The 288,358-nt window shown below is 41.9% G+C and overlaps 13 protein-coding genes and 1 long non-coding RNA gene across 21 annotated transcripts in view; 5 read left to right on the top strand and 9 right to left on the bottom strand.

Annotated features, from left to right (window-relative positions):
• Positions 1–41,716: 41,716 nt before the first annotated feature.
• Positions 41,717–108,234, bottom strand: smoc1 (SPARC related modular calcium binding 1). Of its 4 annotated transcripts, XR_013792350.1 has the most exons (15): positions 107,863–108,227; positions 85,692–85,857; positions 85,399–85,482; positions 79,948–80,060; positions 79,421–79,520; positions 75,996–76,043; positions 72,181–72,237; positions 71,016–71,096; positions 62,043–62,235; positions 60,635–60,717; positions 57,149–57,254; positions 56,466–56,710; positions 54,700–54,753; positions 42,285–45,326; positions 41,717–42,251 (listed from the first exon to the last, which is right to left on the bottom strand). XR_013792350.1 is itself a non-coding variant. In XM_079529102.1 (14 exons), the coding sequence occupies exons 1-14, from the start codon at positions 108,191–108,193 to the stop codon at positions 45,310–45,312; spliced, it is 1,350 nt and encodes a 449-aa protein (XP_079385228.1). In that variant the 5' UTR covers positions 108,194–108,234; the 3' UTR covers positions 41,717–45,309. The 4 variants fall into 4 exon arrangements, 3 of the variants coding, with proteins under 3 accessions (XP_079385228.1, XP_079385227.1, XP_079385226.1); XM_079529102.1 differs by having other exon boundaries at positions 41,717–45,326; positions 108,191–108,234; XM_079529101.1 differs by having other exon boundaries at positions 41,717–45,326; positions 79,421–79,514.
• A 14,137-nt stretch (positions 108,235–122,371) lies between these two features.
• Positions 122,372–124,921, top strand: ccdc177 (coiled-coil domain containing 177; the record flags this gene model as incomplete). The annotated part of the gene is made up of 1 exon (XM_079529057.1): positions 122,372–124,921. One exon carries the CDS (start codon positions 122,372–122,374, stop codon positions 124,919–124,921), a length of 2,550 nt encoding a protein of 849 aa, XP_079385183.1.
• Positions 124,922–125,726: 805 nt separating this feature from the next.
• LOC306942208 lies at positions 125,727–128,629 on the top strand. Its single transcript, XR_013792251.1, has 2 exons — positions 125,727–125,889; positions 127,641–128,629. It is a non-coding gene; the product is annotated as an uncharacterized lncRNA (long non-coding RNA).
• A 67-nt stretch (positions 128,630–128,696) lies between these two features.
• plekhd1 (pleckstrin homology domain containing, family D (with coiled-coil domains) member 1) lies at positions 128,697–138,514 on the bottom strand (the record flags this gene model as incomplete). Its single annotated transcript, XM_079527979.1, has 13 exons — positions 128,697–129,742; positions 130,251–130,391; positions 130,825–130,969; positions 132,024–132,156; positions 133,481–133,686; positions 134,904–134,997; positions 135,180–135,274; positions 135,408–135,460; positions 135,636–135,727; positions 135,823–135,899; positions 136,185–136,274; positions 136,967–137,060; positions 138,363–138,514. 13 exons carry the CDS (start codon positions 138,512–138,514, stop codon positions 129,582–129,584), a joined length of 1,533 nt encoding a protein of 510 aa, XP_079384105.1. The 3' UTR covers positions 128,697–129,581.
• Positions 138,515–139,756: 1,242 nt separating this feature from the next.
• On the bottom strand, positions 139,757–162,844 carry slc39a9 (solute carrier family 39 member 9). Its single transcript, XM_079528897.1, has 7 exons — positions 162,284–162,844; positions 161,878–161,986; positions 148,364–148,567; positions 146,103–146,171; positions 144,538–144,623; positions 144,279–144,413; positions 139,757–142,769 (listed from the first exon to the last, which is right to left on the bottom strand). Exons 1-7 carry the CDS (start codon positions 162,377–162,379, stop codon positions 142,539–142,541), a joined length of 930 nt encoding a protein of 309 aa, XP_079385023.1. The 5' UTR covers positions 162,380–162,844; the 3' UTR covers positions 139,757–142,538.
• A 225-nt stretch (positions 162,845–163,069) lies between these two features.
• rbm25a (RNA binding motif protein 25a) lies at positions 163,070–186,170 on the bottom strand. The gene is made up of 18 exons (XM_079528752.1): positions 185,967–186,170; positions 185,537–185,660; positions 184,764–184,807; positions 184,198–184,368; positions 182,824–182,881; positions 181,194–181,354; positions 179,559–179,750; positions 178,062–178,145; positions 172,948–173,225; positions 171,177–171,288; positions 170,817–170,906; positions 170,083–170,156; positions 169,626–169,776; positions 168,698–169,259; positions 168,282–168,592; positions 167,085–167,183; positions 163,683–163,730; positions 163,070–163,483 (listed from the first exon to the last, which is right to left on the bottom strand). Exons 2-18 carry the CDS (start codon positions 185,640–185,642, stop codon positions 163,391–163,393), a joined length of 2,634 nt encoding a protein of 877 aa, XP_079384878.1. The 5' UTR covers positions 185,643–185,660; positions 185,967–186,170; the 3' UTR covers positions 163,070–163,390.
• Positions 186,171–188,822: 2,652 nt separating this feature from the next.
• On the top strand, positions 188,823–197,534 carry arg2 (arginase 2). The gene is made up of 8 exons (XM_079528063.1): positions 188,823–189,242; positions 189,431–189,503; positions 192,692–192,866; positions 193,169–193,328; positions 195,391–195,485; positions 195,608–195,712; positions 196,236–196,372; positions 196,528–197,534. Exons 1-8 carry the CDS (start codon positions 189,129–189,131, stop codon positions 196,716–196,718), a joined length of 1,050 nt encoding a protein of 349 aa, XP_079384189.1. The 5' UTR covers positions 188,823–189,128; the 3' UTR covers positions 196,719–197,534.
• Positions 197,535–197,816: 282 nt separating this feature from the next.
• On the bottom strand, positions 197,817–206,561 carry vti1b (vesicle transport through interaction with t-SNAREs 1B). 2 transcript variants are annotated; one of them, XM_079528310.1, is made up of 7 exons: positions 206,428–206,561; positions 206,151–206,209; positions 203,215–203,403; positions 202,456–202,629; positions 200,177–200,238; positions 199,969–200,076; positions 197,817–199,883 (listed from the first exon to the last, which is right to left on the bottom strand). In XM_079528310.1, the coding sequence occupies exons 1-6, from the start codon at positions 206,522–206,524 to the stop codon at positions 199,983–199,985; spliced, it is 675 nt and encodes a 224-aa protein (XP_079384436.1). In that variant the 5' UTR covers positions 206,525–206,561; the 3' UTR covers positions 197,817–199,883; positions 199,969–199,982. The 2 variants fall into 2 exon arrangements, with proteins under 2 accessions (XP_079384436.1, XP_079384435.1); XM_079528309.1 differs by having other exon boundaries at positions 197,817–200,076.
• Positions 206,562–207,364: 803 nt separating this feature from the next.
• On the top strand, positions 207,365–211,987 carry rdh12 (retinol dehydrogenase 12). Its single transcript, XM_079528308.1, has 7 exons — positions 207,365–207,498; positions 208,230–208,348; positions 208,656–208,811; positions 208,904–209,008; positions 209,645–209,854; positions 210,296–210,485; positions 210,985–211,987. The coding sequence occupies exons 1-7, from the start codon at positions 207,425–207,427 to the stop codon at positions 211,085–211,087; spliced, it is 957 nt and encodes a 318-aa protein (XP_079384434.1). The 5' UTR covers positions 207,365–207,424; the 3' UTR covers positions 211,088–211,987.
• A 959-nt stretch (positions 211,988–212,946) lies between these two features.
• On the bottom strand, positions 212,947–249,944 carry zfyve26 (zinc finger, FYVE domain containing 26). Of its 3 annotated transcripts, none has more exons than XM_079528737.1 (43): positions 249,836–249,944; positions 248,673–248,959; positions 248,151–248,226; positions 247,515–247,601; positions 247,044–247,187; positions 246,198–246,546; positions 245,293–245,417; positions 244,194–244,358; positions 243,581–243,669; positions 243,106–243,257; positions 242,547–242,759; positions 241,297–241,917; positions 240,298–240,465; positions 238,450–238,598; positions 237,499–237,742; positions 236,399–236,662; positions 233,247–233,372; positions 232,838–233,008; positions 232,035–232,268; positions 231,373–231,478; positions 230,385–231,262; positions 229,645–229,844; positions 228,292–228,396; positions 227,507–227,629; positions 226,708–226,884; positions 224,261–224,510; positions 223,686–223,784; positions 223,315–223,490; positions 222,762–222,898; positions 222,350–222,378; positions 221,657–221,793; positions 221,068–221,288; positions 220,502–220,649; positions 220,029–220,238; positions 218,514–218,729; positions 217,972–218,169; positions 217,706–217,786; positions 216,846–216,961; positions 216,529–216,703; positions 216,250–216,309; positions 215,840–216,022; positions 215,602–215,652; positions 212,947–215,109 (listed from the first exon to the last, which is right to left on the bottom strand). In XM_079528737.1, exons 2-43 carry the CDS (start codon positions 248,861–248,863, stop codon positions 214,897–214,899), a joined length of 7,857 nt encoding a protein of 2,618 aa, XP_079384863.1. In that variant the 5' UTR covers positions 248,864–248,959; positions 249,836–249,944; the 3' UTR covers positions 212,947–214,896. The 3 variants fall into 3 exon arrangements, with proteins under 3 accessions (XP_079384863.1, XP_079384861.1, XP_079384862.1); XM_079528735.1 differs by having other exon boundaries at positions 238,450–238,591; positions 240,285–240,465; XM_079528736.1 differs by having other exon boundaries at positions 238,450–238,591; positions 240,285–240,465; positions 248,673–248,923; positions 249,836–249,902.
• A 1,428-nt stretch (positions 249,945–251,372) lies between these two features.
• On the top strand, positions 251,373–256,756 carry LOC306942374 (galectin-related protein B). The gene is made up of 4 exons (XM_079528228.1): positions 251,373–251,487; positions 251,924–252,009; positions 253,561–253,741; positions 255,834–256,756. The coding sequence occupies exons 1-4, from the start codon at positions 251,461–251,463 to the stop codon at positions 255,975–255,977; spliced, it is 438 nt and encodes a 145-aa protein (XP_079384354.1). The 5' UTR covers positions 251,373–251,460; the 3' UTR covers positions 255,978–256,756.
• A 614-nt stretch (positions 256,757–257,370) lies between these two features.
• On the bottom strand, positions 257,371–261,614 carry plek2 (pleckstrin 2). Its single transcript, XM_079528004.1, has 9 exons — positions 261,542–261,614; positions 261,292–261,456; positions 260,135–260,328; positions 259,890–259,981; positions 259,287–259,474; positions 258,908–259,009; positions 258,590–258,673; positions 258,339–258,417; positions 257,371–257,696 (listed from the first exon to the last, which is right to left on the bottom strand). The coding sequence occupies exons 1-9, from the start codon at positions 261,593–261,595 to the stop codon at positions 257,569–257,571; spliced, it is 1,086 nt and encodes a 361-aa protein (XP_079384130.1). The 5' UTR covers positions 261,596–261,614; the 3' UTR covers positions 257,371–257,568.
• A 5,467-nt stretch (positions 261,615–267,081) lies between these two features.
• tc2n (tandem C2 domains, nuclear) lies at positions 267,082–279,188 on the bottom strand. Of its 2 annotated transcripts, XM_079527856.1 has the most exons (12): positions 279,050–279,188; positions 278,500–278,565; positions 277,948–278,127; positions 277,110–277,274; positions 276,823–276,893; positions 274,547–274,616; positions 273,695–273,795; positions 273,079–273,195; positions 271,694–271,885; positions 268,840–268,954; positions 267,798–267,997; positions 267,082–267,608 (listed from the first exon to the last, which is right to left on the bottom strand). In XM_079527856.1, exons 1-12 carry the CDS (start codon positions 279,054–279,056, stop codon positions 267,498–267,500), a joined length of 1,395 nt encoding a protein of 464 aa, XP_079383982.1. In that variant the 5' UTR covers positions 279,057–279,188; the 3' UTR covers positions 267,082–267,497. The 2 variants fall into 2 exon arrangements, with proteins under 2 accessions (XP_079383982.1, XP_079383983.1); XM_079527857.1 differs by lacking the exon at positions 277,110–277,274.
• Positions 279,189–281,244: 2,056 nt separating this feature from the next.
• The window catches only part of fbln5 (fibulin 5), a 20,990-nt gene continuing 13,876 nt past the window's right edge, over positions 281,245–288,358 (bottom strand). The window contains exons 7-11 of the mRNA XM_079527656.1: positions 287,441–287,557; positions 285,972–286,094; positions 285,010–285,136; positions 283,782–283,977; positions 281,245–282,318 (exon numbers count right to left, since the gene is read on the bottom strand). Coding sequence (XP_079383782.1) covers positions 282,157–282,318; positions 283,782–283,977; positions 285,010–285,136; positions 285,972–286,094; positions 287,441–287,557 — 725 coding nt within the window. The 3' untranslated portion in view covers positions 281,245–282,156. The remainder of the gene's footprint in view (positions 282,319–283,781; positions 283,978–285,009; positions 285,137–285,971; positions 286,095–287,440; positions 287,558–288,358) is intronic.

Below are 288,358 nucleotides of genomic sequence, written 5' to 3' on the forward strand. Positions count from 1 at the left end.
CAAAAATGATGTAAATGAGGATTTGAGAAAAAGACGAAAATCACTCCGAGACCATGGGCTATAGTCCATTGTCTCGAGTGATTTCCGTCTTTTTTTCAAATCCTCAAAAATGATGAAAAACGGCATGCTATAGTATGCCATCTGAGATGGGCTACAGCCCATGGTCAAAAATGATGAAAAACAAGGATTTTAGAAAAAGACGAAAATCACTCCGAGACCATGGGCTATAGTCCATTGTCTCGAGTGATTTTCGTCTTTTTTTTAAATCCTCAAAAATGATGAAAAACGGCATGCTATAGTATGCCGTCTGAGATGGGCTACATCCCATGGTCAAAAATGATGTAAATGAGGATTTGAGAAAAAGACGAAAATCACTCCGAGACCATGGGCTATAGTCCATTGTCTCGAGTGATTTCCGTCTTTTTTTCAAATCCTCAAAAATGATGAAAAACGGCATGCTATAGTATGCCATCTGAGATGGGCTACAGCCCATGGTCAAAAATGATGTAAATGGGGATTTGAGAAAAAGACGAAAATCACTCCGAGACCATGGGCTATAGTCCATTGTCTTGAGTGATTTCCGTCTTTTTTTCAAATCCTCAAAAATGATGAAAAACGGTATGCTATAGTATGCCGTCTGAGATGGGCTACATCCCATGGTCAAAAATGATGAAAAACAAGGATTTGAGAAAAAGACGAAAATCACTCCGAGACCATGGGCTATAGTCCATTGTCTCGAGTGATTTTCGTCTTTTTTTCAAATCCTCAAAAATGATGAAAAACGGCATGCTATAGTATGCCGTCTGAGATGGGCTACATCCCATGGTCAAAAATGATGTAAATGAGGATTTGAGAAAAAGACGAAAATCACTCCGAGACCATGGGCTATAGTCCATTGTCTCGAGTGATTTCCGTCTTTTTTTCAAATCCTCAAAAATGATGAAAAACGGCATGCTATAGTATGCCATCTGAGATGGGCTACAGCCCATGGTCAAAAATTATGAAAAACAAGGATTTGAGAAAAAGACGAAAATCACTCCAAGACCATGGGCTATATAGTCCATTGTCTCGAGTGATTTCCGTCTTTTTTTCAAATCCTCAAAAATGATGAAAAACGGCATGCTATAGTATGCCGTCTGAGATGGGCTACATCTCATGGTCAAAAATGATGTAAATGAGGATTTGAGAAAAAGACGAAAATCACTCCGAGACCATGGGCTATAGTCCATTGTCTCGAGTGATTTCTGTCTTTTTTTCAAATCCTCAAAAATGATGAAAAACGGCATGCTATAGTATGCCGTCTGAGATGGGCTACATCCCATGGTCAAAAATGATGTAAATGAGGATTTGAGAAAAAGACGAAAATCACTCCGAGACCATGGGCTATAGTCCATTGTCTCGAGTGATTTCCGTCTTTTTTTCAAATCCTCAAAAATGATGAAAAACGGCATGCTATAGTATGCCGTCTGAGATGGGCTACATCTCATGGTCAAAAATGATGTAAATGAGGATTTGAGAAAAAGACGAAAATCACTCCGAGACCATGGGCTATAGTCCATTGTCTCGAGTGATTTCTGTCTTTTTTTCAAATCCTCAAAAATGATGAAAAACGGCATGCTATAGTATGCCGTCTGAGATGGGCTACATCCCATGGTCAAAAATGATGTAAATGAGGATTTGAGAAAAAGACGAAAATCACTCCGAGACCATGGGCTATAGTCCATTGTCTCGAGTGATTTCCGTCTTTTTTTCAAATCCTCAAAAATGATGAAAAACGGCATGCTATAGTATGCCGTCTGAGATGGGCTACATCCCATGGTCAAAAATGATGTAAATGAGGATTTGAGAAAAAGACGAAAATCACTCCGAGACCATGGGCTATAGTCCATTGTCTCGAGTGATTTCCGTCTTTTTTTCAAATCCTCAAAAATGATGAAAAACGGCATGCTATAGTATGCCATCTGAGATGGGCTACAGCCCATGGTCAAAAATGATGAAAAACAAGGATTTGAGAAAAAGACGAAAATCACTCCGAGACCATGGGCTATAGTCCATTGTCTCGAGTGATTTTCGTCTTTTTTTCAAATCCTCAAAAATGATGAAAAACGGCATGCTATAGTATGCCGTCTGAGATGGGCTACATCCCATGGTCAAAAATGATGTAAATGAGGATTTGAGAAAAAGACGAAAATCACTCCGAGACCATGGGCTATAGTCCATTGTCTCGAGTGATTTCCGTCTTTTTTTCAAATCCTCAAAAATGATGAAAAACGGCATGCTATAGTATGCCATCTGAGATGGGCTACAGCCCATGGTCAAAAATGATGTAAATGGGGATTTGAGAAAAAGACGAAAATCACTCCGAGACCATGGGCTATAGTCCATTGTCTTGAGTGATTTCCGTCTTTTTTTCAAATCCTCAAAAATGATGAAAAACGGTATGCTATAGTATGCCGTCTGAGATGGGCTACATCCCATGGTCAAAAATGATGAAAAACAAGGATTTGAGAAAAAGACGAAAATCACTCCGAGACCATGGGCTATAGTCCATTGTCTCGAGTGATTTTCGTCTTTTTTTCAAATCCTCAAAAATGATGAAAAACGGCATGCTATAGTATGCCGTCTGAGATGGGCTACATCCCATGGTCAAAAATGATGTAAATGAGGATTTGAGAAAAAGACGAAAATCACTCCGAGACCATGGGCTATAGTCCATTGTCTCGAGTGATTTCCGTCTTTTTTTCAAATCCTCAAAAATGATGAAAAACGGCATGCTATAGTATGCCATCTGAGATGGGCTACAGCCCATGGTAAAAAATTATGAAAAACAAGGATTTGAGAAAAAGACGAAAATCACTCCAAGACCATGGGCTATAGTCCATTGTCTCGAGTGATTTCCGTCTTTTTTTCAAATCCTCAAAAATGATGAAAAACGGCATGCTATAGTATGCCGTCTGAGATGGGCTACATCTCATGGTCAAAAATGATGTAAATGAGGATTTGAGAAAAAGACGAAAATCACTCCGAGACCATGGGCTATAGTCCAATGTCTCGAGTGATTTCTGTCTTTTTTTCAAATCCTCAAAAATGATGAAAAACGGCATGCTATAGTATGCCGTCTGAGATGGGCTACATCCCATGGTCAAAAATGATGTAAATGAGGATTTGAGAAAAAGACGAAAATCACTCCGAGACCATGGGCTATAGTCCATTGTCTCGAGTGATTTCCGTCTTTTTTTCAAATCCTCAAAAATGATGAAAAACGGCATGCTATAGTATGCCATCTGAGATGGGCTACAGCCCATGGTCAAAAATGATGAAAAACAAGGATTTGAGAAAAAGACGAAAATCACTCCGAGACCATGGGCTATAGTCCATTGTCTCGAGTGATTTCCGTCTTTTTTTCAAATCCTCAAAAATAATGAAAAACGGCATGCTATAGTATGCCGTCTGAGATGGGCTACATCCCATGGTCAAAAATGATGTAAATGAGGATTTGAGAAAAAGACGAAAATCACTCCGAGACCATGGGCTATAGTCCATTGTCTCGAGTGATTTCCGTCTTTTTTTCAAATCCTTAAAAAATGATGAAAAACGGCATGCTATAGTATGCCGTCTGAGATGGGCTACATCCCATGGTCAAAAATGATGTAAATGAGGATTTGAGAAAAAGACGCAAAATCACTCCGAGACCATGGGCTATAGTCCATTGTCTCGAGTTATTTCCGTCTTTTTTTCAAATCCTCAAAAATGATGAAAACGGCATGCTATAGTATGCCGTCTGAGATGGGCTACAGCCCATGGTCAAAAATGATGAAAAACAAGGATTTTAGAAAAAGACGAAAATCACTCCGAGACCATGGGCTATAGTCCATTGTCTCGAGTGATTTTCGTCTTTTTTTCAAATCCTCAAAAATGATGAAAAACGGCATGCTATAGTATGCCGTCTGAGATGGGCTACATCCCATGGTCAAAAATGATGTAAATGAGGATTTGAGAAAAAGACGAAAATCACTCCGAGACCATGGGCTATAGTCCATTGTCTCGAGTGATTTCCGTCTTTTTTTCAAATCCTCAAAAATGATGAAAAACGGCATGCTATAGTATGCCATCTGAGATGGGCTACAGCCCATGGTCAAAAATGATGTAAATGGGGATTTGAGAAAAAGACGAAAATCACTCCGAGACCATGGGCTATAGTCCATTGTCTTGAGTGATTTCCGTCTTTTTTTCAAATCCTCAAAAATGATGAAAAACGGTATGCTATAGTATGCCGTCTGAGATGGGCTACATCCCATGGTCAAAAATGATGAAAAACAAGGATTTGAGAAAAAGACGAAAATCACTCCGAGACCATGGGCTATAGTCCATTGTCTCGAGTGATTTTCGTCTTTTTTTCAAATCCTCAAAAATGATGAAAAACGGCATGCTATAGTATGCCGTCTGAGATGGGCTACATCCCATGGTCAAAATATATGTAAATGAGGATTTGAGAAAAAGACGAAAATCACTCCGAGACCATGGGCTATAGTCCATTGTCTCGAGTGATTTCCGTCTTTTTTTCAAATCCTCAAAAATGATGAAAAACGGCATGCTATAGTATGCCATCTGAGATGGGCTACAGCCCATGGTCAAAAATTATGAAAAACAAGGATTTGAGAAAAAGACGAAAATCACTCCAAGACCATGGGCTATAGTCCATTGTCTCGAGTGATTTCCGTCTTTTTTTCAAATCCTCAAAAATGATGAAAAACGGCATGCTATAGTATGCCGTCTGAGATGGGCTACATCTCATGGTCAAAAATGATGTAAATGAGGATTTGAGAAAAAGACGAAAATCACTCCGAGACCATGGGCTATAGTCCATTGTCTCGAGTGATTTCTGTCTTTTTTTCAAATCCTCAAAAATGATGAAAAACGGCATGCTATAGTATGCCGTCTGAGATGGGCTACATCCCATGGTCAAAAATGATGTAAATGAGGATTTGAGAAAAAGACGAAAATCACTCCGAGACCATGGGCTATAGTCCATTGTCTCGAGTGATTTCCGTCTTTTTTTCAAATCCTCAAAAATGATGAAAAACGGTATGCTATAGTATGCCGTCTGTACAGCCCATGGTCAAAAATGATGAAAAACAAGGATTTGAGAAAAAGACGAAAATCACTCCGAGACCATGGGCTATAGTCCATTGTCTCGAGTGATTTCCGTCTTTTTTTCAAATCCTCAAAAATGATGAAAAACGGCATGCTATAGTATGCCGTCTGAGATGTCTCGAGTGATTTTCGTCTTTTTTTCAAATCCTCAAAAATGATGAAAAACGGCATGCTATAGTATATGCCGTCTGAGATGGGCTACATCCCATGGTCAAAAATGATGTAAACAAGGATTTGAGAAAAAGACGAAAATCACTCCGAGACCATGGGCTATAGTCCATTGTCTCGAGTGATTTCCGTCTTTTTTTCAAATCCTCAAAAATGATGAAAAACGGCATGCTATAGTATGCCGTCTGAGATTGGCTACATCCCATGGTCAAAAATGATGTAAATGAGGATTTGAGAAAAAGACGAAAATCACTCCGAGACCATGGGCTATAGTCCATTGTCTCGAGTGATTTCCGTCTTTTTTTCAAATCCTCAAAAATGATGAAAAACGGCATGCTATAGTATGCCGTCTGAGATGGGCTACAGCCCATGGTAAAAAATTATGAAAAACAAGGATTTGAGAAAAAGACGAAAATCACTCCGAGACCATGGGCTATAGTCCATTGTCTTGAGTGATTTCCGTCTTTTTTTCAAATCCTCAAAAATGATGAAAAACGGTATGCTATAGTATGCCGTCTGAGATGGGCTACATCCCATGGTCAAAAATGATGTAAATGGGGATTTGAGAAAAAGACGAAAATCACTCCGAGACCATGGGCTATAGTCCATTGTCTTGAGTGATTTCCGTCTTTTTTTCAAATCCTCAAAAATGATGAAAAACGGTATGATATAGTATGCCGTCTGAGATGGGCTACAGCCCATGGTCAAAAATGATGAAAAACAAGGATTTGAGAAAAAGACGAAAATCACTCCGAGACCATGGGCTATAGTCCATCGTCTCGAGTGATTTCCGTCTTTTTTTCAAATCCTCAAAAATGATGAAAAACGGCATGCTATAGTATGCCATCTGAGATTGGCTACAGCCCATGGTCAAAAATTATGTAAATGGGGATTTGAGAAAAAGACGAAAATCACTCCGAGACCATGGGCTATAGTCCATTGTCTTGAGTGATTTCCGTCTTTTTTTCAAATCCTCAAAAATGATGAAAAACGGTATGCTATAGTATGCTGTCTGAGATGGGCTACATCCCATGGTCAAAAATGATGAAAAACAAGGATTTGAGAAAAAGACGAAAATCACTCCGAGACCATGGGCTATAGTCCATTGTCTCGAGTGATTTCCGTCTTTTTTTTTAATCCTCAAAAATCATGAAAAACGGCATGCTATAGTATGCCGTCTGAGATGGGCTACATCCCATGGTCAAAAATGATGTAAATGAGGATTTGAGAAAAAGACGAAAATCACTCCGAGACCATGGGCTATAGTCCATTGTCTCGAGGGATTTCCGTCTTTTTTTCAAATCCTCAAAAATGATGAAAAACGGCATGCTATAGTATGCCATCTGAGATGGGCTACAGCCCATGGTCAAAAATTATGAAAAACAAGGATTTGAGAAAAAGACGAAAATCACTCCAAGACCATGGGCTATAGTCCATTGTCTCGAGTGATTTCCATCTTTTTTTCAAATCCTCAAAAATGATGAAAAACGGCATGCTATAGTATGCCGTCTGAGATGGGCTACATCCCATGGTCAAAAATGATGTAAATGAGGATTTGAGAAAAAGACGAAAATCACTCCGAGACCATGGGCTATAGTCCATTGTCTCGAGTGATTTCTGTCTTTTTTTCAAATCCTCAAAAATGATGAAAAACGGCATGCTATAGTATGCCGTCTGAGATGGGCTACATCCCATGGTCAAAAATGATGTAAATGAGGATTTGAGAAAAAGACGAAAATCACTCCGAGACCATGGGCTATAGTCCATTGTCTCGAGTGATTTCCGTCTTTTTTTCAAATCCTTAAAAAATGATGAAAAACGGCATGCTATAGTATGCCGTCTGAGATGGGCTACATCCCATGGTCAAAAATGATGTAAATGAGGATTTGAGAAAAAGACGCAAAATCACTCCGAGACCATGGGCTATAGTCCATTGTCTCGAGTTATTTCCGTCTTTTTTTCAAATCCTCAAAAATGATGAAAACGGCATGCTATAGTATGCCGTCTGAGATGGGCTACAACCCATGGTCAAAAATGATGAAAAACAAGGATTTTAGAAAAAGACGAAAATCACTCCGAGACCATGGGCTATAGTCCATTGTCTCGAGTGATTTTCGTCTTTTTTCAAATCCTCAAAAATGATGAAAAACGGCATGCTATAGTATGCCGTCTGAGATGGGCTACATCCCATGGTCAAAAATGATGTAAATGAGGATTTGAGAAAAAGACGAAAATCACTCCGAGACCATGGGCTATAGTCCATTGTCTCGAGTGATTTCCGTCTTTTTTTCAAATCCTCAAAAATGATGAAAAACGGCATGCTATAGTATGCCATCTGAGATGGGCTACAGCCCATGGTCAAAAATGATGAAAAACAAGGATTTGAGAAAAAGACGAAAATCACTCCGAGACCATGGGCTATAGTCCATTGTCTCGAGTGATTTCCGTCTTTTTTTCAAATCCTCAAAAATGATGAAAAACGGCATGCTATAGTATGCCGTCTGAGATGGGCTACATCCCATGGTCAAAAATGATGTAAATGAGGATTTGAGAAAAAGACGAAAATCACTCCGAGACCATGGGCTATAGTCCATTGTCTCGAGTGATTTCCGTCTTTTTTTCAAATCCTTAAAAAATGATGAAAAACGGCATGCTATAGTATGCCGTCTGAGATGGGCTACATCCCATGGTCAAAAATGATGTAAATGAGGATTTGAGAAAAAGACGCAAAATCACTCCGAGACCATGGGCTATAGTCCATTGTCTCGAGTTATTTCCGTCTTTTTTTCAAATCCTCAAAAATGATGAAAATGGCATGCTATAGTATGCCGTCTGAGATGGGCTACAGCCCATGGTCAAAAATGATGAAAAACAAGGATTTTAGAAAAAGACGAAAATCACTCCGAGACCATGGGCTATAGTCCATTGTCTCGAGTGATTTTCGTCTTTTTTTCAAATCCTCAAAAATGATGAAAAACGGCATGCTATAGTATGCCGTCTGAGATGGGCTACATCCCATGGTCAAAAATGATGTAAATGAGGATTTGAGAAAAAGACGAAAATCACTCCGAGACCATGGGCTATAGTCCATTGTCTCGAGTGATTTCCGTCTTTTTTTCAAATCCTCAAAAATGATGAAAAACGGCATGCTATAGTATGCCGTCTGAGATGGGCTACATCCCATGGTCAAAAATGATGTAAATGAGGATTTGAGAAAAAGACGAAAATCACTCCGAGACCATGGGCTATAGTCCATTGTCTCGAGTGATTTCCGTCTTTTTTTCAAATCCTTAAAAAATGATGAAAAACGGCATGCTATAGTATGCCGTCTGAGATGGGCTACATCCCATGGTCAAAAATGATGTAAATGAGGATTTGAGAAAAAGACGAAAATCACTCCGAGACCATGGGCTATAGTCCATTGTCTCGAGTGATTTCCGTCTTTTTTTTTAATCCTCAAAAATCATGAAAAACGGCATGCTATAGTATGCCGTCTGAGATGGGCTACATCCCATGGTCAAAAATGATGTAAATGAGGATTTGAGAAAAAGACGAAAATCACTCCGAGACCATGGGCTATAGTCCATTGTCTCGAGGGATTTCCGTCTTTTTTTCAAATCCTCAAAAATGATGAAAAACGGCATGCTATAGTATGCCATCTGAGATGGGCTACAGCCCATGGTCAAAAATTATGAAAAACAAGGATTTGAGAAAAAGACGAAAATCACTCCAAGACCATGGGCTATAGTCCATTGTCTCGAGTGATTTCCATCTTTTTTTCAAATCCTCAAAAATGATGAAAAACGGCATGCTATAGTATGCCGTCTGAGATGGGCTACATCCCATGGTCAAAAATGATGTAAATGAGGATTTGAGAAAAAGACGAAAATCACTCCGAGACCATGGGCTATAGTCCATTGTCTCGAGTGATTTCTGTCTTTTTTTCAAATCCTCAAAAATGATGAAAAACGGCATGCTATAGTATGCCGTCTGAGATGGGCTACATCCCATGGTCAAAAATGATGTAAATGAGGATTTGAGAAAAAGACGAAAATCACTCCGAGACCATGGGCTATAGTCCATTGTCTCGAGTGATTTCCGTCTTTTTTTCAAATCCTTAAAAAATGATGAAAAACGGCATGCTATAGTATGCCGTCTGAGATGGGCTACATCCCATGGTCAAAAATGATGTAAATGAGGATTTGAGAAAAAGACGCAAAATCACTCCGAGACCATGGGCTATAGTCCATTGTCTCGAGTTATTTCCGTCTTTTTTTCAAATCCTCAAAAATGATGAAAACGGCATGCTATAGTATGCCGTCTGAGATGGGCTACAACCCATGGTCAAAAATGATGAAAAACAAGGATTTTAGAAAAAGACGAAAATCACTCCGAGACCATGGGCTATAGTCCATTGTCTCGAGTGATTTTCGTCTTTTTTCAAATCCTCAAAAATGATGAAAAACGGCATGCTATAGTATGCCGTCTGAGATGGGCTACATCCCATGGTCAAAAATGATGTAAATGAGGATTTGAGAAAAAGACGAAAATCACTCCGAGACCATGGGCTATAGTCCATTGTCTCGAGTGATTTCCGTCTTTTTTTCAAATCCTCAAAAATGATGAAAAACGGCATGCTATAGTATGCCATCTGAGATGGGCTACAGCCCATGGTCAAAAATGATGAAAAACAAGGATTTGAGAAAAAGACGAAAATCACTCCGAGACCATGGGCTATAGTCCATTGTCTCGAGTGATTTCCGTCTTTTTTTCAAATCCTCAAAAATGATGAAAAACGGCATGCTATAGTATGCCGTCTGAGATGGGCTACATCCCATGGTCAAAAATGATGTAAATGAGGATTTGAGAAAAAGACGAAAATCACTCCGAGACCATGGGCTATAGTCCATTGTCTCGAGTGATTTCCGTCTTTTTTTCAAATCCTTAAAAAATGATGAAAAACGGCATGCTATAGTATGCCGTCTGAGATGGGCTACATCCCATGGTCAAAAATGATGTAAATGAGGATTTGAGAAAAAGACGCAAAATCACTCCGAGACCATGGGCTATAGTCCATTGTCTCGAGTTATTTCCGTCTTTTTTTCAAATCCTCAAAAATGATGAAAATGGCATGCTATAGTATGCCGTCTGAGATGGGCTACAGCCCATGGTCAAAAATGATGAAAAACAAGGATTTTAGAAAAAGACGAAAATCACTCCGAGACCATGGGCTATAGTCCATTGTCTCGAGTGATTTTCGTCTTTTTTTCAAATCCTCAAAAATGATGAAAAACGGCATGCTATAGTATGCCGTCTGAGATGGGCTACATCCCATGGTCAAAAATGATGTAAATGAGGATTTGAGAAAAAGACGAAAATCACTCCGAGACCATGGGCTATAGTCCATTGTCTCGAGTGATTTCCGTCTTTTTTTCAAATCCTCAAAAATGATGAAAAACGGCATGCTATAGTATGCCGTCTGAGATGGGCTACATCCCATGGTCAAAAATGATGTAAATGAGGATTTGAGAAAAAGACGAAAATCACTCCGAGACCATGGGCTATAGTCCATTGTCTCGAGTGATTTCCGTCTTTTTTTCAAATCCTTAAAAAATGATGAAAAACGGCATGCTATAGTATGCCGTCTGAGATGGGCTACATCCCATGGTCAAAAATGATGTAAATGAGGATTTGAGAAAAAGACGCAAAATCACTCCGAGACCATGGGCTATAGTCCACTGTCTCGAGTTATTTCCGTCTTTTTTTCAAATCCTCAAAAATGATGAAAACGGCATGCTATAGTATGCCGTCTGAGATGGGCTACAGCCCATGGTCAAAAATGATGAAAAACAAGGATTTTAGAAAAAGACGAAAATCACTCCGAGACCATGGGCTATAGTCCATTGTCTCGAGTGATTTTCGTCTTTTTTTCAAATCCTCAAAAATGATGAAAAACGGCATGCTATAGTATGCCGTCTGAGATGGGCTACATCCCATGGTCAAAAATGATGTAAATGAGGATTTGAGAAAAAGACGAAAATCACTCCGAGACCATGGGCTATAGTCCATTGTCTCGAGTGATTTCCGTCTTTTTTTCAAATCCTCAAAAATGATGAAAAACGGCATGCTATAGTATGCCATCTGAGATGGGCTACAGCCCATGGTCAAAAATGATGAAAAACAAGGATTTGAGAAAAAGACGAAAATCACTCCGAGACCATGGGCTATAGTCCATTGTCTCGAGTGATTTCCGTCTTTTTTTCAAATCCTCAAAAATGATGAAAAACGGCATGCTATAGTATGCCGTCTGAGATGGGCTACATCCCATGGTCAAAAATGATGTAAATGAGGATTTGAGAAAAAGACGAAAATCACTCCGAGACCATGGGCTATAGTCCATTGTCTCGAGTGATTTCCGTCTTTTTTTCAAATCCTTAAAAATGATGAAAACGGCATGCTATAGTATGCCGTCTGAGATGGGCTACAGCCCATGGTCAAAAATGATGAAAAACAAGGATTTTAGAAAAAGACGAAAATCACTCCGAGACCATGGGCTATAGTCCATTGTCTCGAGTGATTTTCGTCTTTTTTTTAAATCCTCAAAAATGATGAAAAACGGCATGCTATAGTATGCCGTCTGAGATGGGCTACATCCCATGGTCAAAAATGATGTAAATGAGGATTTGAGAAAAAGACGAAAATCACTCCGAGACCATGGGCTATAGTCCATTGTCTCGAGTGATTTCCGTCTTTTTTTCAAATCCTCAAAAATGATGAAAAACGGCATGCTATAGTATGCCATCTGAGATGGGCTACAGCCCATGGTCAAAAATGATGTAAATGGGGATTTGAGAAAAAGACGAAAATCACTCCGAGACCATGGGCTATAGTCCATTGTCTTGAGTGATTTCCGTCTTTTTTTCAAATCCTCAAAAATGATGAAAAACGGTATGCTATAGTATGCCGTCTGAGATGGGCTACATCCCATGGTCAAAAATGATGAAAAACAAGGATTTGAGAAAAAGACGAAAATCACTCCGAGACCATGGGCTATAGTCCATTGTCTCGAGTGATTTTCGTCTTTTTTTCAAATCCTCAAAAATGATGAAAAACGGCATGCTATAGTATGCCGTCTGAGATGGGCTACATCCCATGGTCAAAAATGATGTAAATGAGGATTTGAGAAAAAGACGAAAATCACTCCGAGACCATGGGCTATAGTCCATTGTCTCGAGTGATTTCCGTCTTTTTTTCAAATCCTCAAAAATGATGAAAAACGGCATGCTATAGTATGCCATCTGAGATGGGCTACAGCCCATGGTCAAAAATTATGAAAAACAAGGATTTGAGAAAAAGACGAAAATCACTCCAAGACCATGGGCTATATAGTCCATTGTCTCGAGTGATTTCCGTCTTTTTTTCAAATCCTCAAAAATGATGAAAAACGGCATGCTATAGTATGCCGTCTGAGATGGGCTACATCTCATGGTCAAAAATGATGTAAATGAGGATTTGAGAAAAAGACGAAAATCACTCCGAGACCATGGGCTATAGTCCATTGTCTCGAGTGATTTCTGTCTTTTTTTCAAATCCTCAAAAATGATGAAAAACGGCATGCTATAGTATGCCGTCTGAGATGGGCTACATCCCATGGTCAAAAATGATGTAAATGAGGATTTGAGAAAAAGACGAAAATCACTCCGAGACCATGGGCTATAGTCCATTGTCTCGAGTGATTTCCGTCTTTTTTTCAAATCCTCAAAAATGATGAAAAACGGCATGCTATAGTATGCCGTCTGAGATGGGCTACATCTCATGGTCAAAAATGATGTAAATGAGGATTTGAGAAAAAGACGAAAATCACTCCGAGACCATGGGCTATAGTCCATTGTCTCGAGTGATTTCTGTCTTTTTTTCAAATCCTCAAAAATGATGAAAAACGGCATGCTATAGTATGCCGTCTGAGATGGGCTACATCCCATGGTCAAAAATGATGTAAATGAGGATTTGAGAAAAAGACGAAAATCACTCCGAGACCATGGGCTATAGTCCATTGTCTCGAGTGATTTCCGTCTTTTTTTCAAATCCTCAAAAATGATGAAAAACGGCATGCTATAGTATGCCGTCTGAGATGGGCTACATCCCATGGTCAAAAATGATGTAAATGAGGATTTGAGAAAAAGACGAAAATCACTCCGAGACCATGGGCTATAGTCCATTGTCTCGAGTGATTTCCGTCTTTTTTTCAAATCCTCAAAAATGATGAAAAACGGCATGCTATAGTATGCCATCTGAGATGGGCTACAGCCCATGGTCAAAAATGATGAAAAACAAGGATTTGAGAAAAAGACGAAAATCACTCCGAGACCATGGGCTATAGTCCATTGTCTCGAGTGATTTTCGTCTTTTTTTCAAATCCTCAAAAATGATGAAAAACGGCATGCTATAGTATGCCGTCTGAGATGGGCTACATCCCATGGTCAAAAATTATGTAAATGAGGATTTGAGAAAAAGACGAAAATCACTCCGAGACCATGGGCTATAGTCCATTGTCTCGAGTGATTTCCGTCTTTTTTTCAAATCCTCAAAAATGATGAAAAACGGCATGCTATAGTATGCCATCTGAGATGGGCTACAGCCCATGGTCAAAAATGATGTAAATGGGGATTTGAGAAAAAGACGAAAATCACTCCGAGACCATGGGCTATAGTCCATTGTCTTGAGTGATTTCCGTCTTTTTTTCAAATCCTCAAAAATGATGAAAAACGGTATGCTATAGTATGCCGTCTGAGATGGGCTACATCCCATGGTCAAAAATGATGAAAAACAAGGATTTGAGAAAAAGACGAAAATCACTCCGAGACCATGGGCTATAGTCCATTGTCTCGAGTGATTTTCGTCTTTTTTTCAAATCCTCAAAAATGATGAAAAACGGCATGCTATAGTATGCCGTCTGAGATGGGCTACATCCCATGGTCAAAAATGATGTAAATGAGGATTTGAGAAAAAGACGAAAATCACTCCGAGACCATGGGCTATAGTCCATTGTCTCGAGTGATTTCCGTCTTTTTTTCAAATCCTCAAAAATGATGAAAAACGGCATGCTATAGTATGCCATCTGAGATGGGCTACAGCCCATGGTCAAAAATTATGAAAAACAAGGATTTGAGAAAAAGACGAAAATCACTCCAAGACCATGGGCTATAGTCCATTGTCTCGAGTGATTTCCGTCTTTTTTTCAAATCCTCAAAAATGATGAAAAACGGCATGCTATAGTATGCCGTCTGAGATGGGCTACATCTCATGGTCAAAAATGATGTAAATGAGGATTTGAGAAAAAGACGAAAATCACTCCGAGACCATGGGCTATAGTCCAATGTCTCGAGTGATTTCTGTCTTTTTTTCAAATCCTCAAAAATGATGAAAAACGGCATGCTATAGTATGCCGTCTGAGATGGGCTACATCCCATGGTCAAAAATGATGTAAATGAGGATTTGAGAAAAAGACGAAAATCACTCCGAGACCATGGGCTATAGTCCATTGTCTCGAGTGATTTCCGTCTTTTTTTCAAATCCTCAAAAATGATGAAAAACGGCATGCTATAGTATGCCATCTGAGATGGGCTACAGCCCATGGTCAAAAATGATGAAAAACAAGGATTTGAGAAAAAGACGAAAATCACTCCGAGACCATGGGCTATAGTCCATTGTCTCGAGTGATTTCCGTCTTTTTTTCAAATCCTCAAAAATAATGAAAAACGGCATGCTATAGTATGCCGTCTGAGATGGGCTACATCCCATGGTCAAAAATGATGTAAATGAGGATTTGAGAAAAAGACGAAAATCACTCCGAGACCATGGGCTATAGTCCATTGTCTCGAGTGATTTCCGTCTTTTTTTCAAATCCTTAAAAAATGATGAAAAACGGCATGCTATAGTATGCCGTCTGAGATGGGCTACATCCCATGGTCAAAAATGATGTAAATGAGGATTTGAGAAAAAGACGCAAAATCACTCCGAGACCATGGGCTATAGTCCATTGTCTCGAGTTATTTCCGTCTTTTTTTCAAATCCTCAAAAATGATGAAAACGGCATGCTATAGTATGCCGTCTGAGATGGGCTACAGCCCATGGTCAAAAATGATGAAAAACAAGGATTTTAGAAAAAGACGAAAATCACTCCGAGACCATGGGCTATAGTCCATTGTCTCGAGTGATTTTCGTCTTTTTTTCAAATCCTCAAAAATGATGAAAAACGGCATGCTATAGTATGCCGTCTGAGATGGGCTACATCCCATGGTCAAAAATGATGTAAATGAGGATTTGAGAAAAAGACGAAAATCACTCCGAGACCATGGGCTATAGTCCATTGTCTCGAGTGATTTCCGTCTTTTTTTCAAATCCTCAAAAATGATGAAAAACGGCATGCTATAGTATGCCATCTGAGATGGGCTACAGCCCATGGTCAAAAATGATGTAAATGGGGATTTGAGAAAAAGACGAAAATCACTCCGAGACCATGGGCTATAGTCCATTGTCTTGAGTGATTTCCGTCTTTTTTTCAAATCCTCAAAAATGATGAAAAACGGTATGCTATAGTATGCCGTCTGAGATGGGCTACATCCCATGGTCAAAAATGATGAAAAACAAGGATTTGAGAAAAAGACGAAAATCACTCCGAGACCATGGGCTATAGTCCATTGTCTCGAGTGATTTTCGTCTTTTTTTCAAATCCTCAAAAATGATGAAAAACGGCATGCTATAGTATGCCGTCTGAGATGGGCTACATCCCATGGTCAAAAATTATGTAAATGAGGATTTGAGAAAAAGACGAAAATCACTCCGAGACCATGGGCTATAGTCCATTGTCTCGAGTGATTTCCGTCTTTTTTTCAAATCCTCAAAAATGATGAAAAACGGCATGCTATAGTATGCCATCTGAGATGGGCTACAGCCCATGGTCAAAAATTATGAAAAACAAGGATTTGAGAAAAAGACGAAAATCACTCCAAGACCATGGGCTATAGTCCATTGTCTCGAGTGATTTCCGTCTTTTTTTCAAATCCTCAAAAATGATGAAAAACGGCATGCTATAGTATGCCGTCTGAGATGGGCTACATCTCATGGTCAAAAATGATGTAAATGAGGATTTGAGAAAAAGACGAAAATCACTCCGAGACCATGGGCTATAGTCCATTGTCTCGAGTGATTTCTGTCTTTTTTTCAAATCCTCAAAAATGATGAAAAACGGCATGCTATAGTATGCCGTCTGAGATGGGCTACATCCCATGGTCAAAAATGATGTAAATGAGGATTTGAGAAAAAGACGAAAATCACTCCGAGACCATGGGCTATAGTCCATTGTCTCGAGTGATTTCCGTCTTTTTTTCAAATCCTCAAAAATGATGAAAAACGGTATGCTATAGTATGCCGTCTGTACAGCCCATGGTCAAAAATGATGAAAAACAAGGATTTGAGAAAAAGACGAAAATCACTCCGAGACCATGGGCTATAGTCCATTGTCTCGAGTGATTTCCGTCTTTTTTTCAAATCCTCAAAAATGATGAAAAACGGCATGCTATAGTATGCCGTCTGAGATGTCTCGAGTGATTTTCGTCTTTTTTTCAAATCCTCAAAAATGATGAAAAACGGCATGCTATAGTATATGCCGTCTGAGATGGGCTACATCCCATGGTCAAAAATGATGTAAACAAGGATTTGAGAAAAAGACGAAAATCACTCCGAGACCATGGGCTATAGTCCATTGTCTCGAGTGATTTCCGTCTTTTTTTCAAATCCTCAAAAATGATGAAAAACGGCATGCTATAGTATGCCGTCTGAGATGGGCTACATCCCATGGTCAAAAATGATGTAAATGAGGATTTGAGAAAAAGACGAAAATCACTCCGAGACCATGGGCTATAGTCCATTGTCTCGAGTGATTTCCGTCTTTTTTTCAAATCCTCAAAAATGATGAAAAACGGCATGCTATAGTATGCCGTCTGAGATGGGCTACAGCCCATGGTAAAAAATTATGAAAAACAAGGATTTGAGAAAAAGACGAAAATCACTCCGAGACCATGGGCTATAGTCCATTGTCTTGAGTGATTTCCGTCTTTTTTTCAAATCCTCAAAAATGATGAAAAACGGTATGCTATAGTATGCCGTCTGAGATGGGCTACAGCCCATGGTCAAAAATGATGAAAAACAAGGATTTGAGAAAAAGACGAAAATCACTCCGAGACCATGGGCTATAGTCCATTGTCTCGAGTGATTTCCGTCTTTTTTTCAAATCCTCAAAAATGATGAAAAACGGCATGCTATAGTATGCCGTCTGAGATGGGCTACAGCCCATGGTCAAAAATGATGAAAAACAAGGATTTGAGAAAAAGACGAAAATCACTCCGAGACCATGGGCTATAGTCCATTGTCTCGAGTGATTTCCGTCTTTTTTTCAAATCCTCAAAAATTATGAAAAACGACATGCTATAGTATGCCGTCTGAGATGGGCTACATCCCATGGTCAAAAATGATGTAAATGAGGATTTGAGAAAAAGACGAAAATCACTCCGAGACCATGGGCTATAGTCCATTGTCTTGAGTGATTTCCGTCTTTTTTTCAAATCCTCAAAAATGATGAAAAACGGTATGCTATAGTATGCCGTCTGAGATGGGCTACATCCCATGGTCAAAAATGATGAAAAACAAGGATTTGAGAAAAAGACGAAAATCACTCCGAGACCATGGGCTATAGTCCATTGTCTCGAGTGATTTTCGTCTTTTTTTCAAATCCTCAAAAATGATGAAAAACGGTATGCTATAGTATGCCGTCTGAGATGGGCTACATCCCATGGTCAAAAATGATGTAAATGAGGATTTGAGAAAAAGACGAAAATCACTCCGAGACCATGGGCTATAGTCCATTGTCTCGAGTGATTTCCGTCTTTTTTTCAAATCCTCAAAAATGATGAAAAACGGCATGCTATAGTATGCCATCTGAGATGGGCTACAGCCCATGGTCAAAAATTATGAAAAACAAGGATTTGAGAAAAAGACGAAAATCACTCCAAGACCATGGGCTATATAGTCCATTGTCTCGAGTGATTTCCGTCTTTTTTTCAAATCCTCAAAAATGATGAAAAACGGCATGCTATAGTATGCCGTCTGAGATGGGCTACATCTCATGGTCAAAAATGATGTAAATGAGGATTTGAGAAAAAGACGAAAATCACTCCGAGACCATGGGCTATAGTCCATTGTCTCGAGTGATTTCTGTCTTTTTTTCAAATCCTCAAAAATGATGAAAAACGGCATGCTATAGTATGCCGTCTGAGATGGGCTACATCCCATGGTCAAAAATGATGTAAATGAGGATTTGAGAAAAAGACGAAAATCACTCCGAGACCATGGGCTATAGTCCATTGTCTCGAGTGATTTCCGTCTTTTTTTCAAATCCTCAAAAATGATGAAAAACGGTATGCTATAGTATGCCGTCTGTACAGCCCATGGTCAAAAATGATGAAAAACAAGGATTTGAGAAAAAGACGAAAATCACTCCGAGACCATGGGCTATAGTCCATTGTCTCGAGTGATTTCCGTCTTTTTTTCAAATCCTCAAAAATGATGAAAAACGGCATGCTATAGTATGCCGTCTGAGATGGGCTACATCCCATGGTCAAAAATGATGTAAATGAGGATTTGAGAAAAAGACGAAAATCACTCCGAGACCATGGGCTATAGTCCATTGTCTCGAGTGATTTCCGTCTTTTTTTCAAATCCTCAAAAATGATGAAAAACGGCATGCTATAGTATGCCATCTGAGATGGGCTACAGCCCATGGTCAAAAATGATGAAAAACAAGGATTTGAGAAAAAGACGAAAATCACTCCGAGACCATGGGCTATAGTCCATTGTCTCGAGTGATTTTCGTCTTTTTTTCAAATCCTCAAAAATGATGAAAAACGGCATGCTATAGTATGCCGTCTGAGATGGGCTACATCCCATGGTCAAAAATGATGTAAATGAGGATTTGAGAAAAAGACGAAAATCACTCCGAGACCATGGGCTATAGTCCATTGTCTCGAGTGATTTCCGTCTTTTTTTCAAATCCTCAAAAATGATGAAAAACGGCATGCTATAGTATGCCATCTGAGATGGGCTACAGCCCATGGTCAAAAATGATGTAAATGGGGATTTGAGAAAAAGACGAAAATCACTCCGAGACCATGGGCTATAGTCCATTGTCTTGAGTGATTTCCGTCTTTTTTTCAAATCCTCAAAAATGATGAAAAACGGTATGCTATAGTATGCCGTCTGAGATGGGCTACATCCCATGGTCAAAAATGATGAAAAACAAGGATTTGAGAAAAAGACGAAAATCACTCCGAGACCATGGGCTATAGTCCATTGTCTCGAGTGATTTTCGTCTTTTTTTCAAATCCTCAAAAATGATGAAAAACGGCATGCTATAGTATGCCGTCTGAGATGGGCTACATCCCATGGTCAAAAATGATGTAAATGAGGATTTGAGAAAAAGACGAAAATCACTCCGAGACCATGGGCTATAGTCCATTGTCTCGAGTGATTTCCGTCTTTTTTTCAAATCCTCAAAAATGATGAAAAACGGCATGCTATAGTATGCCATCTGAGATGGGCTACAGCCCATGGTCAAAAATTATGAAAAACAAGGATTTGAGAAAAAGACGAAAATCACTCCAAGACCATGGGCTATAGTCCATTGTCTCGAGTGATTTCCGTCTTTTTTTCAAATCCTCAAAAATGATGAAAAACGGCATGCTATAGTATGCCGTCTGAGATGGGCTACATCTCATGGTCAAAAATGATGTAAATGAGGATTTGAGAAAAAGACGAAAATCACTCCGAGACCATGGGCTATAGTCCAATGTCTCGAGTGATTTCTGTCTTTTTTTCAAATCCTCAAAAATGATGAAAAACGGCATGCTATAGTATGCCGTCTGAGATGGGCTACATCCCATGGTCAAAAATGATGTAAATGAGGATTTGAGAAAAAGACGAAAATCACTCCGAGACCATGGGCTATAGTCCATTGTCTCGAGTGATTTCCGTCTTTTTTTCAAATCCTCAAAAATGATGAAAAACGGCATGCTATAGTATGCCATCTGAGATGGGCTACAGCCCATGGTCAAAAATTATGAAAAACAAGGATTTGAGAAAAAGACGAAAATCACTCCAAGACCATGGGCTATAGTCCATTGTCTCGAGTGATTTCCGTCTTTTTTTCAAATCCTCAAAAATGATGAAAAACGGCATGCTATAGTATGCCATCTGAGATGGGCTACAGCCCATGGTCAAAAATTATGAAAAACAAGGATTTGAGAAAAAGACGAAAATCACTCCAAGACCATGGGCTATAGTCCATTGTCTCGAGTGATTTCCGTCTTTTTTTCAAATCCTCAAAAATGATGAAAAACGGCATGCTATAGTATGCCGTCTGAGATGGGCTACATCTCATGGTCAAAAATGATGTAAATGAGGATTTGAGAAAAAGACGAAAATCACTCCGAGACCATGGGATATAGTCCAATGTCTCGAGTGATTTCTGTCTTTTTTTCAAATCCTCAAAAATGATGAAAAACGGCATGCTATAGTATGCCGTCTGAGATGGGCTACATCCCATGGTCAAAAATGATGTAAATGAGGATTTGAGAAAAAGACGAAAATCACTCCGAGACCATGGGCTATAGTCCATTGTCTCGAGTGATTTCCGTCTTTTTTTCAAATCCTCAAAAATGATGAAAAACGGCATGCTATAGTATGCCATCTGAGATGGGCTACAGCCCATGGTCAAAAATGATGAAAAACAAGGATTTGAGAAAAAGACGAAAATCACTCCGAGACCATGGGCTATAGTCCATTGTCTCGAGTGATTTCCGTCTTTTTTTCAAATCCTCAAAAATGATGAAAAACGGCATGCTATAGTATGCCGTCTGAGATGGGCTACATCCCATGGTCAAAAATGATGTAAATGAGGATTTGAGAAAAAGACGAAAATCACTCCGAGACCATGGGCTATAGTCCATTGTCTCGAGTGATTTCCGTCTTTTTTTCAAATCCTTAAAAAATGATGAAAAACGGCATGCTATAGTATGCCGTCTGAGATGGGCTACATCCCATGGTCAAAAATGATGTAAATGAGGATTTGAGAAAAAGACGCAAAATCACTCCGAGACCATGGGCTATAGTCCATTGTCTCGAGTTATTTCCGTCTTTTTTTCAAATCCTCAAAAATGATGAAAACGGCATGCTATAGTATGCCGTCTGAGATGGGCTACAACCCATGGTCAAAAATGATGAAAAACAAGGATTTTAGAAAAAGACGAAAATCACTCCGAGACCATGGGCTATAGTCCATTGTCTCGAGTGATTTTCGTCTTTTTTTCAAATCCTCAAAAATGATGAAAAACGGCATGCTATAGTATGCCGTCTGAGATGGGCTACATCCCATGGTCAAAAATGATGTAAATGAGGATTTGAGAAAAAGACGAAAATCACTCCGAGACCATGGGCTATAGTCCATTGTCTCGAGTGATTTCCGTCTTTTTTTCAAATCCTCAAAAATGATGAAAAACGGTATGCTATAGTATGCCGTCTGAGATGGGCTACATCCCATGGTCAAAAATGATGTAAATGAGGATTTGAGAAAAAGACGAAAATCACTCCGAGACCATGGGCTATAGTCCATTGTCTCGAGTGATTTCCGTCTTTTTTTCAAATCCTCAAAAATGATGAAAAACGGTATGCTATAGTATGCCGTCTGTACAGCCCATGGTCAAAAATGATGAAAAACAAGGATTTGAGAAAAAGACGAAAATCACTCCGAGACCATGGGCTATAGTCCATTGTCTCGAGTGATTTCCGTCTTTTTTTCAAATCCTCAAAAATGATGAAAAACGGCATGCTATAGTATGCCGTCTGAGATGGGCTACATCCCATGGTCAAAAATGATGTAAATGAGGATTTGAGAAAAAGACGAAAATCACTCCGAGACCATGGGCTATAGTCCATTGTCTCGAGTGATTTCCGTCTTTTTTTCAAATCCTCAAAAATGATGAAAAACGGCATGCTATAGTATGCCATCTGAGATGGGCTACAGCCCATGGTCAAAAATGATGTAAATGGGGATTTGAGAAAAAGACGAAAATCACTCCGAGACCATGGGCTATAGTCCATTGTCTTGAGTGATTTCCGTCTTTTTTTCAAATCCTCAAAAATGATGAAAAACGGTATGCTATAGTATGCCGTCTGAGATGGGCTACATCCCATGGTCAAAAATGATGAAAAACAAGGATTTGAGAAAAAGACGAAAATCACTCCGAGACCATGGGCTATAGTCCATTGTCTCGAGTGATTTTCGTCTTTTTTTCAAATCCTCAAAAATGATGAAAAACGGCATGCTATAGTATGCCGTCTGAGATGGGCTACATCCCATGGTCAAAAATGATGTAAATGAGGATTTGAGAAAAAGACGAAAATCACTCCGAGACCATGGGCTATAGTCCATTGTCTCGAGTGATTTCCGTCTTTTTTTCAAATCCTCAAAAATGATGAAAAACGGCATGCTATAGTATGCCATCTGAGATGGGCTACAGCCCATGGTCAAAAATGATGAAAAACAAGGATTTGAGAAAAAGACGAAAATCACTCCGAGACCATGGGCTATAGTCCATTGTCTCGAGTGATTTCCGTCTTTTTTTCAAATCCTCAAAAATGATGAAAAACGGCATGCTATAGTATGCCGTCTGAGATGGGCTACATCCCATGGTCAAAAATGATGTAAATGAGGATTTGAGAAAAAGACGAAAATCACTCCGAGACCATGGGCTATAGTCCATTGTCTCGAGTGATTTCCGTCTTTTTTTCAAATCCTTAAAAAATGATGAAAAACGGCATGCTATAGTATGCCGTCTGAGATGGGCTACATCCCATGGTCAAAAATGATGTAAATGAGGATTTGAGAAAAAGACGCAAAATCACTCCGAGACCATGGGCTATAGTCCATTGTCTCGAGTTATTTCCGTCTTTTTTTCAAATCCTCAAAAATGATGAAAACGGCATGCTATAGTATGCCGTCTGAGATGGGCTACAGCCCATGGTCAAAAATGATGAAAAACAAGGATTTTAGAAAAAGACGAAAATCACTCCGAGACCATGGGCTATAGTCCATTGTCTCGAGTGATTTTCGTCTTTTTTTCAAATCCTCAAAAATGATGAAAAACGGCATGCTATAGTATGCCGTCTGAGATGGGCTACATCCCATGGTCAAAAATGATGTAAATGAGGATTTGAGAAAAAGACGAAAATCACTCCGAGACCATGGGCTATAGTCCATTGTCTCGAGTGATTTCCGTCTTTTTTTCAAATCCTCAAAAATGATGAAAAACGGCATGCTATAGTATGCCATCTGAGATGGGCTACAGCCCATGGTCAAAAATGATGTAAATGGGGATTTGAGAAAAAGACGAAAATCACTCCGAGACCATGGGCTATAGTCCATTGTCTTGAGTGATTTCCGTCTTTTTTTCAAATCCTCAAAAATGATGAAAAACGGTATGCTATAGTATGCCGTCTGAGATGGGCTACATCCCATGGTCAAAAATGATGTAAATGAGGATTTGAGAAAAAGACGAAAATCACTCCGAGACCATGGGCTATAGTCCATTGTCTCGAGTGATTTCCGTCTTTTTTTCAAATCCTCAAAAATGATGAAAAACGGTATGCTATAGTATGCCGTCTGTACAGCCCATGGTCAAAAATGATGAAAAACAAGGATTTGAGAAAAAGACGAAAATCACTCCGAGACCATGGGCTATAGTCCATTGTCTCGAGTGATTTCCGTCTTTTTTTCAAATCCTCAAAAATGATGAAAAACGGCATGCTATAGTATGCCGTCTGAGATGGGCTACATCCCATGGTCAAAAATGATGTAAATGAGGATTTGAGAAAAAGACGAAAATCACTCCGAGACCATGGGCTATAGTCCATTGTCTCGAGTGATTTCCGTCTTTTTTTCAAATCCTCAAAAATGATGAAAAACGGCATGCTATAGTATGCCATCTGAGATGGGCTACAGCCCATGGTCAAAAATGATGTAAATGGGGATTTGAGAAAAAGACGAAAATCACTCCGAGACCATGGGCTATAGTCCATTGTCTTGAGTGATTTCCGTCTTTTTTTCAAATCCTCAAAAATGATGAAAAACGGTATGCTATAGTATGCCGTCTGAGATGGGCTACATCCCATGGTCAAAAATGATGAAAAACAAGGATTTGAGAAAAAGACGAAAATCACTCCGAGACCATGGGCTATAGTCCATTGTCTCGAGTGATTTTCGTCTTTTTTTCAAATCCTCAAAAATGATGAAAAACGGCATGCTATAGTATGCCGTCTGAGATGGGCTACATCCCATGGTCAAAAATGATGTAAATGAGGATTTGAGAAAAAGACGAAAATCACTCCGAGACCATGGGCTATAGTCCATTGTCTCGAGTGATTTCCGTCTTTTTTTCAAATCCTCAAAAATGATGAAAAACGGCATGCTATAGTATGCCATCTGAGATGGGCTACAGCCCATGGTCAAAAATTATGAAAAACAAGGATTTGAGAAAAAGACGAAAATCACTCCAAGACCATGGGCTATAGTCCATTGTCTCGAGTGATTTCCGTCTTTTTTTCAAATCCTCAAAAATGATGAAAAACGGCATGCTATAGTATGCCGTCTGAGATGGGCTACATCCCATGGTCAAAAATGATGTAAATGAGGATTTGAGAAAAAGACGAAAATCACTCCGAGACCATGGGCTATAGTCCATTGTCTCGAGTGATTTCCGTCTTTTTTTCAAATCCTCAAAAATGATGAAAAACGGCATGCTATAGTATGCCATCTGAGATGGGCTACAGCCCATGGTCAAAAATGATGAAAAACAAGGATTTGAGAAAAAGACGAAAATCACTCCGAGACCATGGGCTATAGTCCATTGTCTCGAGTGATTTCCGTCTTTTTTTCAAATCCTCAAAAATGATGAAAAACGGCATGCTATAGTATGCCGTCTGAGATGGGCTACATCCCATGGTCAAAAATGATGTAAATGAGGATTTGAGAAAAAGACGAAAATCACTCCGAGACCATGGGCTATAGTCCATTGTCTCGAGTGATTTCCGTCTTTTTTTCAAATCCTTAAAAAATGATGAAAAACGGCATGCTATAGTATGCCGTCTGAGATGGGCTACATCCCATGGTCAAAAATGATGTAAATGAGGATTTGAGAAAAAGACGCAAAATCACTCCGAGACCATGGGCTATAGTCCATTGTCTCGAGTTATTTCCGTCTTTTTTTCAAATCCTCAAAAATGATGAAAACGGCATGCTATAGTATGCCGTCTGAGATGGGCTACAGCCCATGGTCAAAAATGATGAAAAACAAGGATTTTAGAAAAAGACGAAAATCACTCCGAGACCATGGGCTATAGTCCATTGTCTCGAGTGATTTTCGTCTTTTTTTCAAATCCTCAAAAATGATGAAAAACGGCATGCTATAGTATGCCGTCTGAGATGGGCTACATCCCATGGTCAAAAATGATGTAAATGAGGATTTGAGAAAAAGACGAAAATCACTCCGAGACCATGGGCTATAGTCCATTGTCTCGAGTGATTTCCGTCTTTTTTTCAAATCCTCAAAAATGATGAAAAACGGCATGCTATAGTATGCCATCTGAGATGGGCTACAGCCCATGGTCAAAAATGATGTAAATGGGGATTTGAGAAAAAGACGAAAATCACTCCGAGACCATGGGCTATAGTCCATTGTCTTGAGTGATTTCCGTCTTTTTTTCAAATCCTCAAAAATGATGAAAAACGGTATGCTATAGTATGCCGTCTGAGATGGGCTACATCCCATGGTCAAAAATGATGTAAATGAGGATTTGAGAAAAAGACGAAAATCACTCCGAGACCATGGGCTATAGTCCATTGTCTCGAGTGATTTCCGTCTTTTTTTCAAATCCTCAAAAATGATGAAAAACGGTATGCTATAGTATGCCGTCTGTACAGCCCATGGTCAAAAATGATGTAAATGAGGATTTGAGAAAAAGACGAAAATCACTCCGAGACCATGGGCTATAGTCCATTGTCTCGAGTGATTTCCGTCTTTTTTTCAAATCCTCAAAAATGATGAAAAACGGTATGCTATAGTATGCCGTCTGAGATGGGCTACATCCCATGGTCAAAAATGATGAAAAACAAGGATTTGAGAAAAAGACGAAAATCACTCCGAGACCATGGGCTATAGTCCATTGTCTCGAGTGATTTTCGTCTTTTTTTCAAATCCTCAAAAATGATGAAAAACGGCATGCTATAGTATGCCGTCTGAGATGGGCTACATCCCATGGTCAAAAATGATGTAAATGAGGATTTGAGAAAAAGACGAAAATCACTCCGAGACCATGGGCTATAGTCCATTGTCTCGAGTGATTTCCGTCTTTTTTTCAAATCCTCAAAAATGATGAAAAACGGCATGCTATAGTATGCCATCTGAGATGGGCTACAGCCCATGGTCAAAAATTATGAAAAACAAGGATTTGAGAAAAAGACGAAAATCACTCCAAGACCATGGGCTATAGTCCATTGTCTCGAGTGATTTCCGTCTTTTTTTCAAATCCTCAAAAATGATGAAAAACGGCATGCTATAGTATGCCGTCTGAGATGGGCTACATCCCATGGTCAAAAATGATGTAAATGAGGATTTGAGAAAAAGACGAAAATCACTCCGAGACCATGGGCTATAGTCCATTGTCTCGAGTGATTTCCGTCTTTTTTTCAAATCCTTAAAAAATGATGAAAAACGGCATGCTATAGTATGCCGTCTGAGATGGGCTACATCCCATGGTCAAAAATGATGTAAATGAGGATTTGAGAAAAAGACGCAAAATCACTCCGAGACCATGGGCTATAGTCCATTGTCTCGAGTTATTTCCGTCTTTTTTTCAAATCCTCAAAAATGATGAAAACGGCATGCTATAGTATGCCGTCTGAGATGGGCTACAACCCATGGTCAAAAATGATGAAAAACAAGGATTTTAGAAAAAGACGAAAATCACTCCGAGACCATGGGCTATAGTCCATTGTCTCGAGTGATTTCCGTCTTTTTTTCAAATCCTCAAAAATGATGAAAAACGGCATGCTATAGTATGCCGTCTGAGATGGGCTACAGCCCATGGTCAAAAATGATGAAAAACAAGGATTTGAGAAAAAGACGAAAATCACTCCGAGACCATGGGCTATAGTCCATTGTCTCGAGTGATTTCCGTCTTTTTTTCAAATCCTCAAAAATTATGAAAAACGACATGCTATAGTATGCCGTCTGAGATGGGCTACATCCCATGGTCAAAAATGATGTAAATGAGGATTTGAGAAAAAGACGAAAATCACTCCGAGACCATTGTCTCGACTGACAGTGTCCCAAAATCATGAAAATATGACAAAATATATTATGCCGTCCGAAGCCATGGACTATAGTATGTCGTTTTTTCATGATTTTCATCTTTTTTTCAAATAGTCCAAAATCACGAAAAACGACATGCTATAGTATTCCGTCCGAAAAAATATATAACTTTGGCATGCTACTAGTCCTACATACTTACACCTAGAAACCCCATTCAAACCTATTTAGGTTCATCTTACGGTGGACATGTTTGCCTGAAAAGGAATCTTTGAAATGTTTCATCGTTTTAGAAATATAGTGCTTTAAATGTGAGAAATTTATAATGGCAGATAGTGGCACGTCAAAAAAACGGCTACAGCCCATGGTCAAAAATTATGAAAAACAAGGATTTGAGAAAAAGACGAAAATCACTCCAAGACCATGGGCTATAGTCCATTGTCTCGAGTGATTTCTGTCTTTTTTTCAAATCCTCAAAAATGATGAAAAACGGCATGCTATAGTATGCCGTCTGAGATGGGCTACATCCCATGGTCAAAAATGATGTAAATGAGGATTTGAGAAAAAGACGAAAATCACTCCGAGACCATGGGCTATAGTCCATTGTCTCGAGTGATTTCCGTCTTTTTTTCAAATCCTCAAAAATGATGAAAAACGGTATGCTATAGTATGCCGTCTGTACAGCCCATGGTCAAAAATGATGAAAAACAAGGATTTGAGAAAAAGACGAAAATCACTCCGAGACCATGGGCTATAGTCCATTGTCTCGAGTGATTTCCGTCTTTTTTTCAAATCCTCAAAAATGATGAAAAACGGCATGCTATAGTATGCCGTCTGAGATGTCTCGAGTGATTTTCGTCTTTTTTTCAAATCCTCAAAAATGATGAAAAACGGCATGCTATAGTATATGCCGTCTGAGATGGGCTACATCCCATGGTCAAAAATGATGTAAACAAGGATTTGAGAAAAAGACGAAAATCACTCCGAGACCATGGGCTATAGTCCATTGTCTCGAGTGATTTCCGTCTTTTTTTCAAATCCTCAAAAATGATGAAAAACGGCATGCTATAGTATGCCGTCTGAGATGGGCTACAGCCCATGGTCAAAAATGATGAAAAACAAGGATTTGAGAAAAAGACGAAAATCACTCCGAGACCATGGGCTATAGTCCATTGTCTCGAGTGATTTCCGTCTTTTTTTCAAATCCTCAAAAATTATGAAAAACGACATGCTATAGTATGCCGTCTGAGATGGGCTACATCCCATGGTCAAAAATGATGTAAATGAGGATTTGAGAAAAAGACGAAAATCACTCCGAGACCATTGTCTCGACTGACAGTGTCCCAAAATCATGAAAATATGACAAAATATATTATGCCGTCCGAAGCCATGGACTATAGTATGTCGTTTTTTCATGATTTTCATCTTTTTTTCAAATAGTCCAAAATCACGAAAAACGACATGCTATAGTATTCCGTCCGAAAAAATATATAACTTTGGCATGCTACTAGTCCTACATACTTACACCTAGAAACCCCATTCAAACCTATTTAGGTTCATCTTACGGTGGACATGTTTGCCTGAAAAGGAATCTTTGAAATGTTTCATCGTTTTAGAAATATAGTGCTTTAAATGTGAGAAATTTATAATGGCAGATAGTGGCACGTCAAAAAAACTTTCACCTAGAAACTCCATTCACACGTTTTATAATTCAGCTTACTGTGGAGACACATGCTGGAACTTTTTACTTTGAAATGTTTTGTAGTTTCTGAGTTATTTAACTTAAACGCCCAATGCATTCTCAATGGTAATAGCACAAACTTTGGCATGCTACTAGTCCTACATACTTACACCTAGAAACCCCATTCAAACCTATTTAGGTTCATGTTACGGTGGACATGTTTGCCTGAAAAGGAATCTTTGAAATGTTTCATAGTTTTAGAAATATAGTGCTTTTAAATTTGAGAAATTCAGAATGGGCGTCAATGGCAGATTTTGGCAAGTAAAGATTTGAGTGGGGTTTGAACCCACAATCACCAGATCATGCAGCCATTGTGCTAAGTCACTGATCTACTTTCTACCTGCCACAATGCAGTCTGCTGTTCCCTTTGAGTACAACATTGATACAAAAATAAAATACAAAAAATAAAATAACAGGAGATTTGTCTATTGTTTCTTTTGCTGTTGTTTATCTCTAGACGTTTGAATGTTTATGAACCACAATGGAAACAAGTCTCTGGCTCTTCTGTCATTATCTAATCGGCCTTTTAAGAACAGCATGCACAGTGGCTCACTGGGTACAGATCCTGCCTGGGAATCAGGAGGCTGCATGTTCAAGTCCTGGCTCTGACATAGTGTCCCAAAATCATGAAAATATGACAAAATATATTATGCCGTCCCAAACCATGGACTATATAGTATGTAGTTTTTTCATGATTTTCATCTTTTTTTCAAATCCTCCGAAATTGTGAAAAACGACATACTATAGTATGCCCTCCGAGACCATGGACTATAGCCTTTCGCTTTTCCGCGATTTTCACCTTTTTTTCAAATCCTCCGAAATCGTAAAAAACAACATACTATAGTATGCCCTCCAACAGCATGGACTATAGCCTTTCGCTTTTCACCTTTTTTCACATCCTCCGTAATCGTGAAAAACGTCATACTATAGTATGCCCTCCGATACCATGGACAATAGCCTTTCGCTTTTCCGCGATTTTCACCTTTTTTTCAAATCCTCCGAAATCGTAAAAAAACAACATACTATAGTATGCCCTCCGACAGCATGGACTATAGCCTTTCGCTTTTCCGCGATTTTCAAATCCTCCGAAATCGTAAAAAACTACATACTATTGTATGCCCTCCGAGACCATGGACTATAGCCTTTCGCTTTTCACCTTTTTTTCAAATCCTCCGAAATCGTAAAAAACTACATACTATTGTATGCCCTCCGAGACCATGGACTATAGCCTTTCGCTTTTCACCTTTTTTTCAAATCCTCCGAAATCGTAAAAAACTACATACTATTGTATGCCCTCCGAGACCATGGACTATAGCCTTTCGCTTTTCACCTTTTTTTCAAATCCTCCGAAATCGTGAAAAACGACATACTATAGTATGCCCTCCGACAACATGGACTATAGCCTTTCGCTTTTGCTTGATTTTCACCTTTTTTCAAATCTTCAACAATGATGAAAAACCACGCACTATAGCGTGCCGAAAATGACCTTGACCAATATCAATGACCTTCACCAGTATAAATTACTGTGACCAGTATAAATGACCTTGACCAGTATAAATTACCGTGACCAGTATAAATGACCTTGACCAGTATACATGACCTTCTCCAGTATAAATGACCGTGACCAGTATAAATGACCTTGACCAGTATAAATGACCTTCATAAGACTAGTAAATGACCTTCACCAGTATAAATGACCTTGACCAGTATAAATGACCTTCACCAGTAAAACTGACCATTGACCAGTATGCGGTCCGTGACCACCTTTCACCTTTTTTTCAAATCCTCCGAAATCGTATATCGTAGGGCATAACTATAGTATGCCCTCCGACACCATGGACTATAGCCTTTCGCTTTTCCTTGATTTTCACTTTTTTTCAAATCCTCAACAATGATGAAGAATCGCGCACTATAGCGTGCCGAAAATGACCTTGACCAGTATAAAAGTCCTTGACAAGTATAAATGACCTTGACCGAAATCGTAAAAAACGACATACTATAGTATGCCCTCCGACAGCATGGACTATAGCCTTTCGCTTTTCCGCGATTTTCACCTTTTTTCAAATCCTCCGAAATCGTAAAAAACAACATACTATAGTATGCCCTCCGTGACCATGGACTATAGCCTTTCGCTTTTCCGCGATTTTCACCTTTTTTTCAAATCCTCTGAAATGGTAAAAAACGACATACTATAGTATGCCCTCCGACACCATGGACTATAGCCTTTCGCTTTTCCCGCGATTTTCACCTTTTTTTCAAATCCTCCAAAATCGTAAAAAAGACCATGGACCAATGAACCATGTAAATACAACAAATTGAGCAGGGCACTGCAGGGAGTTGAACCCCGTTCCGGTAAACCAGAAGTACGACACCAGTGCCTTAGTTTTTGTGTTGTTGTCATTTACAGGTCCTTTCGTTGAAATGTAAATTTTACATTTCAACAGTAAAGTAATATATAAAGAAGAAAAACACAGAAGCACAAAAATAACATTTTCGAATTACCGGTATTTGCTTTGACTTTTTAAACTTTCTCTTGCCGACCTCCCACATTTCATTCGATGATTAACAAAAAACAGTGTTGGATAACCAGTGTTGGACCTGTAAGGATCCATTTGGTTACACGTGCGTGCGTGTGTGTGTGTGTGTGTGCACGCTTCGATAACCAGTGTTGGACCTGTAGGATCCATTTGGTTACACGTGCGTGCGTGTGTGTGTGTGTGCACGCTTCGATAACCATTGTTGGACCTGTAAGGGTCCATTTGGTTACATGTGTTACACTCTCAGACTTACAGACATGGACCAAATGGTCAATTTGGTTACACTAGACCTGTACGTGCCCGTCGGCCACCATATATACTCTCAGAGTTACAGACCTGTAAGGGTCCATTTGGTTACATGTGTGTTACACTCTCAGACTTACAGACATGGACCAAATGGTCAATTTGGTTACACTAGACCTGTACGTGCCCGTCGGCCACCATATATACTCTCAGAGTTACAGACCTGTAAGGGTCCATTTGGTTACGTGTGTTACACTCTCAGACTTACAGACATGGACCAAATGGTCAATTTGGTTACACTAGACCTGTACGTGCCCGTCGGCCACCATATATACTCTCAGAGTTACAGACCTGTAAGGGTCCATTTGGTTACATGTGTGTTACACTCTCAGACTTACAGACATGGACCAAATGGTCAATTTGGTTACACTAGACCTGTACGTGCCCGTCGGCCACCATATATACTCTCAGAGTTACAGACCTGTAAGTGTCCATTTGGTTACATGTGTTACACTCTCAGAGTTACAGACCTGTAAGGGTCCAATTGGTTACATGTGTTACACTCTCAGAGTTACAGACCTGTAAGGGTCCATTTGGTTACATGTGTTACACTCTCAGAGTTACAGACCTGTAAGTGTCCATTTGGTTACATGTGTTACACTCTCAGAGTTAGACATGTACTGGATGGTCCATTTGGTTACACGTGTTACTCTCTCAGAATGACAGACCTGTAAGGGTCCATTTGGTTACATGTGTTACACTCTCAGAGTTACATTTGGTTAGCGTGTGCATGCGCATGTGCGCCTGTGCGTGTGTAGGTGCATGTGTGCGTGCATGTGTGTGTGCACGCTTCAATGACCACTGTTGGACCCCATGGGGATCAGGGACCTCAGGGAGCCACCCATAATCAAAACGGTCACAGAAAACTGTTGCATCAGAACTGCCAACAGTCGTAACCAACACCGCCACCGACCCACAGGAGAATACCATCGCACAGTGGTATCAGACCAACCACAATCAGCCAGCCCTCAAACCAAACCCTTCGACCTAGAAGAACTCGAAACTGCAATGGGAAAGTTGAAACCCGGAAAAGCAGCAGGGATTGATGACATACTGGCAGAAATGATACAGCACCTGGGACCTAACGCAAAGACCTGGCTTGTGGGGATGCTGAACACATGCATGGCACAGAAAACCATCCCTTCTGTCTGGAGAAAAGGCCAAAGTGGTTGCAATCCCCAAACCTGGCAAAGACCCATCATCCCCAAAGAGCTACCAACCCATTTCCCTCCTCTGCATCACCTACAAGCTCTATGAGAGGCTGCTACTCCAACGCCTCATGCCACTCATAGACACCAAGCTGACTAAAGACCAAGCTGGTTTCTGTCCCGGCCGCTCCTGTGCTGGACAGAGCTCAACCTCACCCAACACATTGAGGATGGGTTTGAGGGAAAACAAATAACTGGAGCAGCATTCAGAGATCTCTCTGCTGCCTATGACACTGTCCAACACAGCACAATGGTCAGGAAAAGCCTCCTCAACAACAGACGCTTCTACAGTATGTCCAGTTAAATGACCAGAGGAGTAAATGGAAAGCCCAAAAGAACGGCCTCCCACAAGGTAGCGTGCTCGCCCCCCTCCTTTTCAATATCTACACAAACGAGCAGCCGTTTCATCTACGCCGACCTCTGCATTAACACCCAACAAGCAGACTTCCAGAAGATTGAGTCTGTCCTTGAAAGTGCCCTCCAAGAAATGTCAAGCTACTACAATACAACCACCTGAAACCCAACTCATCAAAAACCCAACTATGCAGCTTCCACCTGAGGAAAAAATAACTGAGTGTCACTTGGGATGGTCACAAACTCTCCAACCATACCCACCCCATGTAACTTGGAGTTACACTGGACAGGACACTCTCCTTCAAAAAACACCTGGAGAACACAAAAGCCAAGGTCAACACCCACACCCGTGAAATAAATGTTTACACACCTCATTCAAGTTGCAGGCAGGCAGGCAGGACGAGACCGGCAAGCACGCAGGCAAGCAGGCAAGCAAGCAAGCAGGCCGAGGCAGGCACGCAGGTAGGCCGGCCAAGGCAAGCAGCCAGGCAGGACAGGCACGCAAGCAGGCAGAGGCGAGGCAAGCACGCAGGCAGCTGAGGCATGAGGCAAGCAGTCAGGCAAGCTCACAGGCAAGAACGCAGGCAGGCAAGCACGCAGTCTGGAAAAAACAGTTTCAGACAAATCAATTGCAGCCAAGGGTTAGGGTTAGTCAGCTCAGCCAGGCCTCTCTCGAGGCCTGGCTCTCTGTCTGCCTGGCCCGATCTGCCCCGCCCTGCCTTGCAGCAACAGAACCAGCTGGCCTGGCAAGCCAGCCAGCTCAGAATGCGAGCTCAGCAAGCCAGTGTAGCGAAGATTTTTACAAGCCCAGACTCAGAAAAAAACAGTTTCAGGCCAGGACAGACAGTTTGTGGCAGACCTTGGCAAGCAGGAAGGGTCGCAGGAAAGCATTGGCAGGCAGGCAGGAGGCCCGCGCAGTCAAACCCTACCCTTTGGCTTGGATGACTAATCAAGGGCACTGCACTGGGCCCGGGCAGTCAAACCCTACCCTTTGGCTTGGATGACTAATCAAGGGCACTGCAGGCCCGGGCAGTCAAACCCTACCCTTTGGCTTGGATGACTAATCAAGGGCACTGCACTGTTAGGGCTGAGAGCCTGGCTTGCTGCAAATGCGGGTCTGGTCTGGCTGACTGTTGGCTGTCAGGTAGGTGACCCTGGCTGTCTGGGCATCCTGAGTCTGGGCTTGTAAAGATTTTCGCTGCGCTGGCTTAATGAGCTCGCATTCTGAGCTGGCTGGCTTGCCAGGGCGGCTGGTTCTGTTGCTGCAAGGCAGGGCGGGGCAGACCGGGCCAGGCAGACAGAGAGCCAGGCCTCGAGAGAGGCCTGGCTGAGCTGACTAACCCTAACCCTTGGCTGCAAGGGCTGAAGTGCGCTGGCTTCGCAGCCTGACTTCCTACACTGGCTGGCTGCGTTGGCTGACTGAGCGGGCTTGCTGGCTAGAGCCTTCCAACGGCGTCTACCTTGATCTCCGTCCTAAGAAAGAAAGACAGAAAAAGAAACACATAAATTCGACGTTTAAGTCGACGAAATACGACTTAAACCCTATATATTTAATAAAACAATTCTACCAGTAGATCACAAAGGCTGTGCAGGTAGACCACATGGCATGCCCCTGTATATAATCTATCACTGGAATTAAGGTGACTTTATTGATTGACATAAAAAAGGCCTGTCAGCTCAAATGTTGCACACAAACATCAGTAGCATTACAAAGTTATTGTGACAGTAATAATTGCTATAGTGTGTGTTCAGTAACAGTGTTAAATAGATATTGTGACAGTAAACATTGCTATAGAGTGTGTGTTCAGTAACAGTGTTAAATAGCTCTATATTGTGACATTAATCATTGCTATAGTGCGTGTTCAGTAATAGGAATATTCCTGTCTCTCCAGCTCTTTAATAAATAGAAAAGGGTTAAAAAAAATCAGGTAGGTGACAAAACTTCAGCCAATCAGGAGCAAGTAGCTATTTATGAGCTTAATGTTCCAGTTCTCATTTTGTCTGTTACATTACAATTCCACTTGTTTAATCTGTATCCTGACTGCGTTCCTGATGCAATGATTACGGTCACACTATAGAGCTATTTAACACTGTTACTATAGCAATGATTACTGTCACAATACAGAGCAATTTAATTTAGGTAACCAAATGGACCCCAATAGTCGATCTTTACACTCTCAATAGTTTAATTGTTGTTAAGCAGCTGCTTCATTTCCAAAAAACTACAGAGAATGTAGAAGATTGCTACTTATGATCGTTTGTTTGTACATGGTGGTTAGTGCGCCACGTTAACATGAGGACCTGGGTTCGGTTCCCGCCCATTCCAAAGAATCTTTTTGTCTTCCCGCCAATTTCACAGAATGTTTGTCCTTTTACCAAACAAAAACAATACTCTTTTCACAACTAGTCGATTATTTATTCAGCATTTGAGCCACGGACCACCATTTGGTGACATTTAGCCTCTCAGACCCATTTGAGCCACTGGCCACCATTGTGAGATGAGAGTCTATAAATATCATACAATGGTGGTCGTGGCTCAAATGCTGAATAAATAATGGACCTCGACTGGTAAATAGGTATAAGACTCCTGCCTCGACGGGGACGAGAAGCCGGGCCCTGATGTTAACAAAACGCCGGATTTTAACCACATGGCTACACCATAGCAGTAACATAACATAAATAACATATCCAGTACTGTGGTGATAGTAATTATACATTTCTATAGTCGAATGGTTAGTCTCGCCACCTTGTAAATATGAGTGCCCGGGTTCGATTCCCCGCTAATTCAAAGAATGTTTGTTGCTTCCCATAATAAGTAACGTCATAAGTGATAACAGATCTATGAACAACAACAAAAACAGCGTTAAGTATTAAATAACATTCATTATTTACCTGCAGATGACGAGCACGATGTGTGACGTGGCACTTTCAACAAACTGTGATCAATCCCGCACCAATGCGTCTGCGCCGTATTTATGGGGGGCGTCACTTCCTTCCGGTGTGAGGCTCCGCCCACGAGGTTTTCCCCGCGAATTTGTTGTAGTAATTTGTAGTCCTACTACGTTACATTCCCTCTGCTGTTCTTCATGATCACCTTTTAGTTCCTTTATCACAGCCAACAATCAAATCAAGGTCTGTGAAATACTTCTGTATTGACTACTGCTGACTATCTCTTACATATTGTAGCGATCCCAGGAACCGGAGACAGAGACGTGATGCACAATATAAGAATCATATAAGCAGACAGCCCTGTGATTAAACCTTTAGCATTACACTGCAACCACACTGGTTACGTTTTTATTCACAATGCAAAGTTATTGTTATTATAGCCCTTTTTGTAGACTTAGATAGCATTTGATACAGACGTATAGCATGTTACGTAGACAGCACTAGAATTGCATTGTATGTAGTCAACTGGAGTCGTGACAACTCATGACAACACAAACAATATTTTGGACCAAACAAATAATTACAAAGAAGAAAAAAACGGCAGGTTACAACACTTTTTTTGTTGTTTTTCTTCTTTGTAATTATTTGTTTGGTCCAAAATATTGATTGTGTTGTCATGAGTTGTCACGACTCGAGTTGGCTTTGTCCGCGGCGTAACCGTCTTTAAATAAATACTTTAAGAAATGTCTATGAGAATAATGCATTGGGTTTCATTTCCTGGTCCAGGGTAGGAGGCGGGACTGCGACGCTCTATAGCATACCGTTTTTCATCATTTTTGAGGATTTGAAAAAAAGACGAAAATCACCCGAGACAATGGACTATATTCCATGGTCTCGGAGTGATTTTCGTCTTTTTCTCAAATCCTCGTTTTTCATATTTTTTTACCATGGGCTATAGCCCATATCGGACGGCATACTATAGCACGCCTTTTTTTTAATCATTTTTGAGGATTTGAAAAAAAGACGAAAATCACTCCGAGACCATGGGCAGGGCTATAGACCTTTTTTTAATAATGTTTTATTGGGTTTTTTCCATTTTTAAAATACAAGACATACAAGGAACATGGTACACAAAAAAAACAAAACAACAACAACATCTATTACAAAACAAAACCGACAATAACACATACCCACCCACCCAGCCCTGAGGGGAGAATAGACTTATAGGAAAATGTACGATAATAAACAATACTTACAAAAAATAATTGGGAAAGAAACTTGTAGGCAAGAGATGACCAAAATGAAGCTAAGGAAGAGAGGGAAATTAATCAATTGCAGTTAAAGAATTAATATATAAAAGAAAAGGAGATTGAAGTTATTCAATGAGCCTCTAGTTGAGAATAATTTTTTTTCTAGGTGAATAAAAGACGACAATCACTCCGAGACCATGGGCTATAGCCGTCTCGAACGGCATACTAGCCTATAGCATGCCGTTTTTCATCATTTTTGAGGATTTGAAAAAAAGACGAAAATCACTCCGAGACGATGGGCTATAGCCCATGGTCTCGGAGTGATTTTCGTCTTTTTTTCAAATCCTCGTTTTTCATAATTTTTGACCATGGGCTCGAACGGCATACTATAGCTTGCCATTCTTCATCATTATTGAGATTGAGATTTTTGAAAAAAAGACGAAAATCACTCCATGGGCTATAGCCCATGGTCTCGGAGTGATTTTCGTCTTTTTTCAAATCCTTGTTTTTCATCATTTTTGACCAATGACTATAGCCCATATCGGACGGCATACTATAGCATGCAGTTTATCTACATTTGAGGATTTAAAAAAAAAAGACGAAAATCACTCCGAGACGAGCCCATGGTCTCGGAGGGCATACTATAGTATGTCGTTTTTCACGATTTCGGAGGATTTGAAAAAAAGGTGAAAATCGCGGAAAAGCGAAAGGCTATAGTCCATGGTCTCGGAGGGCATACTGGTCAAGGTAATTTATACTGGTCAAGGTAATTTACTAGTCTTATGAAGGTCATTTATACTGCTCAAGGTCATTGATATTGGTCAAGGTCATTGAGCGCCGTGTTGGGACGCGAAAAGGCTATAGTCCATGGTGTCGGAGGGCATACTAAGGTATGTCTGTTTCATTAGTGTTTAGTGTTTCATTAGTGTTTCATTAGTGTTTAGTGTTTCATTAGTGTTTAGTGTTTCATTAGTGTTTAGTGTTTCATTAGTGTTTCATTAGTGTTTAGTGTTTCATTAGTGTTTCATTAGTGTTTAGTGTTTCATTCGTGTTCCATTAGTGTATCATTAGTGTTTAGTGTTTCATTAGTGTTTCATTAGTGTTTAGTGTTTCATTAGTGTTTCATTAGTGTTTCATTAGTGTTTAGTGTTTCATTAGTGTTTAGTGTTTCATTAGTGTTTAGTGTTTCATTAGTGTTTCATTAGTGTTTAGTGTTTCATTAGTGTTTCATTAGTGTTCATTAGTGTTTAGTGGTTCATTAGTGTTTAGTGTTTCATTAGTGTTTCATTATCACCACCCATCACCACCCACCAGGCATACTTAATGAACTGGTGGGCCTGTCCACATAAAAGCATGATTTTAACAAATACTGTACACTTTTTGGAAAAAGTTATTCCTCCTTATATTATAATAATACCTGATGATCATGTTTTAGGGTGGAAAAAATCATGGCACTCCATCTTTAACCATTCGCTGAAAGGTAGCGGGCGTGTTGCACATGCCGAATGCCATGACATTGTACTGGAGAAAATGATCCGGTGTGACAAAAGCAGAAATTTCAGACGGTTTGATTTGCCAATATCCCTTTAATAAGTCCAGTTTAGTTACAAAAGCAGCAGATCCTAAGTTATCCACACACAATCCTCCATCCTAGGCAAAGGAAAAGCATCCTGTACGGTCACAGCATTTACCCTCCTATAATCCATACAAAATCTAGGACTACCATCGCTTTTAACCTGCAGCAGACACGGGCTACTCCACGGACTTGAACTTGGCCATGCCAAATTATGCCAAGGAGATACTCCGCCTCCTTTCTCAAGAGCGCACGCGTGTTTACACGATAAGCGTGTTGTTTGATGGGCCGTGCGGCCTGCACATCAATATCATGCTCAAGCACAGTGGTGCGAATGGGGATATCCTCGAATAGAATAGGTAAATCCTTCACTAACATCATGACGTCACATTGTTGGTCAGCGCGTAAGTGAGTGAGACTGTGAGAGTCTCAGGCAACTTAATAGCATTTCTGAATTACCCTCGGGTGCAGGTGATGCGAGCAGCACCAATCCATCGTCCTCCACAGTAAATCCACAGGATCACCCTCGCCATTAACACTCTCTGTAGGGGAAGAATGTGGCTCGGCCACCATTGATGAATTGAACATGGTGGACCCTGTTGTAAACAAGTGTAATGCTTAATTAGGTCGTCCACTCACAGTTAACAGCCTTTGTATTGAGTTTGTGCTTGAAATGTACTGTAATTCTGCAAACTGTTAATACAATTTTCAATCAATCAAAAAAACCCTACTCCCCAGTCCCCTCACATGAAATTCCTTCAACATGTTAACGTGACAGACACGGCTCTTACGCCTCCTGTCGGGTGTTCCAATCACATAATTAGTTTAGCTGATTTTCTCCAGGACCACAAAAGGACCCGAGAACCGGGCTGATAGCGCAGAGCCCTGAACAGGCAGTAATGATAGGACCTGATCACCATCACCTGCCTTAAAGGTGCGCTCAACCGCAACTTTGACGCCTCTTCATGTCGTTTTGAGAAGCCCTCAGCCACTCTCTAGCCAGATAACACGCTTTCCCGAGCCGACCTTTAAGTTTGTTTACAAAGTCCAAAACATTGGTGTCGGGAGTCATGTCAGCGGCCATCAGCTTGTCCTTCAGGACCTTAAGGGGGCCGTGGACCGTATGTCCGAACACCAACTCGTTAGGAGCAAACCCTAGGGATTCCTGCACTGCGTCACGAGCAGCAAACAACACGAATGGAATCCCAACTTCTTTTAGCCTCAAACCAGTATTTACGCAACATGGATTTCAATGTCTGATGCCACCATTCTAGCGCCCCCTGATACTCCGGGTGGTAGGCACTCAAGATCACATGGTGGATAGACAATGTTACCATTACTTGCTTAAATACCTTCGACACGAAACTAGTACCCTGATCCGTTTAGATAACCTTACAAAAGCCTCGTGTTTTGTTCCTCTTCTGTGTAGTACATATTTTGTCCTTTATCTCAAGAATGAGTGATATAGGCCTACCTGTATGTTTGAAAATGTAAAATCAAAAGCTCATAGTGTGTGATGTAGATTGGCTATTTTCAACAGCCCCCAAATCAATGAGAAAACACAGATTTAATGAAAATGGAACATTCATATACAAAAGTTATTTAAAAAAACTTGTATTTTATTTTTCTCTAAAGCCTTGAAGAATGTGTCATCATTGTGTTAAGATACAGATGAAGCCACAACACGATCAATTGATTTATCATTCAAATAACAAATAAATAAACATCAGAATCAGAATCATCTTTGTCACATCACTAGTTTACAGGCGTGAAACAGGTGACAGTTGATTTGATTCAGAAGAAGGGGGGGACAAAGAAATAATTAGTGATGCGTCGTGTTAACAGAGACATGCTTGGCTCTGATGGTGCTGTTCACTCGTTTATTACTTTATTTATTTTTTAAATATGGCAGCTCTGGCCCTCCATAGGCAGCAACCCCAAACATGCCAGAATTGCAGCACTCATACCATCAAATATCACCCGAAGGTTTATTGAAAGGTTGGCAGCCCTGTAGTTTAAAAGTGAGGGTGCAGACAAGACAAAAAAACAAAACAAAACACAGTAATCTTTCAAAAACATTTATTTTCAGTTCATGAAAATCAGTTGTTTTGGTTGAAAGTACAGTATTCTCTGTGTGTGTGTGTGTGTGTGTGTGTGTGTGTGTGTGTGTGTGTGTGTGTGTGTGTGTGTGTGTGTGTGCACACGCACAGGTGCGTGGTCGTGCGTCTCCTTGTGTTATAGCACAAGTTAACCAACTATCACAGTAATTGTGTGAACTAACATTGCAGCCTTAAAATTGAGAAGGGAGGGAAAGAAATGCAATCAGGGAGCGAGTGTTTCAGTGGGACCATTCTAAAAGCAATGAACCATCTTCACCATTAGGTGCTAGTATAGAGCTCCATCAATCCCTACCACAGTGCTTGCTGCTTTCAGATTTTCAGCAGAAGTAGAAGATGCTTTGTCAACTGCACAATATCAATACTGTATTCTCAAAATTCTGAATGGGTGTAGTTTTGAATCAGCCCCAGTTTATTTTCTTATTTTTCTTGTATATTATGGCAGTGGTAAAACACATGTACTATAGCTGTGTCAATCAGGGCTACCACATTACCACACAATTCCTTCAGAGAACATTCTTGTTTAAAAAGATAGTCTGTTACTAGAAGCAAAGGTAAAAGGAGAGAAGCTATATCTGCCCACTTCTATACATTTCCACACATCTATACTCTATGGTCTTTTGTAATTAATACAAATCTGCAGGTAGCTTCTCTTTTCCTTTTCTCTGTCGAAAAATAAAGGGAAGCTCCGCACACTCAGATCTGCGCACAATCAATGTATTTATTTAGCAAGCTTTCGGTCTACTGACCTTCTTCAGGCACCTTTTCTCTCAGTCAAAAGCATCATGATGACCCTCAGCTTAGCTCTGGCTCACTAGAACTAAATGAGAGGCAGAAATCCTGACCAGCTGACACAAGCTACTGTACTTGCAGTATAAAGAATAGGATATGCAAATCTCTGTGGAAGCAAAGAGCCTACAACAATAACAGAAGTATTTAGACATTTTGAAATGGTACCGACAAGCATTCCTTGGCCTTGGAGTGGGAAAACAGCTAGGCAAGGAGCACTCAAATCTGGGGCTGCCCGGACACTCCCTTTTGGGGACTGTGAGCCTCCTGTGCTACAGGTCCCTCAGCCTGATTATCAGTGTTCAAACCAGGAACACAGAGAAGGGTGAGACTTCCAGTACAGGGGCACCAAGTAGGGGTTAAATGTTAGGCATATTCCAAGGGCGCTAACCTGATAGGGCCTCACAAAGAAGCTATGGTTTATGGATCAAAATGTTTGAGAACTACTGGGAAGGGCAGTGAACTATGTTGTCAAGAGGTCAAATTAAATGCTACTGAATCTGTGATACTAGTGTGATGTGCTCCAGGTCTACATACTTTGCTATTTATAGTGATGTCAGCATAAAAGTTCAAATGAAGAAAAAAAGAAACCTAAAATAATCCTGTTGTCAGTGTTACCATAAGGCAAAGGCATGGTGTGTTTCATTGTGGTGACTTTGCTACTGTCAAAAATCTAACGTTCAACAATATGTAAATACAGAGGAGATTGTATTTCCTACACAAAGCAAAGATGGAACTGCTTATAGAAAATTTGTGAGAATCACCAAGCCCCACAATGAAATATAGTAAAACAAACAAAGAAAAAAATAACAAATTATTTACATATTTACAAAGGGAGTTACTTTCATGAGCCATGACTCTCAAGGGATATGTGAAACAAATACATAAACAAAAACATTCTAGCGTTCAAACCACAACAGCGACTCAACTCACGTCTTTCCAATTTAGAAAGAGTCATGTTCAAATGGGAGGAACAATATTACTTCATGTTTTTTTTCCCCCCGCTCAGTTATGTTCCTGTATACAAATAATGGGTCACCCTACGGCATTTTAACAACTTATTTGCGATGTCTACCATTAGGTGGTCCCGCTCCAAATATTTGCGTGTTCTTTTGATACGCATGAACAAGTGCCGCCGTTTTGTACACTTGCAATCTTGCTAACAATGCCATTTAATCTCAAAGCCTTCCACCATGCAAAAGGTCAGCATGGTGATATGCTAACAAAATGTTGGGGCAGAAGTGGTTAAAGGTTACATTAAGAAGTGATTGTCCAACACTCCCTCAATACCCACCATTAAAGTGCCCTTGCACTTAACCCAACTGCAGTGGTCAAAAACGGGTTAAAACAGCATTCATTCATGCTCAGCAAACCTACCATGGATTAATATAAAGGTTTGCTGTGGGGTTGCTGATTATCTGTGAGTGCATGTTTTGGATAGGAATCTATGAGTTCCAAGGTATAACTTCTTGGAAACAGCTCTGAAGTCAGATTGTCCATGATGAAGAACTTGCCCTGCTGTCTGAAAATGTCCATCTGTTGCTGGCTGATCAGAAGCCTGTCTCAGAATAATCTGGAGGGTGCACTTTCCTCCACCATCAATACATTGAAGTTTGGATTTAGTGGCCATCATCATTGTCAAAATTCTCACTGGAAATTTGTTGAATACTAACATTAAAAAACAAAAAAACAAACAACCAACATAGATAGAATACAGCTATGATCCAACGATTCAGGTTTCAGCATGGTTTGAATGTAGTATGTTGAAATATTTCACATACAACATGCTATGTACAGTACAGTTTGTATAATGCTAGAATTGTACATGTTGTTGTAAGAATTCAAGCATATATAGTGTGTCTGCTGAAACCCTATAGAACCTCTATCAACATCTGGCTGGCTCACCTGGCTCTCATTCTCCATCACTGAAGCGTACCGTTTCAATATTGTACCACACAGTGCAAAGATATTTGTATAGCTAACTTCTGTGCTAATACTTTCGACTTCACTCTCACAGCTTAATTTTTAATATGCACTGTTCATATAACAATAATTGCAGGTGATATGCAGTTATGCAAGACATTTGTTTGAAATATGGGTATAAACAGTCAAATCCTCAGTGCTAATGTAACTTAAGAGTGTAGTGTGGAGTGTGGACGCACAGTACACTCTCAGAGTAACATTCTCTATCTACGGAGCAGAACTCAAAGGGAAATGTTTTTAGGGCAGGGACATTTGGGCTATTCCATGTTATAACGTTATTACAGGACCCGCTGTATGGACCTCTTTTACTTGGTATGCAGCTACTCTTTAAAGGCAGGTAGATAGTCAACAGTTAATCGCTACAATAGCTGAACACCATTAGTTGTTGTTATTTATGGGGAGAGCTGAATGCAAACAAAGGACAAACGTGATAGGGTTACATTATAGCGTAGGCCTACTTGATGTTCCAGTGACGAGTCTGACATCTTTTAGTTACATATTCTCCTTATGTGGACTTTTTTAAGTCCCATCAAAAGAAATAAGATAAACGTCAAAACACATGTACAAACATAACACATCAAACATTGGGAGGAGAAAGTGCAAATATTTTGGCGCTGCTTCGTTTTTGTGTTTCACCTTTCTTAAAGAAAAAAAAAACTCAGGAACTTAATTTTTCTGCTCCGTCTTTCTCTTTTCCTGTCAGTGAGCGTACAGATGCCTTCCCTCTGTGCCCTCTGCTCTTGTCTCAGCTCCTGGAACCTTCACTTCTCACACCAGACGACCTACTGGGAATACACAGGCGGAGGAGGAACAGAGGGGGGTGGGGAGAATACTATTACTCGTCTGTTTAAGTATCCGATGCACAGATGCGCTTGCACACATAACCGTTGCGTGACAAGAAAAGGCATTCCTCAATGTTTCTTAGCTCATTCAGACAGACATAGATACAGATATGCACGCTCACGCATACACGCACACACACAAATAATATACTATTGTAAATAATATTGTTAAGTCATGCCTTAACTCAGATAGATACTCACTCACACAGCCAAACATTTATTTTAATTCAAATCAAATACATCTCCAAAAGCGTTTGAATATGATGAATATAATTAAGGCTTACTGTGATTATGCTAAGATCACATTTCATATCACACACACACACCATAATTCACTAGCGACCCTAAAAAAGAGACGATTTAAATCATGACCTGTTTGAATCGATATATCACGATATACGATATATCGTTACATGCCTAGTGCTGCGGCATTGTGGATCAGCAACTTCAGCAAAACAAAGCATGATTATAAATTGTTAATTGTATGATCGTGGTCTACAGGGACCTGCAGGGAACACAATGCCCTCATCCACATAAACAGGTCTGCAGTGCAGAGAGTGAACTGCTTCATGTTCCGATCGAGGTTCACATGGGAACCATCATCAAGGAGACGAGACAACAGGGCTTCTTGCTCTGCAGACTGAAGAGGTTCACATGGATTCCAGTATACTCTGTAACTTGTAAAAGTGTACCATAGTCTAGTATTCCAACTATCCCAACTGGCTGCATCACTGCCTGGTACAGAATATGCTAAGGTTTTACAAATGCAGCAAATCAGCAGGACCTGCGTGCCATATATGGTCAACGCCTCGTGACACATCATCACGCCACCATATATGGCCATCTCCATATATGAAGATCACGACACTGACCTCATCTAACCTTGGATAACCATACATGGAGAAGACTGGATCATCACCTAGATCTGCATATATGGAGCAGGCCAGCAAACTCTACATCTAACCTCAAATCTCAAAACCTTAGATATGGAGCTGACCTGTTCTGACATTCCATATGTTGATCCCTCCCCACCCGTCCTTCCTGTTCTGACATTAAATACAGTATGTTGATCTGACCTCATCAAACCCTGCAGACACGCTCCACATATGGTCAGATCAGAATTCATTCCATATGTTGATCTGACCCCCCATGCCAAAGTGCCAGCGCTCGCCCAGCAGTCTGCCGTCACCCAGGCCGATGCGTGCACGCCCTAAAGGGCGAGGTCGCTTCTTGCCCTCAGGGCGTCCTACTGGTATATTTACTTAGTAGACTAGACAGGATAGCACGGGCTGGTAATTCTTCAAAGGGAGCTGATAATATCTAAAATCCATTATAATTTTATTCAACCAATGAACTGGTCGAATTGCCTCAGTAATTCTTCCACGAAAGGTAGCAGTTTATTAACAAACACAATGACCTTCCCTTAAAGGTGACTCTCCACCAAACAAACTACTTTAGACTACAACAGACTGGCATTTAGTTCAGCATAAACTGTCGGCCACCGACGGCACATTGTTTTGAGCAAATCAGATGACATGACTCTCCACACCAGGAGGCGGCAGTAGTCTGCAGCACTGGGCTACAACAGCCTGCCAGGTCTGCTTATTCATTATAAGCGATTTTGGGCTTGTTTTCCTGTAAAGTCACTTGTAAATATTCATAGGTGCGGATTGCTTTTGTTTGGGCTTGTTTTTGAGTTGTCGCTTAACTCATTGCCTGCCTTTCAGCTCAAGTTGTGAAACTGGTCGCTTCTTTTGGGTTTGTTTTCATAGACCTGGTCGCTTGTTTCACTCACAGAAGAATCTGGTGACACTCAACTCGGACCAAAAGAAAAACACAGAGCATTTTCGTGCTAGCTTTGCTTTGTAGTTGATCGATAGGAATAGGAATTGAGAGTTGAGATTGAGAATATGGTATCTAGTTCAAATGTCGGGCAAATGTCTCTGGCTTATAATAGTCTTGCTTCTGCCGCACCAGTAGTAGCCCTGGCGGAAACATGACGAGCGCTGTGTGATCCATGGCTACACCAGTAGCAGACGAGAGGTCTACAGTGCCCCCTATATCCCCCTATTCACCAGCTCACCACACAACAACCATGGGCTCTACCGACCAAACATGCTCGGTTGGTAATCGACGTCCGACTAGAACTCCCAACCTGACTGCACTATCTACATCAGGTCGGCAGGAGACGCTTTCTAGCGCCTTCCGCAGAAGTACTAGCTTAACATGTTTTTACGGCCTGGCCTTGACCACGATTATGCTAAGATGAGAACCAATATCGTACAGTGTGGTCACCACCTCCAAACTTAATGGTCGCTGTATAAATGTGGTCAGTGGTACATGAATGGGAGGAACTGTTGGCTATTCATTGGATCATGTGGGAGAAAACACGTTTAGAGTAACACGCACGTGCACACGCACGTGCGTGTGCACGTGCACACACACACACACACACACACACACACACACACACACACACACACACACACACACACACACACACACACACACACACACACACACACACACACACACACACACACACACACACACACACACACACACACACACACACACACACACACACACACACACACACACACACACACACACACACACACACACCTCATGCTGCATGGGACAGAATACTTTACAACAGGATGGGTGTCCTTCTGGGTATATCAATCAGAGAGAGGGAAAGAGACAGAGACGGAGAGAGATGGAGAGCCTGAGATTAGTGAGACAGACAATAGCAAGAAGGAGGGAAAGAGACATTGACAGAGAGACAGAGCAAGAGAGAGAGAGAGAGAGAGACAGACAGACACAAACTCAAAACGAGACAGAAAGAGGCAGAGAGAGAGAGAGAGAGGTCTGGGATCTGAGGAAAGGAGATGGGTAAAGAATCCAGATTGCTTACAGATGGCTGTCAGAGAAGGGAATAGAACCCCTCTCCCTGTGGGGGGAGGCAGAGGAGCAGAGGGGTCCTTTTCAGGCCCCAGAGAACTCATACACACTGTGCGTGCGTGCGTGCATGTGTGTACTAGGCTGTGGGGGCAGGGAGCTGCAGGTGTGCTTCCTGTCAGTGCTTATTATCAAAGCTATGAAGATTGCTAGCTGATTCTATTTTGTACAGTTTTCCAAAGTTAAGGAGGTTTTGCAGAGCCCCAATGCAATCCCCTCACCTCAGACAGATACAAGTATACAGTATACCCTACATTGTTGATTGCACAAAATATCAAGGCCTGGTCTTCCAATGAAATAGACAGACTTGGTGAATCCAGGTGAAAGCTATGATCCCCAATTTGTTTCACCTAATAAATCCATTGTGTCATTGTGGGGTTGTAAGATGATGTAAGATAAAGATGAGATGGGATCTAGAGGAATTTTACAGTACAAGTACTAACAGTAACACATTTCTTTTACAAACTCTTCTCACTGATGCAATATTAAAGCAGTACAACAATCATGCAGTGATGTCTTTGTAATGGCTGGCTACATCTGTACATTTCATTTGAGCATTGCATTCCTTCGTTCAGCAGTCATAGTCATAGTCAGCAGAAGTCATGGCAGCTTTCTTGAGACACAGATCTATGTCTCTGTTACTGTACTTCTTTACAGTACTGTACAGTAACAGGGCCCAATATACTGTTGTCAATCACGTTGGCAATTACTAGGCTCCACTGTGTCAAATGCTCTTCTACCTTCTCTTCTACCAGTCACTGAGGACACTGTCTGCGCCATTAACAACACAAAGCATCCCAGGTCTCTCCCCGGACACCTTGGCCCCACTCGCGATAAAGAGCTGAAAGCGGACCCTGTCTGGCGGGTGAATCATTTCGTCTCACAAGGGAATGTCCAATAAAGAAGCTTGGGAGCAGGTAATCATGGTATACCTGTATCTGTATACTGGCAGGCTCAGTAGAAAGAGACCTGGGCTAAAGGACATGGAGTAGGGCAAGGGACTGGCTCCTGTTTCTGAAACATGGCGGCCGACTTTACACCACTCTACTTAACTTTTCTTGTCACAGTCCACCCCTTTTAAATAGGCAAACTGAAGCTTGTTATGTTGTTGTTAGTTGCTCTTGTTAAAGGCTAATTTATGCTTCAGTGCTGTGCAACGTGTTGCTTGACAGCAGCAGCTCGTGTTTAGCTGAATATACGTCATTCTTGTTGATGTCACACTCAACTCAACTATACTCAACAAATTCAATTAAATTAGTTTCAAGAGTATCAGCCATTGTACTGTAAATGTAAAATGTGACACATGGCCGTGTACTGTAATGGTTGACAGAAATGGTAAAATTACACTCTACTGCACTACATTATGGTGCAGTAGATAGTGTATAAATGTAACCAAAATGGACATTTGGTTACATTTATACACTATTTGAGTTTGTAGTAACAGGTGAGTATACTGCATGCATCAACTCTGAGCACAATGACACTAGATATGCACCTTGTCTGATTTCCTGCTGCCTTTTCCAGTGGCCTGCATTAGCATGTAAAACAGACGGAGTGCGGTGCTCGAGCTGACGTCACAGTAATTAAAATACAACCGGTGTGGAGTAATTGCTGTTGGCTCTGAGAGGACAGTCAGTGGTGTTCCCTAATGGTCCTGGAGCCTCTGTGCCAGGCCCGCTTCATAAAAGGCTTCTTTCATCCCGCCTAATGATGGACACAGCCAGGACAAACAGGAGAGGAGAAGAGAAGAGAAGAGAAGAGAAGAGAAGAGAAGAGAAGAGAAGAGAAGAGAAGAGAAGAGAAGAGAAGAGAAGAGAAGAGAAGAGAAGAGAAGAGAAGAGAAGGTGAAAGCACCCGCTTCGGATGTTATCAACCGATAATCACCAATATGCTCTGGTACCATGCAATGGAGCAACAACTTTCATTACTTACAGTAAGTTACGTGGCCGGTTAAGACTGAGGTTAGGGTTAGAGTTAGTAGTCGGATAACGTGACCAACGCAACGTCGGACAATGACTGACAACAACATCAATATGTAGGACATTTTCATTGCATGGTCTTGATATGGGCTGATAACGGCCATCAAATCGTCTGATAACATCCGAAACCGCTAGTGAAAGGACAAGAAAGAAGACATGGATGAGGAGAGCTGGAGAGGGGAGAAGATTTGAAGAGAGGGGAGAGGTACTGGGGTGGGGGGGGGGGGGGGGTTGAGAGCTCTTAATTCGTCATAAAACACACAAACAGGGATGACAGAATCACAACTCGCTCTGATCTGTTACCAACAGGGGGTCCCGTCGTCCCAAGGTTTTACTATGCCCCTATATAATATCTCTTAACACATTCCGTCCGTAGGACGTGGCCACACGTCCTAGGGATTCCAACCGACGCATGCATTGGACACATGTGTACACGTCCTAGCGCATCCTCAATGATACCAGGCGAGAGAAGAATATTCTGAATTTTATTTTATTTATTTCTATTTTTCAGTCCGACTCTCGGCCACCGTACGCGTCACTCTGCAGTCATATTAGCTTACCGTTGACTTAGCTGTTAGCGCGGCAGAAAGAATGCCTCGTCTCTCCTAATCCAGGGCGCTCTCCGTGGTTTTGATCTGATGGATATACTAGCGCTTCATTTCTGCTCCTCATCCGTCTCTCACACAAAATATGAACGCTTTTTGGAGCTTCTAGCGATATAATACAATTGAGACCAAGGTAAGCTAGCAAAATATTTCTCCGTTTTTTCCCCGGATTGTTTCCGGGGGGGGGGGGGGGGGGGGTTCAGAGTAAAAGCGTCCATTTCTTTCCGGAAAGAGAAAGAGAGGGTGAAGCCGGCTCTCGAATCCAAATTTGCCCTTCCAGCAATATCAACTGATACTCAAGATTCCTGGAAGATATAAAAGCTTTGTAAACAGAACTCAGGTCTGTGTAAGAAGGATACATGCTGTGATTGCCCACCTGAAGTCTTCTTGGTCCAAAAAGGATAACAAATAACAGAAGAACATTAAAGTGAGTTATGTTGTGTACACGTGTGTGTGTGTGTGTGTGTGTGTGTGTGTGTGTGTGTGTGTGTGTGTGTGTGTGTGTGTGTGTGTGTGTGTGTGTGTGTGCGCGCATTTGTATTTGAGTACCTGAGTGCGAATGTTTTTGCAGCAATGTGTATCTTCCCGAATGGGATTAGGCTGTCTATTGGTGAGAACATCATAAACTCTGAAGCTCCCTCCCACCCCAACAACTTTAATGGAGACATTAACTTTTAATATATTTAATTCGTTATGGTGGATGAGGGAAAGCTTTGGCGCGGCTTTACCAACATCCGGGCATCCTGTTGGGTCTCCCATGGCTTGGACACTGACTGGCTAACGTTGGCTGAGTGTGAGAATGGTTTACTGCACATGGGAAGCCCTGGGGTTCAGCTACAAATCTGGCCCACATTGTAGTTTCCACAGACTCCTCTCAGAGTCATGGATGCCACCCGGCCCAACGCTCCAAGACACACACAAGGTATTCAGATGTTTTCCTGCGTCGCTGCCAATATGTCGAGAAAGAGGAGCCGTTCACAGATGTGCCCCCCCCCCCCAAAGAAAAAGAACCCCCACCCCACTCATGCCCACAATCCCTTATGAAGAGGCAAGTGTTTCTGCAAATATCTCCTGACAGCACTTTCACTCCGACAGCGCCGATGAGATCCAGAACGATGACCGAACATGATAAGATTTAATGCCTGGCAAAACAATCAAGAATTGAAGGGAAACAGGTGAAGCTGGGTAGGCTTAAACAGAACTAGGCATACCTGACTGATCAGACACAATGGCAGTCTATCTTAGTCAAGGCAGAATGATGCCATATGTTCCTCCAGACTCCCGCTTTTCCCATGCAGACCCCCACCCCAACCTCAGTTTTTTCTCGCTCTATCACTTTCTCTCACTTCTGCTCCCTCACTTCCTCTCCTCTCCCTCCATCCAGCCTCGTCTATTGCCAGGAGGAGAGTCTGAGTGGCAGCATAAGGACCCATATAAAGCTGTCAGACCATTTACCTCCAGTTCCTAACCATGAAGGTGAGGCCAGCCTCACTGCAGCTTAAAAACAAACCCTCTCTACATGCATGTGCAAAGACCTGGACCTGGCATGCAGGGCCAAGCCCCCTTTCTCTGTCAACAGCAGCGTGGCTGTTTATCCTGGCAACTGTGCCCAGGGCCCGTGAGGCCCCTGACGTTATGCCCGCTCCAAGCAGCCCTGTTCTCCGAGCCTCCGACGCGGGTGGCGCCAGGGTAAACACATGAGCTAAGTACTCCACGGCGCTTAGCAAGGCACGCGCGCGGGCCAGAGTCAACAGCACCGATGGGACTAATAATGTAACGACAGAGGAGGTGGGAGAACAGACGACAGAGAAAGATGGATGGAAGACATACAGTATACTGTAGCAAGAAAGACTGACAGAAAGCACGCGTGCGTGCGTGCGTGCGAGAGAGAGAGAGAGAGAGAGAGAGAGAGAGAGAGAGAGAAATCCATCTTACTGTACAAACTAGGGATGTGCCGATAAGACATTTTGGCCGATATCGATATCCGATATAATTAATTGCTGTTATGGCCGAGAAGCGATGTTGATATGGTCTCATTCTGTATTAAAAAATTATAATAATTTTGTCCATTCTGAAAAATACATTTAACAGCGTATCTGCACTGAAGGCAAGTCAGATTTAACATTAATACCTTTATATTTAATATTGTGAGCTTGTAGATCTGTTCAAGCTGTTACTTTGGGCTTGTTTATCAGTAAAGACAGACCGATTAATCGGACCGATGCCGATTAATCTAAAAACAAATAGAATCGGCCGATACCGATGTGTTTGCCGATGAATCTCCCATCACTAGTACAAACTCTCCACTGTTGTGTGCAAGGAAAGAAAGAGGGAGATTAAGTTAACTGAACCGAAAGACAAGCGCATAGAAGACAAACAAAACCTTAGCAACTCGAAAGAAACATAAGAGGAGAGCATAAATGGGAACGCGAACAGTGTTCATAAGATGCAGTCCAGAACAATGACTTGATTGGCTTAAGTGTGAGTAATAGTCGTGCACCGAAAATAGCTGATCTACAAGCTTATAATGCATTCTGAGCCTGTAGAGCTACTATTTTCAATGAGAGAGACCAGCACTCAACCAGGCATAAATCTAGCATCACACTCTATAGAGGGTATGCACGTGACATCATCATCAAGTGGCAAAAAACTACTTTCTGGCCTTGATAGCCCATACATCCGAACAGAAAAGTTGTATTTGATTGCATTAAATGATGATAAACGACATTAAACTCACTTTGTCACTCACTTTGCCACTCGATTTGCCATTGACTTTATGCATGTGCATACCCTCTATAGGGAGCAATAGGGAGGCTGTGACACCAGCAGCAGCAAGGTACGCAGGAGCTTAGATATTTACTTTGACTCTCTGTTTTGTTAATCTGCATCCGCCGCTGCATTACACAGCCTCCGGAAGGATGAGGAAGGAGCGCAGGAAGAGCAGGAGAAGCCACGATGAACATCGCTGCTAACCCCAACATTCCAGCTATACCATAGGATTAAAGTGAATGATGAGAGAGAGAGAGGGTGGAGGTGAAGCGTGAAGCAGAGCAGTGGGACCATGCTGTCACCAGATGGTGTCTGTTTCCACAAGAGGAAATATAGGGAAAAAAGTGATGGAGAGCTGAACACAAACAACATGGTCTATTTCAGCGATTCTCAACCTTTTAAATTTAAGGACCCCCCAGTGTGATATGCATTAGGCAACGGACCCCAATTTCATATGATTTTCTCTCTAGGACCCCAATCTACACTGTACAATCCTCAGTGTTATTACTTGTGCAAGCAGAGCGCGCAAGTACTGCGATCGGCTAGGTATGTACCGGTATGTATGTATGTCGGGGAATGTATGTCGGTGTCCTCTCTTGTTTAAGACCGTAGCCTAATCAGGGACCAGCATCTCTGGCAACATCATTATTAACAGGCAATGAGGGACCAGTATTCCTGGTGATGCCAGTGGTGATGTCATTGGCATCACCAGTGGTGAGCGCACCTCATGACGTCCCTACTTCAACAGATTGGGCACTGCACTCCCTGTGGGGGTGTGGAATGCGTGTGTCGAATTTGAAGTTACGTGGATTATACGGAATCATATAATAAACATTTCTAAAGCTTTGCATATGAACAGATGATCATTCTACAGTATGATGAACTATTCCAGTGCAAACTCGCACATGTCATCGCTATGGAAGTTAATGGATTATGCCTCAAGCTGATCTACAGAACTGTAAGCCAGAGCAGGGTTAGTGAAAGCATATTAGTTTGCCTTACTGAACAAATTTGTCCCTTGCCTTGTCCCTTGGCTGATGCTGCTAGTAGGGCCACCTGCATGTGAGAGAAACAAAAACCAGAACAAAACATACAAATGTCAACTGGTGAGGAGATATGATCAGAAATGATACTGATGTTAAACTGTAATTTAAGATAAATTAAGATGTATATATTTTTTTTATTGATTGTTCCAGTAAATGGGCAGTGGGATAGTGGCATCACAAGTTAGTTCTGGCTGTCTAATGGACTGACTGAGAGAATGGTGTTAAAAGTTTGTTTTAAAATTCCATAATTCATCTAACATACCCCTCAAAATGGCCTGGCGTCCACCTGGGGGGTCTCAATATACTGCTCTACGACTGTTCCTAAAGAATGTGGGTTGGGACCCTGAATGTTTCAGATGGGAACACACTTGTCAGGAATATTAATATGTTTTTATTAGACTGGGTCCCATGGTGAAAGTGAATTTCTTGAATGCAGTATGAGTCCCTCCATTTAAAAGAAAAATACTTTACTGTTGGTGTATCGCAAAACCACATATTATGGTTCATGTTTTTCTTCTCACTTGATTTGAAAGTGCATATGGATGTGTTGAGTGAGCTCCTTGAGGATTAAACTCTTGAAACCGAAAGCTGTTATTTACCTGAGCTCCTGTTCAGATTAATTATATAGTAAGTAAGTAAACTTTATTTCTGTACATTTAAAAGAGCACATACGTGTGCGTGCATGCGTAAGTACAAAAGTGTGAAAGAGTCTTTCGCAAATGTATTATTATTATTAGTTTTACTTTATATACAGATGCACTATTTTTAACTGACAGCAATTTAGTCTAAGGCCCTCTGACAGATGCTAACAATCTTTATTAAAGGCTAAACTGTGAAGCCACAATGAGTTTTTCCAAGCTCAGAGCCCAGACAGTGTCTAGAGATACTCTAGTGAGTCTAGTCTACTGCATTAAAGCTGGTGCTGAGTGGAGCAGTCAGTGCACCTTGTTTGGACTGCCAGCACATCTGTTTGTCACATACATCACAGAGTTAGTTCATTCCTTCCCCGCCAAATGACAGATGAGCGCTTTTTAATGAAGTCATTATAACGAAATACCAAGCAACACCAATGAAAAGTCTGGGAATATTGCTCTCCTAAATGTCAGTAGTCTTGTTTGACAATTGTTAAAACACAGGGAATACTCTCATCTTAAAACAATTAAGGATTCATTCTATATTCGGCCAATGGGGGATCCTTTTTGATATTGCGCCACTTTTTTTTATTTTTATTGTATTAATCGGGCGATGGGTTTGCTGACCATCCAAACAATTTTTCTCTTTTCTTTCATACATTCATTTACGCACATTCACAATTCATGGTGGACAGGTGGTGATGGATAGGTGCTTTGCTCAAGAGCTTGCTGTATGCTGAAGAATAAATTAACCTTTAGGCTTAGTACCTTGCTGAAGGGCATCCTGACAATAATAGTTAAGTCCAGTTCATATAGTCTCCAAAATAAAGTAATCGAGAACATAATGATGCTGATCAGACACTTGCCCAGCACCAGTCATTTTTTGAATCCACTATCCATGGAAAATGTCTATAAAATGCCTTTGGTACATTTCAAGTATGCTCAACTATGAAAGGCAAAAGTCTGTATGTTTCGCCTCCCTGTTTTCAACACTCTTACTTCTCTAACCATGAGGCCATCAAGGAGCATGCTGCAGTCTCCTTTCTTCCTGTAACTCAAGTCGACCTCTACATTCATTTTCCTTACTCACCCTCCTTGCTGACGCCCAGGCATCCCTTCAGCTCCTGCAGGGAGATGGCCTTGTCCTTGTTCAAGTCACAGTAGTCGGTAAACTTGCGGGCGCATTTCTTGGGTTTGGCTTTCTTCTTCAGGTACCTCTTAAAGGGCTTGAGCTCTTTCTTGTTGATGTCATGGCTGCCGTTGTTATCCAACTGGGCGAAATACCACTGCACAACTCTTTCCTCCAGGGTGTGGCTGGGGTCGGGCTCAACAAACCTGTGAACACACATGTGGGGGTCAGAACAAGTGACTGAGCTGGGACTGCACCATGAACCTATTCAGCTTCGATGCTGGGGACAGAGGAAGGTGTCATAAAAAGGCCAGATGAGGATTTTTTTTATATTTCAAAGATATTTTAAATCGGATAGGAAACAGTCAAATTAGAAATAATCACGTAAGCAAAGGTTAGCATTGTTTATTTATTTTTGTATTATGTTTTTTTTGTTTTGTTTTTTTTACCAGATGATTACCATATTTGAAATTAATCAGGAATATGAAGAGCACTAACACTACCAGGAGGGGTTAATTAAATTCCCACTGAGGCTAATATAAATGTATACTCTCGGGCAACAAAGAAAGGAAAGGCTCTACAGTGTTAATGAGTAATACATTATAGTTTTAAGTTGATCTTGTGGGGTGCAGGCCATTACTTACCTCCCACCACCGGAGGGGGCTGGTGAATTTATGGCCTGTACCATGTCTGTGGTGAGGGCATCTAACAAACTTGTAATGAATTCCACTTTCTTTCCCTCAGGGCAGCCTGGCACAAATCAAAGACAACAAACACCAGAATTAACCTTCCACAACCAATTAGAGTCGTTACGGCACAGTTTAAGCGAAGTGCCTCTAAAGCCACGGCACAAATGAACCAGTATGAGAAATGTAAAAGCGGGACAGGGGTGTTCCACAGTAAAATCTAGAATGCAAATTTTAGCCAAAGCCTTTAATGCATAAAAGAGATAAACCAACCAATTACAGGAAAGCCTTGGGAACAATTTTTTCCCGCAGGAAAGGCATAGTTTGAAAGGCTTGTGTTTTGTGGGGGTTTCAGGAAAAGAGAGTGGGGCAGAGTTGAGGCCCATGGGGAGAGGAGGCACAGGAGTGCACGGTGATAAGAGAGCTTTGTTGGGCAGTGCAGACCTGTTAAGTTTTATGGCATGATGCTGAACACCTTGGGTAGCTCTCTTTAATTGCCCAGATGTATGGGTTTTAATAGCATGCTCAACCAGTGCAAAATTTTCCTTGCTAATTGTGTCTCTAAAAGAGGAACTTCAAACACTGCTCACTGCATAGTAAACTAATCTTCTCAATGGGTCCTTATTTTCTTTCTTCATCCAATCTTCCTTCCTCTCGGTCTCTCTCCCACTCTCTCTTACACCGCACTCCCTGCCTTTGTGGCAAAGGTTCTATTCATTCCCTTTCTGCTGGCTCAGGGCATTCTGTGGGAGGTGGTCCGATGCCCCAGCCAGGTGAATCCAATTAGCAATTCCTACAACATGACAAGCTCTGAGATGCACTGCTTCGCTGCACCTTTATCCAAGTGTTAAATTAGGACGCTATGAAGCACGACCCCTGTATGTTGAATGGTGCCCTATGTGGCAAAAAGGGCACACTGTGTGTAGGCCATAGGACCGATGATAAGATGTTTTGGTTTGATCTGGCTTACAGTCTATCACACAAAGTTTGTCCCTGGTATAACTTGGACAGTGTCTGATCATTCGGTCTCAAACTTGGTGTACTGTGTGTCTGTGAGGTATAGTGCAGAGAATTGGAAAAATCAAATATCTGTATCTATCTGCCCGTGGGTCTGAGAAAGAGGCAGAAATTCAGGAGATTGAATGTATCGGCTACCCTGATTGGCCAGTAAAAGTCTCTGGTTGGGGCCTGGGCCGTGGCTCAGCGGTCCAGGCACCTTGGCCGGTAGCCCAAGTCTGGCAGTGTGCCGCGGGTTCGACTCCCGATCCCGACGGCCTTTACTGCATGTCACTCCCCCATCTCTCTCCCCCATTTCCTGTCAGCCTACTGTCTGTCCCTCTATAAAAAATATAAAATAAAGGCGAAAGCTGCAAAAAAAGTCTCTGGTTGGCTAACCCGACCCATCGACTTAACTTGTTGGCCGAGCTTCGCGAAGCATTTGTGCTCCATAGCAGTGGAATTAATAAGTGGAATTACTTGCGTTGTTCCCGACATGAATGGCTCTAAAAGGCCCAAAGGCCACCGGCCTAGTGATTATAAAGATGGAAAGACAGGTGAGTTAAAACACATTCAAAATGTTGTCGCTACACATTCCATGTCTATAATTCTTTATAAACATACTTATAATGCATTATAATCTGGTTATAACACTGTATAAATTAGTTTAAAAAAACCTCATAAACACTCATAACATTCATAAAATATAATAATCATAACACATTAAAAAACATTTTATAATTACTTTTAAGGTCAAGTATAAAAGCAATGTAATTGCTTATAGCAGTGTTATAGTTTCAATTATAAGCACTCATGAGTACTCATAATGAAATCATAACACATTATACAGCCTTTTATAATGACTGATAGGTCATATCATAATACTTCATAATTGTTGGTCACTTACAGACTTATTCTGTTGGTCGGGATCAGAATTGTATTATAATTTGCATGGTTATAATACATTAATTACAATGCATTAATTAGCCTACAAGTCACTATAAGTGGTTAAGTGGTGGGGGGGGGGGGACATTAAATGTATGCAATAACAAGTTTCTGCCTACACCTTCTTTTTTTGACTGACTGACTGACTGACTAAATTGAAAGTTATTTGTATCCCACCCCTGGTGGTTCCAGGGACAGTCAAGTAGGTACTGGACATACTGGACCTGCCAACAGCCCTCTGAACTATTTCCTCATTTTCAAAGCCTTGCGTGCAATCGCAAGCACCCCCCCCCTTCAGCCTTTATGTGACTGTGATGAAATCTCACACTTTGTTGTGGCCGTTCAGAACATCCCACTGCAGTACATCAAAATATCTCCTCCAAGCCAAAATCACTCCCCACCCCCCTCCCACACACACACCATGGTCTCCAACACCACAAGTGGCCTTCTGCGGCCTGCCCACCGCACCTCCGCAACACTCACACCTTCCATAAAAACCTACCACACATCTGCTGCGCAGTCAGAAGCCACGCTTGACTCTGTAAACTCACCAGATGGGGGAATTAAATAAGAGTTACAATGCAACTTTTAAATGATGGGGAAACACAGGGGTAACAAAAAATAAGTGAGCAGTAACAGGGGGCAGAGGCGTATGGGAGCTAAGGGTTATGACCTTGGGGTTTGGAGTTGAGTCTCTGATCTTTCCCGGCACAGGGAATCAAACACCACAAAGTGTGGCTTGGTGGCTTCTTAAAGGGCACGTGCATTAACGTCACATACCAAGCTATTACACTGACACAACACACTGTTCTTGAAATCCAGCAAAATAATGTTCACTGAAAGGACATGCATTTTTTGGCATAAAACAATTTCCATGATTACATTAAAGTGGGTCTTGGCTGGTATGTGAAGCATGTCAGAGAACACCTGGGTCAACAGTATTTGCCAATATGGTTTGTTTTGCGCTACTTTGGTGCCAGATGACTAGGGTTTGCCACAAAGGACAATAAAATGAGTGTAAAACTAGTACCAGTGAATATATTTTTTGATTTAGGGCAGCGGTGGCCGAACGGTTTGCGGAGCGGTCTTGTTATCGGAAGGTCGCCAGTTCGAATCCCCGGACCGGCACGTTAAAATTACCACCGCTGAAGTGCCCTTGAGCAAGGCATTGAACCCCTACCATGAAATGTTCTATGAGCAGGGTCTGGCTGTAAACAAGCATCTCTCGAGCTTAGTCCATTCACCCTGGGTAAACAAAGAACTTTGCCTTTGATCATGGCAATTAATGTGTTACTGTTTTTAATTGTATTTGGTAAACCCTACAAATGCAGGTTAAAACAAATGCTGCAAATTATTAGCAAATACTATTACAGCCATCACATCTAGATTTGTAAAATAAGGTCTTGACCAGCTGCCCTTTGTGGTTGTCTTTGAAGCACAGTAGGATTCCATCTTTGGCCAGGATGTGTGAGTATGTGTGGTTCCAAGTTCTTGGCATCTGACCTGTCAGATCCCTGCCTTGGAAAGGATCCTCTGTGTCTGAGACTCGAGAGCGAGCTGCACTGTCACAGTCTGGGGTCTGGTACCTGTTACAGAGTGAATAGAGGACAGAGGGGAGAGGCTTGCATGAGAGAGAAAAATCACAGAGGACAAAGAAAGAGAATGATGGAAAGAATTTAAAAAATGCTTCGGAAAAGTGCGAAGAATCCAAAAGACTTCAAAGAGGTAGCAAGCCAATGCTGGTAACAGCATGCAATCAAAAAATAAGAAGAAGATACCCAAGCACTCATTAGCCGCACTTTTAAAGTAATGACCACGGTAGTGTAAAATGTAGTAAATAAATGTATTCCCCCCAATGTTAAATTGTGCGTAAATACAATGTGTGTGTGTGTGTGTGTGTGTGTGTGTGTGTGTGTGTGTGTGTGTGTGTGTGTGTGTGTGTGTGTGTGTGTGTGTGTGTGTGTGTGTGTGTGTGTGTGTGTGTGTGTGTGTGTGTGTGTGCGCCACAAGCGTATGACGTGTGTGAGGCTGAGCATGTGTGTGTGCTCACACACATGCTTGCATGTGTGCGTGTTCACACACATGCTCACATATATAAAGAAAAAGAGAGAGAGACACCGACTGATTTTCAATACAATAGGTAGGTTACTGTACTGGCAACAGCGTTCACACATACTTTGTATCCTCAGCATGTTCATACAGAATGAATAGTAACACAACTCATTCATCAAATGCTCACAGGAAAGGGTATAGCACATCCTGTAAACTGACAACCTTTACACTACAGTGAGTGAGAATAATGATGACTCAGAAACTAAAACCTAAATCTACTGACCCGTAAAAGTTTACAATCTGTTGGACATCCGATCCCTTTCTCTTTTTCTGCAGTACAGTTTCTAAATTGTAATATTCACATTCTAAAAACAAATCATAAAAGTTCTTTAAACAACGCCAGACAACAGATCAAAACATGGACGGAAGGCATCATTTACAGTTTTTGTCCTTTTTGCTATTGCATCATATACATTATGCTGACATGGTGCCCATAAAAACTCATTCAGCTTTTGCCCATTCCCCTGAAAACAATGTAAGCAGTAGCAGTTGCACTGAAAAGAAATGTCATAGCAAGCAAACTTTCTTTTTTCCCCCCATGCTGATCGGCCACTGGTGAATGGGTTCAGAGTTTCTTTCAAGCCAAGATTTGTAGTGAAAAACAAATTGACAGTTCTATTTACAAAGTCACTAGTAGTATTGACTGACTTTTCAGTCAGAGATTTAGCTACAATAATTAAAACAATTAGTTTAATTTGACACATTCTAACATACTAAAGCGGTGTTCGGTTACTAAAGTATTAAATAATACGGTCTACACAGTAGAGACACAGACAGATATGATGTAATCCCATAGTACCTGGTGGAGGTTCCAGGAATAGGTCGCCCCGTGTCCACCAAAACACACCAACAGTAGCCCGTCGACTGGTGGCACTGGACTGGCTTGTAAAGCCCTCCGGGCCCACAATCTGGTATGAATATTGCCTCACGGGGATTCTGCCTTGCTTCGTCCAAAGCACTCTGCCTCTCCTGGTCACAAGAGGGAACCTTCTCTAAAAATTGTGAGAAGCACACTCAATACGGACATATCATTGGAATGTACTGACACACAATGAACACATACATGAAAAATGAAAAAAGTCTTGTTTGAGGGCCATCTTTGATGGACGGAGTGAAAGATACCAAATTAACTGATTGCTTTACAACATAGGAAGAAAAAATAGAAAGTTTTTGAGACAATATATGTCTCTTACACCAAGCCCCTGACCCCAGACTGGCCTCAGGGAACTTTTCCAGTCCCTCTCCAGGTCGCATTAGTCTTTAAACTAGGTTTTCACCCACCACAATCTCATCCACTATCATTCAACAGCAGGCGCTCAGCACTTGAGAGATGCTCATGTAAAACCCTCCTTCACCTCACTGTATTTATATTCACCTCCATTTAGTTCATCGCTCACTCTCAACGCACCGACAAGGACAAAGCAGAACAATGGCCACAGCTAATCCTGTTGCTGTGGCGGTGAAGAGGGCCTTTTACCTCCCTATTTAAAAAAGAAAAGACCACTAATCCCCTTCTCATTTTCCAGTAACAAGTACTGTACATTTATTTGAGGACTGTCCTTGAGTAAATACTCAAGTATATCTGGACACTTGAATTTGTATTTTTTTATGACTTTCACAGTTTTAACATTTCTAGGAAGGGAAAAAAAAATCATTATGATTATGAATTAACCACTTTTTTAACCATATTTCAATTATAGCAAAAATAGCCGATCTGCAAGCTCACAACGTGATATTTTCAATATTTTTTTGGGGAAACCTTTTAATGTGAAACACAGCATTCATATTAGGAATATGAAAATGTACTTTATAATTTGTACTTTTGAATACTTTTTTAAAGTATGTACTTTGAATACCTTGAGTATTTGAGTACTCTTGTAGGCCTATTCAATGAAAATGTTTATTATATTTTGTCCACCACTGCTCATTTTAAGGTGCAACAACAGAACAGAAGCATCCTTTTTGGTCCCTCGCAGCGCAGAGCAGAGCCAAGCCAACCACACAGGTAGTGTGTACTACCTGTACTACTATAGTTTGCGCTCAAGGGGTATTCAAGCAAGTATGGTACCTGATATAGCCATTTGGAGGATGGAGACTCTTCCTACACTCTAAAATCCAGACTGTTCAGAGTTTACAAATGGCACCAACGTGGGTGCATTTGGTTCATTTAGTTTGGATTGCTTTGGTGAGGTGGTCTGAACACCCACTGGGTCGAGCAGAGCCTGTTTAACATGTCTCCATATTACCTCTAATGGGACGCGAAGGCAGCTAGTACACTGTAAGTCAACTTCATTTAGAGGATTTACAAAACCCACACCCACAGCAAACTAAATAAATACTGAAAAACCCTGGGGGGGAACTGCTGCTTACCACATAGCTGTAAACTGATAAAAGTGGTAATTTACCAACAAATGTTTAAAACTAGCCAAACCACAGTTAACACATGCTTCTCAGATAGTGTACATTGTAAAGAATACAAGTCATAATCTGTGGTACTATGGTGTGTGAGGTGTTATCTTGTAGATCAGGTCTTTTTGGCCAGTACAAATTAATCTTCAATCTATGGCTGTCGCTGCCATGTCTGTAGCCCCACATTGGCCTGATGTAACATGTGTCTGCATGTATGCATCTACAGTATGACATGTGTGCGTGCGTTTGTGTGTGCGTGCGTGTGTGAGTGCCGTGCATTTGTGCGTGCGTGAGAGAGAGCATGTACGCCTGCTTTCTGAGCAGTGTTGCCATCACAAGGCCAAGCGTGTCCCCCTCCGCTCCCCCAGAACTTTTCCACAGAGGGCTCACGTTCAAGTGTTCTTAGCGCTGTGCGGCCGCTCCGCTCCTTGCCAAGGTCTCTTCACATCAAAATTATTTAGCACTGTTTATTATACAGAGGGGTATGCTGGCGCCAGGCAGTGCGATTCCCAAAAGAAATTTGTTTTTTATACATTCAAATGGAAAAAGGCTGGACACAGGCTATGTGAGCCCCCGCAAGTTTCTTGTGTGTACGTGAAACTTAATCTACATGCTTCTCGTCCTGAGCCGCCTCACAAAGATTTGTTTCTGCTCTATTTACTGTTTATTGATGTGGGAGGTTCCATTTTTGTTTTCCAATTACCTTGCTCCAATGATAGGGATTGCATTGGAGACGCAGAACATTTGCAGAACATTTCTAAATAGATCAGTGTCCCTAAAATAAGTGCACAAGTAAGATCAAGTTGGGGTGGAGTTTGGAATTGGAAGTGCGTGTGCATGCCATGTGTGTGTGATCTTTGACCAAGAGCTCAAACTACTTCTGTGATTATTAGAGGAATGCAAAATGACAGTCCAACAATCCAAAGTGAAATCAGAGAATGCCCTCTTCCACTTTCTATATGGCACTCTCTTTCCCTCTCTTCTTTCTATCCTCCCTCTGTTTCCCTCCTCAGCCTTTCTATCCAGCCCACTATCCCCAAACCTCTCTTCTTCCTTCCCTCTTTCAATCTCTCTCCATTTCTTTGAGACACTAGTCCAGCAATCCCACCCCCCCTTGCGCGCGCACGCACGCACGCACGCACGCACGCACGCACGCACGCACGCACGCACGCCATCTTTCTCTTCTTCGCTACACTCCAATCACTTTCAGCTGTGATCTAATCACGGCAATGCTCTCTGCAGCATTCTGTGGGAGTTCTATGAAAGCATGTGCATGCGTGCACACGCTTTCACGTTCGTGTCTATGACAAAGAGAGCGGGGATTCTAGATAAAAAAAGAAAGAGGCAGATGATAAAGAGTAGGTACCCTTAAAATAACAGTGTTATTTGACAACACACATCCAATCTGTTAAAATCGAGAGTTGGTTGCATAAATCTTTCACAATTTGAAAATGTAGTGTGCCACAATATGGTGTTACATTGACATTTGGTAAAACATTTTGCCATTTCAACGGCCATAGCCCAAATGTGCTGACCACATCACATTTGTGATGACGGCTATGGCAGTTTTTAGCCCAAGGAGTGTTTTTTGTGCAAAACTAATGCTTGGAATGGATTCAGAATCATGAAAACCCCCTAGTTTGACACGTCACATGATACTTAAAGAATGATGAAATTTAGAATGTTTTGCCTATACAGTAGGTTGTTAACGCCTTAGTAGCACAGGAATTATTTAATCCATTTCATGTGCCCATCATTTATAGCGCCCGGACCACTTTTACCGGCGCACCGGAAGTTGGTGTGCATGTCTGTGTAGCAGCTAACAATAGCCACACCACTCGACAACAACGGGAGGTAAGAATAAATCTATCGCGACTAGCGACTGGACCGCGGAAGGCCGTCAAACACAAGATTTTCGTTTTCGTCAGCTAAACAGGCAGGGAACATTTTCGATGACGTGTCACTGTTTGACACGTGATCGGATTGGGCAACAAGCGCTCCTAGGCTGTGGAGCGAAGCGATCGGTTTTGATATCATTAATCTCCGTCCTATTTATCAATCTCCGGCTTGGGCACTTGATAGTGTGATGTCACTATATTACTGTACTGGCCCGTTTGACTGTCAAGGGTTCAGCCTCCAGGAAGAAACCCTAAATACAAAGTTAATACACCATTGCACATAAAAACAACTCCAGGGTGTCTAATGAAGTACTGTCACCTCATAGACACGTGAAAAACTGGACAAATACAAAAATAGGCCACAACGTGCAACTTTTAGCAACCAAGCTTAATCTCTGCTAAGCCTATAGATGACATTAAATGTCATCTATAGGCTTAGCAGAGATTAAATCATAAAAGTTTATACTAACCAACATTTCTGGTTCTAAGGGACCTATGGGGGCTTCCAGTAGACTATTGGTTTGAAAATTTGTCTTTGCGACTAGGTGGCGATCTGTCGTCTACATTTCATGAGTAGATGTATGTTCTTGGCCAAGCAAACACACACTTCCACTCTACACATCTCCCTAAATCAGAGTTACGGAATAGCCAGAGACAAGGAGCCAATGAATGAACAGAGCTGAGAACGCAGGAGAGCTGCTCATGGTGAGTACTCAGCTTTTCCAAGGAAGAAGACAGGCAGAAAGAGACAGTGAAAGAGAATGGACATAGGCAGAAAATTGATGGGGAGGGATAAAGAACAAGGATGAGAGTAAGAAAGAGAGAAATATCTATCCATCTATAAATGCACCAAGTTTCTGTCTGTACGTATGTCTGAACTCACAACACTCCATATTTGGGCATGCCTGACACAGAACTCCACAAGCTGGCCTATTCTGACATCCCAACACTCCATATTTGGGCATGCCTGACACAGAACTCCACAAGCTGGCCTGTTCTGACATCCCAACACTCCATATTTTGGCATGCCTGACACAGAACTCCATATATAGGAATGAAGGGACACAGAGAGACACATACAGAAATCTGACATCATTCTGACGTCAGGCATAAAAGGGACACAGACATAACTTGCATCATTCAAGGTAGGCACCTCCCTAGTTGTTAAAAATCACACCCGTGTGAAGTGAGGGGAGCTCTTATCATCTTACAACATCGAGGAGGGAATTCGGTATAGCTTGGCGATGTAATGATGATGTAAAACAAACTGCCCACTAATAGTTCTCAGGTTTGTCCTCTCTTTTTTTCTCAGTCGTGTTTTCAAATGGATTGGCTGCGCTGTTTCAGCCACATTTGGTTTTAAGTTATATCGAGTGATGTTCGAACATTGCAAACGTGTCTTCTCCGTCAACGCGTGAGTGTGACTGCAGGCTGTGTGGCTGCCAGGGATATTAGCCTCTCCTCTTCCCAGCCCTTCCCATTGCCCAGAGGTCACTTTGCCGTCCCATTGGCTAGAAGCAGCCAATCACGACTAGGTGGCGATCTGTCGTCTACATTTCATGAGTAGATGTATGTCAGGTTTCACCTGACAAAAAACGAGATAGGCTAGAAAAAGAGATTCTTGTCCAAAGTTCTCTGACTAATGATGACTGACTTGTAGTACCAGCTCACAGTTTTAATTTAATTCACCCCTATAACAGATACTAATAGTACCACTTCATTTAACAACCTCGCCCCAACAAATCTACAAACTAAAATACAGCTTTGTACAAATGCATATTATTCACCCACATGCGCTCGCTCGCTCGCTCGCACACACACACACACACACACACACACACACACACACACACACACACACACACACACACACACACACACACACACACACACACACACACACACACACACACACACACACACACACACACACACACACACACACACACACACACACACACACACACACACACACACACACACACCTCTCTAAGCTTCTCAAGTGTTGACAAATCCTTTCTGTCGGCCATGTCCTCCGTCCCTCGCAGGACGTCGAATGCTAATCAGAAACAGGAAGCCGGTGTTTCCATAGCCGTTTCAAAGCGCTGTCACAGTGAATATCTGTCCATTAAATACAGTCCTTCCTCACTCCCCCCGCCCCCAACTTCAAATTCCCCTGCTGGAACACCATCACTCAAAGTTAACCACTTCCCTGTCTGATATCCTCCTTATGCTACAACCAAACTCCTTTCACACTCCTGTGCACAGAAGTGTAGTGAGGATGGCGAACAGAGAGCAGATCGAATGAACATCAATCACATGTAATGATTAAATAAAATGCTAGAAGCAATTTGTGGCCCATGCTTAGGTGAGACGGTATAGTACTACTTAAGACGTATACATGCTAACTCAGTGTTGATCTTGTCAACTAAAACTATAACAAAAAATGTTCGTCGACTACCTTTTTTCACTGATGAAAGCTAAATGAAAACTAAGATACGATGACTAAAACTAAGACAAAATATACTGACAATTTCGTCAACAAATAAAAACTAGACAAAAATGTTAGGAAGGGACTAGTGGACAAGAGATCCAGTATAAGTCATTTTACACTTGGTTGCATGATGAAAATAGCAGATCTACAACACGTCGTAGCGAGGCCCGTTGTGAGCTTGTAGATCGGCTATTTTCAGCGTAAGTGTAAAATCAATCATTACGACGGCATCAAGGCCCGCCAAAATACATTTTAGTCGACTAAATCAACTGTAGATTTAGTCGACTAAAATCTCATGATATTTAGTGGACTAAAATTAGACGAACACTAAGACATTACAGGTGACTAAAATGTGATTAAACTAAATTAAAACTATTCAAGAGACTATGACTAAAACTAAAATCAAAATGTCCTGTCAAAAATAACACTGTGCTAACTTGTAAACATGTGTGTGTGTGTGTGTGTACTCACAAATACAGTACATGTATGCATGCAGGTATAGACACACACACATGCATGTATTACTATGTATTGTGTACATTTATACTCAAGGACACACACACACACACACACACACACACACACACACACACACACACACACACACACACACACACACACACACACACACACACACACACACACACACACACACACACACACACACACACACACACACACACACACACACACACACACACACACACTCCTAAATGGATATACTTATACACAGTTACACACACTCATAATTACATATTTATACACATGCACTTACGCAGTAAAATCCAGTGTTCATTTATCCATCCATTTGTAACTCCAAGAAGAGAGGTACAAATGGTTAACCATTTGTACAGTCTCTGAGTTAACTTAACACTGAGGATTTTACTGTGCACCCCTACAAACACATTACGCAGACCCCCCCCACCATCCTCACTCTGTGACTGGGTGCAGACCCCCCCACCATCCTCACTCTGTGACTGGGTGCAGACCCCCCCACCATCCTCACTCTGTGACTGGGTGCAGACCCCCCCACCATCCTCACTCTATGACTGGGTGCAGACCCCCCCACCATCCTCACTCTGTGACTGGGTGCAGACCCCCCCACCATCCTCACTCTGTGACTGGGTGCAGACCCCCCCACCATCCTCACTCTGTGACTGGGTGCAGACCCCCCCCACCATCCTCACTCTGTGACTGGGTGCAGACCCCCCCACCATCCTCACTCTGTGACTGGGTGCAGACCCCCCCACCATCCTCACTCTGTGACTGGGTGCAGACCCCCCCCACCATCCTCACTCTGTGACTGGGTGCAGACCCCCCCACCATCCTCACTCTGTGACTGGGTGCAGACCCCCCCACCATCCTCACTCTGTGACTGGGTGCAGACCCCCCCCACCATCCTCACTCTGTGACTGGGTGCAGACCCCCCCACCATCCTCACTCTGTGACTGGGTGCAGACCCCCCCACCATCCTCACTCTGTGACTGGGTGCAGACCCCCCCACCATCCTCACTCTGTGACTGGGTGCAGACCCCCCCCCCCCCACCATCCTGGGCATGCCCAGAGGGCAGTGAACATGGAGACAGAGAAAGTTAAACAAATTACACCAAAGGAAAGAAACTAGAGAAACCTAATCCCAGCAGCGTGGAGCAGGGCCTGGATTTTCCTTGAAGAAGTTTTACATTTCATCCCAGAAGCTGGTGGAAAACACGAAGAGGCTTTGCAATGAATTAGACTGGCCGGAGCCATATTGACATTCGCAAAGTAGGAGAAATGGCTGCAAAGCAGAAGGCTCCAGGTTAAATAAAGGTTGTGAACAACGCTGAGGAAGACCTGTTTGGTTGAAACACATCTGTGGTCTCTGTCCGTGAGAGCCAGGTAAATAAAACCATGTGAAAAGGACTTTGATTTTGTACTGGCTACATCTTCACATTCCACAAAGTATACCATTTACTTGGTTATCACCAGTGGTGGAAAGTAACTAAGTGCATGTATTCAAGTACTGTATTTAAGTAACATCTTGAGGTATTTGCACTTTACTTGAGTATTTATCATTTCCAATACTTCTACTCCACTACATCTTTGGCCATTTGAAGAAAGCAGATCTACAAGCTCACAATGCATCGCTTGTGATGCGGGCGCATTGTGAGTTTGTAAACTTGAAAACTTGAAATGGGACATTCTGCATAATTAGTACTTTTATTTTTGGTACTTTAAGTACATTTTGATGCCAATACTTAGTACTTTTACTCAAATACATTTTAAATTCTGGACTTTTACTTGTAACAGAGTATTTCTACTAAATATTGCCGTATTGATACTATTATATTGCAGTATTGATACTAAAAATTTTAAAAGTAAAAAAGGTACTTATTCCACCACTGGTTATCACAAAAGGCTTTTCTCCACTCAATGATATTGTCAAAACAGTGGTGTAGTAGCAGGGAATCTGGACTTACAGTAGAAAAGTGGCTTCATCATTATTCATCATTCGAGGGGGGCACATGGGAGCTTTGTACTATCTTACAGTTACAGGCAAATCTTTCAATTATGTGCCCAAAACGTTGTGTGTTGCTATATATTTGGGACAGTGTACTGGGACAAAACCGTTTTGCTAAAAGCATTTTGTCGATAACATTAGCTATTATTTCAGAGTCTATGTAAGAGGCCAAAAAGATGAATACACACCTCTAGTAACTGTTACAGGAAATGAAAGTAATTCCCAGGAACCAATATGCTCAATATTTTATAATCACAAAATTATATTTCCGAAGACGTGAATCAAGAGGAAGATCAGGAAAGAATGTGGTCAGTATCAAGCTACTTTTGTGCGACACTCACAAAAAAACATAAGTTTGAAATGTACAGTGGTGGTGTATGGATACAGTATATTGGTTTGGTGTACTTTGGTGTACAGTACATGTGTTTGGTGTATAGTGGTGTATGGGTGCAGTAAATGGGGTTCCCTCACCTGGCCTCCTGGAGTTGGAGCTGTTCTGCTTGTTCTCTTTGTAAACCAACTGTTTGATCCACAGTGTGGGAGCCGTGATCTCTGCAAGTACAGAAGGACAAATCAAAGTCTCAGATTACCCATATTTATAATTTATGTACATTTTGTACATCAGTGTCAGTGTATTCAGGTGTGAGGGAAATTGGTCTCGTTTTAATAGAATACTTGTTGCAGGGACAAAATAAGAGGTACTGTATACAAAACTATTGGTGTGTTGATTGTTATGATATACACGGAAATATCACTTTAATAAAGTATGCATGTAATCAAGCCCATCTCACAGAAATATGGCGACATAGCACGGAATTGCAATTCCGTACATACACGCCTAGAAAACCCCCAAATCCGTACATATTAACTACTGTTTTGCGACAGAGGCGTGGCTTTCACTAGTACGAAGTGCTATTTCACCGTTGCTGGGTAGGGCTGGTTGAGTTCGGGTTTGACATTATTTACTGCATATCATTATTCTGTGCATATCGGGTTACAACTCGGACAGGGCTGAGTCGGCTCTACCGAACTTTGCAACGCTCGACACGGCAACTCGCAGCCCTTTAGGGCCGCTCGGTGGCGTCTCCCGTGGCTCAAGTTCGGTAGAGACGGCGCCCCTCCGTCATTGTCTATGGGAGGATTTCAGTGTCATACAGTATGGATTTTGGGGTTTTCTAGGCGTGTACGGAATTGCAATTCCATGCTATTTCAACGTGTTTGGGAGAGACCGGGTAGTACATAGAACAATTCCGTTACAAGTATACATGTATGCGGAAAACAGATGCAAACATATATGGATCTATGGATTCATAGATTAATGCATAAAATAACCTGTACTGTATGGATTGGATACATACTGTAGGACCTCAATGGAAACAATGTTGCATAATTAACCAGTGGCTGCATCTGATTAGAAATAACCGTTTTACCCACTTAAGCCCTACTTTGTTGACCGGGGTCCCCCAGGGATCTGTAGTGTGATATCTCCATACCTCTACCCCAAATATCTTCGCCTGAAAAAGCCCATCTCGCAATGGGGCGTGTTGATCGGCTATTTTCGCCGGATGTTTGCCTATTAACATGTCCAGAATAGGGATGCTACTGTCCAATGTGGTCGAGACTGGAGAGAACCTACCTTCACCTTCAGGGAGGACGTGGGTCTCCATGGTGGGGGTGGGCTTGGAGCCATCATCTGGGTTCAGAGTGAGAAAGAAATGGAAGGAGACTACCATTATTGAGGTTAATACAATCTACTCTCCAGAAGTGTTGAATGGTTGGGATTTGCACATGGCCCGGCCAAGACAGCAGAGTAATATGAGAGAGAGAGAGAGAGAGAGAGAGAGAGAGAGAGAGAGAGAGAATAAAGATAAAGAATAAAGTCAGAGTAAATAAGAGACTGAATCACAGAAACATGGAGACAGACCTCCCACATACGTCTACTGTATATCTCACTTGCACACAGGAAATTAACTCCTTTCATAGGCACTCGTTCTCACACCAGCACGATAAGGCTATCACATACACGATACATCCACCATGCATCCATACACACAAGTGCGTATGCTCAGAAGCAGTGCACGTATACAGACACAAGAATGAGGAGACCCCCCCTCCCAATCAAGAATCTCTCTTGACGGTTAGCCTGCATGAGCGCTGCAGGTGTAGACCTGCTCTCATGTAGCTTTCTATGGGGGTACAGTCGACAAAGAAAACAACAAAAACGTACAAAAGAAAGGCTGCCCCACCACTAACGAACAGGTGAAGATTAATCTCAATTGTTTGTTGAATAAATACAGTAGACGAGCAATGTTCAAGAGCTAATATTTTGCCAGTTCTTCCTCCTACACTATGTGTTTTTGAGCAGTGCACACTGCTCCAATGATGACTGGCTTTTTGTGTCCCTATGTCCGTATGTCCCTATGTGTGTTTGGAGTAGCGTTTGGAGTAGGAACAGCTATGTCTGTATGTCCCTATGTGTGTTTGGAGTAGTGTTTGGAGTAGGAACAGCTATGTCCGTATGTCCCTATGTGTTTTTGGAGTAGGAACGGCTATGTCCACTACAGTAACTATAACAATAAAAGTATAGTTGCACCGCTCACTTCACACAAGTGTGATTTTTCAGTCCAGTCTGTATTTGTGGACATACAGATGTTTCTCCCCACACTAAAAGCAGGCCCCATAATATCGTTCTAGCTTTGGTAAAGCATTATTCATGTTCACATTTAGCTCATTAAACTGTATTAAATAATACAGATGAATTCTGTATTAGGGTGGACTAGGGTGCCAGTAGATAAGAAAAGGGGAAGCGAAACATTTCAAAGCAGATCTGGTTCAAATTAGCATTTGAAGTGAGTCCAACTATGTCTCTAGAATGGACTAATCTCACCCGGCACAAATAGAGGTTCAATTAGATTATCCCAAATGTCAAACAACTCCCCATTTTTTTGTCTAAGCAGGCTGAATCACAATGCTGAAATAAGTTTTTCAGGTTTCAATAATTCATTCAGGTCTAGTGAATAGGTCATCTCCCAGTCTTACATTGTGCTGGGCTAAAAGTCTCGAAGAAACACACACATCCATAGTAATTTTGCAGGTGCTCGGTAGCAAAAATTCATTAAAGAAAAATAGAAAATACCTGCCCACAGCTTTTGTGTTTATTGGATTATATCTCACTGGGAGCACAATGTTTTCACCAAGACTGGTCTTCATCAGGTAAATGTGAACACACCTGTATTTACAGACCACACATGCCATTGTCTTATACTATAATTAGACAACTGGTTATACGAATGAGTTTAAATTTATGCCAGCCAGTTCACCGTCTTAGGTCAAATCTTCCACTAGCCTCAGGTCAAAACTTCCGCTTGCACAGAAGTAATCTCAAAATCTTTTGGGCAGATTGCCATTCATGCTCCCTGGATGATGAAACCCAATTTGCGTAACCCCATGACCTTTCCATTAGGCGAAAATGTCAGCACTAAAGATATCTCATAATGCAATAGTGAAATTGCAGTTATTGCACGATGAAGCCTACTGATTTTTGACTTTCTGGCATCATCCTTGAGCCAACATTTCCAGTTGGGTGTAATGAGCAGCACGGCTTCTAGGTACTGCAAGCAGGGTCTTCGGTTCTGACGTCTTGCTACACTACTACATATTATTCTTGAATAATGCTGATTGTATGTACAGTACACAATCCAAATGATTATGTATGTGATCAGATCAGTTTTACCTGACAAAGACCAACCAGACTTGAGCAAAACGTGTGCACGGTAAGAAATTATCCAATATTATAAATAAATCATACTCAGGAACACAAAAACAGGGTCTGGGTACTTTCACTTTTTCAGTGAATTGAGCTGCCTTAAATACTTACCTGTGTGTATCCAGTCTTGAAGTCACCGGAACATTCCAACCAAATGCGAACGACTGAGGAGTCTTGTGATGGCAGCAGCTTAAATAACTAAACCCCATCAAATTTCCACAACTATATTCCATAGTTAAGCATCACTTCCCGTGACTTGAATGTACACATTATGTAGAATTAATTATGTTTACTAGAACTGTTTACAAACCAAATGAAATGCTTCTGTTACACCTAGCATTATCCAATGTGCTTACATAAACTGTTACAATAAAAAGTTAGGTTTTCTTTTTTGTACGTGTTGTGAACATCTGTATTGTAATGTCCTGATGTCATAAATAGCACTTATCAGCTGCTGCTGAAAGTAGATTAAAACAATAATTATTTGTCAAGTACACAGTCAAATCCTCAATGTTCATATCATTTGTAATTTAGAGTGTACAAATGTAACCAAATTAGTCCATTTGGATACAAAGGGGGAAAGACCAGTCCAGCACACACACACATGCATCTGCTACATAATACCCCCCCCCCCCCCCCACACACACACAGTCACACAGTCACACACACACACACACACACACACACACACACACACACACACACACACACACACACACACACACACACACACACACACACACACACACACACACACACACACACACACACACACACACACACACACACACACACAAAGACTCCACCGGTATACACCACCCTAGGGGCTAGGGAAAGACAAGGGGTGGTTTACAGTAGTAAACCTTATGTCCTGTGGAGGTGTAAAGAATGTATCTATATCTAGGTTTGGGGGGGGGGTCAGACAAGAGGATAGCTTGCTCCACTGCCAGAGGTGAGGAATCTCTCGAGCACGATGTATAGCACGGTTTCTTTCCCCCGTACAAGTTTCCCCAAGACTGAACGGCAACCGTTATATATGATTTATAGGCTATGATCAACAACTTGTATAGCAGCTTTGATACTTTGATTGTATATTGAATGTTGCTGTAAAACAGGAGAAAACGCAGCATTGAATGAATATTATGTGTGCTTGGCAAGAGACACAGAATATGGAATGTTCTTCTCGGTGTGTTGACTTAAGCCAAAATGTTTTTAAGGTAAACTACAAATCACCTGAAATGGTCAAATTTGGTCAAATTTGTAGCCTTACACATTAATTGATTTAAACACGTTAAGGCTAGTTTTACATTATGAGCTCAATTCATTCTTTCTTTCTTTCTTTCTTTTATACATAATATACAAGTAACAGTATCTTCCAGCTTTGCACACATTTGGACTCTGTACACAAATGTAACGAAAGCAGGTCAAAAGAGAGGCTGAACTTTGCATTATGTAAAACGCATACATAAACACACAGACATGCAAATGACACATGTATACTTATATATACACAGTATGCACACACACACACACACACACACACACACACACACACACACACACACACACACACACACACACACACACACACACACACACACACACACACACACACACACACACACACACACACACACACACACACACACACACACACACACAACTAATAGCAGATCTCAACTCACCTTTTCTACCAGAGCTGGGGGGCCCAGGTGGTTTATCGGTTACTGACCCTTCAGAGAGAAAGCACAACATTCACATAATAGTCACACATTACAAAAGGTTTTTGCAGGTGACTGTCATAAGTTCTGAAGCTTTTTGTGTTTTATCATTTTGACATATGTACAAATATATGTTCATGCATGAATTTGTCAATAAAAACGTCAATGAATCAAAAGTTATGACTGTTAATATGTGGCTGGATATCTCATTTTGGAAAACCTTTTTCCCTCATCAACTCAACAGACAGCACAAAATAGTAGACCGATCCACTCCCATATACGTAGTAGACGACCCATTATACCACCCAAGGCCCAAGATTTGAACAATATAGTTATAGGCCTACTGGATGGAACAAATATTCTAATATGTTAGCACCAAACATGTATCTATGTATTGTGATTCGTGTATCTGTGATTACTGGTTCAGTGGGGGAGCCATTATGGTAAAATTGAGACATACACGTGACGTTAACTCTTGTGATTTTGTGCATACAGGAAGTCAAGTCAGGCATGCATGGATACTGAGGCAATGAGCAAAAAAAGAAATTAAAGACTACTCAAACCCATTTGAATATGAGGTGAGAGGGGGGATTTAGGTGAAGGCAATTGGAATTAAATTTACTACCTGTCAGTCCACTTGTCCCAGCATGAGTTCCCATAAATTCACGGAAGTTTCCTGCAAATGTATGTGAAATGATTGATTTGGGTCAAAGGGTGTAGCGGGGGGCATCTGAAGTTGTGAGTTAAACGCTTTTTCCATTGAGAGCGGAGTGAAGGCAGAGTTAAGGTGCAGACTGCAGTAACGCATAGTGCATAGTACTGCAAACTAAAGTACTCTGGAATCTCCAGGACCAGCTAGAGCAGAGAGCTACTGCAGTAACGCATAGTGCATAGTACTGCAAACAAAAGTACTCTGGAATCTCCAGGACCAGCTAGAGCAGAGAGCTACTGCAGTAACGCATAGTGCATAGTACTGCAAACTAAAGTACTCTGGAATCTCCAGGACCAGCTAGAGCAGAGAGCTACTGCAGTAAGTGGCGCTAGATTCTAATCCTCTGGTGTCTGTGGAGTCAGTGTTTGTTTGAGGCTGACAGTGGGGTAGTCCTGCTCCAGTGCGTTAGCGACTTCTCACTAACGCTCTGCCAGGAAAGCCTCTGCTGCTCACGGGTAAAAATTCCACTGCCGTGCCAGGGGTCCAACTTTACCAAAAATAAACAAAAATACTCCGCTAAGCTCATATTTTCTTTAGAGCGCCCTCTACAGATCTGGTCAACATAAATTACCCATTGACCAGATCTGTAGAGGGTGCTCTAAATAAAATATTTTGTTTTATTTCATGACCAAAAAGTATATTATACAGAGAAGCTGGGGTGCTGAGAGGCTTCCCAGCCTGGAGAATAGACTTTCGGCAACACAAAACAGGCTTTGTCTCGGTGATTAGCGGAGTAGTTTTGTTTATTGTTGGTAAAGTTGGACCCCTGGCACGGCAGTGCTTTTTTTTTTACCCGTGAGCAGCAGAGGCTTTCCTGGCAGGGCGTTAGTGAGAACTCACTAACGCACTGGTAGGGCTAACAGTGGGGTACATACACCTTTGCAAGAAACAACGGAAATATTGGAGCTTATGCAGGACACATGGGGAGACTGGTAGACACTGTACGGTTGTGTCGTAATGTGCTTTCTAATACTGTTGGTTATTCAGAACAGACAACTTAACTGCTCTTGGCTATGAATGGACACATTATCATCATCTTCGGTATGTGAGCGTTAATGATTCAGAGTGAAGAAATGACACATGGCCACAGGTTGAATCTGGGAGCATAAAGGCGACTGGGAGAGAGGGGGAGGGAGAGAGGAGGGGGAGAGAGGGGGGGATAAAACAAGGGCAAAGGGATAGAAAGCAAGGAGAAAGAGAGAATGAATGAGTAAGTGAAAGAGAAAGAGAAAGCAAGGAGCGAGAGAGAAACAGAGAGACAAAGAGAGAGAGAGAGAGAGAGAAAGAGAGAGAGCGATGCACACACACAGAGCCAGCCAGAGAGAGCGGCATGCAACCACTCTCTCCACACCAAATTTGCACCACATGGTCTCGCGGCTCCACAAAGCCACGTTCTGGCAAAGGCCCCTGTGTATTATCTTCACAGAGAAAATGATGGTGATTATCATAAAGTGTTCCCATCCAGGTTGAACAGCGAGCAGAGAAGCCTGCTTCTCTCCCCTCTGCTCTGGCCTGCTGAGAGCAGTTAAGCGCAATTTGTACTTACTGGCCGGTGTCGCGCACCAAAGAAAGGCAGATCTACAATGCTCACAACACATGGCGGTGTGATGCTTGATGAGTTTGTAGATCTGCTATTTTCGGTTCGCAACGCACAACGCAACCAAGTATAAATCAAGCATTGGGTGAGGGTTGAGGGGGGCAGGGGAGGACAGGGGATGGAGGGGTTAAGAGGCCCCTGGATGGATGGCTATTAGCCCTCTCTTCCTGACCCCGCACCTGCTACGCCAGATGACACACACTACACATCTGGCTGTGTGCCCCTCTTTACTAACACACTAAACTGTAATCTCAGTGGCTTTGTGGCCTTCCACAAACGGATCACTTTTCCTAAATGTGTGTACAGTAAAATCCTGACCGTTCATTTTAGAGTGTGTACAAACCCATTTGGTTCCATTTGTACTCACTCTGAGTTGAATGAAGACTCAGGATGTTACTGTGTGCATACTATAGCAGACTGAGGCCAGTTCAGATATAGGAAATAACCTGCAATAGTATTACGGGACATAAATGTTGGAAATGGGAATTTATACACTGGCTAAATCTGTAGCAAACCAAGATGATTACAGAGAAGATCTTTTTTTGGGGAGGAACAGTAGTGAAGTTTTCCACTAGTCACTGAGGTAAGACATTGATGAGTTGATGTTTCGCTAGCCATGACTACTTGGAATATAATAATTTAGTAAATTACACGATGAGATGTCTTTTTAGTATTTTTCTTTGCTGAGGCAGACAGGAAGAACAAATGGATGTAGACGGCATAGGAGAGGCGCGGGGGATAGGCATGGATTTGATTCTAGACCCTCAAGAAAAGTAGGACCTTAAACACCTTGTCAACAAGTATAGGTTAGTTTTCTATTAGGCTACATGGCCAATTGTATAATACCCAGTTGGTTGTTTAACCACGTAAACCCCAATTGTATGTGAAGTACCGAAAATAGCTACAAGCTCACGTTACGTTCAGTGTGCTTATATATCTGCTATTTATGCCAAATCTCTCGCCTATTTTCACTGAATGTTTGCATATTACAAAATGCCCAGAATTGGGACACTATAGAGTTCATGTCTTTAATGGCTAGAAGTCTCTTCCCCCAGCCTACCAGGTCCTCTGTGCCAGTACCTGAACACACTGGGGTCCTGTTGTGTACAGAGGAACCACTCACTGGTTTGCCATCACTAGTCACGCACCAGCAGTACCCAGTCAGAGTGTGGCACTGAACCTGGGGAACAGGACATACAAATTAGTCAAACATAAGAGAGGAAATATACAACATGTACAATAGCATATCGCCGCTGTCGGGAGGAAACCACCTAACTCCATTTTTGAGGTTTTCGATTTTTGCAACTAACTCCACCACCTCTCCCCTCTCATGCAAGTAATTGACAATATAGCAGTCACAATACCAACTTTGATGAGGCAGTATTGCATTTTCTTTCCTGAAAAATGCATGTTTTTTATTTCCGAAAAAAGGAACATTTTGGAGTTGAGTAGTTTTTCCCCGACAGCAGAGATATTTAGTATGTCATGATAAATAATGTCAGCTAATTAAAAGTCTGAACAAATGCAGACAGACAGTAAGCCAGACAGAGACAAGGTGAGAGCCAAAGACAGACAGAGAGGGGATAAATGAAGGCAGTCATACAGACCTGGGCGAACGTCCCATCTTCATTGCATTCTGGGATGAAGGTGGACGCCTGCGGCCTCTTGGCCTGTTCCAGGGCTTGGCTCCTCTCAACTCGACATTTGGATTGTCCTCCATCTGTAAAGATCACAAGTTCGTGAGCCACGAAAGCTTTCACATTCCACCTTTTAAAACTATGACCAGTGACCGAGACCACTGAGAGAGGCTTGGTCTGTGTTTGTCTGGATATTTTTCAAACCGCTGAACCAATTAGCAACAACTATCTTGTTTATAGTGTCAGTAGGCCAACTACTAAATAATTTATTTACGCGTTTTTATTTCTTAAATATTTACTTTAATTTTAGAATGTAATTCAATGAGGTTGGATCAGGCTGCAATCTTTCCCAAATGTGGAGACATACAGTATGTCCGACACAGTACGACACAGATTACTAACCTCAATCACAGGCTGGTCTGAGATCTACATTGGAGTCACGACATTCCCATGCGGATGCCGAGATCCATATCATTTTATCTTATATCTCTGATTTGTATTTATACCTGATCATTCACATTTGATACATATCAAATCATAGCATATTTGATTAGTGTCGATTGTTATTCATTATTAGCTAGGCATGTTGAATCATTTTCATCCATCATTTGGGGTCCAGATCATATTTGACCCGTATGTTCCGTATGTCCATTTATAACTCAGAGAGCGAACAAATGTAACCAAATGGACCATTTAGGGTTTGTTTGGTTATATTTGTATGCTCTAAGAGTTGAATTAACACTCTGAATTTTACAGCATACAAGACTTTAAGACGCTTCCTGACTCAGCCATCCATAAAATACCATTCCCTCGTTGACCTGGCTCCTTCCCTCCCTCCATACAGTACATCCAGCTGCAGCATAACAGCACTATAGCTCATCACAGCGAGTCCAAAGAGGCATTACACACATATTTAGACTTTGAGGAAAAAAATGCCAACTCAAGTTACCATACAAATTACACTACACATCCTACTACACATCCTAGTTTCTAGAATGATGAATCATCTAGTTATTCATCATCTAATTTATATTATTGCTGTGCATGTTTTTGCTTTATCACTGCTGAAACTACTCTTGAGTAACTAACTGGAACTAGACTGAAATAATAAACTAGAATTAATCTAAACATAACTCAGATTAAATCAACTAAATTAAGCACACCAAGTCTACAATTCAATTGGACTTGACTTGAACTAAACTAAATTTCACTTCCACAAAACAAAGTCTTAACAAAAGCTCCTGCTCAGTACAACAGCTCCTGCTCAGTAAGAACAGTAAACAAGGTCTGAACCTAATTTTCATATTTAAATTTACAATTTCAGAAAATGTTTAATACAATAAATCGATTGTCTTCGTGTAAGTAATGAACTGGGGAAGTTTCATGGTATTATTACCAGCTACTAATAATCATTTTACCTATTCACCTATCACGTATAGGCCTATTAGGCCTACTGTAACTAAAGAACAGAACCGATGGAACTGGTGGAAAAGGGGCCTCAGGGTCACATTAACACTAACAATTGTGTGTGGGTCCTAGAGTATCACACCGTAGTGTGCATATAGCGCCGTTCAGTACTCAACACATGCTTCCTCACTCTATGCCCCGTACAGGTTAAACATTAACCACCTGCTGACCTGCCTTTCACAGGCTTCACTCAGTGATAGATGGCTCGCCATATGTAGGTACACTGAGGTAAGCTATGAGGAACACAGCTTGGTTTGTACTATTCTAAGTCCAACAATGGTCATTTAAATTTATATTGAAACGTTACCACTACATACCAAGGTACCAAAGCAAGCCTGAAATTATGAAATTAGTTCTGCAGTGTGATTGGTCTACTTAAAAGTTTGTTGGTCAACATCTTCAAACCAATGATAAAGCTGAATTTGTGTCACTGCAGCTCTGAGGGCCTGAGGACATGAATCTACTGTCAATGTGTCCTTCAGCAGGACACCAGATATTCCAGTGGAGAACTGGCAAGCTCCCACAGATGTTTATTATTGCAGTGCATGTTTTTGTTTACTACTCAAACTACTCTGGGAACTATAATAAACTAGAATACATCTAAACTAAACATAACTCAAAATACTGTCTGATTTAATTGAAGATCTACATCAACAAGGTCTAACTCATCGTATCCGCTGTGTTAAAACAAGCTTGCAGATCTGCTATTTTTGACGCTTGGAGTACAAGTCAAGCATGTGTTGCTTCATTTATACATGGGTTCATGTGTTGTTGCTAGTGTTGAAAAAGTGCTGTATGCTCTTCTACATACTGTAACCCTTCTCTGGGTAATGGGTAAAAACACCACAAACAAAAACGCTCAGTGTGAACACTGGGCGTGGGCCATGATGTCATCAAGCAGAACAGATAGAAGATAAACAAAAAAGACTTCCCAGACCTTTAAAACCTGATTTAATTCAGTCCTGTTTTGGGATGCAGGCTCATTAAAATACGCTTGCACTGCTCTCAGATGGGGACCTACCACAAACAACCCCGTACCCATAATGGGTCCTGACCGCTAACCCCGATTTATAGCAACATAGCTGTGAAAAACAACAACTTTACGACCAGTGGCTATAGCATTTTAAAATGTCTTCATTATGTCTTTGCTTATGCACATGTGCTTGTAAGTTGGCTAAGAAGCAGTGTGCCCACATACATAATCCTGACCAAATGCTTGAAGCACAACACAAGAGGACAACGTGAGGATATGATTTTAAATGACTTATGCGCTCTTAGTGCTCCATTCAGATTGGCGACATACAAACATTATAGTAGTACTTTTTGGCACCATGGTACTTTACAAGTCATGGTACTTATTGCTAGTTCATAGAGGATAGTCCCTGGTTAACCAAATAATACTTTTACTAACCATAACCTATAGATTTGAAAGATAGTGAGATAATGACATATTCATTTTAATCTGAGTCAGAGTTGTGACTAGGTTGTTTTATATTGTTTTCCTGTTTCTACTATTGTTGCTGGAATCTGTTAGTAATTTATGTGTCTGATTGTCAAGTGTATTTGTTGCATGCACTTTAATCCAAATCCTATCCACCCTTCCAAAGGCTAGGGCCTTGCCATTGTAAACACACATTTGTTCTTGACCTGCCTTGTTAAATAATTATAATTAAAACGGCCTGAGAGATTTGCACAGCGTTCCCTTCCTAGACTTTGAGTCAGATGTGAAATAAAATCATGTATTTAATCATGTACAATATAGAGGGTGAGCCAAAATGAAAAACTCCAAATTAAATATTTTGCTGTTGTTTCTCTAAAAGGGAATGGGAGCCGAAACAAATGACATAAATGCCATGTTCCAACCTTGACTCTAGCCCTATCAATCTCTGCTGTTGTTGAATGGCTGGCATCCACAGACTGAGGAAGTTGTATGATCACAGTCTGTAAAGACTTACACGCCTACCGAGGGGTGGAAAATGAAAGACATCTTCTCGTTCAGCTCTGCTAACTCCCACTCCACTGGTTGGCATTCCTTTTGATTTTTTCTTTTAGAGGAGAGTCAGTTGGCTACTAAGAGGACTTCTTTTTTAGGTTTCCTTATAGAGAAAGTTACATTGGAAAGTAAAGAGCTGAGAGACTTGTTTAAAGCTTGCACAGGAGAAGAGAAGTTTAACCACTTAAACCTATCATACTTCGTTGACTGGGGTCGCCCATTGGTCTACACTTGGTTCCCTCTTTTTTTGCCTCTACAGCAAATCTCTTCACCGAAAATAGACGATCTTCAAGCAGTGTTATCAAATCAAACTTTATTTGTAGAGCACCTTTCACACAACCTTAATTGACCGAAGTGCTGCACAGGTAAAAGCAAAGAACAAAGAACAACAAATTATACAAAAAGGAGACACCTATGTACACAGAAGGTATACATTAAATAAGGAGTAATTAAATAGGAGTTAAATAGAGATTGTACATTGAGCATGTGTTGGTTAAACGCAAAAAAAAAATCACACCCGTGTGAACTGAGTGGTGCAACTACACATTTATTGTTACTGTACATTAGAACCAGGAAAGCATCTATGTCATAAGTACTCTTATGACATGGTTGCTAACCATAGCAACCATTCTCATTTTTTTGGTACGAACAAACACGGGTACACGGGTACAAAGCCAGTTGTTGGAGTGGTTTGCACCACTCAAAAAGAAAGAAAAACTAACATTTAAAATCGGATGTTGTTAAAAGCCAAAGAGAAAAGGTGAGTTTTACGTAAGGACTTGAAAATCTCAATGGACTGGACAGATTTGACTGGGGGACTATAGAGGGTAAGCGCATGCATAAAGTGAGTGGCAAATTGAGTGGCAAAGTGACTTTAACGTTGTTTCATGCAATCAGATAGGACTTTTCTGTTTGGATGTATGGGCTGTCAAGGCCAGAAAGTAGTTTTTTGCCACTCAGTAGGCGTTCCCGCATAACTTGACCGGGTATGATGATGATGTCACACGCATACCCTCCATCTATTCCATAGCTCTGGGGCCGCCACCACAAAAGCGCGGTCACCTCTGGTTTTGAGGTTTAGGGTTGTTAGCTGTCAACAGCGACTGACCTCAGAGCTCAGGGTGGATTATGGTGGTGAGAGATTTAAATCAAATAGCAAAAGCTAAAAACAATTCTATGTTTAACAGGGAGCCAATGGAGTGAGTTGACACATTGTGTGCTTGTAGATCTGCTATTTCCGCTATTGCTTCTCAGTACACACCAGGGTACGAGTATGTGCATGTTGATTGTCTGCTTTAGTGACACCCCTTACAACTATGTTTTTAAAGCATTTGTGACATTAAAATTATGTTTAATAGTGTTAAAAGAAGTTGAAACATTTATTTGGAATGGTTATACCACTGAAAGATTATACCAAAAAAATACTTTTGTTGAATTCAAAAGGTTACACAGTATGACTTTAATGCATCTGTGGTAGCAGATGACAATACATCATTGATTACAACTAAATTAAGATTAAAGTCAGACATAAGTCATCCAGTGATATCAAAATAGATGATCACACATCATTTATTATCTATTAACTATTAACTATTATCCTAACAGTATGGCTTATAAGTGAACAAATGCTTCACTTCCACAATACTTTCTCTTACATTTAAGGTTAGGATGAAGCATGAGAACCCCAGTGAGAATAATTACATTTGCGGCAATTGTTTACTAGGTCTGACTAACGAGGGCAATAATCCCCTCATTTTTTAGGAGAATCCTATGACAAGTTCCTCAGATCAGCCAAAAAAGAACACACACCAGTCTGGGAGGCACCAGAGGGTAGAAAACAAACAGCGCCAAAACTATGAGTCGACTTGACTCACCCTCTTACGTGTTCCCAGCCTATTGCCAGGCCATTGTTCAAAATCATTGGGGGGATTTTTACGGTGGAAGTCAGGAAAGGACCTTACCTTTCAGCTCCATGTCCCGTCCCTCAGAAGAGGAGGTTGGTGCAGGGACAACTGGCGGCTGGTCGATCCTCACCCAGTTTTTACCTAAAAAGAAAACACAAGACCAGATAGTGAACAGACTGTGCACGTTTGTATGGCATGCATAGAGTACTTGTTTTCTATGACTATTTGGGTATGAATAATATTAATGTGCCTGCCTGCCTGCCTGCATGGATGTGTGCGTGCATGCTGCTTGCATATGATGTACATATCAGATTCTGTATGATGTACATATCACATTGGTGCTCCTTTACCTCGACAGCGACCGCGGTGGGCCAGCGCCAGAGTGCGGTCCTTGCAGCGTGCCCTCTGCAGGTCACAGCCTGTGTCATAGCTCCGCCCATCGGAGCCACACACCGGCTTCCCCTGTGTCCGCGAGCAGATGATTCCACAGTGACTCTCCCTGTCTCCAATCAGCCACTGAAGGGAAAGAAATACACACTCAATCAATGCAAGCAAGGACATTGAGTGTGAATAGAGGTGATGTGCAAAACAATGTTGGGATTGTATCGATTAGTGTAAGTACACAACATCCACACACACACACACACACACACACACACACACACACACACACACACACACACACACACACACACACACACACACACACACACACACACACACACACACACACACACACACACACACACACACACACACACACACACACACACACACACTCCCAGTCTCTCGTAACAAAGACATACAGGAAAGTTCTATCCAAACCACAACAATGCCAATCCCAAACATTACAAGTTTAATTTAGAGAGCTTATAAAGTTTGATTATACAGTATGCATGGGGCAGCAGTTTAGAATCTTCCCCGGCTCCTCCTGGCAAAGACACTGAACACCTAACTGCTCCTGATGAGCAGGTTGGCTCCTTGCATGGTTTCCTCTGCCATCGGTGTGTGAATGTGAAATACATTGTAAAGTGCTTTGGAGAAAGGCTCTATATTAAAATGCAGTCCATTCATTTATTTCACGTTCATCCTCGTTTCTTTCCACCCAACCTTTTTTGCGCTAGTTTCCAGAGCACACCTTTCAAACAGCGTTTTCCCCCATCTGAGTAAACAGTTGCTGAACTGAATTCAGCGGAATCTCATGCTCATAATATTTGGCTGGAACAATGTACAAATTACACCTTCTACAATACATCACTGTGCTCTGCGCACACTCATCAGACATTGCCATCTTCATTTAGTGTAATGTGGTCAATGTGTGCAAGCCTCTACATGGAACTGGAAGCTCAACATGGACACTAATTTATCTTGTCGATCTTTGGCTGAAGGTAGTCTGAAAGAAGCATCATTATGTTTCAACGCAGCCAAGCCAATGCAATGGGAATCCTCTCTAACACCCCCCAACACACGCACACGTACCGGTACGCACAGTTGCACACACATCTTCCCTCATGATCGATTAGTGAATTCATTCTACTCTACTGTTGGACGGAGGTCTTCCCCCTGACAGGCATAATGACTCTTGGCTTCCTGTCCATCTGACATATATATCTAAAGTCTAAGGGATTTCAGAGAAACAGAAACTTGGACAAAAACATGAAGTAGCAAAAAAAGAAAGAAAAAAAGAAAACAAAATAACAAAAAAGAGAAGGTGTGCACTGAGCAGCAGCAGAATCATCTGCCATGAATGCACACCTGAGCCAACTGCTGTGGAACACTATTCAACTATTTGAAAAGGTACATAAAGCAGTCGATTCGTCCCATCGTGTGTATGATGGTATTATTAACACTGTTGTAGCTGGTAAGACAATGTTTTGAAATAACTAAACAATGAGTTACCTCAAATAAAAAGAAGCCGAAAAGGGCAAATTAATTACTTAGGCACATACTTCATTTAAAAATACCTTTTCACCCCAAGCAATGCAGGCTACTTGAAAAAAGACACCGGCTTTACCTGTAATGATTCTGCTTTTGCAGCTGCTCAAATGCCTCGTTACACAAAACATTTCTAATGCATTTTCCTTTTTTGCAAGTTATTTCCTGCAATTGCCAGACTCAGCAGGGAGTGCTTGGTATCTTGTGTGCGATGATTGTGCTTTTGCAGCTGCTAGGCCTGATTCTCTGTAAATAAAACTATCCCAACCAATGGCAGATCTATAGGTCAGATTATGATTACTGATGTTTTGATCGATATTTTGTAAAAATAAATAAAAAAAGGGGGGGCACACGTGGACCTTGTTGTGAATATTGTCATGGCAGACCACTGAACAGTGTTTGCACCAAGTTTTGTGCAGATTGTCCTGTAATTACAGTGATAGTACAGCATTTATAAGTTGATATATAATTGTCTTATGTCCTATATGGGTGTTTCACATAAACCATATTTTTAAAGGAAATAAAAAAGAAGAAAATATGAAACTTCAATTTACAAGATAGCATTTAACTTTAATTATACGATGAACAAGCAAACAATTAAATATAAAATACACACACAAACTAAACTCATTTTACTTAACCACTTAAGACCTTTTCAAAAAATCTTGAAAACCTTTGAAAGGTATCACCTATAGTGGCCTGGTGATGTCAGGGACGCAACGTTTAAAGTAGTATCGCCAATAGTGGCCTGGTGATGTCAGGGACGCAAAGTTTAAAGTAGTATCACCTATAGTGGCCTGGTGATGTCAGGGACTCAAAGTTTAAAGTAGTATCACCTATAGTGGCCTGGTGATGTCAGGGACGCAACGTTTAAAGTAGTATCGCCAATAGTGGCCTGGTGATGTCAGGGACGCAACGTTTAAAGTAGTATCGCCAATAGTGGCCTGGTGATGTCAGGGACGCAACGTTTAAAGTAGTATCGCCAATAGTGGCCTGGTGATGTCAGGGACTCAAAGTTTAAAGTAGTATCGCCAATAGTGGCCTGGTGATGTCAGGGACGCAACGTTTAAAGTAGTATCGCCAATAGTGGCCTGGTGATGTCAGGGACTCAAAGTTTAAAGTAGTATCGCCAATAGTGGCCTGGTGATGTCAGGGACTCAAAGTTTAAAGTAGTATCGCCAATAGTGGCCTGGTGATGTCAGGGACTCAAAGTTTAAAGTAGTATCGCCAATAGTGGCCTGGTGATGTCAGGGACTCAAAGTTTAAAGTAGTATCACCTATAGTGGCCTGGTGATGTCAGGGACGCAACGTTTAAAGTAGTATCGCCAATAGTGGCCTGGTGATGTCAGGGACTCAAAGTTTAAAGTAGTATCGCCAATAGTGGCCTGGTGATGTCAGGGACTCAAAGTTTAAAGTAGTATCGCCAATAGTGGCCTGGTGATTAGGGATGTCGGGGGTTAACCGGCTAGCCGGTTAGCCGACCGTTAAGAAATATCCGGGTATGCTTATCAGCTTTACGGTTAATTTGCATAATAATAAATGCGTGTTCTGATCTTAAATCCCTTTTATTTTAGATAGTTTTTAGTAATAGTACAACATAAACATTACAGAGACTGTAGTTGTCACTGTACAATACTTTAAAACAGTTGTCATGTTGCACACATGCCTAAAATTGCTGTTATTTGCGCCGGCCAGCTTGTCACACTCCAGGCTGCATGAACAGCAGCGCTCGGGCGCTGTTTTCTGCCCCCGCAATGTCGTTGTCCCAAAGTTCTCTGTTGTACTTCAAATGGCTAGTTGGCTACAACGGTAGCTTTGCGGTAGTCAAAATTTAAGCGAGTGACAGCGAGACGAGATTAACACAACATGTCGACCGTATCAATGCAGAGACCTACATTATTAAATCCATTAATGGCCCGGAGGGAGAACGTTTACAGCCGCCGCCGCTTCCTCCTCCTCCTCCTCCCGGCTATCAAGTTAGCCATGTGCTATCGATGTTTAAGGGTTTTCTCGTCAGCGAAAAGTCAACAAACAGAACACGGTGACATGCATGCTGATCTTCCTTAATAATAAAAAAAGGCTTAGCCCATGCGTCCAGTGGCTTTATAGATATAGGCTGCTCAGATCTGGACTGGACTTATTTATGTTTTGGACTAGAACCGGCAGACCTCTGTACTGTAGACGCGCAGATGCATGCATGCAGATGCGATGCGTTGTTTATTGATGATTAAGCCTACAACAATTTATTTATATTGTTAAATGTTGCTTTTTTGTTTGTCTTTTTAAAAGGAGCATAAATAAATGTATACCATTTCGTCTACCAACTTTAATTATGTAGCCTATACATGCATATTACATTTGGGGTAGCCAAAAAAAAAAAAAAAAAATCAACCAATTATCCGTTAATGACCCGGTTAATCCTGTCGGCTAACCGGATGGGAAATTATCCGTTACCGACATCCCTACTGGTGATGTCAGGGACTCAAAGTTTAAAGTAGTATCGCCAATAGTGGCCTGGTGATGTCAGGGACTCAAAGTTTAAAGTAGTATCACCTATAGTGGCCTGGTGATGTCAGGGACGCAACGTTTAAAGTAGTATCGCCAATAGTGGCCTGGTGATGTCAGGGACTCAAAGTTTAAAGTGGTTAAACATGGGGACACATAGGCTGCATAAATGCCGATACCGATGTCGTCAAAAAAGTCAAATAATGGCCAATGCCAAACCATTATAGTAGTCAGGGGTCAGGTTCTAAGGCAAGCGCGTAAAACCCAATTTTGGGTTACAAAATCGTGGAATAAAAATTATTTAACAAAACCCAATTTTGAATGCATTTGTCACCCAAGGTCTCTCCAACAATTACCAGAGAACTGTATGTAACACTGGGCCTGAGCTCTGATCTGACACAGGAGATCTCATTAAGGGCAGGTATAGAGGGAGGAAGGTGGTGGAAAATGAAACGCAGCCAGAAACAAAGGGCAGTTTCCAGTCCAAGCAAAGCCAAATCCTATCACTGCATCTGCACAGTGCACACGCACACATACCGTACAATCACACATGTACACTACACACAATCACAAAATAACTCATAAAATATATTCTGTGTGTAGGAGCACTATTTTGAACAACATGGAATGTTGCTTGGAGACAGATTCTCTCCGTCGGTCTAAGCAGCATAAAAAGCAATCAGGCAGACCTGCTCAACATGCAGAAGGTAACAAAGCCAAACCACTGCAGTAATCAATGAGCTAGTGCATGACTGGAGTCTCACATACTGTATACAAATGACCAGGCCAGGGGTATTCATCACTTAAGTCCTTCTTAAGAGATTTACAACAAGGCAATATTTTGGACGTCCTTGTCTGCACAACAAAATCCTGGGTTTTAACCACTTACTATTTATTATACATCCTACAATCCTACATACTGTACCTCTTTGACCAGAAGACAAGGTCATGTATACTAGGTCATAGGCTTCATTTGCTGGAACCAGCCGGAAACAGCCAATCTACAAGCTCACAGAGACGCGTTGTGAGGTTGTAGATTGGCAATTTTGTCTGAATCTTTGCACTTTCCACCATACTGGAAGCTCTGTTGCTTTTTAGTATAGTGCTGATTTGATTGTGTGTTCAATGTATACTGCCTGTTTATAGATCTCCCACAGAGAAGCCAAAGGCAAATTTCAACACGTGGACAACAAAGTTTCAATTCTGTCCAGCTGTATTTTATTATCTGATTGTGATGTACAGTAGTATCACTCATATTATAGAAATAACACAAAGTCAAAAGAAATAATAATCCAGTTGAGAAAGTCTTCATTATACTCTGTATGCATTTCCCTTCTCTCTAACTTGTAAGGATGTGCCTATAAAAACATTTTTTGGAAACATTTTTCCACAGAATCTTTGTTTTCACAACTCGCTGGACATTTAAGTAGCAGATCTCTGACATTTCCATCATACTCCTGTCCGACTCTGCACTGCATCACAATATTTCTTTAAGAAGAGCATGGCTCCTGCCTATGGCGTAGTAGTGGTTAAGACACCTGCCTGTGGAGCCACAGTAAGCACTTCTGTTGTTCAAATCCACAAGACTGTCCCTCCCTCTTGCTTTCCTTCTACAATAAAATCCTGACTGATACAGCAATGTAATGTAAGTAATCAAATGTAATGTACCTCTGAGGCCTGTGGATTGAGGGCTGCAATCTGGCACACTCCACCTATAACTACCCAATTAGTTAGTTTAAATGAACACTCCAGATTGTACAGTGTAGCTATAGGCAGTAGACACAATGCAGAAGTTTAACAGTGTACTGTAGAGTGTATATCAATGAACATCCTGCTACAGTTGGAGGCCATTGATATTGTCTTTTTCTTTTTGCTGAGGTTTGCGTGATCTGCGCAAAAGGACAGTTAACCCATTTTGGGCGGGAACCCCTTTTGGTGTTTTAAACATTATGTTATAATTTAGCTATTGAAAAATAGCAGATGGCGCGCTACGAGCTTGTAGGTCTGCTATTTTTGAAAAATCGTGAAAATATTTATTTCAGAAAACTGGAGGATTTAGAAGGATTTTTTAAAATGTTGAGGTCAGGCCTAAATGGGTCAAATAATAAGGGACAATATCGGTGGCACCCAACTGTACAATACATGCAGAGCAGTGATTCTCAAAGTGGGGTCCAGCAGGGACATGTAGACCCAGGGGTCCTTGGGGGGTTCCAGGGGGTCCAGCAGGGACATGCAGACCCAGGGGTCCTTGGGGGGTTCCAGGGGGTGCCCGCTGCCTAGCAACATGAGTTAATATCACATCAAAATACGTTGAACTACTTGAACCCTATTTTATACTTTGGATATTTAAAAATAGCAAATACAAGCTCACAAGCCGTTGCAAGTTGTGCGTTTGTAACTTGTATGTGCTATTTTCAAAGGTTATAGGAAAATATTGAAAAATGTTTGAACATTTTGGATAATTTTGAAACATGTTTGAAAACCACTGATGTAGTTCATAATAATGAACATCTTGCTTTACAGTGTCTGTAGTGTCTGTATATTAACTCACTCAGTGCCACAGGACGCCTAATGACGCCTCCCCTTAATGAATTGAAAGTAAAAAAAATACTTGAAGGCAGCAAAACAAGTGAAAAGGTATTGAAAATCTTGAAAATGAATCACGCAGTCACAATAGTATTTAGCCTATGCTTGCTAATAATGGCTTTTCAAGTTCTGCCCTTCCTTCTCTTTTACACACACAACCAAGAAACAGACAAATCTGGATGTAGTTTTGTTTTTTGTAATAAGCAAAACAAGAAGAAAAAACACTGGAACGTAGCAAAGAAATTTGATTCTGGTTAGGAAATAACCTGCCAATCATCCAACTGGACAAACGGAAAAGATTTTGTGTGTCTTTCTTACTTCAGTCCTGTATATTCAAGTGCTGACAGGTCTGACAGTTTACTGGACTAGTGTAGATGATGCCCTAGATCATTTTAAACAAAACAGAACAAAGACATACACCACAGCTCACCTGAAATGCTAACAGTGACATGGTCTATAAACTGAAACAAAAGTCAAATTAGGTCAAAAGGTAACAAGCTGGCCTGGGCCGTGGCTCAGCAGTCCAGGCACCTTGGCTGGTAATCCAGTCTGGCAGTGTGCCGCGGGTTCGACTCCCGATCCCGACGGCCTTTACTGCATGTCATCCCCCCATCTCTCTCCCCATTTCCTGTCAGCCTACTGTCTGTCCCTCCATAAAAAAATAAAAAATAAAGGCGAAAGCCACAAAAAAAAACATTTAAAAGGTAACAAGGTTACTGGCAGAGTAGAGTTATAGGATCAGTTGCTGCAACATGCAATGTGTTACTGTCACTGAATGTTTGGCTGGTCCAGGTGCCAATCTGGTAAAATGTACAGATAAAATAGGTATGTACAGTACAGTACTGTAAATAATGTATATGCGCATCTCAAAGGGATATACAAGAAAACAAATTACGTATTACTCTATTCTCTGTGTACTACAGTATATGTAACTGTTGTTCTCTAACCTCCATAAAAGATCCTATAGATGTAAACAAGCCAGGTACTAGGACATTTCAATATTAGATTGATCATTTATGGGCTATAATAAAACAAAAACTCCCCATCGTAACAATGTGTCCTCCTGAGCAGGTCATAAGGTAAATAAAACTCTGGTGATGAAGTGCAGAAGTTGAGTGCTTGTCAGACAGTGAATGGGGAAAAAATAAATCATGATGTTCTCTTTGTTATGAGGAGCTGCAAACCGGGAGGAAAACATACTAGTTCCTTTCATTTTTAACTTGCGTTAAATATATTCCCTCCCCTTTGGCGAAGAACATAAATAAATCTGTGTTGTCAACCAACCAAAAAAAACAAAACCACTAATATGCCAAAAAGTCATTTTTGAGATAGACGAGAAGAATGCTTATTGTCATCGAAGCCCATAAATCTCAAATCGCACAATAGAGTTTATAACATACACATGTATCATTGGCCCGGGGCTCATGAAACTCACTCAACACACTGACCGTGTCAACTCTCAATTCTACCAAGAAAAAGAAAAACACCAAAAATTTCAATTATGTGGTATTTCCCAAACTTTGTAAGTCTGTACAGAGCCAAACTGTTTTGGAAAGAACACACTGCTCCTATGTGAACCATTAAATCATGCATCTGTAGCAAGCTATTCCTAAAAGTGATTTAGACATATATCCATCCATTCCCCTAGGTTAAATCTGCTCCATCAGAGCCATGGAGTCTGGCCTCTCTACCCACACACAGATGCAAGTGACTCCATCCTCTCTTACTCAGAGTCATAACCCTAATGGAAATGGCCCATAGTGCTTCTTTCTAGCCATCCACAGTACTTCCTCTGTCACAATAAAGCAGTAAATCAGGAGAATTTGGGGGGGACCATTGTGTGTAAGCAAGACTGAACACTCCCACCAGTACCCGGTGGTAACAACGGTCATTTCTTAGTCACACTGACTGTACCACCCACAGCCTCCTGGTCTGGAAAGGTGAAAAAAAAGGCTATTACTGAGTAGCATACATGTATGAAGCGCCTCAAAATCATCATCACCAATGAGTAAAAAATAAAAACTCCAAAAATAGCAGATCTATAAACTCACAACACGGTGGATACGACCCCAAGGAGCCTCCAACCTTCTTCTCTGCACCCTGGAATACCTCCACCAACCCGGACCTGGCCTGCGGCATCTGCCACAGTAACGACCCAAAACAGAGACGCGTCCTAGACAGACCATCACCGACAGACCATCACCGACCATCCATCACTGGTGGAACCGGTACCAGGAAAACCTGTCAAGCGATGGAACTTCTGAAAGGCCAACTGGGAGACGGAAGAAGGTCAGCCGGCCAGACCTGAGACAGCAAATGTGGATGCGGCCTATGCAGCCTACTGTCGGGTCCTCCTGTGTGCGGCAAAGAGGATCATCCCACGTGGTTATAACAGGAACTACATCCCAGGTTGGGACGAGGAGTGCAGCCACCTCCTGTGTGACTACCAGAGAGCAAGCTCCAGAGAAGAGGTAGACGTGACTGCAGCAGCACTGCTCCAGAGGCTGGATGTCACCCACAGGACCAGATGGACAGAAGTCGTCGAATCAATCGACTTCCCCCATTCTAGTCGCAAGGCGTGGCAGACCATGAACCAGCTTACGGGCAGAAATACAACACCCCACAGATGCCCAGTCACCGCAGATGCCATCGCATCCCAGCTCTTGAAGAAAGGCCGCTTCCCAGATGCAGACAAAGACTTTGCCGGACTGACATCGCGTGAGGTGTCTTGCATCTCGAGAGCGGCCAGTGTCGATTCCAACCTCTCAGGAGAATTTACAGCAGAGGAACTCAGTGAGGCCATGAGCAAGCTCAAGCCGGGCAAATCTCTAGGCCGTGACAACATCCACCCAGAGTTCGTCATCCACCAGAGCACAACATCTGGCTGTCTTTGTGCTTTCTTCACAACATTCTACCGGAGGTTAAACCTCCCAAAGATTTGGCGCCATCTCACAGGCCCATCTCACTGCTCAGTATCACATTTAAGATCTTGGGGAGGATACTGCGCACCAGTCTGGAGCAGAAGCCCTCATGCGAGAAAGGTCGACGTGGCTATTAACAACACCCTCCGAATCGTAACGGGATGCTTGAAGCCCACCCCTGTGTCGGAGTGTGTCCCTCCTACCAGTCCTTGCGGGAATAGCACTGGCAGGCCTCCGATGGGAGGCTGCAGTGCCACCCTCGTCCTGGCCAGGAAAGCACAAAAGCACGACTGGCACATCCTGCACAACACCACAACAACTCCAGCGCCTCCAAGCAGACTCAAGTCCCGCCACCCCTACAACACGGCAGCACAAGAGATGCTCAATTCCACCTCTGAGGACATCTCCAGAGATGCATGGTTGGCAGCAGCGTGGAAGCAGAAGTGGGAGTCAGCCGGGCCCCCCCGCATCCATCGCTACATCTGAGACCCAGGAGATGGTGCCATATGTGCCACGCCGGCAATGGACCACACTGAACCGCCTTTGAACTGGGGTTGGTCGCTTCAAGGCATCAATGCAGAAGTGGGGCTTGACAGACAGGCATGCGAGTGCGGTGACCCTGAGCAGACTACAGACCATATAATCACCACCTGCCACTTATACAGACCACTCTCGGAATCCAGCCTCTTCGACCTGGGACCAGAGTAAATAATTCACCCGACCCCGCTAACAGTTCGCTTCCCGTCTGGTCACTGGCTAGAGCATTTTGTTAAATAACTAGATAAAAAAAGGGGGTTATGCGCTCGCCAAAATCTAAATCCTTTGTGGAGCATTAATATGCTCAGAAAATGTCATGGCCATGATCTGCCATTAGATTATTATGACACAGTGTGTAAATACAGGAAAGGTCATGAAGTACCACAAAAAGAGTTCATCCTCCAGGAGCATGAATACACTTAGCATGTATAATGGCAATCTGCCTGGCCCTTCAATTTGGAGTTAGTGTTGCTGTCGGGTAGAAACCTCCTATCTCAACATTTATTTATTTTTTACTTTTTCTTTTTTTGTAAATTAATACCCTACTTGATCATATTACAGACCACACAAAAGCATCAAAAGTAGCAGATCCACAATTTTGAAATGTGAAGCGAGCTTGTAGATCTGCTACTTTTGAATTTGAATCCTGAAACTAACAGCACTAACATACTGAGTTACCACCTGATAGAGACGATATGCTGAATTGTGTGCAAGTTGAAAATATTTGACTATCATGGTGCCAAAGGAAAGGAGCATGGGGTCACCAAGACAATTGCATCCAGCCAGTATTTTTCAGATATCTTGTTTGGAAGTAAGGTGGTGGACAGAAAGATAGCTATGCTTTAGAGCCCTGGCTGCCACTACCGCTGCTAAAAATACTAAACAGAACACTGTGTCCCACATCTAATCTGGTTTAACAGACTCACAGCACAGCAGCAGGCCCACTTCTTAAGGTTTGACACTGATAATAACCCAAACCCTATGTCTCACAGTGGTCACTGGTCAGTGGTCCCTATAGGACCACCAAGCCCATCAAAAACAAATTCATTAATAGGTTCAGATGTTATCCTTCAAATCCTAAACTTTAAGATCACAAGAACACAGTTTTAATTTTCTATGTAGGAAGAAATTGAACAATCAAGTGAATAACAACAGGGTTGGGGCGCCCGCTGGCCTAGTGGTCCAGGCGCATGCCACATATAGGCTCTGGCCTGACAGTGCGTTGCGTGTTCGAGTCCCGATCATGACGACCTTTGCTGCATGTCTCTCCCCTTCTCTCTCTCCCTCTTTCCTGTCTATCTTCACTTGTAATTATCAATAAAGGCAAAAACTAAAAATCTTAAATAACAACAGGGTTGTTTGGGTCAAATCACCTACTAATATGGGATGTTCTCTAACTAGGGTAAAAGATTTTCAAATGTCAAGTGGGCCCTGATGCAGAATAGGTTGAGAACCCCTGTGCTACAGTATCTGAATGATCTTCATTTGGAAAGACGTTCAGGTTCCCCACAAATACTATTACATACACTTACTTGCAACTGGTAACTGGTATAAACAGTCAGATTAGCACATAGCAGAAATAGCAAATACAGCATTAGCCAGGATTTGAGGGGATACAATTATCTTCTGAAGGAAAACAGACTAAAAGTCCTTCAGACTAAAAATGACCATGTGTAAGACCCACCCAGTATGACCTATGAGTTTTCATGTGTATGAATTTTTTTTGATCGTCTTTGCTTGGTGAAACAATGTAAGTTAGTGAGAACTACAGTGAAAACGTCACACTGTTTCTCCCTGTTCATCGCCATTATACATCACATTATACACATACATACAATACATTATATTGTAAGTTTTATGCTTTACTATAACAGCCAACACATCAAAGAGTTACAAAGTGGCCAGACAATGTGCCAAACAATTTAATGGAGCGATGAATGCTCCCCTGAGCCAACAATCCAATTTTAATGACCGCTGAGAGGCCTTTCCCATGTAAACAGAAACTATGCTGACGTATTCAGCCTCCTGCACACGTTGCTCAAACATTGAGAGACGTACTTTTTAAAAGGTTATTTTTAATAGCTTTTCTGCTTTATTATATAGTGTTCAGAGCAGAGAGATACAGTGGAAGATGGGAGAGAGCAATGGATGATGTCAAATGGTCTTGAGTGGGACTCTCAAATTAACCCATGATGTTGTGGGCAAGGCTTTGTGGTCCACTGATAGCCCGCCACGACACCTACAGACCACGACACCTACCCTACTTCCCCTCTTCTTTTTTGTGTGGATATCTTCTCTATAATCGCAATTAGAAATGTGAGCTACTTTACAGGTCAAGTAGACCAAATGCTGACAGTTTGGTCTGAGGACACCAACTCACTCTCAGCACAGAAACAGGGAGTACGGAGATCTCTCCGTACTTCCTCCCCTCACCTCTCACTCAGAACGTCAGAAGCACACAGAGCACCTAGCTCAGTCTCCACCACTCATAAAACAAGTGAAATACGACCCCATTGTGCAACCATTACAGCATTAGCGAAGCAGCCTTTTTACCATCACTGGCAGAGAGCTCCAATACCAGCCTGACCCACAGGAGTGGAACAATAACCTATACACCTAGAGAACAATCATTTTATACACTAACACATCTTTAAAAAAGGCTTAAGGCGGAAAAGGCAAGCTACATGAAATGTAACAAAGACAATAAATAAACAAAGACCACATAAGAAAGATAAATATGGTTTACATAATAAAACCAATAAAGTTTTACTTTCCAATTGATATTTTGTGTGCAGTTTATGGTAAATTTCTTTGGACAGTTTTTCTCCTAAAACCAGACAATAAAACCCTACATAAAATGTACATATCGTACCATTTACTTGCAGTACAGTTCTTGCTTTGTACCCTGGCTTGCAAACATATGCATAATGAGATTGTAGCCAATTTAGAGCCCAGATAATGCGCTCTGCATACTGTCTACCCAGCATCTTTCCTTTATCCATCATGTAACACGACTAGTAGTACTGAAAATAACATTCTCTAATAGTCTAAAATCAGTGTACTGATGCTCCCATCACACAAGCACACATCTGCTCCATTCTAGCTATCATATCTCAAAGCTAGAAAAGGAGACTCTTTCAAAACTCCTCTTGGGGTATGAAACTACACAGCAAAATTCCGAGTGTTAATTTATGGCTTCAACAGTACTGTTTTTTGTAATGAGCATCACTTTGACCTTCTATTTGTCATATACGAGTATACAGCATATTGCTTGATAAGTAACTGGACCACATAATGATACACTGCGTGACCACAACATGCTCTATGTGGCAAAGCATTGACCAGGCCAATTATGGAAAAAAGAAAACACAAAGCTATGAAAAGTCATGACTTCATCCATTAAATCAAATTGAGTACACCGTATAAAGAGACACCTAAAAGGTTGTCTTGAGATGACTGAAACATGAATGAGGTCACAGTGATGCAATTATTCTGTAGGAGGATCATGTAACTGTCCAGTCAGTGCAGAGTATCTTAACAGGAACACACACCTTGACATGAATTACATCATTTCTGGAGGAAGGATGTTTTTCTGCATGCACAGATGGTGATACACTAGTGGGTGTAAGAGGTGGCCAAGAGAGAGGGGCAAAGGGAGAGGAGAGAGAGAGAGAGAGAGAGAGAGAGAGAGAGAGAGAGAGAGAGAGAAAGAGGATTTATCAAAAATGAAGGGAAGAAAGAAACAGAGTCAGAGTATGAGAGGGGGGAAGAGTGAGCGAGAGAGTCAGAGAGAGAACTGAAAGAGAGACAAAGGCGAGTTATGTGTGCCAACTCCACTCTAACGTGTGAGGGTCTCATTATCCCACTTGGGCCTAAAAACAATAAACAATAACCACACAAACAAACACACATCTTACACATCCTTGTGTGATTAATGGCCAGAAGCCACCGGCGCTCCCTCGCTAGCCACAGAAAAGAGGAAGTGCAGAGGATAAAAGCGAGCCAGCAGAAAGGTACCACATTACATCGGCTAACTAAAGGAGTCCACTGATGCCAGGACTAATTGTGTGCCGTTGTGGATTTAACAGGCCAATGTAATCACTTTTGTCCGATAATTAGCATTTCTGTTTTAAGGAAATCTATAAAGCGAATGCCATCCCCCATGCTGTTCCAATTAACACACTTTACTTAACTGTATTATAAAAAATAAAAAATAAAATAAAAAGGAATGTATTAAAGAAAAACCTCCCCCTTCTCCCCCTCCCCCCCTGCTCCTTTTAAATTTCTAATTAGGCTTTGTGTTAAAAAAGAAACCTGTAATTTAACATTTTCAAAGTAAACTCTTAAAACCGGGTTCCCGCATGTTGTGAACTGGCAGGAACCGAAGGGGGCTAGATGAATTTCACACAGAAGGTGCAAAGTGTGTGTGCCACTCACAGCAGGGGCCGGGACTTGTGCTCATATAGCAGCAATACCCACACTGCATCAAAGTCTGTGATTATTAATGTTTCAGTCTTTTTGTTATATGCTTGTTTTAACATTGATACTAATTAAGCCGTTTGTCCGGTGACTGCTATGCTGGGATATTTGACGTTAATGTGCTCAACACAGCTGCTGGCAACATTGTGGGCTTATGCTCTGAGTCATACATCATCCCCTCTCCTTCCTGCTCATTCAGCTTTATTTGTGAAGTCAACTGCGGCAGAAATGGCTTAAATAAACTTCATGATAAACCTATGTGTTAAAAACTAACCAGGGGAGAAACAGCTGGCAAAGGACATGGATTGTAAATTGCATTGGGAACACAATGATCAATGCGATAATCCACTCAACCTTATCTAAGTCATCAGGGAAAGAGGAACAGGCCTAAATGCTATCCTGTCCGATAACCAAACATCCATGAGACTAGGCACTGCTGAACCAATAATGCGTACTTTTGACTGTTTTCTTGTATGTGCGTTTGCTTGTTTGTTTTTCCCAATTTTCTCCCCAATTTAGTGCAATGTGGTTTATGCCAAACTCCCCCAGTGTTGTCCCCAGGACAATACGGTTACCTTGCATCACTTCGATGTTTCTCAAACCACTGCTAATTATAATACATATGATTGTGCTCCTTTTTAAGTAGCCTACTGCACGGCACATAGCCATGGTTATTTGGACCTGTATCCATTTTGCGTTAATGTTCAAATAATAGCATTCTTTTTGCAATAAGTATGACGGTCAGATTGTTCAGAAGCAAATGCAGCATGAATCGGTGTCATTCGGAAATGAGATCGCATCTTTTTTCGATTAATCAATAATCATGGAGACCTAGAGTACATACTACCCCGACAGTGGGGCACACGTTAGTCCGATATCCCGTTAGTCTGACTATGTGGCCGGTTAAGACTCACCATGGCTTCTGCGTGCAGTTAAGGTTAGGGCTTGGGGAGGCGTTAGTATGGGGCTCTAGGGTCAGAATATTGGGTAGTCAGATTTATGGTTGTTAGTAACGCTACGCAGTACGCACCCCTCCAACACCAGCCGCTTCCTTTCACCTGACAGCAGCCAGGGGAAACCCGGCCCTCTGCTGTGGTGGGCAAGTGTTTTACCTGGAAGACTAAAGCGCTTTACAGCATAATTGCGACCAAAGGTCGCAGTTAACTATGAAACCTTGCATTTTTTGTCACGTCACGTCACTCACGTGCCCCCATATACAGTATGCCCAGGTCTCGTGACATCACTATGACATAGGTCTCGTGACATCACTATGACATCAGCAGGGATGATAGTAAATCAGGGATCATATCATGGTAAATACGACCTGCCGTCGCAATTAATCCCATATATGGAGATCCCTGATGTCATCAATATTAGTATATGGATATATGTCAGAACCTTTTGACTAACTCTAGACGGGCCTGCCCCAAAGTTATTTGTGCAGCCGGCGAAAACAAGAGTTCTCAACAGGCCCGAAAATGAAGGCCCGGGCCCGGCCCTACCTGGGCCCTCATCAAACCCAGTACACTCAAGACACTGCCACTGCTGCCACCCTTAGCTCTCCATATATGGAGCTGGCCTGACATTCCATATGTTGATCTGATCTCATCAAACCCTGTACACTCGATGGCCAGTGCAGAATTCATTCCATATGTTGATCTGACCTCCCATGCCAAAGCACCAGCGCTAACTTCTCCTGTTCCGACATTCCATATGTTGATCTGACCCTGTACACTCAAGACACGCTCCATATATGGCTAGTGCACGTGACCTCGCTTCTTGCCCTGAGGCGTCTTACTGGTGAGTAGGCCTACATGCATTTTTGCATGTGTGGGCCACACATGCAAAAATGTCTGCTCTAGTCTCTACCCACTGAGCTGGGTAGAGACTAGAGCAGATCTTATCAGCTAATAATATCATAACTTATAATAGCCATCTTTTATCCAATATATCTGATAACAAAAGAGTCAGAGCCACAATAAGTTGGAGTTTCCTCTTACGATAATGTTCATGGAGAGATTAAACATCATATGACTGAAAAGGAAGTCAATGACTTCCTTATTTTCTTTTGAAGCATTATGAGGAAAATGAAATGAGATGGGGGGGGGGGGAATGGATGTAAAACTGATTCTCATGACACATCCACTACATAGTGTATGTGTGTGTGTGTGTGTCACATCACAATAATTCCACACCTCCTTTGAATGCCTAAACTGAGACTACATGGCCGCTCATAAAAGGAAGTGCTCAAATGCACGGCAGAGTGACCAAGCTATCTATACTAAGCCAGGAGGAGAGAGAAAGGGAAGTGTTTCTACACAGTCCTGATAATGTAAAAGATTACAGCCATAATAACTGTTATTATTACGCTTAATGGTAAAAGGAAGTAATGGGGGTTCCAAATCCAATCTATTCAGGCAAAGTCAAGACAAAGCTTGTAAAGGATGGTTGCATTAACAATTTGTAATACATTACAGATATAATCACTATTGTCAGCAACAGAATGTAGAGGGTTGTTGTCCATTGGGGTTTTTCTTTTTTGACTGCTAGTTGTGTTTAGTTTTTTGTTTGTTTTTCTTGTCTCTTTCTTTTGTGTAAGTCATGTGTATTTTGTATGCTTTATTGTAAAATAAATAAAAAACTTTGACAAAAAAAAAAAGACCGAGCTTGTGACATTATAATGCAGTAGATTGACATAGATCTGTATAGTAAATATTGATTGAATAGTTTAGACATAAATGTAAAATCAGCAACAGAGTACAGTCATACACTCAGTCCAAAACGTGCAAACGTGGCCCGTGCACCACAAATACTGTGAAGATTTTGGAGTGGCAATAAAGCCATAGTGATTTATACTGTTCTTCGTGGTAAGACTGTGGATGCAACGCGTTGGGAACTATCTGCTATTGCGGGCGATCAACACGGTCGTGTGACGGAGCATAAATTAGGCACGAGAGGTTGAGTGAAGCAGTAATCGCATGAAATACACTACCAGCAACCCCAAACCACCACACAACCCCTACCCCCCTCCCCCCGCCACCCCTATTCACTGAACTTTGACTGCGTTTCATTACACTGATTAGAAAGACCTGAAATTAAGCATGAAATGCAATGGCTGATTGGGCCGCTCATCAGAGGGAGAAGCGGCATGTGAAAGCAATTTGATTGGTCACTGGTTGGAGTCACCCTTAAAAGCCAGCTGTCGACTTCCAGGGAAGCATGAGGGGTGCCGAAGTGCCGTGCATGCACGTACGTCTTCATGAGGGGTGCCGAGGTGCCGTGCATGCACGTACGTCTTTGGCTTGTGTACGCCTGCATGTATAGGTACACTTGAGTGTACACACACACACACTTGAGTACACACACTCGGACACATTATGTGTCCGAGTGCGTGTGTTTTTTGTGCGAGTTTTGTCAGCCTGGCTTTTGTGTGCGTGTGTGTGTGTGTGTGTGTAAATGTGTTGAACATAATCAAAAACTGATGCTAACTAAATCCAGGACATTGTACAAAAACATCGAAGATATTTCTTGTCCTTGTCACAAAGATGATGACAATGCCAAACTACAGCCTCATCAGTTTGCCAAGAATGTTTTCCTTCAGAAAAATACATGTAGGTATAAAGTCTTCACTCTTCAGTGTTAATTTAATTCAGAGGGAGTACTAATAAAACCAAATTTACCCCCATGGGTCCTTGGTGGGTGTTCCAGTGGGTCCACAGCTGTGTTAATATACCATCAAATATTTGATGCGCACACACACACACACACACACACACACACACACACACACACACACACACACACACACACACACACACACACACACACACACACACACACACACACACACACACACACACACACACACACACACACACACACACACACACACACACACACACACACACACACACACACACACACACACACACACTTTGTGAGAGGACCACAATGGAAATAAGTCCTAGACTTTATATTATTTTAACCTCCAGTGCCATACAGCAAGTTGTATGCTTTGTTTGCAATTCAAAAAAACAAAAAACAATATTTGATGAAGCTTGGCTTTGTTTGCGTGTTCAAAACACAACCGATCTTTTCATTCTTTTTTAAATGCACTTTTTATATTAACTTGACCAGACTAAAGTTGCCTTGACTGTATGTCCTGGATGGCTCTCATTTGAACAGCTGTCTCAATGGGACCAGCAGCTATTTGACCAACACAAGACATTCCCAGCACATAGCAAGGATGGTTGGGATTCCTTAACTGTCCGGTCCATTTGTTGCATTTCTTCATCACACATCGATTCTGGTCACGTCTAGCTCATTAGTTACACAATGGGCAATTACTCAGGGCCAGGGGTAGGGATTCAATTAACCACTTAAGACCTGCTGTATACTTTGTTGTACGACAAATAGCAAAAATAGGGGATCTACAAGTTCACAACATGCAAGCGGTGCAACGCGTTGTGAGCTTGTATATATCGTCTATGTTCAGTAGTTTGGACAATAGAGTACCGAAGTCCTGATGTAACTCGTTCATCCCCTGGGTCACGGAAGTCATTTTTCTATGGAGAATAACATTGATGTGGTCCAAAAATAAACAAATGAAACGTACTCATTCAAAATATGTTGCTACTTAACACCTGTATGGATCCAGTTTCATCCAAATCGGAACCCATATGAAGGCAGTACAGCAATGACCATCTTTGTATATTTAGTATATGTACATGTAATAATGATTCTTAAAATGAGAGTAGAAAACAAAGGTGGTATAGGAATCTCAAAAAAGGATATACCCCTGGGGGACCGGACCCCTATCAGCGAAGTATAGGAATCAATAAGCAATCAGAGTTCTAGGATCCCAGGATCTAGTTAATGGAATGATGCTTGGGACTGGAGTGAAAGTTCTGCATATCTGCTCCACGGATGACAAACAAAACAACATTATTAAATTATCTGCATCTGACAGTTTTGTTAGTCTCCTGCCATCCTAGTATCCCAAAGTAGCTGGAAATATTGGCTTTGTGGAAGTATGTTGCATCACAGAGCCTTCAGGGGAATGAGCCAGGAATGATGCTATGAAGCGAGTTAGCTTGTTATCACTCATATCAACGTGGAAAAGGGGGGGGGGGGGTTGGGTACATTTTGGGATTACAGCAGCTGTGAGCAATGTTAAAAGTATCTACCATAGTACTAGTGGGGGTGTGCTTGCAGGCAGACAGCAGACTGTGTGTAGCCATGTTATATCTGCTCAGCACCGAGTGTTGCCAAGAGCATTAACTGAAACAGATGAAGTGAGACTTTTATAGGATAGGGATGGGGATATAGCCTCACCGATGTTCCAAAGACAGGGGCTCTACAGACACTGAGCAATGTTCAATTCTGTTGTGTGGCCCTGGTTTTGCCCTAGTGAGACTGATTGAGGGTAGCTACTGGGACGTAAGTCAGGACTTGATCACCCCAGCTGGGTCGCCTGAGTGAGGGGTATGATGTCCGAGAGACCCGAAACCCCGATGACCTTGGGATACATCACTGAGGATACGTCCCAGGTGCATCCATGCGATGTTTTTTGTTATAATTCGGGAGAAATGTTTTTCTATCCAAAGTTCTATGAACAAATATTGGCGAATAGATGATGTGCGTATTAGTAAATCATTCTTCAACCCTGCAAGGAGTCCCAGATAGTATAGTCTATGTATTTCATTATTAATTACTTTAACCCCTTTGTTAACAAGGGTCCCCCATCCAGGCTCTATCCATGGCCAACTCCTTTTTCCTTCTACACCAATTCTGTGGTTATCACATGACAGATGCACAGAAAGGAACTCCTCTGTGACATCATGATCCAGATATCCTTTTTTAACCACTAAAGCCCTATTTTATACTTCCTCATTTGATGGTGTTATGTGCTGAAAGTATAGCCATTCTACTAGCTAGCTGAGAACGCATTAGGATGCACCGTGTTATGAGCTTTTAGAGCTGCTATTTTCTCTAGAGCTGCTACATATCACCTAATGATCCCGTGAGAGAAATTCAGTTGTCGCAGCGCCACAATATGAAACATAGGACAGATACGCATTATGGGAAAAGAGATAATCTAAGCTTCAAGAACAAAAAATATCAAAAAACAAGGGAGATTTTAGGGTCTTGCCTGGACCTCTGCACTTGGATTATTTTTATAGTGAGCTACACATAAATATTAGCCAAACAGTAGGCACTAGGCATGAAATAAGACGTGCAATGTGTGGTAAACACCATCCACTAGGTCAAAATAAAAAAGGAAACAACTTTACTTTAAAATGAACTACGACCTGATCATTTATTTCCTGATATTAAAAGACACAATGGTAACAACGCACTGAAACTCTCAAAATCTCACAATGATCAACAGTCTTAACCACAATATCTTGGGAGGGAGGGTTCAAAGACGCTGTGAAATGGCTTCAATATGTGAGAGCGCATTACATATTCATCCCTTCCTGAGTCATCTTCCCCCTCTCTAACCACAAATATCTGTGAATTGAACAATGCCGTTTCCCCACCACTTTGTGTCACTTATTAAGTTATTCCCCTCTTTGACCAGGGCATTGTGATGGCTATTTTAGTCTCCAATAACAGGCCCAGGATTGGGGGTGATGTAGCAAGGTATAGGCCTATATTTTAGTCTCCAATAAGAGACCCATGAGTGGGGGTGATGTAGCAAGGTGGTTAACTTCTGTTGTGTAGGCTACTTGGAAAAAATATGCTTTCATGTAGTAGGCTCTGACATTAGTCATACGATAGTTGCTATGATGTTATATGAGTTGAATTGAGTTCATAGGCTAATAGATCAATATTTAACTATAAGCCTACCTGATTAGGAGGGAAGAGAAAGCAAAATGCTAAGATTTAGTTTAGACTATAGATTCAATGTTTGATTGAGGGCTGTGAGATGCAACAACATATTGACAAATAATTGATAGGCCTATAAGGTAGCCTGGATCCAACAATTTGTGAAACATGTCACCAACAATCCAACATGTCATTAGCAAACATAGCCTAGATTTCTGTCATAACATTTTTCTAGTGTACAAACTTCCCTGTAGCCTTCTGCAGAGCAGACTATCTTACACAAAATGTGAGTCATTTTAACGCTAATTTAAGCAGTGGCACTGGCACCTGTGCAACAGCGCGAACTGTACAACACGAATGTCTTCTTCTAACTATGCAAAAAGAAAAATAACATCCTTTTAATGAAGGGGAAACAGCATTATTTGTATTTATTTTAATTAAGTTGAGATAAGTTGAGATATTTGACTCAATGACTTCTCAGGGGAATTTATGGCTGCACATTAATTTGGCACCGCACTTTATTTTAATAGTCTACAGACGTCAGACGTGGTGTTGATGATTCTGATTGGGGCATATGCCATATCTATTCTAATGAAGGTATTTTTACAATTATTGCGTTAAAGTTATAGCTTAATATAAAGCAATTGGATAATTTGGAGAAATTCAATAACAGTTGGAGCCGGTAGTTATAGTTCTACAGTAGCCCTATAGTATAAGTTGCACTCACCCGTGGACCAGTCGATTTCTGTGCGAAGACTTGAGGCAGATGACAGAGCAACAAAAGTGCAAAAAAGTGAGAACAGGCGAAAATAACAAAGCTTGGCAATAACATAATTGACCGCGGTAAAATACAGGAAGAGGGCGTGAGAGTGCAGCTGTGCACTTTTATTTCAATCAGACTGAGTTTCAAAACTTCCAAATAACAGAACAAAATTGCCTAAACTCCAAATCCTTGACACTCCACGCTGTTTTCCTCAAAGCGAATTTCCTTTTTGATTAAATAACTGTTCACATAGTGCCGTCGGTTGTGCGAGAAATTAAGAATTTATTGTCACCATAATGACTGCTGTTTTATCCAATAGTGAGGGTCAGCTGTGCATCCCTACTCCGACAGGTTGAGCTCTGTATCCATTGCAACTTCATTTAAAAGCAAGGGTGGGCACAGAAACACGGACTGACGCGCAAACCGTCCAATGATTACAAGCATTACGAACATGGACCACGCCCCCTTTAAGGGTCATGATTCATTTCGCACTCAAGCGTAGTAAGAGAAAAAAGATGGTCCTCTATGGGTTCTCTCACAGGTTATAGAGCAAATGAACGGTCCATAAAAGAAACCTGGTCAGTCAGTCATAGCCATAGGCTACATATTTGGGGGGGGGCTATAGTCCACATGAATGGGTTTTGATTTGGTTCATGAATTGGCTTGATTTGGTTCATATTGGCTACATTGAATATTTGAATTAATTAAAAATATATATCTGTCTTTTTGGTGTCACTGTTTTCAGCTAATTGATGTTAAAAAATAAAGATGGACCCCTTTTTCCCCTCACTGTATACATTCTCTCTCTTTTCCCTTTTTACCTCCTTTATGATGATTTCCTGTTTTTTGGCTATATAGAAGTGTATATTTGTATATGTCGTCCACTCACAGTTAACAGTTTTTGTATGGAGTTGTGCTTGAAATGTACTGTCATTCTGCAAACTGTTAATAAATACTTCAATCAATCAATGGAAGTAGCCTACCGCTGTCTGCACTTAAAGCAGTAGTTTCGGTCTCAACGACCTTCATCAGGCAGCTGGTGGATGTTATCACAAGTCTCAAAACAAAATGATGAAGCAAATGTTAAAGCAACAAATCATATCAAAGACAAAATTATGATTGTCTATAAAAAGTATTGCTACTGTGACATTCACCTACCTACCTACCTACCTACCTACCTACCTGTATACTACTACAGTATGTCAAACATCCACTGACACGTCAATACTTGTCACCAGCCCATCAAGAGCTCAGCCTCTGTATCTAGTTTGAGATCAGAGTAATTGTTGGGCAAGTACATCTGTCTGCACTGGTTTATCCTCATGTTCTCTTTTCATTTATTTTGAAAATAAACCTTATTTTAACTTTCTCAATCTCTGAGTGAGATCATGCTTGGAGACTGCAGGAGACTATTAGCAGTAGCACCATTTGCTATTTTGCTTGTTACACGAAAGCGCATTATGTAAAATCAAAACACACTCGCACTCAGTGCTGCATAAAACAACAACTACTGTATATGAAAAGTGAATTCATGAAAAGTGTTCATGCGTATTTGTAATGTAATACAACCCTGCATATCAACCAAACTCCCATGTCCCCCCTGTCTCTCTCACTCTCCCTGCATATTCCCCCCTTTCAGATCAATTGTGTGGCTCTTTGAAAGAGAAAGGGAGAAGTAAAAAAGAAAAGAGTGAGCCGGAAGATCTGCTGAGGAAAGGGCGAGCGAATACAGAGAATGTTGGATGCAGGTGTCCAGCTCTAGTTCAGCAACCACACAATCCACAGAAAGTGGGCCTTTTTAAGAGTTGAAAAGAGCTATGGCATGGGTGACACCCCCCTCCCTTTACCCTCTTCTCAGTCTTTGTTCCCATAGATATTATTTAATTGTTGTCTATGACAGTTCAACGGCTTTTTGAGTGCCTCAGTGAAGAGCCTTGTAATTAGAGCTATTGAGCTGCCCGGAATTGGCACAATCAGGGTCAGTATTAATGATTTCTTGTGTGCAAGAACAGCCGGGGCATTTTTCTTAGTAAGGACGATGAGGAACACACAATTCATTGAGAGGGTCAGGGCAACAAACTTGAAGAGGCTGGGGGTTCGGGTGGGGTGAAGGAGCAGATGAAAACCAAAAACGAAAGATTTGAGGTGAGAAGAGGTGGGGGATGAAAAAGTTGTAAAAATGTAAAATGTTTTAGTTAACTTTTCTTTACTCGAGTCCATGTACTATCACCATCAGAGTCCGTGAGAGGTGGGATGCGCTGGCTCAGGGGTAGAGTGGCGGATGGCAACCGCAAGGTTGCCAGTTCGAACCCGGGCCCCCCCAGAGTTAGTGTCGAAGTGTCCTTGAGCAAGACACTGAACCCCAAATTTCTACTGATGTGCTGGTTGGTGCCTTGCATGGTCAGCGTGAATGGGTGAATGTAATGCACAATCTATGTAAAGCACCTTGGATAAAGGTGCTTTATAAATGCACCATTTACACACACACACACCTTCTCTCTAACCACACTCTGTGCCAGTCGGTCGACACTCTTGTTCCAGGCAGTGTGAAGTTATGCTGTGGGAGGTGAAGGTGTGCGGGGGGGGGGGGGGGGGGGGGTGTAACAGCCTAACAGGGGAACCAGGGGACGGAGGGGAGAAGGGGGGAGGACAGGAGTGTCTTTCGGGAATGTTAACGAGAACAGTTTATATCTACTGCCCACCCCTCTCCTCACCCCACCCGTTCACTCCAATCCTCCACCCTAACAAAGAAGACAGAGTTTTCTGGGGTGTTGAAAGTGTTGTAGGGAAAGCAGCAATGTCTCGACACTTTAATTCTGTTGTCATTTGGCCGAGCATGAAAGAAAACCACGACAAACACAAAACAGGGAGAGGAATGAATGAGCACACTGAAAGGAGATGTACTTCCCAATTACCGAGGCGGCCCTTCCAACAGATCCCATCAATTGCTGTCCCCTGCCAGCTTATTAATCCACCATCCACACAAGGCCGAAAATTAGCAGGTGTCTGTACACACAGAAACAGACGGGGTAGACCACAGGCCACCCAAAGACCCTGACACCAAGAGGGGGGGCTCAACAGATGTTCATCAAGTAAAATACTCTCTCACACACAGGTCAGATACATGACACACACACACACACACACACACACACACACACACACACACACACACACACACACACACACACACACACACACACACACACACACACACACACACACACACACACACACACACACACACACACAGCTGACTGACATGGATGATTAATTAGGTTAATACAAAGACACTGCTGCAATCTGTATTATTTATTATAAAAACATTTTTTTAAGATGATACATTTTAAACTACCAGTTTAAAAGCGTTAAGTGTATTGCTTTACACTGGCTTTGAAGCCAACATAAAGTTTAGGTTTAATATAAATGACTGCACATTAAAATGATATATAGCCATATGACATATAGCCATATCAGTTCTGTGATAATAAATGTGGAATTGATACAAGGACAATATTAACCACAAACATAGTAACTTTCAAGCATTTGAACCCTAGCTGCGTTCCCCAGGATTCTATACTAGACCAGATTTTTCCCTCTACGATATCTTTGCTGAATGTTTGCCTAAGAATAGGGACGCTACGATGTGGTTAATATAGGACAGTAAAATATACCACAGGTGGTGGATGTGATAGTTCTAAACAAAACTGAATACAATTATAAAAATGAATGAAAGACAGACAAGGTGTGGGGGACATTAAATGGAAAAGTCTGAGGTCAGATAAAGTGCCCTCTCCTTTTAAAGTCTCATCTGGAGTTACTTTAATAAATTCCACATCTTTACATGTACTGGCCGCAATTTTCATTAGCTTCTGAATACGGGGGGATGCATGGTCCTTGACTGGCCAATAATTCTGGACAGCAGCAACCCTGCCTCATATTACACTGTACACACACACACACACACACACACACACACACACACACACACACACACACACACACACACACACACACACACACACACACACACACACACACACACACACACACACACACACACACACACACACACACACACACACACACACACACACACACACACACACACACACACACACACACACACACACACACACCCATGAGAAAGTGGCAAGAAAGATAGAGCCACGGGTGTGAAAAGGCCCATTGAGTCTGGACTTGGGTGTCCCGCACCTGCACGATCTATTCACACCACTGTTTACACACTGTCAGGCACAATTAATACCTCCTGGGGGCTGGGCCGCCTGCCCTCTACGGGGCCCCTAGGACCCATCCTGGGCCCTTATGGATGCCTAATTGAGCATACCACTCAGCTGATTGAATTAACAGCCCTGTCTCAGAGACCTTTTCCCCTGCTGCAATGAGGAGGAGGCTGGGTGTGATGGTGGGGGGGGGGGGGGGGGTTATTCCTTCGCATGGGACCCCTCGTACCATCCCCACTGGCACATTGGGAGAACAGGGTGGTGAGAGTGAGGAAGCGGGGGTGTTGGAGAAAGCAAAGGGTCAGGGGTGTTGTTGAAACTACCCAGAAAACGTGTTCCATTCTCTATTGGCTAACTAAGGCTGGAGAAGTGAACTGGGGGCAAACAAAGGTCCCGGTCTTCACAGGACCAGTGAGCCCACCACTCACAGCATCCTGAGCTCCGTAGGACAGTGATTGTGTGGAAAAGACGGCACACTGGGCAAGGCCAGGCTATACACTGTAAAATCCCAAGTGTTCATTTAACTCAAAGAATGTGCAAATGGAACCAAATCTGGTTCCATTTGCACACACTCTCAGTATCATTGGATGTTTATAAAACAGAGGTATTTGCAGGCATTTTCTAATTATCTGTCTTTTGATAGCAGAGACAATGACATTTGTAAGATTCAAGAAAGACAGGGTGACCGAATGTTTAGGACGAGTATACTACATATAGGCCACGGTTCGATTGCCAGCCAGGCCAGACCATTTGCTGCATGTCACTCCCCAGCTTTGTCTCCATGTCCCCAGTCTCTCTCCAGTGACTATCAAATAAAGGCAGAAAAGCCCTCAAAAATTCCAAAGGAAGAAAAAGAAAGGAAAGAAAGTCATAAGAACGTCTTTATAGTGGGAGTGTTTTCTGTTGTATTCATCTCTTCTCAAGAGCATGATCTACTCAACACACCAAGTTAATAACATTGCTGATTTCTTGGCATGGTCCAAAATGATAAAAGTAACTAGAAATGCACTCTGTCGAGCTGCCAACTTGCGCTTTGCACACAAGTAGGCCATGTATGACCTACTTGTGCTGTGTGCACAAGCAGAGCGCTCCATGAGGTGCGCTCACCACTGCTGGTACAACTGCTGCTCTGAGTCCTAGAGCTCTCTGCTGTCTGTCTGGGTACGACTTCTGCTCTGAGTCCTAGAGCTCTCTACAATTACAATTTAGGCATTTAGCAGACGCTCTTAATCCAGAGCGACTTACATTAGGCAAGAACAAAAACATGGGAATACATTATATAAAATACATTTATCATGAAACATGCTTAAGCTAAGAACGTAACTAGAACATATCTATATAATGACACTATACATATAAACTATACATATATACTATACTATGCTATACATATGTACTATGATGTGCTATGACTACATACAATGCAATTATTGTGCTGTCTACATGACATGCTATAAGTCTGTTTCAAATGCTATCTAAGTCTAAAAAGTGCTATCTAAGGGGGTAGGATAAGTGCTATGGGCCATGATGGAGTCTGAAAAGGTGGGTCTTCAGACTACGATTGGGAGTGATGCTGCAGTTCTGATTGCAACGGGGAGTGCATTCCACAGTTTTGGGGCCAGAAGGGAGAAGAGTTTGGGACGTGTGGAGCGTCCCGGCGTTTTTAGTGAGGGTACTTCCAGATTTCCTGCGTTGGCTGATCTGAGTGCGCGGGAGGGTTTGTAGGGTTCAATCATAATTGCAAGATATGGGGGAGCCATACCTTTGGTTGCTTTGAATGCCAGCATCAGAGTTTTGTATTCTGTGCGGGCAGCGACCGGGAGCCAGTGCAGGGAGCGGAGCAGGGGGGAGACATGTGAGAATTTTGGCTGGTTGAAGACCAAACGAGATGCGGCATTTTGGAACAGTTGGAGAGGCTTAAGTGCACATGCCGGTAGGCCAGTAAGGAGCGAATTACAATAGTCAAGTTTTGACAAGACTTTTGTTGTCTGGATTAGGAGCTGGGCTGATTCCTGGGTGAGGAGCGGTCTAATTCGTCGTATGTTATAGAGTGTGAACCTACAGGATCGAGTGACAGCTGTGATGTGAGTTTTAAACGAGAGCTGACTGTCCAGGACAACACCAAGGTTCCTGGCTGTTGGGACAGACGTTACCAGGGCGTTGTCTACGGAAATAGTTAGCTCCCGCATAGGGCAGGACTTAGCTGGGAAGAAGAGAAGCTCAGTCTTGTCTGGGTTCAGCTTGAGGTGGTTGGAGGACATCCACTGTGAGATGTCAGCCAGGCATGCAGTGATGCGCTCTTCCACCTGAGTGGCAGAGGGGGGGAAGGATAGAAACAGTTGTGTGTCATCGGCATAGCAGTGATAGGATATATTGTGAACAGAGATGATAGTGCCAAGGGATTTGGTGTACAGTGAGAAAAGGAGGGGACCAAGTACAGATCCCTGTGGGACCCCAGTTTGGAGGGTTCGGGGGGATGATAGCATACCTTTCCAGGAAACCTGGTAGGTCCGGTCGGTGAGATAGGAAGAGAACCACTCAATATCTGCTGTCTGTCTGGGTACGACTTCTGCTCTGAGTCCTAGAGCTCTCTGCGATCCTTTAAACCCGTTATTGACCGTATACCAATCTTGAAACGTACCTTAGTTACGTCACCAAGAATGATGGTCCCTTATTGGCTGTTGGAGGACACCAACACACATACATACATACCCAGCCAATCGCAGTACTTGCGTGAAGTAGGCCACATGGCCTACTTTTACACCCTTTATTACAACCTTGAAACGTACATTAGTTACGTCACCAAGAATGGTGGCCCCCTATTGGCCGGTGGAGTACACAGACATGCATACATACCCAGCCGATCCCTTATTGGCCGGTGGAGTACACGAACATACATACCCAGCCGATCGCAGTACTTGAGTGCTCTGCTTGCGCAAGTAATTAGCCTATATGGAAAGTAGCAGAGTACATAATTTAATAGGCTCAACTTTATTTCCTATCCTGTAAAAAAGACAGGATAGGAATACTGCAGAGTTCACTTGTCAGTTCGGTTTAGACTTCTTCTAAAGGCACATGAAATGGGTGAATTTCTGTGGAGGCCATTGACTATCGGACCTGCATAGCCACCGAGTGTTTCCTGTCTTTTCTGTACTCTTCCTGTCAACGTTAACTTTCTTTACTAAGCAGTGAGGACTGGACACAGATCTCCTTTCTTTGCTTCGTGGTGTGAATCTACTTTGTTGGTCTAATTCTAAGTAAAAGTCATAATGTTTCATTACAGACTCTCTTGGGTCTTGAGGTGTACGTGAGCTGCCCTTGTGCTAGGACTGTCAGTACTCAGTACATGCATTTTCTTTACGGTGTTGGTTTGCTTGTATAATTTCTATATATTGTATTCCTGGACTTCATGGCTAATTTTGTTTTGCACAAGTTGTTTTTATGTAACATTTATTGAATTGGGTAATTTATTAATTTATATTTGAACTTCTCTGAACTTCTTTTTTGTAAGTGACAGAAAAATAACCTAACTTCCTTCCTCTGGGACTAATAGAATTTAATCTGATATTACCTTACTGTCAAGCACTACAGATTTTGACTCAATTTATATTTAACATTTAACATAGGCTACTTGGTAAATAAAGTGTTAATACTTTAAAGTCAAGTCACAAGTTTTGGTTAAAAATGTAATAGAAAGAGAGGTGTGTGTGCGTGTGCGCGTGTGTGTGCGTGTGGGGGGAAGCAGCATGGCCTTTTAGTGGGTCCATGACTGCGCAGAACAGCTCACCTCTCGATGAACCCCCCAGTCCAGCTTTGGGTGATGGGGAGCACACCCCACCACAAAACCCCCTCTATGGAGCATACCCCTGCACCAGTGAACTGTGCAGCAACAACCCCAACATACCCTTCCAACCCCTCCACACCCACATGCCTCCCATGCCCCCGTTTAACAAGCCAGCCAGCACGTTCCACTGTTGTCACTTCTTACGCGCTGTCCCCTTCTGATACGGCTCACGGGCGGGGCCAATTAAACTCGCACTGTTCCTCCACACCGGGTCAAGAGTTTAGTGGGTCTGTCACAATCTGCTGCTCTCTCCTCTCCAGCCACATTTTCACTTGCTATTCTCCACTTAACCACCAGATGCCATCCTTTCCCCATCACTTGACTGCCCCACACATCCTCACACCTGCTCCCAATCCCTATGCCCAATCCCTAGCTTCCAATCCTTGGTCTACACTTCCCTCTCTCTCGCCATGGTTGGAAATAAAATTGTTAAGGGGCACTAAGTGGTAACCTGACTCCGCCAGATGGGGCAGCACTGTGTATGCCTTGATCCCGCCTCTAGCTGCCGCTGATTGGCCAGGACGTTTTGTGGCCGGGCATCAAGTCTGCCTGAGAGTTCCCAGATGGGAGCAGGAGGGGGGAACCCAGTGTACTTTCTGCTGCCCCATCTGGCGGAGTCAGGTTAACTAAGTGGTACCACCGCCATAAACTGAACTGTATGTGTAGTCGACAGAAGACCTACCATTTCAAGGTGACATGATGACATCACATACTAATCATTGAGCTGTCTATGTCATGTCTATGAATTGCTTAGGGCCTAAATGGTGCTATGCTTTTTGGATTAAGTGATTGACTGTATGCCTACTCTGTTGCCGTTTTTGAGGGGCGCTAGCCCCTCCTATGCCCAGCTTTGTGTGTAGTACACACAAACCCCATAGCGATGATTTGATTGGCTGAGCACATAATAAAAAAATCACACCCGTGTGAACTGAGTGGTGTAAGGTTTTATATAGCATGATCAGCTGTGGTCTGACGTAATGTCTGACGTTAAAGATCTTTGGCTAGGTAGACTCGTCTTCTGATGTGATGATTTGTGACCATGAAGTTGATTCAGCTGGAGTTTTTGTCCGATGTGAGGTATTATATAAGGTAAGGTATTATATAGCCTGATCAGCTCTGATCTGACGTAATGAAATCACACCTGGATGTGATTTCACAACTGGCTTTTTTTGTGCAGAGAAAATGACCATGGTTGCTACGGTCATCCAGTTCACCCGGGTGTGATTTAATTACGTCAGAAATTATTTTGAACATAGCAACCATGCTCATTTTTTTCTGCACACAAAAGCCAGTTGTAGGAGTGGTTTACACCACTCAACAAAAAGTGAGGACAGAAAAGTGAGAACGCCAAAAGTGATTGGCTGGAATGTGATGATGTATAATGATATATGACAACAAGAGCCCCCTCACTTCACACAAGTGTGATTTTTACATTCATGTCTAATAAACTAATCAATCAATCAATCACCTGATTACGGCAACGTGACTGCTGCAGGGTTAACCCATTGAGACCTGGAACGCATCCATGTCACGTTAGCGTTTAACCACATTAACCATTAAGGGAGAACATGCAGATACAGGAATCAGGGAAAGCCAAAAAAGTTTGAGATCCAGTGGTGTGTAGACAACCACCTGTCTCCTAAACATGTCTTGTTGTCAGCCGCTTCTTTTCACCTGATAGTGAGACCGGCCTTTTGCCTGTCCTTGGATTTTGAATTCTTGCCAGCTCCTTGTTTTTGCAGATTACAGAATGCTTTTCCAGTTACGACAATTGCCTGTCTGACCATCTCATAAGTGCCGACACAGCTTTCTGTGTACTAATATGTATTTTGAATAGTACCTTCTCATCTTCCGACATCTGCATTTGGGTCTTTCCCCTGTGTTCTTGCTACCCACTATAGCACACTGACTTTAAACAAGAAATGATGACAGTCATATTATCACCATGCTGCTATGTAACTGCAGCAGTGGCATAGTATAGTAGGCTACTGCTGCTATGTTATTATCACAGCAAAAAGTTATATCATGATTTCAGCCCACTCGGACCCCCACACGTAGCATCCCATGAGACAATGGCATACATTAGCATTCCTATGGATGAGAACTATTGCGCGTTGGTCTGGCGAGTGGGAGCCCCGGGTTCAATCCCTGCTTCCGCGCAATGCTACAACCTGGCATAGTCGGCAGGATGTGGAGCGTGATATCCTCACTTGAGGGACATCGGGTGTGGCGGTCCGCACCCGATGGGCAGCCAAGACCCAGCCCGCAACAGCCCTGCCAATCGGGCTCAGCCCTATTGGCACAGTAGGTTGCGTGTTGGTCTAGCGAGTGGGAGCCCTGGGTTCAATCCCCGCTTCCGCGCAATGCTACATATGCACATAGCGCAAACAGCACATGTTAACTGAGCCATGTATGTAATAGACGGACAACACGTATTTGTGCAGGTTGAGAAATAAAAGTGATGTGGTTAATGTCCACATACATGGCTGTTTAACTTCCACATGCGTGCCTGTCGTTTAATTTCCACATGCCTAGTGTCGGGGGGTGTATGTTTGGACTGTTCATGGCGTGCAGACGATGGGTTATTGCTTGCTGTCGCCAATTTGGCCAGAGGACTAGATCTTCACTACGGCCATGAAAGCCTATGCTAGCCTAGAGACGAGCCAGCAGACTAGGTCTGCCGTTCAGACGATGGGTTTTTGAATGCGTAGCCGTAGCCAATCCTGAAGATTAAAGAAGTGTCTGGTAGGCTAGAGACGAGCCAGCCAATGAGGACTAGGTCGCGCAAAGGTCCTCATAGCCATGATGAAAGGACATTGACCAGCTGTGCTTCACAGCAGCTGGTAAAAAGTGGGTTAGGTAACCTCTGTGTGTCCTCCTCACTGGGCTGTGACCTATAGCTGGTGACTCTGGGGCAGAGCTGGACTGGACTCTTCAAAGAATGTGAATCCCTCCGTTCATATGTGCATAGACGACGGTCACCACCACAATAAGGAAACAAGAATAATGGTGCAGAAACTAGCACTACTGCAAATGAAAATACTAGTACTATTAATTATATTGTTAACACACTACTGCTAATACTACTATGTAATAATAATAATACCACTACCAGTAAGACGCCCTAAAGGGCAAGGTCGCGTGCACGCATCTGCCTGGGTGACGGCAGACTGCTGGGCGAGCGAGCGCTGGCGCTTTGGCATGGGATCAACATATGAAATGAGGTCTGGCCAAATATGGAGCGTGTCTTGACTGTAGGGGGTTTGATGAGGTCAGATCAACATTTGGAATGTCAGCTCCATATATGGAGAACTAAGGGTGGCAGGGGGGGGGGCAGTGTATTGAGTGTACAGGGTTTGATGAGGGCCCAGGTATAGGGCCGGGCCTTAATTTTCGGGAGAACACCACCGACAACACCGACATACCCAGCTGATCGCAGGACTTGCGCGCTCTGCTTGCACTAATAATAGTGCTCGGGTGACGCAGTGCTAAATTAAATTAAATTAAAAGATTTATCCTCCAAAACATCTATGGTGGTCCGTAGTGGTCCGTAACAACATCCACATTTAAAAATCACACCTGTGTGAAGTGAGGGGCGCTCTTATCTTTATGTGATGTAATGATGATGCAAAACAAATGGTGGCAAAACAAACATTAAATTCTCTATATTGTTAATGGGATTTAATGTTTGTGTTGGGGACAAAACAAACATTAATTTCTCTTCATTGTCAATGGCGTTTTTAAAACAAAAATTTAACTAAAAACAAACATTAAACCTATATGTATATAGGAGGGGCTAGCACCCATCAAAAATCAAGTCACAACTCACACTCGCAGTGTAGATGAGTCACTATGAAAGTCTATGGTGGCATTGTGAGGGATATAAGCATAATGAATTGCATTTTTATAGCGCTTTTCCAAGTGCTCAAAGCACTTTACAATGGTTCATTCATTCATACATTGGGAGGTGAAGCGGCGAACAGTCAACGCCAGCGTCCTCACTTCCCACATTCACACTGCTCATTGGAGGCAATGTAGGGTTCAGTGTCTTGCCCAAGGACACTTCGACATGTGGACAGGAGGAGCCGGGATTCGAACCGCCGACCCAGGGATCATTGGACGACCTGCTCTACCTCCTGAGCCACAGCCGCCCCGCATACATTACAGATGGTCATATAAAGATACAAATTTTAGTCCTTGGATAATGGTTATGGTACCCGGCCATCTGCGTTTCCCCCAAAGTTGCCCCTTGTCTGATATTGTTTAGGTTTAACACTAACAATTGAATTCTTAACTTCATCAACAGGTCAGCGGTAGATAGCATGGCTGCTGAGGACTAAATCAGACCCAGGTTCCCCACAGTGAATGAGAGTCTGTGGCAGCAGACAGATCAGTCTTTTTACTATTTCGAAAAACATTTTTCAATAGTTCAAATAGCCGATCTACAACTCCCAATGTGTCGATGTAGATCGGCTAGTTGATATTTTAAAATATTTTTTCAAAATAGTAAAAAAAAAAAAAAAAAAAAGGCAAAGAAGTTTAGGGATAAGGCACTGGCAAAAATAGGGCCCATAGTCTCCCAAAGACGCTCGTTCTACTGATTGGCTGTCTCCCAATGGACTAAGAAATCACAGCATATTTGTGTAGTTATAGCATCCTCTAGTGGTAGACCTGTGTAATTACAGATCACTCGATTTCAGACCTTATTGGAGTAAAGGGCACCAGATGGCAGGAAATATTGTTTTAATACAATCCATTTATAGACATGCTCGACCCAGACATTCTTTATTTGATATCAACCGAATAGCTCCGTTATACTTGTGTCGCGTGACTCGCGTTAGTCAATGTTTAATAATTGTAAAAGACATGTTCGAATATTTAGTGTAGAGTTGATTAAGTGTTAATATTGCATAATTTCGTCCTCATGTGTGAATTACTATTTACTTTTATACACGAATGTTAAAGAACTTACATAGCCTACATACAATACAAGAAAGAGTGAATAGACTGCTCGCATCACAGCGGCGTTGATCTTTTCTAATAGGACTATAGAAATATCCAGTAGGACTACTGTGCTCAAGGCAAATGAATTCATCACCACTATGTTTTCGCTGAAAGCACAGGAGTCGAGTCGACTGGACAAATGATGGGTCAGAGAGACTCAATCCGTATTTTTAGCATATTTGCCACAGCAGGCGGAGCTAAGAAGCCCGAGATGGAGTGATGCTGCTAAATAGCAGGTGGGGACCACGGATGTTTACTGGATGAAGAGGAGAGATCGGCGGAAATCATAAAGGAGACAGCACCGATCGAGCTCGTTTTGTCGCTATAGAAGTTGATTCGTATTTCACGAATAATAGGCTGATCATTTGGTTTTGAATCGAAGTCGAAGACGGCTCTGATGATTTGAAATTTGGTGGGTCAATAAGGCTGGCAGACCGCGAGAGTCAGTGCGTCGTAGGCTACTGTTGGCTGCCTATCTGCGACGATGTGATGTTCCATGATCGCAAGCCTTTTCTCTGCAACCTGATATTATGCAGGGAACAACAGAGCCTGGGCGGATTCTATTGGGACAAAGCACCGGTTTTGAAAACGTTTTGCAAACTGGCAGGTCAGTCAGTCGATGTTTGTATGGCGCTGTACTGCATTAAATGCTACAATTCTGAGGTTGAATTGGCAGTTTGAATGTTCGTACGTGTTTTTTACACGTTTGAATAAGCTCTCATTACTATGCATTGGATTTTAATAGAACGAAAATTTGAACTAGGCATTTATCAGAATTTGTATTCTGAGAAACACATCCTAGGCCTACAATCTGCTTCTGTCAGTAGAAACATGTATAGGCCCTCACTGACACTGAGGCGGTGTGACAGGCCCATATAGTGAGCAGCAGATGCATATTACTATGCGTATAGTGCTTGTAAGGCGTTAATGATGGTTTTAACTTGTTAAAGTACATAACTTAATTAACCTATATCTAGCCCATGTTCTAGACTCGGTATAGAGTGAAAAACATCGAATGAGTAATCAAATTCTTTCAACCTAGTAACTCAGATAAAAATAGATGCTCAGTTATAAAAATGTGGTGTAGCCTATGTCGCGTGTAATATAATTTCCCCTAGAGGGGTAATGTCTCATCTGTGTTTGCTCATAGGCCATAGTGTGTGTGTGTGTGTGTGTGTGTGTGTGTGTGTGCGTGTGTGCATGCATTCCTTTTTAAACTAGAGTAATGGACATCCACCACAGATTACATAGTCTCTGAAGCTCTGCTTAGAATATTACTATTATGTTCCTCTGACTGAAACCTCTCCCATTTGTTCCCCCCCCCCCCCCCCCCCCCCCATCTATCCCCGTTTCACTTTTCTACCTGTAGTATTAGCCAACTATGGTCGACCCATCAGAGGTTGAGGATCAGAACAAGTGCAAAGGTACGCAGCTCAACACACCAGCTGTGGCCACTGAAGCCCCACGGCTGCCTGAACACGGCAATGGTGAGGCACTGGAGGAAGAGGACGGGGATGGCGGTTTTCAGACCCCACCCACTGGTAGCTCGGAGCCCACGAGCCCCTGCCACACTGCAGACCCAGTGGGGGAGCAGAAGCCCGCCTCTCAGGGGAGCCCACCGACCCAGCAACCGCCTCAGACCACCGAGAGAGAGCCATCGCCCAAGCTGCACTTGGACCTGTTTAATTTTGACTCACCGGCAGCAGAGGGCAGCCGTTACGTGCTAACTAGCCCCCGCTCACTGGAAGCGTGCGCGCGATGTGGGGTCAAACCCGTGGAGCTCCTGCCACGCCCACTGGCCGATTTCGCCCGCGAGGCTCCAGGACGATCCATGCGTGTCGCGACAGGGCTGTTCGAAGTCTACGAGAGGGAAAGGCATAGTAAAATGAGGCAGTGCCGGGAGGAGAGGGAGAGGATCATCAGGGAGGAGAAGAGAAGAATCTTGCAGGCTGCAGTCAATGGAAACACATCATCATCCTCATTGGAGCAGCAGCACAAAGTCACTTCGGGCTCAACTCAGCCGTCCAAATCTGGGCCAGTGTCACCAGGCTCTGATTTTGTAGCATCCCCCACAGTTATTGGTCCGACCTCTAAAACAGGCACAGCCCTTTCAACTAAACCATCCCCAGCCAGCCTCAGTACACCACCTAAATCTGTGCACACTGGATCCACTCAAGTGTCAAAAACTGCTTTGATGAGCTCCAAGGGTGCTCACCCTGGATCTGTTAAACATTCAAAATCGCCGTCGTCATCCTCTGAGCAAATCAAAGGCACACGACCCGTCTCATCAGGCCCACCACCCATCGTCAGGAAGTCCTCTGGTGGAAAATCCTCAAACACATACCCCAGGTCAACGCCCAAGCCTCCCGCTTTCCCCAGAGCAAACACCACCCTAGGATCATCAGTGCTGAAGTCTTCTGTTCACAGCCCTGCTGCACCTCTTAATGGAACAGGAGGGCCGTTCCCTCTGCACAATGGGCACCTTGAATTACAGTCCAAGGCCCGAGCTAAAAGTCACTCGATGGAATCCTTGCAGCGGAGGAAGAACACAGTTTGCTCCTCGGCTTCAAATACCACAACAACAACATGCACCTCCTCCGAGTCAGGTGCCTCTTCCTCCTACAGCTGGGAAGGAGCACGTGATCATTGGGCTAAAGCCTCCTGCCCCCGTGCTCGCACCCTGGCCACTTTCAATTCACTCATGGGCCGGAGCCTCAGCCTGGGGGACCTCAGCCACTCCCTCCAGACCACACAGAAGGTGGAGCGCATAGTGAGAGAGGTCAGACGACGAGGCCTGAAGGCTGTTCCTGAGCGTGACCGTAAGATCGCGGCTCTGATGCTGGCCCGCTACCAGGAAGAGGACATCATGAGTCAGACGCGCTACGTGGCTCATCTCCAGTGGGACAGTGAGCGCCGCATGGATGAGCTACGGCGAGAGCAGGAGGACCGCGAGAAGCAGCGGGCCGTGATGCATTGCCAGCGGGCGTGGCAGTCGCAGGTGTCTACGCGTCAGCGCCGCATGAGCCAGCAGGAGCGCGACTCGTCAGATGCCAAACTACGGCAAGCTGAGGAGAATGAGGAACACTGGAGGGAGCTGTCCGAGCAGCAGGAGCGCAACCGGCTGCTGAAGCTGCAGCAGGCGGCCCGCGAGGAAAAGCAGAAGAAGGCCATACAGGAGCAAAACTTGAAGGCGCTGGAAGAGGAACGAGCTGCTGTCCTGGAGCAGGAGAGGCTCCTGATGAAAGAAAAGCTCACAATGGCAGAGCTGAAGAGGCAGGAGAAGGAGCACCAAGCGCATGAGGAGAGACAGGGGCTGAACCGGGCAGAAAGGAGACGGCACGCCGCCCTGATACAGGAGATCGCCCGGCGAGAGGAGGAGGAGAGAGAGGAGGCCAGGAGAGCGGCAGAAGAGAAGCTCAGCCGCTCCCTGGTGAACTATGAGCAGATCGTGGAGCGCAGAGGGCAGGAGCTGAAGGAGAAGGCCAAGCGTGAGGGGAAGCAGATCCAGAAAGCCCGCAAGGCAGCGGAGCGCCGTGAGAGGCAGCAGCGGCTGCAGCTGGAGGCCCGTGCCAAGGAGGCAGAGAAGCGGGCACAACAGGCAGCACTGGTGGCAGAGGAGAAGGCCAAGGAGAAGGCTCAGCGAGCCACACAGAGTCGGCAGGAGAAGGAGAAGCTGCAGAGGCTCAACAGGCAGCGTGTGGAGGATGAGGAGAAGCAGAAGCGCTTAGAGCTGCTCCAGTCCATCGAGAGGAAGCTGGAGAAGAGCGAGCTGATCTTCAAAGAGAAACGTGCCGTGCTAGAGAGCGCACGGTCTGTGGCGCGTGCTTCCTTCCACGTGCGCGACAAGGTGCGAGAGGAGACCAACATGCGCACATTCGACAAGATGGACCTGGAGGCCCAGCTCCAAGCCACCACCCTGGATGAGAAGTGAACCTGTAGGGCTGTAGTTTGTAGAGCACTCTACAACCTGGCCATGTGCTCAGGTTTTGGCCTTTGTCATGGTCGTCATCGCTCAACAGCTTTACCCCATTTCCCATAAAGAATCACAGTTGTGATTGTTTTTATTTCAACATATCTGTAGCCATGTGTCCCCCCCCCCCCCCCCCCTTTTTTTTAAACCAAATTATCATTACCCCTTTTTTCATGTCATGAATTCCATAAATTATAAACCAAAAGAATGCATAATTTTGGAACTATGGATTGAAGCAGCTGTAACTGAAGTGAAACATTTAGCTTTACTACTGTTTACTACTGAACTTCATATAAGATGAATGTTCAGAGAGAGAGATAGAGCTGCTTTGTGCAGTAACACAATCTCTCCCGTCTCTCTCTGCCTTTCTCTCGGCTTTGGCTGTTTGACTGATTGGACTAAATGCTGTGCCGGAATGAAAAGAGCCATTGTCAACTAGGCAGCACAACTCCATGGTAACTTTTAAAAAGGAACACTCCTTAAAGAAAGAAAAGCAAGCATAGAAGAAAAAAAGAACAGGAAATAAATGGTTCTAGACCCTTCCCCTTAAGCAAATGAGGAATCCTTTTGTGATGCAGCTAGATATAGTAACCGTACGGACAGAGCTCTCTCCTTGTACGCTAGTCTCCACAGCTGACAGTGCAGGCCTAGCAACGTGACATCACAGGACGTCTCTGAGCACAAGCTGATGAAGCAAAGCAAAGGAGGACACAGCAGAGGTTTCTGCAGCAGAGGCATTCTCTCTCTCCCCCCCATATACTCCCTTTGGACTCCCTCCTTCTCTCCTCCACGTGCCAGTTAACCGTGAACAGGGTGCTCGGAGAGACGCGCTGTTCTTGACCCCTCCCCACCACACAGCAACACAGGCACAGGCAGCACACCGCTGAGACCTGAGAGACCAACACTCATAAGCCTATGCAGGTCGACAGGTATGCACACGCCTTGGGTTTTCCACTGCACTGTCTAAAGTTTGACTTAATTGCAGTTTATATCAACAGCACCGTTCATTAGACACCATGGCGTCTGAGTGTTAAATTAAAAAGATGTGACTACTCTACATGCAGGCCCTCCTATGCTGTTAGTGTGTTAAGAAAAGCATCCATCTAACACACAGGCCTACATGATGCTGGTCACCAACAGGCTTTCAAGCCCTTGTGCTAATCCTACAATCTCAGATTAAAGATAGAAAATGGGAGATTCACATGGATTTTTTTCCCTCTGATGTAGCTGTTGCCATAACGATAGCAATCTGGATGAGAACAGTGGGAGGGTGTGACGTAGTGCTGAACCAGAGTATGCGTGGGAAATTGTGCAGAGGCCTGTGCAGGGCTCTCTGGCAGACTGGTAGAGGGAGAGAGCACATTCTGGCTGATTCTTAGAGGACATTGGAAAAACGCTCTGTTTGTTTTATTGACATCTGTGTTGGGAAGGTAAATTACTGCAGCATTGCATTTCCCCCTGGGCTTCTTTGTGCAGAAAGGAGCATTTCACAGACACTCAAAGGCAGTTTTTCCAGTTTATAATCTAATACTGTATGCCCTAAACTCAGAAAAAGAGTGGATTTGAACTAATTGTTTGTTTGATTGTAATGAGAGTTAATGATACAACATTAAGCACAAATAATTGATAGAAGAAAAGCATGTCGTTGAGAAATGCTCGTATACTGTAGAACTCGAATCAACTAAAGACCAAAGCAAGAGTCTTTTAGGGTCAAATCACATAACACTGTTGACAAGACATATACTTGAAAGGCCGCTTTAAGGCCATGATCTATCGTACCTGGTCTGCCTCACGGCATGGCAGACCATCTGTGACCTGGTTATTATGCTCAGCAATTACATGCAAACTGTGACCTCAGACGGTTGGGTGTTTGAAACCCGCATTGTAAAATCCAGAGTGGTAATTTAACTCAGTGTAAATGCAGGTCCATTTGGTTACATTTGTACACTTTTGAGTTACAGTACAAATGCATAAATTAGCAGAATTACAAAATGCAGTGTTGGACTAGCAGAGGACTAACAGGCTTATTAATGGCACTGCATTTAATTGTTTACCTCAGGGATTGGTAGGAGATGCTGTAAGGTAATAGTGACAAAATGGCAAATTTACTTCTGGCAAGAAGAAAGACATGGTTAAACATAGAACAGGTAGATGCTGTGGAATTCTAAATACAAACTACAGCAGATTCCATATTTAAAAAACAAATACAAATTCCAGGACATACGGTAGCTGTAATGGATCGCAAGCTCAGGTGCTCACATACTACAGTAAAGCACAGCTGCATCAGACTTTTAATTGTATCCTTATTATATCCTACTTATCCTTTTACTCTAGTAAAGACTTGACCTTATTTGTGACCTGGTTGGTTCTCTCAGTAAAAGATTTCATGTGGTATTGTCTGTGTGTCAGTGTTATGTTCTATAGACCATTCAGTTCAGTCCAACAGGATGTGAATCTACTTCAAATATTTTATATCCAGTCTACGCAGAAAATGTGAATGAAGGCACTCATTACAGTATGTGAATGAAGGCAATCATTACAGTATGTTTCAGGTTTCCATTTTGAATTGAAGGGATTAAAGTAAATTGATCCCAACCTTGTACAGTAAATTGATCCCTACTGTGTGTGTATTTCACTGCATATAAGTTTTCAATAATGTGTTTTTTTGAATCACCTACAGGTTCCAGTGGAGGAGGGGAGAATGATGGCGCTGCTAGCAAGTCCTACAGAAGAAGTCTTGCTTCCACATTGAGCCATTTTACTATAGTAGTAATCAAGTTGTGTGAAGCCAAGTTGGAGAAATCCAATAAGCACTTCAGAAGACGTTGAAACTCACTGCTCGGATAGAAATTCTATACATCACAATTGACAGTGTTGCTTTCATTTGGGCTCATTCAGCAGAGTAGATGTCTACAATAAATTTTACATTACACTTAAAAGCCTTTAGCTGATGCTCTCATCCTGGGCGACTTACAGTACAAGGGCAACAGCTGCATAAGTTAATTCTAAAAAAAAAAGTGTCATGCAACATTTCGCTTGACAAAAACTATTTCAAAAATTAGTGTTCAAGCTTAATTTATACATTATCATTAAAATCTGTTATTTCAACCAATTATTTTTAAGTAATTATTATTACAACTAAATAAAAATTAGGCTTTACAACGGTCACAGCTGTGGTGCTCAGTGTTCCTGTGAGGGTTCATGTATCTTATCTTCATGCTGCTTAACACAGGACTCAGGGTTTGGGGGCGCTGGAGAATAGACATGTACTACAAGGTTCAAACACAGCTTTATTAACAGCAAGGCATGTCATTCAGTCCATACAACTGCAATATTTTGTTCCATAACCCATGTGTTGGTTTATTTTTATTTTTTCTTCCTACCAACACCCATGATACCATCACTGGTTTTCCATTAGCTTAAGTTAATTTGTATACCGGTATTGCCAGTTGTCCATTTCCATAAAATGTGTGCTTCTGTACAATACATTAAGTTATGTTGTTGAGGACAGGTTGTCAGATGTAGCATCGCTGGATTGGTGAAGGAAGCCATTATCAAAGACATATCTGTGAGTTCATCAGTTTGTATCAACCCTTGACTACAACCGACCTATGACACAACCTGTGTAACAATCAAATGCCAGAACAATAAATGCAAACATTTTTCAAGGCTTGTTTGCAATGACTGCTGTTTTTGTTAAATAAATATTGAACTTGTTCACAATCAACTGCAGTAGTATTTGTTCAAAAGTGTTTATACTGTGTCAAGTAATATAATGGCACCTTATGGGGAGGGGTATTTGAGAGGTCCCTGACAAGATAGAACACTACAATAGTTTTCATAGACACTATTTTATCATTCATTTGTAATCCTAAAATTTGTATTTACAATTTCATAATTTCTATTATAGCAAAATTAATTTATGTGTAAAGCTGTTAGCATACTCAAACAAAGCTGATTTTGTGATTTGTTTTGCTTGCTGAAACAAAGTGTGGAATGGTTTTTATACTGACCTGTCTTCATTTGGAGGATCCTGCAGCCTAAATGCCAATAATAAATGTCTATCTTGTTATTACACATCTTCTAAACAGAAATATAGTATAATTATTTGCTAAATCAATTGAGGAAAGTGTTCCAAGGAAGGGTGTCCTGGGATAAATAAAATTCCCAGATATTAATGTTTACATTGCTTTGTAATTTACATGTATTTTCTATTCAGTCTCACTTGTTTGTTTTGAGTGGCTTTTGAATTCAACTAAAAGTCAAATGATCTGTAAACCAGTTTTGAACATTCAACACCTAATATCTCTGGGGCTGTAAAGTATGGGAGTGGCTCTTGAGGCATTGGAGGTTAAGGACTATTCCTGAAAAGAGTATTTTGTGGCATTTCTGCTTAATTCATGACAGGACAGTAAAGAAAGACAAAAATGAAGAGGTGGGCTATGACATACACAGGTGACCAAGCGGGAATATTTCTATCTTTTTCATCCATCCATCTTTCCATGCCCGTCTCCGCTCCCTCTGTCCTCTCTTCCCATGTTGCTCATCCTCCCTTAAATGTCATTCTCTCCATCCATATCCCCCTCTTGTACTGTCCCCAACACTCTCATTGTCCCACCTCTTAGTCCTCGGTTGGGTTGTTTGTAGCGCCCTTGCGGACAATGATCTTGTACACACTATCTCTGAAGTCGCTGTCAGATGTCAGTCGCCGGGCGGTCTCCTTCATCTCGTCCATGTTCGCCCTTTCACTGTTGGCGACGACGAATGACTTGGAGTGCTTCACTGCAGAGAACATTATGAAGTTATGGAAATCGCAGTGCTTAAGAACCTGTGTATCATACCAAAATGATAAATGAACGTAATGCTAGTCTGCTGCTGCTACTACCATGACTTACTACTGGTAATAATGTTACATATGTTATATACTGTACTATAGTTCATTTCAAATCAGCATTAGTGTCTTACAGATAACATCATTTCCACAACCAAGCAGGCGAGCTGCCAACGTGAATTTGTTTTTTAAGCCATAAAAGCAGTAATTGTCAGAGTCAAAATCTATAATTTCCCCATGCCTGTGTGTTTGTGTGTGTGTCTGTATCAAGTACTCTGACAACAGAGGCTGCACACTTGCGTGGTCCCTGTATAGGTCCCCGAAGGGCACCGGTTAATATTATGCAATACTAATACTACTAATGATAAGTGAGCGTTTCACTGCCCAAATACATAAGGGTCCTCAACCATGAAAAACCGGTATGCATGTTGTCAGAGTATATTTTTCTCAGTGTCTTACGCCAGCGCCTGGAGGCTCTCTTTTGGACGCGGCAGCTCTTGATTCGCCGGGCTGTAGCTTTGTGGAGATACACAGCATTCTTCATTATGGAGGGGAGTTTGGCCTCAATCTCTGCTGCACAGATGCAATCCTCAAAGAACCCTGAAAATAGTATGACAAAAACATACTGTAGATGCATGTACTGTATGTGCACATGCACACACAATTTGTAAATACCGGTATATGGCAATTTGAATGCATTATTACTGTAGCCTACATGTGTTCAAACAGAAATGAAAGACACAGTTTGAATACACACATAAATCAGACATTTGCAGGTGTAAATCATGCTCTGCCCAGAAGATGGCAGTCACAGAACAATGTATCCGCACTAGTACTTTGCAAATGGCTCTGTAGGTGTATGTGTTCTTCATGTAAGAGTGAATTTGTTTTGTACCCCTAGGAATTTTCAGGAGTACATCTCACTCATGATAATAATGTGCAAATTATGTTGTGCCTAAATATTTGTGTGTTCATTAAAAGACAATTGCATTCATCTTCTTGGACTCAACAGGGATCAGTAAGTGTCACTCACTCTTCAGATGAGTGACGTCACCTTTCATCCTTTCCTCGTTCTCTTTGGTGCGTTCCATGGCGTTGAGACACTTTTCCAGGTCCTGCAAGGATTCCTCTGCCTGCTTCAACCTCTGTTCCAACTCCAACCGAGACTCCATCTCTGTCTGGGAGCCACGGGAAAAGGACACCCCATCATCAGATTACAGGATGGCTTAATTTGACAGTGTCAAATAAAGCCAGTAGAGTGGAAAGCAATAGCAAAGAGAGGATATACAGTAGAGACTAGAGAGGATCATGAGGGTGTTTAGCTGATAGTGGAGAACATAAAAAGAATTAGTTGGAAATACAGTTTGTTAGAGGAATATTACTCTGCAGTGCACACTGTCCATCACTATCAGCAGGGAGATTAGATTACTACAAATCTGACGTTTTTTCGTTTTTTTTTAATGACCTTTGCATATCAGATGCATGTTGTCAGCCACATTATAAATATGACAATGTTTCAAACAGTTTTTAGTTTTGCTTTCTCGTAATTTAGTCGTTATGGTTATGCCAATTACCAATCCCAATTCAAGAAAGCATGGGGAGAGAGTATGTTTTGCACTCCGTCCGTGTGTGTCCGTCCGTCCGTCTATGTAGAGCTAATCTCCAGCACCGTTAACCCGGTCGATGCCACATTTTGCACACACTCCCTGGATGCCAAGATGAACCTCTGCCCCAAATTTTCCAGAACGGCATTTTATAGCGCCACCAGGAGGCCGACTTTTGAAAAACACATTTTTTGATATTACTCCTCCAGATTCTGTCCAAAAATCTCACAAATCGTTACACACTATCTCTATAGTCATGTGCTCAAGACGGATCTGTCCGATGTACAAAAAGCCTCAAATCATGAACGCAGCGTGCAATTTACATCACGTGAAATCTTTCACAGACTTTCCTACTAGGCTGAGGAATATATCCCACCCTTTTCACATTGGCCTGTTAAAGTGCCACCAACAGGTGGATCTTTGCAAAACACATTTTTGGAACAAAATGCCTCAAATCATCCAATTGCCATCCAAGGTGTAAGAAGAAATGCCAACCGTTTCACATTGGCCTATTATAGCGCCACCAGGAGGCCACAACCTGACCTGCCCTGGTGGAGACCTGTGCCCCGAGGGGCACTTTATCTAGTCTCTCTGTGTATCAGCACTGCAGTGTATCAGTCTGGTTTACCTTGAGCTCGGCTTCCGTCTGCTGTTTGTCAACAGTGAGCTGTGTAAGCGACTGCTGCAGCGTCTGGGCCTGAGAGGAGTAGAACTCCCTCTCTTCCTGGAGGAGTATGGCTCGCTGCTCGTTCTTCCTGAGCCTGTAGAGTAGGAGCAACCAGGATGCAAACGTAAAATCATATCGTTGCTGTCAGGCAGAAAGCCTGCATCTCCAACCTATTTCAACCCTTTCTTTTTGTAAATTAGTGCGGCTACAGTGTCACACAAAAGTGCCCAAAAAATAGCCAATCTGCAAGTACACAACATTTGAGCCTGTAAATATGCTATTTTAGCAATTTCCCTATGTCCTATGCTTTCAGGGTTTGTGCACACACAAACATTGTGTTAACCCAAACATTGAATGCCATTAACAATGAATGGCCAGCTTTGAGTGTTTGTGTAAACACAATCATTGTTTAACACAAACAGTGAAGACAAAAGTGAGGACGCAAATTGTGATTGGCCGGAATGAGATGATGTATGATGATAAGAGTGACCCTCACTTCACACAAGTGTGATTTTTTTTAAGTCAAAGTGTGTGGATTTGATACATTTTGAACCAAAGAAAATAACAGCTTTTGACAAAATAACTACTATATTGAATGCATTGGAACACAGGTTCCAGTACCTGAAAAGTAAGCAGTTTTGGACATACAAGGTTTCCGCATGACAGCGATAATATGCCATAACGTATAACATATGCCATTGCGTACATGCTTTTATCCCCAGCATAAACATCTTAAGTATGAGTTATGCCATAGGGAATCAAACCCATAATCCAGGAAGTGCTCTGCCCCTTAATGTATATAGCACGCACGCACGCACGCACGCACGCACGCACGCACGCACGCACGCACGCACGCACGCACAGGTTGAGTCAAACACTCACCAGAGGATTTTTCCTAATCGGTTGACGACCAACTATTACTTATGACTTATTAGAGTGTGACTGAGAGCAGAAGTGTGACAATAAAGGCCTTTGTAAAAATCACAGTCGGACTCACAAACAGGAAATATCACAAGAGACAGGCTAGACAGACTTGATAGACTTCACTTTGGCATCAGCAGCCGCGCTGAGTGAGGCCCATCTCTTGTGTTGTGCAATGTGCATAACAGAACATTAGTGCTATATAATCAATACCAGCTGCTTGTAATATCCCATTTCCCACTGTACTCGATGGACTGGTTGTTAAGGGATCAATACACATTTCCACCAGCGAGTCAATTCTCTCGACCATTAGCAAGCCAAGAACACCTGACCCTTTTAAATACAATGCTGAGGAAAGAAAATGACCCCGCAGTCTCATGGAATCAGAGATTCTACCCACATTGCATTTCAGGATAGCATTCAAAGATAATAGGTGATATGCTGTTTCAAGTTCTTGGAGTAAACCATATTTGTAGATTGATAGTGTTTGCACTCACTTTTCCTCTGCCTGGTCCTTCCCCATTAGCAGGACCTTCATCTGGTCTTCTATGTGACGTAGGTCTTGAAGGAGTTCCCCAGAGTCATCTCTGTCCTCAGCCTTTCTTCTGGTTGACTCAGAGTTCTCCTCTCCAGTCTCTGTGTCCTCGTTGTGTTGCTTCAAGCCCAGCAGCTCCAGGGTTCGCTGCTTCTCTTGGGACAGATCCTGAAAGAATGAAGAAGTAGAGAATGCTTTACTTGAGAGTATGTTTTGGGCCTTTACCACCTTTAAACACAAAAGCTTATAGCTAAATCTATATGCTAATCTTATATAGTACATAGGCCTACTGTATATAATAAATATAACTTCTAGTGCTGATACAAGTAGCTGACCATTTAGCTCATGCTAAAGTGCCACAGTGCGCTAAACTGTCAACCTGAGAGTCAAACACTAACATGTCCAGAGTGGACACTGGACATGTTATGGGCTCAAAGAAACCAAAACACAGAGGAGAATGAGAAAACAACTAGCGACCTTTGATGATTCAGGGAATGGCTGCATGCCAACTAGGGCAAGGCCTGCCGCCAGCACCTGCCATAATCTGAGCCTACTCCCTACCTACGGTCTGTAAATCCCAGCAGGACTACCAACACATGTCTTGTAGCAAGAGATTGCGACTTTTGACTGGAGCATTTTCGTTTTGGACTGCTGTACTTCTATTTAAGCTTCTACCTGCAAGGCTACTAATGAGACATGTTAGCCATGAAAATAATGTAGGTGAAGCCCATGTCTGTAGTTCATAGGCCGATTTAGCATACTCTTGAATCTTGTATACTTGGTTACCAGTGGAACAGTTCCACTGGTAACCACTGGCAATAACCTCAACCGCAAGACATATTTGAGCCTTATAATGAAGGCCACACAGGCTAGTGTGTATTAGCCTATCAAATGTACAAAATTCAAATACATTTAAACAAGCACTCATTAAATAGCTTATGTTTTTGTCCAAAATATTATCCACAGCAGGATCAGCACCCTGGAGGTCATGGCGCTGCTTGGCGCACAAGGTGACTAGTGACTACTCTGCAATGCATTTGGTGTTTTAAGTTTAATTTCCATTACAATATTATAATATAATCAACATCACTTTTGTTGTTGTTTGACAACTTCTCGCAGCAGATCAAACATACAGGTAATACAGCAACATGGGCAGCAAAAGCTAACAACTCTGTCCATGAACTAGTAAATGTTCTGAATTAGCCGGAACATTCATCTCAGTCAATTGTAGGTTTTGTCAGCCTATGGTGTTGTTCTACTTATTTCTGTGTCAGAAATAGGTAGAACATTTCTCTTTGAGAAGTTGGTAGAATGTATCTAAATGTTTGCAGTAAGAACTGAAGACACTTAATACTGAAGCACATACTCTTTGGTCAAACTCACACCTCAATAGACTTCTGAAGCATGATTGTTAAGTTGCTCAGCTCTTCTTTTTCAGTCTCCACGCCTTTCAGAGATTGAGCTGTGTCATCCAAGTCCCTGTCAATGAGATGACAAAACATCCTGAAAAATTATGCTTATGTTAATTGCTGCAAATGCATTGTGTTAGTGATGTGTTGATTTTTTTTTTTACTGTCCTGTCGATTCAGTTCTATCTATATTTTAACCGCATCGTATTTCTAACTGATATCAATATTGTACCCCATAAATATTTGTCTTACAGTTTGATCTGTTCCTGTTCTGCCTTCAGCTCCAACAGAACCTCCTCAAACTTCCCCTTCTCATCCTCCAGGACCTGGTTCAAACGCTCCAACTCCTGCACACCACATACACAACACTGATGGATCAGGATCTCTCTCTCACACACACACACACACACACACACACACACACACACACACCCCCCCCCCCCCCCCCCACCAGTGGAGTAGGTTACAGAAACGTCTTACCTCTCTCTGCTCTCTTTGTTGGCACAGTTCCTCAGTCTCCTCCATGAGCTTATCTACACACAAATAACCATTTCACTTGTCTGGTTCATTCTAAAACATCTTAATTCATTCTTCATGTCTTTATCTGAACATAAAAGCACTCCCCCGATCCAAGAATTTTGACTTGTACTGACCCTTACAGGTCCATTTTTTGTGAACACTCTGGATTTTTCCATGTAGTTGTTTTACCCATATACTCTTGCTTCTCCTTGGCCAACTGCAGCCCCTGGGCCCCCAGACTCTCTATCATGGCCTCTCCAAGCTGGGCATTCTTCCAAGTGCTGGAAGTGGGAGACAGTGTGACGGTGTGATGCAAAATGCAAATGCTTTTGAATGGAATATGTTCGTGCTACAAAATTGTTCTGGCAGTACTCACACTTTCCCTGATTCCTCCAGCATCTCCAACCACTGACTCTGTTCTTCTTCCGAATCAGCAGCCAAGGCAATGATACCCTTGGGGTTAATACAGAATACTGTACATCAGCATTCATCCAGCTATTATACCCAATTTTCCACTGAAATGTTAACAACTCATGCCTGAATATCTGGAAATAATCTAATAACAAGACACAATTTGCAAAAGACCCTGGCTTGCAAAATAAGTTAACACTCCTGGATATCATCAAGATCATAGAAAGCTATCACCATAACAAAATGCAGCAGGCAAAATGTGTTAATTATTAATTGAATGAATCATTTTGAGAATCATTTGAGATTGTGATAGGCTCGAATCCTTACAGAGAAATCCTCCAGGTTGACAGTGATGGCAAAGGGCATGCCCATGTCTTCATTTGCAGTTACAACACATCCTCCCAAAGGAATGACTCCCTAAGACACATACAATAGAGCAGTTTTTCCTCATCCAATGGATCACAAACCACAAGTGGCCCATGGCCAATTACAGGGGTTCCATGGGGAAATATTTGAAAATGCTTAAAAATATAATATATATGTATATATATATGTATATATGTACAGTGTTTCAAGAATATGTTAATATTTCATGAAGTCAGCCAAATTTAAATACTGTGTAACAAAGGTTTTGGCAACATCTCTTGTAACCAATGACTAATTGTCATTACAGCATTTGTCTACTCAATATGAAGGAATGGTGCAGGGTTGTAGCGCCAACAACAACGCTAAAATACAAGTGTTTACAGAAGTAGTAAAAAAGAAAAAAAAGAAAACGCATGGAAAAGTTTAATCCATTCCATTGTGAAAAATATACCAGTGAGAGATTAGCCTCGGAGACCGCATGTGTTTCATTTTCACAAGAAAAAGAAAGATGAACTAATAGTGAATGGGGAAATATAATAGAGCCAACGGGAAAATACACATCATCATAGTTGTGAGTTTAAGAACTTCGTTCCAAAGGGAAACATCATTTGAAATAAGGGCCTATGCTTATTAAATGATGGATAGTACAACAATAATCAGTATGGATTGGATAGTAGCGATGCATACTGTGATCTCTCTTACACTGTCTCCCTGTCAGCTACCCATCTCAATAAAAATCTCACCTTCGGGTGAATGTTGAAGTATCTGTTGGACTCAAAACTTTTTTTCTCGCTCTCCGCATAGTAGAGAAGAAAGCTGTCTTTGATGATGAAGAATCTACACACCAATGAAGATATTGACAACTACAAGTCAGTTATTTCAGTGGGACCAAATACAAGCAATATCTGCATTTGTTGAATATGAACACAATAAGAAATGTATTTTACAAGCTGATACAACAGCTACAAAAAAGTAGTGTTGCATCCTTCCCGCTAAATATTGATTATATAGGCTACAATTGAGAATATGATTTGATTTGTTTAGGGCCACACATCCTACAAAGTGGCATGCAACAACAATGCAAATAATTTTGATACTGCATCTCAGGAAGCAGATTCCTGGTATGAACCTCACACTTGGCAGTAGATTATCTGATTTGGAAGACAAAGGGAGAGGTTAAAACTGTCACTGTTAATTAAAGCCAGTCACAGGGGACGACTTAATGAAGCATTAGTTGGATGTTAGTCTCTTTATTTTTTGACGATGGGTTCTCAGATTGGTTGGATGTTGACATGATACTGTCACCATGCAGGGTCAGTTAACCACAGTTAAATATATTTGCTCAGTGGTCAGTTATCTTCTACTCACATCACACAATGCCTGTTTATTTATATTATATTTTTTGTCATAAACACCAATTCATCCAGCTCAACCATTCCCTGGCCTACGGTACTACACAACAGCTTAGCAAATCACCAGGTCTCAAATGAGCATTAACAGAAAAGAAAATCCTAAATACAGTATGTGATCTGAATGTTACTGGTAAATATGTGTGTGTAAGTGTGTAAGGGCATCACAAATGTACATCCATGCTGTACATGTGTTAAGAGTCTATCACAGCACACAGTTGTGTAGTATATCACAGTTGTGTAGTATATAGTTGTGTAGTATATCTTTTTCAAAAGCAAATAATCAATTTTACATTTGGTGCCATCTGTTATATTTAAGTCAACTTGATTAATGGTAATGGCCTTAGCTGCAAATGAAACATGCACATGTCATGCAACTCAAATTATTATTAATAAAATAATCCTTGGGGTATACACAGTAGCATTTGGATTTTGGACTTTTTGTTTAACTTGAATTTTGCTGTAGGCCCATAAGGAGAATGCAGCTGCCAAATATATGTATGCAAACTGACTCAAATATTTCCCCACGATTATCTCAAGTTTGGTCACTTCCTGATTATTCTGTGTGGTAAGCATATTTGAACGGGTTTAACAGCAGTTAGTTATAGTTCAACAGTACAGTGAAGTCATTGTACCGAATGTACACAGTAATGTATCCATCAGTAACTCGGAGTGTACAAATGTAACCAACTTTTAGCATGTATTCTGGATGGGACTGATGCAACCTCACCTGCGGGACCACTTGGCAGACGGGCGTCCAAAGGGCCTCTTCCACAGAACTCCATGCAGCTGCACCTTGGTGCTGATGCCCAGCACTTCAGAATCGGCCTGCTCCATGGAAGACCAGGGAGATAACAGAGAATTTCTGGACGAAGAGAACATCCTATGTCTTTCCCCCGAGGGAGGTGGGGCCGCGGTGAAGATGAAATGTCAATAGAATTAAATATAGACCAAAACACAGTCTGTCAATAACAATAACGCCCCATGCCCCTTGCACAGACAATGCAGGAAAGGGAGCAAACTAATTCCGATAACTCAGCAGGGTGGAATGATGCTGCTGCCAATACAGACATCAGCTGGAGGCAGACTGTACGGTGGGGATGAACACAGAGATGAGAGAGAGGCGGACAGAGAGAGGGTGAGATGGGGGCGGGGGCTAGTGGGAGGACAGGAAAGAGAGAAGCTTTAGTAGTGAATTGCTAAATCTGTGGCTAGGTCAATACTTTGCTGTCAAACACTCAACCACTAAAACTGTGATTCAAATGACAGTACTACAAACAATGGCCTCCATCTCTTGGCAGGTGCGACTGCTAGACTCTCCCTTCGTTCATCCAGCCATCCCTGCAATGAATTATATAAACATCTGTAATAGTAGTCCTGGCTCTATGACTCACTAGTAAAGAGGATGTGAGGTCAGAGACTTTCATACGCAAGTGATTAAGTGAACATGTAATGAAAACAGATTAACTTATAGAACATGTGGCAAGAGATAAGGACCTATAATGCAGAAGAGATTATAAAAAAAATATTGATGGTTCTACTGCCGCTTCCAGAAAAGAAAATGTAATCAGGACATATTTTCTTTAAAAATAAACCAGCGGTGTCAAACCCATTTTAGGGTAAGGGCCACATTGGGTGGAGGGCGACTTCACTTACCCTTCTCTTTGATGTCCAGCCTATTGTCAGTCAGTTAACTACAGTAGCCACTATAAATGTGTAAAGTAAGATCACTTTACTGACATTAATTTTTGTCCAAAAATCCTTGGCACCGACCATGGTTCTGAACTGCAATTTTGCTGCTTAAATATAAGCAGGTCACCATTAATGATAAAACCATGACACTGTCCGTGGTGCTGAAAATACACTCCCATTGCAGTGGTGCTGGCATGTGTGCGGTCAACTGGCACCCTTTTCTGTCTTGCAGGTTGCAATTTGCTTAGCTCACTAAGCGCAATTTGTGGTTATATCAACTATTCTTCGTGAATTTTCAAATTATTTTATTAAAAAAAGAATGTGGGTGGCTCGCACATACCCATTACAGAGAAAACCCTTAAGCATCATGTAATTAAGGCCTCTCTACTTATCCCATAATCCAGTCATTACATTTCAGACTGCACCACTTCGTAAAAACCAAAAACAACTTTAATCCGTTTGTCATTAAATGCAATGCTTCTCAACTGCTTTTTGCAATCAAAACATGGAAATAAGGCAGACCCTTCATGGAATGACAAGAAAAAGGATACCCCTTTACACCCAAAACAAGGAACCCCGACTGTAACCTACACTTGCCCAGAAGAGGGGGGTGAGGGGGTCCCTTTTGAAAACCTACAGTATAAAAAGAGAAAGCAAAATTGTCATGCAGCTTAAGGTCTGCATGCAAACAGCCCCCATCCCATCTCATCATATTGCTATCTATGCAAAGACGTCACGCGAGGATGGTTAAAACAATGGTTTCTTTTTTCATCTCATATGAAAGACTAAGTTATGTAATTAACCACTTAAATCCTAGATGCCTGGTGTCCCTCAGGGCGCTCCATTTTTCCCTCTACCAAATCCCTTTGCCAAAGATAGTAAGCGCACGAGTCATAACGTCTCATATTTTTTGCCAAATGTTCCACAATAGGGACACTAGTCACAAGTTTAGATCTTCTCCATCAACAAAAAATAACCCAATGTTTAATCCCATACATACGTCTATTGGTGTGTGTGTGTGTGTGTGTGGGGGGGTCTGTACAGTGTGTGTGTGTGTGTGTGTGGGGGGGGGTCTGTACAGTATACTTACATATACAATACACATCAACTCAGTTTTGGCAGGCAGTTACAGTAACATAATTGAAAGTATCAAACTATAACAATAAAAGACGCAGGTGTTTGTGACCAAAACATTGTAAATTAAATATTGGAAGCTTTTTTCCCCCAGGTGTATGACAATCCCTCCTTGTTCTTTAGTTACAGAACATTACACAACACTGCTTCAACCCATTTATCCTGATAAATAATCAGGAACCTACACATTTTATATTAAACTACTGTATCAAACAACAGAGTCAATGTAAGTCCTTTCATTTCAGTAAATTGGGTCACTTAAGTGTAGCAACAGTTAAAGACACAGTAGCTATGTTCCCATATAATTGTAAGGAATAAGGGTTTATGTAAAGTTTAAAATGTGACAATTGGCTACCTGAATAACCATGGAGTTCCATCAGAAAAGGGTATGTTAAATATTTGGAAAGATGACACATTTATTGTATTTCATTTTCATCGCAAAAGTTCTTTGTCAACAAAAACAAAACTATCCCCTCACGTGAGTGCCGTATATTTGAAACTTCAGTTCAACATTTACAATTACAGCTTACTTGATTGGAAACGTAGCTAATGTCAGGGATGTCAGGACATAGATCAACCCATTTTGATATGTGAACCACACAGAAACCCATTCTACAGTAGAGCTCTCTCCCATTACAGCCTGAGACACTGCTACACTCCTGCGAAACAAAGCCAGAGCCCAAACATCAGAAACATGTAAGCAGAATGCTCAGGTATGAGGACATTAACAAGTCAACTTACTCAATGAGTCTAGCCTTGGTAGGTTGAAAAGAGTTGTAGAGCTGAACAGACACACTTAACCTATGGTCCTTCCATTTGTGGTTCTTCCATGTAATGCCCTTTCCAGGCACTGTATTACTGGTAAAACACCTGTATTAGAAATACTGAACCCCTCCTCCAAACATCCATTATATCTCTCTAAACAATCACATCAATAATTCTGTACAATTAATTCTGCAAGTTCTATTAGAATTAGTTTTCAGGTAGAAAACAAACAAACAAGATTCAACAACCGAACACATGATTGAAACGGGGACTCTCAACGTGTGATCATGTTTTGAGGGTGGTCTAAGTTCGGTCACGTTGCTGGATTTGAAGCAGATGCTGTATGGACTGAACCACATGCCAGTGGCTGAAAAATCAGTAATGTAAGCCACGGACTCAAGTGTGGATTCAAGTGTAAGAAAAGGAGCTCCAAAAGTGTCCCCAGCTACAGTGAGCAAATATGTACTTGTATTGGCTGTTTTCGTCTGGTGACTGATGTACATTCCACCCACCATGCTTCCTGTAGCTCGTTGGATGACTGAAGCAAAGAAACAGAGAATTTTCCCTGGCAAGACAATAAATAAGGGTAATTTACCAACATAAAAACATGATGTCCTTACGACAATAAAAGTATCCACTTCTACTTATTATGGCACTTTAACATTCAGACAGGCCTGTGTAATTCATTGAGATAATGATGGATATAAAGCCACTCTGTACAATGGTAAAAAATGACACTTTCCTTCAAATATCCACAAGTTCAAATCAAGATCATTTAAATCTCACTAGACAACTGCCATCTAAGAAAACATTATGAAATCAGGATTGCTCATTTTGAATTTGAACATTATGTAACAATGAAGCATGACTCCACCGCGATCTATGAACCTAAAGGGTGCACCCCTGGTTTAAAAAAAAAACGAAACAAAAGGAACTATATTTTTGCTGGAATTAATAGATGTACATGGTTTTGTAAAGTTTTTGTGAAAAGTCTCATCACAAATCGCTTCTTTGTGCGTTTGTGGTAGTGTGTACTTAAGGATCACTGAAAAAGAGGGTTGTAGCGGCACTGATTCCCAACTTCCTCATCCATCCACAACTGTTCTTGGTACAAGTTGAGCTCTTAGCCTCACAGTATCCATCTCCATCAAATTAGAGCAAGCTTTGGTCTGAGCAGACCCATCAACAGATTACCAAAAGTAATAAAAAACATTTAGGATCTGTGATGTGTGAAGTCTCTGTGTGGCTTTTCGCTTCATCCCCTCAATGCCTTTTTCATCACCCCCCTTCCGCCCCAGTACTTCAGTTCTGTGGTCTAATGATGGTGGCCGATGGATAGAACCAGGGGAATAAGGCACCCCAGGACCAGAGCTACCACCTCCACCTTGGTTAGCCCCTTCCCCCCTCCGCTGCCTCCTGCGTGACTGTGGCCAGCACCACCCACCTCGGGCAGGACGTGAACTGTAGCCACATAAAGGAAAGTACCCGCTGAGAAGAGCATGGCCACACCAGTGGCATTCACGTCCGACAGGGCCTCCTTACTGCTCTGTAGAGGGGAAGAGATCACAGGAGGGTTAAAACATTATGGTTATAATGATAGAGCAAGCAGTGTGGCACAAGGGATGGATGCAATTTTTTAATTGTTAGATATAGAACTCCCTTTAATTGCGGTACAAATCAAATTTCAAGCGTTTGACATCCATGTGTACATCCTGTAACGCATCACCCACAGCCACTTCATTGCAAATTGCAAATGGATTGACTTCTATACTAGAACAGTGCCCGTTGGGGGGGGGGGGGGGGGGGGGGTGATCAGGTAGGTGGCAGTGGAGCACTGGCCTACTTTGGAACGATGCAAGTTGGAAATGGATGCCCCACCCAGTTATTATGTCTGTGTCCCTTTTATGCACATATATGGAGTTCTTTGTCAGGCATGCCCAAATATTGAGTCTATGCAAATGTCAGAACATTGTGATGTCAGAACAATCATTGTGATGTCGGAACAGGTCAGCTCCATATATGGAGATATAGGGGCTCCATATGGAGGTGAGGAGGGGATTTTCAGCGGATTCCGTCGTTCTTCAGGGTTCTTGGAAACGCCCCCAGCCACTGCATTTAGTTTTACTGAGGTTATGGTTAGGTATAGTTTTACTGAGGTTAGATTTAGGCTGTCAATCACAGCCACTGCCAATCACAGCGCACCCTCTATTCAAGTCCGCTGAAGGTCCCATGTTTGCTATATGGAGATACAGTATAGGGGTGATCAGGTCCAGAGCCCGGGCAGAGGCTTTTGTGCTGGTTCTGGACAACCAGCTATCCGACGGACTCGACACCGGGAACTGCACTCCATGTTTAGTCGGTGCGGCCAGTGGTTCTCGAGTTACGTAGAGTAGAGTTTAGAGTAGAGTTTATTTATTTTGGTCATTAAAAACAATACAGTGCCTGCTTTGTGTTTTTTTTGCAAAAAAGAAATATTGACCAAAAAGGTGTAGGCTGAAGCCTAAGCTTATTGTGCCTACCCTTCTAACAAATAATGGACTTTCATATGTAAAAATAATACAATAATACGTGGATTAATACAGATGTGTGTACGTACGTACGTACGTACACACACGCACGCACGCACGCACGCACGCACGCACGCACGCACGCACGTACATTTATTTGCAAATATGTTGCATTGGAGGTGAATAAAGAAGGAAAGGCAAAGTATACCAGAAAGGATATTAGAGCATAAGACCCTAATGCATTGCTAGACAGGAGGGAGTGGAAGACAGCCGGAGACCGGGATGGCTTTTTTTCCACATTTTTATACCTCATATTTTGTTGCGTTTTTACGCTGTGCGATAGAACATGGTATCAAATGTTTTTCAGGGCATTCAAATTCAGAAATGTCTGAGTATTGTGACAACACTAGTGTCAAGTACTCACCCTAAACCTAACTCCCACGGGGCAGCACACCTAAACCTAACCTTAACCAATGACTAGTCTAAACTAAGTATGCACCCCTGTCTAAAGAGTATCCATAATAAGATAAACGAAAAAAAAGTCCTACCTGACTGAGACCCAAGAAGGTGAGCATGGCAAGGACCGGTGCTGCCAAGGCAAAGACGAGGAGATGTTTGCGGATGCGGTTCCTCTCCAGACCGGCATGCATGAGGAAGGATACCAGGCCAAATGCTGCTGGAGCCTGGCAAATAATACAGGGTTTTTAGGATAAACAGTTTTGCATGCACATTTATTCTCACACACATTTAGTTAATCCTAACAATGACAAAAGTTGGTTTAGGTTTAAGTATTCTGGTTAGTATTACCTTGTGCAACATGATGGCCACAAAGACAATGAGCTGAACACTGGTCTGAGAGGTGGAGGCAGCCGCTCCGAGGGCCACACCATCCGCTGGAGGACACGTACAAAGACACCGATTAATTTATACAAGCTACGAACTTGGAGGATTTGACCATTAGTAGTGGTATAAAAATCTATTGTGTACAGTTATAGTTGTTTACCTAACAGTGGCAGGTACAACAGACAGACTTGACTAAATGTATCAGTATTTGGCTAGTTCTACCCTGGTTTCCCAAAACCCTCAAGTTAAACATCATGGCATTGGCCAGGCATAACTCAAGTGCCTGCAGTTGGTGCAGAATGCGGCTGGCCATGCAGGGACGGTGATGAGGTGGTGATGATGTTCTTCTCCTTTTTGCACTAGGTATGTTGGTGTGTGTGGCATTAACACTAGTGGCATTCAGCCCGACCTTCAGAACACAATATAGAAGACATAGGTCTATATATTATCATCACAGCAGCCAGCAGCAGTTTGGCACATCATCAGAATACAATCTGCATTACCTTCCACGTGAACCTTCTCCTCCAACTCGATAACGTTATCATGTTTGTTTGTTACTTATTTTCTGAGCCATGCAAATAAACAACCCGCACTGACCGGAGACGGAGAGGTTCATATGATGTGCCCCGCGAGTAAAGCTAAACCAGAAACAGGACAGTCATTGCGTCAGCACGGATGTAGCCTCGGAAAGCCAGACGTTTTATTTCCAGCATGGAGGTGAGGGGGATATCGTTTGGGGATAAAGTTTCCGCGCTTCTATCTGTTACTTCTCTGACACAGCGCAGTTCAAACTTCAAATTCAGCCTGTCAATAGTGGGACACCGCGCGCTGAGAGCCACAGCTGCAGTTGGTTTTTAATTAAGGGCGCGTTCTGAATGCAATGCAAACTAATAGGTGAGTGCGCTCCGGTGCATATATGCAAAGGGGAATAATGACTTCTGTCTGTGACAATAATCAATGCTACAGTTTGAATTCTGTACACACGCACACAGAGCAAAAAATGTTTTTTTTTTTTTTAACATTCGACTTCTCCTAATCTGAATAGACTTGTGTTAATGAAATCGATAAATCAAAATTAGTGAATGCCCTACTGTGTATTGTATTGTATGCTGCAGGGCGGGTCCTTAGGGTCCAAGACAAATTTCGCCTTCAGGAGACAAAATAAATAAGCCTTGAACCTTGGCTCAAGGATCCTTACACCCCACAAAGGGCACTGAGGTCAGCAAACAAGCTGCTCTTGGAGGTTCCCGAGACTAATTTAAGGAGTAGGGGCGACCGTGCCTTTGCTGCTGCTGCTCATCCTACGCTCTGGAACAGCTTGCCCTTTCATATAAAAGAATGCTAACTGTTGAATCCATTAAATCACTCCTCAAAACACATTTTTATTCTTTGGCTTTTAACTGCACTTAATGTTTGTGTCTTGTTTTGTGTTGTACGTACTTCTGTTGACGGTTTTGTTCTCACCCTGTACAGCACTAAAAAAAATAGAAAATTGCATATTCTGTGCATCATCGAGTGTTAAAACCCACCTGCAGCATGGACCACAAGTCCCAAGGTGGTGGTTATCTTTGAGGATGCAATTCTAGCTGCCTCTGGATCTAAACATGACAAACACAAATCAGAGAGACATCTGTGATGAACACTAGAGACAGTGACAGAAAACATGTCCTAACAATTAAAGCTTCAAGGAGAACATTTCATTCTTACATAACAATTTACAGTTCTTCTCATAGCAATTTCCACTTTTTTGAACAAATTGGACAAAGACAACTGATCAGAAATTTGAATGAGAGATGGACTCTATAGTACAGCAGGGGTAGTTTTAATATTAATTGCATGTTGTCGCTGTTGGGCAGAAACCAGCTCAATTTTTTTCTCTATAAATAACACTATTGAATACCCTTTACGTCTGTGTGGGTTAAAATATAATAACCAATTAAAATAATTAAAAAGCACTTTTCTGACAAACTCCATTGATTTGTCGGCTAAACCAGCTAACTCCACCAGAGGGGGTGGAGTTAGCTGGTTAGACCCTCTCTCCTGTGTGGCACACAGAGCTGCAGCAGCCTGCAGAGCGGAAGAAAACAAACTTGAAGAACGAGATATGTTTTTTTTGCCTCCATAGTTAGTGTACCCAACCCGTTTATCAAACATAGCACTGACGCTAATGTTATGAAAATAATTCTATTTCTAAAATCTATGTAGTGTTTTCTGAAGAGCGCAATGCGACAAGAAATTAGTTCATATACTGTAGCATTTCTCTCGCTAGTTCTACTGAAACTGCAACCCTGTCTCTGTGAATCCCTCGTTGCAGAAGTTATTGTAATATTTATAGTCCTGCTTAAAGGGTAAGACCACTTTTTTAGAGGTTTGGGTTGTTTTCTTACCTTTGGAAACGACAGACAAACAACAAATGGATTTGATCTCGTCCGCTTGTCACTAAAAACATACACAATGGACGTGTTTGAGGGAGACACTTTAGAAGACACATGTAAAGTGTCTGTGTCTGGGACTGCTCGTATGCTGCAGCTGGGTGCATCTCAAACAGTGTGGAGACTTCCGTTTACAAACGAAACCTCGCAAGACGTCCCCGCGACAATGGAAGTCAGTGAGCTGACTATTTATTTCTTAAATTGCTAATAAACAACACAACGGAGTGAAATAACTCATGGAATGGAATAGTTTGCCCATAATAAGGTAAGAAAACAACCCAAACCTCTCAAAAAGTGGTCTTACCCTTTAAGTGCTTATTATTGTAGGCCTATATAAGCAGAGATCCATTTTCAGCTGTTCTCATCAATGATGGAGCTGGATTTTGGTAAAGTGGTGAGATAATTATTAACTATATAATAACACATGAAAGTATCTGACAACATATAAAGTCACAATACCAACTTTGATGAGGCAGTATTGCTTTGTTTCAAAAATATGTTTTTTTTTTAATTAGCTGGTTTCTGCCCGACAGCAAAGATACAATATTATGATATCTATGCTCCAGTTCAGTGGCTTTGTGGTTAGAGTGTACATCCTGAGATTGTGGGTGTGTGGGGGCGTGGTTAAATCCCCCTGCCGGGTCATACCAAAGACAAAAGAAATTGACCCAATGCCTCCCTGCTTGCCAATCAGCATTGAGGGTTGAATTGGCGGTATTGTAAGTCACTGGGACATAGTAGCATCATGTCCAGGGGGAGTATTTGTACTTTGTACATAAGGCTGCCTCGACAGAAACAGATCCTACCTATAGGTCACATGGCTATTTACTTTACTTATGAGATCTATGCATTTCTGTGCCAAAGTATGTGTCCTATCTCTCAGTTCAGGGCTGTTTAATCTGGAATGATCTACCTTTGACCATAAGAGATTGTATTTAATTTCCATCCTTTAAATTCAATCTAAAAAAATTGTTACTTGAAAACCAAACCTGTGACCATCTATAGTCTAGTAATGCACCATGGTTACTTTAGTTACAATTCTTTATTGCCATATAAAACCACTGCTAAACCATATAGATGCACTTTAAACCTTGTACTTTGTCTTTTGCCTGCCTGTTTCGTATTTATGTTTTGTGTGGGGACTGCAGATGAAAATGAGCAAAAGCAATATTAATATGCATTGTCCTGTCAAAATAAACAACCAATGTGCAATACTACTGCTTGGAAAGTCTGATTCGAATACACAAAGATGTCCAGTTCATAATATTATGAAAAAGATAATTTACACTTGAAACAGAGCTAATAAGAACCAGACAAACGCAGTACACTACACGCACACATTTACATGCACAACTGACCATCACTGTTGTGCACATGGGAGGATCCTATCTGGTCCACCAGCAGCATGAAGACAAAGCCAAGTACCAGAGACACGCCAATGTAGGCATGAAGCTGCTCGTGGCCGTGGGCATGTTCCACACTGGGCCCCAAGCCTGCTTCTGCCTCCCCCTTCGACTCAGACACCTCTACCACTCCTACCTGACTGTGAGTATGGTGCCCCCCTGCAGTCAGACAAGTGAAGAGGACAGACAGAGCAAACGCACACAAACAAGATCAATAAAACTTGAGAATATCCTTAGATAGTTGAAACCCCCTAACATCACTAACCATGACATAATAGTTACCATTTCCTAACATTAATGAAGAGAAAGAAAATTAAATCCAGACATAAGACAACACTTCAAAACATTATGTGGATTTAAATAAGACTTGAGAATGAACTGGGGCCATCCATTTGTGCTTAACAATCAGTGTTACACAAACACAGTATAAACAGTAGAGTATAAACAGTACTAGTAGACTATCATTGCATGCTGAACTTTGTTCTGTCCATCAGAGTAGGAAGCTCCTTGCATGCAACAATTGTACAGTGCTGCTTGTATGTAGAGTTCCTGGCTGTAGTACATCAAATGGCAAAACATGGCACAAAAGGTGAATGTCCACCCGTTTTCTTTGAATAGGTCCATGTGATTAAGTCAGTGCAGTCTGAATTTTGTCATTTTTGTGCACTACTTTAATAGTACCACTACCAATACATATGTTGTTGCGTGGAAGGGGCTTCCTACTTGGTTGGCTATACTGTATTTTTCATAATTTTAGGCTAGTTTGGAAGCCGTTCAACACTCATGCACCCAATAGCACCACACACACTACATGTCCTCATACACACCTCGTACTAAGGGACCACAATGGAAACAAGCTGTAGGCTTTTTGCATTATCCTGTTGATTATGGTGAGTCAGACAAATGTATGTGACATGTGATTTTACTTAATCAAGGCATCAATCAATACGTTTCTGTTGGAACATTGTCCTATCTAAATCAATCAGATCAAACTGGTAAAGGCAACAGAAGTACCCAATCAGTAAACAGCCCAAGCAGAGAATTTGAGCTATGAGTCATTAACACACTCTCACGACAGTGTTTATTATACTTAAAGGTGCAATTCATCAAATGTATGCAATTCCCGGGATTGACATTGCGACCCCATCCTACTTTAATTTGTCTGCAAGTCATTAAATGCACGTTCATAAGCACACTGGTGGTATAAAGTAGACCTTTAAGCAGTACCATTAATTAACAGAGTGTGCACCCTAGCTGCATGTGCTCAAGCAAGGTCACAGAGCGACAGAAAGATTTCTATATAGGGTCTGAGAAAGTAGAGACACGTCAGAATTCTCCATGACAGAACAAGCCTTCTGTCCTGCTTCCAGGGGCCCCGACCGTCGAGCTGATATGGAGCGAATATGATTCGCGAAATAACAGGTCGTATATATGTTACTCATATTCAAGTGCTGTTCTTATTCATCTTAGGGGAGTGCCCCCATGTAACCAATAAATATATGCCAGTGTGGGGCTAATTGGTAACACTGAGTTCTGCCTTTCATTGTACGGTGGGATGATTTAGAAGATCAAAGCTTTGGGTAGTGGGCAATCTCTGTGTGTGTATTATGCCCCCGGACCTCAGGATAAACAGAGCACTCTCACACCGTGTAGCATCAGCTGGTGACCGTCTGACGTCGACCATATCCCGTCTGCTGGCTTCTCACACAACAGAGATAAACCAACCCAAAAGGCCAAACAGCCGTTTTCCTGCACAAACTTGGGTGTTGCACTCCTTGGGGTCCCATAAAAAACTATGCTTATTGTAGGCGGAGTGCACCACCTTCAAGCTACTTGTATGAGAACTAAATTAATCTAAATTTAAGCCAAAACCAGTCATGAGATAGAAGAGGAAACAATAAAGATGTACATATTATGTGATTTGAATGGGGAACAGCACTTGAATAGCATTTAGTGTATCAATAAATGTATATCTGATCGATTAGTGCATTGCACGCTCACTCTGTGGAGTAAGGGATCGATTGGCTTAACTGATCGATTAGTGCAAATGTATATAAGGTCAAACACTCTGGGGACATGACATGCACGCTCACTCATGTGGAGGTAAGGGATCGATTGGGTCGCGAACTGATCGATTAGTGCATTACACGCTCACTCTGTGGAGTAAGGGATCGATTGGCTTAACTGATCGATTAGTGTAAATGTATATAAGTTTCATGTCTCTGGGGGACATGACATGCACGCTCACTCATGTGGAGTAAGGGATCGATTGGCTTAATGATTGATCATAAATGTGTAATTGATTACTGTAAATTTTAATTCATCCCTTCTGTAAAACTTATTTGTACATACAACAGATACTGATATACAGGAATTTAGAAAAAATGCCAAATGTACAGGCTCACAGTGTACACTGCTGAGCTTGTAGATCAGCATATTTAATAGGCCCCCTAGAGGGGAGAGCTGCAGGCAGGTTGATGTGAGACGGACTGCCACGTGGTGCCCCAGCTCACCGCCATTAAAGTACTTTAGATTTGTAACTAAGTAAAAATACTCTCCCAGTAGGGCACAAGGAAACAGTAAAGTTTCTTACTACAACCATTCTTTTCTTTTAGTTCAAGTTATTACCTTACGAACACATTCTCATTTTTTAATTTGTTGGAGTCAGATAAAGAGGTGAATGTGTTGTTTGAATTCAGGTTAACATCAATTCTCATAATAACATCTGGTCGGATACACGTCCCCACCCCCACTTCGTCTCTCTCCCCTCTGATATAATATTTCCGTTTCTCACCTGGCCAGTGGGAAACTGAATACACAAATAATCTGATATTGGAGAGAAGAGACACTGTATCCTGGTGGTTTATCAGACTAAATCGTGTAGTACATTATAAACATTATACATTTCTCACAAAAGTATTGCCAAGAACATTAATAAAAGTTGCAGTCCTAAAGGGAGACTAGCTTGAAAGGTGGCCGAGTTGTCCTTCAAAAAAGAACGGCAGAGTTTTCATTCAACAAACCATAGTTTAGATTTCTAACATTAGCAGGTAAAAGTCCCACTTTTAATTAATCCAAATGAACATCACTGACAGTGATGACTGTAAAATCAAACTCAATGGTTTTCCTTATGACAAGGGAAAAGAAATTTCAGAATGTTTGAGACAAACTGCATTTGACATGATGCAGCAGGGATCAAATAAAAACTTGATAATTCAAGTTAACAGTTCTCTAAAATATGAATACCAAGTTCTAAAATAATCAACTATAAGAGCCAAATATGCCAGAGCTTATGCTAGATGCTAAAATAATAGTGATAGTTGGGTGTGATACCATATTGACAGGTCTGTTGTGTGATTGTGTTGTATGCATGTATTATGTGTAGTATACATTTTGTAAACTAGTGTAAACACGTCATTTCCAGTTTCCAGCAATTCAGTTTAAAATAATAATAATAAATACAATACACATAAAAAACACTGACATGCCTATGCTCTGCTTGTTGCCAACTGTGTTATGTTTAAATAACTAAATGGGGCTCATATAGCTCTGTTGATTTTTGATGCTTTGCTGGGCAAACCCTAGCGATTGTTGGAAAGTTTGGGTTTTGACAAGCTGCCTAGCGCTCGCTGTAATGTTGTTATTCATTCCCATACGTGTGTGTGGGCGGTTATGCACGGCTGTGTGCGTGTGAGGGCATGTGAGAGTGTGTGTGCGTGCGCCTCTGTGCGTGCAGCGTGTGCGTGCGCCTCTGTGCGTGCGTCTCTGTGCGTGCAGCGTGTGCGTGCGTCTCTGTGCGTGCGATGCATGTGTGTGTGTGTGCGTGTGTGCTGTGAGTCAGGGATGGGAAATTTTTTGTTGTGTCTGGTACACCCACAGCTCCCCAAACACACCCCCCATCCCCCACTCCACCTCCCCCCACACCAACCCCCCCTCTCCCGGAGCACGTGGAGCTGTTTGTGCATACATACAGGCATTGATCAGTATGCAGCCATTGATCAGTAGTGTAGAGATAATGTGTCAACCTTGAGTATGTATTTCATTTTAACTCTTTGATAACCCCTGTCGTGACCGTTTCAAGTATTTTAAACATTTTTCCCTTGGAAACCGTAAGGCCATAGTTACAAAAATGTAAGTGTCATAATAATTATGACAATGAATTGAAAAATAATTGCACAAGGTGGCCCGGTAACAGCCTACTTCATGTTTTGCTTTATAACTATTGAACCGGGAGGCATAAAATCATAATTTCTTTTTCTCAAGTGTTCCCTGTCCATCTCCCCAGATAGGCCACGCCCACATGCATATAGAATACTTTTTGCTGTATTCTTCTTCAAAAAGACTGCGCTTTTGTGCATTTTTGTGCTCTTCTACAAAAAAGGTTATAGAGAAAAAAAAAGAAAAAAAAACAATTAATCAATTAAGTGGGGCTGTGCTGTGAAATAATAATAATAATAATATTATCAATTTAGGAAGGAATGACGGATGTACAGCTCACAGTGTCACACTGTGAGCTTGTAGATCAGCTACTTTCAGTTGCGTTTGTTTTCATAGACGTGGCCATTTGTGTGTGAAAGTGTGTGGTGAAAGCATGTGTGGTTTGGCAGGGATCAGCCAGATTTATGTCATAGTTTGTGTTTATTGCGAGTTGTTACGGGTTAGTGTGGACGCGCACTGAGTTGTGGGAACTGCTATCTGTTTGTTATAAATGTTATATAGTTTATGACTCATGTTATAGACCAGTATTTGTGAGCATTGTATCATGTCTGTGTATTGGTGAGGCGGACAGAACCTTTAGGCAGAAGATGGAAGGCCTTGACTGAAGGCCTGTTGTTTGTTCTATAGTGGATATTGTGGGTCAATAAAAGTGGACAGGGTCATGACATTGACTTGATAGTTTAGGTCACTGTGTATATTACCAGAGTATATCTAAAATAATCCCTCATTACAGTATAGGGATGCTAAAAGGCCATGACATCATGTTTATATAGCTACAGTCATAAATACACAGCCAATTACAAAATTGAATTATCATTATATAGTATGGTTATACTGTCTGACCACATGGTATTACATGTTCTAAAAGTATTTGGAATCTTGACATGTTCCCCTTGGGACGAGAAAATATAGAAGAAAATTGTACATTCGTAGTTCCAATCCTCCATGGCGGAAGCCTAACTCTCTCACTCAGACAGATCAGTTTCTTCTCACAAAGTCTCAGCACAAATTTGCTAAACGGGAGGGTGAGGGGAAAACAGACGAGTCTGGGGGGGGGGGGGGGGGGGGGGGGGGCTACAGAAATGCCTACTTGGAACTATTGCAAAAGTTGGCCATACCATAAATAAATGCTATGCTTTAAAAAAACAAGAATCAGCCACCTAAAACTGTTGCTTTGATTAAAAGTGCCACCTGTGATGAAAGGTTTTGTCTCTCTGACAGAGGGGGGCCCTAAGGTACCTGTTGATATCATCAGGGACACTGCGTCCAATCAGTCTGTAATTCTAGAGCATGTGTTGCCATTTTCAGAACTGTCTGTCAGTGTACAGCATATTTCAGCCCTACTCAATTGGATTAATGGCCTGGTTAGGAGGCAGGTTATATATAAAAAAAAAAGGAAAAAACAACCTGCCCCGTGACAGTTGTCAGTTTAGGAAGTGAGACCGAATTGAACGTGTTTGTTGTGTTTGTTCTCATAAAAGTGGACTAGTATTGTAACTCAAGTGGTGTTTTCAGAAGAGAGAGAGCTTGTGGAGCAGCTATTTTCATTTTTGTTTGTTTGTTTGTTCTCATAATTTGGAGAAGTGATTGCGATCACAGTGGGGTGTTTTCAGAAGAGAGAGCAACGACTTCTTACACTTAGTTGGAATCATGGCTAGGCAGTTCACAAAAATATGAGACTGTAACAGAGTGAGAGAGCTGACTTGTACTAGGCATGTGGTTATTTGTTGGGGGGGGGACAAAAGTGGCTGTAGATATTTAGTTATTGCTTAGAGTTAAGTAATAACTATGGGGGGGGCTATAGGTTGTTTCAAAGGTTAATTAACACAGCATTGGGGACCCAGTGAGGTAAAAGAAAAGTCCGCAATTCAAAATATACTTAGTAAAAGTACTAAAGTGAGAAGCAATAGATGTTGTGCAGCAATAACCAAAGTGATTATAGTGAACTATAAAGTTGTAAATCATAAGTGAAGTAAGACTTAAGTGTGAAAGAAATTGGAATAACTCAAGCTACAATTTACAATCAATTTACAATTTAGGCATTTAGCAGACACTCTTAATCCAGAGCGATTTACATTAGGCAGGAACAAAAGTATGGGAATACATCACATATATAAAATGCATTTATCAAGAAACATGCGTAAGCTAAGAACGTAACTAGAACATATCTATATAATGAACTATACATATATACTATACTATGCTATACATATGTAGGCTACTATGATGTGCTATGACTATATACAATGCAATTATTGTGCTGTCTACATGACATGCTATAAGTCCGTTTCAAATGTTATCTAAGTCTAAAAAGTGCTATCTAAGGGGGTAGGATAAGTGCTATGTAGAAGTATCTTACAGTTTCACTTAAGTGACAGTACCAGATCTGGGCATTGTAGGCCTACGGCCCGCCGGCTGACTCTGACCGGCCCGCGTAAGATTAATTGATAGGTAGAAAAGAAAACATACTTTGATTACCATAATGGCTGGGACTAAAACCGCATTGCTTTTATTTTGAAGCCCATGTATTCTCACAGTGCACATAATCTGTACGTCAACTGTGCATGTGAATGGCGAGTGATTGAGAACCTGTTTTCCTTCCTTCACCCCCCCCATATCATACGGCAGTGTTGTGCCCCGAATGTGGAATGTTTCTGAAGGTCAGAACGGTTGGGCGATGCGCCCTGAGCTTGTGGATCGTCTGCTTTCGGCAAACAGTCGACACCGTTGTACCACAAAGTAAATCTGGTGCCAAGACTCAACAATATTATCACCAGTTGGCTTGACATTGTGTTTTCATGCATGCAAGCAGAAAGTTAAAGAAAAGTCACACCCATGTGAAATGAGGGGCGCTCTTATTGTACATCATCATAAGTGATTTACTGTTTTTTTGAGTGGTGTAAACCACTCCTACAACTGGCTTTTGTGTGCATAAGAAAATGACCGTGGTTGCTATGTTCAAAATAATTTCTGACGTAATTAAATCACACCCGGGTGAACTGGATGACCGTAGCAACCGTGGTCATTTTCTCTGCGCAAAAAAAGCCAGTTGTGAAATCACATCCAGGTGTGATACATACATTTATCAAAAATGATAGCTTTTTTTACTTAACATATTTTGTGTGATTTCATTACGTCAGACATTACGTCAGACCACAGCTGATCATGCTATATAAAACCTTACACCACTCAGTTCACACGGGTGTGATTTTTTGTTATATATATAGAAATAAAATTGATATTAAGTGAATTAAGTTCAGCCTTTGGGCCGGCCCTCCAAAATATTTTCTGTTTCTAATTCGACCCCTTGGGAAAATTAATTGCCCACCCCTGGTATAGTTATTTACTTTCCACAACTAAAAAGGTATTACACCAATTATGCACTAAAGTGTGTTGATACTAACTGAACAGGACTGAAACTGGAGAGTCTGCATGAAAAGTGCCTGGTTAAGTAAAGAGGCGAGCCGGTCTACAAGCTCTCAAAGGGCCAACACATAGCGTCTAGGCAAGATTGTCCAGCCACGACCTTGGAAAGGAACACTGGGCCCGTTAAGCAGCAGTAATATAGCACTCTCATGTTTTACTCGAGTAAAAGTACCTAAGCGCTATATAGCCTGCCCTGTGTGAGATGTAAGTGTCAGGAAATCAAATGTACTTGAGTAAAAGTACCCTGCCCTGTTTTGATAATTCAAAATGTATACTCAAATAGGTGCACTAAAATATATTTGCAGTAAAATGTACTCAAAGCATCGAAAGTAAAGTAAGACTCATTGTGCAGAATGCCTCGTTTCAAGTTTTCAGTGATATATTTAAAATGAGTGTAAAGACAATAGCCAAGCTACAAGCTCTCAAATGGCCGGAATAATATAACAGTAATAGTGTAGAAATATATGTACTTAAAAATCAGTGATACCTAGGCGGAAAGGAAAGACAAACCTAAGCGAGTTTACCTTAGGTAGGCAATAAGAGGGTCCAGTCAAATACTATAGCTCTCATAATTGCACCAACCATCTAATACCAAATTTGTTTCTACAAATGTCCACGGGCAAATTCAGGGGAGGCGTGATGAATTGAGTTCAGACAGGCCGGATCATATAAAGTTATGCATTTTATCAATTATTTACCCATAAGGGAATGACTCATATAGGAATTTGAGGTCTGTCCGCCTGTCAGGTCAAGATTATTTCATCAAACTTCACATGCTAGCTTTTTATCAGCATTTAGTTTGGAATGTAAACAAATTGTGCACCCCAGTGTAGATTTCGCACACGACTACACACACCACAAGCGAGCATTAAGAATTAGAATATTAGTGACACTGCCAAATTCAAAAAATAAGTACCCAGTGTATAGGGATATGTCTTTGTCGCACTCTCACATCATAGAGAGGCTGAACTGTCAACACTCAGCCTGAAAAGTCCCACTATTACAATGTTTGTCACTGGAGGCCACGTGAAGCAGAAGGGATCTTTGGGGGACCCTTGTTTTTTCTTTGTGCTAAGAGCACTGGATCTAGAGGCAAGAGAGGCCTCAAAACAAAGACTGCTGAACATTTGTGGAGAAATGTGTTTTTTCAAGTAACACATGAGATTTTATGAACTATGCAAACAATAATGAACATTTGCTTTGCTTCTCCATCCGTTTTTCAGCTGCACAAGGAGTATACTTTCATCTTTCATCACGTGACTGAGGGACTTTGTCGTACCACCGCTCTACGGCCCAGTTACGATGTGAGAGTGTGAGAGTCAAATCTTCCTCTACCCGATTTTTATGGTACATTTGGCATTACGGCAGTACGGTACAGAAAGCACACACACAGTAAGAAGCCTGAGGGCGAGAAGCTATTATAATGTAGATGTGTAGTGCAGGTGTGCGTGATTCTGTTGCACTAAAATGTAATTCTGTTCATAATTTCAAGGCACACTTGGAAAGGGGTATAGGCTCATCATTTCATATACTTGCACCCTTAGGTTAGTTTTCTCTCTTGTGCTATTACAGTACTAATTAACCGCACAGGAAAGATATATATATATTAAATGGAAGAGTACAGTGGTTGCAGACAAGTGAGTGAATTAGAAATAATTAAATTATCTGGAAAGACTAAAATTTTGTCGCATTAGTGCATTCAAGTGCGCCAACCAGTGTTTTATTTAGATAAGACAGACTTGAGTTTAGGTTCAGTACATTTTTAAAAAATTTTACTCTGACCCTCTGACATATTTTCCCTTAAGGTTAGTTGTACTGAGATGGTTGTGGTTGCAGCCAGCCAGACAGTGAAGTTGTTGTTTCATATATAGATATTGGAGCAGTGGAATAACAGAATGCAAGACAGCAAAATGGTTCATATTTCACCCCTGATTTTGGAATATCCCAGTTCATGACCAGCAATACAGTGAATCACAATTAAGTTACAAAATGAGGTCATTCACAACAAGTGAAGAGAACAATTATAATGCACAATAAGTGGAAATGGATGAATAAATAGTGCTTACTCAATTGAGTAGACAATCTGTTCACAAAGTGACACATAACACAGTGGGACTTAAGTGGGGACCAGGGTGGGCCACAGACACATTAAGCAGGGGCAGCATGGGGCCCACAGGCTGTAGGTTGAGTAGCACTGGTATAAGAACTGAGATGCACTTATAAGGTGATGTTAAATGCTGTCGGGATAAAGTGGACTTAGAAGCAGAAAACTGGTCATCATAACAACGTCAAAGAAAATATTTAAAAAGAAGAAAATATTATATTTGTGGACAATGCATACCCCTGGTCAAGGTTATTATTGTATGGTGTTGTATGTTGTCCTGTTCTTGGAGCAGTGGGGAATCCAAAATTAGAATTTTAATTACATTATGATGAACGTGGGAATGACATTTGCAGTTGACCTGTGAACCATCACTTGTGCAGATATTTAATAGATGGGCCCCAGTTACGTGGCCAATTGTTTTGAAACATTGTTATCTACCCTTCTACCGCTGTCCTTGGGCAGCAGCAGGAAAGAACACCATGGAGTGTCATATGAGTGTCTGCGTGGGTGCTTGAGTCAAAACCTTAATAACCAAAGAAGGATTTAAGTGAACTGTTGATCACTTATAATGCCATGTTAACGCGAGAGCTTGTAGAGCTGCTATTTTCGGAAAATGTTCCCTCTATGGAGCTACATACATATGTAAAATCTAATTATGTTCCATTTTAAGGGGCCTTACAAAAGTGCGGGGTAATGAGGTTCAAGCCGATTGACATGTGAAGGTTCATTATAAATTCAAGGGGAAACTAAAATAAAAACAAAGCACAAAACACGGGATCAATATAAAGCTGTCATATAAACTAATAACCACAAAATAACGCAATAAAATAGTGAACAAAATCAAGTACTGAAGATAGTAATTTCTTTTAAAAATTATCTCCCCAAGAAAGTTTGGGGTTGACACCAGGGACTGAGATCATGAGGGAAGCTCACGTCTTGGAATAACCCCCTAACAGATTGATTCATTTTATTTCCTTTACAGTCAAGTGTGACAAGCTGCAAGTGTGATAACGTATAAATGTATAATCAAAAGTAACTAACAATTTTTGCCCCAAAGGAGGTGTCCACGGACAAGGAGGGAGACCTGAAAGATTTAGGTGTCAATAATATGTTTGTAATGTGTCATGTCAGAGGTCACTGCCATGAAGGAGGGAGAGAGAATACAAGAATGATACGATAGAACACCAAGGAGGGTGTGACGAAGAATTAAGCAAAATATAACCATAATAAATTCTCCACAGGAGCAGTGTCCAAATGTGTGTGTGTGTGTATGAAGTGTAAACGAACAGTTCCACAGAGTAACAGCACGAGCGACACTCACATACAAGGTCAGTATGCAACACCGAGATTTGACCCAGACTTTCCAAATTTGACTTAATAAGTGGACTACAGGCAAAAGTAGTCACACCTATATGCATGTTATACCAAGTGCAGTTGTAGGGGAACAAATCAATGTAGTGGATGACAGATCTGCTCCAAGGGTATACACCCTTGGAAGAGGGCCAAGAATAATGTCAATTGACCTGGTACAGGAAGATTTGTTTTATTGTTTCTAATTACATTTATCTGTGATTCTGTGTATGTCAATCAAACCGAATGCAATCTAAATAACTAACTTACTAACATAATCATGCACTAACATATTGAATGAATATACTTGCATGTAAAAAGAAATGTGTGCTTCTGTTATCACCTTGTTATGGTTCCTCTACAGTGTTAAAATAAATATAACAAAATGGAAGGGGTAAGTATGAAAACAAACACGCACAGCTACACCAGTGTTGAACTTCAAATATTTAAATATTAGACAGACCAGGAATTATAGAATATTATGTTTAGAAAAATGTATTGTCAATGAAGGGGGGAGGGGAAACCTTTGTGTGAGTTTGTTTCCTAACTACAGATGAATGGTAATCAGACAGATATATTGATTATGCCATGAGGAGTCCATATTCCCAAAATACCATTGATGTGGCCAGCGACATGCCATAACAACCTCTACCTGGGATGGCTTGCGCTGACGCGGCGAAATGAGGAGTATTGCATCATCCGAGCTTGCCATAGCTCCTGCCCCCGGAACAGAGACGGATCATGTCTCTGTTTCGAATGTGTGACACAAGGCTAGCCTTAAAATCACCTGATCAACAACAGTAGGGGATCTTTTGCCGTGAATAACGGGGCCTAATCAATTTCAAAACAAGGAGACCTGTTCTTGCTGGAAGGCTAGAAAAAAGCCCCCATGGAGATCTGTTCTAGTTGAAAGAACAAACCCCCCCCATTTTTCCCACCCTTGAAATCTGGATCGCTATGGCCGCCGATCAAGGCCTATACGTCGTGTTGTGACTCGCGATGGTCATAACAATTACACCCAACAGGATGACGGGCAAATCTAAAAGAAAAAACAATTGCCTATCCCACTTTTCGAGTGAACACTGCCCCCCAAGGGAATCAATACGGAACTGTATCTGGGAGTAAAATTTTTTGATAAAATGTTTTCTTTTACCCCATGGGGGAAGGTTACAAAAATAGTGTGTGTGGGTTATGTGGGACCCAAAATTCCTATATTGTTTTACGAATGTCAGTCATTGTGCAGAAGTGGAACATGGCCAAATGGTATGGACCTGGGATGGTTCATAGTGAAGGTTTCCCCAAAATTAACAGATCAATGAAGGTGTTTTTTCCTGTTTCACAGGTTTTTTCACATATAACAACATAACAAATTGGTTTTCCTAATCACACTTGTAATCCACTGGGACGTAAACAATGACTGGTACTGAGTAAAGAAACTACAAGAATTTTGATATGTACGTATGTGTATATTTAATATACATAATACGTACGTTGACGTGAGTGCATTGATTTATGATTGATTTGATTTTCATAAGTGACTCCATGTACTTTTATTCATATGATTGACCTAATTAATGTTTGTCATAATTTTCATTTTTATCTTTTGGAATTCAATGTTTGACTAACACCTCAAATTATGTCTCAGCTATATTATCATGCTTACAATTTAATTCAGTGATTTATAGTCCCTAATTGGTGTGCCCCTCGAACGCATGATATTACCAGGTTAAATGTCTACTTATTGATGCGTGTGGTCATTGATTACTCATGACCAAGAGAGGCTGGTGGTATAAAGTAGACCTTTAAGCAGTACCATTAATTAACAGAGTGTGCACCCTAGCTGCATGTGCTCAAGCAAGGTCACAGAGCGACAGAAAGATTTCTATATAGGGTCTGAGAAAGTAGAGACACGTCAGAATTCTCCATGACAGAACAAGCCTTCTGTCCTGCTTCCAGGGGCCCCGACCGTCGAGCTGATATGGAGCGAATATGATTCGCGAAATAACAGGTCGTATATATGTTACTCATATTCAAGTGCTGTTCTTATTCATCTTAGGGGAGTGCCCCCATGTAACCAATAAATATATGCCAGTGTGGGGCTAATTGGTAACACTGAGTTCTGCCTTTCATTGTACGGTGGGATGATTTAGAAGATCAAAGCTTTGGGTAGTGGGCAATCTCTGTGTGTGTATTATGCCCCCGGACCTCAGGATAAACAGAGCACTCTCACACCGTGTAGCATCAACACCATATAATGTTACTTTCTACATCAAGAGGAAACATAGCCCTGGTCCAGCGCGTTAGAGACTCGCTATAAGCACTGGACCAGGGCAAGAGGAAACAGATTCTTATGTTGGAGAGCAGAACTCACTTTCCAGGACCTCTTCATAGAGAGCATGAACCCCTTCAGGAATGATGACAGCCAGTGCTGTACCACACAAAAGGCCTGCTCCAAGCACTGTCACCAGCTTCAGCTTCTCCTGCAATCAACCAAGTGAAAAACAGTGGTAGTTAAGAGTCAAGAAATCTCATTATTTGTGCTCGTACATTTGTCAGAAGGTTGATTTAGAGCGCATGATGCAATTGCATCTTTGTGTTCAAGGTATTTTAACCACTAAATATTAACTTTTACTTCTGGGCGAAATGGGGATTGTGCATAGTCAAATTAATGTTAATTTAAATTTAGCCACTTGTGTCACTAAAGGGAACGGTGCGGCTCCATTTGGTGACATCGGAGTTAAATGAAGGCAAATACGCATTGTAAACATAAAACTCACCTCTGAAAAGTTGACAGCTAGAGGTATTGTCCCGGCGACATAACATCCCACCAACATGGACAGAGACAGCACACTGATCGAGCCTAAATCGTCCATAATTGCAGACTTTTGTTGCTGACTGTGCTACTACTGCAAAGCTAAGACTTTAAATCCAACTTCGTGTTAACATTTACCTTACGAGTCCAGTGTGCGCCTATATTTCACATACATATCAACCTGTAACTGTTGATGCTTCTTATATAATCAGCCAGTTTCCTCCTTTGGTGCTAGATAAAGGTTGCTACCTGGCTAGCATCTAGCTACGTTAGCTTAGGTTCAGAGACGATGCAGCATCTGGCCTGAGTGAGTGGCCTCGCCAGTCCAGCCGAGCTAGCTATTAGAAAGCACCACAAGCTGCATGCACTGGCACGCTCTTTCATGTACAATGTACCAATTTACCACATCAATCTCCTTTAACAATGTGTCATCATGTGATAATACACCCGTATTGACTAGCAGCTAAACAGCTAACAGATTGCTCACTTCACTTGTTTGGTGCAGATTAAAAATACTTCCGGGTTACCCTCCACCGCCCGCCCCTTCTAAACTGGACGTCACGTCAAACATGCCACGTCCTTCTGTTCCATCTACACACACCCCCCACACACGTCTGACGTTAATTACAGTATCTATCAGACAATGCAGACATTCCAGACAATGTGATGTCACGTTTGTCATTAAAATAGCTTATAAATGATGGCATTTTAAAGAACATGGCAGTATAAAGAAGAACAGATATTTTATACATTTTTTATTTTTCTAAAAAGGTATTTTATTCATTAGTTCACACAACAGAGCAGTGCCTTTGACATGATGACAACAGTAAATTAAAGCAAAACGTGTCCCATACACTGGAGAAGAAAATAAACAAGTAAAATACATAATCTGGCTTTTGCCTCAACACGTGTCAAGTCAATCAAAGAATGGGGAGGGTGGTCTTTTTTTGGTTACAGACAGTCTGAGGAGCTGGTAATTATTATGGATAGCAACATGATTTTGTAGTGAAGAGGAAGCCAGAGACAAAATAACGGTAATAATGGTTATTTTTTCTTCCAGGTATCCAAGTCTTTATTTCACCAGCCCAATCTTCTTGGCCTCCGTTTCATATATTAACAGCCTCCACATTTTAACAATGAAGACCTCTGCTTCTTCATCTAGAACCTGTGGAAAAACAGACAGTTAGCTAGTAGCTGCAATTAATATGATTTACTGTAATAAATATGGTCTGTCAGTTTTGGATTAAGAATTTCTGCAGTTGAGCTCCTGGTTCATAAACTCTAATGTCCAGATTAAAAAAATGCTCTCTCTCGGTCCTGCCTTCTTAACATACAGAGTGAGGATTCTTCCAAATTCCACTCACCATAGCAACATCATCAAGGATACCCTGGGGTGTGCTACGTGCCATAACCTGAGGAATACAGAACCAATGTTTAGTAGTGGGAGACAAAATAGCATATGATGCCAGCCACAAGATTCAACACATGGAGCCAGATTCACCAAGGAAATTTACGACCAGGTGTAAATTAAGTGCGTAAATGTCTAAATGTGCATATTCCGTATGCTCAATCTCACGTGCCATTCATCAAAGGTGGCGTACCTGCCTTCATCTGTGCGCATCAGCGCTGGAGCTCGTTTCGCCTCTTTCCCAAGCCCGGTGTCGCCTTGTGTAATAGAACACCCACGCCCATTTCACGCCATATAAGGCAACAGGAAATATCTTACCTCGTGTGAAAAATGTCATCACAACGTGCAAAATGCACAGATCTCCAAGCTTAGAACAGTGAACGCGCGATGCACCGCATGAACTTGTAGATCAGCTTATTTTGACAGGCAATGTCAAAGTATAGGCTACTCTCACTTATAATGCAACTCTAGTTAATTTATTTATTCAAGTTCAACCTCAGGACTTGGTAAATTATATTATAAAAGCCCTTTCTATTGAACAATTGCTCTCACCTTTGCAGAGGTAAAAAAGATATATCTGATTTTTTTTTATCAGAGCTGCATTGATTAATGAGAGGGGAAGTCCGTCTGTTGGATTACTATCATATCACCGTTGTCTGTTTGAATGCCTGGGGAATGGACTTGTTCTGGACACCTTTTCAACCGTATATCCTTCCTAGTCAGAGGTAAGTTGGCTATACTAGTATGAATGGTGCATTTGATGAGGTCGTCAATAATAATAAAATGAGTCACGGGACATTTGGAGTTCCGTTTCATTCCTTCCTGACTGCCAGTAGGCAGTAAACAATAGTGAATATGCCTATTGCACTCCGCGCAGGTCGAGTCTTAATGTAAACAAACTAAAGTCATGTGCCCGTGCGTCCCGGTAAGCTATATAAGCACGTGACAGCCTGCGCGCGGTCTCTTTCACTACCTGACGCGAGTATCGTCGGTAAGTTTAGCTCCTAGAATCTGTACATCAGTTCTGAATTTGCAGGTCCAAAGACTTAAGACACTATGGGCAGTATTATGCGTGTCTTAAAGCTGCTATAAGCAATAATATGTAAATTTTAATGACCTTTTTATTTTTTAGGTATTCAGACAGCCAGCAATGGGTAGAACGCTCCCAAAAAAGATTTAGTCTCTGTGACACATCTAGGGGCCACAATCTGCATTCAAAGATTTTCCTAGAAGCTTTGTCATTGGTCAATTTACCGGTCTGCTTCCTGATTGGTTAGTCACTGCGACCGGGTTTTTTTCGACCAATGACAAAGCTTCTAGGAACATCTTTGAATGCAGATTGTGGCCCCTAGATGTGTCACAGAGACTAAATTATTTTTGGGACCGTTCTACCCATTGCTGGCTGTCTGAATACCAACAAAATAAAAAATAAAAAGGTCATTAATATTTTGACATATTGCTTATAGCAGCTTTAAATACCAGGTCTTATGACTTAACTTAAGACCTGGAGGCGTGGTCAATGCTGTTTGGCCACTCAGAATAGCCAAATGGCATTGATCACGCCTCCAGGTCTTAAGTTAAGTAATAAGACCTGGTACTTAAGACACGCATGATACTGCCCTATGTGTGTCGTGGTGTTGACATCCTGCCTGGGGCTATTGCCGAGAGTGCAAATTGTTGCCCTCTTAAGGCTGTGTAAACGTGGTTCTCGCGGCAAGCGTGCTCATCCGGCCCGGAAGAGGTCAACGGCGGCTGTCACAACTGCTCCATATCACCATGAAATGGACAATTTGTGGGCTGAAATAGAGCGCCTTAAGGCAATGGTACGGCCACCGCCTCCCCCGCCACGGGCGGTCCAGCAGCCACCGCATCCCCCGCCACAGGCGTTACGGGAGCTGGAGGGAAATGATGATCTAGAATTGGATTATGATGACACTGTGTCAACTAGAGCTTCAGACTCTGTTCCATGACGAGGATGATATCCCCAGGGAGGACCCCTCCCCCAAACGGGGGTCTCGGGGTGATCCCAGGTGGAGAGTGTGCAGGCTGAGGATGGCTCAGAGACATCCCGCAGGAGCTCAGGAAGCACTTAGCTGGGAAACGGGCCCTGCACATTGCGTGCAACGCTGCGTGCTGCCCTGGCTAAGATTGAGCTGGATGACCCGTCAGCCGCTCGTGGGGCGAGTAACCCGTTCTTCAAACGGGTTGCCGCCACTAAGAAGCCAGCCTTTGCTGTCCCACCCTCGCCTCGCTGCTTAAGTCAGCTGAAGGAGTGCTGGGCAGAGCCAAGTGCATCTGCCCACCGAGGCAAGGATGCAAGGACCCTGGCCTCCATGGACAAAGCAGAAGTACATGGACACCCTTTTCACATTGACCTGTTGACAGGTGGATTTTTGCAAAACACATTTTTGGAACAAAATGCCTCAAATCATCCAATAGAGCGTCGCAGCCCCACCCCATACCAGGGCCCAGGAAATGATTCCCTGTTAATTTTCCTCAGACATTTCAAAAAGTATTTATTTAAAGACCTTTTAAGTCTCGTACAAAGCCAACTCGAGTTGTGAGAAATCATGACAACAAACAATTTTTCGGGCCGAACAAATAATTAGAAAGGAGAAGAAAACGACAGGTTACAACACTTTTTCTTGTTTTTCTTCTTTGTAATTATTTGTTTGGTCCAAAATAGTGTTTATTGTCATGATTTGTCACAACCCGAGTTGGCTTTGTACGACACAAGGTCTTTAAATAAATACTTTTTGAAATGTCTATGGGAAAAATGCATTGGGAATTATTTCCTGGGCCTGGCTCGTCATGGACTGCGGCGCTCTATAGCCATTCAAGGCGTAAGAAGAAATGGCACCCTTTTCACATTTGGCCTATTATAGCGCCACCAGGAGGCCACAAGCTGACCTGCCCTGGTGGAGACCTGTGCCCCGAGGGGCACTTTATCTATTTTTTTTTAATGTGCTGACCAATGTTGGGGACATAGGCCTACATATTTTATTGCAGGTTTGTGACTATTAATTGATTCAGCATGAAGACTAAAGCATGCTAAATGCATTTACACTTTGAGCCCAATCCTGAAAAGTCAGCTTGTCGTTCGACTTGAAAATGGTTGTAGAATACGCTAAATGTCATGGCCCCAAAACAAATGATGAATTCCACACTAGAAATGGTCGGAAATGTCGGTACGCTCAAAATATGAGCGTAAATTGTTTGCTGAATCTGGCCCAAGGTGAGAGAAATGTCCTAAAACCATTACATTTTCATAGAGAACACTTCGTTCTTAGTTCTTACATAACAATTTAGGGTTCTTCTCATTCGCATAGCATGTTTTTCTGCACAACTTATCACAGACCTTTGAACAAACAAAATCAACCAGAGTGGCTTCCTCTTCGCCGATGTATTCGATGATCTTCTTATTTATCCATGGTTTGACACGGCGGTCCATCAGGGTCTAAATCAGGAAGAAAAATCAACCCAGACAACAATTTTGATTTGCTGATATTATAGTTAATGATGTGCCATTCATCTGGTTTTAAGTCAGTGGGTAGTGTTTTTCCTAATAAAGTATTTTTTCTGTTAGTCGTTTTCTCCTCCCATGTAAAGCGTCTTTGGGTACTTAGAAAAGCGCTATATTAATTTCATAATTTGAGATATAGTTATACATATACATTGAACTGGTTTCTTTTATTATCCTTTTTAATATTCTCTCCATTTAGTTATTAGGCTAAGTTGCCAACCCCATGTCCCTGCCACTGTTGACCCCTACTGATTGGTCTTGGGAGGGTGTAGCTGACATTTTCAGCCGCTTCTTTTCCCCCCACACAGGACAACACGCCATTCTTCTCAGTTCAGCTCATTTAACAGGCCAGTCTATAGGAGTCATTAAAACAGCGAAAGGAGATCCTTTCTACCCACAAACAACATAACCAATTGTGTTTGTTGGAATGCTCAGCCAAGCTGGATACACGATGGAGGACTTAAACCCCAGTCTCCATCGTGGTGTGCAGGAACTTTACCCCTGCACCACCTTAACACTTCTAGACTAGTTGACTAGTTGTTTAACTACCTATTATGTAATACTTTGCCATTTTTTTTTACAAATTGCAGCATTTAATTCCCCTTTCATTTTATATGGTTATAATGTGGTTATATTCATGTAGAAAACAGAAGAAATGATTATTATAACTAAAGCTAGCAAAATAAACTAGAATTAAAAAAACAGTACAGTAGTGCATCCCCCAGTAGTGCATCCCGTGGATGCGTTTTGGGATGCAAAATGCACCCTATTTTAATCTCTGATAATATGAACATGTACGTAGTTAGCACATTTAGTACCTTAGCCTAGGGCTACGATTATAATCGTAGATAGCAGAGAAAAGGTTAATGGATAGAGCAGCTGTAGGATACTATTATTATTATTATAGACACAGATTTGTGCATTATTAGATTTAACAATTGAATCAATATATAAAATTGTGGTAAAAAATTGATTTGATGTCAGAATGAATGTACAAATAATATAAAGTCAGAGATGCCACTGTCTCCTTACCGAATCAACCATCGTCCAGTCCAGAGGATAAGAGAACAGCTCAGGCCTGGCGGTGGGTATCTTCTCGATGAGGCTCTTAATGTGCTTGCGTTTCTCCTCCGTGTTAACGCCAGCTTTGCCCGCCAACAACTCAGCCCCATCCAGGCCCAGACTCTTGTCATCATCGCCATAGTCCAGAGGCACCAGTTTTCTTTTACGAGGCTGCTCATCAGTCTCCTCCTCATCAAACTTGTTGAAAACACTGTCGACTGGCGCCAGCTTCTTGCGCTTGACCACGTTGGGCTGACACGGACTATTAGTATTAGCGGAGCCTGGAGTGGAAAAAGGAGGAGAATATAAGGTTGCAGCACTAAAGCAGAATGAGCCCCCAGTGAATCGTGATTCTATTCCCACTCCGACTTTAGCACTTCACTCACCCAGTTTCATGCTGAGACCGATCTTGGGTCGATGCTCCTCAGGAGGGTGGACATCGGGACTGTTTTCTCCTGGAATGATTATGCCGCAGGGAGACTCGTTGCCGGGGGTGTTCGGAGTGGCGTTCCCGCTGCCCGAGGACACTGAAGGAGCAGAGGTGATCGGGCGGAGCGTGGGTTTGAGGTGTGGCTTGGCTTCCTGGGAGTCGTCATCATCATGGTAGTCTTCATCCTCACCTTCCTCCACATCATCGTCAGAGTGAGGTGGTGGGGCTCGGAGTGCCGGCGGTGGGGCTCGGAGTGCCGGCGGTGGGGACCGGAGTGCCGGCGGTGGGGCCCGGAGTGCCGGCGGTGGGGCCCGGAGTGCCGGCTCCGGAGGAGCCCGGTCTGAGCCTCGCCTCTCCCGCTCTCTCTCTCGATCGCGATCTCGTTCACGATCCTTGTCCCGGTCTCGGTCTCGGTCCCTGTCTCTGTCTCTATCCTTATGGGTCTTCTCTGGGACCACCTCCTCCTCAGGTTCAAGGGGCAATGGAGGTTGCCGCCTGCGCTCTGCCTCCTCCTCCATCTACACACACATACACACAGTAATCCATGGGTACAAAGAACACAAAAGGGAACAAACAACTATGATTGAGAAATCCAGGTCGTCGTTTTTGGTATCTCCCATCTGAGACCACAGTGCTAGACGAACAGACAGATATTAGTGCCCAACTGCCCACTTCTAGTGAGGATTTAGAGTGTTCCAATAACCTGCAATGAGCATTTACCAAGATTTTGTACTATATGTATTAAATATTTATTCTACCTTTTACAAAATTAATTACTTCAATGAATTGATCACACAAAAAGAGATATTATTCCTTCCAGTAAAACTCATCCTGCCCAGATAGGAGGGTGCATTTCCCATTTGAAATACCCGAGGTATTCTCACCCTCTGTAGTTCAGCATCAGGGTCAGGGTGTCCCTCAGCCAGCAGTCTCTGTCTGATCTCCTCCAGCTCCTCCTTCTCCCTCTTTCGGTCTCGCTCATCCAGCTCCACTTCCTTTTCTCGATCACGGAGGCGCTTTTGCAAGGCACTGCCCCTAGTGTCACAGAGGACAAAGAAAATGTGAATAGTTGCCATTATGATATTCAGGGGTTGACACCAACTCCAACTGCCCATGGGAAGTAAATAAAGTGTTCGGGCAAGTGGAGTTTGCTTTCAGGTTGCCCAGGCAAGTGCGTTCCGTCTTCAGTAAAATTATAGGCTATTCATGAAGAACAATGCTACCTTTTCACAACTAGCAGTTGCACTCATTCCGGTTCTTGAAAGTGAAAAGAACTAAAAAAATGTAAATAAAAAAAAATGGTCACAATTAACAATAAGTTGAATTTGAGCACCACCTTACCTGTAATATTTTGGATCATCTCGGTCATCATCGTAATCTTCCAAGAACTCCTTAAGTCTTTTGGCTTCTTTCATCTGAGTTGCAAAAACACCATATTATTTAGTTGCACTACCTGACTCTAGCATGAATGTGTTAACTTAAGGTTACGTCTACTAATGCAATGTGGGAGGAAGAATGACTTGTTACTTTGTTCATGACGTCTGTTCTAGCTTACAAGACGTGTACTGAGTGCATCTGCCTAGAGTGCCTAGGAGCACTGTTGAGAGGTGCATGAGAGAGGTCATGCATCAATCGAAATTAACCAAATCGCAGGGGTGTTTAGTGAAAGTTGTTGCCGGAATCAGGCTTAATTTTCAGACTTCCAGGTTTACCTTAAATGGAATACCCAGCAGAATGTGCCAATTCAGATGGGGGTAAACTGATAACCAACCAGGTATACAAATGTTACTTTCTTGTGATTGATTTAACCGTGGTATCCCTAGTTTGGGAACGTTATTATAGTCGGGGAAGCTCACAATGAGGCCGTCCATGCTTTGTGAGCTTGTAGATTGGCTACAGCAAATCTACTTGTAATTAGTAACAATCTACTAATTGTTGTGCGGCAAAGTCTATAGGGCTATAAGTCTATAGTGATTATCCTTCTGGCAGACATTGTCCTACTCATTGTCCAAACCAGAGGTACTCGGTGCCGGTTACAATAAATGGCGAAAACGATCATGGTGTGCATCTTTTACCGTTTCACGTCGCCTCTCCTCCTCCCTCTCAGTTTCTTTGCTGTAATCCCGGGACTTCTTCCTCTCCCGGATCTCCCAGTTTTTGAGGCGCTTTGGGAAACCATGACAAACAGATTGAACCCACAATAATGTAATTTAACCATAGTCATGTTAATAAAGTACAGAACCAGTTGCATACTAAATTGCACCACTAGAAATAGCAGAAGTCAAATCAGACTTGTGGTTGTTGAGGAAGCAGATTTCCCTTTTTTGTTAAGTCCAGGGATTCACGCCTGCAGCCTTCTGGTCAGATGCCTGCCTTTCTAACCTATAGGTGTGGGACACTGAAAGAAAGACCAGCATCATGGATGTTGAACAGACCTCCTGGTAAGCAGCCTCCTTGTCCCGAAGCCTCCTCTCAATTCTCCTCCGTTCGTACACATCCTCCTCATCTTCACCATGGTCCCGCTTCTTGTCGTCTCTGATCCTCTCTCTACAGGAGATGCAGACACCAGTTTACACTATATCAAATTCTCAAAGCTGGGCTTCACTACACACTGCTAGTATGATAGTATTAACATTCGTATAAGTTTATTAACGGACTTTACATAAAAATAGGATCCACCAGGTAGAAGGCAATACTAAACCTACTCCAACCATAATAGACTTTGCGGTAAGCCCCGCCCGCTCGCGCACCTGCCTCGATACCGTTGTTAAGCAGGACAAACAACCTGCTATCAGCGATCCTCCATTGAGGACCGTGTTATGTCGGTTATTTTTCCGAAGAGGAATAGAAGCATTCCTCTCACCAACATTCATACTATAATAACGCCATGGTGAAACGTTGCTGTTGGGCGTCCTGCAACAGTGCTTCATAAGTACCCAGAACGTTTAGGGCATTTACTTTTTATTCCTTTCCCCGTGGGTGCGCACATGCACATGCCAATGTTTACAATATGGAGGTGGAGGACGCGGCGGTCACTCATTCACCCTCCCTGCTACTAAATCATACTATTAACGTCAACTTTTACTAAACAATGGTTAAATCAATCATCTAATAAACAACGAACAACTTACCTTGGAGCAAATGGTGTGCTTTGTAACTTTCTCCACGCTCAGTTGCTTGTGTTGGACGGACGGCAGGAACATAACTTCACCCACAGGCTCCAGCCTCCCACTGCGGTTCAGAAAAAGAACGCTGCTTACCCTTTTCTGCACATTGTATCCAAAAAGTGAAGGTCTGCTAATGGTCTAAACTAATTTGAATTTAGGAACGGCAAAGAAAATCCAAGTTTAAACGGTTGGAAGCCGCTTCCATTTTTTTCAAGGAAGTTGAAATGCTTATCGCCTCCCCTGGTCGAATTCTCCAACTGACTCCAGTTCAGTCGACATGCACACGCACAAACACAACTTCCTTGAAAAAAAATGGAAGCGGCTCATGACTAAACAAGCTATGTAAACCCCATGATGTAAACGCTCGTTTAACCGTTTAAACTTGGATTTTCTTTGCCGTTCCTAAATTCAAATTAGTTTAGACCATTAACGGACCTTCACTTTTTGGATACAATGTGCAGAAAAGGGTAAGCAGCGTTCTTTTTTCTGAACCGCAGTGGGAGGGGACGTGACTGGAGGCTGGAGCCTGTGGGTGAAGTAGCTTGTGTCAAACACAAGCTACTGAGCGTGGAGAAAGTTACAAAGCACACCATTTGCTCCAAGGTAAGTTGTTCGTTGTTTATTAGAAGATTGATTTAACCATCGTTTAGTAAAAGTTGACGTTAATAGTATGATTTAGTAGCAGGGAGGGTGAATGAGTGACCGCCGCGTCCTCCACCACCAGAATGTAAACATTGGCATGTGCATGTGCGCACCCACGGGGAAAGGAATAAAAAGAAAATGCCCCAAACGTTCTGGGTACTTATGAAGCACTGTTGCAGGACGCCCAACAGCAATGTTTCACCATGGCGTTATTATAGTATGAATGTTGGTGATAGGAATGCTTCTATTCCTCTTCGGAAAAATGCCGACATAACACGGTCCTCAATGGAGGATCGCTGATAGCAGGGGTTGTTTGTCCTGCTTAACAACGGTATCGAGGCAGGTGCGCGAGCGGGCGGGGCTTACCGCAAAGTCTATTACACCACCTCTTCCTCACCTGGATCTACTGCGGTCCTCGCTGACATCGCGACTTCTCTCTCGCGTCCTCTCCCGTTCCCTCTCCCTTTCTTTCGTCCTCTCCCTCTCACGTTCACGGTGGTCTCTGTCCCGCTCGCGGTCTCGCTCACGCTCCTTGTCCCTCTCCCTCTCTTTTTCCTTCTCGCGATCGCGATCACGGCGTTCCCTCTCTCGCTCACGCTCTTTGTCTCTCTCCCGCCTCTCTCTCTCCACAACCAGACGCTCGTTTTCTTTCTTTCCTTTCTCCTCCTCCAGTTTCTGCAGGAGTCCAACAGGAAGATAGGGAAGGGTTAAAGGACGGTGAGGTACACATCACTCGGTTGAAAACATCTCACAAAAGGAATTTCAACAACTTAAACATTTTTACATTAAAAACAAGAAGCAACTACGACAACATTTATCACGCAAATAATGAGTGGTTTTACAGTCCCTGGATCAGCCTGGTCCACATACTGCTGTGACTCTTTGTCCTGTGAGTCAAAAGGGCAGCCCCAATTAAGAGGTCCTCCAACAGTCATGGTTGATTCCTCCATGGGAGGAGTGCTCTGGTGCTTCAGCAGCTTTAGGGTACATGCTGCTCGGCCCAGGTCTCAATTTCCAACCAGCAATAGGCTAAGATGAAAAATATGGCTTGGAAAATGTCTACAAATGCAGCAGCACTGGGTTAGTGTTTGTCAATACACAGAATCTAATGTAACAATCCCTTCTGCTGTGTTGCCATTATAACCAGCCTACATTTTAGATCAGTCTAGAAAAAGATCTGACAATGTTGTGGGCTTTGTTCACCAACAGTATTGCTGTACCGATGCAGTTCTTCCTTCACTTGACTGGAGATGTTGAATGTCAGCGTGTTCAGTTGTAGTTATGTTAACACATAACTAATGTATTGCATGTTTTTACCACCTAGATCACAGGTATACGTGTCCTCTGCTGTCTTGTTTCGTATGTCCTGTGGTGAGCAAATTAGTCATTGGTCAAATGCATATACCATCCAGTCAATGAGCTCCATGGTCAAGCCCGGAATAGATGTTTTTAAAGCACACGTGTGCCGCTTTGAACAGGCAAAATGTTCAACCTGTTGAGTCTTTCATATACCACACAGCACCATAAGTTAACCTACATAAACGCTTCAATTAATATACATACACCAATCTTTTAGAATATATCAAGTAGGGTTAACTTGTAGTTGATTCATTAGCTTTAACCAGAATTGCGGTGTTCCACATTTGATTATGGCTAGGGGTCTGTGTCCCATATACTTAGTTTCAGGTCACTCTACTTTCCTGTCTAATAAGGCAAAACTACCCAGAGAAATGAATACTGGGAAAATGGGAAAAACTGAATCCAGTGTACAAACAGTGGCAAGGATTCATTTTCCACTAACAAGCCATACTAAAACAACTTTCCTGGTTTGGTCTTACCTAAGCAGGCCAAGTGGGTTACAGCTTTATATAGAAGGCAGAAGGCTCCTCTAAGCGAATTACATAAGCTGGTCCCATGTGTTTTATACAGAGCCATGTGAGATGCAGAAGAGGTGGTTGGGCCAGAGGGTGTCAGTACTGTATTGTAGACCGACATCCTTAACCACAAGAACCCTAGCGTTTCTAATCTCGAGCGAAGAGATTTGGTGGGAAATTTTTGGAGTGGACCGAGAATAAACACCCAGTCAGCAGTCAAATACGTATAGGTTTAAGTGATTCAGCGATGACTATATAACTACGTTAAGGCCAGTCCACAGTACACCAATGATTCACAATGACACCCACTGCAGAACGTTGCACAGAAAGGTCGCAGCGGTCTGAATTATCCCAGCGCATGCCACCTCATTAAGTCACAAGTGTCCGATCGCAACAATCGCAAGCAACAAGTTGCAATGCATTTCTTTCTAATGAAAAATTAATTGGTCACAAATTTGTGAGCATTGTATTTGTGACACTAATCTGCCATTCTAACATGTCGCACACACACACACACACACACACACACACGATACGCCTCACTGTGTCACTGTCCAGTTTTATCCCCCATCCTGGAGAGACATTGACAATACCGTTGTTGTGAAGCGGCAATCAGTCACGGCTTGGCTCCTGGGTGTGTACCGTGCAGTTTTATATAGCTGCAAACCAGTTTTAGGATTCTGTTGCCAAGTGGTTGCAACTTGCAAGTTGAACTTATTACTTTGCGAATCATTGATGTGGACTCGGCTAAAAACCTGTTTTCATACAATTTCTTTTTAGAGCAGGATTTTTTTTCTCCAAAAATGTCACTACTAATTAGGATAACTTGTTTTTAAATTTTAAATTTATTTGTAGACCTGGGGTTCTGCACAGCCCCAGGATAACCCTTTAAGAAGTCTGTCAAACACCTTACACTACATGGTAAAACATTACAGCATCTTTAGATCTGTAAACTGAAATCTAAGAGATACCGCTTCATTGAACCTAAAATAAGGATCCTCTTCAAGCTAGTGGTGTACAACTTACAGGTGATGAACTAGGGTTTTCAGCACTTCTCTGCCTCTACAAATCCTACAGGCTAAGTATGAGAGGAAAAGCAGATCAAAAGTGAAGACATAAATAAAAGAGGAAAGAAAATGACTTTGTAACGCCTAGGACCAGTGGCAGAAATTCATCCAAGCACATTTCATTTAAATACACAAATCATCAACATATTATTACAAAAACAAACAAACAAACAAAAAACAACATATTTGGTTGAACAAATGTTGGCACTGTATTGCATTTGGTCAATAAAATTAAAAGCAGTCTTACCGGTTGGTTGTCTTCTAGTGTCTATCTGGACTCAGCAACCCAACAAATACATGAAACTCAACATAGGGAGGCCCACAGTTCAAACAGCCCTCTTACAAAAAACAAGTACCGTATATAATGGACTATGTCCTTGCTGTATCTGTCCATACATACAATAAAATGTTTGACTATGGGTCACACTACTGTTAAGCAATGAACATCCGACCAAGACAGAGACAAAGCGAGAGATGGGGATTTGAACTGAAATGCTGCTACAAGATTTGCCATTTTGCTCTTATGTCACAACCTAGATGCCTCATTGGCATCTAGGTTGCTGCAGTTCGCGGGAGCGACCTGTATCACACCGTAAGGTGGAAGTCCAGTGGAAGTGCGGAAGGCACGCTGCGTCGCTGATACTCAAGTGACTTCTGGCCAATCACAGCGTGTCTTTTTCGGGACTTATCAATTCAATCCAAAGGAGCTTTATTGGCATGATAAAACAAATGTTTAAATTGCCTCTGATTGGCCTACCGAATGTCATAGAAGCTTGCCTCCTCTCGAGATACAGACGCCCCAGAGCCCAAGGAGGTGTCTGTTTACCTTTCTATGTCGATGGGCACGAGCAGAATGGCTATCATTGGAATGTGGTAAATAATAATAGAGACCTTAATCTAATACTACTTCTTTCAGGTTGTTTACAGAACCAAATCAGATGGGGTGTACCACATGATAATAATTGAGTGAAGGAGATAAAACTTTGTGTGGTCTTGCTGGTAGTGCAATCTGTACCAGATTACTGTTATTCTGGTTGAAACCCCTCACTCAATCCTCAAGTATTATATAATGTAGTACAACCTGCCAACTGGTCCTCCTAGGAGTAGGGTTAAACAGCTAAAAAAATATATTGATCCGACAACTTAGTAAAGCCTGTGTTTTAACCTAGGTTCTTCTAAACTTACCTCTCATGTTTCACCGAGAAACACATGGCGAATTCTGACACCAACTTGGTGGCACTGGCAAGTGTTGCTTAGTACCTGATGTTTTGCCTAGCTGAATCTAACATTTAAGCCCCATTTAATACGCCACAGGATGCGTATAAAAATAATACATTTAAAGTATGACTGTACCCAAAATAGGGATGTCAGGTTTAAAGAGGTTAAAATCTTAGATATAAAAGTATAGAGAGATTATAATGTCCATACTTCCATGTTCATAGCCAACTACTTTGCTGGGGGAAGCTTTGCAGTGAAAACCATAAGTAAAGCACCTTTATATTATTGAATTATCACATTTGTTATGTGTGACAGTGTTGCTATGATGATACGTTATGTTAATTTAATTTATATTATTATACACAGAACAAAAGGGGGAAAAGTAGAATAAAAGAGGAAGAAGACAGCACTCACCTTCTTTACTCTTCAGAACTCAGAGTGCTGTGGAGGGACGCTCCCTGCTTTAGTAACATTACAGGCTGCTGCGTTAAAGCTGCTGCAGTGGTTAGGGTTATACAGTTTGTGTGATCCTCAAAACACACCATTTATCACCTGAGGACCTGCAGAGGTTCACGAGCTCCCTTGACCTTTTCAGAGCCGGAACTTTGACTACAACATGTCATATTGATAGAACACGGCTAGGTATCTTTGGTTGAGGCACTGGCTCAATTTAGATTTTTCTGGTCCTCCTAGTAATGATTATTTTGTCACCCTGTATCGTCGCCGTCATGAGAGGGTTGAGTAAGTAGAGATGAAGAAGGAGCCGGTTGCTTCCTCTGCAAGCCCTCCAGAAGGGAGCGCCCACGATGTGTAGATATTCAATGGAAGCTTATACTTACATTCTATCCTGGCAACCTTTTCCCAAAGCTCTGAGATTCATCTTGCTTTAGTCACCAAATGAACTCTACCATATTGGTGGGGTTTAATCAATAGATTAGCTTTGATGGGAATTTTACATTTAATGTCCATGCACTCTGTGTGATGAATGTAATTTGTACTGCGATAAGAAACCTTTGGACTCAAATCAGTACGTACCTAAGACAACATTTATCTTTGGAGACAATGAATTAAGAGTAGTCTTTGAATGATGGATATATGTATGACTAGTCTTAGACTAGACTTTTGGAATATCACCAATTGCTTTTGTATCTTTATTCCTTTATGATCTCATGTCAAATCTGTGCATGAATATGCAACCTCTAGGCTACAATTGACACTGAATGAGAACAGCTATATGGAGAAATTTACATCCATATATTTGCATTGCAGCTCCAGCTAATATGTTAAGACTAGTCTTTCCTCCAAAGACTATGTTGAGAGAGGCAAAAAAGCAGTTAAGTTAAGTACTTTACCTTGTGTGTGTCACGGAATTTACTGATCTCTCTTGAAATCAGGTCTCTTTTGTCATCCTCCATTTCCATGGCATTGATATCCTCCTGACACAGAAGACAAAAAAGATGCAATGCATAATCATTGATGGTTGCAGCTATAGCATTCCATAAATTGTCACTGTACCTTGCATATCCATAACCGTTACTTTTCAGGGGAAACTAGATAAAGTGCCCTTCGGGGCACAGGTCTCCACCAGGCCAGGTCAGGTTGCGGCCTCCTCGTGGCGCTATAATAGGCCAATGTGAAAAGGGTGCCATTTCTTCTTACGCCTTGGATGGCAATTGGATGATTCAAGGCATTTTGTTCCAAAAATGTGTTTTGCAAAATTCGACCTGTTGGTGGCGCTATAACAGGCCAATGTGAAAAGGGTTGGAATGGGATATATTCCTCAGCCTAGTAGGAAAGTCTGTGAAAGATTTCACGGAAATTGCACGCTGCGTTCATGATTTGACGCGTATTGTTCAAAACGGGCCAATCCTGCAAACTTTGAAAGCCAATTAGGATGGAATATGAAATATCGGACAGATCCGTCTTGAACACATGACTATAGAGTCAGTCAGGATTTTTGGACAAAATCTAGAGGAGTAATATTAAAAAAAATGTTTTACAAAAGTCGGCCTCCTGGTGGCACAATAACATGCCGTTCTGGAAAGTTTCATCGTTGGCATCTAGGGAACTCACACAGCTTTACAAGAACAATGTTGGTATAACTAAGAAAATAATGTTTTTTACATAGACATAACAGATTTTCACTTCATGGCCAATGGCTTGGCTAACACACACACACACACACACACTATGAAAAACGTGCCTTTACAGTCAAGTAAAACTCTAGCATAAAGAATATATCTTGAGAGAGGGGACATTTAGGCTTACTAAGGTGGTCTTTACACGAGAACATATTTATTACATTGATGCAGAGCCATATGGAGTTCCTGAACAAGCCTCCCTCCTCGCCTACAAAGCGCTGCTCATCAACGATGGTGAATGTAAAACCATGATGTAAATAAAATGCCTTGCGATAGGTGGCAGCAGTGTTTATGTAGCCTAATGTATTATAAAATATATAACCATCCCGTGGCGCGCTCTGCCTGCATTCTATGGGCTGTCTGTCAGCCTGTCTGTCACCTCGATGCGTTATAGAAAGCAGGCAGCGAGCGACGGCCAGTCGGCCACAACCACGTTGTGTTCTGGAAGCAAAACCCCGATAGGGTTGCGTGAAGGGGGAGCTGGCTCTTCTTCTTGTACGTAACGTGGGTGACTGGTCTATTTGGCAGCCCGTTACCGCCACCTAGCAATATTATAGCGTTTTCATAAAGTGTGCGTTCTCATGTAAAGGGTCAATAAAAAATGAGATCACAACGGGATCCGTTTTGGTCGCCATGTAAAAGAGGCATAAGTCTCAAGACAGAGTTTCCAGCTACAGCAGCTGAACACAAAATACTAGCACTGGGTACCTCCTCTTTCTTCTCCTTCCTCTTCTTGTTGCGAGGGTGACTGTCCGAGTCTAGCGAGGGAGCGTTGAGCTCATTGGCATACTCTCTTATGAGGCCCTCTATAGACCCCTTCACCACCTGGTCCCTGCGTTTTGTCTCCTCGTCAAGGACCTCTTCTTCATCGTCGTCATCTTTTGCTCCATTACCTGCTCCCTAAAATTACAAAAAGGCATAGACAAAGCAATAAATTTGCATGCCACGTAACATAATTGAACAGAAAGTGTTGTCCATAGGGGTTTAGAGAGCTGTAGAAGAGACGAATAATGGCGGTGGTTGAAAAAAAGATCGGTAATTTCCAGTTACAGGGATAGACAATAAGGGAAATTTGACCACACCATTATAACCACTGGCCCGGGATTCGTCAGCTCTTTTTTTCTCCTTTTTTCACTCCCTTACGGAGCTATGTGTGAGGGTGGGTGGCTGGGTGGCTGGGTATGAGCACGAAAACAGCATGGTTGTTTTTCACCATCTGTGCACAACCTAACGCACACACAAACACACACGCACATATTAACTGTATATATGCCTACAAACCCTCCCGCGCACTCAGATCAGCCAACGCAGGGAAGCTGGAAGTACCCTCACTAAAAACGCCGGGACAACGCTCCACACATCCCAAACTCTTCTCCCTTCTGGCTCCAAAACTGTGGAATGCACTTCCCGTTGCAGTCAGAACTGCAGCATCACTCCCAATCTTCCGCCGTAGTCTGAAAACCCACCTTTTCAGACTCCATCATGGCCCATAGCACTTACCCTACCCCCTTAGATAGCATTCTTGTAGACTTAGATAGCATTTGATACAGACTTATAGTAAATAATTGCATTGTATGTAGTCATAGCACGTAATGTATAGTATAGTATATATGTATAGTTTATATGTATAGTGTCATTATATAGATATTCCACTGTTACGTTCTTAGCTTACGCATGTTTCATGATAAATGCTTTTTATATATGTGATGTATTCCCTTGCTTTTTTGTTCTTGCTTAATGTAAATCGCTCTGGATTAAGAGCGTCTGCTAAATGCCTAAATTGTAATTGTAAATTTTATATGATGCTTTCGGGGGTGCCAGTACATTACAGTGACAGTAAAAAACTTTTTAAATTAACGTACAATGTGTTTTTAGCATTACTTATATTGCAATAAAAGACAATGGGCTGTATTTTGTGTGTCATAAGTAATAGGTCTTATTACTTAACTTAAGACTTGGAGGCGTGGCCAATGCTGTTTAGCTATTTTGAGTGGCCAAACAGCATTGGCCACACCTCCAGGTCTTAAGTTAAATCATAAGACCTGGTACTTAAGACACTCAAAATAGGGCCCAATGGGTCTAAAGAAAAAAAATGGCTGCCTTACAGTTAAATTATTGGCAACTAAATAAATGAATGACAAATACTGACAATGCTACTGATTGGTTCATTCAGTTGCAGTTATTGCAGATAGCCAAAATGCAATAAAGATTATATTAGACAGGTCATTCAGGATGGCAAAATGAAGTTGTCCTTTCGGGGAGAAGTCACTAAGTTTATACAGGGATATTACCCTTGGATACCCTTGGATTGCAGTGACAAACAATCTAGATATTATAACACACCCCGTTGGCACTCTTCTTCTTGGCCTTCCAGTCATCTAGCTGGGACTTGGTCTTGGCGTCTACTTTGACAAGCAACTTCTTGTCGCCCAGCAGAAGCTCATGAAGTAACCTCAGGGCCCGAAGTGTCGAATCAGGCTCCTTGTACTCGCAGAATCCAAAAGCTTCAAAGACAAAAAGATGTGTTACACTGACTGAGTATATGGACCGCATTGAAAATTCTTTGCCGAAACCAAAAATGCTGAATACCAAAACACCAAATGTGATTATTTGTATGTGACAATTTTAGCAGTCAGCCTGCATGGGGTAAAGATAGTATTGCAATGATTGCATCATCACAACAAACTGTTTCGGTATAATATTTTGGGCATTTAAACTCTTTCTGACGGAAACCAAAATGTATTCTATTTTTGGCTTAATAATTTCGGTGGCCGAATCTTCGGTGCATCACTACTACAGAAATAACTGATCACACAAAAGAGACATTTAGCAAGGGGATTTTACAGAGGAGGGCGTGACAGCAGAAAGGTTGGATCTTGGCCATACAGCCAAGTACAACTAGAGTCTTAGATAAAACTAGAAAAAGTGCCATTCTGGGCACAGGTCTCCACCAGGAGGATAGGAGTGTGTGTGATGTTTGGCAAAATGTTTAGGAGTAACATAAACGTGTGTGTGCGTGTGTGTGTGTGTGTGTGTGTCGCGACTTGGCCTGTTGTAGCGCCACCATGACGCCGATTTGAAAACTGTCAAGTGGCATTTCTTCCTCAGCCTAGTGTCAATATGCATGCAGTTTCACCACAATCGGACGCTGTGTTGAGGAGTTGTGGCGATTTGTACAAAACGGGTACAAAGCAGGCTACTCCTGAAAACTAGAAGCCAATCGTAGCCTATCAGGATGGATTATGAGAAATCAAACAAACCCGTCTTGATCACATGACTATGGAGAGCATGTGTACCGATTTGCATGAAATTTTGATAAAATCTGAAGGAGTAATATTGGAAAATGTTCTACATATGTTGACCTCCTGGTGCCACTATATCTAGGGAGTGTGCAAACAAAGTTTTACACAGATCCGTGCAGTTAGAGGTGAAAACACTAATCGGCCAGTTATAGCGCCACCATGAGGCCGAGTTGAAAATGTTCAGATTGTATTTCTTCCTCGGCCTAGTGGGAATGTGTGCGCACAATTTCACGGAAATCACACAATGTGTTCATGATTTGCGGCATTTAAAAAAACTGAGCACTCTTGCGAACTTTGGAAGCCAATATTAGCCAATCAGGATGGAGTCTGAAAAATGTGAAAGACCCATTTCATTGAATGGCTCTAGAGAGACTGTGTACCAATTTGCGTACTGTTTGGACAAAATCTGTAGGTGTACCGTCCAAAAAAATTGTTTTGCGCAAAGCGGCCTCCTGGTGGCGCTATAAGAGGCCAATGTGAAAACCAGAGGTTCAGCTGTGGCATTCAAGGAGTGTGTGTGCAGAGTATGGCTGCGATCAAGCCAACGGTGCCGGAGATTAGCTGTCCACAGACGGACGGACACACAGACGGTGCAAAACATACTCTCTCCCCATGCCGTCGGCCTGGTGGAGACAACAATGCATCCAGAATGCATCCACAGGAATGATTACCTTGCAGTTTCCCAGAAGCACCTTGGACCCTCTTCCAGCTAAGAACAATGCCACACTTCTGAAATATTGGAAACATAAAGATGACAAAATTCATCTGTAAACAGGTATGAGTTTGATAATACAAAATAAAGCTTAATGAGATTTAGATTGTAACATTAACAATACCAATTTTGAATTAAAATACATACTATGACAATGACATAACTCACACCATGTGTACAAAAAACACCTGCCTGCTAGAACTGTCGGGAGTCAAATATAAGTCGGGGGGGAAAAAAATATTATATATATATATATTTCTCTTTGAATGTTGAAATTTGAATGCCGTTTTAATTCTTGCCTCCGTAAATGTATGGAGTAAGGCATCTAATGAAGATTAATTGCTAATGCATTCATCACGTCACCATTATCAACAATAACGTTTGAATGCATGCACTGCACAAAGCAAGTTAATATGAACGTCATCAAAGAAACTTTCATGACAAAAGCGAAGGTTTCTGTGTAACATTGTTTACTGTTGCCAAGTTGTAGCCAACGTGGATCTGTGGCTATCAGCACCCGCTTTTATTAGGAAGCATACAGGCTGTGGAACAGTGGATGGATCTAGCCATGTACATCAATCTTAAAGTAGCCACAATAAACCCACACAAGTGAGAAAAGCACAGCCGCTTACAAAGCAACGCAAACCAGCAGGAGTTTCTACTGTATATCACCTGCCATGTTATGAAAAGGACCGTCCCAAATGTGGATTGTGCTCGGAGGTTGCGACATACAAAAGCTTAAAAGTTAAGAGTCAGAGGCATTTCCACTCACCAAACCACACTGATAAACCAGTCTATTCAACGTAAGAGGATGAACTGCACAGCCAACGTCGATAGCCAATGGCCACGATGAGGTGCGTCTTATCCCTGGACGTGCGGTAAGTTGAAGCCTAATATTACTCTCCTCATATTAAAAAAAGCCCTGGAAATGAACCTAAATTATAATAACCCTCAACTAATATAGTTGATTTCACTAATTTGTTATAGCATATGTATGTGCATGTGGTGTTTATTATTGTATAACTATACATTATTTTATATAATTATATCAAATATTTGAATATTAAATATAATAAAGCACTGACATACGAATGGGATAATAGAGGAAAACTGACAGCGTCCTTGTTGGCCCGAATTGAAAACGTTGCATGCCGTGCATTACACTGCAATGCATAGCATGGGTTGGTAACTTGTGCCTAATATTGCACCACCACTGAATGGGGCTCTAAAACAATACTTAAATTAAACACCTTAAATGAACAACATGGCAGTATTAAAATGATGCTGTGGAATGCAGATCACCATAATTTCATGCACAAAGCCTAGTACTTACCGCTAGAAGCTGTCTGACCAACATATCTGAGGCTTTTTCAGAGATGTTGCCTACAAACACTGTGGTAGTAGGACCACTGCTATTATCCTCTTCTTTGCGAGGGACTGTGCTCAGCTCCTTCTTAGGAAGAAGATGCTTCTGTGCCATAGAAACTGCGGTGGGAATTAGCATCTGCAAAACAAATAGCAAATCAAATACATGCAAAATTCCTGATTTGACAACATCACAAAGAGCTAATGGTAGGGATAGCAATAGCAGTCAAATGGTATTGCACTCAATAGCGAATACAATATTTGGTCAATTCAAAATTACAGACCATACTCCACTATTCATGTTTAGTTGCTAAACATTCCTGAACAACAAAGTCAATGTTGACTATAATCTAAGAAAATGATGACATTTCAGTTTATATATTATTGCTTTCTCCAACGACTATTTTTCAGCTACACTTTCCAACTCAATATGCACTTTAAAATAGCTCAATGATAGCGTAAAAAATAACAAGTATTGGGGATAATAAGCACAACATAAAAGGCATGTAACAGCTACACAACCTTCCAACTTACTGGTGAGGTCATTATTCCCATATGGAGTGGAATCATAGGGGTGCCTGGATGTGTGGAGACGACAGAAAATCAAATAAGCAATCAACAGAAGTTCTCATGCATCAGATCATTTCCCAGACAGTGTTATGTTAGTGTCTATTACTGTCCAACAAGCCAGAGTAGCTCAAAACCATAATGCAATACTTTGTTTTAAAGAGCGTTGTGCACAAACATCACTAGCATTACAAAGTTATATACCAAAAAACCATACCAATCTTAAAAGAACGCATTGTGTCATAGTCATTTGACTTTTTTATTGATCCACAACCATTTTAGGAACACGTCTTCCCATCACATGCAGCCTTTAACCACTTGAATCCCAGCATGCATATTCAGGGGGGGAACATCAGCATGCCTGCAATAAGCTCAAAGTTTGTAGATCTGCTATTTTGGGGGAGAAAGACATTTGGCGTAGAATCCGTAGATGATAAAAGTGGTACAGATCGAACTCAGATGCACTTTACTAAGTCTAGACAAGAGGGTTTAAATGGAAAGAAACCTTTGTATTAGCCATGGTTCACATGACGCTCGTACTTCATGACAGTCATGTTTCAGGGCTACCTTTGTATATACATATATAGTACCGTTATTAGAAGGTTAACGCCCTTGAGATGCATGATCAAATATTCGTGGGGTCCTTAGCACAGAAAAACCAAAGCATACATGCAGACAGACGAGAGCTCTCCCAAAGCTAGCCGCTCCCACCCCACAAGTTCACATTGAGCATTTCATACCTGGTGGTACCACCTGGGGGAAGCCTGCATATTGGGGAGGTGGAAGCCTCGGGGGAAGCTGAGGGATGCCAATCTGTTGGCGATTGAGGTGAGGAGGATACGACATCCTGTCGAGTACAGGGACCTGGTAGAAGCAAAGGGCAGCCGTAAACGAGCATGTCCATTGACATTTGGTTGAGTAGTAGTAGCAGCATTTAATCACTAGTGTGGTGTCACGTTGTACTTGCCACTGAATAACGTATAATGGTCAACTTAAAAACAACTAAGCACACTCGGCAACCGTGGAACCAATCACAACGTTACTATTATTGGCAACTGAGCTAGTTATTAGCATGGTTATCAAGCTGACCGCGTTATGCTAACGCTACTTGGCTACCCTTCTTTGGCCTAGCTAGAAAATGTCAGATAGAGGCTGCTGTATTCTACTCACCCCAGAAGCAGGTGTGAAGTGAACCCCGTGGCAATTGGTTTTATGAGCCGTCCCAATGTGGATTCATGAATTCCGACGCGCAGTAAAACTTGAGAATGGGATATATCCCCGGGAGGTTAGCGCAGAACGCGAAGCCACCAAAACTGTGAGTGGAACCTATTCTTTTCGATTCCGAAATGCATTATGGGATACTAGTACCACACGTTGAGTGTAGTCACCCTTTTAAAACACTTGGGGGCGACAGAGTTCATGCTTTGTTGCTAGATACTTCCCATAGATCCAGCCAGACAACTCGGACAGACCCCTCCTTTTATAGACCATAGAGTTACAGACCAGACACAATGTCTGGTCTATTATACTTTAAGGTTGCACCAGACTCCAAGCCCCAGACACTTCATTCAGGGGTGGCGGATTATTGAGCCGCAATGGTTCCGCAGGCTCCCCCGGCAGGGAAACGGTGATGCTGCAGGCTCCGCTTGCTGCTTGAATGGCCCTCCTAAAGGCCTTACGTGGGCTGTTGGGCCTCCTACACCGGGAGGCACAGTCTGGGGCGCCAACCCATACAGCTCCCGGGTGCCGTCTACATTCCGGCTGCCAACCATCTCTCGGGTGGTCACCAGACTATACCTGGTTGACCTTGTTGCTATTCCTATGAGTCACTATAAATGGAACAACTAAGAACTAAAAAACATTGCATGGATGCACCTGGGACGTATCCTCTTCCTCAGTGATGTATCCCAAGGTCATCAGGGTTTCGGGTCTCGCAACATCATACCCCTCACTCAAACATTATACCCCTCACTCACTTGAGTTATTAGTGACTAACGTCACTAATAACAACAAAAACATTAGGTTGAAAAAAACTAAAGTTGTCCTTTACTGTATGTTTTCTAATCAAAAATGTAATCTCCAAAGTAACTAATAACTACAGTTTTCAAATAATTGTAGTGGAGTCAAAGTACAAATTTTGGCTCTGAGATGTGGAGTAGAAGTAAAAGTATTGGGAATTGAAAATACTCAAGTAAAGTACAAATACCTCAAAATTAAGTACAGTACTGTAGGCTACTTAACTATACTTTACACCTGTGTGTGTGTGTGTGTGTGTGTGTGTGTGTGTGTGTGTGTGTGTGTGTGTGTGTGTGTGTGTGTGAGGCAGAAGGACTTGCGAGGTATTGCACTGTCCCTGTTGTACTGTCTATGGCTCTATGCCACCATATGAGAACAAGCCTATTCGACCTGAGCACCGACATGTGTCATAGGCTTGTGATTGTAACATAACTGCACCCATAATGTTTGTGTCCTTGTGCATTTTCCTTTGTGTGGACATAAATAAACGTGTGTGTGCGATATATAGACAAGTAAGACGCGTAAACGCGGGTAGCGAACGAAGCTGTTGTGGCAGTCTGACACACACACACACACACACACACACACACACACACACACACACACACACACACACACACACACACACACACACACACACACACACACACACACACGTGGCAGCGGTGGCCGAACGGATAGCGGCGCGGTCTTGATACCGGAAGGTTCCTAGTTCGACACGTTAAAAATTACCACCGCTGAAGTGCCCTTGAACAAGGCATTGAACCACTACGATGAAATGTGTTCTATGAGCAGGGCCTGGCTGGAAACAAGTTCTTGAGCTTAGCCCAGATACCCTGGGTAAATATAGTAATCATTTCACACACACACACACACACACACACACACACACACACACACACACACACACACACACACACACACACACACACACACACACACACACACACACACACACACACACACACACACACACACACACACACACACACACACACACACAGAGAGAGAGACCTCTGTATCGTTCCAATTTCAGTTGCCCTCTGGTGGCGGGCGGGTGGTGTTACAGCGCAACACACACAGACTGACACACAGACAGACAGACAGTTTTGGCCAGCTTCTATAGTTAGTGCTCACTTCGTTCGCAATAATTCAGGTTCCCACTCTTCCTAGTGACCAGAATGTTTTGGTGCCCCTTGTGCGCCCCCCCCCCCCCCCCCCGTGCCCACTCGGGTGGTGGTGGTGAGTCTAGCGGCGGACTCGTTGGTTTAGCTGGGGTCTGAGTTATCGCAGTCCGGTGAGATTTCACACTTATTTAGGTGTCAAACAGCCATTCAGAGAATACACATTCTCACTCAACAACATCCTGCCTGTCTGCAGGACATCAGAGAATAGCCAACGAATGTGTATTAAGGCACTGTCTGCCTGCCTGCCACACTTCCCTATGCCCACTCTTCCCAGGGGTGCCCAGTTTTCCGTAGTGCCCATGCAAAATGTTAAAAATGACATGACATGAATGCAGTGCTTTACATAGCAATAAAAAGAGAAAAGCAAAAACATAAAATAGCAAAATAAAAGCAAAAACATAATATAACATAGCAATGATTACCGTACTATCAGAAAGAATATAGTGCTCTAACCTTTTAACTATAACTTGACTATATGGCACTGGCAAGGGTATTTTTACGTATGGCGTAACAGCGTATAACATGATATACTTTTGGGCATATAGGTCACACCGACTCACACGGTACATGTAAACAAGTATATCAATATCAATTTAGCGGTGGAAATTTCCGTGAGCAGTGGCCACCATAACAAATATTACAATACAGAAGTTGCTCTTCCTTCCTCCAAGACACGCCCCCGCAACAAACCCTCTTTTTCGGCGTTTCTCATTGGCCATCATGAAGGCACGCGTGCGATTCAATTTGACGCAAGCCCCTGTACAGATATGGGACGTAATGTACAGCTTGTATTGCATAGAGTTTAAGAGTTATAATGGTGTATTGTCAGACTTATTTTACGATTTAAAGCTCATCACCGAATCAGAGCTACATCTGTGTTGTGAATACGCGGTTTTGGGGTTCCTCGAATAGGTTGGATGATCATTCATTCTCGGAAACGCTCAAGTTCATCATCTCATGAATAGTAAGTAGATTTGGTGACATAATAGGCTAAGACCAGCCCTGGCATTCAGCATCCTCAGTGCAAGTTCTGACGGAGCTTTCATCAGACTTTTATACCGGGCCGGCAGACGGGTGGCGGATAACTTTTTGTTTGGGGAAACGCGGCAGAAATCGATCTGAAAGAGAAATGGCTTTGAGAGGATCACTACTTCGTCTTCTCAGGACACAACTCTACCTCAACTGCCAACAACGCAGAGCACAATCTGTGGCAATTATTGGCGCTCCGTTCTCTAAAGGCCAGGTAATAGACTATATCTGACATGGAATATACATTAATAGCGCTGTTATTAATGGTAGCTGCTAAATGTCCTTAAAGCTATTATATAGTGTCTGATATACCATACGAATACCATTATTAAGCTATATTAGACTATAACCTATATAGCTATATATGTTCACAGTTTATAGGCCTATTCATTTATTTTACAGAAAAGGAGAGGTGTGGAACATGGTCCCAAAGCCATCCGAGATGCGGGTCTGATTGAACGGCTTTCAAATTTAGGTGAGTGAAGATGCGGGGGTGATGCGTGTACCCGGTGACATGATTATGTAACAGTGGATGAACTTGACTGATCCCTCGGACCCTCTTCATGGTACCTTCGGCTCCGTTAGCATGCAGACTAATGCCTAGGTTACATCATTAGGGAACATTGTGTTACATGGCGAATTATTGCTCAGACAGACAGATCTCATCAAACGCTCTTATATGAGCCACATGTGTTCAAGTTAAAAAACTCATCGGTGAGCCGCATGGAGGGACAGGAAAGGATTCCCACCCATTGTCGTCACTGCGGTCGGAGCCATAATCCACTGCGTCTGCGTCTACAATGTGACTGGTGGAACCGCCTACGCATTGTAGCCTAGCCTACTGTGTCATGCGATGCGATGTACAGTTTATAACGGCTTTGAACTGCAGCCGCCCTAGACTTGAAAGATGATACGCCGGTCGGAACTTTTCGAGTCTTTATTTGGGATGAATGACTCACCCTCGGCTCGGGGTATAAAAGAAACTCCACACCTTGTCAATGAAAGCAAGCCAGGAAGGGAAGGGAACGTTAAAAAGAAACACGCTTCTGCTGTTCCTGTTCCCGGTTTAAACCAGTAGGCCTATACCGCTAGCCCTGCCAGGCGCAGGTTCCTTAAAATAAACGAATTCATGGTTGATAGATTAGCGAGCCCACAAGTAGAGAAGCAATTAAGCCGGCATGCACACATGTAACATAGCTCACAGGCTTGGAATGTGCAAGTCATTTTTTGCAAGGTGATCCTTGCGGGATTTTGTCCCAGTCATAGATGAGATGAGATATTATCTTATGTTGCGCAACACCATCTCCCAGTGGGACGAAACCTATACAGCAAATCCACGGTGTATTTTCCCTATGTTGAAAGTTGTTGTTGTAATGCTACAAAGCTATTCTCCTTTTGTCTAAACCAGTGGTTCCCAAACTATTTCATGTGAAGGACACAAGGAAATTAATATGTATTTGGCTGCGGTCCCCCATCTGAAAACAATTTGTGCCAGGGACCCCCATTTTTGTTAAAATGTTTCAAATGTTATGATCTACAAAGACTACAAGCATGTACTAATTTTGCTGACCCCCTGGAACCCCCTCAAGCCTGGACGCCTGGGGGTCCCTGAGGCCTGGACCCCACTTTGAGAACCACTTGGCTAAACAACAGATTGAACAACAGGGGAAAAGGTGTCATGCCTATAAAGTTGCTGATTAGGGTGACAAGCTATACTTGTTTAAGGACACTTAAGCCTATTACATAATCTCACTCACAGAAAAGATTAACACATTATTATTTTTTACAAGGCCCTAAATGGTTCAGCTCTCTGCTCGCTGACCTCTCAGATCATCAGGCTTTGTTTAGTCTGGGATATAGGCTACAATTGTACAGTTTTCTTATAACATGGGATTCAGCGGCAATATTTATGTAATGTATATTTGAACTGCAAGGCATTCAATGGTTTTTTGCATTGTACAGCCGAGCGGTCTACCCTCTTATCGTTTTACTTTGGTAATTTATTTTACCCTAACATTGTGGAGCAATATATTGAAATTAAGAATATTTTAGACATCTTGACCGTACCTTTTTCACATTGTCTGCTTTACCTTTACACACTGAAGATTTCAATATATTGTCTAGCACTATTGTAATGCCAATAGTGATTAGGGGTAGGTGTAACTACCGCAATTCTCATTTAGGAAAGGGAATCTTAAAGTATGTTCTTTAGGCCTATGTTCTATCTTCTACTTTCAAATACAAAATGTTAAGGACCTGCAAAAATGTAATGATGTTGGATGACACGTGTAGGCCAGGGTGTTTTCATCTTCCTAGCCTGTTGCCACGTTTGGCACCAGTGAGAAAAGATATTCAATGTCAGGTGTCTTTGCTGCCATGCCACCATGCACACGAGCACTTGCCAATGTATGAAACTGAGGCTTCAACAGAAGCCATCTGTTCCCCTATCTATAGATTGAGGTAAATTAACCACTTGAACCACTTGAACCCAGCATCCCTATTCTATTCTATTCTATTCTATATAAAATAGATCTACACTACTGGATGAAAACACATCACAACACAGCAAATTGTTAATATCCCACCATATCGTCTATTTCATCAAAAATATGATTGTTCTTATGTTCTATAATACAAAGTTCTATAATTATGATCAAACAGTAGTAGAACTGACATCTCAAATGCTGCTGCAATACATGCTCAAAGTTGCATCAAGACAAGAGCTATTCCCGTCCCGCCTACGAATGGTAAAGAGGTAGGCCTACCAAAGTGCGTTCCCCTTACATCAGCAAAGTAATTCTACACCATCAGGGCTCACACCCACATCCAGACGCGCCCCCAATATCACATCACTTGTTTACTCCAATGCACCATGTCCTAAAACTAGGTGGAAATCTTCGGTGTTTATTCCCTCCATGCATTTAGCATGAGCCAGTCTGCCCTGCAGGACAAGGCTGAAACCTGAGCACATCTAGGAAATGAGACTAATGGAAAGTGCTCCTTCACCAATGTTCCACTGGCGTTTAATGACTCAGCCTCATCAATCACGGAAATGGAGAAACTGGTCGGATGGAATAATCTAGGTTAAATATTCGCTGTATAGAAGGTTCATCTTGAAATCCATGGAGTAATATGAAAGACTGCTACTTTCATGTGTAATTCTGTTTGTGGCAGGATGTAGTTAGAGAGTTCCTCTTATAATAGAAAATGTTACATGAATGAGATCGATAACAACAAATATGAGCCTGGCAACTTGCAAGTAATATGATTCAATACCAGTGGCGTGCACACTAGGGGGTGCTAGAGCACCCCTGCCCTTCCCTCTGGACAGCAATGTGCCCTTTTTTTTCCTTCTTTTTTTTAACAGTATGTGGACCATGGTGACATTGATCAATTCTTGATAAAAAAAAGCTTCGAATATATTATTTATGCCCCAAAATCTATAAATCTCACACTATTAAGGCAACCGGCCGGTTCCACGCCGGCCGGTTTCACTTGAGCACCTGCCCCTCTAAATGTCTGTGCACGCCACTGTTCAATACCCTTATTTGTGTAATTAACACACACTTTATAATCATTGTATGTCTCTAAAGCTTCACATAAAATCTATAAACTACCAAATGTAAAGCACCTGACATCATGGCAGTTTTCCTGTTTTGTCAGAATACCCTGTGCACGACTTTGGCGACCTCAGCTTCCATCATCCGGAGAAGGATGACGACTTCATGCACGTGCCCTTCCCTCGCACTGTTGGCAGAGCCAATGAGCTCCTTTCAGGTGCTGTTAGCAGTGCTGTCGGGGCTGGACATACTTGTGTCATGCTTGGAGGTGACCACAGGTAACTGAGAAGCTGCCGTGTCATTTGTCGTGAAGTAATCGGGAAATAATTGTACAGTTTTAGCTAATATTTATGCTACATGTATCATATACATACTGTATTATCAGCTATCACACCTACAACTACAAGCCCACTTCTGCAATGTTTTGTTTATCTCTTAATTCTTGTAAATATATTTATTTTTAGTTAGGTTTAGTTTGTTGTTTTTAGTTTAGTCTTTCAGTTTCTCCCAGTTTAGCCATTGCCAATTTCCTCCATGTTATAGTCTATCCTATCACTCATATCCCAATTTCTGTTCACAGCCTGGCTATTGGATCAGTGGATGGCCATGCTCAGCAGTGTCCTGACCTGGGTCTCATCTGGGTTGATGCCCATGCAGATGTGAATACTCCAACAACCTCACCCTCAGGGAACCTCCATGGACAGCCTGTGGCATTTATGCTCAAAGAGCTGCAAGATAAGGTGAGAGAGAGGACACAGTCAGGCTGCAGCACAGCAGTTAACTAAAGTAACTATTAATAAACTGGAGGCACACCATCTACAGTTCCCTCTGCCCTCCACAAGGACACAAGAGTAGCAGTAATAATAATTATTGAATTTGAAGATTTATTCAAACTTTATTTGTATAAAGTATAGGAAACACCTATTCCTATCAGTATAGTGTCGCAGTCCCGCCCCCTGCCAGGGACCAGGGGGCGACTGTGGCTCAAGAGGTAGAGCAGGTCGTCCAATGATCCATGGGTCGGCGGTTCGAATCCCAGCTCCTCCTGTCTACATGTCGAAGTGTCCTTGGGCAAGACACTGAACCCCAAATGACTCCCGATGTGCTGGTTGGTACCTTGCATGGCTTCCACCGCAATCGGTGTATGAATGTGTGTGTGAATGGGTGAATGTAATGCACAATCTATGTAAAGCGCCTTGGATAAAGGCGCTATATAAATGCACCATTTACCATTTAGGGACCAGGAAATGATTCCCCGTTCATTTTCCTCATAGACATTTCAAAAAGTATTTATTTAAAGACCTTTTAAGCCTCGTACAAAGCCAACTAGAGTTGTGACAAATCATGACAACAAACACAATTTTCGGGCCGAACAAATAATTAGAAAGAAGAAGAAAACAACACATTTTTTGTTGTTTTTCTTCTTTGTAATTATTTGTTCGGCCCAAAATGTTGTGTTTGTTGTCATGATTTGTCACAACTCGAGTTGGCTTTTTCCGTGGCGTAATCGTCTTTAAATAAATACTTTTTGAAATGTCTATGGGAAAAATGAATGAGGAATTCACTTCTGGTCCTAGCTCGTCATGAAAGGGGGCGGGACTGCGACACTCTATACTATAGGAAACACCTATTGGTTCTCTCGGAGGCCTGGCCATGCCTATTTTGTTTTCTGTTTTTTTATTTTATTTATATTATGTTTATTATCATTACTATTTTATATCCATGGAACTGGTGTAATCAGGGACTTTTTATGAATACTACAGCGATTAATACCATTACAGTATTGTTACTATCATCACTATGTCTCATGTTTATATCTACATTCTATTTGCTTGAAAACATTCTATTTTGTCTTTTTATTTATACTTGCTTATAATGTTTGTATATGTAACAGACTGTACGGACACTCGGACACTGACCCTGGTACGGGAGGGGGGGTTATATGTATGTATACACAGGCATATAAAAAATGGGGGGGAAAAATGGCACATGAACTACTGTAAAAAAAATGAAACTGAACACAGAGGGGAGAGTTAAATGTCCGTGAGAAAAACAAAACAAAAGTACAATAATGTTGTAAATGAATATGTTGATCACTCTCCTCCCGGTTCTGTTGTACAACTGTTTGAACTTTATTTGTATAGAAATGGAGTTACAAGTGGTTATCAATAGTCTCAGCGCCCATGCCCTAGGTGGGGTTGGCGAAAGGGCCTTTCTGTGTGGAGTTTGCATATTCTCCCTGTGTCCCTGTGTGATGCAGTAATCCTGGTCTCTATAAGTATTGCCTCCCCCTGGTCAGCCACAGAGCCTGATGGAGGGGAAAGGAACTGGTTGGAATAACGTGTTCCTTCCATGCACTACAATGTCCTACCCCTGTCAGGTGATAATAAGGCCTGCTCACTCCTTGTGCATTGAAGGAAGCATGAGCTCAGTTTGGGGCTCTCCCCAGGTTGGTAGAGGAAGAGTAGCAGCCAGGATTACAGCTTAGGCAATTGGCACCGGGTGAAAAATAGGTTACAAAATCATGGGATAAACATTTTAAGGAAAAACATATATTAAAAGTCAATATGATTATATGCCAAAGCAAAAGTAATTTAGGTTTGAATAACAGGGTTAATGAGCAATACATGAAAACATGATTACTAGAACATGTTAAAGACAAAGATTATGGCGATTAAGTACTAAAGTTGCTATACAACCAATTTTGTTTTTGTCCTACATTTGAATTATTATTGCAAGCTGCAATAGTTCATTCCCTCTGTCAAGATACTTACATTGTTTATCCTATCCTTTTATTCACAGATGCCAGACGTCCCTGGCTTCTCGTGGCTGAAGCCTTTCCTCTCATCCAAGGACCTGGTCTACATTGGCCTGCGGGATGTTGACCCTGGCGAGTAGTAAGTGTACATGATCAGTGATCACATTGATGAGCTCTTATCGAGAGACCTGCTCTAGATGTTAGATGAAAAGAAGCTGATACCAAGTAGTTGCTGATACAAGTACATTTTGCCTGTTGTAGTTTCATCCTGAAGAAGCTGGGTATTCAGTACTTCACCATGAGGGACATTGACAGGATTGGCATTCAGAGGGTAATGGAAGTTACTCTCGATCATCTTCTATCAAGGTAAGTTAAATGGCTTAACCCACTACCCTCCTATTTACCTACTCTTCATACAGTATATTATACAGGCACCTACTTTCATCGTGTTTGGTAACTATTTAATAGAACCCCGACCGATACACTCAGTTTGGTTAATATATGGGCCATTATTTGACTCTTTTTGACAACATCGTTATCAGCAATTATGCAGCCAATTAATCTGGATTTTAACCACTTTCAACCTGGTGTCCCAATTTAGGGCATGTCATTATAGGTGAAGAGTTTTCAGAAAATAGAAGAAAAAAAAATAGCAAACCTACAACCTCATTTATTAAACTGTTTCTTAAATGTTCACACAGTATATACAGTTCTATACGTAACAAAAAATAACTATCACAATGTTATTCATTAAAGTATGTTTTTCAAATTAATTCGAAAATGTCGAAAAATATCAGTCAAAACCTCAGTAATCAGTGGACTAGGACTTAAAAAATCTTTATTGGCATCGGTCAGGCTTACTCACTGCTTTCTCTTTCTTCCTGAACAGAAAACAGCGGCCGATCCATTTGAGCTTTGACATTGATGCATTCGACCCATCTTTGGCTCCTGCCACAGGGACACCAGTGAATGGAGGTCTGACCTACAGGGAGGGAATCTACATCACAGAAGAAATCCATAACACAGGTGAGGAGGGAACAAACATGCAAGAACCATTTTTCAAAGAGTCGTCTTTGTGTATTATTGTTTAAACAGTGTCAGTACTTTATCAATCGTAAGGTCGTCGGAAGAGATAAGAGAGCCTGACATAAGTATGTGGATGTGGTTGTGTTGATGTATAGGCCTGCTGTCGGTTATGGACTTGGTGGAAGTGAACCCAGTCCTGGCGTCCAACCCTGAGGCAGTGGAAGCTACGGCAACGCTAGCAGTTGATGTCATCGCATCGTCCTTGGGACAAACGAGAGAAGGAGCTCACATGCAAGTCCACGAGATCCCACCTGCTAAACAAGACACAGAGCAGCTCTGCAACTGAGAAATGGAAAGCAAGCTGAGCTTAGACTTTTATGGATATCACCACTGAACATTCCACAATCTTGAAAACGATGACTGCGATGAGTGCAATTTATCTGTAGCTGGAATTGTGGAGTTGTGGGTCTGTTTATTTTTCTAGTCTCATTTTTCCTGTACTGTATAGCATTATGTTAAATGGTCAAAAATGTATGAATTCATAAATGCCCAACTAAAGGCCTTTAAAGATGCAAGTTAGTTTTCATCACTACTACTGAGGCAAACACTTTTGACCTGAAAACTGCCATGATATTTATTAAATATTATTATTATTAATTAATTAATTAGCAATGTTAAGGTATTTAAGTTCACTATCATTACATGATGTAAATTAAGTGTTACTAAAACCACTGTAGCAGCACATTATTTGGTGTGCTTTTGGCTTACAAGGAGATCTTGAGGCTGGATTTTCTGTGCATGTGTTTTGGCTCACACAAGGTATGACAAATGTTTGTTGAAAACATGTCCAAATTGTCTTGCTAGGGACAACATTCTCTTCAACTTTTCAACTGAAAAGAAATGTTTTCAAGCAATGGCAACAAAGTATACATTGGGCTTTAAGTGGCTGTGCCAGTTGAATTGTACTGTAGTTGTGTTTGCACTTTTGGACCAGCTATGGTTCTGTATTTTTCATCCGTTTTTTCTATTTTGTGTATTTAGTCATTATAATTCTTACTGTTTAGAACAGTATTAACTTAGGTTTGAAACAATCAAATACATTTGCATTTGATGTGACCACAAATGACTGTTTGAAATAAAAAGTACTTATTTTGGTCTTCAAGCTTTGTTATCATATAATTTGTGTGCAATTTGTACAAAATGGCGGCTGGCTTTGTAACACTCCTTTTTCAATTGGTTTATCAGCCAATTAAATCTATACCAAACTAAATGTTATTGATCAGTGAATATCATCTGTCAGGCATTTACCATTTGCATAAAGCAACTTAGTACATAAGATGAAATGTTCAAATAATCACCAGATGTTAACCCAAAACAAAGATATCGCAGATCATGAGGTGCTCGCTACAGATTACTGAAAGTTTAAAGAGGAAGATGAGCCTCATAAAAAGAAAAGATTTAATGCAAAACACTAAGAAAACATTGTGGAGTTACTTGCTTGGCCTTACATCTGCTGTCATATGGCCAGCTCTAGATATGTCTGTCCTGGAATTAAACAAAATGCTTTTAAGGATTAACTTTAATACAGTGTAGGCAATTGGAATCTTAATAGTCAAAGAAATACCATTTTGAACATATTATACAGTGATGTCACAGTACAACATATTGCATCTGTGTGAGGAGTTTCTATGTCTTTCTTGTTTTCATATTATTCACACTTTTCTTTGATTGGCAGGTGTACAATTCAAGTCTCATTGCTCATAATTGGCAGGCACCTTTAACCATGTGAACTCTAGCGTCTCAGGGGTGAACATTTGTCCAAAAAAAATAGAGATTTGGTGTAGAGGGAAATACTAATGGCCCTAGTGTAGAGCCTGGTCATGTAAAGTGGTTAAGAAGTCACAATAGTGTTAAATGGAACTATGGACACAATATTAAAAACACATTTTTACTTAAAAACAAACGGGGGGGGGGGGGGGGGGGAATAATGTACTTACATAATGGTTAATCCCTCAAACAAATGCTAGTTGCTGAAATACCTTTTGATTTTATTACAGCACTCAGTTTTTGAGGGCAGGAGTCTGTCAGGTTGGCACATACCGGCTTGCCAATATTTTCTTCCTTGCAAAAATGTCCCAGATACATAAAATGGCTGTTGGGCATCACTTTCAGGTCTTTTCAGGTGAGATGGTCACCCCATATATTTTCAATTGGATTCAGGCATGGGCTACGGCTGGTCCATTTCACCTTCTGTTGGTGAAGCCATTCCTTTGTTAAAGTTACCCTCAAGTCTCTGACTTTTCTGTTCTACCCCAGATTCAAAAAGCTTCCACATTGCCAGAAGAGACAAAAGAAAGACAATAGAAAGCTGGTCAGGGAGGATGCCAAGAGGCTTATAACATTAATAAGAAGGAAGTTATGGTGTATTTATGGTAGCCTGAAACTAGATGAATCTCCCATTGCAAAAAAAAAAGATTAGATTTCACTCCCTTCTAAGTAGCAAGGGACCAATCAGGAACCAGTATGTGAATATGGGGCAGGCTTATCACCAGAGGCCTTTTTTTAATCCGCCCCTTGGAAATGCAGGTTCCTCAGATTCCAGGCAGTGATAATAGTCTGGCCATGCCAGGCTGGCATAGATCATACATACAAAGAAAACCAGCTTTCTATTGTCTTTTCATCAATGCTGGTTGGACTTCCTGTTTCTTGGTTATGTTACTGTTACTGATACTGCCATATCTTCCTCTCAACAATGAGATGCCGTTCATGCTTTGGGTTAATCAGAGTCACTGTAATTGATGATACTAACTACTATTTAACAGATTGAATGTGACTGGCTGAGAACTGCATCCCCAATTACAATTATGCAACCATTTTATAAACGACAGTGATGTGCTGTTAGTACATCACAAAAACATGCCATTTTAACAGGGGTGTGTAGACCTTTAATATCCACAGTAAAAATAGATTAAATTGATACCATTTCCATACCCTAACCCTATCAAATTTCGGTAAGTTCGGTACTACAAACATACAGTATGTCATCACATTGATTGCTTATAATACAAAGGTAAAAGTAAAGGTAAAATGCATTTCAGTCCAAAGCTGCCCAAGTATCAAAGTATATAGGATACATTTCAAAAGCATTGGCTCCTGTATAATTCCTCGCTGGGGAATGCGAGTATAACTTACTATTCTCTGACCTATATTTATACTCCTTCATGAAACCTGCTCTGGAATCAGCAGAATCCAGTGCCTGGCTTGGGAAGCTTGTGCATTTCTAGAGAGCATCACCCCAGGGGCAGAAGAGAGAGGCAAAAGTCTAATAAAATAAAATAAAAATAGAATAAAAAGAGTGATTCTCAACGGTTGAGTCAAATGTCAGTCAGGTGTACCTCTACTCATGGAGTAGAATCATCACTTGGATATTTTCCGCCCTGGTGACGCCATTAAGACCAGGTCATCTTGTTGTTCTCACATGCAGTCCCAGTCTGAAACACTTTGTTTGATGCTGGAGGAGAACATTTGTGTAACTGGTTTGTCTATGAAGTGAGACCAGGAAAAGAAAGAAGAGGCTTTGCCTGGTTGTCAGTCACCTTCAGATGGTTGTTCATTTTCTGAAGAACTTAAGGTAGATCACAGCACCCAGTATGGCAAGCTCCATTATAATGATGACAGCTAGCAGCAGCTTATTGGTCATTAACCTGCAAGAGTATAATAAAGGTGGACATTAGGAAGAGGGTGTGAGAGCGACAACAGCACCTTATGCATGAAGTTTAAATATATAGTATAACTAGAACTTACCGTCGGGACATGGCACGCAGGACCTTGCGGCTTTTACTGAGATTCTCTCCAGTGTGGACCAGCTACAAAGTACAAAAACACAGAAAGAAAACACGATAATGCCATTGCCATTTCATCTATTGACATACGAGGCATCCGCACGTACGCACACGGCAAATGCAACAGCCTACAGCCTCAAGGTAGAGTGAACAAGGACGTGTATCACCCGCACAGGCGCACACAGTAGGGAATATTTTCCTACTGACATCACACAGACATGACGAAGAGCAAGTTGGCGGGGGTAATACACATACAAACATACACATACAAAAGCTAATAAAAATACTTGCAAAAATGTCTCCCCAATTTAGTCGTTATATGCCAATAAGGGCCTTTCTCAGCCCCACCCCTCTCCTATTGTTACTTGCGCAAGCAGAGCGCGCAAGTATTGTGGTCGTGCTGGAATGTATGCAGGTATGCTTGGTAGGTATATATACTGGATGTTGATGGTGACATAATTAAGATATGTATCAATGCCGGGTTATAACTGGCTTTTGATGGCGACGTAATAAAAATAGGTTTCAGATTATACATGTATACATACAGACATTACCTTTAATTCACCCGATATTGAAACATATCCTAATTACGTCACCATCGACAGCCAGTTATAACCCGACTTTCAATTTACATACATGTATATATACATACGCTACCTGTTACCTAACCAATATTGAAACACATCGTAATTACGGTACCATCGACAGCCATAGTTATAAACCGACATAGGATAGGACTGACGTATGGTGACGTAATACAGATATGCATCAATGCGTAATAAAGATAGGTTTCAGATTACATACATAATTACGTCACCATCAACATCCAGTATACCTACCAAGCATACATACATAAAAAAGCCAGCCGACCACAGTATAGTACTTTTAACTTGTATACATACATACGTTACCTGTTACCCAACCAATATATATATATATATATATTTATCTCGACAGTACTTGCGCACTCTGCTTGCGCACCAGGCCTACTTGTGTGCAACGCACAAGTAGGCACTCGACAGAGTGCAGTTCTAGTTTATATTGTTGTCACTGCAGTTGTATCCTACTCCTTCCATCCAACACTCCCTGCTGACACGTGCCACGCCAGCCCGTAGGAGGACTACGTGCAGTGTTATTATCACCATCCGGTTTTGTCGAGTCTATACAAACACAATTGGCCCTGTATACACTGGAAAAGCCGGATGCAGAACGGTGGTGGACACAACCTCTGCGCCTGCGGTGATGGGCAGGTACTTTAGTACATTTACCAACATCACCCATTTTCAACCTTATCTTTACATATTGGTCTCCACTAATACTCATCATAAAATGGCACCATTTCTATATACTCACTCTGCATCTGATTGGTGGGCTATGGATAGTTCAGAAACCTGCCTACCAGTGACATCATTGATTGGGATTCCAAGCTACAGTAATAGAAAGTACAGCCTGGGAATTATCACACATACACAGAGGTCTCTTACCTGTGACTACGCTAGAGTTCACATGGTTAAAGGTGCCTGCCAATTATGAGCTGTTTCAAAACAGTTGGCAAGGCCTTCTGCTTTTCAGATATACCTGTAGCAATAGCTGTATAAATCTTATCTTAAATGTCATTATTTTTCAGCTGTGTAGCCAATGTCATTAGCTGTCATCCCAGAACTCATTCTAACAGTACGTTTTAACAGCGGGCGACAGCCAGACGAAATTTCCGGAAGTGCATTATTTGTCAATGGGACCCTCCGACCCGGCAACTACTGGCGATAGCTGGCGATAGTCGAAAAGTGGGCGGAGGAATGTCAGCCGAAAATATGAAAATAATTAATCTTTTGGGCGACGTCGTCCGGCGATAGCCAATGAAATTCAAGTGTCACTCGCCGCTGTTAAAACGCACTGTCAGGAACTTCCTTCCAACTCCCGATTCCAGATCCCAATACAATCGATAACTGTTCACAGATCCCTGTCATAGCAAGGAGCAGTGCAATGCAGACTTGCCATTGTGCCTCAGGTCGTGGAAAAGACACCCCTTGTGACTCGATCAATTAAGGGTGATGTATACCTTAATTGTTGCATGACCACATCATATGACAAACATGTCATTGTTTTGTATGACAAATGCATAAACCTTATTGTGAACCCTACATAGACACAGCCCTAATTGATACATCATTAGTTTGAATCCAGCTCATGGCCAGCATCATGTCATGCCCTCATAAAGCAAATATTCACCAGACAACTCACTCTGTTTCTCGTGCGGTCCAGCTGTTCCCTCTGCTCTCCCAGCTCCTCAATGATGTCACTGCCTATTTGGTCTGTTTCAGCAGCAATACGCTGGCTTCGCTCAATGCTCTGCGTGGCATTGTTTAGAGAATCGGTGCCCTGGAGCAGCAAAGTTCTCTGTGACTGCACGTGTGTCTAAAAGAGGTAGGACAAATCACAATACTTTAGTTTAAAGGCAAGAAATATAAAGATAAAGTTTGATTCGGTCAATGAACCTACTGAAAACCATAGTAGAAATCCACAAGGAACCAGTGACTGATAAATCACAAAAATCACATTCAGTATTTGACCAGCCAACTCTAGTTTAATAGAATAGGACCCTTAAATGAGGTGCAGTTATCTGCTAAAGTGGTCAGAATGATCAAATATAATTATGCAACATGAGGAAAATATGGCAGCAGGAATATGCGAATACATAATCTGCACAGGTTTGAATCTTTGAAAGCCACATTTCTATTCAAATGTTCCAAAATATTGGAATTAAGTTAATCAATTTGGAGTGGACACACCATTTCTTCCAGTATCAGGAATATGTATTAACCCAATAAAACCAGGATATTTTGTTTTGCTATTCAAAGATAGCAGTTGTGAGCTTGTACGTCTGATATTTTTGAAAAATCTTGAAAGTGTGATTTAGAAGGCATTTGTAGTATCGGCCTCAGGTCAGGTCAAAGAAACATGCTGATAGTAACCCAAGGCTTAAGTACTTCCCACACTCACACTGTGTTCATTTTGAGATGAATAGATGCCCAGGTGGCCAACTCCTTCCCCTAGCCGTGGCCCTGGATCGGTGCTTTTAAACTCTCTCTGTAGTTTGCCCAGATCCCTGCGGTGCAGGCGAATCTTTGTGACCATTCCATTTCGAAAGGAGGAGGGCGCAGAATGCAACTCTTGCTCCATTCCTTGTAACTGTGGACAAACAATCATATTATGTAAGATCACCACAGGTCAACCAGCTCAGTGGCCTTGTGGTTAGAGTGTCTGCCCTGAGACTGGGAGGTTGGTGTTCAATCCCCGGCCGGGTCATACCAAAGACTATAAAAATGGGACCCAATGCCTCCCTGCTTGACACTCGGCATCAAGGGTTGGATTGGGGTAAGTCCCTGCGACATACTAGCGTCATGTCCAGGGCTTGTACATCAAGCTGCCTCACGCTACAGAAACAGGAGATAGGCTCCTGGCTGCCCTATGGGCCTCATGGCTCGGCAAGGCTACTTAAGATCACCACACACAACTTATGAGGGGAGTTTATATGCAAACCAGGTGCTCACTGGAGACGTACAGGTAACAAAATGTGTTAAAATAGTAAAAAGGTGTCCTGGATCAGTCGGAATAAGACATCGGATAAAAAAGAAAGAGATCCGGGCACTCAAAGTTTAAAAAGAGGAGAAGATACTTTATATTAATTCATTAATTCATTCTGATTAATAAAGTATCTTCTACTCTTTTTAAACTTTGAGTGCCCAGGGCCGGATCTCCTTTTTTATCTGAATGTTGAAGCCAACAGGTTATTGTTGACATACTTACAGCTCATACAAGGGCACATGAGCCTGATGTTAACTATGTGTTTATACAGGAAATGTATTGATACAATGATGCAGAAATAAGATAAAGAAAGCCAAATGAAGTTAAATCATCTCATCTGTTATTGATTGATTGATTGATTGATTGATTTAACAACAGTTTGCAGAATTACAGTACATTTCAAGTACAACTCAATAAAAAAAAAACGGTTAACTGTGTGACACCATAAAGCATTACACTTGTTTACAATAGGGCCCACCATTTTCAATTCATCAAAACATTTAGAGACGTACGAATATACACAACTATATTGTCAAAACAGGAAATCATCATAGAGGAGGTGAAAAGGGAAAAGAAACATACAGTGAGGGGGAAAAGGTGGGTGGGGGATTCAGATTTTACAGGGGCCAGTTTCGAATTGCAGGCGCCCGTAGGTGCCCTTTGAGAGCAGTTTTGAAGGAGTCAAGGGATTTGCATGTCTTAATGACTGTTGGCAGGGCGTTCCACATTTTGGTGGCATAGAAGCAAAATGAATTTAGTCCCTTGTTTGTGCCGAATCTGGGGTGCACATGGTTAGTTGAACTCCCTCTGGTGTTGTGGGTGTGGACTTCGTTGACATTAAGGAAGTATTTAGACAGGTACATGGGTATCTTGGTGCTGTAGCGAATCTTGTGGACCAGACCCATTGCAAGTTGCTGTACTCTGTCATCAACCCTAAGCCATTCCAGCCTGTCAAAGTGGGCAGGGGTGAGGTGGGTTCGGGGAGTGAGGCCAAGTAGTAGCCTGACCAGTTTGTTTTGGGAAGTCTGGAGCCTTGTTTTAAGGGCCTTAGAGGTGCTGTGGTACCAGGAGGTGCATGCATAGTCGAAGAAACCTTGTACGAGGGCTCCTGTTAGGGTCTTCAAGGTGTTTTTGTAGACCAGTGAGGAGATCCTGTATAGGAATCTTGTTCTTTGGTTGACTTTTGATTACGTTGGTGGCCATTTTATCAACGGAAAGATTTGCCTCCAGGATGGAACGAGGTAGGTAATTTCATCTTTTCGTGTGATAATAGTGTCACCCACTCTAACCAAGAAGCCATCTGCCTTGCTGAGAACTATTTGATCCGAATATTATGGATTCAGTTTTTCCCAGGTGTAAAGATAGTTTGTTATCAGTGAGCCAGGTGCAGATTCTACCGAGTACAGAGCTGAGGGCCTTTTCAACCTGCAGTTTGTTTCTGTCCAAGACCAGCAGTGCTGAGTCATCTGTGAACAGGAACATATTGCAGTCACAAGCTGATGTCATGTCGTTTACATATATTAGGAACAGTAAAGGCCCTAGTATGCTTCCTTGTGGAACGCCACAGCTCACTGGGAGGGGGAGGGGGGGCAGTGTTCCGTTCACCTCCACCATCTGTTCTCTCCCCTCCAGGTAGGATTGCATCCAGCTCACTGATGTGCTATCAAAACCAATTGCTTTTAGCTTGTTAACCAGTATAGAGTGGTTCACGGTGTCAAAAGCCTTTTGGAGATCCAGCTTGACCATGCCGCAGTATTTGCCAGCATAAACCTCGTATTTGATGTGGTCACTCAAATAGAGGAGGCATGTGTCAGTGGAGTGGGATGTTCTGAAGCCAGATTGGGCAAGACCAACCTGTTCAACTTGTTCATAGACTATTTTGTCCATCACTTTCGAGATGCAGCTAAGAATAGAAATAGGGCGGTAGTTGCCGGGGTCTAATTTGCTCCCTTTCTTGTGCAGGGGGGTTACTTTAGCCAGTTTGAAATCTTGGGGGACCTGTCCCTGTTTGATGGAGAGGTTTATTATGTGGGTGATGATTGGAGCTATAGAGATGGCCGAGTCTGGAATTTGGAGGGAATATTGTCATGGACAGTGGCCTTGTGGGGTTGAAGGGCACAGTCTTTTAAGTACCTCAGTTGTTACCTTTGTCAGTTTAAAATCATATTTAGGTTTTTGTAGATGATGATTATTGAATGAATTATGAATTATGATTATGAAAAGTCCTGATAACAGCACTGCTGCCATGCCATGGAAACAAACAAGCTCCTTACTCTTTGCTAATATAATATGTAAATAACTTCGTTCACATAATGTTACAGTTTATCTATGAAACCAAGAGAGGGACTTGCCACTTCTTCAGCCTCTCCCTGCCTTTCATCGAAGGCTCTCACCAATCTCTTCTTCTCCTCTGCAAATGCGAGAACATGGGGACATCACGTTAGCTTAGCATACAGTGTTATTATACAGAAACACCATCTTAAATGTTATATTACAATTACACCAACATTATTTAATTATGTTAGCTTCGTGTTACACAAACAATATTTATAATGTTAGTTTTAGTTGTATTACAACGCATACATTATGTAGAGTTTGAAGCTTTACACATAGCTACTACAAGTTTACCTCCGTAACATTTCACAGCTTTCTCCGGCATCAGCTTGAGCTCTTCATACAGTGACTTGTATATTTCGTGCAACTTCTCAAATTCTTCCGAAGACATTTTGCTTTCACTGTAGATATTAGACACTGTAGATAAGCCGATCACTTGATGAATACGCTTTCTTCGGTACTAAGTCACAGTCTACTGTAGTAGCTACCAACTCTAATATCATGAGCTCGGTGTTCGATAACAGGTGCGGTGTTACCGTGTTATTCTTCTTAGATAGGCCACTTTGTTGATACATAAAATAATTAGAATCTCGGGACTCTCTTCCGCATACTGGTCCTCGGGACCAGTCAGCTGTTGACGACAACCACCGTTTGTGCCTATGGTGGAGGTCGTAAATAATTGTATTTTTCATGCTACCACATTGATTTTTGTAAATATATATGTTTGTTTTTAATGCAAACGATGGAAATAAAGATAATCACTGTTTGTGTCAAATATTTGTTCAACTATGGCCTTCTTTTATATGCAGGCACAGAACTGAACAGCTTTCACTGGTGTATTCTGGTAAATGTAGGTTTGGTACATGGTTCTATGAGGGGAAATTATTTATCAGCTTTGTAGTTTCTATCTAACAAAGCAATACTTCATCTAAAGCGTACACAATATTATATATCAGGTCTTAGAGATTAAGTCTGTTTTACTTGTATAGCCAATACCAGCTAATATGACTTGCTGTGATACACAGTTAATTTAATACTCAATAAATATTCAACTCTTTTCAAAGCATTGCTATTATCATCATCATCGTTTTCCATAGGAATGGTAATCACAGAAACTATACCATGGTAAAGCATCTCTGTCATTTAGCTACAGTACAAACTACAATCCCATGATTCCGTGTGAAGAGCAAAGAGCATCTCTGCTACAGTAGCTAGGAGCCCCCACATCAGCTGTTCTCCACAGAGTAGTGGGAGGCAAGTGGAGCAAAGAGAAAGGCGCAAACCCTGCACGATGGTGCTTTTACTGATCGTCGCAGGCCTTGGAGTAGTAATATTCTCGGTGTTTTTATTTGCGCCTCACATAAGGTAAGCAGCAGCAGCAATCACAGTTACTATTCCATATAATGTACTTGTAATTAATGGATATTACGAGTCTCAGTCTGGCAGTGGCAGTACATCATTTGCAGCGATCATTAGCCTATAATGAAGATAATTTGTATGGTAAAATGCATGTCATTTCCCAGGTCAGGCCAACTCATCTGACAGTTGACATCTTATCCTGTGTTTTGTATTATTCCATTCGGATGTGCTTTTAAATCAGTTATTTACAATGACATCAATTAAAAACAGAAAATAATGCATAGACAGATGTGTATTCTGCATAGATTAGCCAACGGTCCAACCCATCTGATATGCATAAACCAATCTGAGCGTTGAGCGTAGGCGGAGTTCTATTAGTATGCATTAACGTTGCGGGGTCATTGGTTATGGGGCGGCTCTATGTGGCGTGAGTCGTACGCCCCCTATGGTCGTACGACTTCAGAGTCGAAATACATACATATTCATTTTAACCAGTAGTAATACTAGTAATTATTAGGTTTGACATCATGATTCATGATATTCTCATCTATATTCAGGGGAATGTGGTTTTGTTTGGTTTTGTTGACCTGCTTCCTTTAATGTTGTGGATACATTTAATCTCATTCTACTGTTGTACACAAAATTACTCAGCCAAATGCTTCAAATGTGAATTAGTCATTAGGATTAGTCATTCAAGTTATATTCATATTTTTAAAAAAAAACTAAATTCTAAACAGGAGATATGCAGCTGGACCTGTGTGCAAGTCAATAGCTCGCCTTGATGGGAAGACCGCCTTAATCACTGGAGCTAACACAGGGATTGGGAAAGAAACAGCCTTGGACCTAGCTATAAGAGGTGAGGTAGAAGTTATACCCTCCAAATAGACTTATATTTAATACTTTCTGAAAGGATGCAAATTCACAAATTGGATGTGTATGTAAATCTAGTGGTTTTAGCCTCAGAAAATGGCAAAAATAAAATAAAATGGTGAGCAATGCATACACAGTTCATACATATTTTCCCTCTACGAAGTAAAGGAGCATCTGGCATCATTGTTCACTTTGATATCCCCATGGGAAAAATGGGTCATCTTTAGTAAAGAGAGTAGTAACAGAAAAATGACTGCCGTGTGAAAATATTGAATGACTGTTTTTAATGACAGGGGCCAGGGTGATAATGGCTTGTCGGGATGTAGAAAAAGGTGAGAAGGCTGCAGCCAGTATCCGTGCCGTATACTCCGAAGCACAAGTGGAGGTTCGAGAGCTGGACTTGGCAGATACGTGCTCTATACGTGCCTTTGCACAGACATTTCTCAGAGGTACATATATATTTACTGTGAGATACCTTTTTTTAATTCATCCTCGTTCCATCATAACTGCAAAGTTTTTCTTGCACTGTTTTTCTGTTTAGAGGTTGACCATCTTCATATTCTTATTAACAATGCTGGGGTGATGATGTGTCCCTACAAGAAAACCACAGATGGCTTCGAGATGCAGATCGGAGTAAACCACCTAGGTGAGGATTTACAGAAATCTATTGAGAGTAAAGTAACATTAAACAGGGCTCCTGTAGCCTCCATGTACTGATTGGTCACTTGGTCAGTACATGTACAACCTGGTTGACTGACTGACTGACTGGATCAGTATTAGGGTCAACTCTTGGATGAAAAATGTCATACAAAGTAGAAATAATCATTCTGGGCCTCACCAGTAGCTGAAAGGTTATGGATGGTTAATATTTAGTTAGTCGCACACCCCCTTTTTATGTACATCGGCGTTGAAGGACCCCAATGGTAACTTTGGGTTTGCTTTCTTGTTTTTTTTTAATCCTTTTAGCAGACCTTGTATTGAACTGTACTTTCCTGTGCTTATTCTACAAACTGTTAATAAAGTTTTCAATCAATCAATGCAACCAAGTATAAATTAGGGCCCGGGGTTAGTGTGCAGACTACATAATCACCTGCTTCAGGAGTCCGGACTGGCTGCAGTTCTGCATGTCAAAAACCTCCTGTCTGCAAAGTTTACAAATTGAATATGAATTGATCCAAAACCCTTAGCAGTCCCTTTTTACAAACAAGACAGGGACTATCAATAATTAGCTGAATAATAAAGTGAAAAGCTCTGCACCACTGACGTTTTCCTTACTCTGTAGGCCACTTCCTGTTGACCTCGCTGCTGATTGGTCTGCTGAAGCGCAGCGCACCAGCCCGTATTGTCGTCGTTTCCTCTCTGGCACACAACTTTGGCTGGATCCGTTTCCATGACCTACAGAGCCAGGGCAGCTACAACAGTGGGTTAGCATACTGTCAGAGCAAGCTGGCCAATGTGCTCTTTGCCAGGGAGTTGGCACGTAGACTCAAAGGTAGACACACACATGCGGTCATACCTGTACATACATAGTACATACACATTACACACACGATTCTCTTCATCAGATGTGAGCGTGCACACACACACACACACACACACACACACACACACACTGCAACCAGAGGAGTAAAACAAGAGATTATGATCAATTTTGTGATGTGTAGCTTTATTTCAAAGACGATCTTAACCGAACATTTTGTGATTGTTGTATTGAAGGCGTTTTGACTATACATGTCACCAAACCTGTCTTTGCATTTTATTGAACTATACATGGTCACCACACCATTGTGGAGATTTCTGGCGCTGCACTATATGAAAACACTTTAGTGTGTTTAGTATTTTATTTTGATAACACTGCAGGTGAAGAACCAAGGTGAAAAAAATACCTTCCACTGTTCCACAGTACTTCCCTCCAATGTGTTTCTCCTGACAGGTTGTAATGTGACTGTGAACTCCGTTCACCCGGGAACAGTAAACTCAGAGCTCACCAGACACTCAACCCTCATGACAATATTCTTCGTCGCCTTCTCCTTGTTCCTAAAAACACCACGGGAAGGAGCACAGACATCCATCTACTGCGCCACAGCAGAGGAGCTGCACTCCATCTCTGGGAAACATTTCAGGTAGCTAACAGCAGATGAGTTTGACCAATAACCAAAAACCATTTGTGACTACTGTGGGGTGCTCCAATTCAGGACTTTGTTCTAAATTGAGTACTAATGACAGAACAAACTCTTGATACTCAAGATAATATTACAATCATACAATTAAGGCAAACAGAAATTGCGTTGTATAATCCAAACTTGGCCACGGTACTTTCACTAGCAGTTATGTATTACATGGGTTCCCAAACTTTTCAGCCCCCGACCCCAAAACAATGCTGCCATTGACTCACGACCCCAACCTAACCTCTATATCCCTGGGCTTAATACATTACAATCATGGTTAAAATGTATTAGTAATCATTATATTGTATTTCACTCATTCTATTCAGGTGTGTAAAACATTTTTGATGACCCAAAATAATTTTGCGACGCCACCGATAGTGTCCCGCAACCCCATGTGGGGTCCTGACCCCAACGTTGGGAACCCCTGATGTATTATACATTCTCTCTCCCACAGTGATTGTGTCCCTGCCTTCGTTGCTCCGCAGGGCAGGAGTGAAGAGACAGCACGGAAACTTTGGGAAGTCAGTTGTGAACTTCTCTGTATTGAATGGGACTGATTCAAGCCTTGTACTATCATCTATCTCAGTTCTCAAAATTCTTATCCTTTCAAACCTCATTTATTCCATTAGTTTTGAAATGTACTTTTAATGTTTAACTAATGACATTACAAGCAGCTGGGGTAATTATGTAAAAGTATCTTAATGCAACGTTGCTGTTTTTGTGTAATATTGCCGTAATTACATTTTAATACAGTGCATTAAGTATTTTGGTATACCAGTTGAAATGGTTCCACACAACCAAAACAACTCAACTGTATTTGTATGTAAGCCACAAATACTTTGTATTATATATTTTTTGTGACACAATGTGAATACTATGTCAGCAAAAAAGCAACTTCATATATTGTGATGCTGTAGGAAAACTGTGAAGGGTCCAGCCAGGGTAAATTACAAATCTATTACTAGAAATTGTATTTGTTTTTAGATTTATTCTTAAATTACTCCAGGATTTGCCATCATATTGCTTGATTTTGTGCATTTCTGAAAGAGTTCAAGGGGTGTGGAATGCTTTCTAACAAGTTAAATGAAATAAGCTTTTGTAGATGTACTATATTTCTACCATGTATTCATATAAAATTACAGTTTGTTATAATCCTTGCCAATTTTTAAAAATATTAACTGTTTCCTACAATAAACTTGAAAAGGTTGCAATCCCTTGCAATATTTACAGAGACATGTGAATTTTTGCAAAAGATCCCTCTGCAAATCCCTGGAGTAACTATCATTCCAAGCTTGGTTCTTGCGTTCTTAAGGTTTCTTTTTGCCATTTCTGTTTCTCTCTTGGCATTCACTATGAGTAAGGTTGCCAAGAGATTATAGCATTTTATACAACAGTGAAACATGCCTTTTACTACATTTACTGTACATCCATGTCTGGAGTTGAATGTTTACATTTCATGTAAATAAATAGACATTAATAGAAAGTGGCTTCTTTTATTTTCTCTTGTAATAGCTATTATTCTCTCAAGCATATATTAAAGTTAAAGAGTGATGCACACATACTAAAAGTAAAAGAGTGAAAGTGAGAGTAATAATGCATGCCTACTAAAAGTGAAAGAGGGATGTGCACCACCTACCCAACGTGAAAATGTGATACATGCCTTTAGTGGTCTGAAGTGCAAAAGTTCCAGCTATGTGCAGCTGCACATGTCTGGAATTGAAGGTTGAAATTGCGGTTAAGTACAAAAGCATAATTATCATCAATGTTGGGCAGAAACCTTGTCCAAAACGGTTAGTTTTCAGAAAATGGAAGATGGAAATGGGAGATGTCGATACATATCTTGATGTATTCCTGAGATATCACGTTCACAAGGTTGGGTGGGAAGAATGGATGGACAACCTCAAAACATAATGCCTCTGGGCATGGCTGTCCCCTAGGAAGGCATGAAAAAAAGAACGTTTCCATTATAGCAACAATGTGCTTCCATGTCAAACATGGAAGAGGAAGTAGTCAATCCATGGGGGCCACCGTGACATTTATTTGGTATTCATAGGCAGGAGTGTCACTGGGTCCCCCAGTAAAGTAAATGACAGTGAACACAAAAGTAGGGTGCTTATGACTTACTGTATATCTATGATTTACAATGCAACACATTTTAATCTACATTTAAAGATGAATACAAGACAACTTGAGCAGATTGTGGAGTTTCCATTGGCCTCCATGTTAAACCTTGTTAAATCAAGTGACACCAGATAAGAAAAAAAAAGTAAAGTTGAAGTTATGTTGTCTTATACATTCATTTATGAAAAGAAAATCTAAAATTAGCGTTGATATGTGGGTACTGGCTTAGAAGAGAAAGGTTAGGCACTATGAATGGGGTGTTTGTAGCCTGCGAGAGAATAAAACGAATGACATGTACATTTATATACACAATCCACATTTTATTAGTGATGTTTTGTCAACATGGCAACTGTATCACAGTAATTTTAACAATCTGAAAAGGCAGATTCTTTATTAAATGAATTCATTATTAATTCAATCAGACACCACTAGTCTCAAAAATCAAATGTTCAAAAGGACAACTGCATTTTCCTTCCTTTTCAGCATTACTCAAACACCATTATCATTATTAGCAGTCAAAATATCCTTACCAATTAGTTTTCCTGAATCATTTGTTATTTGAGACTCACTAAGTATAAAGTGCGGCAGTGAAAAGACAAAAGTCCTGATCATATAGGCGGCTTTGAGTGCAAACGCATCCATATAAAATGACCATCTCAACAGCCTAAAATGGCTTCTTCTCATCTGACTCACAATGACCATATACTTTCTTGAGAGGGAAAGAGAGGCCAGGGTGTTATTGTTTAAACTACAGTTGATGCGTGACACGTGGATGCCTCTGATCATATCACCAGATCGGCACCATGATGTCTGGCTAAATACAGTGTAAACATAAATGTAGTCCACAGCTTGACAAAGCTGATACTGTAACATAGGTGACCATCATGAACAAATAACTTAGTTTAAACTGGAAAATATGGAAACATTGTTTTCAAGGCATGACCTTATTTTGGCCAGGTTTTGGCCACACACACAGTCACACACACAGCCAAGATGAAATCCCTTTTTGTAACATACCATGATTCTTTCTGTATGCCTATATATATATATATATATATATACACACACACACACACACACACACACACATTAAAATAATTCACAGGTTTCTGTTTCTTTTCAGAATGATATGAGCAACATGTTTTTTACAGAACAATATGAAAACATGGTTTCACAGCAGTGATGGAGCTAATTACTTTACAAAAAAAAATTAAGGCAATTCCATATATGCTCTGAAAGGATTTTCTGAGACAAAACATTAAAAGACACAATCACGGTGACCAGAGAGGATTTTCATATATCATGTTTTCAATTCGAATCACCTTTCCAAGCTCAACTTCTTACACATTAATAATTCATTGAGGTCCCTTTGTGCATCCAACTTCCAAGTATTTGTTTTCTGGAAAGCTCCTTTGTGCTAACCTTAAATGCCCTTTCAGTACCTCAAATGCCATGTTTTTCATGTTTATTATTAATATTATTATTATTATGATCATTATCATCAATTAATATTATCCTCATTAAAAGGAAATAGGTTAATGATGGTAAAAAACATTGATGCAAGGTGAAACCAACAGGTAAACAGCATAAACAAGAACACAGTTCAAAACTGTAAATTCTAAATTGAAGATTCCAAATTGTCTGTGTTCAGAGGTATTGAAAGTGTACCAATATTTCCTGGCCTGGTTAAACTTGGGAAGTTTCATACAGCTCATTGCATTTCCATTTGAATGACACAAAACCCCACTTCATCCACAAGCAAAATATAACAAGGACAAAATAAATGGCACAGCACAGCACAATCCACTAAGACATTTTCAGAGGCTTTCTTGTAAGCAAAATTATATTTTCCCTTTTGGCTGAGGTAGAACATAAATACTCGTTAAGAGATTATGCCTAGAAGTTTAGTGTTTAAAGTTGAACCATGTGTGCATATTGGGTCTTTAGTTTTTTGTTTGTTGAATTCTTGTCATATATTGTTACATAGAGTGGTTGTCATTCTAGTGCAGTTTCGCTGTTCCTTCGCCACAGAAATGGATTGAAACACACAATAATTACAGTCAATAAGACCAGAGTGGGCGGGATAAAGCACAATGGTGTTTCAATTAAAATAATAGGAGTCTGCACAAACAATGGGTATTGAAGGCAATCATAAGGGTTCCTACTGTAGTACTCTTCATACCGGCTCTTTACCTCAACTAGACAGCATTTGAAGGTTTTGGTCATGATCATTGGTGTGATGTCATTACCTAGCGTTGGGTCGTCCCTGGCGCTGCTGTGAGCTTTTGTTGTGGTGCTCAGACAGCCACTGGCGACAGATGTTCTGCATCACTGAGTCCTCTGCAGCCTCGGCAGCCTGCAGGACCTCCTGCACCAGCGGGCCGGCTCGGCTCTGCTCCAGTTTCACCGCCAGGAGGTACGCTGGCCGCAGCTTGCTGCACTGCAGGTAGGCCTTGATCTGTGAATGGAGGCATGATGGTAACACTGCAGTCTTAATGCTAATGATGCTAATGCTAATAAAGTTGATAACAATGAAACACACAGACACGATTATGATTCATTAATATAAATTAATATGGTGCTTTTCTAAATTAAAGGTGTGCGCTGCAACAAGGCATTTTAATCATGCTAAAATAACTTTGTAATGTTAAAAGGTAGGGTAAGTAAGTGATATCTTTTGGTTAACTTTCTTAAATTAATACAATGTTATTTTGTCTGTATGATAGAGAGTATGTTAATACAATATAACTTATACAATTGAGATGGTTATATTTTGTCACCCTGCACTTCTATTGAGACATTTTGATTGTGTCGTGTCGAAGGTCATGTCGCACCTAGACATGATAGGATATGATACGAATTTTTACCTGATGGTTCCCCTGAACAAGCAGGCAGGCTCTATTAGCTATGGGGTAAACAAAACGAAATTGAGCATTGAGGTTTACTGTACCTTGTTCTCTGTGCCCTTCGTCTCCAAAATCAGACTCTCCAACTCCTTGGCCTAAATAGAATACCGTAAAGGCCATCAGGAATCTACATAGCAGACAGCATACTATTCTAAGCACACATTTCATTTCTACCATGTCAAAAAGGACATGGTAAAGGACAAAAGGACAAACTCACATGTACTGATTGTACAATGTCGGACTGTTATTTAAATCTACTATGTCAAAAGGACCAGCACTCACATTGGCAGGACCCTTTTCTGCAACAGAGACACAGCTGAGGATGATAGCGTCACAGTCGTTCTTGGTGGCTGTTCCAGACTCCCCCACACACTTTAGCAGCTGACGGACAGCCCCGTACTGCCTCTGACGGATCAGCCTCTGACCCGCACGCACGTACACCGTCTGGGCATCCAGCTGGAAGTCCTGGTTGGAGGGGAAGGAGGAAGGGAGGGAGGGATTGAGAGTAAAACACACAAAACAGTCATATTTTATTAAAGTTTAGGGACAATCATATCCCGTTTTGTGCAACTGTATGTTTGTCAACTCTGCGTCACTACAGTAAGCTGAAAGTGAACTGAAATGTGTTGACATGCTTTGATGAAAACCCATTGTGACAGAACAGAGCACATCTCTCTCATACTGTACTGTACCTGTATGACTCTGTATGCTATACCGAACCCCTCTTCGATGTTCTTCCCTCCAAGCATCACCTGGAAAAGTACACATTTTGTTATGGTCTCCATTACACACAAACTACAGATGTTTTTCTTTCACACAGAATACTGAAGATGAAAATAGCAGATCCACAAGCTCACACGCTACGATGCAACATGTTGTGAGCTTGTAGAATGGCTATTTTTGGCATGCAACACCATGATATGACAAAGTAAGTATACATTGCCCATAATGAAACACACAAATCAGCCCACCTTGCAGGCCACCTCAATCTTGTTGTTGCTGTTACCAAACAGTGTGGGGGGTGCAGTGAAAGCTGTGCTGTTGGTGGAAGGGCTATTCGTATGTACAGTCTTGGAGGATGCTGAAGATTCACATCGATGAAGGAACCGTGTCACCTCCAGCTGAAGCTCAATTGTGTTCATGTGCCTGGAGGCAATCGCAGATCATAGAAGCTATGGTATACGTACTGTACATAATGTAAACACCTTACAGATATACTGTACCAATTACTCAATTATTTTTGGTTAATTGCACAGTAAATGCACCCCTGGTGTAAAAGCACCTTTACCTGGACACATCGTTAGTGGACATTGTCTTCCTGAAGGAGTTGACTGCAGACTTCCTTCGACCTTGCTGCTCCTGCAGGTACGTCCTCAGGTGTTCCTTGGCTCTGACCAACCACCTCTGATCAAGGTCAAAATTATACAGTCAAAGTCAAAGTCATACGATTTGTCACACACGTTACCGCAGTGAAATTTGTTCTTCCGCATTTGACCCATCTCTTGGAGCGGTGAGCCGCAGCCAAGGAGCGGTGAGCTGCAGCGTGCGCCGCGCTCGGGAATCATTTGATTAGTAGATTTGACCCCCAATCCAACCCATTGATGCTGAGTGTCAAGCAGGGAGGCATTGGGTCCCATTTTTACAGTCTTTGGTATGACCCGGCCGGGGATCGAACCCCGACCTCCCAGTTTCAGGGCGGACACTCTAACCACAAGGCCACTGTCTGGTCAGCGGCTAATGTCAAGGCCAGGGTCAAAGTGATCTTTAATTACAAATGTCCGTTTGGTTGTTGTTGGTTTCTTTTGGGGACTTTGAATTCAACATAAATAAATATAATTTAGCAGTGCAACTTCTTTGCACTGCTGCACGTGAAACATGGGAGTGTGTCACATATACGTTTCAGCACCTCACGTGCTTGGTCAAAGTAAACAATAAACATACTGTACTAACCTGATAGTTGGGTGGTTTGACTGTTTGCCCACTAAAGCCCTTTATTCTTGGTCATAAATAGCAAAAATAGCAGACCTACATACACATAAGTCACGTTTTTGAAAAGTATTTTCTTTTGCCATGTCCAAGGACACCAGGTTGAAAGTGTAAAAAAATAGAGAGAGAGAAAAATAAAATGGGGCAAACGATATAGTATACCTGCTGTTCTCCCAACTGCAAGTATGATTGAGCCCCATGGGTGAAGAAGCGGATACATGTCATGGCCGCCCGCACGTGATCCTGTAGAATAAAATAACCATTATGATTTATGTGGGATTTTGTTTTAGAAATAAAAAGCTCCTTAATCTCCTAAGCACTGAATGACAATGTATTTGTTCAAATTGAAATAATATTTGAATTGTGTGTGCGTGTGTAGACAGACAGACAGACAGACAGACAATATACTACATATCAATGATTCAGACCATCATGAACTGCTGAAGCTGGTAGAGGGTGTGGAAATATCCCCGGCGCTGCAGGAACTGGCAGGAGGCGATCAGGTATCGGCTACAGGTCTCCAGGCCGGGATCCAGGGTCTCCAACATTCCCTGCAACATGCCCAGATGACTGCACTCCAAACTAGGCTGCAGCACGCCTTCCAAGAACACCTCATCCAGGCAGTCCTGGGATTTAAACATACATTGATGATGACTATTGCTCATGAGTGTTCCCTTTTCTTCTTCTTTTATAAGTCCCCTCAACAGTTCAGCAAACTTTTGCATGAATTATGATTAATGGATGATAAAAAAAAAGAAAAGAAAAAAAATGTGATGAAAGGAGTAGATGTACACGCTCTAAAGTTTTGTGACACGCTCGGCTATTATTGTATGCACCATTGTATAATAAGAAATAAAATCACCTGCTTCTTGATTAATATACTGTACATGAGCACGATTAAGTCAGTTATTGGTTCTAAATGGTTTAGATACACAGTATGTCCGGTTAATTGCCCAGCCCTACTCCTCACCTTGCTGAGCAGGTGTACCAGTGCCTCCCTCATGCAGTCGTGACGCATGTAGAAGCTGACCAGGGCCAGGTGTGTTCCATAGGCATTCAGGTAGTACAGACACTCCTGGTGGAGGCTGCTGTTCAGGACCTGTCCCTCCGGCCAGTCCACTGGACCGGACTCAGACAGGGCCTCATTCAGCTCCCACAGAGAAGCCAGGATGTCCTCGCCAAAAGGCTGCAACAAACAGACGCACGCCCCATAATGTACCACCACCACACGCGCATGATGAATACACAGTGAACAGAACACAACGAAGACTATAGCTTTCATATTTCTCAAAAACATTAATTTTGTCATAATTTTGAACATACTATCAGTCACAGACACAGCGGATCCCAAAAGTGGCCCTCGGATAGACTAGACACCACCGGAGAAAAGGCCGACCTAAGATAACCTGGTGGCAAAGAACTGTAGAGCCCGAGTTGCTGGAGAATGGAGATGGGTCTCTGGTGGGTTGTGGCACAACTTGTTGCCAAAGACACCAAGAAACATCATCGAAGCCTCATGCCCCATAGGAGGGCGAAGAGCATTAGTAAAGTAAGTAAGACACGTCACGCTTTCTGGCTGGAGGTGCTTTGGCTTTGTGTCATCATGCATGATTTGTCTACTTCGAACGGGACATACAAATTGTCCATAGGTCGTTGCGACTGCAAATCGCATGTACTATTAAATTGTTCATTTCCCGTCAGTGTGTTGGTTGGTTGGTCGGTCACCCCAGGAAAGCCCCCATATAGAGTGCCCTGTTCATTGTGACATCACGTGACATGAGCCCCCATATATGGTGCCCAGGTCATCGTGACATCATCAGGGATGGATATCCCTGATGTCATATTAAATGCGACCTGCTTTCGCAGTTAAGCCCATATATGGAGATCCCTGATGTCATCAATATTGGCCAGCAATTCTACATCTGACCTCAAATCATAAACCCTTAGATCTCCATATAGGGATATATGTCAGAACCTGTTCCGACATCCCATATGTTGATCCATTCCCATCCATCCTTCCTCTTCGATGTCTCCCTTTTGACTTATACCTGTCCATTCAAACTCTAGATGGGCCTGCCCCAAAGTTATTAGTGCAGCTACGCCTGGCAGCCGGCGAAAACTAGAGTTCTCAACAGGCCCGAAAATGGACCAGCCCTACCTGGGCCCTCATCAAACCCTGTACACTCAATAGAATGTCCCCGCTACCACCCTTAGATCTCCATATACTATATGGAGCTGACCTGTTCTGACATTCCATATGTTGATCTGACCTCATCAAACCCTGTACACTCAAGACATGCTCCTTATATGGCCAGTACAGAATTCATTCCATGTTGATCTGACCCCCCATGCCAAAGCGCAAGCGCTCGCCCAGCAGTCTGCCACCAACGAGGCGGATACGTGCACGCTTCTGACCCTCAGGTGTCTTACTGGTTATAGACGGCTTGGCCTATGGCCGCACCGTACAAATGTGAGGTTCTCCTACCGCGGCTGGTGTCAGTCGAACTGTCGACTCCAAGTGCTGGATTATCTCCTGCAGAAGACAGGGGCCCAGGTTGAGCTGGTTGCGGTCCACTGGGGCCTTCAGACAACGGGCAAACTTCTCCCGTGCCGCTGACAGGTTCCCCGCCTTGAGAGAGGCCGTGCCCCATGCGTGCCATACACCGCCGGGGTCCAGTCCGCTCTTTGTGGATACCTGGTGTAAGAGAGGGACCACTAGATTACAATATGGTTTTAGTCAGTCCGTCTAAACTTAAATTAAACTTCATGAATGACCTACTCATGACCTACTACAAAACTATGGTTAGTACAAATTAAATTAAAGAATGTATTAGTAATCAAATCCAATGAGACTGGCATGTGAGAAACTAAATCTGCCAGACCCCAAGGGTCTAAAGTGGGAAAAAATAAATCTCACTGTGTCCAACAAAACACAGGCACTGCTGAGTGCGTCCTCACCTCCACAGCCAGCTGGTAGTGTTCTGCCTCCAGTAGCTGGTTACGCAGGCGAGTGACGGCAGTTGGCTCCAAAATGTCATCCAGAGACGGGATGTACTTGTAATTGGCAGTCACCAGAATCTTAAGGACATCTACTGTGCTGATATAGCTGTTATGAACAGAGGACATTGACGAGAGACATTGACAAGACAGAGAGAAGAAACTGAATGTGCGTTATGAGAAAGAGAGAGACCAAGCATTGAATACTGTATATATATATATATATATTAGAGAGCATTTAGATTGAATGACAAACATTGTCATGTATCTGCAAATTATTTTATATACAGTATTTCAAATCATCATATATACAGTTAATATGTGTGTGTGTTAGGCTGCGCAACAGTGACACTTGGTTGTGAAAACCAACCAAACCCAATTTTCATGCTCGGACAGACCCAGCCAGGGACGGACACAGCCAGCCAGCCAGCCAGCCACCCACGGACACACATAGCTCCGTAAGGGAGTGGTTGCACCACTCAAAAACAAACGTTACCAATTAATTCATGTCATTTCATTAGTTTCACCTGTCACAGAGGGCAAGATCCTGGCTGCGGCCGACCTTGACAAACATTAGCTTGGCGCTGAAGATCAGCTGCCTCATGATGTCAGTGAGGAGACAGGCGTCGACCTCTGGGTTGTTCAGCTTACGAGACAGGGAGCGGCAGTGGTTTATAAGCTGGTGACCACAGGCCGTCTGGTCACTGTGCAGGGTCAAGATGGTCACACAGAGGTGGGCACTGGGAGCCTTCGAGGTGGTACGGATCAAAGAACACATGCATTATGTGAATGGGTAAAGTTAATTGGTACGTGCCAGATCGTAAGTCCTACTATCCTACACAGTACATGGGCACAATGACCATGAAGTTCTACAGAAAGCGGACATATACAAGAGATATACTGTTTTCACTGTGGCTATTCAACTGTAAGGAGTATTTTATACTGAGTGAGCCATGACGTAACTCATAGCTCTGGACCAGATACTAGAGCTATGAGCCGTGTGTCATGAGCCACGGCTTGGCTCACCCACACAGTATACATTAGCAGTACAGACTACTAGAGTACAGTACTCTTACAGTATCTCCAACATATTTTGTATCTACTGTACATCCAGACCTGTTCGTAGTAGAACTCGCTCCGCAGCAGATGGTTGTCTTCAGGGTTTGTGCTGAGTCGTATCCGTCTGTGGACCACCTCGGGCAGATACAACATTCCATCTGACACACCGTCTGTAGCCATGGGGCTTCCAGCCACTATACAGAGAGCAGAGGATGAGCACTTTTCTCAACAGAGTGATAGCAGAGGGTTACAGATGTGAAAGGAAAGAAATATGAGAAAGGTCAGAAGTGAACAAAACAGGACCTGGAAAGGACAGAGGATTACTTAAAACCCACTCTTCCCTACTCTGTCAAAAGATGTAGCAGTTTAGCTACATGGATGGAGGGTGCTGTGGCATGCTGTTACACTGGCATGTCATAATAGGCGAACATTCAGCCAAAATAGCTGGTCCACAAGGTCACAATGTGAGCGAGGACATTTACTGAAAAGGGAAAAACGTAGGGGGCCAAGTACAGACGCCTGAGGGACGCTGGTCCACAAAGTACTAGTTTAAGTGGATAAAGGATAAAGGGAGAAAAGGAAATGATCTGATTGATCTCCAACAAATGATTGAATGCCAATGTTCCCATTTAAAATGGCCACATCCGCCTGTTAGTGATCAATTACATACAACTGGAAAATCTCTCAGTAACCACTATACAGCAGAATGTTCTGTGCACAATTTAAAGAAACTCTTCAAATTATATCTACCTTCTGCTTCCTCCAGTTCATCATCCACACTGCAATCAAAAACAAACAATCATTCAATTAATGTTTATCAAATCATCAACATGGATAGAACATGCAGCACACACACACACACACACACACACACACACACACACACACACACACACACACACACACACACACACACACACACACACACACACACACACACACACACACACACACACACACACACACACACACACACACACACACACACACACACACACACACACACACACACACACACACACACACACACACACGTTTATCTATTTATGTCGCAAGTTGTTCTGTAAAGCCCTCAGTCGGACAAACCTATTGTATTTTTTATGAACACACTTCATGAATAAATTAGTAGGCTAGTGAGTTGGACGTAGCTACAATGTCTTACTCAGGGTGGAAGTACACGTAACACTGGTCACACACTCTGGCTTCGTCCTCAGGACATCCCTCAACGCACATCTTCTTCTCAGAACAGGCATGACACACCAGGCGGCCACATCTACGACAATGGTGCCTTCTGTTAAACTACAGGATGACAAGGGGGAATGGAAAGTCAGACTTCACAGTGGAAACTTTTAAAGCATTAAATACTTTAGTGAATATTTATTTTTATATTTCTTCCCCTATGGCTGTTGTTGATTTCTTGAGGCTATAGCTGAATTTTTTTTTCTTCTTCCCTATAATGATTATTTCCAGATCGTCATTATTTTCAATAATAAATAAAATAAAACATGGATGCATCATTTTCTTAAGTTATTAACCACTGTACACTTCAGTTTACCAAGGGTATGTACTTAGCCCCTCCACACCAAATCTACAAGTTCTCAATGCATCATGTTGAGAGCTTGTAGATCTGCTATTTTAAATAAATGTTCGCCTGTTTTATATATAAATGACACATTGCTATGCACTGGAGCCACTCATGGTTTCTGCCTGCTCACCATGGTGAACCGTTCACGCAGGCAGACCATGCAGACGTGTTGCTGGGTGTCTGGAATCCAGTCCTTGCGGTCAGGAGGTTTTTCTGGAGGCTGGAACTGAATAGACAGGCGCCCCCTTCTGCTCACAGAGCCTCTTCCATTACTGCTGGTGGATGTAGTGTGTGTGGGTGTGCTGCCTGGAAGTGGACATTTACAGATAACTGCGATAAATATATTATATAATTAGTTTACATCAAATGGTTTCAAATCTAATTCAGAGGGCAACACATCCCACACATCCTAGTATACATTCTGGGGGAACACCTGGTACAGTATGTTGATACTGCGTATTTACAGTATGTGTTTATGCGCGGTAGTACGTGCCATCTCACCTGTGGAGGATGTTGGAGAATCCACTCGGCTGGGTGGGGGGGAAAAGCTGCCCTGAGCAGGACACTGCAACAAGGCATCTTGCAGGCTGATGACAGAGTCTGGGGTGTCAAGACAATTGTGCAATTACTAGACCAGTGAGTCTCAACCCTTTTAATCTCAAGGACCCCCAGTTACAGTAGATATGCATTAGGCTACAGCACCCCATTTGAAACCTTTTTTTTTTTTTTATCTCTGGGACCCCAAAACAGTATCTATACTGTGTAAAATCCTCAGTGTTCATTTAACTCTGAGAGTGTACAAAGTATTATACACTCTCAGAGTAACAGACCAATAGGGATTAATTTGGTTCTTAGCTATCAATCATTTAGCTTGGGACCTCTACGTTGGGAACGAGCGAATTAAGACAAAATATACCTTCCTTGCAAGTTAATAACTTTAAGTTATACTAAGGATCGGTAACAAAAGAGATAATGCATGCATGCACATTCAATCTCTTCACCTGACCAAACTGATCGTGTAAGTTGTAAGAAATAAGAGCAGGATCTGTGCGTGCATGTCTACATTTTCAACTGACCAGACCGAGACATCTCTCTTGGGGCGTAGGGGAAGTCGAGGGCCTTGCAGGCATAGTTCTCCAGCAGCTTGTCGATGTCCACCGTGCCGAAGCCGGCCTCCTGGCCAACCAGGAGGCTCCGTAGGGTTCCCACTGCCACGTCCAACCAGTCCACCTTTAGGTTCATCAGCAGCTGTTCCAGCATCAGCAGCGGCTCAGAGAGCAGAGGGAAGTAGTCCTGCCTGGCAGCCGTGGGCAGAGTGAGCAGCACCTACACGTACAGTACACAGCCACACAGGACACATTTTACATCCTGGGAACCAGTTAGTGTACTGGTTACCAAACGGGTCAAAATTATATAATGTATTATTATTAGGGGACTAAACACGTATAAAAGTTGCAGTTCTGGCTTAACCGTGGTAAATGGTAAATGGTGCATTTATATAGTGCCTTTATCCAAGGCGCTTTACAGAGATTGTGCATTACAATACATTCACCCATTCACACACACATTCATACACCGATAGCAGCGGAAACCATGCAAGGCACCAACTAGCACATCGGGAGCAATTAGGGGTTCAGTGTCTTGCTCAAGGACACTTCGACAGTAACTCTGGGGGAGCCCGGGTTCGAACTGGCAACCTTACGGTTACCATCCAGGCACTCTACCCCTGAGCCACCGTGCAGTCGTTTCTTACAAAACTCTGCAATATGGTAGAGGGTTATGTCAAATGGCCAAGAAACGAAAATCACAACCATTGGCCAAAGGGTGGCGCTACAGCCAAATCCACAGAGGGGTGCCCTGGGCGCAGCCATTACTGAGGTGTATCATTAAGCTGATTAGCTACACCTGGCCTACAGGGCACTGCTCCATGGATTCTCCAAATGCAAACATTGAACAGGCATAGCTGATGAAAAACTGTTAACTTCTCCTCCCTGGAGGGTTACAAAAACCCATTCACTTTTCTCAACTCAATTGGAAGTTTCTCTACACTGTTCCACAAGAATGTATGACTAATTTCAAAACGATTTAAGATCTGGAAATTTCCAAAGTCACCATATCTCTGTTTCACCAAATATTATACTAGGTCAGCCATGCAGCGGAGTGACTGGATCAAACCAATGAGACCCCTCATTACTTGGAAGGAGGTAGGGCCCGCACACCATTCTTTAGGCAAAGGAATACTTTATTGAAAAGAGGACAACGTTTCGATCTCATTGGATCTTTGTCAGGTAGGTATAAACCTTGGGCCATGAGCCAAGATGAGTAATGCAACTGAATGGAATTCATGGTGCTTGTGGTACACTCAGTGGCTGTAGTTGGTGAATCTTCTCATTGTCAAAACTCAACAATATTATTTTATTTATGTAAAGATTACAAGTTTGATGGTAGAATGCCATTCGGTTACATTTAAGCCATATCATATTCTATGATATTTGATTTCTGATACATAATGCACCTATAGAGAAACATTTGACAATTCATATCTATGTGTGGTACTCACACACTGTTGTTTTTCCTCCCAATTTGTTATTCTACAATGCATAAATAAGTGGATGAATGAATTTTGTATGACACTTTCTTGGAATTTTGTTGTCATGCTGTAGGCTATCAGTTTCACAATCCCTCATGAGATTATGTGTCACAGAAACATGCGATAATGAGCAGTGATAAAGGCTTGGTAAAGGAAAGAGCTCCAAATGACATACCAGTAGTGTTGTTAAAAGTACAGCGTGTACTGATATGCCTTTGTTGTGTCTACCTAACTAACCAAGCAGTTACCTTTTCACCCCACACCCACAAGTTCAACTGTCAACACATCCACAGCCCTAAACAGTAAAATCCTGAGTTCATTTAACTCTAAGTATACAAATTTAACCAAATGGACCAGTATGGGTGCGTTTGGTTACATTTGGATTTGTAAACTAAACAAATTTACACATTTGATGTTAATGTGTATATAAAGTCAAAGATAAGAGGAATTAATTAACTAGAAATGCCAAAACGCGACGATGCGCGTTTTTCATCGCTAGAAATGCCAAAACGCGACGATGCACGTTTTTCATCGCTAGAAATGCCAAAACGCGACGATGCGTGTTTTTCATCGCTATAAATGCCAAAACGCGACGATGCGCGTTTTTCATCGCTAGAAATGCCAAAACGCCACGATGTGCGTTTTTCATCACGATGCGCGTTTTTCATCGCTAGAAATGCCAAAACGCGACGATGCGCGTTTTTCATCGCTAGAAATGCCAAAACGCCACGATGCACGTTTTTCATCGCTAGAAATGCCAAAACGCCACGATGCGCGTTTTTCATCGCTAGAAATGCCAAAAGGCGACGATGCACGTTTTTCATCGCTAGAAATGCCAAAACGCGACGATGCGCGTTTTTCATCGCTAGAAATGCCAAAATGCGACGATGCACGTTTTTCATCGCCAAAAACATGTACTCTAGCATTCCTTACCTTAGAGCCCAGATGGAGGGCGTGAATGTGACGCCGTCGGGCTGGTGACACCTGGCTCTGGAAATGCAGAGTGAGGTAATCAGCCAGGAAGTGACAGGCAGCCAATCCGGGTCGGCGGTCCAGAGCGCGTTCGCAAACCTCCAAGCCCACTGCGGTGTCTGAGAGGCCCTCAAGCAACTAGACAAGGACAGAAAAAATACGTTTTTAAAAGTTTCAGTTAGAATGCTAGATGTCTTTTCAACTACACCTCTATCAATAACATTTTTATGGACATTTGCAATTGCCTCCTCACAAACCTCTTCTATTTTAGATTAACCGCATAAACCCGTCAATATTTGGCCATTTCATAACAGGCGAACATTCGGCAGAAATAACATATCTACTGTACAAGCTCAGTGGCCTTGTGGTTAGAGTGTCCGCCCTGAGACTGGGAGGTTGGGGTTCGATCCCCGGCTGGGTCATACCAAAGACTCTAAAAATGGGACCCAGTGCCTCCCTGCTTGACACTCAGCATCAAGGGTTGGATTGGGGGTAAGTCCCTGCGACATACTAGCGTCATGTCCAGGGGGTGTACTTGTACATCAAGCTGCCTCACGCTACAGAAACAGGAGATAGGCTCCTGCCCTATGGGCCTCATGGCTCGGCAAGGCTACTTTACTGTACAAGCTCACAACGTGTCCAATTGTAGGCTTCTATATCTACAAATTTGGGTGTAGAGACAAAAAAGGAGCAAAGTATATAGGGTTTAAGTAAGTGTTTAACAAACAGCATTAGTTGACCAATATGCTCTGGTGCAGACCTGGTAGGCCTCCTCCGCCTGTCCTTTCTCCAGCAGGTGAAGCAGGTGTTCTGTCTGCAGCTGCAGTGTCAGATGTGCAGAGACAGGGTACAGCTCCACCCACTGGCCACAGAGTGCAAACTCCTGAAATAAACACCAGGCTCAATCATGAAATAGATAATGCATAGACAGGAAAAGTAAAGCTTTATTTGTGCAGCACATTTCCTTAAAGCAGTGTTTTTTAACCGGTGGTCCGGGGACCACCAGTGGTCCTTGAAGGGAGTTCCAGGTGGTCCCCAGCTAAATGATGGAAGAGTTGGTAAGTGGTAACCTAGTCCTAATGGAGCCTTATAGATCTTTAACTCTTGAGAGTGTAAAATGAAACCATTGTCATTGTGGACAAAATCTTATCCAACGACAACAAAATAGTATTTGGTCTTGGGTCTGAGAGGCTAAATCTCATGTGGTGGTCCGTGGCTCAAATGCAGAATAAATAATGGTCCTTGATATGAAAATGGTTGAAAACCACTGCCTTAAAGCAATAGCAATGTGCTTTATCTATAAGCATTTACACCAAAACATAAACAGAATAGTCGTAAAGTATAAGGAGGTCCCTATGGATAATAAGTAATGTGAGCTATGTGGTAAAGATTTGACTACTGTATGAAAACTCATAAGTCTAAATTATCATATTGTGCATAATAGTGTACTTCTGTTCTTGATATAACAATGTTCTCAGAATGACCCCTCTAGGCAATGTGTAAGAGTGCGACATAACATTCATGGAATGACATTCCACCACCTACTCGTGCCTCCAGGATGATAGAAAACACAGATTCAGAGTTTCTCTTAGACTCAGTCCTCAGCTCCTGCCATGTTACCCAGGGCAATGGCATCTGTAGACTCAACATCTTGGGGAGGGAAAGAACACAGAAGAGAAACAGGAATGTCACAACTGACGTTTCCCATTACATAATATTTCAACAGTTGGTTTGAAAGATTGCACAAAAGAATATGGAGAGCAAGTAAAAATGTCTGGAGGATGTTTCCCTTTGCTTAATCACAGCCAAACGCCCAGAAACTACAGTATATGAGGGATAAGGATTAGAACTTTGCCATCATTTTAACTACTTGACTGTGTTTTATTGTATTCTATTTTTGTGTCCTGCCCTATGAAGCACTTTGAGCTGCATTTATGTATGAAAGGTGCTATACAAATAAAGTTTATTATTATTATTAATTAATTTTCTTTTGTATTAATTTAGTTTCTATCGTTACTGTTTTAACGTGTGTGTGTGTGTGTGTGTGTGTGTGTGTGTGTGTGTGTGTGTGTGTGTGTGTGTGTGTGTGTGTGTGTGTGTGTGTGTGTGTGTGTGTGTCATCGCTTCCCTTATCCCCTGTTGTCTCATCACATCTCATCTCATCTGTCATCACACTATCAGCTGGTCACTCTGATAATAAGTTTGTCAACAACATGCTCTACCAGAAACGTCACTAATCTGTACTCAATCTCTGGTACAAACATCGACACCTACACATACCACTAGATCAGCAGATTATATACAGTGTTTTTAAACCCCCTAAATAGGCTACTGTAGCATGCCAAGCTGTTCAGTTGGCAGAGGGTCTTTCCCAGCATGGGGTGTGCCATTTATTTTCTCTTTGTTATGGAGAATGTTGGGGGGATTCATTATGTTTGTGTTATGTTGCTTTATGTCATAATGCTTATGTTATGTGTGATTAATGGTTAGGAACCATGGGTTATGTGGTTAGGGGGAAATGATCCCCTTACACTTACATACTTCACTATGACTGACCTTAGCTGGAGCAAAATTGTGTGTGAGTCACAAATCGACATTGGGAATCAACAACCCACCGGTCATTGCAATACGATTGCAGTGACCAATCAATCTTTATGAACCTGCACTACATGAAAGCCTTGGATTCAATGGTGTAGAGTGTAGACAACAAGAGGCCTACATAATTTACAAATATAAAATATTGCCTATAAACAGACTCTACACTTATACAGGGTTTTTCATGCTAGGCTCAGGGTTCTGGTTAATTTGATTTGACTTATTGTAAATAAGAATTTGTTCTTACCAATCTGCCTGATTAAATAAATCCTATTGTCTAATTTTAGTATGAAATTGAATTACCCAGCGATAGATTTCGAGTTCTTTCTTCCTTAGCTCCAGATGGGTTCTCAGTGAGGCCTCTGTGTTGAGGTCATTGAGACAGAACTCCAGCAGCTCCAGACAGGACAGCAGAGGCCAGCGCTCCAGGGCCTGGAGGGCAACACGCGCACGCAGGCTGGGCTCCTGCACTCGAAACAGCTGTGCTATACCTTCATCTCCCTCTGAATATAGATAATTAGACAAAACACAACAATCAATTGTGTAAAAAAAAAAAAAAAAGAGCTTCATGATGCTCAACGTGTTTACAGCTAAAACAGGCAGACTTTATTATTTATTACTAGTAGTCAGTCTTGTGTTCTTTTTAGTCATTTTACCTATAAACATATTAAAAGGATATGGTTATTTATGCCTTTACTGTTTATTTCATTTTAATATTGCTATTAGAATGACTCAAATACAATACTAATGCAGCAGGTGCAACATTAAATCCAAGATAAAAAAAAAATCACACCTGTGGTTCACCTGAGGTGAATTTGCTCAGACACTATGACGTAAAATTGTCAATTCATTGTCAATGGGAATTTAATGTTTGTGTAAGGTGAAAATCTACACTAGCTGAATATAGGAGGGGCTAGCGCCCCTCAAAAATAAATTGCATTGTCAACGGCACGTCTATCTGAACTGAAGCTAAATGGTGGACAAACAATTTCATGAACTGCCTTGGTGGTCAAAACATGTTTACCAGGGAGGTCCTCACTCACCTTCCAGAGCAGCGCAGGCCAGCAGGCGGTCTCTCAGCGCCCTCTCCTGGCTGCAGCCTTGTCCAAACAGCTCCAGCAGACTCAGGGCTCTGCCCAGGTCCTTACTGGCCAGGGCCTCCTGGAAGGCCTGGGCAGCCACTGCCTGGGCCATGTCTCCCTGGGGCCCGGAGAGCAGGAGACTGACCACGGGTCTCCCGCAGAGCGCCGAGCCTAGACCAGCGGAGCCCTCCTCCCTTGCGTTCCCCAGGGTCCCAAGAATGGGCTCAGACACGTTCTGCAGGTACGCCCGGAGAATAGGGAACTCCTTCAGCAGGCCGTCTGCTTCTCGAGCGATCTGCTCTGCATCTAGCGTTGCCTCTTTACGTCCACTACGGAAATAGCCTGACCAGCCTGAGGACTGTGCCCGGGCGCGTTCTCCTTTACAGGCGCTCAGGCACGCCAGCAGAGCCACCAACGGGCAGCGAGACTTTAAGAAAGACAAGGCTGACGAGGTGAGGAGGAAAGACGAGGAGGGTGAAGAGTTGGAGGAAGAAGCAGATGAAACAGAAGAAGAGGATGTAACAGAAGGCGGAGAGGTGGAGAGGCTGATGGATGTTGCAGAGATCTCCTCCGCAGAGGCCTCAGACTCAGAGCTGGATTCAGGTGAATGGTCTGCCATGCCCACTTTGCGCAGTGTTGGCATGTGTTCCTGGGCATGCTGTTGTAGCAGGGCAGACATGCTGGCCACACAGAAAACACCTTCTCCCTCAGTGTTCTGTGTAGTGTCCTTGACAGGGTCTGGACATGAGGACCACACAGGCAGAACCTCACAGCAGCGCTGGATGATCACCTGCTGAATGCTCAGATGCAGCCCCTCCTGCTGCAGCAGGGACAGAAGCCTGGAGAAATGGCAGGGGAGGGGGGGAATAACATCTCTGGTATCATGTCTACAGCTTAGCTTTGTGTGAGCTCTGTGCTAAACGCATAATGAGTAAGCCAGTGTGCATACCTATCAGGAGATACCTGTCTGTCAAACAGCAGGTGAGAAAGTAGTTGAGATGGAGTCTGAAGCAGCACAAGTAGAGGGTTCCCCAACTTCACTTCAGTAGCCTGGTCTGAGAGGGACACCAAAAACAAACTCGGGTATAAAGACAGACTGCGTTGTCTTAATGAAGCCTGCTTTAAGGATAAACCCCCTTTCCCCCTCTGTTCATTACATATTATCACCATTCATACTAGATTCTTGCAGGATATACTGTAGCTATACAGTGACTACATACTCTAAAGGAGAAAGAAACAAGACTGGGAGTCTAAAAGACCCACTAGCAGCACCTAAACAAGGTTGTGCTACTCCTTACACCCAAGCAGATCTAAGTATTTTTGAATCATAGCTATCTTTAGAGCCCTGCAAAATTACCAATGATGCTAATTTGACAAATGGATGATGATTATTTATAATGACTTGATTTTGAGATATGGTGTGTGCAACTGCACATTTTGGCCAAAAGATGGTTCTAGAGTAAATGCCATGGGGTCACAGTGACCAGAATCTGTAGGGTTACCCTAGAAAATGGCTTGGATCTGAATGAATGAATGACTCAACATCCCTTATGGGATTATTCAGACAAACACAGTATTATTTTATGTATACATAATCGAAAGTATATATACCTTCTGAACCAAGGCTGCGTACGAGCACAGATGCTAGCGTGTTCACATAGTCCAAAAAGCTGCGCATGTAGTCAGGCCTGGCGAGGCTTCCATCAGGCTCGAATGGACAGAATTGGTCCAGCGACCGAAGAAGCTGCTTCATGCTGGAACGTACGGGGTGGGCATCCAGCTCAGACTGCTTCAGACTGGCCTGCTCTACCAAGGCCACCAGCAGAGAGCTGCCCGCATGGCCCTCTGTCACAAGACACAACACAGACAGACTTTCAGAAACAACATATTCAGTATCTTCTACAATGTACTGTACACAGTAAAATTGAACACTGAAAGTGTACAAATATAACCAAATGGACCCATAACTGTACACTCTCAGAGTAACAAGTGGATAAATGAACACTGAGGATTTTACTGTTTATTCCTACTAAGGAATTTGAACCTGGATTCCCCTGTGTTATAAGCATCTAAACCCAAATAAAAGATAATTTTGGGATAGACGTAATTTATTGTGCTGAACGGTGCCGTTTTCTCTCTGACATTCTGAGATAAATTTGGAGAACCAAACTTACAAAAAATCATTGTATGTCCTATTTCCCAAAGAGTGAAAATAGCCGATCTACAAACTCACAACATGACATGCTGCGAGCTTGTAGATTTTTTTGAAAAGTTCGGAAAATCCTTTGAAACGTCTTTGAATCTTATGTTTTGCAGGAAAAGGAAGGGAAAAACTAGGATAATTACTCGCGACTAAAAGAGCGAATAAAAGACTCACAAGTCACGACCCTAAATTTGTGAAACACTGCGTTGACCTGTGTTATCTGTGGCAGTGCTGAGGGTTTGCAGGGTGTGTTCCAGGCGTTGAGAGAGACTGAGACGCGAGGAGATGCTCTCTTCACTCAGGGTTGGGTGACAACACAGCAACACTTCCTGTATAGAGCATCCAAATGGACTGCAAATCATATGGTCCTCTCCAACCGCTTCTATGGAAACAGAGAGGGTCAGTTCATTTACAACTACCCTAGTTTCTCTTGACAATCAGTTTTTCTCTGTGTTAATATTGTTTTCTCAGTCTCTTCTTTACTTTGTTTGAATGCTGCTTGTAAAGCTCTTATGTCATAGTAGGCACATGTGTATTAGTTGCATACATAACAAAGACACACAAACCAACTTTAAGCAACTAACATTTAAGACGATGCATCATTGTGCCTTTGTATTCACCTGTCTTGACAGATCCCTTGTTACTGGCTGTGTGGTTCAGAATCTTGCTGATTTGCTGCAGAACCATTGGGAACCCACAGATCCCCTCAGAATCAGCATGGGGCACCTTGGGCTCAACCCTCAGTCCTGAACAGCAAACAAAAACATCATTATTGATGAATCAGGACTTTTTTGTGATATCATTTTAGCCCAAATGCCTGACTGTACCCAGTGCTATGTACGGTTCTGACTAATAAAGTATCCAATCTATCAATAACAAAAACATTTAGATTCATATAAAATATACTATAGATTTTGCCTGCATATAGGTTGTTAATGTTACCCCTACTTTCAGCAGCTGTCAAAGCTTCCCATGGTAGTTGGTTTGAAACAAATTGAGAGGTGATACTAGTAGACACCTTTATGAACACGATTTGTGAAGAAAGCTATTTATTTAGCAGATTGGTCACAAATTTGGCTAACATTGCCTAACTAAGTGGAGAGAGAGTGCAAGGATTCGGCAAATCACTTTCTCTTACAATGTTGAAAAATACATTGAAAATAAGAATATTTCACTTTATAATTGAAGGAATGAAAATACACCCGCACACTGCGTATCTGCTCGGTACATGAGTTGACCTTTCATTGATTGTCCACTGGCCTACGCACCTGTGCATACGCCTGATTTCTAGGTGTGCGAAAGCTTTTTCTTATAATTGCTAAGTTAAAATCCTTTGACAGGTCCTAAATAGAAAACCTAAAGATCTGAGGAAAATTTTCAAAAATCCCAGAGAAGACCCAAAAATCACTGTGAGCCCCTTGTGAACCCATACAACCCCTGGATACACACCCCGTGCTTCCCCTTGTGAACCCATACAACCCCTGGATACACACCCCGTGCTTCCCCTTGTGAACCCATACAACCCCTGGATACACACCCCGTGCTTCCACTGTGAGCCCCTTGTGAACCCATACAACCCCTGGATACACACCCCGTGCTTCACTGTGAGCCCCTTGTGAACCCACACAACCCCTGGATACACACCCCGTGCTTCACTGTGAGCCCCTTGTGAACCCATACAACCCCTGGATACACACCCCGTGCTTCCAGGCTGCTATTGAGCCCCTTGTGAACCCACACAACCCCTGGATACACACCCCGTGCTTCCCCTTGTGAACCCATACAACCCCTGGATACACACCCCGTGCTTCACTGTGAGCCCCTTGTGAACCCATACAACCCCTGGATACACACCCCGTGCTTCCAGGCTGTGAGCCCCTTGTGAACCCACACAACCCCTGGATACACACCCCATGCTTCCAGGCTACTGTGAGCCCCTTGTGAACCCACACAACCCCTGGATACACACCCCGTGCTTCCAGGCTGTGAGCCCCTTGTGAACCCACACAACCCCTGGATACACACCCCGTGCTTCACTGTGAGCCCCTTGTGAACCCATACAACCCCTGGATACACACCCCGTGCTTCACTGTGAGCCCCTTGTGAACCCACACAACCCCTGGATACACACCCCGTGCTTCACTGTGAGCCCCTTGTGAACCCACACAACCCCTGGATACACACCCCGTGCTTCCAGGCTGCTATTGAGCCTTGTGAACCCATACAACCCCTGGATACACACCCCGTGCTTCACTGTGAGCCCCTTGTGATCCCACACAACCCCTGGATACACACCCCGTGCTTCCCCTTGTGAACCCATACAACCCCTGGATACACACCCCGTGCTTCCCATACAACCCCTGGATACACACCCCGTGCTTCACTGTGAGCCCCTTGTGAACCCACACAACCCCTGGATACACACCCCGTGCTTCCAGGCTGCTATTGAGCCTTGTGAACCCATACAACCCCTGGATACACACCCCGTGCTTCACTGTGAGCCCCTTGTGAACCCACACAACCCCTGGATACACACCCCGTGCTTCACTGTGAGCCCCTTGTGAACCCACACAACCCCTGGATACACACCCCGTGCTTCACTGTGAGCCCCTTGTGAACCCACACAACCCCTGGATACACACCCCGTGCTTCACTGTGAGCCCCTTGTGAACCCACACAACCCCTGGATACACACCCCGTGCTTCCCCTTGTGAACCCATACAACCCCTGGATACACACCCCGTGCTTCCCCTTGTGAACCCACACAACCCCTGGATACACACCCCGTGCTTCACTGTGAGCCCCTTGTGAACCCACACAACCCCTGGATACACACCCCGTGCTTCCAGGCTGCTTGTGAACCCACACAACCCCTGGATACACACCCCGTGCTTCCAGGCTGCTTGTGAACCCACACAACCCCTGGATACACACCCCGTGCTTCCAGCCCCTTGTGAACCCACACAACCCCTGGATACACACCCCGTGCTTCCAGCCCCTTGTGAACCCATACAACCCCTGGATACACACCCCGTGCTTCCAGCCCCTTGTGAACCCATACAACCCCTGGATACACACCCCGTGCTTCCAGCCCCTTGTGAACCCACACAACCCCTGGATACACACCCCGTGCTTCCTTGTGAACCCACACAACCCCTGGATACACACCCCGTGCTTCCAGCCCCTTGTGAACCCACACAACCCCTGGATACACACCCCGTGCTTCCAGGCTGCTTGTGAACCCACACAACCCCTGGATACACACCCCGTGCTTCCTTGTGAACCCACACAACCCCTGGATACACACCCCGTGCTTCCAGCCCCTTGTGAACCCATACAACCCCTGGATACACACCCCGTGCTTCCAGCCCCTTGTGAACCCACACAACCCCTGGATACACACCCCGTGCTTCCTTGTGAACCCACACAACCCCTGGATACACACCCCGTGCTTCCAGCCCCTTGTGAACCCACACAACCCATGGATACACACCCCGTGCTTCCAGGCTGCTTGTGAACCCACACAACCCCTGGATACACACCCCGTGCTTCCTTGTGAACCCACACAACCCCTGGATACACACCCCGTGCTTCCTTGTGAACCCACACAACCCCTGGATACACACCCCGTGCTTCCTTGTGAACCCACACAACCCCTGGATACACACCCCGTGCTTCCAGGCTGTGAGCCCCTTGTGAACCCACACAACCCCTGGATACACACCCCGTGCTTCCAGCCCCTTGTGAACCCACACAACCCCTGGATACACACCCCGTGCTTCCAGGCTGCCATTGAGCCTGCGCTCTGCCGTGTCAAGCAGCTGCCTGGAGGTCTTCCAGAGCTGGCAGTGGCAGCAGGCCAGGTCGAATGCAGCCATGGCTGTCGGGCTGAGCTCCTTCAGCAGGCTGTACAGGAGGCCAGAGGGGTCTGAACCACAGCGGCTCAACCAGTAGCCTTCTTCCAGTGAGGGTATGGGGTGGCCTGGTGTGCTGAGGAGCCTGTCTGCTATGTCTGAGATGGAGTAGAAGGCCATGCCTATAGAAGGATACAGTACAACAAGACCATATGAGTTCTACAGGACACCTACTGTAGCAAGAATTACATAAAAACAAATATACAGTATATAGACCCACTTACAGAAAGCCAACAGTAAGAAATCTACGGAGTCTGGGGTTTGAATGGATTTCATCTAATCAGAATCTAAAAGTGAATATGCATATTGAATCTGAATCCTTTCTAATCCCATATCAACATTTTGGGGATAAATTGTTCATGGACAGCGAGTGAGGAAAACTATTAATCTATGCATCTATGTGCACTGTGCAGCTTGCTTTTAGAACAACAGAAATTCAATCAAAGTTAAAATGCAGAGCAGACTTCAGATTTGGGGTGAAAAGATTCAATAAGAGATTTGTTTGATTGAAAATTGTATTCAAGGGAAGTACAGGTCAATACAAATCTGCTAACAGGATAAAACCTGAAAAAGCACTACGACTTGTTTACATAAGGGTCCTCCATTTTCAATTCATCAAAACATTTAAAGGCAAATATACACTATTACACTTCTATGCAAAAAACGAAATCATCATATACACAGTTAGAAAAAAGGAGAATGTGTACAGTATAGAAATAAGGTGTGGGGGCTTTTCCTTTTTTACAAGGGCCCTAGTTTCGAATTGCAGCCGCTCGTAATTGCTCTTTGAGAGCGGTTTTAAGGGGTCTAGGGATTCACATTTCTTAACAGCTGTTGGTAGGGAGTTTCACATTTTCGTGGCATAGTCAAGAGAGCTTATTGAATCTGAAAAGAGGACTTGGCTATTGAACCCGCAACCACTAGTGTAATGAGATCTCTGGCAAAAAACAGGTCATACCGGCTGCAGCTGCACTTCCAATGGCCTGCAGTGTAGAACGTCCACTGCTGCCCAGCCTGCTGCGTCCTGAAGCTGAAGCCACTGTGGACCCCAGGCCCTCTGAAGAGGATGAGGAATTAGACACAGACTTAGACTCCATCTTCTGCTCAACCCGTTCCAGCTCCGTTAGGACCTCCTTGTAGCGCTCCATGAACACCAGTTCCCCGCCACATGCAGACACCTCCAGACCGAACACCAGAGACACCTGGTAGATAGGAAGCAAGGAGATACTAAGAAGCTGAGCTTGTCAACAGGGCTGAGGGCACAACATGGAGTGCTCCTCCTGGGCTGGTTTTAAACTTTACAAGTTGTTCTCTTTGAAACTAATACAACAAATACAGTACACGCCTACTTCTTCCACTCAAGCACACCCATGCTCATGAGAGTGCAAGCGTGAGATTGGCATGCAAGAAATGAATTACGGCACAAATTGCCACTGTACCAGCGCACTTTTTTTTAACAAAGGTCCAAGTTGTGACTGCCCCAATTTGTGTTGGAATTTGTGTTGGAAGTTCCCTGACTTGATCATCTGACATAATGTATTCAAGTAGCATTTCCTGATGGATACTTACCACCGATCTGACATACACAACATTTGATTATGTTTTACAACAACCTTTTAGTTTATATTCACAATTTACTTCCTCTACAGCCAGACCTACAGTATCAATAAAAATGTGTATTCCACATGCTATGCAAGAAAACACACACACACACACACACACACACACACACACACACACACACACACACACACACACACACACACACACACACACACACACACACACACACACACACACACACACACACACACACACACACACACACACACACACACACACACACACACACACACACACACACACACACACACACACACACACACACACACACACACACACTCCTTACCTGATGTGCCTCCATGAAGTTTCCCCGTCGGATGCAGGACATGAGCAGTGACTCTGGAGGGGACAGCATGGCCGGGACGAGCCAAATGTGTGGACTGCCACATGGACACGTCTCCCTTTCCACACTCCGCCCAGCTCCTCCACTACCATCTGGGGGTCAGCAGACAAACATTTATCCTCAAGTGACTTAACCACAGAAACCATAGCGTCATACCAGTCAAAACACCTAATACATCTATAAGCTTCTCCTTTAAGAAATAAAAACTATTAAATATTCTTGACGATTAGGTGAATCAGGTGATCATTATTGTCTCCACCAGGCCGAAGGCATGGGGAGAGAGTATGTTTTGCACTCCGTCCGTGTGTGTGTGTGTGTGTGTGTGTGTGTGTGTGTGTGTGTGTGTGTGTGTGTGTGTGTGTGTGTGTGTGTGTGTGTGTGCGTGTGTGTGTGTGTGTCTGTGTACAGCTAATCTCCGGCACCGTTAACCCGGTCGATGCCAAATTTTGCACACACACTCCCTAAATGCCAACGATGAACCTCTGCCCCACATTTTCCAGAACGGCCTTTTATAGCGCCACCAGGAGGCCGACTTTTGTAAAACACATTTTTGGATATTACTCCTCCAGATTCTGTCCAAAAATCCTGCAAATCGTTACACAGTATCTCTATAGTCCTGTGTTCAAGACGGATCTGTTTGATATTTCATATTCCTTCCTAATTGGCCAACATTGGCTTTCAAAGTTTGCAGGATTGGCCGGTTTTGAACAAAAAGCCTCAAATCATGAACGCAGCGTGCAATTTACGTGAAATCTTTCACAGACTTTCATACTAGGCTGAGGAATATATCCCACCCTTTTCACATTGGCCTGTTATAGCGCCACCAACAGGTGGATTTTTGCAAAACACATTTTTGGAACAAAATGCCTCAAATCATCCAATTGCCATCCAAGGCGTAAGAAGAAATTGGCCTATTATAGCGCCACCAGGAGGCCACCACCTGACCTGCCCTGGTGGAGACCTGTGCCCCGAGGGGCACTTTATCTATTGCTTTTATTGGATTTCACGATCTCGTCTAAAAATTAAACTTACTGGCTTGATCAAAAAAAATTAAGCCAATGCCCTTGTATTCAGGACAATAAAATGAAAATGAGCAAATGTAAAATGATTTGAGTGAAATAGATACAGTAATCTTTGTAGGGAAACAATGCTAGCTAGACAAAGAGGGAGAGTAGGGGCAGTATTATGCGTGTCTAAAGTACCAGGTCTTATTACTTAACTTAAGACCTGGAGGCGTGATCAATGCCATTTGGCTATTCTGAGTGGCCAAACAGCATTGACCACGCCTCCAGGTCTTAAGTTAAGTAATTAGACCTGGTACTTAAGACACACATAATACTGCCCCAAGTCTCTTACCGTGGTAAGAAGCACATTGTTTTTTTAAATAAATCTAAATAATTGTGTTTGCATGTACATTCAGTGTTCAATGTTGCATGTGTGTTTGTGTACGTATTAGACCTTCAAATTAGATCTGGGTCACTAACAAATTGAAATTATTTCAGTTGCCTTGACAACGACTGCACTTAAGTGACTGATAGCCTGAAAGATCTGTATTAACAATTATAAAACTATTTGTATAACACATTTAATGATATAAAAGTGCTTTACAGAGCAATAAAGAAAGAAGAAAAGCAAAGGCAAAAAACAATATTAAAATAATAGCAGTGAATAAGGCAATACAGTGAGGACATGAATAACAAGGATTTTAACTGAGGCTCAACAACTACAGAACCTTTTGCATCATTGAATGTTTGCCCAATTTGTAGTTTGATGTAGACATTTCTGCGTTACCTGAGGTACTGGTGCTAACTTCTCCGTTGTGTCTCTCTGTGGAGCCTTGTTTCTGTGGCGCATGTCTCCCAGCTCTCTTCCTTCTCCTCAGGCTGGCGTGACTGCCGCTCTGCCCCAGAGGGGGAAAAGGTTGGCTGAAGGATGAGGTCTGAAGAGGCCTCTCTGGATCTGAGGATGTGGATAAATTGAGTTATTATCAGCAAGACTTAGAAACTGAGTGAGAGGGAACATGCTTGTTGATTGCTGAAGAACATACTACAGCTAAACAGAAGATGAAATTCAACACTACAACAATAACAACTAGGGGGGCAGGGGTGATTAGTTGCGGAAAGAAAGTCAAGGTGGGATTTGAGGGTTGCATGGCTAAGCTTTAATGTGGGGTTGGAATAGGCTGACGGAGATGGAGTGGCAACTGAGAAGCCCCATCACCTGAGGTTCTGGGGGATTATTTTCCACTCCAATAAATATTGGCTCTCAAGATTACATTTGTTAAAAGTCATCTATATTTATTATGTGACTGTCGAATACTAAATTTGTATTGGTCAGTCAAGCCAGTCTATATATATATTTCATATTTTGGGGGGGGATTTTAAGAGTGACAGGAAACAGGGAGTGAAATGCAGCAACGGCCGTCGGGCTGGAGAATCGAACACACAACTCACTGTCAGGCTGCAGTAGAGCCTATGTGGTACACGCCTTAAACACTAGGCCATCAGCACCCCAGCCTGTGATTTTCTGATTGCAGACTGCGGTTCTCAATAATAATGTTGTCTCCGTTCACATTGCTATGGAAGCAGCATTTCAAAATATAGATTTCTTTCACAAGTTGCCATGTACTAAGTGGGATAATGTTGAGTGAGACAGTCTTTATTGGAAAATAAACCACAAATGAAAGAGCTTTGTGTCCGCCACACTGTGTATTATCCCTTGCCCAGCCCTAATTGACCCATCAATAAAAGAGTACAGTGAATCTATACCATAAATTATTGACTCTCTCACCATTTCCACCACTATCCTGATTGGTGGTGATGATCTGCAGCCTCCAGTGAGCCTCGGCAGTGCGTTTGGTCAGCCTCTGCAGACGAGCCCCAAACGTCTCTGCTGTTACAGAACATCCCAGACTCTCTGCCACCTCTGCCTCGCCCGCCAACGCTCGTCCCTCCTCCTGTCCCTCCTGCTGCCCCACCACACACACTCCCTCCAGCCCTTCCTTCAGCAGCTTCAGAAACCCTTTCATGGCAGCCACATCCACCAGAAACCCCCTGCAGCCCCAAGTCAGGTGGCCCAGGTCCAGGTAGCCGTGTTCAGCTGCTGCCGAGAATGTCCCAGGCTGCCGCTGCTGTCGTGGCTGCTGCTCCCTCCTGTCGTCCCTGATTCCATCCTGTGTGGGTTTACTTCCGGATTCCACCGGATTCCAGGTTTCCGACGTGCCTTCTGTATGCGCAGTGCAGCCCGTGTTCGTGTTCCCTTCCCTCTGGTTCTGCTGAGGGATGAAGTCGGAGTCTGACAGGAAGAGGAGGGAGAAGATGTTCTCCAGGAGTTCCAGGCGGAACATGGCGGGAACCGCCTCCAGGTAGAGCTGGCACTCTGTCAGGAAGTGCTGAAACAGTGGATGGTAACCTGGGAGAAAACAATCAAATAGAGAAAACTAGTATAGAGCAGGTAGTACAATTAAACCAGCTTGAAATGAGGAAAAACATATTGAAACAGATCTGAATTATTGTTTTACAAAAAGTTTAGATAATATACTGTACTAGTAAAGAGATTTGTTTTAATTTATTTATACCACTTATATTTAATAAAGTAACTATTAAAAGGCCAATGTATACCTCAATGTGCGTAAGACAACTAGTTCAGAAAAGGATCTTTTTAAATAAAGTAACCAAAAGATAAACTAGAAAATGTGCTCAGTATATTGCATACCTATTCCATGAAAACAGCTTGTCCATAAAGTGTTGCAGTCTAATGCAACAAAGGGTCAATTCCATATTTTTAAAATAAAAGCAAGATAGAATTCATCATGATTTAAAATAGGTTTATATCAGTGTGTTGTATTTATTTTACTATGGGCAGTCTAGCATAATTATCTGTAGCATAAACAACCAGAAATGGCCAAGGCCCAAGGGGTTGACCGGGTAGCTCTGAGCCAAGTCCACAAGGTCCCCTTCCGAGAGGTAGACCACCTTTTGTTTTAAACTGACACCAAGCCCCATGAAACTATCTTGAAACATGGGAAAGAGCATCCATACGTTCTGAAGCAGCTGACAAGGTCTGGCTTTGGTCCCCTTCTGGTTCAGAGGGTTGGTGCTGCTGCTGCATAGCCTCACATTCAGTGCAGTTGGAGTATTGGTGTGCATTCACGCAGAGGGCGTAGAGGGCATACTTCATGGCACAGAAACCTTGAAACAGAACCACGTTCCTCTGTACAGCTGGGCTGGGGGTACTGATGGACTCTGTGTCCTCTGAAATTAAAGACAGATCCAGGTTAATTTACATGCAGGTTTTATTGTTTGCTTGAAATGCTACCAGAGAGAAACATTAAAATGATTAATGATTCTCAGTTCTCACTGTTTACCAGACATCAAATAAAGTTCAACTTTATCATCCCACCATGGTCACGTTGGTTGCAGCCAGGTATAAATGGATAATCAGAAATATTTTTCAACTTTTACAATAAACACACAACAATTTGTTTCTGTGATGTTGGTAAATAATTACGTGCGCACAATCACAATTGTTCCATGCAACAGAACAGAGTGTGGTAGATAACATAATGGACACCATACAGCAGATGTGGCAGACCCTCACCTGTTCCTGATGGTTTTGGCAGTTGTTGCAGTAGATCAAGGACCCTGGGCTCCTCAAACTGAGCCAGAGGGGTCAGGGAATGCAGAATGTACAGAGCAGAGTGATTGTCTAGAGTGTGAAGCTGTGCCAGCAACGCCTCCATGGAAATCTCTCTGAAAGGAGACATAAACAGTATAATGAAACAAGACATGGATGGGAGACATAAATCAGGATTCATGCTGCACGAAGCCGTACACACACACACACACACACACACACACACACACACACACACACACACACACACACACACACACACACACACACACACACACACACACACACACACACACACACACACACACACACACACACACACACACACACACACACACACACACACACACACACACACACACACACACACACACACACACACACACATCCAGTCCAAATGACGTCAAACTTCAAAAAGGAAAAAAAGAGAACAGCTTACGGATTATTGTTTTTACACCACTCAAGTATTCCAAGCTGAGAGGACAAAACATTGGCGAATTCCAGCAGAACTGAGTCATTAGCCGGCGCCTGAGAAGAGGGCAAGGAGGACCATGTTATTAAGCTCGGAATTCTCCTATGTACTGTAGTTTAGTCTCCAGTTGGAAAGTTATGCTGGGTTAATGTGAGTCATGTACAGTTTGTACAGTCATGTACCTTTTCTGTATTATGTTACTGCACCGGCTCATGCCATATTCTATTACTTCTACTGTATGTAATGTCGCCTATACTTGAAATATACAGTGATTTTCAATCTGATTATCAAAGGCTTGGTGCCACCTTATAAAAAATGTGAATGCTAAATATACAGTAGGACTTCTCTCTTAGATCATTCCACAGTACATATACTTACTGTATTATTTAGACATCACAGAAAACTACAATCATTTGCAAAAGTAAATATTAATTTGAGACGGTTTGTATTTTGGTCACAATAAACTAGAACATTTTCATTTTACCATCAAATGACGAGTAAAGGTGAAATAGAAAATTGTAAAACAGAACTGAACCAAAATATAGAGATGTTAGAAAAAAACTCTATAGGATGCCCTGACCTGCTCATGGTGAAGGATGTTTAGCAGGGTCTGAGCTGAGCTAAGGCTGCGACATTGAGTCCAACCCAGCAGCAGCAGAAGGCGACACAGTGGCTGGAACTCCAATCTCAGCATGTCTTTTAACCTGGAAAACTCCTCACGTTTTATCAAGTCCAGTCCAGTCACCTGGAAAGAGAAGAAAACCTGTTTCAAGGGGGATTCTGCTAGAAATTGAAAGGTTGAAATTGAAATTGTGAGGTTGTTATGAGAAGACATTAGATAGAGCTTTGATATAAACAGCAAAAGAGATTTGATGGGGTTGGGGTTCGTTTTTGAACATGCAACACACGTCATGAGTTTCATAACCATGAGATTCAAAAGGTCGGTAGTGTACGCAGGACATGCATAATGACTTGTTGAGCCAGCATGATGATGATACCCTTTATCCGTGGGGTTATTCTATGTTGTTTAAAAGGCTAAATGTCCGCCCACTGCTTTGCTCCTCAGTGTTTATTTAAAGCAATGACATCCAGGGTTCACAACGTTTTGTGAACCCTGACGACGCTTCATCAGACCTGATGAATGCCAATTGTGGCCAATCGTCATTTTTGTGTCCAGGACCAGCAAGGAACGGGATGTACGGATTGTGCGCAACCCACTTGCTTTGTACTTATTCTATGTTGTGACATGATGTGATGATTGTGATCAATATTGATGTGATAAAATCTAAATTGCCCTGCATAAACTGGTTGACAGGAAGTTATACGAGTTCCTGTGACTAAAGTTAGCATCCAGAATTGAGGAAGAACATTTACTCGTTTCCTATAGAAAATGCAAATGCAACACGAACATGAATATTTTATTTATAATTTATACTATCATACTTCTACCGTTCAGTGTTCTTACACTTAATGAAAGGATGTCCATCACGCTACTATTATAAATGTATGATTATATAAACATGAACTCAAATTCACACCCTATGTGAAGTACCGTAAGTGGTGAGTTTCATTGAGATATATATGAACGAGAGGAACAATATATTTTTAAGTGACGCTGCAGTCCCATTTGTAAATGTAAAGGCACTTATAGAAGTGGCTAGAAATCTGAAAATACTTACCACGACCTGTTCAAGGAAGTGCTTCCCACTGCTAAGGCACTCAAAATAGATGGTCTTCCAAGCGGAAGGACGATCACTGTGGCAACACAAGCTGAGCACTAGGTTCTCTGCTTCAGGAAGGACCACTAAGGATGGGTTGGGAATACATAAACAATAGGAAAGAGATTATGGCATGTAAAGAAGCATCAACATAATGCAACTTAGCTCAAAACGGGATTTGGAATTTGGGATTTTGTGTTGGTAAAAAAACAAACAAAAAAAAACATTTTGTATAACCTAAATACAATAAAAGAACACTGGGCTGTCACATGAAAAATGACTGAGTAAATGCAGCCCACAGAAGCAGAAGTGGTCTTCACTGACAGCAACACTGTCAGAGTAACATTGTTGTGAAACTACAGACTCAGACCACATCAGCTCAAAATGCAACACAAGAAAAGGAACTTAATTGCATGAAAGAGAGCCTCTGTTTTCCGCTTGATCATTAACACTGGTTTATTTACCACAGATAACAGCCCATAACACAGATTTGATTAGGCAGGGCTGCCTGAAGTGCAAAGGCCCTGGAGCTGTTTTGAGGTCAGCATTTTCTCAAAGGCACCTGAACAGTGATGGCAAGAACTGTGGGTATAATCCTACAGACAACATGCAGCTGGAAGACACTAGTTAGTGTTAGTGCCAGTGATTGAACCAACCGACAACCTTCCTTGGAGAACCTCTATATAGCATCACATTAATGACAGATTCACTAGGAATTTAACACTTCATGGCTGTCCCTCTGAATTAGCATCTGGTAAATGTCAACTGCAGCCTAAATTTTAAATGAAATTAGAAAATAATTGCATATAATTGCAATAATTGCATAGGTCACAGGGGGAAACAAAGACTGCAAATGCTGATCAAACCTTGGGTTTCAGGTGTGCTTTTCAGAAAATTGTCTCTCTGAAGCCGCAGAGCGGTGGTGCAGTACTGCGAGACCAGAGAGCTGCACTGAGGGCGCAGCAAGGCGCTCAGCACCCTCTCCTCCTTCAGAGGGCCATCTCTGGTTGCCCATAGCACCTCACACAATGTCTCAAAATGTCCCCCGCTTCTCTCAGTGCTCCATGGCATCACAGACAACACAGTGCATATCTCCTCCACCCACTCCTCCACCTTGTCAGGGTCCCTCTCTGGCTTTCCGACTTTCTCCAGCAGGTATTGGATGAACGTGTGCTGGAGGGTCTGGTCCCCTGTGCTGCCTCCCAACGTGTGACCCTGCAGAAAAACAACAAGATAATGCAGTATCTTAGTGTTCCTGAATAAAATAGAATAGAATAGAATAGAAGTATCACCAGTTAAAAGCGCCAAATGGAATGAACACAAAAAAGCCAAAGCTCGTTTCCATTGTGGCCCATAATTAAACATACAACATCAAACAGAATATGCAAACCACCAAACAAAAACAATAATAAATATGAATATAGACAGTTAAGAACAGTACATTGCAATGTTACGTTTATCACGTCCATGCGTATTTTAGATATGTATTATATATCTTTATGGGAATTTGCACAGTTTTGCATATTTTACATGTAGGCCTATTTCAAATTAGATTAGTGTATGAAATGTGCAATACACATAAAGGCTTGACTTGGCTTTAGCTCACTATCAGCCCCCAACATGAACAGTGTGTACAGCCTGCATGAAGTGCAACATAATATTATAGGTAGTAGATCTGTAGAATACGGTATGTTCATCAAATCATTCACTACCTGTAAGAACTGTGCCAGTGCATAAGCTAGTCTGGGCTTCTTCCTCTCCAGTAAATTCTGGAGGCAAGACTCAACGCAAGCATCTGTTGTCCTGGATGCTCCTTTTTGCTCACACTGGATGTCCAAGAAGGCCTGATGCAGCTCCTGGTGGAAGAGAATGTTTGCTTTTATTATACTCGGACCAGTCATAGAATAGAATTAAACAGAGCCATTCTGAGGTTACATAATTATTACATATGAACTTAACTTTATGATCCAATAAACCCTTTTCTTCACTATAAAACCACTGCCTGAACATTCTGTTTTTTCTATTCAGTGTGGTTGCCTTTACCACTTACGCCTGAATGTATACAAGCTGTCGCACAATTTTCCCCTATAATCACCCAAAATCTGGATGCAAGGTTTGAATGTGGTTATTGTAACATCTGCAGGTGATGTGATAATGATAACAGACCAGAACATTAAGCTAACCTTGAGAACAGCCTCTGGAACTTTCTCCTCACCCAACTCTTCCAGGAGCAGCATGAACTCAAGCTCTCGCTGGACCACAGGAGCAACCTACAGGATAATATCACAATCCAGTTCTTATGAATGGGCAGGTGATACCAGTGGGGACAGTGGTCCAGTGATCAACCAGTAATGTAATTAGTATGGTAACTTCATTTGTATTAGTAGTTTTTGGTGCAGAGCATTAAGGCACAGTGCTACACATACAATGGGCAGTAGTCTGTACTCTTATCACTCCACATGGGAACGAGAAGACATTAAGATCTCCCTACCAAGGAAATAGAGGGGAAGGATATTATGCAATGTTGTGGTGGTGAAAAGTGTGATCTGTCTTTAGTGTCCTGGAGACATTTTTTATCTCCATGAAGTTCTATGTGCATTTGACCTAGTTACTTGTGAAGCATTATAACCTGTATTCTACAAATGGTGCCATAAAAACAAAGATTGGTTTAACACGTGTTCATTCATTCATTCATGTAATTGTTGTTGAGTCTTGTGTTCATGTGGGGAACAATGCTCATATTCAAGGATGGCAAAATGGAGGAACATGGCCAGGACACAAATATAGTTAATATACAATTTATAATTTCATAAATGTACCTGCTCATTTGTCAATTTCTCCAGGACTTGAAGCCAAAACCAGGCCAGTTTGTGTGGACTGCCCACAGACTCCCATCTATCAAATTACCAATCACAGATATAGTAACTAAAATTACCACAGTAATTGCTAATTGCAATGTTATAATTATGTCTATCCTCATATTTGACTTATATGTGGGCTATAACCTTGAAGACAAAACATAATGGTTTAAAAACACATTTTAAATCAATACATACACCGGCATGTAATCACAAAACCATCAGATCAGGTATATTTATATTCACAACTCAATTGAATATTAAAAATCACACCTGTGTGAAGTGAGGGGCGCTGTTATCATCGTACATCATCATAATATAAAATAGACACTATGTCTATTTTCTCAGAGTCAGACTCTATGACACAACATTTTCCATTCATTGTCAATGGGAATTTAATGTTTATTTAATGTTTTAGTGTATGTTCACATACACTAAAATCTGGATATAGGAGGGGCTAGCACCCATCAAGCAGTTACTCACTTAAGAATGTAGGGATGGGACACAATGGCTTTGACAATGTCCCGTAGCTTTGCAGAGAGCCCTCCGGTTGAGCTGGCCAGCTGTGGCACACAGGCACTGGCCAGCTCCCACTCTCCATGTTGCAAGCAGCGTGTGAAGTACCCAAACAGCTCCTGGAGGGATGCCTCAGCCTCACATCCTACAGGATGCATGGCCACACTATCGTGACACTCCTGTGTTCACCGGTCACAGCAGCGTTATCCCCTTTACTACTGGGTAGTGAAAGAGTGCTCTTGAACTTCCCTCATCTGTAAAGAAAGAATAGCCGCTTCCAAAGTCAAACACTCAATAACAGAATGTATAGACAGAAAGATTGCCAATACCACAACACCTGTGGCTTTTTATGAAACAAAGTCTTAACAGAGACAAAGAGGATAATCCAAGCTATCCTTACAGGTGCAATATTGTTCAGTTTATCATTGTTTACCATCAGTTAGGACTTTTCCATTTCATGAATGGGCTGTGTCAATGGAAGGTACTTGCAACTTGGGTGCAGATGGGCATTTATAGCATTTAAGTAAGTTGCTACTGTTGCTTGCGGCTAAAGAAAGAATAACCTATTGTGTCCTCACAGACTGCTCAGTGTTTAACTCTGAGTTACAATTGGATGACACAGGATTGTATTGTGCTTCCTCAGTCCAGTTGGTACACTAAATAATATATTTCGCACAGGTGCAGGGTAGATTGGCATTCTCGTTTAAAGAGAAAATGTTAAGACAAAATCTTGAAAAGAAATTACGATATTATACAACACATTTCAAGTTATGTATCGGCATAAACCCCAAAATACCAAATTACTTTAGCAGACAAGCCATGCTTAGTTTACTTTGGAGATTGGAATGACTTGAAACGTAAATGAACGTTACTTTTATTAGGTACTCAGTAGTCTCTCTCAGTGAAGCAAAAAAACAATTTATCTTTGGCTCTAATGAGGTAAATACATGTCATATATATTCCATCCTTTCCTAAAGTGCATACACTAAAGTACATACAGATCTGACAGCTAGCATTGCTTCAGTACTTTGCTATTGTTAGCCAGACTAGAAGACATGACATAAACACGCTAGATAGAGTGGAAGCTCGACGTACATGAGATTTTAGCCATATTCAACAAAGTTACTTACTCATTTCAATGGATAGTTATTTATTTCTGACTCTATTTGTACATTCTCCAATCTCCTCCTCTTGTGCTTTCTCTTGATCTGTTATGCTAGGCGGCTGCAGGGGTGCCTCTGGTAACTTTTTGCCTTTGACATTATTTAAGAGACACTTCTTACAATAAATGTAACAATTGTATTGCTTAAAATATTCTAAAATAACGTTATTTGTGTTGCGTAGAGTTTATCTTTAGTGTTTTTAAAATTATTATCATCATTGTTAGTATTACTTTTCATTTCTAGGGGCAAAACAATTACACAATTCCTCGGTAAGGGCAACAAAAAATACCCTATGGAAACTAGACGCACGCTAAAGAGGGTCATGTGACAAAAGCAGCTGATTCCCCTGTGCTGGTTGGTGCAAAGGTTGAGAAGAGGGGGCGTTCCATCCAGACTGCATAATTTGCAGGATTATAAAACACAACTTTCATTTAGTTTCATTTAATCTCTTGTTTATTAAGCAAAGCACCTTTTTTGCAGTCCCTGTAGGCCTACTACAATCCAGATACCTACTACAATCACATCCAGAAAATGAAATATTAAAGAACAATGCAATATATTGTGTTGTGCTGATTTAAAACCAAAAACTAGGAGGCAAGTTGTCCTGACAAAAGCCATTTATTCTATAGTGCATTATTGTGTGGTTTTAAACCATGTTAAGAAAATGAAGTGATTCTCTAACAGAAATGCAGTTGTATATTTTGATTGCTTCAAACAGGTTAGGCCACTCAGTTGTTCTGCTAAATGAAACCACAGTCAATCCTTGAGTCTGGGGTGAGCACCAAAAACTAGGAGGCAAGTTGTCCTGACAAAAGCCATTTATTCTATAGTGCATTATTGTGTGGTTTTAAACCATGTTAAGAAAATGAAGTGATTCTCTAACAGAAATGCAGTTGTATATTTTGATTGCTTCAAACAGGTTAGTTCTGCTAAATGAAACCACAGTCAATCCTTGAGTCTGGGGTGAGCACACAATGCATTAGTGTGGCCAGTGGCCACAATGCATTATTTTATCAGACTCACATCTGAAAAGAATATAAATTTCAATGGTCAAACATGTTCTTAATATAGTGTATTGCTGCTGCACATGTACGTTACCACCAGTCGATAAAGTGCCACCATGGCCATGGCAACCATAGACATATGGCAACTATGTAGTAGGCTACTACTAGAGAACTTTTAGAGTAGTTTTTGTTTGTACAAGCCAGGTGCAGTGCGTGACTGAAGTGTTCTCACTTCTCCTCTCTTGGGACCAACTGGCATCTGTAGAGACTCATTATTTTTTTACATTTAAATTAAATTAAATCATATGTGTATGTGTCTCAGTATGACGCACACATAGGCACATACCTTTCCTTTGTATCCCATTACCCCCCCCCCCCCCCCCCCCCTCTCTCTCTCTCTCTCTCTCTCTCTCTCTCTCTCTCTCTCGCACTCACACACCCTGGCATCCTTTGTGCTAAATGTAGGAGCCTGTCTCTATGACAACGGACAGGCGGGGTTTGCCAGCTGGAGGCAGAGAATTAATCAACTCTCACTGGCATCCCGTACCGTACCAGTTCAGATAGAATATCCTCCCTGCACTGACTGGAATGGAAGAAAACGATAAGAAACAAAATGTATGTAAAACGATCTGCCATGATGCAGTTTTTTTCCCTTTGCATGTGAGCCTATATAGGACATAATGCATGGCTATAAATGGTTTAATTAGTACAGTTTTATCATGTCATCAATCACTGTTTAGGAAACAATAAAACACGTTTGTCGGCTCGATCGTTCAATGGCCGTTCACCTGTGGACGTTTCAAAGACGCAGCTGGCAGGTTTATTAGCAGCGTGAATAGTTGTAGACTTGTAGCCTGTAATGCAGGTAACAGACAGTGGCTACCAGGCCCCATGGCGCTTATTTATAGAATGATAACCTGCAATAATATAAAATACCGGTAGGCTAACGGTGGCTTGAAACTGCCACGTGCTTTGTGCCTACTCCATATGTGTGGATGCTGATGTTGCAGGTCCAATATGACATAAACGTTTATTTTCTATTGTTCTACAGGAGGAGTATATCGGAGAAATAAAAGGTGGGCTGCGGCCTTCAATGAAATTGGTTGTTATGGGAATTGTTGACCAAAAACCCCAGAGGTTAGTAGCCAACAGTAGTAGTAGTAGGCCTAGTATGGTCTTTGTATTGAGTTGTGCTTAAAATGTACTGTAATAATGCAAACTGTTAATAGTTATTTCAATCAATCAATCAATCAATCAATCAATCAATCAATCAATCAAACAAACACTATGTTTCATCTAATGTCATTGTGGTGTAAAGCTAGCCTGGCTAATAAGCCAGACTAATATCACACAACACAACGGCTGATTCGGTCTGGTTTATTAACCAGGCTAGTGTAAAGCAGATCTTTGTGCACCATTGCTTTCACCACCCTGCAGCTGCGGTCCCTGGTGCATGTTTGGGGAAAATACCTTTGCAAGAGCATTGCTTAATTATAGGCTAGCCTGTCAATGAGCGTGGGAGAGTTGCAAATCCCATGAAATCACAATAATCACAATGGAATTTCCCTGGGAGATAACATCATGTCTATTTATTCATTTGTTTATCAACTGTTTGACCATAATAACGACCTCTACAAAACACACACACACACACACACACACACACACACACACACACACACACACACACACACACACACACACACACACACACACACACACACACACAGTTAATTAAGGTTAGGTAAATTGGGTGGTATAGGTAGGCCAAGAGACCAGAAAAAACCTTTTATGGAGAAAATAGTATAGGCTACCATATGATTACTGTAGACATCATTGGTTGGAAACAATTGCCCTTCCACTGACAGCCAGACAGATCAATCAAGGGAGGCCTACTTATCTGTTTTGTCTTGTAGTAATTTAAAAAAAAATATCCGTTTGAGTAATTTAAACGGATTTGTCTGAAATGTTGTGGTAGAGATAATTCTTTCAATCAAAGCATGATGCTGGCCACCAACATTTTTCTTCCAAAGGGATATCAGCTGATGAAACATATCATGTGCAGATTGAGGCTACTAATAATGCAATGTAATGTGAATAAATACGTTTTGTAGTTTATGTCATGTTTTTCTTACGTGTATTGGCACAATTGTGCATAGACGAAATGGAAAGCAATAAATGCATAGAATTCAGTCTACCATAATTAATCACTTAATCTAATTTATTTTGCTATTCAGCCCCAGGCTTTCACTATAGTACTTGAAGATGTTGCATTGTAATGTTCACCATTTGCAATAAAATCCAGGAGATGTCACTGTTACTGCCTGAGCTTCTGTGTCGTAGCTTTTAGTCAGAGTTGAACTTGCATAACCAAGAGGTTTTGCAATTTTGCCAGATATTCAACATTGTGATTGTACTGGCCAGGTCCCAGGTGTGTCATGTGTGTGTGGTTACATTGAGAAATATCCAGGTGTGTGTGTGTGACTGTGTGACTGTGTGTGTGTGTGTGTGTGTGTGTGCGTGCGTGCGTGCGTGCGTGCGTGCGTGCGTGCGTGCGTGCGTGCGTGCGTGCGCGCGCAAGTATGTTTTTGTTTCTTACTTTCTTCCTCGGTTTGTCTGTCTGTCTGCTCAAGATCCATTTTGAGTTGAATTCTGCATCTGGTATCTAACCACTTTGTATTTGTCCAGCATTGAGGTGTCTGTATCCAGTGTCCCACAAGAGGAGCAGACAGAGGCAGATGTTGGTCTCCAAATGAAGGTCAGCTTCATGGACAAGGCCATCCAGCGCAACGCTCGCTTGGCAGGGAAATGGGGTCCCTCTGAAAATACCCTCTCCTTCTTCCCTTTTGCTGCTGGAGAATCCTTTAAGGTAAATGTGCACATGGTCCCTGGTGTGAGTACTAATTGTCTTCTTCTTGTGGTCATGTTCTGACCCCTGGCCTCATATGGATTGCCTTCAATACTGTATCGACGATCAAGGAATTTGCAGTCATTTGGCAATAGTTCTGGGACAAGCTAAACAAACAAATCTAAATGCACAAACAGTAAAGATACAGATATAGAAAAATACAACGCACATCCTCCATTATTTGGTGCTAAGCCACACTGTAAAAAACAGAAATTCTAGAATCAAGCCGGGGCTCGCAACTCACTTTTGAATGCTCCAAAAATACATTTCGACCGTCAGGTCTTAGATGATTTTTTTGCTGCTGTGTCGCTAAAATATTTTTGGAGCATTCAAAAGTGAGTTGCAAGCCCCCGCTTTGTTCTATTTTTAAATATCCCACATTCACCTTCCTTCTTTCTCTCTTACCTATAGGGCTGGGCAATGTGGACAAAATCAAATATTACTAAATTTTGGAATGCACTTCCCATTGCAATCAGAACCGCAGACTCACTCCCAATCTTCTGCCGTAATCTGAAAACCCACCTCTTCAGACTCCACTCCATCTTAGCCCGTAGCACTTGCCCTAGCCTCGACAACCTTACAGGCGTATGGAAAGGCTAAATTTATGTAATTTAGATTTAATCTAAATTTAGATTTAAAATTTTGAGTGGTGCAACCACTCCTATAGACAGCTACAGTATATGTGTCCCTGCCTGTGTGCCTGTGTCCCTGGCTGTGTCCGAGCACGAAAATAACTTTTGTTTGGTTTTCACAACCAAGTGTCACTGTTGCGCAGCCTAACACACACACACACACACACACACACACACACACACACACACACACACACACACACACACACACACACACACACACACACACACACACACACAAATTAACTGGATATATAATGAGTTGGGGTGTTACAGTACAGTACAGTGACAGTACAGTACAGTAGAGGGACCCCCTGGGGACTGGATGTTCCGGGGGCCCCCCACACGGTAACTCTGTCATTTCTTGAACATTTCGGACGCGGCGCGGCGCGCCGGAACCGGGCCGGCCCCCTGGCCGCGTTCCTGGGGGTCTGGATGTTCTGGGGACCCCCACACGGAGTTGCACCACTCACTTCACACGGTGTGATTTTTTAGATAACATTTTATATACACATTTTTATATACACATACGCATTCATTGTATAGATATTCCACTGTTAGACGGATGTTAAATTCTTAGCTTACTTATGATTCTTGATCATTATTTATTGTGACTGTAGGTCACAGTTGACTATGAAAACCTGCAAAACCTGTCAGTCAGTCTGTCCGTCCGTCACACCTCGTGACACGCTCCAAATATGGCCAATACAGAAGTCATTCCATATTTTCATCTGACCTCATCAAACCCTGTACACTCAAGACACTGCCCCTGCTGCCACTCTTAGATCTCCATATATGGAGCTGACCTGTTCTGACATTCCATACCGTATGTTGATCTGACCTCATCAAACCCTGTAGACTCAAGACACGCTCCATATATGGCAAGTATAGAATTCATTCCATATGTTGATCTGACCCCCCATGCCAAAGCGCCAGCGTCACCCAGCAGTCTGCCGTTACCCAGGCGGATGTGTGCACGCGACCTCGCCCTTTAGAGCGAGGTCGCTTCTTGCCCTCAGGGCGTATTACTGGTTTAACGTATTAGATGTATTATCATGTGTTGTTCTTGCTTACTGTAAATCGCTCTGGATTAAGAGCGTCTGCTAAATGAGTAAATTGTAAATTGTTACTATGTTTTTGATCAAATACCTCAATATAGATGTGCGTGACATCATCATCATACCCTTAACTCTCTCCTGTCTCTTCTCAGATGGAGATTGTTTGTGAGCACCAGCAGTTTAACTCTCTCCTGTCTCTTCTCAGATGGAGATTGTTTGTGAGCACCAGCAGTTAACTCTCTCCTGTCTCTTCTCAGATGGAGATTGTTTGTGAGCACCAGCAGTTTAACTCTCTCCTGTCTCTTCTCAGATGGAGATTGTTTGTGAGCACCAGCAGTTTAACTCTCTCCTGTCTCTTCTCAGATGGAGATTGTTTGTGAGCACCAGCAGTTTCGTATCTTAGTGGATGGTCAGCCCCTATGTGGTTTCACACATCGCTGCTTCCCGCTTGCATCTCTGACTGCTCTCAGAATCTTTGGAGATCTACAGCTCACAAAAGTGGCCTAAGGCCCAGATGGAAGATGAAGCGAAGAGTTTTTTGTTTAGGGACAATAGAATTAGAATAGTGCTACCTTAATTGTGTATAAATCAATCCATAATGAAGAAGTTTTCATAAATTACACCTGGCTTGTAATCATGTGTTAAGACAAAGTGCCTTCACTAGATTACCTGTTTAGAGATTTGAACATGTTGACTGAATCTGAATGTAACGGTCTTCTTGATGACTGATATCCATTGAGGACTGGGATCTGACCTGAATTTGCTTAATGCATACAATCTCCCCCCAAAGAGCACACTATAGTAGTACTGACTAGTACTACTTATTGTAAGAATAATAAGCGGGATCAATCTAGGCACATGGAAGACTTGAATGGGGGCAGCATGTTTTTCTGAAACAAGTTTATGTAATTAAAAAGACATTTAAAATGTCCTTTTAAATAATTTCTCTAAAAGTAAAATATGACAATGCTTGAAGCTGAATGTTTCTGAAATCAGAATAAGAATGTAATTCTTTTCCCTATGAAGTACTGTAACAGGTGTAATGTTCAACCAAGTATAGCCTACATTAGTGCATGCCCGTAATATAGTATGTTAAGTCCCACTTAATTTGACTTCAAAGGGATACAGACAAAAACAAAATAGCTTAAAGTGTCATTATAATGTAGTTTGCACTTTTGTTATTGTCATCCCAACACTGGGTTGTATACTTTTCTGACTACCATGGCACTTTTTATGTCAATGTTTCATAATGACTGTATTTCACTGCAATAAATCTTGTCATTTTTTTCAAGGTGTTTACATCTACTGGTCGATTAGCTCCTTAAATGTATTTACAAATCTTCAGCACTCAATGGTGCAGCAATTAGAACACAAAGTAACATACATCACTACAGCCTAAAAAGTCTCGAGAGGCTTTAGTCACATGTGACACATACTGTAATTATCTTTTCCCCAGGCCCCTACTCAAGCATTCCACATAATTATCTTTTCCCTGGCCCCATCTCAAGTATTCTATCAGTCTGGTGACTATATCAACAAAGACAAAATGCAAAGGGGAATTGACCATACTCGCGCAGTTTCTCTTACTTCATACTCGTGGGGACCCCTGTGAGTAAGCCTATGAAGTAAGACAACTATATCTTTGTGATAAAAGGTTAAAGAAAATTGCTCACTTGAGCAAAAGAGAGGCTGAATCACCAGCTGCTCACCATGAATCACATGGTCAACATAGTAACATGCTGACAAAAGAGGAGAGGCTTGCATCAGCTTGCTGAGTGGGTGTGTTCCCCTTTTCCAGGAGAGCTGCCAATCTGTATGAATGTGAAAAATACAACCTGGGGCCTTTGCTTGTACATACTTGTATTCAAGACTTGGTGTTTTGAGTAAAAAACAATGAAGCTCAATAAAGAAAACATCTTTAATAATGGAAAAAATACATAAATGACTACATGAATTTATATCCGAAATAGATTGCCATCAAATCAGATTTACTAATTTACTATTCAAATCTATTTCATTTGGATTGCATACTTTGCTATTGCTACAGTACAACATTCACAGAATGTATGAATTCTGTCCAAAACAGGTTTAAAACCTTTTAGGTCTGTTTTCTGATCGCATCTATCCAGTCCATCTTGTCCCGGTGGGTTGGGGCCTGGATGAAGTAATGTGTGTCTGACTGTGTGATGATTTTAAACAGGTTGCCTTGAATGTTGCCTTTCACTCCTGCATGGAGAAGATGGAGGGATAGTCAGTAAAGTATACCTGCATGAACCACTTAAACTCTCTAAAATGGCTGTTGAGTTACTTACGGTACTTTGACTGCTTTTTCCCCTCTACACTTAATTTCTTCACCAGAAATAGCTCAATGCTAGCAGACACATGAACATGAGTCTAAGGGACTTAATTCAACTAATGTTCCTTTGGGCCGTAAAAGTTCAAGAAGTCATTGTTGTAGTTCAATACCATGTCCTTTTCCGCACTTTAAAAAGAGAGAAGTCCGCACACAGGCTCAGCTCCACAGTGTTTTATTTATTTAAAACACTGACATTCAAAAACACAATGTTTCGGCCATAGTAGGCCTTCATCAGGTGACATCTCTTTTTGAATTGCATCTACCTTTTGTACAGCACCAGCGAGGGACTGGATGTGCGCAACCTACTTGTTTTTAAGCCCTTTTCTGCACTTTACAATGTTTATTTCATGTATAATATGTCATCTATCATGAGCAGGTGTTATATTTTCAGGCAGACAGAAAACTTCCCATTTATGAACAAACACAACCCTTGAGCATGAACTTAATTGCTCCAGGTGGCTCATTCCACCCCTCTTAAGGCTGCACCTATTATATGACCGAGGCTGACTCACCTGAGGGAACTCCATTATCATCCAGTGCTGAGACCAGACAGCCTCGCATACTGAAGCCGCCTACAGGGCTGACATCATCCTGAGAGGTGACATCATAAGACAGGAAACGGATGCGACAGAAAACAAACACATTGTTCACAGACAGTAGCACAAACAAATGGGTCATTTATCACATGACAGAAGTTAAGATGATGATGATAATATTGAGTAATAACTATTATTATTAACTATGAAGTGATTTGTGTGCTCACCCTGCTGGGATCATAGTAGTGGAGGAAGGCAGGCTCTGAACGCAAGACAAAGAGTCGCACCTTCCAATTCTTTCTCTTGTGTCCCTAAATTCGGGATTGAGCCACATATAGCAAAATACTTGTAAATACATACAGCATGCTAAGCTATAAAATAATACAATATATTTTCTGGATAGATTTGTCAGTTGAGATAAAATACTGTACCGATTACAACCATGGCTTTATCAAAGTGATGAGTTAAGCAGGATTATGGTGGGAAGCAGGGAAGGACTGAATGTGATGTCCTACATTGTAACTTGTACACTAGCTTGAACGTACCTGTTTTAACAGATAGCCCCTTCTCATCACTTTCCCACTGAGCTCGACAGCTGACAGAGACGTCTCTGCCTTCACACTTCCTCTTTTCGTAAAGCTCTCCGACTGTGAGAAAACATGAACAACGAAGCAATGAACAGGTAGTAGAACCAAACAGTACTGTAAGTGTTATGTAGAACCTCCAAACAGTACTGTAAGTGTGGCCCTTAATGGATTGAGGGATCAACTTTATTAGGAGATAAAGTACTTTCCCGACTGACTGTTGCCATACAGACTTCTCACTACTCACCACAAATTCAACATGATGGACACACTGCCCCCATGAAACTCTCCACTCAGTACAGATACAGTCAAAACAATTAGGTGGACCGCTGGTACTCACAAAGCTGTAAAGTGCAGTGGAGTCATCCATGAACTGTTCTATGAGTCCCGCACTGCGGATGGCATCTAGACTCCTCAGTCCTATAGGCCGTAAAAAGCCTTCCTCCAGCAGGGCCGAGGCCAGGGTCACTGCCTCCACACGGGTCAGAACTAACTGCATAAATACTAGCCAGTCCACCACTGCTGAACCTGTATAAACATAGAGATATGAGCATGAGCATATGTATTATGCTGTACACATTAATTAACATGCATTTAGTCACATGCAGTTGAATGCACACATATACAGTAGATATGCATGTTCTCATGCACACACACATCGCATGCCTGCACACAAACCCATAGAGAGACAGAGTGAGCAAAACATCAGTGGCCTTATGAAAGATAGATCAGACTTATTGATCCCCGGTGGAAATTCAAGCATCACTGAGAGGAAGCGTAAAGATCACTCTCAATGCTGTTGAAGTAAAGTGTCAGTTTCAAATGCCAACATTTGCGGCCTATAAACGTAGTAGACAACATTTCATAACTTTCATTTAGGGCATTCAGTTGCGCCTCATGTGCAGATTGATGTGACTATATTTCTGTTTCTGTAGAAGCTTACCTAAGAAGCAGTTGCTGTAGGTGCTGCCTTGCTCCACGTGGTTGGTCAGCTTGATGCCACTGTGGATGTCATACATGGAGTCTACCACCTGACTGAGACACAGAGCAACCAGTTTTCGGTTTACATTTGCTGCAGGGACCATAGTGTCTCACAGTTGGAATAATAATAGATTATAATTATAACATTATAAGTAACTAAAATTAAGGAGTGCAAAGGTTAAAGACACAGTTGTTTGCATGGCTTACTTCAGACTGATGTTGTTGAACTGTAGTGATTTAGATTTGGTGGTCTCTGGTTGACTTGGGGGTCCTCCATCATCAGCCGTCCGGAGTTTCTCCACTGCATCAGTGATGGCTGCTGCCCACTCATCTCGTTTCTCCCGAGAACAAGACTCGAGGAAATGCTCCACAGAACTCTGTGTCTGCAGCTTAAATACCAGCTAGGGAATAGAAATGCCATCCAAGTGCCAAAATACATAAAAGAAATTAGAAGGAAAATGGCAGTTTGGAATAAATTGCATCTTGACGTTAGTATTTTAGTTATTATGCATAATGCATGTGCAATTATGTTTTCATAGATCTGCAACATTCAGGCAGTGAATTGTCTGAACAAGTGAGATAAGTAAAACATGACATTGTCAACGCCACACCTACAATTAATTGTTCACAAAGTAGTAAAATATCAACTGTAGTATTTGATGGCAAATCCAGATCCTTCTCTCTTACAATGAAAAGCGTACCATGTGAAAGCTCACAATATAGATTATTAAGTTACACGTAACAAGGGTTTTGAAGGTTTACTTGCAGCTTTACAAAATCCATATGCCTGCATGTGGATGCAGACAATTGTGTTGTTGTTGTAAATACACCAAAGCAGCAATGTCAAGTTCTTAACGATATTTCCTAACATGTATAATCATCAGCAAACATAAAGTGGATTTAATTGGTTCTTATTCTAAACTTTAGAATAATCATTTAATTCCAGTTTAAGGCATTGTGTCTATTTCTTGTCTCATTTACTTTACTTTACTTTATTTGTTTATTTAGACAGTACACCGCATATGAATGACCAATAGGGCTATGTATGTATCAAAGTAATTAAAGTACACTGGCAAAGAAGTTACATTCACAGTCCCCCCCCCCCCCCCCCACCCCCCAAAAAAAAGAAATTAAAGAAAAAAGCATAAAAACAAACAGACATCTATATATCTTTGTACTACATACTCACAGAGAATACATTCCAAATCTGACGATCATGCAAGGACTTTTGGTTTGGGGCATTAGTACCTTAATGTTTTACTTACTATGATGATACTATACACATTACACAATGAATATCAGCATAATTCCATAAGGTGGTAGCCTTACGGTATGTTAGTACATAACAGATGATGAGAACTCACCGGCCGATTATCATACTCCAGAAAAGGACAGGTAATCACACAGTTCTTCAACATGATTTTACCACGTTGGCAGGAGTCCCTCTTGCCACCTTCATATTTATAATACAGTAACTTGTCTGGCATCAGTACAAACCAGCGAGCCTTCCAGTTGTGTACAAGATGACCCTGTAAAAAATAAAGTAAAAGTAATTAGTCTATGTTAGATCAAATTATAGCCTAAATGTCCAATCATTGTCTTATTTCTTTTTACCCTTTTTACCAGGAATCCCTCTTTTAGAACAGTATTTTTCTGATCTGCGTCCATGCTGTTACACGTCTTCTTGCATACTACCTTATTTTCTGTTCTTACCTGCTGCTTTTGAAATGTCGTACTATAGATGTGTCATACCACATTCACAGTCACACCCACACACACACCTTGGTAGATCTTTCAATTGCCCTGCACAGTCACTTGAGGGCGCTCTTTGATTCGCTACACCAACAAGATAGGCCTACCCCATGAGATACCCATGTAGCCTACCTGCCCAAATACTTCCTTAATGTCAACGAAGTATACACCCACAACACCAGAGGGAGTTCAACAAACCATGTGCAACAAAGATTCTGCACAAATAAGGGACTAAATTAAATGTCACCAAAATGTGGAACGACCTACTAATAGTCATTAAGACAGATCTGAATCTCTTGACTCCTTCAAAACAGCTCTCAAAGGGCACCTATAGGCTATTGATTGATTGAAAACTTTATTGAAAATAAATTAAAAATGATAGACACAAGAAAGCCGTTAGGCTTGTTTCCGTTGTGGTCCTTTTGTGGAAAGGGGACATGGGGAGTAACAAAACAAAACAGACAAAAAAAAATACCTTTGTATTTTGCCCTGACCCTGTTCCCTTTGGGGAAGGGGGGCAGGAAACAAAGACATAACAAGAAACACAAAAATGCAATTCGAAACTGGACCCTGTAAAATCAGAGTACCAATCTGGGAACCCATTGGCAAAACATCAGAAAAAAAGCAACCTCCTTTCCAGTCTGTCTCGAGAGACTAGCTGTACACAGTCACAGACAGACAGACACGGACCGGACAGACACCGAAAACATAGTCTCGGCCACACATTCGGCCTGGCGGAGATAAGACCAAGAGGAGGGGAAGGGGCATAGAGAGATAAAGGGAAGAGAGAGGGATGATTAAACTACTTCAAAACCAGATTAATCAAATATTTCCCTCCATGACAACCTGATGCTCCGTTATTTTGGGAAAGTTCAGATCCTGGAAGGGTGGGGCTGTCAGCTTTTGGGAAGTAGCTATAGAACTGACAGAGCGGACATGCTTATCCCAATTTGATGAAAAAGCAGCAGCAGGGGGTAAACCATTGTCTGTAGCAGCTGTGCCCAATAGGAGAGGCTTGTAAGCAGCAAACAAACAGCTGCCGAATACTAGTTTCAGCCACATCTGTTGATTCCCACCAATTACACTACATTATTACATCTGCTACGATAGGCCTACAGATAACATTATTGGGGGCACTTCTGCCTGAAGATTGTATGGCTCTTGAGGGGCCCTATCCCCTAACTACTATGCACTGACTATAACTGAGGGATTCTATTTAGTTTCAAAATAGCATATCTCCTTTCTCAAAGAAAAGTGCCAAGGGAAGCAGGCACGCCACCTTTATTCAAAATGAAAGTTTCGAAAAATGTGATGCTCCTCATTAATGCTACTGGAAAAACAACTTATTTTATTTTTATATATACTTGCTTTTGTCTATGGACAATATATTATTTTAGGCTATATGAGTCTCATTCCGACTATTGGCTGTCATAAACTCTGACATCTATTTCTTTAAACAAAATGCCTTCGCTGCCAAGGCGAAGGAATTTGTTGATGCAAGTTGGTACACATGAGACAGCTGGAATGTGCAACAGAGAAAAGTTGGCAGTCTGCCAAATGACTGTAAAGTTAAGAATCTGTTTACTTTAAACACATTAACCCATCTCCCTATAGGACAGGAGCCACTTGTGGCACACTTGAGTGAGTTAGACACCACCAAACCATGCTCAGTGGTAGACGTCAAGTCACTGGGTACAGGTGTGTCTGGAATGCCCTCTGTGTGACTAACCATTAACCATAAATCAAACATGTATTACGTAAAAAAAAAGACCATGCCGATTTGGCAGCCAGGATAAAGGAGGGGCTTTGACGCAGGCCCATTCACGTGACGTGTTTTGTAGTCTTGGCCACACACACTTAACACACAAACACTCACTGTATTGTGTTTGCATATGAAATAATGAAAAGATCCGTGTGCACCAGTGCCTTTCTCCGGGTTAGTTCTTCTAAGTGAAGTCTTTACTCGCTGTTTTCTTGGTCCACAGAGTTATTGTTCTCTGGGTGTGTTTGTGTGGCCAGACTGGCCACTTCCACAGCTGGTTACACATGGTAGTCATTGGGCAGTCTCAGGCTTTATATGAACTAAGCTCAAACTGAGATATTGTACTGCTTGAAGATTGTTTTTTCTTTTAAAGATTTCTCTTTTTTTGCGTTTTTGCCTTCATTGATAGGGTACAGTAATTAGACAGGAAAGGGGGAGAGAGATGGGGGGGGGGGGCACACATAAGAGCCACACTTCTGTTTCTTTCCATGGCAGTAGTAAAGTCATTTTATCATCTACTCAGCCTTATGTGAACACACCAGACAGCAGACAGTTTTTAAGTTGCGTGATTCAATATTTAGATATTTGATATTCATTTTAGCTGCCCCATCCCCTTCCTATACAAACCCATTGTAACTGCAAACTCCATTTTAACCACGATAGATCAATCAAAAACACCCGTCCTTGTTTCTGGTGACTGATATTGTCCTTCTAACATGGTTAGAGGTGTATGTGTTTTTTCAATTACTTTTCGTAATCTTTTAAAATGTTTATATATATATGTTTTCGTTTATCATAAACAGCCTTGCAACAGTGGACAACTCCATTTGGAATTGTTTGCTCTTTGTTTTTTTTTAAGTACCTCTCAAGTTGAAGTGTACTACTCATTTAATTTGGCCAGTGGGACCGAAACATCTATCAATTTAAATAAAAGCAGAGGCTGCTAAGCAAGAGCAGTGAGCGGGATTTCTTTGTCCATCAAAATAGTTGTTCCGTGATGCTTCAGATCCCCAAATCAAGCCATGTTCTTTCCTGAAGTCATTCTGCCTTCCTGAAGTCAAATCAACTGCCTATATGAATTAACCTGACTCCGCCAGATGGGGCAGCAGAGAGTACACTGGGTTCCCCCCTCCTGCTCCCATCTGGGAACTCTCAGGCAGACTTGATGCCCGGCCACAAAACGGCCTGGCCAATCAGCAGCAGCTAGAAGCTAGAAGCTGCTGCTAGAAGCTGCTAGAAGCTGCTGCTGATTGGCCAGGCCGTTTTGTGGCCGGGCATCAAGTCTGCCTGAGAGTTCCCAGATGGGAGCAGGAGGGGGGAACCCAGTGTACTCTCTGCTGCCACATCTGGCGGAGTGAGGTTATATATGAATAGCCTCTATAATGAAAAACCGAAATTGAAAATCAAGATGAACCAGTGAAAATATGTAAGGCGAAAGGTCATTAGTCATCACAGTTCAGTCCACAGAGATTCTCTTGGTGTTTACCTGAAAATGGCACAATCACACATGTCTTCAATAAGAAAGCACATGGTTGGTGTGACACAATGTTTTGACTGTTGACCTAGTTTACAGGTGCTGAAGACAGACCTGTCAGTACTACTACTATGTACTGTACATGTTTCTTCTTCTGACCCTTCCTATTCAAACAACCACAAACCAATTGAAAATGAAGATATATAAAGGAAAATAAAAACAATATGAAAAGAAAAGAAAAACAATATGAAAAGAACTCTCTTCTCTCAATTTTACATTAGAATTCAGGTGTATTGTGTGAGAAGTTAATCTTGCCAAAAACACAATTACATTTGATTGTTGTGGGACACTAATTTGAGATCGTTCTTTCGGGCTGTTATAGCGCCACCAGGAGGCCGACTTTTGTAAAACACATTTTTGGATATTACTCCTCCAGATTCTGTCCAAAAATCCCGCAAATCGTTACACAGTATCTCTATAGTCATGTGTTCAAGACGGATCTGTCCGATATTTCATATTCCATCCTAATTGGCTAACATTGGCTTTCAAAGTTTGCAGGATTGGCCCGTTTTGAACAAAAAGCCTCAAATCATGAACGTAGCGTGCAATTTACGTGAAATCTTTCACGGACTTTCCTACTAGGCTGAGGAATATATCCTACCCTTTTCACATTGGCCTGTTATAGCGCCACCAACAGGTGGATTTTAGCAAAACACATTTTTGGAACAAAATGCCTCAAATCATCCAATTGCCATCCAAGGCGTAAGAGGAAATGACACCCTTTTCACATTGGCCTATTATAGCGGCACCAGGAGGCCACAAGCTAACCTGACCTGCCCTGGTGGAGGGAGACCTGTGCCCCGAGGGGCACTTTATCTATTTTGAGCTCTTTTTCTCTTTTCATGCAATTTGTTTTTCTTTTACAACTCTTTTATTGCTGAATAATAATAACACATTGTATACATTGCCTAGTCTTGCTAGTCTAGTTTGTGGGTCCCATTAACAAAGAGCACCTACAAATCACTTGATGTTTTATTTTATGTCTCTTGTCTTTTATTGATACACAGATATAGTTTGACATTCTGAAGACTCTTGAATTGTTCAATAGTATTACATTACAAAAAATAAAATCAACTAGGTGCTCAATATTATTACATTCAATACTATACAAAAGAAAGGGCTTCTAAAAGCCTTATCTAGGTTTAGAGATATAATATGCTAACATATTTTACTGTGATATGATGCCATGTTAAATTGGAGGTAAAACACATACAGAATGTCATAGATGGATTTTAAAACGACATACTTTTGGATAGTCCGTATTGGACCACCTTACAATGTACACAAAGAACCATGTAAACCTTCAATTCAAGTACAAAACCAGAAAACATATTACAAAGCTCTAGCCTTACTAAGACGGCTGTGTTATTCACATGAAGTGATGAAACAAATACTCAACTAACAAGTTGTTTGTTAAGCAAATGCCACATCTCCACATCTCCCAATAGTTCCTTTGGTAAGAAAAACGTTTTATCCACTTAATCACATTTAAGCTGCAATGCATAGGTTTCATGAACTACCTTTAAATTTGAACCCTGGTCTCGCAGATTGGAGACCAAACCACTCTTCTGACAGGGAATCCTGGCTTTGCCAGGGTCTTCAGTAGTACTACTACTACAGCCTGACCGCGCGTTGCAGGTTTGAGTCCCGATCCCGACGACCTTTACTGCGTGTCACTCCCCATTTCTCTCTCCCCATTTCAGTGGGTAAGTCTACTTTACACTATCAAATAAAAGGCAGAAAAAGCCCCAAAAATAAAAGAAAGAAATCTCTCAATGTCAATGGATTATGGAGACCATCTCCAACCACTGAACCACTGTTATGTTATATTAACATGGCTCCAACAGTGGTTTTCCAACTTATGCCCAAAGCATACCAATAGGCAAGGCAAAATCTCAAGGCACTACTGTATTCATATTTTTGAAAATGTTTATAATTAAATTAGATGCCCAAAATAGGGAAAATAATATTTTTAAGGATACAGAATTATCTCTATATTGGGAAATGAGTGCAATAATAAAGTGTGGTTGTCACAAAACCCTACCAGTGTCCTTTAGCATACCGTTTGGGAACAACTGCACATACAATACCACACAAACAGATTGGTAAAAACAAAAAACTTTTTATTCATTAAAATAAGTTCCAGGTTGCAGCTTTAAGAAATAACACATAAAAGTCTCAGCATATGTACACTACGCTTTGTTCAAACTTCAGTACCTGTATTAGCTACAAATAACAATACAAAAATACAGTATTTACTATCTACTGTAACTCCAACTAAATCTGGTAACTATCTCCATGGACCTCCATGTGGGCCCCAGGGGCATTCAAAGAATGTCCACTATTTTACAATCACTTCCATCATAGCAACTGACTGCGTATAGCTAACAAGAGCATTGTCCCCGGTCGGCTGGAAAAGCAAGTAGCAAGGGCCTGCATCACAGATGCGTTACAGTATGTCCCTGTTGACCTTCCCTTTGAAAAAAATACTTTCCCCATTTATAGGGAAAGTCAGAAGTAATCTAGGTTTCACTCAGTCTGTGCCATGTTTTTACCACTTTTTCAGGATGGGCCATAGTGTCCTTCCATTGCTCCATGGCATCTGCTACAGGGCAATCAAATCCCAGTAAGACCTGATAGAAATGAAACACAGGGTGATCATGTTAACTTTCAACTCTTTCTTTTACATGAGATTATTATTAATGACTTCCAACATGTCTTTTTGGAGGGCACTTTCGATCGGCACACTTTAACAACCCTTCATACCATCCTACTACATTACTGAGACATCCTTTCTAAGATTGGTATAACATGATGTTCACCTGGCCGAGACACTGTTTCCTCCTGACAGAGCTGCGACTGTACAGTTTAAAAGACAGCATTGAGGCATGGTCCAAAGTAGCTAAGGGGAAGTCAAATGTATCCATCCACTGACACTGGCCTCCTGAGGCTTTCATCACTCGAGTCTTCTTCTTCATCAACACCCGTCCCAGCTGGTGAACCTCCGTCTTGACGAAGAATCCTTTGGGGACATAATCCAAATGTATGCTTTGGTGAAAAAGTGTCATGCGATATATCACTCTACAGAAACAAACAAAAGCTTAAAGGACCACTTGAGCCATTTTCAGCCTATCCTCATATAACTGGTCCTCACTAATGTTCTCACTAATGATTATAAGTTGGCAGCATACTCTACTCAGTCTGTGTCTCAGAGAGGGCTGTGGACAGTTCAGAAACAGTGACATCATTGGTAGGCACTAGGCAGGTTTAGTAAGAAAAAAAAGGAAAAGAAACACACACACACACACACACACACACACACACACACACACACACACACACACACACACACACACACACACACACACACACACACACACACACACACACACACACACACACACACACACACACACACACACACACACACACACACACACACACACACACACACACACACACACACACACACACACGGCTCCTGACATGCGTGGCGGGTTACAACTAATCCGTGCTGCGGGTTAAAAAATACCGGTGGCTTCCTGTGAGGTTAGGGATAGTGTTAGTTCGGAATTATGGGAGGTCGGAATATTGAGGGGTCGGATACTGTACATCAAAGTCAGTACATTCTGCATAGATGTCCCTGGTTTGTTGTTAGAAGCGGTTTGCTGTTGATCCTGGCAGTGTTTGTGCCATGCTCTATAGTCGAGTTACAAATGATTAGTTGCTTTTCCAAAGATCTTTTCTTTTTATTGTTTTGTGCGATTTCCCAGCATTTGAGTCCATGTGGTATGCACCATAACCACTCGGATATCGGGTTGCCCCGAATGCTCCACTTTGACCCTGAATTGCATCATCACTTACCCTGGGTGAGGGGCGAGGACGATGCAGGGAGGTTATGAGCTGCGAGAACCTGGAACTGCACACGTCCATTGACAGGCTGAAAACAGGTGGCTAGATGTAGCTCAGCGTGGCAGACCTACAGTATAAACACAGAATACTTATGTATGACGAATAGTTGTGTATTTAACAGTGTTGTAGATATTAACTAAGAGTACACTATTGTATATTAACCACTTAAACCCTATAGTTGAGTATCTGAACCTTTTGTCCCTCAACACCATATTGCTTTGCTGAAAGTAGCTGATCGATTGTACTGTAAAATTGTAGATATGCTATTGTTGACAATTCATAGCAGAATATGGATGCTACAGTTCATGTTGTTGGGTGAAGTCCGTACTGTAGTTCAGACTAGTCAATGGTCCGACAAACGACAATCTACCTCAAACCCTAACCTAACCATAACCGCAAGCACGGGAGCAGCGCATGTCGGACTAATGCTCCGTCGGAATTACATGCGGTCAAGGGGCCAGTGAGGCTATTCAACGTTGAAGCTCTGGGTCCTAGTGGTAGGAGGAGGGACTACAGGCGGACCCGTGGATTCATGACCGGGAAACCCCGTGCAGCTGGGCTTTAACGTTGAGCGCTCGGTTTCCCTACGTCACCCAGGACCTCAAAGTTGAGGTCCGGGGAGGGACTTCCGGCAGTCTTCCGGGTGCTTCAAAACGCCACTGAGCAACTTCCACTGACATGAATAGCTGGGGGGGCGGAGCTTCGCGCCAGTTCAGTCTCTATTATATATATATATATACTCTATGCATGCGGTCCCCCATGTTGTTAACTATGACAGTTTTCATTCCAAAACCCCATAAATCCATTTCAGAAAGCAATACTAATTACACCTAATTTTCATTGTGTGCTTTATAAGGCAGGAGGGTGCAATAGCCGGGACATTTCTGTCAGAAGACACCGGGGGCTGATTTCACCCTCCTGCGTATTGAAGCAACAGATGAATACATACTTGTGCTGGTAGGTCACCACCACAATATAGGAACATCCCTGGTTAATTTCCACCCGTTTTGCATAATTATACAAACAATTTGGGCTGAATACACACAGTAAAATCTGTGTTAATCAATGTATTAATAACAAGTGTACAAATGTAACCAAATGGACCCATAACGTTCCATTTGTACACTTTTGGATTAACATTCCATTAACACTGAGGGTTTGACTGTGTACTATGATCCCCGTTAGCACATTGTGTTGCGTAAGAAGACCATGTGATGCTGTGGTCTGACCCTGGGAGTGTGAGCATCTACGATTCAACGGAATGATTGGCAGCACTTTGGACAATTTGAGGTTTTGTGTCCGCTGGATGGCTAGAATCACTCTGTAAATGAAGGCTCCCTTCTGAGAGCTTAATGATGACTCACCGCCTGATCTCTTAAAGGAGTATTTCACTTCTGGGGTAATTTTAATGTCTACTCTCCTATATTCAGCTATTAGGGTAGATTTTCATCTTACTTGGAGAATGTACGTCATATGTGGACGAGCAAATCGACATGTTATGTCATGATGATGTATGATGCAGAGCAACCCTCACTTCACACGTGTGTGGATTTTTGAGTGATGCAAACCACTCCAACAATCAGCTTTGTCTGTATGTTTGTGTACCTGTGTACGTGTCCGTGCACCTGTGTACGTGTCCGTGCATAGGTGAGCATGGTTACCATGGTCACTGACATTACGTCAGACCACAGCTGATCAGGCTATATAAGACCTTGCAAGGGTCTTATATAAGACCTTGGCTATATAAGACCTTGCACCACTCAGTTCACACGGGTGTGATTTTTGTGATCAATATTTATTTTGATATTATTTTTTATCAGACATGCCCCCTTCCTATATTATGTTACTTATTTCATTTTTCCCCTTTATATAAACTGTTTGTATTTAAAATGAAAAGTAATAAAATACGATAAAATTAATTTAAAAATAAATTAAAAACAGCTTTTTGTGATTATGCAACAGGATTCCTTCTTGCCCTGTTAGGACTAGGTGTACTGCTGTACATGTCAGCAGGTTACAATACATCACAGGGACAGGTTTATGAGGTATTCACAGTCCCTTCTTGTGTTGTTCCTATTTACTGTGCACATACATAGGGCTGTAAAAAGACTGAGCTGTACAGAGGGAATTGTCACTAGGAATGAGTTATTGGAGATCTGGGACATTCCCATAACACTTGAATTTCCTCTTGGCTACACAGCCAATAAGATAACAGACAATAACAGGTAATAGCTGTAGCATATACTGTAGTAGGTCTTTCTATGATGAAAAACGCCACAAATATTTGATGCATGGGTGGACTCAGTGAGTTATTCATATTGGGTGTTTTTCTTGTGCACCAAACATTACTCAAGTGAAATGCCATGTGTACAAAGTAAAATACTTCCAAGACAAGACCAGGCTGACAAAAATCAGCTTGTGAACAAGCACCTCTTTGTGCATGTCTTGAGAGTACTATATTAAAATAGAACCGTCTGGCTGGCGGGCTGGCAGATCTCTGACGTCAATGACTTAAACCATATATACTTTGACTGGGGTCCCCCGAACGTCTGTACTTAACTTAACTGAACTTGGCCCTCTCCTCTAAATCATCTTAATTAACAGATTGTCACAAATAGTTAATCTATTGTGTGTATCATAGAATCACTTTTGCTAAATGTCACACATGATCCCTTTTCTCCTGTCTGTCTGTCTGTCTGTCTGTCTGTCTGTCTGTCTGTCTGTCTGTCTGTCTGCTTTACTACATGATACATTAGAAATGCCTCTGGAAATGACAAAGAGATATTAAAAGAAAGCAAAGACCCACAGTGCTTTTGGATGGTGGACTGAGGTCCAGCCAGCGCTCCATCTCGTGGGGACCCAGCTGTCTCAGAGACAGGACGCACTCTGCCACAGTGTGTTTCCTGGGCTGCTGTGCCTGGAGCCGCAGCACCAGGGCGCTGCAGCGGAGCTGCTGCAGACGCACAGTGAAGACAAAGGTCTCCATGAAGGCACCATCCTGGAGGAAAGAGTAGGAGAGATTAGGGAAGAAGAGGGGATGATGAGTAGGAGAGTGGAGGGAGAAGGAAAAGATAAGGAGATAGAAGAAAGGATATAATGTCTAAAAAAGAAACCAGGCAGCCGGAGCTGGCACTGGAACAGGAACTGACCATTTGTAATAATTGTGTTTAAGAGTAATTACACAGTAAAATCCTGTTAATTTAACTCTCACAGTTACAAATGAATACATTAACACTGGGGATTTTACTGTGTACATATATAACAAGAGCTTAACCAGCTTGAGAGCTTGTTCTGTGTCATTTATGTATTTGACTTCTGCTTATAGTGATGGATGTGCTGTTAAGGAAGTAGATGTACATGTTTACCCAAATGTCCAGCCCTGTGTTTGTCATGAACACACTGTTCACATGTTCCTAGCAATGATGAATGACAAGGAAATAAACGCATCCCTATGTTCCCCAGGTTCTATGTTCCGCACTTACCTTAGGGTTTAGGGTTAGCGTTTAGGGTTCAGTGTTTTGTACTATACAATTGTATGTATAAGTACAGAACAAAGAATGTTTGTTTTTGCCATCTTTGTTGAAGAGTCTGAGCAATTATGTTTTAGTTTATGTTATGCCTTTGTTCATTTTTAGTTGGCTAAGACTAGATAGTTTTAGTAGCCTAGGCAGGCCTAAAGTTCAATGGATTGTTCGAAGACTGAGCTTAAATCAGAATTTGCTACTAAAAGTAATACTAAGTATACTTTTAGTCTTACTAGAATTACTAGGTTAGGTTTCTGGTTTAGGTTTAGGTGTATTCTAAGTGGGGAACAAAGAACCTTTTTTGCATGGTGGGTAACATAGAACCTGGGGAACATAGGTACGCTCCCGGGAAATGCTCTAGACATGGGGTTATTTTTGTGTTTTTATAGAGATTCTTAAATTGCAGTTTTCGGATAACTCAAAACTCCCTTTGGGATTTTGTTTTTAGATAAGTGCAAAGCTCTTATGCATGGTGATGTCATAGATGAGTCTAACGTCTCCCATTACCGACATCCATGATCCCACCTAATGTGCCGGATCCTTTAAGATGTAAAATGGCACAGGGTCAGCAAAGCGCAAACCTGAGCAAGCATGGCATTACACTTTAAGCTATTCAATCCGAGTTGTGTAATGGGTTTCAAATGTGTGACTCATTAGTCATTATTACCTGAGAGCACTCCTTGACTGAGCTCTTGAACTGTATTGGCTTGGCCATGGTGATGATCCCTTTAAATCCAAACTTTTGCTGCTCAACACCATCTACAGGGAGATTCAGGTCTGAACACTGATAAGAGATAAGACAAACAAAATTGCTTTGTCATGAACAGAAACAAATATCAGTTAAATTACAGACAGTGAAAAGCAATGTGTGTGTGTGTGTGTGTGTGTGTGTGTGTGTGTGTGCGCGCGCAACTGAGAGAATATGTATACCTCCTGGATGTCCTTGAGACTGTGTACTCTGAAATGTGTGAGTGCACTCAAATTAATGTGTGTTGCATGTGTGTGTGTGTGTGTGTGTGTGTGTCTTATCAGTGGAAGCTGTGATGTGCATACTCTCTGACCACAGTACCTGAGCATCAATCAGGCCCACTCAGTTAATCAAAATTTCAACCTTCTCCTGAGTGAGCCAAAGTTAATGGAGCACAAGCTAATGGGAAGGGGTTACTTGCAGAAGGACTCTCTAGACACACAGAGGCCCCATTGAACAACATAACAGCTGAGAACAAGGGAGCATTTTGTCCCTCTAAGGTCCCCTTTCCTCATGGGATGTACTGTAACCGTACCTGGACCAGAGTGATCCACACCTGCTCCAGGGCCTCTTGGTAGCTCAGTCTGACACACACCTTTCCCAGCACACGCTCATCTCCAGACAGAGTTATGGACTCTGAAATGCAATATGGAAGTAATTTAGGAAGTGGAAATGTACCGTTTTTGAGTCACATTAATGTATTAACGACGTGTGCAACCTGCCAAATCCAAATTCCTTCTATTTGTGAACTTACATGGCAAATGAAAGTGATTAATCACAAAAGTATGTTGACATTTTTGAAAAATATAAATTACTTCATTATATGGCCGTTTAATTACAAAGGCAATTATTGCATAATACAAAAAAGAAATACAGGATTAAACTGACATTGGGATTGGGGACATTGGGATTGGGGAAGTGAGTAAGTCAGTATGGTTGAGGGTCTCCAGATGTCTGACTGATGCTGGACCAAAGTAAAATTAACATTTGCGAGTGATTGCCGTGTCTGCCCTTTCACAAACATGATTGCGCAATGTGGAGTGATTCTTATCCGACTCAGGGAGGTCCTGTGAGGGTTGAGGGATTGTAGGAAGTGAAAGGATGGTGGTAGTGGTGGTGGTGGGGGGGGGGGGTAGGATAAAGGAGGGCGAGTAATTTTGTTTTGATTGTATTGCTGTATTGTTGTATTGTGCTTTGGCAATGTAAATGTATGTTTTCTTATGCCAATAAAGCCCTTTGAATTTAATTGAATTGTGAGTCTCGGACGGTCGATTGGGAACTGTGAAGAATGTAGGGGAACAATGCCCCCTCCCACCAAGCAAACATACCAGGTCCAAAAAAGGGAAAATGTTTGTGAAAAGACAAAGTCTGCTTGACAAATAGTTACCAAGGCTGCTTTCAATGGAGCTGATCCGAGAAGAGGCACCGCTCGGGTCACTGGAGGCAGAGTCAAAGCGCTACAGAGAAATCATAATAAAATGATCAGTGATCACCGTCATCATAAAGCAGAAAGCGCTGTAAAACATAACAATAACAACTCTTGTAAAGGATTTGGACAGATCATGACTCCATCATGCTTATAGCAACATTCTGTAGCTGAAATGGACCTCTGAATAAACAGCATCACTTTAACATGGTTGTGTCTTTAAAAGGGAAATTCACAATGTTTGCCAACTGTTTTTCCTCAAGCAGATCATTCCCAACATCTCTGGTTGCAAATAGGCAGTCACCACCACTGTCAGGATATTCGACAAAAGACAGTACAGTACTCCAACACATAATTTGGCATTTGCTCTTGAGAACTGGAAACGTTCATTAAAAGTGTTTTGGCAGAGCTCCGACAGTATTGCTGTAAAACAACATGGCTCTGACGCGCACCACAGTGTGTATACACACGGTGGTGTTTATCATGGTTTTGGGCGAGACACTAGAGTGTGCATAATACAGACAATCAAACACTCGTATTAAGTAATGGAGATCAAATGAAAGGCGGATATGTGATATCCTTTATGTAATGAAGAGGACTCGCCCCAAGCAAAGTAGTCTTAACTTCACTCTTTATACTTCAAGTGTTATTGTAATACTGATTAATTACAGGGAACAAAGCTGCGCCACAGCTTGAGCTGAGTAACGCGTGGCGGATAAGAAATAACTGATCTTACACATAGATACATACAGGATACATCAAGGTGTGCTCGCCTCCAGAATGATGCTAAACTTTGCAATTATTTTCGTTGCTGTAAATCCTACTGTGTTTTTATCTACATATACTGTATTTGATTGTTAAATTGACTTTTTTCATCTGATTTTGTCTTATTACATTTTCTGATTTTGTTTGATTTTCTTACTTTGGAACTATTACTGCTACTGATCAAGTTGTGATGTTGCTAATTGGCCTGATGGGCCTCATCTGTGATGTCTGATTAGAGTCGTCAGTGACTGGATGGGTTCCAATCCATTGTGCCATATTTTTTCAATTCAGTTCAAATGTATGCTCACATATGCATTTTGTCAGTTGTTATGAAGGATACGCCATAACCACTCCATCACCTCCTGTTTCATGCATAATGAGCACCCTACCTCCACAGAGCACAACAAGCTAGATGTATTAATATTCAAATCTATCTTTTTGCTGTGACTCGTAACATGTTGACATTTTAAAAAAAAACATATTGTATATAAGTTAAAATCATTGTGGATGACATTCAGATTTAATTCCAATATGGTCCTCATGGTTACGGAATCAAATACATAAAACATACAATTTGTGTTAAAAGTCTGTTTCCTTCTTAAAGAAAACAGAACAAAAATCTTTGAGTTGTGATCATCTTGATATCTAAAGGCAGTTTGTTCCATAAATACATGAGTGTACTTCCCAAACAATCGGTTGTATCTGGGCACTGTGGGCAGGCAGGCACACATTAGATGTAATGGATCTGGTGTTATACTGTAAGTGTTCCTGTTTCTGACTTGGGAGTGTTATGGATGACTCTGTGTACTAAACTGTTAATTGTGTAGCTCTGTTTTCCATCAAAGGTCAACAGAGTTGTTGGAAGAGACTTTACCAGTGTGATTGCGGAGAATGAGGTTCAGCATGACCCTGACCAGTTTATTTTGGGCTGCATGAAGCTTGTTTGTTACATGATTTGAAAGCCCACAGAACCATGAAAGACCACATTTGTTCAGTGAAGACTTCACTGAACAAATGTGGTCTGTTTCATGCAGTCTCTGTCAAATATATTCATCTTCCTGGCGAAAAATGAGGTTTTAGCATTTATCCTTGCACTTTTGCAGCCATGCTACCAGCATGTCCATCGAAAAGATTCTATTACAGGGCTAGGGATTAGTGGACAGTGAGTGGACACCTCCAATTTTGTATGGGCCGCATAAAGTCAGGACCAAATATATGCATAGCCCATAGCCATAAAGGTGTTCTTTGCTTGTGATCCTGCTGAGAAATAAAACACTGCTGGGACAGGTAGCTTAGCAGTAGGTAGGTTAGCTTATAACCTCATTTCCCATATGTCTCGTTTTCCAAGCGAGTTTGTTTGAAAAATGTTCACACTGAGGTCGTTGGAAAGAGACTGTAGCTATATTTAGGCTTGTTTTTACACAGGGTGAGAAACGCTGTGTGACTACAGATTAGATATAGAACAAACCTACCTGCATGTGGCTGTGGGACAGGTCAAACATGGAACTGCATAGCCTTTGCCTCCCATTTTTAATATCCCAACCTAGAACATGCACAACATGTAGTTAAAAATATTTCACGGTTAAATATGTTGCTTCCATAAATGTTTGCTGCAAATGTACTTTTCACCACTTGTACTTTGTTAAAAAGTTGACTTAATGTCACCTTACAAAGAAAATATTTATATTTGATAGTATGCAGGATGCCTAGAATAACTCTAATGTTGATGATGATCTGATTTATGATAATATGATGTTACCTTGGGGACTTAAGTTCTTGTTTAGCAATGTGTTGCGGCGGACTGACCCAGGAGAAATGTACTCAGAAATTTGTCCATGATGGAATGTGGACTCTGTGTTGTAGGCGATGTGACTGGTCCCTGAGAGCTCTGCTTTCCTCTCTGCATAAGTTGTCCTGGTTGAACCTATTTAATATAAAGCAGGACTTGGTTGAGTAGGGATGGAGCCTATTGCTAATAGTCTATTCCTCCAGGTTACATATTCCTGGTGTCCTGGCCCTTCAATAGCTAATGATTAATTGCTGAAATGAATCCCAGCAATTTGCTTATATGTTCCTCAGGACTAAAGATGACAAATGGAATTCATACTATTCTTGTTTATCAAGGAAAAGTAAAGCACAGCTAAATACTACCGTTTGTATACAGTACATTTAACTTGTGAATCAATCAATCTATCATCTATCAGGAGTAGGAATAGGATTTTTTTTATTACCAGCAGTCCAAGTATCGTCAAATACCCACTTCCACTCACACAGCTTATTTTACATTCCAGACAAACATCTGAGAGTCAACAGTGCAATTTATAGTGATACGATTTATTGATACCCTATTGGCCTGAATATAAGACTACGTTTTTCCAATGGAAATATCCTAAAAAACAGGGTCGTATTATAATCGGGGACTAGACCATTTGACATTCAATGTTCTTTTTCCACAAATTAGTGGGGGTTGTCTTATAATCAGAGTCGTCTTATATTCGGGACAATACGGGTAAATCAAATGAAATCTCGCTGAGCCACAACACAGTCTTTGTGGTAACCAACTAAGAAAACAGGTTTGACTGTAGTAGGCTACTTACTCAGTGGCCCAGGACCTCTAGGTTGGATGTAAGAGGTCTTGAACGTCGGCAGGACAAAGGGAACCTCTCTTCCATCTGGAGGGAGCTTGGACAACAGGTAGTCCTCTGAGACCCCAATGCTCCTCCTCGCCCCATCTGGGCCCATTCCCACCTTGGCAGGGGGCATCCTGACTGTAATCACTTCACATGAGAAGAAAATACACGTCACACAAACAGTGATATATGTAGAGGTGGGCGATATGGAAAAATATAATTATTTTTCAAGTAGTATCATGATCCACGATACTATTATTACTTGTTATGGTTATTTTTCAAGTTACACCTACAAGGTATAACAAAAACTAAAATAAAAAGGAGTAAACAGACCATTTTAGCTCAACATACTTTGGCGAACGAAACTGTTGTTCTACAGAATATTTTTTTGTATAAAATCATAGAATGAGCATTCACTGTATCACGATATACGATATGTTTGAAAAGACATATTGTGAAGAAATTGTATCATCTCGACAATATTTATCACCATGCATCTATGCATCTATGTCACTTTACCTTCAGTTTCAGGCTCCTTTTCCTTCTTGATCAATTTCTTGCAGCAGTTCTTAAAACATTCCATTGCTATAAAAGAAAATAGTCTATATATTATTATTAGTATACGAGTAATTGGCCTATATGCCTAACTTATATAGGCTACCATTGTGATTAATTTGTAGCATCTGAAATGTATTCATTGATTGATGGATTGATTGAAATATTTATTAACAGTTTGCAGAATTACAGTACAATTCAAGCACAACTCAAGACTGTTAACTGTGAGTGGACGACCCAATAAAACGACTCATTCGTCCGTTATTATTAATAGTCTAATAATTATTATTATTACACTTCCATTTCACTTTATCTTATCTCTGTCCTACATGGATAAAATTGGTATCCCGGCGTTTCCCAACCGGCTGACCCACTGGAGAAATAACGGTAAATCGTTATAAATAATTAACAACAAAAAACTTTCAATTCAAATTACTTTCAAATATCTCAAATAGCAACAACAAAAACATTAGGCTGGCTAGGCTACTTGAATCAGATAAATATCCCAACTCACCTGCCATTATCAATGAGGCAAAACTTTCTATATCCAAAAGGTGTAGTTCACTCTCCCATGGAAAAGGGAAAGAAGTCTGTCGGTGCAGCTGTGGGCAGCGGGCTTACCTTGTAGGCTACTTACTTACGCCCCCCCCCCCCCCCCCACACACACACACACACACACACACACACACACACACACACACACACAATCGCTCTCTCCCTCCCTCGCGTGGTGGGGCGCGCGCGCGTGCACATGCGCACACACACATGCTAGGGACGGTGTTCACTGTTCTCATCATTGCATGGGCTTTTCCCGGATTGAAACTGCGTTTCCTTCTTTGAAAAGTATGTGCACCTTCTTGCAAAGCAACTTTTACTTCACTGAAACACACCCCGACACTGCCCGCCCGCTGTCGTTCAACTTCTAATATGGCATGCCATCATCGAAGTAGACTAGCCGGCTACTATCAATTTCAAAACAAACCACAGTCATCATACACACCTGATGAAGTGATGCTCTCAGCCTCTCACCCCTCATTATGCTTTGCAGCTGTTCACTGATTGATACCCTCTGAGGGAGTATCAACCAGTTTCCCTTCCTCCTTCCATAAATCGTTGCTTATATTACAATTAATATGAACAGAAACGTACAGTGGGCTACAGAATATTACGGAAACTTTACAGGAAAAACGTGTTTGCCCACAACTCCCCCCACCTTCCAGATTCATCCCATACACCACAAGAGTTTTGACAAGATTTTGGATTAAAAAAAGAAAAGACTACATTCTAGTCTTATTTAAGCCTCCCTTATAGACATTTCCAAATCTTTCCAAAAAAAATTCCAAAGATTTTATAGTCTTTTAAAAATCTTTCCAAAATCCTGTCAACTGTAGCTATTTATAATATGCACACGGCTGCGATCTTGCCAGCAAGGTGCTACCTACTAGGTGCAACTTCTCAGACAGCCCATTCATCCAAACAGTCGAATTGTATTAAATAACGTCAAACTCACCAACATTGCAGCTGTACGGAAAGCTTGAATTATCCTCTATCTGCAATGTGTTTGTTTAATAAAAGTCACACCCGTGTGAACTGAGTGGTGCAACTCCCGTCTCCCCCTGCTCCTCTCTCTCTCTCTCTCTCTCTCTCATTAGCAGGCAACAGTGCAGCACTCTCTCTCTCTCTCTGTTTCTGGCACAACAGCGCCACTTTTGCCCCTACTGGTACTCTAAACATAGTAACATTGATTGATTGATTGATTGAAATATTTATTAACAGTTTGCAGAATTACAGTACATTTCAAGCACAAACTCAATACAAAGGCTGTTAACTGTGAGTGGACGACCCAATTAAGCATTACACTTGTTTACAAGAGGGTCCACCATGTTAAATTCATCAAAACATTTAGAGACGTACAAATAGACACTATATAGACAAAGAACAGAACAGGAATTCATCATAATGGAGGTAAAAGGGAAAAGAAACATATACAGTGAGGGAAAAAGGGGGGGGAGGGGTGGGATGTCCGGGAACTGCCCATAGATCCGAAGTCCCGTTAGTCCGAACATGCACTGCTCCCGTGCTTGCGGTTATGTTTAGGTTAGGATTAGAGATAGGGATAGTAATTTCGGAACAAGGAACCTTCTGACTAACGACACGGCACCGGATGTCCTAACCTATGTGATTATGTTTAGAGTACCAGTAGGGGCAAAAGTGGCGCTGTTGTGCCAGAAACAGAGAGAGAGATAGTGTTGCACTGTTGCCTGCTAATTACAGAAAGAGAGAGGCAGAGAGGGGAGTTGCACCACTCAGTTCACACAGGTGTGATTTTTTTTCCTAAGTGCTGGAGTTTGGAAGTGCTCGTTGACTATCACTCAACAGCCCGTGTAGGCCTTCCAACTCCCCGTAAAGGCCACGCCCATTTCTGCATAACCTAAAATTAGCTATTATTTTGTCCAAAACATACACAAATGTGTAAACATGTTTCATTCAGATTATCCATATTCCATTCAAAGTTTGCAGGAGGGACACATTTTCAAAAAAACAAAAGCAGAAAAAATTTAATGAACTTCACTGTCAAAAACGAATTGCCTTCCAACAATAGTGGCCGAGGCCTAATTACATTGGAGGGAATCTGCCATGTGTTCACAATCGAGTGGCCAAGTTATAAGTGTTACTCATCTGGAAAATAATTCCACCATACATTTTTTCTCAGGTCTAGTATGACTTTTATTTACTGACCAGGTTCCCTTAACAGGTTCTCATTGATAAGACAATAATCAGAAAACAAACATCACTGGCCACAAGAGCCTACTTAGATCACATAAAGCAGTGTGGTGAATAAATCTATTAGATCTAAGACAAAATTATATCAGTAATTCAGTCAATGGCTGACATTATCGGTACATTGTTTCAATTATAGTTTACATAAGGGCATTGTGAATGAAAAAGTACATGTTTTTTTGTTTTGTTTTTTGGATAAGCACAGTCATGTGCAGTCTAATGAAAAATATATACATTGCAGCTCAACTGATACCCACGTCAGTAAACAAAATACAGCCATATCTGAGCTCTGGGTTCAGACACAAAAAGGTCTTAATAGATTGACTCACATATTGCAAGCTCACTTTCACAGCTTATCTGAAAGGGATGACAGACAATAAGAGTTGTGAGAAAACATCAGGAGGACTGTGTTTAGGATGACACAAACGCATTGCTTGGTTCAATGAAAGCAATTTAAGACATTTTGTCAGTCAAAATATTCTCAAATAAAAATCAAGGATGAACAAAAAAAGTGTACACCATAAATATCTGTCTGTGTGGAACGTCCATCTCACAGACAAGAGTCCATTAAACATGAAAACAGGGCGGAGATGATGGCACAGGGATCTCTTCCCATAATCTGATTTTTACTGAGCCTTTATTGATGCGTCTTTGTCGATGATGACATGGTAATAAAAATATTAATGCGGATGAGCTCTCTGAAAGCAAACCATCAACTGCAGCTGAGAATGCCACAGCTGCACCGTCATGGGCTATGGGCCTAGTCTGAGAGAGCTGGGACAATTGGGGGAAAAGGTCCTTCGGGGGGGTGTAATGCATTGAGATCACACACTGGCCCCATCAGAAAGGATGCTCGGACACAAATATGGTGAGCCGTATGATGGAGCTTCCTCGGAAGTTGATGACGTTGTTCACTGTGACCATTTCCAAGTCCAGGATCAGTTCTCTGGGTCCTTTGATGGGACGCGACAACACAAGGGTGGCACTCACATTACTTGTTTGCTGTAAGATGATAGATAGATAGATAGATAGATAGATAGATAGATAGATAGATAGATAGATAGATAGATAGATAGATAGATAGATAGATAGATAGATAGATAGATAGATAGATATATGAATCACAGGAACTAATGGAATGTGATGACTGCAGAAACAAAAATCTAATCCAAGCCTCCAGTGTCACTAGGGTGATATCTTATCTAATTCTACAAAAGGTAAATTGTAGTTTTTGATAAGATAACACATTAATATGACTTCAAAGTCAGGTAAAGTTAATGCATTTTCCATACGCCATTTGAAATAACATTGCAGATGGGGGTGGAATTTTCTTTTGAGATTAAGATGTTACAAAAGAAAAAATAATAGGTGCATTGGGATTGTGTACATTCACAGGGAATATGAATTGAAACCAAATGGTCAAAATGTATTATACTGTATAAGTCTGCTTGTGCTTGTCTCCCCACAAGCCCACATTAAGACATCTTATGCACTTCTAGCTCCATCTGCTGGCCAAATATACTTTCACACCACAATGTTGCAGATGTGTTTTGTTTTTTTCACTTAATCTTTATTGATGAAAAGACAGACTGTTGCAGATGTGTTTAAACCAATATTACATGTTGCGCTTACATCATACTCAAGGGTGGGGGAATTGTTTGTTTTATTTTATCTACCACATGTTGTTCAAATGCAAAGCAAATATTGGAATGTTTTTTTTTTGTATATCCACCTGGGATAAATAGCTCAGTGGTCGTATGGTTAGAATGTCCGACCTGAGATTGGGAGGTCAGGGTTCAATCCCTGGCCGAGTTATACCAAAGACTATAAAAATGGTACCCCACGTCTCCTTGATTGGCACACAGCATCAAGGGTTACATTGGAAGTAAATCCTTGAGACATACTAGCGCCATGTGCAGTGGGTGTACTTATACATCAAGCTGTCTCATGCTATGGAAACAGGAGGATCCTGACCTATGGGCCACATGGCTCAGGAACTGTTGGTTCCCAAGGCTAATTACCTTTCAAATACAGATACGTTTCAAGAGATCACCAAAGGGTTCAGAGAGCAACTTCAGCTGTACTGATTTAGTGATTTACTGCCTTTACTCTTTGAATTCTAGCACCTTTGGTGTTCTTGCTCAGTGAAAGTCAATGACCTAAAATCTTAACAGCTGTCTCGTATAAACAACACGCCACTCTACTTTACACTTTGTGATTATTTTCCTGTGACGATGAAAAAACAGAACAGAAAGATTTAAGACAACACATTTGAGGTGCAGGACTAGCCAATACAGGACAAATTGAACTCCTAACAAATTGTTTTTTGTTGGCTTTACAAGGAAGATATTCTCTTTGGTCTAATTGGGTACAATTGATGCATCTCCATATTTGTAGAGCGATTCTATCCATTCCAGCAAACTTTAGAAGCCACTATTTTACAGAGTCTTATTAAATAGACTCACCCTCATGTAGAACTCTCGTCCATCGTTGCCTATCTTTATCTGAAAGATGTAAAAAGCACCAGGGTAGCGCGTGGTGGCTTGCATCTGAAAGATGTCTGCAGGCACAGTGCGACCAGAGGACATGTCCATGTGTCGGTATAGGATAGTGAAGGGCTTGTCCCTGCAGGCAGGGTTCTCAGCCGAACACATACACTGACTAGGGTGAGAAGAGGGAAGGTGTCTTTTAGGTTTGCAAAGAAACACCTGCATGTACAGCCTATGCTAACAACAAAATACCACAGCAAAGAATGAGAATAAAAGCTGATTTTCTTTCAAGACAATATCGTCGCTGTTGGGCAAAAACTTTGCATTTCCATTGTTCAACTTTTAATATCAATGTTAGACAAAAATAGCATTAAGAGCTTGTAGATCTGCTATTTTTGAAGGACAATTAAGCGAAAGTGAAAGTTGTTAAGTCTCTCTGTGGCTGGGTTTTATAAATAAATATTTAACCAATGAAAACTATTAACAATTGCTTGTGACTAAGTAACTACATTTTGACACCCGACAGCGACAATATGTTGGATGTATAACTTGAATGAAGCTTGAAGCACAAAGTGACATTTTCTGAATTTGACAGGAGAGCTTTTCATTGATTGCAATTAAACATAAAAAATAAATATTTTAAAACACATTCCTTGAAGCCTAATCTGTATAAAAGTATATAATGATTAAATATGTTGGTTTTAATTAAATAATGAATCATCATAACCTTTATTTCATCTCGGAGTACAGTTGAGGGGCAGGCCCTCATTTTCAATGTAGCCGAGGTATAAAAGTATATATTGCTTAAATATATTGGTTTTAACTTTTAATTAAATAATTACAATCAATGAAAAGCTCTAGACAATTAACCAAAAGGGGTAAGCAGTATTACAATTGCAGATTGTAACGACATTCATTGGATAGCTGGATTTCACTGATTTAGAAGTAAATGTTAGGAATGGTAACACATTGGATCTAGTTTGTTTATAGTGCATTTTACACTTGGTTGGCAGGTTTTTCTGACAGAAGTTGAGAATCTCACATTCAGGACACCTTAAGCCTAATTTATGCATCAGTAATATATAAATGCAAACAATTGTGCACAACATAGAAACTGCTACCCTAAACCATTCCTACATACTGCTAAGGGTCTTAAGAGGAGGAAGCTAAATCAGAGAAGTGAGAAAAGAAGGAGTGTACTCACTTGTCACTGAGTTCAATGTAAGGTAAGTCACATTTTAAAGGGTCCAGGCATGTGTAGCCTCCCTGGAAATTGAAACACACTTGTGCTGTTGTACAGGTGTTGTTACCACTTTCACATTCATTGACATCTTCAAAATCAAACACACAACAGCCATAGTCAGTTAAAACATCATCATCATCATCAAAACAACATCATCAACACATTCAAATATATTACTAAAATATTGAGCATAAGCATTTATCTGCTAACAATATGTGCATACAAATTATACAAGTAAAGGACAATAGTCAAAATGTTGACCGTTTTACTTCCTTTATATGATGATTTTTTTTTGTACGTCTCTAAATGTTCTGATGAATTGAAAATGGTGGACCCTGTTGTAAACAAGTGTAATGCTTAATCATGGTGTCGTTCACAGTAACAATTTTTTTATTGACTTAATGTACCCATTCTGCATACTGTGAATAACATTTTCAATCAATCATAACCATGAAATGCTGATTCAAGCAGCCATTCAACATGTTTTCTTTGTTATTTTGAAGTGTTGTTTAGGAAGGTACATCCACCGTTATTACTTAAATAATGTTATGGCATTAATGTATCATTTATTATTTATTATTGTTGACCACTTTCATCTGCTTTCTAGTTGTTTTTTGCCTTCTGCTGCTTTCACTTGTTTATTATGTCATTAAGTAGAACAGTAAGGTTTTTAAGTTGAATGGTAAATTCATTGTGTCCTTGTGAAAATTACATGTGTTGCATGTGCAAACTTGGCCATTTAATCACAGACTTAGTCAGAGATATGGGACAAAAACACATTACAAATCATTTTCCACAATTCATAATTACAGTTTATGACTCACTGGTAATTGTGGTAAATGTTTAGTTACTGTAGGTTAAATGTACCAGTGACGCCCTTGAAACTGTAACATTCTGTTAAGTTCCCTCATCCTTGATATTACCTTCACAACTCCTGCCGTCTTCAAATACATAGTATCCATCAGGACAGTGGCAGGCGAAAGAGCCGGGAGCGTTCACACATCTGTGCTGACATAAAAATTCAGAGAAGCTGCACTCATCCAAGTCTATGGACAGCAGGAAAAAGCATAGTAAATTCTCATGTGTTAAATGACAACACAGTGGGCTCATTTCTTTAGAAATGTCAAGAGTCTATTGGCTTACACGTAACTGATCTAAAATCTACTTGATTCAAAACCTTAACATTTTTTAAATCTCAATTTGTATTCTATGTCCTTGTTCTCAATGCACTGTTAATGTAAAGTGCATTGAGTTGAATATAAATGTACAAAAGGTGCTATATACTACAGTTTAATTTAATTTCATAATAGAGCCATAACAATAGCCCGTCTGGAGGCTGGATAAGGAAACTAATACACTGACTGGTTTAATATGCTTTATATTAAAGGAGCATTCAGTGATTTGGGTGATTTGGAAAACCACCCAGTCCGCCCCGGTAACAAAATGTGCACATGCACGCACTACAGTGGGGGGAAGTGCAACAGGCCAACATCATGTGGACCAAGGCCCGCCCCCACTCGATCATGATTGGAGGAAGGCCCCTCTCATCCTGATTGGATGAAGGCTTTGCCACCCGCCACCAAAACTGAAACTAGGGTTTTTTGACCCCAGGGGCTCACTGGGGACAGGGAGGAACTCCTTATATGGTCAGCACACTCTATAGTAGGGAGGTTTATAAAAAAGAAAAGAAAAAATAAGTGATATTTGAATGAAGTGAAATCACTGAATATACCTTTAAATATAAACCAAACACACACACAAAGCATCTTGTTCCATGACTGAATGGAGTGAAAGAATGAAGACACTTCATACCTACAGTAAATGGTATCCAAGGCGCTTTATCCAAGGCGCTTTACATAGGTTGTGCATTACATTCACCCATTCATTCACACACACATTCACACACCGATGGCGGCGGAAACCATGCAAGGCACCAACCAGCACATCGGGAGCAATTAGGGGTTCAGTGTCTTGCTCAAGAACACTTCGACACTAACTCTGGGGGAGCCCGGGTTCGAACTGGGAACCTTGCGTTTGCCATCCGGTTGCCATCCGGCCACTCTACCCCTGAGCCACCGCCGCCCCTACAGTGTTTGATATAGACTTGCTTGTCTGACCAGTAGCCTACCCAAGATGAGATATCTCATTATTTCAGTACAGATCACAATTACTGTATATTAGCACTATATACTTAAGTCTAATAGTGAAAATAGCCATTCCACAAGCTCACAATGCATCGCAATGTGACACATTGTAAGCTTCTAGATTTATTTTTGAATATGCTTGAAAATCATATATTTCACCTATCTCTATATGTCCAAAATAGAGATGCCAGGGTTAAGTCGTTAACGAGCATGTAACAATATAACACGTAAAAAATGCTTTTCCTCACCAATACATGAAGTGCCATCAGACGCCAGCTCAAATCCCTCATCGCAGTTACACATGAAGGAGCCATACGTGTTAAAGCAGCCATGAGTGCATGGCTCATCTTCACATTCATCCACATCTGGAGAACAGAGTGACAGAGCAGTTAGGATAGCATGTATCACACTAAAAAATGTATCAGGAGAATATTTGTGCATATAAATGTAGGCAACATGTATAGCTAATTTGGATAAGCACAATGGATAATTGTGCTGTAAATTGTACACAAACAGTCAGAGTCTCAATAGTCACACACACACACACACACACACACAGCGGTGGCCGAACGGATAGCGGCGCGGTCTTGATACCGGAAGGTTCCTAGTTCGAATCAGCCGTCCGACACGTTAAAATTACCACCGCTGAAGTGCCCTTGAACAAGGCATTGAACCACTACGATGAAATGTGTTCTATGAGCAGGGCCTGGCTGGAAACAAGTTCTTGAGCTTAGCCCAGATACCCTGGGTAAATATAGATTTCATTTCATTTCATTACACACACACACACACACACACACACACACACACACACACACTACTCTTGTGTGTGTGACTATTGAGACTCTGACTGTTTGTGTACAATTTACAGCACAATTATTATATATATATATATATATATATATATATATATATATAGTGTGTGTGTGTGTGTGTGTGTACACTGTAATGGGGCATTCACAGTCACACAAGTGGTGACAAATGTACAAAAAGCTACAATACTTCTTGAGTGGCTGGAATGGCTTAGGGTCGACGACAGAGTACAGCATCTTGCAATGGGTCTGGTCCACAAGATTCGATACACCACCAAGATACCCATGTACCTGTCTAGATACTTCCTTAATGTTAACGAAGTCCACACCCACAACACCAGAGGGAGTGCAACG

This window comes from Electrona antarctica (genome assembly GCF_951216825.1).
Source record: "Electrona antarctica genome assembly, chromosome: 18".
NCBI lineage: Eukaryota > Metazoa > Chordata > Actinopteri > Myctophiformes > Myctophidae > Electrona > Electrona antarctica.

Coding starts and splice junctions, on each gene's coding strand:
- smoc1 (XM_079529100.1), bottom strand. CDS start 107,967: ATGTTATTGCCAAGCTTTGTTATTTTCGCCTGTTCTCACTTTTTTGCA. Junction 85,858..107,862: donor AGAAATCGACTGGTCCACGG/GTGAGTGCAACT, acceptor CTTTCCCTTCAG/TGGCTGATTGGAGACAGGGA. Junction 76,044..79,420: donor CAGGACCCCAGTGTGTTCAG/GTACTGGCACAG, acceptor TTCTCTCTGAAG/GGTCAGTAACCGATAAACCA.
- slc39a9 (XM_079528897.1), bottom strand. CDS start 162,379: ATGGACGATTTAGGCTCGATCAGTGTGCTGTCTCTGTCCATGTTGGTG. Junction 161,987..162,283: donor TAGCTGTCAACTTTTCAGAG/GTGAGTTTTATG, acceptor GGTTGATTGCAG/GAGAAGCTGAAGCTGGTGAC. Junction 146,172..148,363: donor CCATGTGCACAACAGTGATG/GTCAGTTGTGCA, acceptor TGTCATGTTTAG/ATCCAGAGGCAGCTAGAATT.
- rbm25a (XM_079528752.1), bottom strand. CDS start 185,642: ATGTCGTATCCTCCTCACCTCAATCGCCAACAGATTGGCATCCCTCAG. Junction 184,808..185,536: donor CCCCCAGGTGGTACCACCAG/GTATGAAATGCT, acceptor CCACACATCCAG/GCACCCCTATGATTCCACTC. Junction 178,146..179,558: donor GGAAGGAGAAGAAAGAGGAG/GTACCCAGTGCT, acceptor CTTCTGTGTCAG/GAGGATATCAATGCCATGGA.
- arg2 (XM_079528063.1), top strand. CDS start 189,129: ATGGCTTTGAGAGGATCACTACTTCGTCTTCTCAGGACACAACTCTAC. Junction 189,504..192,691: donor TGAACGGCTTTCAAATTTAG/GTGAGTGAAGAT, acceptor CTGTTTTGTCAG/AATACCCTGTGCACGACTTT. Junction 196,373..196,527: donor AGAAGAAATCCATAACACAG/GTGAGGAGGGAA, acceptor GTTGATGTATAG/GCCTGCTGTCGGTTATGGAC.
- vti1b (XM_079528310.1), bottom strand. CDS start 206,524: ATGTCTTCGGAAGAATTTGAGAAGTTGCACGAAATATACAAGTCACTG. Junction 203,404..206,150: donor AGGGAGAGGCTGAAGAAGTG/GCAAGTCCCTCT, acceptor GTTTGTCCACAG/TTACAAGGAATGGAGCAAGA. Junction 200,077..200,176: donor CTGCGTGCCATGTCCCGACG/GTAAGTTCTAGT, acceptor ATACTCTTGCAG/GTTAATGACCAATAAGCTGC.
- rdh12 (XM_079528308.1), top strand. CDS start 207,425: ATGGTGCTTTTACTGATCGTCGCAGGCCTTGGAGTAGTAATATTCTCG. Junction 208,349..208,655: donor CTTGGACCTAGCTATAAGAG/GTGAGGTAGAAG, acceptor TTTTAATGACAG/GGGCCAGGGTGATAATGGCT. Junction 209,009..209,644: donor GATCGGAGTAAACCACCTAG/GTGAGGATTTAC, acceptor CTTACTCTGTAG/GCCACTTCCTGTTGACCTCG.
- zfyve26 (XM_079528735.1), bottom strand. CDS start 248,863: ATGCATCCTGTAGGATGTGAGGCTGAGGCATCCCTCCAGGAGCTGTTT. Junction 246,547..247,043: donor CACTGGCACAGTTCTTACAG/GTAGTGAATGAT, acceptor GTTTTTCTGCAG/GGTCACACGTTGGGAGGCAG. Junction 227,630..228,291: donor CTATCATCCTGGAGGCACGA/GTAGGTGGTGGA, acceptor TGTTTATTTCAG/GAGTTTGCACTCTGTGGCCA.
- LOC306942374 (XM_079528228.1), top strand. CDS start 251,461: ATGGAAGAAAACGATAAGAAACAAAAT. Junction 252,010..253,560: donor GTTGACCAAAAACCCCAGAG/GTTAGTAGCCAA, acceptor GTATTTGTCCAG/CATTGAGGTGTCTGTATCCA. Junction 253,742..255,833: donor CTGCTGGAGAATCCTTTAAG/GTAAATGTGCAC, acceptor GTCTCTTCTCAG/ATGGAGATTGTTTGTGAGCA.
- plek2 (XM_079528004.1), bottom strand. CDS start 261,595: ATGGACGCAGATCAGAAAAATACTGTTCTAAAAGAGGGATTCCTGGTA. Junction 259,982..260,134: donor TTCAACAACATCAGTCTGAA/GTAAGCCATGCA, acceptor TCTGTGTCTCAG/TCAGGTGGTAGACTCCATGT. Junction 259,475..259,889: donor CTACAGCAACTGCTTCTTAG/GTAAGCTTCTAC, acceptor ATGTTTATACAG/GTTCAGCAGTGGTGGACTGG.
- tc2n (XM_079527856.1), bottom strand. Junction 276,894..277,109: donor CAAGAACTTAAGTCCCCAAG/GTAACATCATAT, acceptor TGCATGTTCTAG/GTTGGGATATTAAAAATGGG. Junction 271,886..273,078: donor CAGTCAAGGAGTGCTCTCAG/GTAATAATGACT, acceptor TCTTTCCTCCAG/GATGGTGCCTTCATGGAGAC.